Source organism: Taudactylus pleione, unplaced genomic scaffold (genome assembly GCF_031769625.1).
Source record: "Taudactylus pleione unplaced genomic scaffold, aTauple2 ptg000095l, whole genome shotgun sequence".
NCBI lineage: Eukaryota > Metazoa > Chordata > Amphibia > Anura > Myobatrachidae > Taudactylus > Taudactylus pleione.
The window spans coordinates 37,120,045-37,408,402 of NW_028284497.1; the positions used below are offsets into that span (position 1 = coordinate 37,120,045).

The window sequence follows — 288,358 nt, forward strand, 5'->3', positions numbered from 1 at the left end:
AGCAAGTGTTGGTGTGCTAGGTTCCATCCACTGAGCAGCAACTTTCATCAACAATAGCTTTTCTGATTTGGTCAAGGTGTGGGTAGGAGAAGAAGTATATTTACTCCAAAGGAACCACTCAGGGGTTATCAAAAATTCTATAGCGAGGGTATTTTTAATATAAGAGTATACATGATCCCAAAATCGTTTAACATATAAACATGATCAAAGTCAATGAAAAATATCAGCATCAGGGAATTGCATTTAAAACCAGGGCCGTAAATAGGGGTGTGCGAGCAGTATGTCCGCACAGAGTGCAGTGCACTGTGGGCAGCACCACCTCTCATCCACAGCCCCTGCATCTGGCTTTCCAAGCACCCTGCAGCCAGAATCTCTGCAACAGTACCATCTGAAGAGTCCTTAGGATGCCTACGGCCCCCTGAGGATGCTGCGGGCATTGCTGTAATTCCCAGAATTCGTGGCCCCGCTCCCTACATACACAAGGAGGAGGCATTGCCTGCACCAGGCATCAGGACCACTGGTTATGGCTCTGTTTAAAACATTTAGAAGTTATAGATTGCCCAGTAAGAAAGGTCAACCTATGGGTATAGTAGGCTCTATGTAGAATGTTATAGTTCATCTCTGCGCAAGAGATGAAAAGCAAATTTTTATTCAATCATTTGGTAATTTGTACTAGATAAGTTAAATCTAAATTAGGGAAGTTGATTAGGGAAGTAGTCTATCCATTTGGCCAGCCCCCTGAAATCAATAGTGGGATGTACAAAAGAATAAATATATAAGAAGTAGAAAGAGTCAGTGGCGAAGCACACCATCCAACCTACACTGCTTATCTGTGACCGCAGAGTCCTTTGCCAGCAGCTGAAGACCGGTAAATAGGGGAATAAAGTCCTCCTTTATTTTGATAACTGTTTACTTACTTCAACAGAGAGGGGAGGATGTTTCTTCCCAACCACAATAAAAATACAACTGTTACACAAAACTTTTTTATTTGACTGGAAATGGTCACTCGGACATGTTAAGAGAAATCTACCCCGTTTAGGAATATTTTCCTCAACACATCAATTTAGTGCATAAACATCAACAGAAATACATATTCACTATTTAACATTTGTTACTTTCACTTATAACCACACTCAACCAATCTTCTTAATACAATGTATCTTTATGGTTTTAACTACATAACTACACATAAGTAAATATTCACCTGAGATTGTTTCTAATGGGTGGCAGTTTTATTGGGCTGAAACAGTTCTCCCTATTTCTTACTAGTGAAAATAAGACAGGCCATCATTGGTGCACTTTTCGGATCCCCAAACCCAGACTTTTAGCTCTTTAAATGCATAAAAATGTGTTTTATATTAGAAAATGTTTGGCTTTGCAGAGAAACTGGATCAATTGTAGAAAAAGGTCCTCTTCCAAACTAATTCTTTAATCAAACCTGAAGTAGGTGATGTACACTGTAAGGTTTTGTCCTGTGACTAAATTCAGGATTTAATAATTGTCTGATGTTAACAATACAAGACAGTTGGCAGAATGAAATCTCTTTCTTTCCCTGGCATATGAATCATATGCTACTCCTGAGGCATTCAAGTTCAGTTTGGCTGTTAGCTATGTAATAAATGTCCCTAATAGTATATCCTTGAGGTATAGGTCTTTTCAAGGTATCAGTTGGGAAATTAATAAGGGGATTATTAGGGCATTTAATGCAAGTTCAGTCCCTCCTTAATGCTATCACAATTAAAGGAAAACCCTTTCTTTGTCCTGTGCTATATGTGGTGGGTCTGATAAATACTCAGCTTCCCGGATTCCACATGCCGAAAAGGGAGTAAGGAGCAAGCAAGTATCAACCTTAGTCTGGAACAAACTGTCAGACTGAAACTTCAGGTCCACGACTACCAGTCAGTAACCAGCCTTCCAGCTGTCACTCTGTAGGTGGCACCTCTCTGCAGGCTCTCTCCTGCAGATTCCTCCTCAGGGAGAGGAGGAATCTTAGCCCAAATCTTCATCCACTAATCACACATCCTGATGGTGCAACACATATAACTCTGCCTTCTCTGCTGCCAGCACTCTTCTACTCCTCCGCCTCTCCTCTACTGTTCACTGGGGAACACTCCTGATAGCCATTCCTATGACAAAGCTTAGGACACCATTGGGCTTCCCTGGTTTAAGCCAGTAGCACTTGCTTCACACTATTGGCCACATCCCTATGGTGATGCAGGTCAGCTGTCCTGCCTCGCCTACTCTCCAATGCTTCTCTGGTCTTTGGGGCTCTGCTCTGCAGTGTAATAGCTTCCTCAGAGATTCCTCAGAAGCCACCATTTAGCTTATCCCCTTGCTTGGGCAGGAAGAGCTGCACTTCAATCTCTCTCTCTCTTTCCCCCTCTCTCTCTCTCTCCCTCTCCCTCTGACCTCTCTCTCAGGCTCTCTAACTGTCAGAGGGATCCATTTTTTTTTTCAATTCTCCGGGCCACATTTGTCACCTCAATTCCATCACTGACACAGGGGCTTCTCGAGGCCTCTTTGACCCATATAGGTGTGAGCATTTAGCTTTAGGTTATGGAACCACAAAGCAGTAAACAAACAGTTATATAGTGACATTACACACATACATTTATTTATATATTTACATATATTTCTAATACATTTTTCATAAGATCCAACATGGGTAGTCACTATTAGATTCTGGGGTACCACAATTGTACTGTATATTCTGATCATTTAACTTAATTTGTACAGAAGTGGGGACACCTGTCACCTTTCTCAGCTATGCTCTCATTTAGCACATTAAGCAAATATACATAGTAGTTATAGTAATGTGAATACTACCTACCATGTCATGCTCTGTCTGCCACCATTATTGTTGTTTCAGGTTACCAAATATTTTTTAAAATCCCTTTCAAATAACACTTTGTGGTTATGCCTGGGAATATCCATCTCCTTTCTTGACATAGCAAAGCAGTGACATTTTTTAATGTTTTATTCTCATAACAGTACTTTATCATTAGAATTACATATAGTTTAAGATAAGTGAATGGGACACTTTCATGCCCATTGAAACACACAATGAGAAAAGTAGAATTGAGGGGATAAAAGAGGAAAAGGGAGGTGAAAGTGTCAGAGAGTGAAGGAACAAATCAAACATTGAAGGGGAGGTGAAAGAAGCCTAGAATAAAGGAGAGGGGAGGAGATCTGAATGGTGAGATGGAGAAGGGTCCGTTATGTAGAATATAGTGCAAAGTGAGATAAAACCGATAGGTGACCGCCAGGCACATGATGCCCTGTCCTAGTTTCGGCCCTGGACACTACTATACTATTGTATAGTATTTCCTTCCAGATGTCCTTTGTCCTTTTGGGCCTGTCTTACCTGCTGTGTATTGTGCCATCTATTGACTAGATGATCTGTACAGTAAATACAACCCTGGCTTGTGCTACTGGCTGACCTTGACTATTTTTGTTTTAAATTAACAATACAAAAGGAACGTAAATTAACATGGAAGTAGTCTCTTGGACAGTATAACAACCTTCTGTCATATTTGTAGAGTACTTATTTGATTCTCAAGGCCTTGTCAGATTTACAAAATGTAACCTTTTCCTACTAAAAATACTTTCTGACAAATTAACTAACATTGTGTTTTGTGTCTGCAAAGTTATTTGTCTGCAATTTGTCAGCCCTTAGTCAAAACCAGCAGCTAAACTAAATTATTTAAATCTGCTAATCTCCCTAAAAGGCTGACTATGTGCTACAATAAACTGTCAAGCAATGCAGAAATATGTGTACTGAAGAAAAGCAGCACATGGGGGATTTGCTTCATTTGCTTGTGTGGTTTATTGTATAGTAAATGGAAGTCAGCAGAAGAATAAAATGCTGCTTTTTAGCTGTAATAGTTGGAAATTTCTCATGCATGGATATTAAACATATAAGATTGTAAAGCATAACAAATTCCAGCACTTCTGTTTCCACCTTAGCGTACATTTGCATTTAAAATCTAGTTGGATAACATTAGGCATTATCCAATAAATGCAAGAGGATCAGGCAGTCATTTTGAAATAAGTAGTAAACATTTTGGTACAATTTAGCTTTTCATGTTATCCTTTAACAAGCCTTAGTGGCTGCCAGGTTGATAACACAGAATACTGTGAAACAGTGATGGACAACAGGTGACCTTAGGGCCACATGTGGTCCTCCAAGTCTCCACCCCTGGCCAGGAGCTGAGAGAGGGTACAGGTACTAAATATCTGGGCCCGGGCTCATTTAAAGGGCCTGGCAGGGCCTGATTCAGCTGTGCAGGGGAAGAATGCCCCCTTCCTCAACATGCACCGCAGCTGTGGGCATAGTAGTTTTCATTCATTTTTTGGGAGGTATGGCATGAACTAGTCACATGATTTGCCCACTCCTCCCCCATTATCTGGGCCCATAATTATTTTCTTCCTGACTCTGGCCTCCAGCTCCTTCCAGCTTTATTATCAGATTTCATATAAAAAAAATATCAAAGGGTTCAAGAAGTCCCAGGGGACAAGTGGTATACAATTTCCATAACCTTTACAGACAATAACAATAAGGTAAATGCTCTATTGTACATCAAATACCAATACCATGTATTTTAATTTCAAGAAGTACATAAATAATAGAAATATATAAGCTCAGCCCTGTGTATGGAAATATAAATACTTTGTGCAAATGACTTGTTGAAGATGTTGGTGCCTTCAGGGGGGTGTAAACATTTTGGTCTCTTTATAGAAGAAGCTAGTTGAGATTGGCATAATCAAGGCATTTTTTGCTGCATTTTATTGACTGGCCTCTGTTACCTCCCCCAAACGCAGACAACCTGTCATTCACTTTGTAAGTGGATTCTCTGTGCATGTGGAATGTGGAACCACAAGACAATGGCTTATACGCATGCGCAATGGCAAACAATCGCTTGATCTGCATAAAAATCGGATTAGCGTCCATCTCTGAATTAGGCCCATAGAGTGAAGATTTACAAGCATGGTCCTGGATTAGAAGGCAGCCATGTGCTTTTATACCATGGCAAATGTATTCATTATGGGTTCTTAGAAGTAACAGAGATGGCACCTCGGTCTATAATTTAAATAGGGCGCCTTTAGCATGATCACAGTGCACTTTAAGTGCCAAATGCAATTATTTGCTCTCAGCCTATGGAGGTAAAAACACAAATCAGTCTACAATCATTGTTCTCATGAGCACAGTGAGATCTGCCAGTAACAGCTAGCGTTTTAATTGAATTTGACCCTATATGGAAAAGCAAATGTGCTTAGGTATGATTCTCCCAGTATAATAAAACATTAAATGTTACAATACTACAACACTAAGACTTTTTTGGGAGGTAAACCCATCTTCACTACAGTATCAGCAGTATTTTAGGATTAGAAGAAATACTGAAATTAATGTGAAAGCAGACAGGGAGTGATAATTTTAGTCCTTCCACTACTGTATGTGCATTCCTTTATGGTGGTAGTTTCCAAAACAGAAAGGGGTCCATCCTTGGTGGATAAATAGGTGACTTTACACATAATTTTGTTCCATTTTGTAAATGACCCACAGTGTTGTGCCACGTTTAGAAGGGCACTCGGTTATGTTTTCACATACATAGCAGAAATTCTAAAATTAGTTGCATTTGCATAACTAATTTAATTTATTAATGGAGCTAGATTAAGGTGGTATAGGTGCTGGGAGATGAAAAAGATATAACTGGAAAGATTGAAACATGCAATAGATATAAGTAATTTATTTTAGATAAGAAATGTCATCAAGCATGCTTGCACATAGATAAATCAATTTCTCACACTGTTCAAATATTTAGCTAGTTGCAATATGTAACAAGTGACAAGATACTATGTAACAAATAGGGAAAGACAAATAACAGTGTTACAGTGAAATAGCATAATAGAGTACAGTATCTACAGAGTACAGTAGCTGTGACTTTCAATCTCATGTTTGAATATGTTGCTTGTTTGTGCATATATCATGTTACACATATGCTCTGTAACCACATACAAAACAAAGTCTTAAAATAAGTATCAGTAACTCCTGTCTTCTTTCCTGTAAGAGAAAGACTTATGCAGTAATCATGCAAAAAGAACCCTACATATATCTGTTTAGGCTATAACTGGAACCCATAGAGTGAAGATTTACAAGGATGTTCCTGGACTAGAATGTAGTGGTAGTACTTAATTCTAAAAAAAATAGGTAATATCATAATCTGGCAATTACAAATAATTATTATAATTTATCTATTGTATTGAATTACTAAATCTCTATATTTCCATTTTTTGGTGCACTAATAATTATAGAACTATGCTAGAAAATTGCCACCAGCAGTGATTTCAGACTAATTAAAATCACACTAATAATCCAACTGGTCAACAGTAAAGAGTATGAACTTTAAACTTGAAATAAACTGAGAACCCAAAATTTCACAGCTAATTAGCATTCAAAGAAAACCCAGAAACCAGCTTCTTCCACATCCTGTTTGAAGCCCACACCTATACGGGTGAAACACCTAAGCTGGCAAAAGAAGTTAGTAATCAGGTATATCAAAAGAAATAGACCACCACTATACATTGTACTTGCAGTGTACTATACACACTGTTTCACAACATTGCTTTGGAGATGCATTACAGTACATAGAATAATTCCTGGTCTTGCCTAAGGCCAAGGCTGCAGGGAGCCCACATTTGGTCTGCACAACTAGGGTTTTTCAGAATTTTTATTGTTAACCTGATTTTTTTTATTGTTTTTATTGTATTTAAACATACAATAAATATATAAAGTCTAAAAAATAATAAGGAAAATATACTGTTTAAACAATAATAATAAGCCAAGCATCTAATACAAATAAAGGCATAATGAAATACTGTTACTTGTCACGTGTTCATATTGCTTTAAATGAAAGACCAGGTGATGAAATTAGTACCAATTATGGCAGAATTTAGTTTTTCTCTTTGAACACATAAAACGTGTCTGTGACACTCTTGGTCCAGATCTATCTAGATTTAATGCATTGCTTAGTAATATTGCAATTTAATTAATTATAATGAAAAAACAGTTAAGCCTGATTTTGACAAGGGCTATTATGATATGCCATTATATGATAACATTTGCAATAACAGACATCATTAAAAAATACTTTAGCATTTATATTGGTTTCTATAAAATTGCAAATATGAAAATTCTACATTAGAAAATTACATAAATTGTATAACACAGAAACAAATGGTGAAAAAATGTACATTTTGAAATATAAATGAAAACAGGCCTGTCTAATGATTTATTTTTAAGACACTTTAATGAATGTTCAAAACACACAATCATATGTATACATGCAATCGTAACAAAGGAAAACATGATTCTGCATTTATACATGATAACAGTAGTTATTTTTAAGAACAAAGTACCACAGGTATTTAATATTATTGAAACAAAGGATTATGGGCCTATTTCAGTGGGGGTAATTCAAATGTTTTTTGGGCAGCTATTTGTCTTGGGCACCTGACGGAGCAATTTAATTGTTGCTCCATTCGGGAGCAATAACCATCGGCAGCAACATTTCTACCTACAGTTTCTCACTACATGGGCAGCAGGCTGACAGACCTATTGAGAGACACTACTTTGGCTTTATGTAAGTGCTGTAGTTAAATGCTGTTGTGAGTGAGTTGGACATTAGGTCCCTACCCCCTCAGCAGGAGAGACTTATGCATAATTAGTGCCAGGCAGGCCAGAATTTATTTTTGTTTTGTTATTTTGTGCTACAAAACAAAACTAGCTGTAGATACTTGTACCAAGGCCCTGGACTGGTGTGTTACTAAAAGGTTACTGCAATAGAAGTATATATTTGTGTGTGTCTATATAAATATGAGTGTGTATGTATGTATGTGTGCATGCATGTATGTATGTAGAGCGTGTCTGTCTGTCTTCCGGTTTGTCCTTTATGCATTGCCAGAGTTTTGGACCTAGCTCCACCAAATTTGGCATGGTGTTGTAGTTTGACTAGGATTAAGTTTTTGCCTAGGTTTGAACCTTGTCAGAGCCACACACTGTCACACAATCTCTAAAAATGGGGACACTCTTACATTACACAGTTTCCAGGGATGGCTCCAGTAGAATTGAGCAGTCTGCCAAAATCCTGTTTAAAGGGGCAAACACAGGGGATGATGAGATTTCCCTTGAACTTTCTGTAGTGCAGGACAAACAATATTGGATATTTGTCCAGGAATGATGATGTTTGTTCATGCAAAATGACGTTTTGCCTCTTTCTGAGTTCCGTTTTTTTGGAGGGAAAAATCCGAACTCGGCGTGCAAACTCGAACCTATCCGAGCCTGCACATCCCTAATATGAACAATATATCGCTGAACGATATCTTTATAATTCATATTGTTCAAAGATATAATCTCATGTGTATGCCCCTTCAGAGCTACAAATCTATCCTTTTAATCTCACAGGCTGAGCAAGTGTCAAACTTTATGACTCATGCAAGTTCATATTAAATCCAGAGTTAGTCCATTTTAAAGTGACCATATATATTTGTTAACCCTCTGTGTTTGCATGCCAGGGTGTAACTAGAACTTTGGGGGTCACATAGCAAGCTCTTAAAAGGGCCCTCCAAGAAGTAAAAAGCACATATATTTGCCCCCACACAGAGCCCATTTATTTTATGCCACACAGAGCCCATAAAGCTAATGCCACACAGTAGTGCCCCTTATAAACATAATGCCACACAGTAGTAGTGCACCTTATACATTATGCCACACAGTAATGCCCCTTACACTGCACAGTAGTGCCCCTTACACATCATACCACACAGTAATGCTCTATAGAGATTATGCCATATAGTAGTAGTGCCTGATATAACACATTATTCCACACAATATTAGTACCCCTCACACATTATGCCACACAGTATAGCCCCTTATGACATTATGTCACACATTAATGCCCCTTATAACATTATGCCACACAATAATGCCTCTTACATATTATGCCATCCCCCATCAACTCTCCTCCTAGTGTGCCTCCAGCAGCCTTTCACCTCCTCCTGTGTGCTATCAGCTGCCAGCAGGTGTCAATTTGTGGCCAGGTCAGCAGCTAATTACAGGAGTTGCCACCGCTTATTGGCTGCCAGTCCACAAGCTCTGATTGCCTCTTGTCCGGTGGCACTGTTGTCTCTCCATGTCCACCTGCCAGAGCACCAGCTATAATTAGCTGGTGGGCCGGTACCAAATCAACACCACTGCTACCCAGGCTCCCCTCAGTGGCCCTGATTAGACTGGCCCACCTTGAGTGCGTGACTGGGTGCATGCATGTTAGCAAACAGTGGGGTCCTTTTCAGGATCAATGGAATAGGGTTATAGGTGAGGACAATGTAACAAATAAAGGCTGCTGGTGTACTTCAGGGTCCAGTCTTCAACTCGGGCAATGCCAGGTTTCCCATCTTGTATATATACAATTGATATATCAATCAAGAGATTAAAGATTATTATATAACTAATAAGCCATTGTGATATTTGCAGTCAATAGAAAAAACATTATGCAAATATATGCTATGCTAACATACCACTGACCTGTAAATATAGAGAGAACATTTATATAATATATTTTAATATGTGCTTAACCTCCATCCTTTTTGTCTGTTCTTTTTTGTGTACTCCATGTCTTATTTCTTCATATTCCATCCAGACAATTTATGTGTTGCCTCATCTCCCCCACTCCCCCTCATTATTTTGGACATTTAAAATTTTGTAACATGACATGTTATTTCTATAGCTTCATGACATGCCTATGCTTTCATTAACGGCTCTTCCGTCCAACTACTCCAATTATCTATTAATTTATTATTTATATTGTTACAAACTGTTGCAGATGGCATCCAATGAAGCTGCTAACTTAACAGCAATTGCAATGTACAAACTACACTTCCCTTTTATTTTATTCATAAGGCTTATTCATCTTTCATATGAGTTTAAAATCCAGAAAAAATATACTATTTATGTAGCATGTCAAACAGTAATTGTGCCCCCCCCTCCCCCAAATGGTCTTCATTAGGTTTTTATGTCAAAATATGTATGTTTTTCTGTGCATACCTTTGTGTTTTCTTGGCAGTGTTTACTGATATATTATTAGTATTTTCAAATGGTTTTAGTTTTGTCTGAAAAGTATAATTACTTTTACAACTTAATTTATGGTAGTGTTTTTATCATTCTAATTTTGTAAACTCATTTCTTTGTTTGTGGAAATATTGTTCTTCTTGCCATATTTATCTCAGAGCACAGTGTGTTACCTGGAAGCACACTACCCCACTGTATATAGCTTAGTCGCATACACGCTGTTGGTGGCTCATTGCAGTTTATTAGTGAATGATCATTCAGTTCATTAAATGTACTGTTTAAATCTATAACATTTATATACTGTTGGGCTTTTTTCATAAATTAATTGAATATTTATTAGATAATTTTGTCATGTACTAAGTGCATGTAAATCCCAGATATTTTAGAATAATATTTTCCGGAATTAGAAGGGCTAATTAGCAGTTAATTAGAACCCTTTAGTGACGTGAGTACAGTTTCTGAAATTATGTGGGAATTACAGGATTTGTTCAACTAAATTTATGTCAAAGCTCTTATATTAACTGTATGTAACCTATAGTATTCTATGTCAAGACAAGCCTACTTCTCTAATAAGACATTCTAGGTACAGATAGGATACTTGTGATTTCTTACTGACTGGTGTAAATAAAAAAGTGATTCACATGAAATACTTGTAATTCTGATTAATTTGAAAAACATTTGTAAATATAGGTATTATTCATCCAAAATAGAGGATATTGTCTGCTATTGTATGCTGTTGTTGATTGCTGACCAACTCTGCATATGGCAGACAGCACAGCAAGTATTAATATGTACTGATAAATTGTGAGTTTACCCATGTTGGCATCAGGAGGATCAGTAGCAGCAAGATCCAGATGCTGCTGTGGAACCCTGTAAATGGGGGTCTTTGACAAACCTGCCATGTATGCTGTCTAATACAAATTAAAACTGATAGCTTTGGGTAACTAATGGATTTGAAGATATGTAGTAAAAGCTGTGTCCCTTTGGCCATAAAGAGCCTCTACTGTTTCTTAGTAAAATGAGGCTGCATTCTAATGAATGTTGGCTCAGTTGTTGCTATCATGTGTAACTGTATTCATTCTAATTTCATTCATGTATTTCACATATATATGATCTGTGGCACCCTATAAGTAAGCAATGGCGATGATGAACATGGCTGGCTACACTGTGTTTAGGTGAAATTATAGAAAATAAAGAAAAAAAACTATATATCATAATAATAATTCAAGTGTATGATTTGACATTATTGGTGTAGGTCAGCAGTAAGTGTAAGTACAACTATACACAATTAACAATAGCAATAAAACTGACCTAGATAGCATCCACCCACATGTGCTACAGGCATTATAGATAAACCACTGTTTCCTTTACTTGTTGACTGCTTCATAACCAAGTCAGTGCATGACCGGCAGAATATGTGCTCTATTTCCAGTTTATTAAAGGAGCATGCAAGATAACAGGCTGAGGGATAAGAAGTACAGGGTTGCTTTAAATAAAATACATTATACCTAGGCTGTGGTAATACTCATGCTGTTTACTACGAAGAAAGTATTCCAAGATAGTATATGTATGCTGTTTAGTATGAAGAATGTATACCTGGGTAGTATACATATGCTGCTTGGTATGAAGAATGTACACCTAGGTAGTATACTTATGCGCTTAGTATGAAGAATATATACCTAGGTAGCATACGTATGCTGTTTAGTATGAAGAATGTGAACCTAGGTAGTATACATATGCTGTTTAGTATGAAGAATGTATACCACGGTGGTATACGTATGCTGTTTAGTATGAAGAATGTATACCTAGGTAGTATATGTATGCTGTTTAGTATGAAGAATATGTACCTAGGTAGTATACATATGCTATTTAGTATGAAGAATGTATACCTAGGTGGTATACGTATGCTGTTTAGTATGAAGAATGTATACCTAGGTAGTATATGTATGCTGTTTAGTATGAAGAATGTATACCTAGGTAGTATACGTATGCTGCTTAGTATGAAGAATGTATACCTAGGTAGTATACGTATGCTGCTTAGTATGAAGAATGTATACCTAGGTAGCATACATATCCTGTTTAGTATGAAGAATGTGAACCTAGGTAGTATACATATGCTGTTTAGTATGAAGAATGTATACCTAGGTAGTATATGTATGCTGTTTAGTATGAAGAATATGTACCTAGGTAGTATACATATGCTGTTTAGTATGAAGAATGTATACCTAGGTGGTATACGTATGCTGTTTAGTATGAAGAATGTATACCTAGGTAGTATATGTATGCTGTTTAGTATGTAATAACTAAGTAGCATACGTTTGCTGTTTAGTATGAAGAATGTAATAACTAGGTAGAATACGAATGCTGCTTAGTATGAAGAAGGCAATAACTAGGTAGCATACGTATGCTATTTAGTATGAAGAATGTAATAACTAGGTGGTATACGTATGCTGTTTAGTATAAAGAATGTATACCTCGGTAGTATATGTATGCTGTTTAGTATAAAGAATGTATACCTCAGTAGTATACGTATGCTGTTTAGTATGAAGAATGTATACCTAGGTAGCATGCGTATACTGTTAGTATGAAGAATGTAATAACTAGGTAGCATACGTATGCTGTTTAGTATGAAGAATGTTATAACTAGGTAGCATACGTATGCTGTAAAGTATGAAGAATGTATACCTAGGTAGCCTACGTATGCTGTTTAGTATGAAGAATGTAATAACTATGTAGCATATGTATGCTGCTTAGTTTGAAGAATGTAATAACTAGGTAGCATACGTATGCTGTTTAGCATGAAGAATGTATACCTAGGTAGCATATGTATGCTATTTAGTATGAAGAATATATACCTAGGTAGCATACATATGCTGTTTAGTATGAAGAATGTATACCTAGGTAGTATACGTATGTGGTGTTCATTCTAGCACCCTGCACCTTTCACAACCCATGCAGTTCCTCTTTCCTGTCTGGGGTGTCACTCTCTGCCCTGGTGGTTCTAGCACACTCAGCTGATGCAACAATCTGCTGAGATACAGACCAGAGTGTGCTAGAAGCACCAGAGCAGAAAGCGACACCCCAGGCATGAAAGAAGAGCTGCACGGGTTGTGACAGGTGCAGGGTGCAAGAATGAACACTACAAATGACAGGTGCAGGGTGCAAGAATGAACATGTTTAGTATGAAGAGGGTATACCTAGTAGTATACATATGCTGTTTAGTATGAAGAAGGCATACCTATGTAGTATACGGGTTGGGTATGAAATCCCGGCAGCTGAATTGGTAGACGCCAGAAGCCAAAACATTCATAATCCCCCCAGAGGAGGTAACTCCCCAAACCCTACCCTTCTCCCCCACTAACCCTAACCCTCCCTTAGGGGTGCCTAACCCTAAAACTCCCAGGGTGGTGCCTAACCCCAAGTCCTCCCCAAGGGTGCCTAAACCTAACCCTCCCCCCCGCACCCTAAACCTAAACTTCCTGGGGGGGTGCCTAACCCTAACTTCGACCAAGTGGCGCCTAACCCTAACCACCCCTTCCCCTAGCCTAACCCTAACCCTCCCCGAGGGGTGCCTAACCCTAAGTCCCCCAGGGGGTGCCTAAACCTAACCCTCCACCCCACGGCTACCATCTAAGTGTCCCCATTTACCTTCATTTGGAAAGTCACCCTGTCGGGATTCTGTCGTCGGGCTAACGATAGGCATCTATATTTAGACGCCTGTCTTTAGTCCCGTGTCGGGATTTAGATGACAGGATTCCGATGGACGGCTTCCCATCCGTCGGTATATTGACTGTATCCCATAGTATACATATGCTGTTTAGTACATAGAAAGTATACCTAGTTAGCATACATATGTTGTTAAGTATGAAGAAAGTATACCTACAGTAGGTAGTATACGTACACTGTTTGGTATGGAGAAAGTATACCTAGGTAGTATACATATGCTGTTTGGTATTGAGAAATTATACCTAGGTAGCATACATATGCTGTTTAGTATATGTGTCAATAATCAGGATACATAGGGAGATCAATTGAAAAGGATTTAAGAAAAATTGGAGACAATAGAAATGTTAATTTTGATTGAACTGGCCCAGTTAAAATTTTCAGTTGATTTAGTCTTGAAAACATCAAAATTTTCTTTTGGTTTGATCGCAGTGACATACAGTCAGGTCCATAAATATTGAGACATTGACAGAATTTTCATATTTTGTCCTCTATTCACCACCACAATGGCTTTGAAATGAAACAAACAAGATGTGCTTTAACTGCAGACTTTCAGATTTAATTTGAGGGAAATTACATCCAAATCAGGTGAAAGGTGTAGGAATTACAACGGTTTCTATATGTGCCTCCCACTTTTTAAGGGGCCAAAAGTAATGGGACAAACTAAACAATCCTAAATCTAACTTTCACTTTTTAATACTTTGTTGCAAATCCTTTGCAGGCAATTACAGCCTGAAGTCTGGAACGCATAGACATCACCAGACGCTGGGTTTCATCCCTGGTAATGCTCTGCCAGGCCTCTACTGCAAATGTCTTCAGTTCCTGCTTGTTCTTGGGGCATTTTCCCTTCAGTTTTGTCTTCATCAAGTGAAATGCATGCTCATTCGGATTCAGGTCACTGAATTGACTTGGCCATTGCATAACATTCCACTTTTTAGCCTTAAAAAACTCTTTTGTTGCTTCTGCAGTATGCTTCGGGTCATTGTCCATCTGCACTGTGAAGCGCTGTCCAATGAGTTCTGAAGCATTTGACTGAATATGAGCATATAATATTGCCCAAAACACTTCAGAATTCATTCTGCTGCTTTTGTCAGCAGTCACATCATCAATAAATACAAGGGAACCAGTTCTATTGGCAGCCATACATGCCCACGCCATGACACTACCACCATGCTTCACGGATGAGGTGGTATGTTTTGGATCATGAGCAGTTCCTTTCCTTCTCTTCTCATCACTCTGGTACAAGTTGATCTTTGTCTCATCTGTCAATAGGATGTTGTTCCAGAACTGTAATGGCTTTTTTAGATGTTGTTTGGCAAACTCTAATCTGGTCTTCCTGTTTTTGTGGCTCACCAATGGTTTGCATCTTGTGGTGAACCCTCTATATTCACTCTTGTGAAGTCTTCTCTTGATTGTTGACTTTGACACATATACATCTACCTCCTGGAGAGTGTTTTTGATTTGGCCAACTGTTGTGAAGGGGTTTTTCTTCACCAGGGAAATAATTATTTTGTCATCCACCACAGTTGTTTTCCGTGGTCTTCCTGGTCTTTTGGTGTTGCTGAGCTCTCCGGTGCGTTCTTTCTTTTTAAGAATGTTCCAAACAGTTGATTTGGCCACACCTAATGTTTTTGCTATCTCTCTGATGGTTTGTTTTGATTTTTCAGCCTAATGACAGCGTGCTTCACTGATAGTGACAGCTCTTTGGATCTCATATTGAGAGTTGACAGCAACTGATTCCAAATGCAAATGTCACACCTAGAATCAACTCCAGACCTTTTACCTGCTTAAATGATAATGAAATAACGAGGGAATAGCCCACACCTGTCCATGAAATAGCTTTTGAGTTGATAGTCCCATTACTTTTGGCCCCTTAAAAAGTGGGAGGCACATATTGAAACTGTTAGAATTCCTACACCGTTCACCCAATTTGGATGTAATTACCATCAAATTAAACGTGAAAGTCTGCAGTTAAAGCACATCTTGTTTGTTTCATTTCAAAACCATTGTGGTGGTGAATAGAGGCCAAAATCTGAAAATTCTGTCAATGTCCCAATATTTATGGACCTGACTATATATATTATAAATGTTATGCCGTTTACTTGGATTTGAAATTACAGTTTTAATTTCAAAGACATTAAAATAAATAATGAAATGTTGCGTGTTGCATATTCTACTTAAATGTTAACATGGTCAAGGATTTTGGCCTTGTTTGAATTTTTTAGTCTGTTTAAATATAAGAACTACTTTGAGCATTTCCAGTAGACAACAAGATGAACAGCACTCAGTGTCAGGCAGCTGCTGAAAGATCTTAAAATACACTGGCATGCATGAAAAGCAAGGTAGGTACACAAGAGGTATATAAGTAACTGGTGCAGACTGGGCTATAGTTTGGGTGTATTTGACTAATCAAAGCCATATCATTTGAGATTTAATTGCAGAAATATAAAATTTTATTAATAATGGGAAAGAAGGGATTCAAGTTAATTAAAAAAAATTAAAAATAATAAAAATTGGTATTGCTTTGGAAAGCAAAGTACTTTAATGTTTGTCTACAGATGAAGCATACTACGCTATAAAAACTAATACTCCTGTGCTTAAAGTAAGTACTATGCAGCTCAAATTATATAGTAAATGGTACATTATGGGCAAGGAATACTTCCATGTATTTGCTGGTGGTTGTTGTAAATTCCATATCTAACTCCTTTTGGTTAATTGTCAGGTGGTAAATTTTCATAGAGACACTGATTCTGAGTCTTATACGCTTTTCCCTATGACCGCGGCATTGTACTTACTTTCATATTTATATACTAATGCCACAATCCGCAAATCTGTGCATCTGTAAGCGTAAGCCAATCCAGCCCACTGTTCTAGCTTCTGTGGACGCAACCACCATAATTAGTGTAGGCACTTGCGCCAGCTGAATGCTAGGTGCAGGAGATCCATCTAAAACAGGCATCCATTAGCTATACGTATGAGTCAGAATGGAACTGAGGTTACTTTAGACACATGCATATGATACTCCCATGACAGTGCAATCAGAAGCAGCCACTTGATAAAGTCGTTGCCCAGAAACGTTTACTTCATGTTGGTCTCCATTCACATGTGCCATGCAAGCACCTACTTACGCATAACATGTGTTGCGATTCAGACGCATGTGTAGTCTACTCAAAATCGAGAGATGCATTTGTTCTCACAGATGCGTCCAACTTAGAATCACCCCCAAAGTATTTTCTGGGCCATCCCATACAAAGAAAATGTCAGCTTCCCAAACCTGAGGCTCATTTTTGTACAAAAACTTCTGCATATCTATGCATCCATTGTAATGATAGAACACTATAGGATTTTGGGGTCTATGTACTAATGATTGTGGACCAGCAGCCATTATTATCTATCTATATTGCTGGGGATATTTTAATTTTAAATGAAAATATCCCCGTTATGTACAAAGGGGAACTTGCAGGGACAGCAGTTACTGCTGTCCCCGCAAGTTATATTCCTGGCAAATTGTACAAGTGTTTCACAGAAGTGAAAGACTTTTCTGGGGAAAGCTGGCACTGCACATGTGCACAACATCAGTTTCCAGAGCCATCCGGGTGCTACGACAGAGATCAAAAGATCTCTCTCCTGCCCCTGAAGCCTCCATAGGCTTACAATAGTTTACACCATCTGAAGATCTGAAGATGGTGTAAACTACCGGGGTTAAACTCCAGAAAGCTTTGCTGCATGTCAGGAGAGTCGTAATGATTGAGGCAGGTCAGACTTACAAGCTACGTGGCCCGATATGCGTTGATGTTACCGAAGTTCACGCTTTTGTACGTTATAAAAAGGTAGCAATGGGCATCCCTATGTTTGGGTAAGTTGTGGAAACACTACCATATTTCTCCACCTGTGTTCCGTGTGAAATCGTAGCTGTGATTGTATTAGCATACATCTCTGAATCAGGCTCTTTATCTCTTTCCACTTTATTTATCTTCAAGGCTTAGAACATCTCCCCCTACAGAAGAAAAGCTAAATGAAAGACCTTGTTGAAATGTTTGCCAGAAAGTGCATGGAATACAGACATGCCAAGTGAGATTTAGATTCTATGGAGTGATGTAACTGTAGTTTAATGGATTGGTCCCAATGATAGGCACTATGATTGGTGAAGAATGTATACAGCAAAAGGCAATAGGAGTTGATTAAACACAAAACAAATCAATGACCTAGAGCAGTGGTGTCAAACTCTGGCCATCCAGATGCAATGGAACTACACATCCCAGCATGCAGTGCCACAGTTTTTCTATTAGGGCATGCTAAACCTGTGGCAGGGCAGGTTGGGATATGTAGTCCCATAAAAGCTGATGGGCCCGAAAGTTTGACACCACTGACCTAGAGGTTCTCAAACAAAGCCCAAACCTCAATCCCATTGAGAATCTGTGGAATGATTTAAACAATTGCTGTATAACTCACCTGGTTGAGATCTAACCAAAATGTCTCACAGCTGTAATTGAAATTAAAGGTGTTTCTACCAAGTACTAAAAAAAAAAAGAGGTAAATATTTATCTGATCAATTTTGCATTTCAATTTAACAAAAAGTTTTAGATTTGTTATACTATTATTATTGGACATTATACAGTATTTTATGTTATCAGTGGTAGTAAATATTGAAATAAATACATTTGTATTCCAATGATGTAAGAAACTAAACTAGGCAAAAATCCAAATGGGTGACTAATTTAATATCCATTGTAAGCTTATAAGTAACCTAGTGGTTGCAGTACTTGCAAATCTTTGCCTCTTTTAATTTTCTTTGACTTGAAATGAAAAGCGAAATGCAGAATTACTAAAATGCATTGTCCTAGCATCTACAATTTTGCTGTCCATCGAAGCCATCGAATATACCCCAATTGTTGTCATCATGGAATCAGAACATCGACCATGGATTAGGATGACACTGATGACTGTGTACTGAAGGAAAAAAAAACAAGAGTGCACACCTAGAGAAGGAAGGCAAATTGGATGTAGTCAGCTAGAAATAGGATATACTGCTTTGAAGAAGTGACATTCTCATTATGACTGAAAGAGCATAATCGTGCCAAGCTTTCTTTACTGAGCTGGAACATGGTGAAAAACTTAAGTCACAATGCATATTGCATACACAAGAACATTGCTTTTATGTATTAATGGGCCTTGAGCTAAATATATCTGAAAGGTAGAAAACAATTAATAACAAAACAAAGCCACTAGAATTGATCCAACAATGACCACTAGGATTAATCAATAGATTGATAGTCATACTAACAAGAACAGAGTGATTTTATTTGATACTACTTCATAAGAACCTGCATAGAACACATAGTTGACTGTAAATTATTTCTTTATAATAGAGTCATTTTTCAAATAACTGCCATTTTAGATCAATTCAGCTGTTGATGATATATTAAAGTGTGGATCTATTCTACACATGGTAATTGCTAATATTAATCATTAAAACTAAAATATACATATTAGGGCTGATCCAGAATGAGACCAATGCCAATTTGTGTAGCCTACAATTAGTAAAATCACTGAGTAAACAGGCTGCATGCATATGATGCCATGCAGATATGCTTGAACCTGACACTAGTGCCTTGTTGTATCTGGAGAGAAGGGAGGGGGGATGGAAGGAGTGGATTAAAGTAGCAATAAGAGCATAATGATGAACAGGACTGGTGCTGCTCCCCAAATACGCTCCTCCCAACCCATCACAAACACACCACTGCTGTCCCTGTCCTAGTCCTCCAGTTAAACACTGTCACAAATCAGGCTTGAGGCAGTGAAAAGACGTACATGCACACTAAAGAATGCAACTTGCAGCTGAAAGAATATGCAAATTCCATAGAGCTAATTTTTTTTAGACTCAAAGGGGTCTATTTTATTAGGTGCAAGGCGGGCAAATTGTCATTGCAACATCATAAAAATGCGATTGTACTCACCCCCTTGGAGTCCAATCTCGCCCCGGATGTGCGGCATATAGCCGCACTTACTCTTGGCCACAACTAAGTCACTCTTAATTGAACTGACCACTTACAGTATTTAAAATCTTATATGCAAATGACCATTTTCTTTTGCTAGAATTTTTTTATTAATTATAGATATTTTTAATTTAATTGCATTATACTCAAGGGTAGATTTTTATATAAAAGCTACAGTATGAAGACAGTGATATTGTACCAAAGGTAGAATTACTTTACAGTGCTTTTCAAAGTCACCAAGTCTTCAGCGGTTTCACCCACTAGATTTAAATGGGCAATAATAATGCTAGAGTTTGTGTTTAATATGATTGCCCCTTTGAATTCAGCAACCAAAACAGCTTAAAATATGGCAAAAGCTATGTACAGTATCGGCTGAGGTCCATCTATTTCCAACCACAAAAGCAGTTCCTGTCAGAATTCCAAGCTGGCCCTGGCCATGTAGCCTATGGGCTACTCCACCGCTTCTTTTTCAGAGAGGGATCCCATAGATCCAGGGCCATAACTAGGGGTATGTGGTCGGTGTGACAGCTCAATGCACAGGGCTGTGTGGGCGGTACCATCACCACCCCATGGCTCTTGCTTCTGGTTGGAGGGTGCCTGGAATGGACTAACCTATTTCTAGCCCCTAACCCTAACCCTCCCTTAGGAGTGCCTAACCCTAACCTTCCCGCCCAGTGCTTAACCCTAATCCCCCCTCGAAGTGCCTAAACCTAACACCCCTTTCCCCGAATCCTAAACCTAAGTCCCCAGGGGGGTGCCTAATGCTAACCCCCCTTCCTCTAGCCTAAACCTAACCTCCCGGGGGAGTGCCTAACCCTAAGTCCCCCCCGGGAACCCTAAACCTAACCCACCCCCTCACATGGCTATCCACGCCCGGCATCCCTTCGATCAGGATGCCGGGCGTCGGGCTCCCAGTGTGTGTCTAATAACAGGCGTTGGCATATCGACACCTGTTTTTAGACCCTTGCCGGGATATGACAGTCGGGAAGCCGGCTGTCGGGTTTAGGTCCACCGGCTTCCCGACTGCATACCACTGGGTGTGTTCCTGGAAGGAAAGTGATCTAATTTTGCTTCTAGCCATTCACCAGGACAGGGATTTTTTAGAAATGCGGATGATGACATATAAGCCTCTATGTCTGGCTCTACTTCTAACAGTCTCCATTATAGAAAAACATACAGCAAGACATTGGCACTCAATGAGGAGGGGTTATGGCTTCAAACATATTGGCAATGACAATATTTAATTAAGCTAAACCCATTTTCATGTAGATACAACATCAGAACAACAATGTACAACACAATGCTGTTTACACACACACACACACACACACACTTCTGTTCCACTGGCAGTCTGTATTATATTTACAAACAGTGGCGCAGATTTTACCTAGGGTTTGTATGGCTGCACCCTGATGAAAATGCACTACCCAATACAGCATTGAAACGTTGGTTACTCACCCTGCGAGTCTGTCTTTTTTCCTGATTGCCACCATCATGGATATATGACAACTTCCTTGCACTTTGTGCACAGCTGTTTGGAAGGCACCAGATTTTAGTTATTTATTGCAGTTTATATATATAAATATATACAGGATGACCCCTGTGAACCAGGGATCAGGCGGCACTCAGCGGACTTCAAAACATAATGTGTAGTTTATTCCATTAATTGACGTTTCAAGACCAAAGAAGCCTTTTCATTAGGATATACATTAAAATCTTTTATTGTGAGAGCCCCTCTACCTGTGTGGATATATATATATATATACTCATATATTATATTATATATATATATATATATATATAAAATGAGGAACGCACACTGTCACTTCAATAATAAATAGGTGCCAGGTCTGATAAAGCAGATATCAAACAGGTCCCAAACAGCCAGCTCATAGGGGACCCCAGACCAGCACACAATAAAGATAATGATATTCAATCACCATAGAAAAAGTTTTAATGATACAACACCGTGCATGGAGAGGACAATGTTCAAAAAAGGGATCATAAACAAGCTATGCAGCATAAAGAGGCAATACTTATCAGCTCTGATGCACATAAATGAGAATCAAACCAGGGAGCTAAGCTCAGAACCTGGGTAGCCCCGACAGCCATTTCGTGTCTAGCTTCATCAAGGGACTTAACTTCTATTGTGTGATAGCCAGTTTATATGCCAACCCACATTTGGCACAATAAACAATTAAGTGAACTCACCTGGATCCGTTCAGTGGTCGGCGGCGTCCATCCAGAATGGAGCCACACGTGCATGGTCGCACACGCGTCACCACGTGACACGCGTCGCACCAACAATAATGCAGCACAGGTCACTATGGGAATGCCAGGCGCTGAAACTATGACAATGGGCATCAACAATCGGGGGGACAGCACAGTACACGCACCAGACCACAAGAGGAAACACACAACATAAACAAACAAATAAATCGGTGTACATTTAAAATAAACACCCATTAAAATAAGTAGATATACAATCTGGACATCAGTAATTAGATCTGCTATCCACCTATATTGCATATCACTATTTTGTAAAGTCATAATAACTTACATGGATAAGGGAATTTTCCAAAAGATATTAGCCAATAGTGCAACAATTATATATTATGCAGGATAATATGAATGAACATAGAAAACATGAGGGCACTTAAAGAGAGTGGAGAGCCAAACCAGAGATACCAAAACACATATTGAAAAAAAAAAATTTGTTACTGTGTCATGTCGCCAAGAAATGCTGAAAATGTGAATTCCTTGTTTAGTCCATGGGGCACCATGGTCCCAAGCTTGTAAATCCATCGACTTTCTTGTCTTAACAGTAATTTGTGTCTATCTCCGCCTCTCTTCAGAGGAGGTATATGGTCAAAGGGCATATAGCTAAAGTCTTTAATAGAATGCCCTGCTTGAACAAAATGTGTCGCTACTGGAGGAGTATTGCCTTCTAATTGTTTGAAGGCTTTTTTAATCGATGACCTGTGCATTGAAATATGTTCTTTTAACATGCAAATAGTTTTACCAACGTATATTTTAATGCATGGACATATTATTAGATATGTCACAAACTTGGTTTCGCAGCACATCCTATGCTGTAAATAGTATGTAGTTCCATCAGAAGGGTGTGTGAAAGTATTGCCAATTCTCATAAACCTGCAATTCACACAACCTGTGCATCTGAATGCACCTTTTGAAGGAGTTAACCAAGTTGCTGAACTGGCTGGTCGGGAGCTAATATCGGCACTTGATAGCTTTTCTTTCAAATTTCTGCTTCTCTTATAGCAGAATAATAGTCTTTAAGAATAGGATCCATCTGTAGTATATGCCAATGCCTCAAAATTGCTTGTATTATGATCCCTGAGGTGATTGAATATGTACTCCTGAACAGCATCCTGTTATCTTGCATTCTGGCTGGTTTTGCTTTTAAAAGGTCACGTCTATTTAATGACAAACATTTTTGTATGGAACTTTTGACCTCCTTTCTGCAATAACCACGCTGAATGAATTTGTCGCCCAAGCTCTTCAATGCTTCCTGCAGCTCCACCTTATCTGAGGTAATACGAGTTACTCTTAGAAGTTGTGAAAATGGTAATCCCCTTTTCAGGGTTATAGGATGAAAACTTGATGCTTCAAGCAGAGTGTTCTTATCAGTGGATTTAGTATAGACAGATGTCGAAAAAGAACCTTTCTTAATATGAACACAAACGTCCAGATAGTCAATCTTTTCTGGACTGTATTTGCATGTAAATCTGATTGAACCTGGTATAAGATTTAGGCTCTCCACAAAATCTTTTAAGGCTGTCTCTCCTCCAGTCCACAAGATGAATAAATCATCGATATAATGAACATAAAATGCAATAAACTGTGAAAATAAGATATTTTGCATAATGTATTTCCTCTCAAATGTGTACATATATAAATTTGCATATGAAGGGGCCATATTTGACCCCATTGCAGTTCTTTTTAACTGTAAATAAAAAGCATTATTAAAAAGAAAATATTTTTTATGCAAAATCAAATCCATCAACAGTAAAATAAACTCTATTGGAGGACCAGAGTAATGAGGACTGGAGGAGAGAATTTCCATAAATGCGCTCAAACCCTCCTGATGCTCAATGTTAGTGTAAAGATTGGTGATGTCCAAGGTCACCAGGATACATTCAGTGGGTGGCTGACCAAGACTCTCTAGTTTATTCAAAAAATCAGTAGTGTCTTTCAAAAAATAAGGAGTATGTTGTACAACTGTTTGTAAAAAGTAATCAACATATTGTGATAGGCTTTGACTTAAAGACCCCCTTGAGCTGATGAAGGGCCTGGCAGGGGGATGCAATAGTGACTTGTGTACTTTTGGCAAGATATAAAATAATGGTATTTGAGAGAAATCTTGGGTCAGAAAATGGACCGTATGGTCATCAATCCATCCATTAGAATGACCAAACTGGATTACAGAATCAATCTCATTTTTAAATTTATCTGTAGGATCAAAAGTTAATTGTTTGTAGCAATCAGTATCTAACAATTGTTGAATGACCTCAGCAACATAGTCCTCATGATTCACGAGGACGACACCACCATCCTTATCCGCGGGTCATATAACTATGTCAGTGTTGTCACACAACTTTTTGACTGCTACACTCTCTTTCTTTGAGAGATTGGGGTGAAAGATCTTAGCCTTACATACAGCAGGGATAGTGTCCCTTTTGACCAATCTCATAAAAGTATCAATTGAGGCATTAGTCGAAGATGGATCAAATGTACTAGCCACCCTAAAAGGGCTAGTTTGGTCAGGTACACTCTCCCATCTGGCAAAGAAATCTTTAAATTTAAGTGATCTATGAAATTTATATAGATCTTGCTCATAGTCAAAATTGTTTTGTCTAAAGGTATCTACAAATGACAACCCCTTAGACAGAACAGCTGACTCATCTTCAGTAAGGTCGTTCTTAGAGAGATTGAATACTGTTATCTCCTTTGATTTCTGTAACCCCTGCCTTGTTTTTTTTATGTCGCTTACGCCGTCTCCTGCAGGGCCTCTTCCTGTTACACCACTTCTGGTCTTGCTCTGAGGTAGATCTCTGTCGCCTAAAAAAACTTTAGTACTTTGATTAGAGCTATCAGAGTCGCTCAATGACGTATGTGACTCAATATCTGTATATTGTGATTCTATCCTTTTACGTGAACCTGGACCTGCTTGCCAAGGACGTCTGTTGCCCTGATTCAAAAGCCAGGGATATTCCCTCATATCTTTATAGTCATCACAGACTTTCTTGTATTTAGCTTTTTCTAAAGAGAGCAAATCAGACCTAAAGCTAGTGAGTGTGTTCTCTAACTTGGTCAGCCAATCACCTCCTGCATCTTTCTTTAAAACTTCTAGACCACTAATTTCACATTCTGCTATATCTTTTTTAATATTCTCAGTATCCAAATTGACCTGTTGGACCACTAGAACCATAAGGTATAGACTGCACTGGTTCAGAATCATACACCATTGGTGACAAAAGTCTTTATTACTTCTGCATAAGGTAGGTTGGTTCCGGATCCTAAAACCCCTAGGAATAAGTCCTTCTTTATGGTATTGAGATAACGTCAAGCCATGCAGCTCTAATTCCACTGCCCTTTTATGTAGTTTGACAAGATCTGAGTATATCTCTGTTGGTGTATCTACATCAAACATAAGTTGCGCTGTATCAGCAAATAGGATCCTTGATACATCCTTGTCAAGAAATCTCTTTGTACTAGTAAAGTCTATGGGACCTGAATCCATGGTCACAACAGTTATAATTTCCCCGTTGTAGTCACTTAAAATCCAGTTTGATCAAAAAACAAGTCCTCTTAAATGCATGCAATCAGACGTAGGTGATCTAGAATTTTCTGATATTCATAGAACAATTTTTCTGGTGCAATCCGAGATACAAATAGAAATTGTATCAAAAATAGAAAACAATGAGGAACGCACACAGTCACTTCAATAATAAATAGGTGCCAGGTCTGATAAAGCAGATATCAAACAGGTCCCAAACAGCCAGCTCTCAGGGGACCAGACCAGCACACAATAAAGATAACGATATTCAATCACCATACAAAAAGTTTTAATGATACAACATCGTGCATGGAGAGGACAATGTTCAAAAAAGGGATCATAAACAAGCTATGCAGCATAAAGAGGCAATACTTATCAGCTCTGATGCACATAAATGAGAATCAAACCAGGGAGCTAAGCTCAGAACCTGGGTAGTCCCGACAGCCATTTCATGTCCACCTTCATCAAGGGACTTAACTTCTATTGTGTGATAGCCAGTTTATATGCTAACCCACATTTGGCACAATAAACAATCAAGTGAACTCACCTGGATCCGTTCAGCGGTCGGCGGTGTCCATCCACAATGGAGCCCTACATGCATGGCTGTGCACGGCGTCACCACGTGACACGCGTCGCACCAACAATGATGCAGCACAGGTCACTATGGGAACACCAGGTGCCGAAACCATGACAACGGACATCAACATCCCCAGCTTCCTTCCTCTCCAGCCACATAGGGCTGTATTTAGACACTGACTGTGAGGACACACGTCCTAGTGAGTTCTTTTAAATCACCTAGGAGATTGGTTTACCAAAATGCAGTTTATTCTATAGATGGCAATACAGACATGTGGATATATAATCTCCAGACAAATGCACTTCTTTGCAGGCACAGTATACACAAGTGATGGAAGTGCAGATCCTAATCACCAATCCGTGAACACATCAATGCAGTTGGAAACATAGATTTATCCCCTTAATTATGCCCATGGTGTTGGAGCTAGTGGTGGACAGATTAAGGGAAATAGCCAGATTGGTGATAGGTGGGAAAAATGATGTGTGTCCTTCCCTCATGGCAGTTGGTGCTGAGTGTCCACCCCCCATGGCAGTTGGTGAGTGTTGGTTCCCTGTGAAGCAGGTGCCTAGGAGTCCAATCCACGGCACCTGGCACCATTTAAGAATAAGTTTTCTATCTTATAGAACAATTATCATAAATATGCATAGCAGAAAATAACATGATCACATAGAAACAACAAATAACTATAAACTGTAAGGCACTGAGACAATGACAGTTCATGGTACACAGAAAGGGGTGTTGTATCACAAGTGTCTTCATGCTTTAATTGCACCGTGTGGTTTCACACTGACCCTGATAGTTACTTTAATTTATGGATTAATCTTAATGATATTTTTTTTCTGGTTTTATAAAATCTTAAAGGTTCTTAGAACAGGTATATTCATGAGACTTTCATTTCCCAATATTCAACACCATGAGATTTCGAAAAGGAATAAAATATATATCCATTGATAATAAGAATGATTTATAATTGTGACACCCCTTTGATGCATGCCATTTGAGGGGGGGTCATGTACAAGCGATGCCCACATAGCAACTAACTTCTCACAACCTCTTGTTTGAGATATCAGCAGTGCCCCCACATGAAGCTGTACAGGCCACACGCCTAACAGCCGAGTTTCCCATCCACCAGAGATTGTTTCAGGAAACCTCTGCTCCAACACATCTAACCTTTTATACTTAACCAGCATAAACAACACAATGTGCGAGACAATTCTCTGCAATACTGAATAGCCCCAGGAGGGAGCTCCTGGAGTTATTCAATTCAGCACACTGTTAAGTCAGAGAATGCCAGCTCTCGTGACTTCACCTGGGTGTTTAGTCGCGAGAACCGCCATTCTCAGACTAAAGTGCCATCCACGAGGCTGTTGGCGCTGAGCTAAGCCAGCAAACAGCTGCGTGACCGGCACTTTTTTCAGATTTCTTCTTTAGTTGTACTAAATGGCGCGCTCCCGGGCTATTCAGCATCACGTTGAATTGAATCGCTGCCAATGTTTGTTGCCAAAAAAGACAATGGTATATTTATTTATATGAAATAAAGAAAAGTTAATGGCGAACTTTAAACTATAAAAAAATAATATTGAACAGTGACAAAACTCGTAAGAATATAAACTTGAGATAACACAGTTGTTTAGAATAGCAATAAAATAGTTATAGAAATTGAAATAGAACAATCTCACTAGTAAATAGGACATAGTAGAAGAGATAATAGACAATGCTTGGAAATATCTATAGACATGGGTGATGATAACAGATGTTTGGCAATGTTGGAAATCATGATCAGACAAACAAAATCGGTCAATGCATATGAAACAAATCTCTGGCATAAGTATTTACAAGGAAATATTGATGTCTAACATGAATCTTCCAATGAGAACAGTAATATGCAATTTAGAAAATGGAAGAGAAGACAAAATTGTAGAAGTAACACCATTGATTTGAATAATTGTAGCAACAATCAACACACAATTTGCACCAATTACTCCCTAAACTCCAAAACCACAAAACAATGCCTTGGGGGTCTATTTATCATGCAGTGAAAAGAGTGGAGAAGTGAACCAGTGGAGAAGTTGCCCATAGCAACCAATCAGCTTTGATGTAGCATTTATCATGTACAGTCTATAAAATAAAAAGTAGGAGCTGATTGGTTGCTATTTGCAACTTCTCCAGACTTTTCACTGCTTGATAAATAGACCCCTTAATCTCTAATAACTCCTACACAGGATAATAGCCATCATCATTCACTACTCTCAAACACAATATTGCAGCACTGAGATACACATTGCAATATATTATCGTTGTCAGTCTTGCGGTGGGTATCATAAGCGTTGGTGTGCATAAACTATAAGTCACAACAGTAGACTTAAAATAGCAATCTCCTTTTAAATAGAATTGTCCCACAAATACTACTGGATCTGACTTAGACAAATACAACACTCAGTTATTCTCAAGCAAGTAGCTTGTACCAGTCAAATGCACTGATGTACAGAAACAAGCTGAATGCAGCTTGAATAGATTTGAAATGCACTAATATACTCTGAAGGCACTTGAAGATTAACAGTCAAAGTGGGGGAGATGTACTAAGCTCTGGAAAGTGATAAATTGGAAAGTGATAAACTACCAGCCACTCAGCTCTTAACTGTCATGTTACAGACTATGTTTGAAAAATGACAGTTAGGAGCTGATTGGTTGGTACTTTATCACTCTACAAGTTATCACTTTCCAGAGCTTAGCCTTAGTACATCTGCCCCCTTCAGAGTATAATCTGCCAGTCACACTGTACATTAGTGCTCTATAGCAATAGATGACTGTTGACAGTGCTGCTCAACACACCAGAAAATAGCCACCGCTGCCATTTTTCTGGCGTTTTGCGCATGCATAGCGAGGAAATTGCATAGAGTTCAAGAGTAATACAGTAACACCGTTTTTACTTATAACTTATTTTTACTTTAAGTCTTGAGAACTGTAAAATGTGGTGTTAAATAAGTAACTTAGAAAATAATTGCTCTTAATTTTTATATTAAATGAAACAACACCAACTTCCCAACAAGAATAACTGTAAGATTCCTTTGTCCGCAACATCCTCAGTTCCTTCTGTTGGGTTGAGTTTTGTTTAAAGCCACATCCAACAATATGGCTCAATGTATGACTTTTAGTTGCCAACGATTATTGAGCATATAAATTGAACCTGTCAATGGCCAGGTTGGATCTTTAGGGTTTATCTACATCGGTGTATTTTTACATTTGTCTTTACTTTTCCCTCAGGCAACATAAATCGCCTGTTTCACAAACAGTAGTGCCAAATAGAGCATGCTAAAAATGTGTAAATAATTATATGGAATTATTATTATTATTATTATTATTATTATTATTATTATTATTATGAATATTATTATTATTATGAATATTATTATGAATATTATTATTAATATTATTATTAATATTATTGTAAAAATTTTTTTAGATATGCCAGTTTGTACTGAAGATCTGATAGATCCTGAAATAAGGGTATGACAAATCTGTGAAATGAGACATAACAGCTGGCATTGTAAAGTGTAAGTAAGACCAGTCTTAAAGGCTATCAGACTGGATGAGCTCCTCGTGCATATTGGTATAATGTTGTTTTTTTAAGACTTTTAGTAATATGAAAAATATATTTGTATTTCTCAGCAGAAACAGTTACACCTGCAGGTTGCTGAAATGTAATTAGCACAGAACAAAAATGTAATATAACAAAACATTATGTATAATAAAAATATGTATTTTTCTATTTGATTAGCACATTTCAATTGCTTTACACTGCTTAGTTCTGAAAAAAAATTCAGAAACAAGTGTTTGACTCACCAGTGCAAGTAAGGACAACAAAGGTCATAACCAGGCTGGAATGTTTTTCTCTTTAAGAATCCAGTAACATGCTCCATCATAGTCAAAGATGTTGGTCAAATTTGTTTGACACATGGGGTTAATAAAGAGTTGGAAGTATTTGTACCAATAGCTTGAGCAAGAAAATGCACACATGAAAATCTGCAATTACGTAAGTCCAGCTGAACAACAATAGAACGTGCATCAAGTTTACCTCAGGAGCAACAAGTGTCTATACTTATTCACTGAGATACCATAAAGAAAACATAGAGATAGTGTAGAGTTGTGGCTCAACAGTGTTAGTAATAAATGCAAAGGTGACATTACCCTATTTGAACACAATACAAACATATAATGAGTGTCATATACACAAGAGAGAATATTGTCTTGTGAGTGTTATTAATAAATGCTAAAGTTGCATTTGGCATATACATCATGTCTTTGATGGTTTTGACCACTGGATGTAAAGGTGTAATAATAATAATAATAATAATAATAATAATAATACATACATAACCAGGCATTATTATTATTGTCCCTTTAAATCCATGGCCACTTTGTAAATTTACCCCCTTGTACCTAACTATTCCCAAAACATATTCATATTGTTATTAACATGCCCTTCAAATGAAGTACTTTTCCAATATTCTAGAATTGCAGTCAAATGTGTAACTAATAGAGATGCCAAATTCAGTATAACACAATATAATCTTAGGATTGCTAGTATCTGATGCATCATATTTTTATACTGAAAATGTTTTGTCAGTTATATTTTAAATGAACAGCTTCTCTGTGGGCAGTATTCACCAAAGGCTTCAATTGCTTCATATTGGAAGTCAATCTGCAAACCAGTTGATTATTTCAGAGCCCCTGTGTATGCTTTTCCTCTGCTGATATAACATGAGTGTTTAAGCATAATAAACAGCTAATATACTTACTCACATGTACGGTTTATATCTGTTGAAGGATCTGAAAAACTGCACTGTAAACAGTTGTGAATTTTCCTATGGTAACGAAAAGATTGTTTAATAGTCTCTAGAAGTGGGAGAGGAGCACAGAGAGGTTTTTGTGTCTGGCTAATATCACTGTTTAATTCCCAATAACAAACCTGTTTTATTATAAGTAGTGTTTTTTCCATCACTGAGCCTTGACTTTGGCATAATATTTATAAATTGGCACCATCTCCAAATCTAGTCCTTTTGCAAGTAGAGTTTGCAATAAATCTTAAAGCATTGAAAGAAACTCACTTCAGTTATCTGATAATCTTATTAAGATATCTGGATTACATAGATGTGTTATTGAGGATCATTTAAAGGGCCACTGAAAATAAAGTACAAAATTACACTCTACCCCATGAATAAACAATATTAATATCGAAGGTACTTTTCTCAGGGATGGTTTCTTTATTAAAAATGGATGATGGTGAATTTCAAAGATATTTGAATATAAAATACCTAATTTAAGGCCAAAAATTATGGAAACAATTATCTTTAGTACCGGGGAATCGGAGTAAAAAATATATCATATATTCATAATAAAACCTTGCCGAATAGAACATATACAAAAAATACAACATAGAGAAACAAAGTCTATCTTTAGTGCAGAGGAACATCTGGAGAGAACACAAATGATCACATATAAAGAGAAAGAAAATGAAAAGAAAGATCTATCATTCATTACGCAATTTAATAGCAATACAAAAACTTTTGAAAATATAATAAATAAACATTGGAACATCCTCAGATGGATAATGATATAAAACCTCTTATTCCAGAAAACCCTCGAATCATTTACAGAAAAGCAAATAATCTGAAACAAGATTTAGTGAAAAGTTTCATACCTCTAGAAAACAAACTTCATATTACAAGAAAAGGTCATCACTATTGTCTGAAATGTGTAGGATGTGAAAATGGAAGAAAATCAACTACTAGACCCCTACAGGAATTTAAATCAAAGGTAACTGGAAAAGTATACAAATCAAAGGAATTGACATCATGTGAAAGTAAAGAAGTCATCTATCTCCTAGAATGTCCTTGTGCATTACAATATGTCGGCCAAACAAAAAGACAATTCAAGATAAGGCTGGCCGAACATATCCACAATATAAAAAAGGCCTTACAACACATAGTTTATCCAATCATTTTTTGGAGAAGCATGAAAGAAACCCAGAAGGTCTATAATTTATTATAATACCAAAAATTCAACAAAATTGGAGAGGTGGTGACATAGTCAATGCCCTGAGAAGAATAGAAAACCCTATAGCCCTGTGGGCTTAATATAGACAGCGAATTAACAGCCTTTTTATAATTATACATGATCTTTTAACATACATTAGTATAACTAACAAAAGAACACTTTTGTGAGTGGTACCAATTTTTACACGTGGTTAATTTAAAATAGAAGGAAAAACAAATATTCATTTTTTATTTATTTATTCTTGAGAATTTTTTTATTTATCATTAAACACTATATGAGTTTTAAAATGGAAGCCAGGCACATGGATACCGCCTTTTTCTGATTCATTTCCGGCAGGAAGTTTTGGTTATTAATTGAAATTAATAAATGTTTTTAGGTATTTAAAGACAGCCTGATGCTACCTATGCCATCCTTGACAAAGTGCACATGACGCACAAAATGCGTTGGAGGCAAGTGGTGGATCCCCCTGTAGCATTGGACAGTCCAGCAATCCACCCGTTCATTCTGCCCGCACGGACTCTGGTGACATCATCAGCCGTGGCCGCGTTTGGCCCTGACGCCAGCAACATACAGTGGAGCAGGAGCTGAGGCCAAGCTCCAATATCACGTTCCCCGACTGAACCTATACTCACTCACTGGAGAGATTGGAGGATCTAATTCAGGGTAAGATAGGGACAGTTGGCATCTGATGATTGCGGTAGATTGATTTTGCAAACGGGACCCACCATTACATTGTCCAAAAGGAGCTATAAACACTCTATTAACCATTATTTTACAGGTACCATGCATTCATTATATATAGCGCTCGATTCTTTTGTTATTTATCCACTATCCCTAATTGAGCTGCTTTTATTATTTACATATAGTGCAGTAGCCACAATACTAATTTAATATTGCAGAAAATGTCTCGCCACAGGTTTATCACTCATGTCTTCTTCTATAGCTTGTCTAATAAAGCATATATGGTTTGCTATATATTCTCTAAAATTCCATGACATCTTCACAACATAGTAAAGGCCACATTAAAATGTAAATCACATGAGATGACGTACATGTGAGCCAGTGTCTTGTAGGTATTTTCATTTCAGTGTGGGGATGCACAAATTCTTTCCTGGCTAGCACGCCATTACATGTCGTGCACTCCATGCAGCGAAAGCACCCCATCTTCCTCCCTGGCAGCCATGTACCTCTAGTTTTTTTCTTTAAGTTTTTCATTGGTTGCATAAGTAGCTACTTTAAATTTGGTCCTCATTTGAAGGACAACAGTGGAGGTTGTGCTGCATTTTGTAAAGCCGGATCTGTGCCAATGATAAGCCAGTGATTTTTAACTGACTTGGCAAATTGTGTGGCTTTAGTATTAAACTGGGTGGTAATAACCATGCTTGTATCAGTCACTATGGTAACAAGACCTCTCATTGTTGCATACATTTTTTCAACTCATACATATATGTATAATCAAAACTATGGCCTTGGTACAAATTATTTTTTCACATAGTCCCCATACTTGTCTAAGCATTTGTTCCAATGGTACACCAAGGCATCTATTCTGGCATAGAAGAAATCAGTGTCAAGCACTTGAAGCCAGGACATGATGGCTTGCTGAACTTCACCGTCAGTTGGGAATAGCCTGGTGCTTCTTCAGTGGTCCAATAAGATGAAAATCACTCAGTGCCAGGTCAGAGCTGTAGGGAGGATGGTCCAGTACCTCCCAATGGTAGCACCGTAATAACTCATGTGTGCAGTTGGCTGAGTGTGCCTGGTGTTATTGTGCAGCAAAAGATGCCTGTTCACAGCAACCCAGGTAATTTTCCACAAATTGCACTCTCCAACTGGCTCACAATCAAAGTGTCACAATAGTGGACAGCATTCATAGTATCTCCCTTGGAGAGAAAATCATCAAGAAGCACACCCTTGTGGTTCCTAAAGACGGTCACAAGAGATTTTTAGCTCTTCAGCAATATCACTAACTCTAATGTGTCTGTTCTGAATCAGACTTTCAATGTGGCACAAATTGTCATCTGTGGTAGATGTGCTTGGCTGGCCATATCGCTGTTCATCTTGAACGTCTGTCCTGCCATTATTAAAGGCAGTGCACCAAACCCAAACCTGTTGCCGTGACCTGACACTAACACTGTACACTTAGACAAGTTGGCGATGAATTTCAGCTGCTGATGTGCCCTTTAGATGCATAAATCTGATCGCAATAAGCACCACAATGTTTGACCATGTTTCTTCCAGCCCCGCAATCTTACCACTGATGCTGTGATGTTAAGTAGTGGTCTACCTGCTCTGGCCTGGTGGGAAAATAGAATGCAATAGAGAACATTACACATGTAAGAGGTCTTGTTACCTTACTTATTGAACCACACTGGTATATGCATTACAAAGAGCATCCTAGTTACTTCTACACAATACAGAGAGCATTATAGTGACCTATAAACAATAGGGAAAGCATATTAATCAACATATATGTACAATAGAAAGAACATTTTACTCTCCTAGATTAAATGCAGAATGCATCTATACAATATACAATTGTGAACATCTTACTGACCAAACTACAAAACAGACAGCATCTGATTAAACAATATAGAATACATTTTTATGACCCTTACTCAAAACACAATACATCTCAGTGATTGCTGTTCAACAGCAACCCTGTTTTAGAGGTCACTAAGATGCAGACCTCAAATCTTTAGTGGCTTTATAATGTAGGTGCCTCAAAGTAGTTGACATTGGCGAGGGTTGGTGCAATAAAGCTACACTATGGAGGAGGCCTGTGTAAAGTAGCTAACAATGCAGTCTGCAATGCTGGTGGGTTCATAGTCTTTGGTATTACCAATATGTACAATGAGGTTCTTCGCAAAATGGTTGTGAATTAAAGAACTTTGTGTGTATAGTTTTTGTATAAATATGTATGGTGGGAATGAGGAAATCGGAAGTAAGAAAACTAAGAGTGCTACCACAGCAATGGCCTTATATAGTATTAACCTGGCTTTACTTCTCTATCCTTATGATATTAACTCATCCATATCTGAATGCATTGCTGCACACACACTTCTAATTTCATTTGCAGCATCTCCAAAACAAAACTTTGGAGTTCAGTTGTGTACAGTTGGTTTAAATGAACTTTGACAATCACATAGACCAGAATAAAATCCAACAGACATTTACAGGTGCTGCTAATTAGCCTTGCTTGTGACTTACAAGTGATTCCAGGAAACCCTGGACTGGAGCTCACTACCATGCTGTTTATTGCTCCATCTCTGCACCAACCTACTGCTCCACATTAACTTCACGTGTAAGCATGCTGTCCCTGTCACACTCCTTCCACCTTAGCTTCAACCATCCTGGTGAAGCTAAAACTTTTTCAGGTGAGCTCTTTGCCTTGCCCACCTCTATTTGTAATAAGCAAAAGAAAGAAAGTAAGGCTATTCATTGGGGCACACTTATAAGCATTCGTAAATATTATATGAAAATATAACTTTTAATAAGTATGTATAAAAATTATTAGTAAGAGGTACCAGGGTTAAACAATTTATATTGGCGAACTTATTTATTAGACAATTTCTGCATATCACCAAAACATTCCAAATTAAAGTAAAAATAAAAACGTTTCATATATTATTACATAATGGATACCATTGATACTGATATACAAGCTACACTGTGTGCAGTCCTATGATCCTCACTGATCAGTGCAAAATTACCTACAACACCTGGTATTCCTAGGGCAGTGTTTCCCAACCTCAGTCCTCAAGGCACACTAACAGTCCTCGTTGTAGAGATATCCATGCTTTATCACAGATTGTTAAATCAAATAACTGAGGTACTAATTAAGACACCTGTGCTCAACTATGGCTATCCTTAAAACCTGGACTGTTAGTGTGCCTTGAGGACTGTGGTTGGGAACCTCTGTCCTAGGGGGTCTCCCACACTAGTACTGACCAGGCCTTTCACTGTATCACTTCCAAGATCAGACGAATTCGGGCCTAGTCAGTGAAGTATGGCTGTAGGTATTTATATGTCACTGAAACCATAAGGGGATTTACCTTATGCACACAGTCTGAGCTTGCTTAAAATGTAGGACTAATCTCACCAGGAGAGTCCATTTATTAAGATTTAGCTTTCACGGAAAGTGATGCATAAGCATACCTTACTTGTGATGCAAACAATAAATATATAATATAAGCATATATGAATGTTGATAATAACATAAATGAGCATCACATTAATCGTTGTATCCTATTGTACATTCCAAAGTATCCAAAAGTAATGCACTTATATAGGTATTCTGTATGATGACAAGTAAGATGATAAATCACAGAGTAAATGATTTTTACACATACATTAGTCACATATAGAAATGTGCCCCAAACTTTAGGCCATCTATTCATAAAGGACCTATAATTTTGAAGTGCCAAAGATTAACCTCACAAATGCTGTGGCCACACTAAACAGATTAATCCCTTATTCACACTGTGGTAAACCAAAGGTTTAAACAAGTTGAAGTAAATTCAGTAATAAAAAGGAAGGCTCAATATCCTAATTTAATCCTCAATATTTTCATGGGTAAGCATTCATGTATCAAAAATAGCACATGAAGAGCCAGAAAAAGAGTTGCAGCACATAGAAAATGGTGTGTAATATCAGCAATGTGTTAAGTACACTAAGGCACATTAAATCATTACCAGACTGGTCAGATATATAGCCTGGCAGTCATAATACAATACCAAATCGGGGTGATATAGAGTCCAGTCCATGCACTGACTAGGTTTCCTGATATAGAAGCAGATTGTCATCCAGAGAGGACGTGCGTTTTGCCCACATAGAGGCTTGTTCACCTCATGTAAATCTCCTAACAAACGGTGACCTTATTTAAACGTGTGGCATATACACATCACTTACCCGCAGATAAGGTTCCGACTTACTGCTGTAAGATTAGCGCTGTGGTTTTCTGTGGATATAACACTCACTACATTTTTACAAGGCAATCTATTGTGATCCAGGTAGGCAGAGCAACTATCCCGATCAGCGCTAATCTTACAGCAGTGAGTCGGAACCTTACCTGTGGGTAAGTGATGTGTATGTGCCACACGTTTAAAAAAGGTCACCGTTTATTAGGAGATTTACATGAGGTGAACAAGCCTCTATGTGGGTGAAACGCGCGTCCTCTCTGGATGACAATCTGCTTCTATATCAGGAAACCTAGTCAGTGCATGGATTGGACTCTATATCACCCCAATTTGGTATCATATTATGACTGCCAGGCTATATATCTGACCAGTCTGGTAATGATGTAATGTGCCTTAGCGTACTTGTTAACACATTGCTGATATTACACACCATTTTCTATGTGCTGCAACTCTTTTTCTGGCTCTTCATGTGCTATTTTTGATACATGAATGCTTATCCATGAAAATATTGAGGATTAAATTAGGATATTGAGCCTTCCTTTTTACTTCAACTTGTTTAAACTGTTGGTTTACCACAGTGTGAATAAGGGATTAATCTGTTTAGTGTGGCCACAGCATTTGTGAGGTTAATCTTTGGCACTTCAAAATTATAGGTCCTTTATGAATAGATGGCCTAAAGTTTGGGGCACATTTCTATATGTGACTAATTTATGTGTATAAATCATTTACTCTGTGATTTATCATCTTACTTGTCATAATACAGAATACCTATATAAGTGCATTACTTTTGGATACTTTGGAATGTACAATAGGATACAACGATTAATGTGATGCTCATTTATGTTATTATCAACATTCATATATGCTTATATTATATATTTATTGTTTGCATCACAAGTAAGGTATGCTTATGCATCACTTTCCATGAAAGCTAAATCTTAATAAATGGACTGGTGTGATTAGTCCTACATTTTAAGCAAGCTCAGACTGTGTGCATAAGGCAAATCTCCTTATGGTTTCAGTGACATATAAATACCTACAGCCATACTTCACTGACTATGCCTGAATTTGTCTGATCTTGGAAGCGATACAGTGAAAGGCCTGGTCAGTACTGGTGTGGGAGACCCCCTAGGAATACCAGGTGCTGTAGGTAATTTTGCACTGATCAGTGAGGATCATAGGACTGCACACAGTGTAGCTTGTATACCAGTATCCATGATATCCATTATGTAATAATATATGAAACGTTTCTATTTTTACTTTAATTTGGAATGTTTTGGTGATATGCAGAAATTGTCTAATAAATAAGTTTACCCATATAAATTGTTTAACCCTGGTACCTCTTACTAATAATTTTTATACATACTTATTAAAAGTTATATTTTAATATAATATTTACAAATTCTTATAAGTGTGCCCCACCGAATAGCCTTACTTTCTTTCTTTTGCTTATTAGAGTATTCCGTTTTAGGCTATGGGATCACCACCAACATCTATTGATGAAATATTTTGAGTAATGCATCATGGTTGGTTACAGTAAATTCTTGTTACTGCTCTGTGCAGAATCTCTCCCTTTCTTTCTTTTTGTATAAATTTATGCTGATAACCATTCAGCTTCTTATTCCAGCACGAACTGTATAGAATTTGAATTCAATAATAGAGGTTCCTAATTGATAAAAAAATAAAAAAGAATTAATATTAAGTCAAACTCTTTGCCGAGATACAAACAATATATTTTCTTACTAGGAGCCACTTTAGTGATATAATGTCTACATTTTCCCTTAAAAATGAGCTTATTACCAAAAAGAGAAGCCTAGATAACCTTGATGATATTTTTTCGGACGTATCAATATCAAATCCTACTAGAAACAATTGGGAAGAAGACTTATTTCAACTCAAATCTAACTTACAACGTTGAACCCGGGTATCCTGGGACATTACTACTCTGGAAAATTATCTGAAAAACGTAATCACCCCAAGAGGTTTGCAACCTAAAGTATTTTCAGCTTTCCAATTGGCTATGGAGAATTTACGTAAGGATTGGGAGGTTGTTTTGTTGAATTGATAACAGGACCTGATGTCAATTTTGATCAAACACAACCATATCATTCTGGATACATGTGAAAAAGAAATCGAGATACTGGGCAAAAAGTTGGCAAACTGGGAACAGGATACGACATTCCAAAAAATAGTGGAAAAGCACAAAAAAGAACTTGAGATGTACGAATTGGAAACTATAGAGCGGAAGGAGCATAAATATAATAGGGATAAATGGGACTTTCAAATGGGTAACATCTTTAAATGGAACAAACAGACCAGCAATAGACCAAGTTATAAACCTCAAGAATCCTATACATCATCAAAGATTGAATCATCTGGTGGTGAGGACATCTCAGGGACCAGTACTAGTGAACCCCAAAACCCCTGGTCAGAGATATGGTATATATGTTGATGAACATTCTCCATCAACTTTTTAGGGCCAAGCAGAGGGGGACGATCAAAATACCGTATGGGAAGAAAACGAGGTGGGGAAGAAGAAATGTAGGGGAGTCATCAGACTGGGATCACCACCCACAGCCCAGATATCCGATCAGGACCCCAAAGAGGTAATGACTTCCGATTCCAAACTTAATATAATTAATCTTTCTAACAAGGTTCTAACTGACGCTGAGATCTCTATACTTGGAAAAGGACTATCATTTTCACCAACACAGTCATTTACTCGATTCGGATGGGAGAGAGATTTGAAATTATTCGGACGTAAACTCCTCCTTAAAAAACATTTTCCTAATCAGAAGAATTAAAAATTAACCAATGACCCTACATTGGAAAGTAAGACAATCCTGGATGATGAGGAAGTAGAGACTGTATATGCATTGGAAGAATTACAAGAGGAAAATACTCATATTGATAATCCAATGAGCAAAATAAGACCGATTTGCAAGAAAAAATCAAAATTTTTCCCTTCTGAATCTCTCTGCCCAGAAGTTTTAATTTTCCAAGAACTAGTATCAAGAGATCTCGATCAACTTCATTCAACCAACAGAGGTAAGAGATATACGCATGGAAATCTCAGCAAATCAGATATGAAAGTACTTAAAGGAAATCAGCAATGGAAGGATGTAATTATTAAACCTTCAGATAAAGGAGGTAATATTGTTATCTGGCCTGTCAAGATGTATTATCAAGAGGCGATGCGACAACTTCAAGATACCAATTGTTACCAGATGATGCTCTTTTTACCACACTTTACAATAGAATTGTTGATAAGTTATTTCAAGGAGGCATCATTCTTAAGCAGGACTTAAAAGTACAGAATCCTAAGATACCGACACTGTATTTGCTCCCCAAGGTCCATAAAAACATCAAGGACCCACCAGGGAGACCAATAGTCTCTGGGATTGGTGGTTTATCAGAAAAGGCGAGTAGGTTCATAGATCTTCACTTGAGACATCATGTCCTTGGACTAACATCTTGTATATAAGATACATCTTATATTCTTAGAAAATTACATGATGTAAGAATGGAGGGACATCATTTTCTTGTGACGCTTGATGTTGAGTCATTATACACCTGCATAGGACATGATCTTGGGATTCAAACTGTCGCCTATTTTCTCAAAATGGAAGAACCATCTGACTTTCACCAATTCCTAATGGACATTCTTGAATTTATTCTAAGTGAGAATTATTTCACCTTTGGAGACCGCTTCTACCTACAGACGAGGGGGATGGCAATGGGAGCTGCATGTGCCCCCACTTATGCCAACCTCTTCCTGAGTAGGTGGGAGAGGAAAACAGTCATCGGCGATGATATGGACCAATTATTTTCACTAATTTTCACCCAATTTGTGGGGGGGTGGCGCTATATTGATGGCATTCCCTTAATATGGGAGGGTGAAGAGAGTCTACTCCTGGAATTTACAGAGAATTGAACAATAATGACATCAATATCAAATTGACCCACCATTATAGTCTAGACTGGGTATCCTTCTTGGATCTTAACATTTATAAAACTGATGGAGGTATAATTCACACTGAACTCTTTGCAAAACAACAGCAACAAATAGCCTTTTGCACCAAACTAGTGCACACTTCCCACCGACAGTGGAAAATCTGCCAAAAGGTGAATTTGTGTGCCTCAAGCGGAACTGCTCAGAAGAATCAATATACAAGATCAAAAGCATTGAACTTTCCGAATGATTGGCAGAAAGAGGATATAGTAAAAGATGCATCAAGAAAGCAAAGGCAAGCATCTCTACTATCCAAAGGGAAACAATGATCTTTCAAGGTAAAGAACATAACTCTGGAACAACAAATAGAACTAATAAAACTGATACTATATGTTTTATTGGCCAATTTTGTAAAGAATGGAAGCTCATTCAAGATATAGTTCAGAGACATTGGCCAATTCTACTTTTGGACAAGGATCTATCACAAATATTGGGTAACAAAGTAGCCATGGGCTGGCGCAGGTCTAGGAACCTATGGGACAACTTTGTCCAGAGTCATTTCGTTAAATTCCCTAAGAAAGACAAAACGACACAGGGCTCTTTTCCTTGCGGGTAATGCAAAGCATGCCAGTATATGGCCAAATGTGATAAGGACAAATATGGTCAGATCATCCCAATAAAAGATTTTATTAACTGCAGTACTATGGGGGTTGTATACTGCCTGATGTGCAGCTGTGACATGAAGTACGTAGGGATTACCTCAAGAAACTTTAGACAACATAGGTGGAGCAACTATCCCGATCAGCGCTAATCTTACAGCAGTGAGTCGGAACCTTACCTGCGGGTAAGTGATGTGTATGTGCCACACATTTAAATAAGGTCACCGTTTATTAGGAGATTTACATGAGGTGAACAAGCCTCTATGTGGGTGAAACGCGCGTCCTCTCTGGATGACAATCTGCTTCTATATCAGGAAACCTAGTCAGTGCATGGATTGGACTCTATATCACCCCAATTTGGTATCATATTATGACTGCCAAGCTATATATCTGACCAGTCTGGTAATGATTTAATGTGCCTTAGCGTACTTGTTAACACATTGCTGATATTACACACCATTTTCTATGTGCTGCAACTCTTTTTCTGGCTCTTCATGTGCTATTTTTGATACATGAATGCTTATCCATGAAAATATTGAGGATTAAATTAGGATATTGAGCCTTCCTTTTTACTTCAACTTGTTTAAACTGTTGGTTTACCACAGTGTGAATAAGGGATTAATCTGTTTAGTGTGGCCACAGCATTTGTGAGGTTAATCTTTGGCACTTCAAAATTATAGGTCCTTTATGTATAGATGGCCTAAAGTTTGGGGCACATTTCTATATGTGACTAATTTATGTGTATAAATCATTTACTCTGTGATTTATTATCTTACTTGTCATAATACAGAATACCTATATAAGTGCATTACTTTTGGATACTTTGGAATGTACAATAGGATACAACGATTAATGTGATGCTCATTTATGTTATTATCAACATTCATATATGCTTATATTATATATTTATTGTTTGCATCACAAGTAAGGTATGCTTATGCATCACTTTCCTTGAAAGCTAAATCTTAATAAATGGACTCTCCTGGTATGATTGGTGCTACATTTTAAGCAAGCTCAGACTGTGTTCATAAGGTAAATCCCCTTATGGTTTCAGTGACATATAAATACCTACAGCCATACTTCACTGACTATGCCTGAATTTGTCTGATCTTGGAAGCGATACAGTGAAAGGCCTGGTCAGTACTGGTGTGGGAGACCCCCTAGGAATACCAGGTGCTGTAGGTAATTTTGCACAGATCAGTGAGGATCATAGGACTGCACACAGTGTAGCTTGTATACCAGTATCCATGGTATCCATTATGTAATAATATATGAAACGTTTGTATTTTTACTTTAATTTGGAATGTTTTGGTGATATGCAGAAATTGTCTAATAAATAAGTTCGCCAATATAAATTGTTTAACCCTGGTACCTCTTACTAATAATTTTTATACATACTTATTAAAAGTTATATTTTAATATATTTTCTTTTGCTTATTACAGTATTCTGTTTTAGGCTATGGGAGCACCACCATAATCTATTGATGAAATATTTTGAGTAATGCATCATGGTTGGTTACATTAAATTCTTGTTACAGCTCTGTGCAGAATCTCTCCCATTCTTTCCACCTCTATTTGTGTCATCTGACCGGGAACACAATCGTCTACCACTTTCCAGAGCTCCCCTAGCTTCACCACACACTTGCTTGGAGATTCAAGAACCACAAATCTTCTGGAAAAGGCATCAGCATTCAGGTGCTGTTTCCCTGGTCGATGCTGTACCTCAAATTTTAATGGCTGTAAAGCCAAAAACCAGTGGGTCACCTTGGCATTCACCTCTTTGTTTGTGTGCATCAACTGTAAGAGAGCATGATCTGTGATTAACCGGAATTCTTGCCCCAAAAGATAATATTTTAGCGACTCTACTGCCCACTTAATCACCAAGCACTCCTGTTCCACAGTTGAGGACTTGCGTTCTCTGGGCAGCTATTTCCAGCTAAGATAGAGTATAGGTTTCTCCCATCTACCTCCTGGGAAAGGACTGCTCCTAAGCCTGTACCAGAGGCATCAGTCTGCAACACAAAATGCTTCATAAAGTCAGGCACTTGCAAAATAGGCTGTACACACAAGGCTCATCTAATATCCTGCCAAACAGTCTCTGCTGGCCTAGACAAGATTATCTAGTCTGGGGATTGTTTTTTAAGGCAATCAGTCAGTGGAGCTGCCCTAGTGGCAAAATCACATATGAATCTGCGGTAGTAACTGACCAGACCAAGGAATGTTCTGAGTTGTGATTTACATTTGGATTTAGGCCAGGTAAGTACTGCTTCCACATTTCTAAGTTGGGATTTAACCTGCCCTCTGCCTACGATATATCCCAAGTATTTCACTTCCACCATTCCAATGGCACATTTCTCAGGGTTAGTGGTAAACCCATGTCCCCTTAAAGACTGTAACACTGCTTCTACCCTTGGAAAGTGTGACTCCCAGTCAGAGCTAAATATGATGTTGTCATCTAAATGTGCAGTTGCATACTCCCTGTGGGGCCAAAGTAACTTATTCATAGCCCTCTGGAAAGTTGCTGGGTCTCCATGCAAACCAAAAGGCAGAATTTTGTACTGGAACAAGCCCTCTGGGGTAGAGAAGGCTGTTTTTGCTTTAGCAGCTTCAGTCAAAGGAAGCTGCCCTTTTGTCAAATCAAGAGTGGTGAGATACTGGCTTTTTGCTAGATTCTCCACCAGCTCGTCAACCTGGGGCATAGGGAATGAAACAAACTGAGAAACTCTCTTTAACTTGTGAAAGTCATTGCAGAAACTTAAAGCCCCTAAAGGATTAGGCACTAAGACAATGGGGTTATTCCATTCACTGTTTGACTCCTCTATGACCCCTAAGTGCAGCATCTCCTCCACATCTCATTTTACTGCTGCCTGTTTTGTCTGCGGTATGTAATAGGGTCTCTGATTTATTATCACCCCTGGAGGAGTAACAAAATCATGCTGTATGATTTGGGATTTTCACAGTATTAGCCGAGAATACATCTAGTTTTTTTGCTACTAAACTCATCAATTCTATTTTTAGGCTAAGATGGAGGGTGACCCTATGGAGGATTGGGGCACCTCTCAAACTGCAAACATCAAATAGGGCAGGAGTAAATCCCAATCTCGCTTTTCTTGTGACACCGTCCCCTTTATAATCTGTTTAAAGGTCTGGTTAAGCATTCTACTAAGCCATCGGTTTGCGAGTGATAAACTGAGGTGGTAATCCTATCTACCCTTATAAGTCGGCACAAATCATACACATATAACCTTTACCAGGGGTAGCACCTGAACAGCTCTGAGTGGAACCAGGAAGGCAGAGATGATAGTTAATTCACTGCCAGTATCCACTAAGGCCCAGATCTCCAAGCCTTCCACTTGCACCAACAAACAACAAACAGTCTCCACCGGGGAAATGCTTCCAACAGCCGTGCTGAGCACCGGTCGAGTTGTTTTTCCCGCGCTGCAGTCCAGACTGCTTTGGGCAGTCCCGGCATACATGACTGGACTCGCCGCTACCAAAACACACAGCCGGAGGTGGGTTTTTTGCTTTAACAACTGACACCTGGGTTCTAGGCTTAGGTACTGGCTGGAACCCCTGCTTGGCTTTATTAAATTTCCCAAGAGTCAGGTACCTCTCAATTGCCACCGCTAAGTCCTCAAATGTTTGGAGGTCAGCTTGTAGAGCCCATTGTTGTACAACTCGGTCTAATGCCTGTATAGCATGGCTAGAGCAGTGGTTCTCAAATTTGGTCCATAGGACCCCACACAGTTCATGTTTTGCAGGTCACCCAGAAGGAGCACAGGTGTACTCATAACTCACTGACACATTTTTTAAGAGATCCACAGGTGGAGATAATTATTTCACTTGTGATTCTGTGAGGAGACCTGAAAAACATGCACTGTTTGGGGTCCTGAGGACCGAGTTTGAGAACCTGTGGTCTAGAGCAACCATTTCCACCACACGCTGTGCAGAATTTTTATCCAGCTGCTACCAGGCTTTACTCAGGCTTTCTAGTTTTGCCAATTGTACTCTAGAAGGCTCAGACAGGCCAGTCACCCCAACCCTCTTTCAGATGAGGATAGGAGCTGACCTCAGACACTGTTAAATCAACATATACTCTTTGTGTGTCCCCTGTGAGACAGGGAGCTAATATGGCAGCCCACTCCTACTCTGGCCATTTTAAGTGAACAGCAGTGCATTCAAAGGTGCACAAAAATGCCTCAATATCATCTGTTGGTGTAAGCTTTTGTAACACCTCCAGCTCCTGACCAGCTTTTGTTATTTCCTGTAATTCAGCATGTAGTAACTGTATTTGAGTTTGTTGCCCAGCAGCCAGAGTTTGCTGCCCTGCAACCAATTCAGCAAACACTTTCACCACTTCCTCCATATTAAACTGCTTTTCCACTTTGTGGATAAATATAGCAGGCTTAATTAACTCTCTCTTGCAAGTCAGATTCCTAGCAATCTGTATCAACTGGCTTCCCTTAAAACTGCACTACATTCCTGGGCTCCCAGCCCCATACACAGGAATTAAGCAGTTTTATATTGTGCACAATTTGCATATACACATGGACAGATTATCACTGTGAACAAATGCCATTTTATGGCTGGCCTGCCACACTCACCTACCCAGCTGCTAGTAATGTGACTCAGACTCACCAGGACACTGCACAACAGGTAGCATCCTGAAATGTGTCTCACTGCCACTGTGGGTGGTTCTGGTCACTGTATCCAGGCTCTTGCTGCATAGTAGTGTCCAGCAAGGTCCCTGTTTGGGCAAAAATGTGACAAGAATCACATAGACCAGAGTAAAATCCAACAGCTTTATTTTCTCACCACAGGAATATATACAGGTCAGTGCAGTGTTCACAGGCAATATGTTACAGCAGGTACACAGAATCTTCCATACAGCAACACAGTTCTTTTATTGGAACCTCAGGTCCAGGATCCCTAACACTAGTCACCCCCAGGCCTATAACCTGGGTGACTAATTCACCATCAGGATCATTGTGGATTTGCACTGACACAACTTTAAAGACAGATAACAGGTGCTGCTAATTACCCTTGCTTGTGACTTACAAGTGATTCCAGGAAACCCTGGACTGGAACTCATTACCATGCTGTTTATTGCTCCATCTCTCCACCAAACTGCTGCACCACATTAACTTCATGTGAAAGCATGCTGTCCCTGTCACAGAACTTTTGTGCAATCCACTGATACTGACAAGGTAAAATAGAAGTGTCTAGTGTATGGAACAGGATTGTTTTGGAAAAACTGTGATACAGTATGCGGAGGTTCCAAAATGTGTGATGCTAGACAATATTAAATTGGGGAATTTATAATGTTAAGAATATTTTGAAGAAAGATAGACTACTAACATATAAATTGTACCATGATGAGCAAATGCACCCATAATACAAAGCATTCAAATCCCAATAATATTTCTGGAAATATGTAACTAAATAAGTTTTTCTCCAAGATCAAAACATATGGTGGATTTGAATAAATGCTTGGATTGCTGGACCACCAGATATGCAAAAAACCTACAAGCAATACCTGCACTTCTTCAACAATTTGTTTATCCATGAAACAAAGGTATGTGAGATAACTTAGTATAATCATCTATAGTTGTTCATTCAACTTCCAGCTTTTGAGGAGCTGTTGTGGTGTTTGTAGCACTAGCAATATTTGTATTAGACTGTCCGGCAGTTGTATACGCCAGAACTTCGGAATTGTTACTGTTACTTCCTGCTCCATTTTATGAATCTGTTCTTTTCATAAAATTATGTTGTTCACCAGTAAAGTGGCTGACTTGTTTTCTCCAATCCAAGTATATTGTCATATATACAAACATTCCCTCACAGATGTAACGAAGAATAAAATAAATCTTAATATCGCTTCCAGAAACTTTGGAGGAAATATTTCAAAGCTAGAAGAGATATAGGACCTTATTCAGAGGCGGCCGTATGGTCTACGACCGCACGGCCGCCTCGATGTTTTGCCAGTGCGCATGCGTGCGATGGAGCCGGCTCCCTCGTGCGCATGCGTGAGACCCGCTACGACCGACAGCGCCGGTCATAGTGGGTCTCTTTCCAAAGGGGGCGATCTGTCGATGTTGATTGACAGCTCGCCCCGTTTGGAAGGCGGGCCGGGGGGGTGGCAGCCCAAACGGAGGCATTCTCATGGGAATGCCTGCCGTTTGGGGGAGGCCCCACTGGCATCACTAGTGTTGTCAGTGGAGGGCTTCCGGCTCTGACAGAGCCAGAAGCTCTCCGGGGCTTATGACAAGTGAGACCCTACCCTAGGGTCTCATCGTAAGCCCCGATGGTCGCGATGGTCCCTGACCATCGCGACCATCACCCGAGCGGCCGTTAGAGCTGTGGGTGTTAACCCACAACCTAACGACCGCAACAGAGGCAGGCGGTCAGGATGCAAGTGGCCGCCCAGATTCTGAGCGACCGCTTGCATCCTCCGACGGCCTCTGAATGAGGCCCATAATGTGAAGAGAGATAAAGTATAACCAATCAGCTTCTAACGATCATTTAACAAGCTGTGCTTGAAAAATCACAGTTAGGAGGTGATTGGCTGATACTTTGGGAGAGACACTGCCAGACCTGGCATGGGAAACTGGACCACAATGTATTACAGAGTGTGGTGTTTGTAGCAGTGGCGTAACTAGGGTCTTTGGTGCCCAGGGCAAGATGAAAAATGGCACCCCCCCAACTATGTACACACGCCGAAGGTGCGCGTGCCAAAAAATGGACAAGAGGCATGGCCACTGAAAAATGGGGGGTGTCACCATGACATACCACCATTTCTCGTCACTCTGGGAACATTCCCCCAATAGTAGTGTCCCTTATGCAGTGCCCAAATACCAAGCTGGGAGTTACTCTATTTAAAAACTACCCCATATTGGGAGATTTCGCCATTAGTAACCCTCACTGTGATCTGCAGTGTTTTCAGGCCAGATATATTTAAGGCCAAACTCTTAGAAAAAAATATAAACAATTGTCAGTTTTACCAGTGTCTTTTAATTTAACCAAAAGGAAATGGTGCTAGAATAATGCACTCATCTGGAACTTTAATGGATTTTAAATGTCTCAGAACTTGCATACTTATGTAACTAACAAAACCTATTAATGTAAAGTGATGAGCAAAGAGGCTTGTTTGCTAAAAAGACATGATATTTAATGTAGCTTGTTTCCATTATCATGCTAAGTGTGATGTAGCCGCATAGCACAAGGCAATGGAGCGTCAAAAGCACATTAATGTAATTCTGCATTTTAATGTCCTAACAAGGCAGAAAAACTTTTCTCTACATTCCAATGTTATTTTTCATATGGCATTAACATCTAAAACTTTGTAACAACTACGTTGTTCATGCTGTTGAATATAAATAAAGTTGCGGCTGTATGTCCATTTCACGTGTGCCCGAAAAGGGGTGTGACCTTGTGACAGGGGACATGGCCTCACAGGAAATACCATCCCCATGAGCCACATCACAGTTTTCGTCATGCTACCATCCCCTCTATCCATAGAGTAGGTGTTGAATTCTGCTAGGCAGAGCAGCGGGAAAGAGGAGAGGCAGAACTGGGGTGGGAAGAGATGTTCTCTCTTCGGCTGAGTACAGTGATAGTGAGTTCACGCAGATTACAGTCACAGGCTGATAAATGGTTGTGACACTCTTGCGTCCAGTTGCCACTCCCCACCTCAGTTGCTGCTCACAAATGGTCCCTGTCTGGCAATCACTTTGCAAATAAATCCTCACTGCGGGCAACAATGGTAATGAAAGTTGATCCATGCTCTGTGCGACCCCGATATATCCATCTCTAGATCAGGGCCATATTTCATAAATATATTTGACTATATAAGTCAAGGCTTTATATTGTTAAAATTATTTTCAATTTCAATGTAACAAGATATATCATATTCTATACTATGTATATTAAAAGTACCCTCAGATTTCCATTAACTATACATAGGTACTAAGGGCCTGATTCAGACCCGCTCGTTAGGATACATTCGCTCATAGCTGCCGATGTTTTGCAATGTGCGCATGCGTATGCATCACAGTTCGGGTGTGCCAACTAGTCCATGCGATCGTGAAACGATCTCCCCATGTCTAAAGACACCCCGCCAGAATAAGTGACAGTATAAGCCGTTTGTGGGTGGTGACAGGGGTTGGTCGATTAAAAAGGGGGTGTGGAGGTGCGAACGCAGGCATGTCTGAGCGTCTTAACCCTGTTTTTGAGGCATGCATAATTAAGTCGGAGCATCATAGTACACGTCACTTGATTGAATTTCACACTGAAGCACTCGCAGTGCTTGCGGTAGGGTATGGTCAACCACAAGAGCTGCGTTCACTTCTGATGGTACTCGATGGTACCGATGGTTGCATACACTTCCTGGAGATGACGTGCATTAGTGGGCATCTTAAAACAGGCTGGTGGGCGTCTAAATACACAGCGCAAATACACGCCAAGACATAGTGGGCGTGCTAATGCCTTGTCGTGCAATCGCCTGCCTTGCTGTGGGCGCGTCGGATTTGCATTCGCTGGGTGCGAGCGTATGCATCTAGCGAGCGGGTCTGAATCGGGCCCTAAGCTTGTGTGCTATAGTATTTACATGGTCACAGATCTCAGTGGTGAATTCTAATATCATTATTATTTACAGTAGAAGAGTCATTATCACCCATTAAATCTGTGGCTAGTGGCATCGTCACTCAATATTTATTCATAATAATGCTACACAACAATATCTTTTACCTGTATATGTCAACATCAGATTTGCTTGTTTCTCTATGTTGCAGTAATGTCACTGATATCTAAATGTATTTGTACAGTGCTATAAAACTTCACAATAAGTGTAATACAGTTTTATTATACAGTAAATATGAGCAAATTGATTCTGTTTATTCCAACAATATTAGCCAAGGTTCAGTATAAACTGGGCTGAATTGATTGACAAATCAGCTGATTCACTATTTGGATCACTGGTAAAGGCATAGCAAATACATTCATGGTACATAAGTAGAAGTTCTTCAACATGGCCAGGAAACAGGAACTTAAAGCAAAATGTTTATTTAAATCAACTGCTTTCTATCATCCAATAGATCTCATCTTATGATTGTCTCCTTAAGAATGGAATGTGCACTGCAGCCAAATTCACAGAGAATCACTTTATGTTTGATGTCTGTTCTGTTTAAAAAAAACAGTAACAAAAGAGGAAGGTGATCAATTAAACAGGAAGAAGTGGTCACCACACTTCCTTATTTTCACTAGTGTTGCATACATTGTAAGACTGCATTTATTTTGTAATGTACAGAAATGTATGCTGAGATATCTATTTTTAAATGACTGAGACAGAAAATCTCTCTTTAACAATAAGAACACTTAATAACTCTGACATATTATTCTGAGATAATACTTGCTGTGAGGTGGAAATGTTGTATGCCAAATACCGGAAGAAACAGGAAATCTCAGGGGTTGTGTTCACTAACTCTTAGGTCAGGAAACAGACAGTGCAGGTGCATTATTTAAGAGCTTGTCAAAGATGATCTCCTGCAGCACACTGTTCCAGAACTGTATGTGTGCTTGCAGTAAGTGTGATCATTTATTAAACTGTTTCCCACTGAACAGTTTAACACATTGCATATACATTTTTATTGATGTAAATTATTTAAAGGAATAGAATTTACATCTACTAATTCATACAGTTACAAATAATGGAATTTATGTGTTCATTGTATATAAATAATTCCATTAGCTTATAGAACATGAACCCATAATAAAATACATCTTAGAAGGAAGGGCACTATGGGTGGTATATACAGAGCTTCTCTCATACGTTTGTCTGCACAAACCGAGAGCAAAACAGAACCAATTAATCATGGACTTATTAAATACTTGGCTGTGTACATAGCTGTTTCTAAGTCATTGGAGATAGAGACTCCAGCAAAATATTTTCACAGGGCTGCTATGGGTACTGTCAAATATGGTAATTGTTGCTACATCCTAATTTACTGTGCTCCACCACATTTGTCCACACTTGTATTGGCAGTAAGCTGAGCGTCCTCTACTGACCCACAACATTCTCTCATTATCTCTATTTCCCAGTGCAGTTCAGATATGTTACTATTATTTTATAAATGACTGTTCTTCATTCTCTGTCACTGAGCTTGTTGTAAAGTCTAAATAAAGAATTAACATTAAAAATACTCATCCTTGTACAGCCGTTTCTACTCAGTAAACTTTTCTTTATACTACTATTAATTATGACAATCTCCTAACTGGCATGTGACAATCTCCTAACTGACATCTGTTTAAAGACTCCATACTCTATGCCTTTGTAAATTCAACATGGATTATTTCCTATAGCGAATTACGTAGATATGTTTTTAAAAGGTCTGCCATCTACTCATTCATGTTTAAAATTTGGCTCCTCTTGGATGAATTTGCTACTTTATGGATTGCTCACCTTTCAAGAGATTCTGGTTCGGCATCTGGAAATTCACAAACTGATTTTTGTGGCCATAAGTTCCTCTTAGCAGTGTAAGTAGCAGCTAAGAAAAGTGTGCTCCAGAAGTGAATCCAGACTACTTCACCCTCAATGGCTCTGTTCTGGGAAAAACTCTATCACATCTTCTGTATTGATTGTTGGAGGCCTCCTTCCAGAAGTAGAGTCACACCTAATGCATGTTTGATACCTGGGAATGTTTCACTGCTATCCTCTCACAACCAGTCATTTGGCAATGCTTCTGTACCACCACCAGCTATTAGATACATATGTGTGTGGATTATCTCCCAATTGTCCTCCAAAGTTAAATCAATTAACCCTGCCTTCTCCTGATGGCCCCGCCAGTCCTCAATTAACTCCAAATGTTATTGCTGATTGGTTTGTACCTGTTCTCTTCTTGAAATGGTTAATTGATATAATTCAGCATTGTGCAACTTGCCCCCTCCTTGCATCCCTAGTTTGTCATGCTTGTATTCTCAGATCAAGCTCATTGTATTGAATTACCTTACATAGATGTACTCTGTAATTGGTACTGCTTTTATATACATATGTGTTTATTATTGCATACATAAAAAAAAAAAAAAATGTACTGTAATAATTATTCCTTATGAGCAGATAGGTCTATCAACTAGTTATAACACCACCACCATACAAAAACCCCTAGGCGCTAATAATAAAAATATATTGTGTGAAAAATTATATTAAAAAAAATATATACATATTAGAATACAGTATAATATTTATATCAATTCAGCTGCTAGTTCCAGTGAAGGACTGTGATAAGTCCAACCAAAAACAATTTAAGTAACTGGCTAGTAATATGGCAGAAAAATGCTGTCAAGACACATTGAAAAACAATTCAATATTTGATTCATAATAAATCAATGAAATACAAAACAGTAAGATACACATTTTTGCCCCCACACATAAGGCTTTATTAAATAGTTATTTTTTTATAAAGACTGTGGGGGCGAAATGCGTCATGGGACAACAGGCACACAGAAACTGTTCACTATATGAGCTAATCTCTGCAAAATTCATCTATAAATATTGGTCATAGTTGGCAGTGGAGCTCTCTGATTTGCATTTTTACATAAGAAGGACCTGCCTAGTCTGCAAAAAGCAGTGGGGTATCCCGAGCCAGGTGGCCAAGTGTGCATGCACTGGGAAAAAATCAAATAGCCTGAGTTTCATCTGGTAATATACTTCATATCCCATGTTTTTAGTACCGCATCGGTTCAAATCCCAACAGCGGAAGCCCGGCAGAGGTGAAGATCCCGACTGCACTAAAGGTAAGTATAAACTAACCTAACCCCCCTAACCCTCCCTTAGCGGTGCCTAACCCTAACCCCACTCTAAGTGCCTAAACCTAATCCCCCCTTCTACACTGCCTAAACCTAAGTTTCCCGGGGGGGTGCCTAACCCTAACCTCCCACCGGGGCTGGCTAACCCTAATCCTAGCCCTCCCAGGGGGCTGCCTAACCCTAAGTCCCCCCTAACCTAACCCTCCCCCTCTGCGGCTATCCACGCCCGGTGCCTGGCTTACCTTCGATCGGGATGCCGGGCGCCGGGCTCCCAGCGAAGTTAAAATGACAGGCGTCAGGATTTCGACGTCTGCCATTAGACCCTTGCTGGGATTAGACAGTCGGGATGCCGACGGTCGGGATTTAGACCGTCTGCATTCCGACTGCATCCCGTTAGTACAGACCTGTATATTATTATAGATACCAAAGTACACTACCTTTGGACTTCCCAAATAGTTCCTGAAATATTTTTTTTTCAAGTGACTTTCTCATTCAGCTTCTATATGCCTGTGTATGGAACGTGTGAATATTAATGCCGCTTACATATATATAAGTATCAACTAACTGCAGCAAGTTACATTTATTAAGAGATAGCTGTGCTATTTATATAACTTATATTGTAGATGTGGATAAGAACCTGTTTTTGTGATAACTATGTACCTTAGATCTTTTTTTATTATATGGATTTAGTTTTTTATTAAATATATAATTTTTATTTAACATTTATTGACAACATTTTTCTGCCATATCAGTATATATACAATTTACACTAGTGCAGTTCCTTATATTGTTTTTGTAGTTATGAATCAATTATACTCCCACACAATGTTTAGTTCTCTTTCAGCTAATATGAGTTAATAAAATTAATAGAATGGAATTGAATCTCAAATTAACATCTGCTTGTCACCATACCCACAAGAGTCATCAAGTCTAATTGTCCTCCTGCCATAACTAGCCATTTCAAAGGGAACAAGTGGTCAGGTAATTAGCTTAGCATATCTGTGTCAATAGGGCATACAGCCACGGGCCTGTGAATTTAAATCAATTTTCCACTAGTCTGTAATGATAGGATTAATAGGCAGTGCTCTTCCTGACAATTAACAAAGAGATGGATATACATTAAATACAAATATGAAATAAATTATGACTTTTCCAAACACATTTATTCATATTTCAGGAGTTTGGAAATCTGTTTGAAAATTTATGTTCAAATACAATAGTTGCTAAAAGTGTGTGACTTATGACTAACTGACATATAGGGAACCTATAGTATTTACATACTTTCTGGAAAAAAGATTGTTTATACAATAAAAATGTAACTTGTTGTATGAAATATATGGATTATTACTGATGTAGTTATGTCCGTGTGCAGAATCATAACAAAGTTAAACAATGAAAAAAGTTTTGGACTATGGGCCTGATTCAGAGCCGGACGCTCTGACCAGAGCGCTCATTCTGAATCAGAGCCCTCCTACCTAAAAATGGAGCGGCCTCCTGGCCGCTCGCATAGCTGTGGGTGACCACCCACAGCTTATGCGAGCGTCCATGATGATGGTCGCGACGGTCAAGACCATCGCGACCATCGGGCTTGCGCCGAGACCCTGCGGTAGGGTCTCGCTGCCGCAAGCCCAGGAGTGCCTTTGGCTCTATCAGAGCCAAAAGCACTCCCACTGACATCACTAGTGATGTCAGTGGGCCGGCTCCAGACGGAAGGCGTTCCCATGGGAACGCCTCCATCTGGGCAGCAACACCCTGGCACGCCCACCAAAGGGGGCGTGCTGTCAGTCACCATCGACAGCACGCCCCCTTTGGTGCGAGACCCATAGCAACAGCTCCCTCTGTCGTGCGCATGCGCATTAGGGCACCATCGACCTGCTCGCGAGCGGGTCTGAATTAGGCCCTATGTTTTGACCAACAAATATTATTATTATTATAATTATTATTATTATCCTTTATTTATATGGCGCCACAAGTGTTCTGCAGTGCCTTACAGGGTACATAAAATAAAGTGAAAGAAATGAGTAACTTACAGTACATTACACTGCAGGACAAGGACATGATTTATATACATTGCTGCAATAGTGATTAAAACCCTCACTATAAGCAGCAGGGAGTTAGCAGTCAAGTGTTTGGTGTCCTTGTTGGGAGTAAGGAGTAGAAGAAAATGTAAAGAAAAGCACATGAGGGAAGAGGTCCCTGCTCGTGAGAGCTTACATTCTAAAAGGGAGGGGCAGACAGACAGGCATAACACAAAAGGGGTAGATAGGGAGAATAGAGCTGGAAGTGGGTTAGGATGAGAGCTGGAAGGCCTTGATGAAGTAGTGGGTCTTGAAAGCCCATTTGAAGATTTGTAGAGAGGTGGAGAGTCTGATAGGGAGAGGGAGAGAATTCCAAAGGTAGGCAGCAGGGTGGGCAAAATCTGGGAGGCGGGAGTGGGAGTAAGTAATCTGTTGGCAAGAGAGGTGGCATGCAGTGAAGTGGACGGCAGAAGTGTGAAGGGAGAGAAGGTCAGAAATGTCAGTGGGAGAGGATTTGGTGAGGGCTTTGTAGGCAAGTGTAAGAAACTTGAATTGGTATCTAAAAGGGGAAGGGTAGCCAGTGTAGGGCTTGAAGGAGAGGAGAAGCAGATGTAGAATGTCTGGAGAGGAAGATGAGCTGTGAAGCAGCATTGAGGACTGCTTGTAGTGGAGAGAGGTGGGAGACTGGAAGGCCAGTTAGGAGAAGGTCACAGTAGTCTAATCTGGAGATGACCAGCGAGTGGATGAGGGTTTTAGTAGCATCCTGGGTGAGGAAGGGTCTAATCCTTGAAATATATTTTAGGTGAAAATGGCAGAACTGCGTGAGGTGCTGAATGTGTTGTTTAAAGGAGAGGGAGGAGTCTAGGATAACTCCAACACACCGCACTTTGGGACTAGAGGAGATAGTTGCACCATCAATAGACAATGAAATTGTTGGAAGTGAGGTAATGGAAGAGGATGGGAAGATGATCAGCTCAGTCTTAGACATGTTAAGTTTACGAAAGTTCTGGGACATCCATGAAGAGATAGCAGAGAGACAGTTTGAGATATGGGTAAGGATGCGAGGGGGAGAGATCAGGGGTGGAAAGGTAGATCTGAGTATTATCAGCATAGAGATGATATTGGTTGTCAAAAGAGTTGATGAGTTCACCTAAAGAGGATGTATATAGGGAGAATAGGAGAGGTCCAAGAACAGAACCTTGGGGAACTTCTACTGTTAGTGGAAGTGGGGGGGAAGAGGAGTCATGAGAGGGGACAGAGAAGGATTGATCAGAGAGGTAGGAGGAAAGCCAGGAGAGGGCAGTGCCACGTAGACCATGAGAGTGAAGGATTTGCATGAAGGGAAGGGTGATCTACAGTGTCAAATGCAGTAGAGAGGTCAAGGAGAATGAGCATAGAGTAGTGGCCCTTGGATTTGGCAATAAGGAGGTCATTGCATACTTTAGTGAGGGCAGTTTCAGTGGAGTGGTGAGAATGGAAGCCAGAATGAAATGAGTCAAGGAGGAAGTGGGAGGAAAGAAAGGTGGTAATGTGGTTGTAATGCCTAGGGGCTGATCCAGTGGTGGGTGGATATTCACACCTAGGGGCTGATCCCGTGATGGGTGGAGACGCAGCCATGGCTGCATCTATTGGTGGTTGCCTGTCTGTGACTTTATGCAAATGCCATTACAGAACTCTTCCCTGGTGTACATCTATTCATCCAAATGTGTAAGGACTGAGACGCCCACTGTCAGCATCCATACACTCTCTATTACAGATTGGTGTGTCTTTAGATGCACCACCGGTTGTACCATCAAAACTTGCACCAGCCATATGGGAGATGCAGTTTCTCTGTCCGTGTATGGCCTCCTATGTGTGTGGTTCAGCGTCTGTGTATGCAACCACTTTCGCCGACACACCCAAAAGAAGGACTATCTCTGTGCGTGTACTAAGACACTTCCCTATCACTGCCCAGGAATGCCCTTCACTTTTCCCAGATGTATCTGATACAGTGTATCTCAATGGTAACAGCGTCTTTGTGCGTTCTCTCTGTGTAACACATGCTCCATAGGAGTTTTAGGGATTTTCACGCACAATTGCAAAACATTGTTCAACTATGTGAACACCGGCATTGTGTGTGATTCAGAATCAGGCCCTTAGTGGGCACGTACCTATCTGCATAAGAACCTGTGCTGCCTTTTTATTGCCCACCCAGTGGAAAATGCTCACTTGTGTATAAAAGGACAATTTGTCACATCTGGGGAATCTATAGTATTGAATAATTGTTCATTTTGTTCTGCCATATTCCAGGCATACAGGTAATACAGAAAAAGTGTTATATTTCTGTTTTTTTTATCACTTTATCTGTACATTTCTATGCAATTTGCTATATGTTTTTATTATATCCAATGCCATGTACCTTGTAATGTTAAATCCAAATTTACATAGGTTTTGTACATGTTACTCTAATAAATCTATAGGCCTGCTATGAAGAGAATAATTGCTTGACTTTGTTAGCCTTGCTGTGGATTTTTGGGGTCTTATGTATGGGTGGGCATGAGAACTGTTTTGGGGATGATTTAGCCACTCTGTAACCTGTATGAAAGATAAAGCTAGATTCAGGGTCGGATTGGGTTACCAGGAAAGCGGGAGAGTTCCAGCTGGGCCAGTCCCATGAACCTGGCTGCAGGGTTGGACGACACTGCCGGCCAGGCTGGGTTGGCACTACTTTGCCTGCTGCCGCACTTCCGGGATTTGCGTTCCACTATGGAATGCAAACTGGAAGCTCACAGCTCCACCATCACTGTGTGGTGTCCTCTCCCTCAGTCTCCACCACCAGCCATCAGCCCCCTGTCTCTATGGCATGGGCGGAGCCGGAGCATCCCCTGGGGCTGCGGGAGGCAGGTTTGAGTCAGACATTGCTGGAATGACAGGAGCGTGTGCAGAGCGCAGCTATAGCTGGAACAGAGGAGGAGCGTAACGTATACCCATCCTGTCCCTGCTATTTTTACTATAACTCCCATCCTGCACGGAACTACTACTACTACCAGGGGTAATTGGGATGGAAAACTATCCCGGGAAATTTACAGAAGCAGCCCTAATGGGGGGCGGGTCTGTTGAGGGGGTGGGGTTTGTTAAAGGGGATGGGATCCCTCCACACATGCCCTGATTATGATTTGGACACTGTTGAGGCCATCCTTGAATCCTTTGCTGCAGCCCTTCCCTGGTGCACATCTGTGCTTACGAAATGCAAAGACTGAGACGCACGCTGTCAGTGTCTACAGATGCTGCAATCATGCTTTGTGAATGTTACATCTGCGTCTGATTATCCAAGCCCCGGTAACTGCCTAGGAACAGCCAGCACACTTCTAATATACTTTTTGGTGTAATGGGTATGAAATACCGGTGGCTTAATAGCCGCCGGTTCAAATCTCAACACCGGAACCCCGCATAGTCAAGGTCCCAACAGAGGTGGTAAGTATGCTATCCTTAACCCTCCCCCTCCCCTTACCTTAACCCTTCCTTAGTGGTGTCTAACCCTAACCTCCCCTCCCTGCAGCCTAACCCTAATTTCCCCTGGGGGTGCCTAAACCTAACCCCCCCATCCCCGGGGACAGTGCGCTACTTACCTCCTTCTGAATGATGGAATGCTGATGCTGGTATCCAGATGTAATTCGGGATAGCGGCATCTGCATTTTGCCTGTGGTCGGGATTCCGGCATTGGTATATTGACGGCCAGTATCCCGTCCACCGGCATTTTAACTACATCCCCTTTTTAGTGCATGCGTCTGAATCCATACTGCAACCTGTGTATGTACACCATAGGGACGCACAAGCGGTGTAAAGCACACACTTCTGCAGATGAAAAACAATGCACAAGAAAAAAAAACACACACTGACCCCCCACAGGAAAAAAACCTACATTAGCCCCCACAGGAAAAAAAATAACACATTGGCCCCACAGAAAAAAAATAATGACGGTGGTGTACTGTATGTACCTGGGACGGGGGGGTATTGTGTGTAGTGTATGTCCCTGGCCTGGGGGGGTAATGTATATCTAGGGGGCCAGGGAGTAGGGTATGATCCGGAGGCCGAGGAGTAGGGCGGATTATGGGTATGTTCCATGGATGGTAATTAGGGTGGGTACTGTATGTTTTGTGAGGCCATGGGGTAGTCTAATTAGTTAATCACCCCCATCAGAGCCTGGAGCATGAGCCACCGCTGAGGGCAGGATGGGAGTAGTAGTAGTGGGAAGCAGGAGGTTGGATGGGAGTAGTAGTAGTGCAGATCAGGGGGCAATATAGGAGTAGTAGTAGTGCAGATTAGAGGCAGGATGGTAGTAGCATTGGGGCTCCGGATCATACACTACTCCCTGGCCCCCTAGATATACATTGCACCCCAGGCCAGGGACATACACTACCCACAGTACATATTGGCCCCATTCTGTGGGGCCAATGTGTTATGTTTTATCCTGTGGGGGCTAATGTGTTTTTTTTTCCTGTGGGGGTCAGTATGTGTTTTTTTTTTTTCCTGTGGGGGCAATTGTGTTTTATTTTTTCTTGTAGAGGTCAATATGTTTTATTTTTTTCATGTGGAGGTTAATGTGTTTGTTATTTCCTGTGAGGGCCAATGTGATTTATTGCTTTCTGTAGGGGACGGGATACTGGCCGTCGATATACCGACACCGGAATCCCGACCACAGGCAAAATGCCGATGCTGCAATCCCGAATGACATCAGGATACCAGCGTCGGCATATCTAACGACAGAATGCCGAACATCCGGAAGCAGGTAAGTAGCGCACTGTCCCCGGGGATGGGGGGTTAGGTTTAGGCACTCCCAGGGGAAATTAGGGTTAGGCAGCCCCCAGGTAGGTTAGGGTTATGCTGTCGGGGAGGTTAGGGTTAGGCACCACTAAGGGAGGGTTAAGGTTAGGGGGGGAGAGAGTTAGGGATAGCATACTTACCACCTCTGTCGGGATCTTGACTGTGTGGGGTTCCGGTGTCAGGATTTGAACCGTCGGCTATTAAGCCACCGGTATTTCATACCCATTGCACCAAAAAGTATATTAGAAATGTGCTGGGTGTTCCTAGGCAGTTACCGGGGCTTGGCTAATCAGACGCAGATGTTACATTCACAAAGCATGATTGCAGCATCTGTAGACACTGACAGCGGGTGTCTCAGTCTTTGCACTTTCGTAAGCACAGATGTGCACCAGGGAAGGGCTGCAGCAAAGGATGGCCTCAGCTGCGTTCAAATCAGAATCAGGCCCTATGTGGAGGGATCTCGCCCCCTTCAACAAACCCCACCCCCTTAACAGACCCACCCCCATTAGGGCTACTTCCATAAATTTCCCAGGCTAGTTTTCCATCCCAATCCGCCCCTGGCAAGATTTAATGCTGAATCCTGTGTAACCCCTCACAGTATACATCCACGTCACAGACACAATTAGGATGCCCTTCATGACTTTTAGGTAGGAAAATTATACAAAGTTCTATTTTAGAGGACATCAGCACTTGTGGCTAAAGATGCTCAAATGTGTTACAAAGTGGTTCTTCAACTGTTAATTCAAATCGGCTCCAGCTACAAATTTGCAATAATTATCAACTTTAGATGTACTAAATATTAGCTCTAAATTAGATGGTAAAAGTTTGATATGTTCAAAGTTCTTTCAGCTGGAATTACTACTATATTTCACATCATTTGCTTCAAGTAATTTAAAATAATTTTAGCATCTCTATTTGAGACCCAAACAAAACACCTGGCTAACTGGTATCTAACGAACAATATGGGGCAATGTAATTCAGACTGTAAAGCAGTGGTCTCATGGTCCCAAAGAAATGATCCAGCAGTACCAATGAGGCACTAGCAATTGGACAGTACAGGGCCTGATTCGGAGTCATACGTAGTTCAGTGCGGCCGCATCTAACAAATATTAGCAAGCAGTGCATGTCAAGTAGCAAATATACTTATCTTTGTGTATCTCCAGGTGATTCTGAGTTGGTTGTATCTCAGCAAAGATGTGGGAGTGCCATGGGGGTGTAGTCAAATTTCCTTGCTGTTCTGATGCGTGCTTATGATGAAGGGTTGTTTGTTTCTGACAGATCAGCATGGGTAGGTGTAAGTGCTGATACTAATAATGGCGATTGTGGCTGCAGATGGCAGAAAGAGTTGGATGGTGCAACTATACAAATAAAGACATATAGGTCCGTATTCAATTTGAGGCGAAAAGTCCAGACTTTTCGTCTGCTGGACTTTTTGCCTCCTTCGCCTGTTTCCCAGGCAGAAAAGTATTGCGCGCGTGCCCGCTATTCCCCGTATTCAATTCCAAAGTAGGCCATATCGGGAACAGGCGAAACTTGGATCGGCGAAAAAATATGGGAATTTTCGGGAAATAATTGTAGGACCCCCTAAAGATGTCCAGACCTCGGGGATCACTATGGGTACCCCCGTTTTTGCCTGCAGAAGTCAGGCTTTTTAAATAGATGCGGAAGGTGGTTATTTTTCCCGACATTGAAGAAGTGATGCTGAAGAGCACTTAGTTTTTTTTTTTCGTTTTTAAAAGTGGTCCCATCAAATTTGGGGTACATGAAAATGGGAGTAAGCATATTTTTAGATCATTTTAAAAAATTCTTCAAAAATACAGCTGCCGCTACTCTGCGCAATTAAAAAAAACACCTGTCACATACTTGGGGACCTCACCAGAATTAATTTTGTTAGTTTGGCATTTTGTTTCCCTATTTTTTTTTTCATCCCAAAATTGTAAAAAAATTTTGGGGGGTGTCCCGATTTTTTTTTTTTTTGCACATTTCGTTTTAAGGGGGCATTTCCAAGGGTGCAGGCTATTTTTTTTAAGCCTGCTCCCCTAAACCCAAAATCTGCACTTTTTTTCACCTGCTACAGGTAATTGAAAAATTATCCCTGTTTTTTTAAAATGACCACACCATTTCCGAAAAAAAAACGGGAATTTTTGGGAAATATGCCTGGGACCCCCCTAAAGATGTCCAGACATGGGGGATCACTATGGGGATACCCATTTTTGCCTGCTGAAGGAAGTCAGGGTTTGTAATAGCCGCACAAGGTGCAATTTTGCGGCAATGAAGAAGTGGTAAAGAATACCACTTAGAAATAGTTTTTTTCCCCAAAAAATAATTCTATCAAATTTTGGGTACATGAAAATGGGGGTAAGCATTGATTTAAGTCTCTAAAGTTATTTTAAAAAATCTGCAAAATTGCACCTGCCACTTGTCCCCGCAATGAAGAAAACACCTGCCGCATACATGGGGACCCGACCTGAATTCATTTAGATAGTTTGGCACTTTGTTCCCCTATTTATTTATTTTTTTACCCCCAAAATTAAACCAAATTTTTTTGGGGTGTCCCAAATATTTTTTACCTTTTTTGACGCAATTTACCTTTAAGGGACTGTCCTAAGGCTGCACGAAGCTTCCCGCAATGTTGTACCCCAAGACCGCAATTCTGCACTTTTTCTGCCTGCTATTCATAGGCGAAACTTTTTCGCCTATTACATTGCATTGACTTTCCGCCTAGGCGAAAAGTCTTCCAAATTAAATACGGAAGAAACTCAAAACAGGCGAAAATGACGTCATCGGCGAAAAAGTATCACGGAAACAGACTTTTCGCCTCAAATTGAATACGGCCCATAGTCATATTAACACACCACTGAAAAACTGCTTGCTGCTGCCATCCAGACTTGTGGCAGCTTTCCATGCGACTCAGGCCCAAAATGCGCATCCCTGAGATGGAAATACCACATGTGCACCCTTGTAAAATCATATATTATGGAGGGCAGCCCCCTAATACCCTATGCGCTCCACTGCTACAAGCAGGGGCTGGCTGGCAAATTTTAGTCTGGGGGGCACATGCAATCAAGTGGCTCGGGAGGGGGGCACAGACCGAGGTCTAGCACCGTAGATGCAGATGGAGGGCTGCACCCCGGGTCGGTCCGCCACCCATAGCATTCGGGTCGGACCGGGCCCCATAGCATCCGCAGTTACTGCACCTACAGTAGATACGCGACTGCACACATATACAGTAACACACATACATACTATAGTCACATACATACAGTTACACACATACTGACAAACTTATTCACAGTCACACACTAATACACACCTAGTCACAAATTAATACACACACATAATCACATACATACACATTTATTTACTGTCACACACTAATATACACATACATACAGTAACACACTAATACACACCTACTGTCATAAATTAATACACACACACACAGTCCACAAATAATCACATACACACACATTCATAAATATAGTCAGACACACATACACACAGTCACAGACATACATACACACACTTATACAGACATACACACAGTCACACACAAACATGCATAAACACACTTAAATATAAACACATACAGTCAAACACACATACGTACAGTTAGAGACAAATATATACACACAGATACATACATACATACAGTTACAGAGACACATATATACACACAGATAGATACATACATACAGTTACAGAAACATATATATACACACAGATACATATATATATATACATATACACACAGATAGATACATATATACAGTACATACATAGTTATAGAGACGCATACTTACACACTTATACACACAGATACATACACAGTCACAGAAACCCCCCTCCTTCCTCTCTATCACCTTACAGCCAGGCAGGGCACAGTATACTCACTGTTTATGTACTCTGGGCCTGATTCAGAGCCGCTCGTAAGCGGCCACTCGTTCGCTCCGACCGATGTTCGCACATCTGCGCATGCGTATGGGTCGTAATGCGCCAACCAGTCATTGCGGTCGGAAATCGTGTGTTCTCAAAATTGCGAGTGCCTGCTAATTTGAGTGACAGGATGAGGCGTTTGTGGGTGGTAACAGGGGAAGGTGCTTGAAAACGGGGAGTGGAGATCCGAACGCAGGCGTGCCAAACGGTCAAAACAGGCGTTTTAAGGGTGTGCATAATTAACAAAGCAGCGTCATCGGCCACGTCACTTGGTTGTCTCTTAGCCTGAACTGTTCGCATGATTGCGGTAGGAAAATCCAACCACAAGCACTGCGAGCAGTTCAGACGCCTTTCGATGTACTCGATTAATCTAATAAATAGCGGAGATGATGTATGATGCGAACGGCCAGGGGGCGTTTTTACAAAATAGCTAGCACATATTTCGTTCGCTCGCTCAGACATAGAGGCGTCAACAGACCGCAAAGAGCGAGCGCTCTATTTAAATATCCGGCCCCTTTTTCTGAACGAGCGAGCGCAAATAGCGTCCGGCTCTGAATCAGGCCCTCTGTCTCCTCCATCCCCTCTCTCCCATGCTGCTGCTGCTGGCCTGGCACTGACTGCCATGTAGCCCCGCCCCCTGTCCCGAGTCCGCCTCCCCGTTAGCCTCCATCGAACTGCACTGCGCTGTGACACTGTCAGTGACTGCAGCTGCAATTAATGGCCTGGGGACCGCTGCAAGAGAACGGAGAACAGGAGGCGGGGCAAGAGGTAGGACGTCCAAAGGAGCAGAGAGGACCAGCCCCAGCCGACGACCTTCCACTATGTATATGCAGAGCACGGCTGCGGGCGGCCCTGGGTCACTAAAATGTTACCGGCCCGGGGGGGACATGGCACCCTGCCCCCCCGGCCCAGCCCGCCCCTGGCTACAAGGTAGCTCCCCTGCACTCATTTCTATTAGAAGCAGCAATTTGAGTAGCAGCTTGCTGGTTCACCAATGCTTTCCATTGCAGATTTGTTTTTTATTAAAGCCCTGTAAAGGCTAATTAAGAACCTGACAGAGGAAGGTAAATACCCTAATCTCCCCTGTCCCCCCACTAACCCTCCTGTACTGGTGACTACATCCCGTTCATGCTCTCTGGTATTGCTATAGCTAGATATGGCTAGATATCATGCCACTTGGGTTATGGATGAATTGTCATGGGGGTGTAGTTTTAGTTCGGAGGGTAAACAGATATAACAATTTATGGTTAAAGGCAGTGGGTTTTTACACATGGTGCATCTGGTTAGGGCAATGGTTCTCAAACTCAGGGCCTGATTCAGAGCCGGACACTATTTGCGCTCGCTCCTTCAGAAAAAGGGGCCGGCTATTTAAATTGAGCGCTCGCTCTTTGTGGTCTGTTGATGCCTCTATGTCTGAGCGAGCGAACGAAACATGCGCTCGCTATTTTGTAAAGACGCCCCCTGGCCGCTCGCATCCTACGTCATCTCCGCTATTTATTAGATTAATCGAAAGACGTCTGAACTGCTCGCAGTGCTTGTGGTTGGACTTTCCTACCGCAATCATGCGAACAGTTCAGGCTAAGAGACAACCAAGTGACGTGGTCGATGACGCCGCTTTGTTAATTATGCACACCCTTAAAATGCCCTTTTTGACCATTTGGCACGCCTGCGTTTGGATCTCCACTCCCCGTTTTCAAGCACCTTCCCCTGTTACCACCCACAAACGCCTCATCCTGTCACTCAAATTAGCAGGCACTCGCTATTTTGCGAACACACGATTTCCGACCGCACTGACTGGTTGGCGCATGCGCAGTTGAGCGAACATCGCTCGGAGCGAACGAGCGGCTGCTTACGAGCGGCTCTGAATCAGGCCCTCAGTCTTCAGGACCCCACACAGTGCACCAACTATGCAACCTGGAAAATGTGTACAGGTGTATTCATTACTTACTGACACATTTTAATTATTTTACATGTGATTCTGTGAGGAGACCTGGAAAACATACACTGTTTGGGGTCCTGAGGACAGGAGTTTGAGAACCTGTGGGTTAGGGGATAGTCTGGCTTTTTGTGGTTGTATGGCTTTTTTTACTTTTGGTAGATCAGGGTAGGCTGTCACTCAGGTGGCGGGCCGTGTTTGTTTGAACTAGGCTTTGATGGAAAGCAATACTCCTTGGTGGTCTCATAGTGCAAGAGTGGTTAGGTGGCACTCCCCCTTTTGAGAATGGCTGCATTGTCTCTACCTCAGGGAAAGACATTCTCTCCATCTCAGGGGGGAGGGGGGGGTGTGTGTGTGTGTGTGTGTGTGTGGGGACAGTGCTATGCCAATTAAGGGAGAGTTGTACTGTCCAATCCTGGTTGTGCTGGGGTGGGTACCACAGTGTTAATAGTAGACTATTAGGTGTTAGTGGGATGGGTTTTGGGGCAGTATATCAGTAGGCAGGAGAAGCTTCCATTTTTCACTTTTCCAGTCGTGATCCCCATTCGATTAAGTTGTTTTATGCTTTTCTTTTAATTTGATTGGAATGCAATTTTTTTGTGTCCATACTTTCCAACAACAGAGGTGCAGCCTGGCAGAGAGCAGTGGTCATTTGCCCAATCATGGTTGTGCTGGGGTGGGTGCATTAACTTAAATATGTTTTTATGGATGTGGCCGAGTTTGTAGTGCTTTTTTTTCTTTCTACCCTTCATAACTACAATCCTAATTCAATACATTTGTCTGCAACGTCGTTAATCAGCTATACAGTAGTCTGTGTTTATTTCTAGTTAGCTTGATAAGTTAAAGTATGGAATAATAAAACCACTGGGTAACTTAGAGTAGCCAAATACTCAGCAATACAATTGTTTGTGTGTTTATTTCTAGTTAATTTGATTAGCTGTATTAATTAGGGATGAGTGGGTTTGGATTTCTGAAATCCGAACCCCCCCAATCCGAGCCGGGAACTGAGTGCGGCTCGGGTTTTCCTGCCTGACTTGGAACTGAAATCGAGGCAAAACGTCATCATCCCGCCTTCCGGATCTCGTGGGTTTTTGATTCTATAAAAGGTCACTGCGTCAGCGCCATTTCTCACTCCGGCTGTGGTCAGTGAAGAGAGAGGGTGGGAGCTAGGGCTGGCTAGGCTGTGTTGTGCTGCTGTTGTCCATAGGGGCTTTGTCTATTCAGTCCATAGGGGCTGACTGGGCTGTGTTGTGCAGCTGTTATCCATAGGGGATGGCTGGGCTGTGTTGTGCTGCTGTCATAGGGGCTGGCTTGGCTGTATTGTGCAGTGTCCCATAAAGGCTGTAGTCCTAGAGGGGTGCTGTAGTGTTGTCCAGGGGGTGATCTATCCATCAGGGGTGCTCCCCCAAAGTGCACTCCAAAAAAATAAATAAAAAAAAGGGTTTTTTTGTTTGTGAATTGTGTGCACAGTAGCCGCATGTGCATCAACAAAGTAACACCAAGCATGTGCCTGTGTCATAAGTAAAGGGCTGGCTGGCTCATCTGTTAAAGGGCGGTGTAACCCCCAAAGTGCACTCCAAACAAAATAAATTATTTTCTGTTTTTGTGAATTGTGTGCACTGTGGCTGCACTTGCATCAACAAAGGAGCAGCACGAAGCGTGCGCCTGTGTCATAAATAAAGGGGCGGCTGGCTTAACCATTAAAGGGTGCTGTAACCCCCAAAGTGCACTCCAAAATTTTTTTTTTAATTCTTCTTTTCTGTGTTTGTGTGAGCTTTAGCCGCACGTATATATCAATCAATATAACATAACTGGAGGACCAAACTATGTCCCCTAAAAATAAAATAGGGAAAGATCAAGAACCACTTCCTCCTAGTGCTGAAGCTGCTGCCACTAGTCATGACATAGACGATAAAATGCCATCAACGTCGTCTGCCAAGGTCGATGCCCAATGTCAAAGCAGAGGGCATATAAAATCCCAAATGACAAAGTTCAGGAAAATGACCTTAAAAAAAACATTTAAATCATCTGAGGAGAAACGTAAACATTTACGACACGAAGTGGCAAGGAACGGCTAAGGTCTTTCCCTATGTTCATGACTAGTGGTTCAGCTTCACATGACGATGGAAGCCCTCCTCCCGCTACAAAAATCAAACGAGTTAAGCTGGCAAAAGCACAGCGACGAACTGTGCGTTCTAAGAAGATATCAAAATCCCCAAGGAGAGTCCAAGTGTGGTGACGGTTGCGATGCCTGACCTTCTCAGCACTGGACGGGAAGAGGTGGCTCTTTCCACCATTTGCACGCCCTCTGCAAGTGCTGAAAGGAGCACCCACAGTCCACTTGCTGCTATGCAAATTGAAGATGTCACTGTTGAAGTACAACAGGATGAGGATACTGGTGCAGCTGATGCTGAGGAGGAAGTTGGCGAGGAGGAATCTGATGGTGATGTGGTTTGTTTAAATCAGACTCCAGGGGAGACAGCTGTTGTCCATGGGATGAAAAAGCCCATCATGGACATTCCTGGGCAGAAGACCAAACATTCCACCTCTTTGGTCTGGCAATATGTCTATCCAAATCCAGACAACAACTGTCTTGCCATATGTACCATATGTAAAGGTGAAATAAGTAGGGTAGGGACGTTAACCACCTAGGAACATCCTCCCTCATACTTCACCTGCAGCGCATTCATAAAAAGTTACTGTCAAGTTCAGAAAATTTGGCTAAGAACGTAAGTAGTCCAGGGACACCTAAATCCCTTTGTCCTGTTGTATCCAAGTGCCTGTAAACCACACCGTCAACTCCCTCCTTAGTCAGGATCGGAAGTAGTCCTGCAGGCCATGTCACTGGCATGACTGACTCTCCTATCCGGGATTCCTCTGGAGGATCCTGCATTGCTACGCCTACTGCTGCTGCTGGGAGTCGTTCATCATCCCAGAGAGGAAGTAGGAACACCACTACTTCTACTAAACAATTTACCCTCCAACAGTACTTAGCGAGGAGGATGAAGTATGACAGCAGTCATCCTGCAGCAAAACGTATAACTGAGGCCTTGACTGCTATGTTTGGTGCAGTGGGATTTAGACAATTGATGGAGGTAGTGTGTCCCCGGTTCCAAATCCCGTCTAGATTCAACTTCACTAGGCAGGCGATACTGAGACTGTACAGAAACGTCAGAAAAAGTGTCCTCAGTGTCCTGAAAAATGCGGTTGTACCCAATGTCCACTTAACCATGGACATGTGGAACAGGGCAGACTAAGGACTATATGACTGTGACAGCCCACTGGGTTGATGTATCACCTTACGCAGCAACAACAGCAGCATAACCAGTAGCAGCATCTCAGAAACGCCAGCTCGTTCCAAGGCAGGCTACGATGTGTATCACCGGTTTCAGTAAGAGGCACACCGCCGACAACCTCTTAGAGAAACTGAGGGAAATCATCGCCCAGTGGCTTACCCCACTTAGACACTCCTGGGGATTTGTGATATCTGACAACGCCACCAATATTGTGTTGGCATTACATCTGGGCAAATTCCAGCATGTCCCATGTTTTGCTCACACAATAAATTTGGTGGTGCAGAATTTTCTGAAAAGCGACAGGGGCATGCAGGAGACGCTTTGGGTGGCCACTTTCGCCATTCAGCGACTGCGTGCCGAAGACTGGAGCGCCAGCAAACACTCTTGAACCTGCCCTGCCATCACCTGAAGCAATAGGTTGTGACGCGGTGAAGTCAACCCTCTATATGCTTCAGTGGATGGAGGAGCATAAAAAGGCCATTCAAGCCTATATATCCACCTATGACATAGGCAAAGGAGGGGGTATGCACCTGACTCAAGCGCAGTGGAGAATGATTTCCGTGTTGTGCAAGGTTCTCCAGCCCTTCGAACTTGCCACACGTGGTCAGTTCAGACACTGCCAGCTTGAGTCAGGTCATTCCCCTCATCAGGCTTTTGCAGAAGCAGCTGGAGAAAGTGAAGGAGTAGCTAAGATTGAGCGATTCCGCTCGGCATGTGGGACTTGTTGATGAAGCCCTTCATTCGCTTCGCTAGGATTCCAGGGTCGTCAATCTGTTGAAATCAGACCACTACATTTTGGCCACCGTGCTCGATCCTAGGTTTAAAGCTTATGTGATGTCTCTCTTTCCGGCTGACACAAGCCTGCAGAAGTGCAAAGACCTGCTGGTGAAAACACTGTCAGCTGAAGTGAAACGTGACACGTCAACAGCTCCTTCTTCATTTTCTCCAGCAACTGGGGCTGCCAGGAAAAAACTTAGGTATCCTAAGCAACCCGCTGGCGGTGATGCAGGGCAGGCAGGACCAAGTTTGGACATATGGTCCGGACTGAAGGACCTGGCAGCAATTTCTGACATGTCTACTATCACTGCATATATTGTCACCATTGACAGAATGGTGGAGGATTACATCGGTGACAGCATCCAAGTAGGCATGTCAGACAGTCCATACCTGTACTGGCAGGAAAAAGAGGCAATTTGGAGGCCCCTGTACAAACTGGCTCTATTTTACCTGAGTTGCCCCCCCCTCCAGTGTGTACTCCGAAAGAGTGTTTAGTGCAGCCGGGAACCTTGTCAACGAAAGGCGTAGGAGGTTGCTTCCACAAAATGTGGAGAAGATGTTCATAAAAATTAATTATCAACTCTTCCAGGGAGACCAGCCTCCAGAACGTACAGAGGGACCTGTGGTGATGGATTCCAGCAGGGACGAATTAATACTCTGTGAGGATCAGGATGTACATAATACTGGAGGGTGAGGAATCGGTGATGAGGATGAGGACGACATCTTGCCTCCATAGAGCCAGTTTGTGCAGGGACAGATTAATTGCCAGCTTGTTTTGTGGGGGCCCAAATGAACCAATCATTTCAGCCACAATCGTGTGGCAGACCCTGGCGCTGAAATGATTGGTTTGTTAAAGTGTGCATACAACATAAGGGTGGGTGGTAGGGCACAAGGACAATTCCATCTTGCACCTCTTTTTTTTCTTTGCATTATGTACTGTTTGGGGCCTAGTTTTTCAAACTGCCATCCTGTCTGCCACTGCAGTGTCACTCCTAGATGGGTCACGTGTTTGTGCCGCCCACTCGTGTCGCTTAGCATAGTCAACCAGCTACCTCGCTGCAACCTTTTGGACATAAAAACACTATTGTGAGGTGTTCAGAATAGACTGGAAATGAGTGGAAATTTAAGGTTATTGATGTTAATAATAGCATAGGAGCAGAAAAAACCCCACAAATTCTGTGATTTTAGCGGTTTTTAAAAAAAATCCAACAGATCCAAAACACAAAACCCAGAACTCAAAACACAGAAGGGTGGTTTTGGCAAAACCAATCCAGATCCAAAACACGAAGAAAGATCCAGATCCAAAACACGAAAAGTGGCCGATGCACACCCCTAGTATTAATCCATACCCCAACTTAAGTGTGACTTATTGCTTATTTATACAGAGCCACCATATTTTACAGCAAATATGTACTCCTTCACATTAGTCTATTGCCCCATTGGGACTTCACATCATTGTATCTTGTAATCACTTCTCTATTTATTCATAAACCTCAAATCAATTAGATTAGAGGTGGGCTATGTAGTATTCATTAAGCTTTAATTTGGAGTTCTGAGAGTATTCTTTCAAACAACTTACATAAGAATAGTGTTACTATTTTGTGAATAATTCATTGAATAGCAATCTTCCAGTTACAGCCTAGTTAAGCAAACCAGAAATACAGAGATCCCAGTTCGCATATATTTGCAAAAATATGCCTAAATGAACTGAGATCTCTGTATTTCTATTATCATGTAGGTATTCAAGTCTCATTGCTGGACCTTTGCAGAGTGCTAGGGGAACATTTTTCCTTCTACTGGTCTAGAGTAGCCCCTCCCTTTTCATGCACCTGTGAAGGGCAATTGAGTTGATTTGAGTCTCTCAGTCTCTCTCTCTCTCTCTCTGTCTCTCTCATATGTCCTGGTGACTTAGGAAGTCCGCCGCCCAGTTGAAAACACCTGGGATAAATATTGCAGAGATTGCACTTCCCTCATGGCTGCCGGACTTCGTGTGCCTCCTTGAGGATTTATGTAGGCCACTGCTGTCGTATTATCAAACTGAACCTGGACAGGCCTGCCCTGAAGAAGGTCCTGTGCCATATTGAGTACTTTGTGCACTGCTCGAAGCTCCAATATAATTATTGGTAGATGACTTTCCTGGTCCGTCCACCTTCCCTGAAAGGTGTGATGACCTATCACTGCTCCCCATCTTCACAGACTTGCGTCCTTGGTGAGGAGTACCTATTCCGGGATCCATAACGGATGACCCTTGTCTAAATGAGTAGTCTCCAGCCACCAAGCAAGGGAGAGCCAAACCTCTAGTGAGATGCAAATCATCTGATGCTTTATCCGATGATACTGACCATCCCACTGGGCCAGGATCCACAGCTGTAGAGACCTGGAGTGGAACTGGGCATAAGCCACCATGTCAAATGTGGCTACCATGGAGCCCAGTATCTGCATAGCAAGTGAATTGACACTGATTGCTTGCAAAGTAGATTGTGCACACAAGACTGTAGTGCTACAATCTTGTCCCCTGGAAGAAGAATCCTCTGTCCCAGAGAGTCTAGCAGCACCCCCAAGTTCACCATTTGCTGAGTTGGAGAAACAAAATACTTTTTCCAATCGATTACCCAGCCGTGCTCCTGTAGGCAGACAATGGTCATTCGTAGAAGAAATTGTAACATCTCCTGAGATTGTGCCAATATCAGGAGGTCGTCTAGATATGGCAGTATCCTGACTCCTTGTTTTCTGAGACAAGCCATCATGACTGCCATTATCTTGGTAAATACCCGAGGGGCTGTGGCCAGACGGAAGGGTAAAGCCTGGAATTGGTAATGTTGCTGATCCACCGCTAACCTGAGAAAGGCCTGGTGGGATCTAGCAATCGGGACATGCAGATATGCATCTTGTATATCCAGTGAGACCATGAAGTCTCCAGGCACCAGCATAATTGAGCGTAGAGTTTCCATACGGAATTTTTGCCCATGGATGAATCTGTTGAGAGACTTCAGATTCAGGATAGGGCGGTGAGACACATTGGGTTTTTGAATCAAAAATACATTTGAGCAATAACCCATTCCCTGTTGCATCACAAGAATGGGGACTATGACTCCTGACCTCAGGAGTGCCCCAATTGACTCCCGGTAAGCCGAAGCTCTGACCGGGTCTGCAGGAAGGTTTGTAGCAACAAACCTCTAAGGGGGGTGTCTTAGGAATATGATAGCATAACCCTGAGAGACCAGCTCTCGCACCCAGGCATCTGCAGTTGTCTGCTGGCAGGCCTGGGAGAACTGTAAAGTCGGCCTTCAACCCCAACATCCTTCAGGGGGAGGCCCAATCAGACAGTAGGCTTACAGTCTGGCTTGGAAGCCGGGCGTTTAGTAGACCAAGGTTTCTTGGGCTGCGGTTTCCTGTGGGACTGACTGTCTTGCTGAGGACTGTTTCTTTGTCCTACCCTGTGGACAAAAGGACCGAGATAACGACTGCATCCTAGAGGTAGACTTATATGGCAACTCAGCAGACTTCGGTGTTGCCAAAGAAGTCATTATATCATCCAATCCTGGCCCAAACATTACCTTCCCTGCAAAAAGCAAAGATTCCAGCGCCTTCTTAGACCCTGCCTTCCAGATCTTTAGCCAAAGGGTTCTTTGGGCTGCAATTGAGCTAGCTGAGACCCTCGAACCCAGGATGCCTGTGTCAATTCCCGCTTCCCCCATATATATAGCTTCTTCCCGCATCTGGCCGAGAAGTTACTGCTGCTCTCTGGTTGGATCAACTATAGTATCCTCCAGAGATTTTGTCCACTACTCCATAGACTTGACCACCCAAGCTACAGCCGTAGCCGGCCTAGTAATAGCTCCAGATAGTGAAAACATTGATTTCAAGTGGTTATCCAGTTTTCTAACTATAACCTCTTTTAAAGAGTATGCTGCAGGAATGGGCAACATAGCGCTCCTGATTAATCTTGTCACATGAGCATCTATATTTGGGGGGAATTTCCAAATTTATTACACTCCAGGTGAAAATGGGTCCCGAGAGAAAAAAGGCTGAAGAACAGATCCCAAATGAGGCATGAAAATGCTTACTAAGAGTATCCCATGCTTCAAACATGAGATTCGACAGCTGTCCAGACTGAGGGAAATAATCCTTAGTCACCGCCTGATGCCTAAAGATTGGCTCCTTAGATGCCAACAACACCTCTTCTTCCTCCATGCTGAGGACAGATCTGACCGCTCTTACTAGAGGGAACATCCACCAGAGACTGATGGTCTTCTTTCACTGAGACAGACCCTTGAAATCTGAGTATCAGAGTCTGATGAGGTCGAGTCAGACTCGTGAGGCAACACATGACGAGAACCTCTTTTATGCCAATGCTTTTTTAACTACCACCAGTCTATCCACCTGTGGAGAGGCTGAAGATGGCAGTATACTCGGACTAGAGTGAGCAGCCAAATTACCCCAACAGGGATTCATGGGGGGCATACACATAGGATGATGCACATGCTGTGCATACCCCATACCAGGAGGCGCTACTGCAGCCAAAGCCTGTACCTCCGTGGCTTTGCCTATTAAACAGGACAAAACCTCAGGCGTAATGGCCATCCACGATGACTTTGGTGCTGTTGCAGGTGTACCAGACATATTGGATAGCTGTTTGCAAAAGTTATTACACAACCCATACTGGTTAACATCCTGGTCCGATAAGCCTGCAGAACATCACTTACAGGAAATAAGCACTGAAGGCCTCCCATCCTCACCTTTACCTACAGACATGACAATGTATAAATGGTATAAGGTATACAATATAAATGCAATGTGACTTTGTATCAATGAACCACCTCACACACCTTCAGAGGGATGAGAAACACCGCAATAGCTGTACCTGACAATTTTGAAAGAATAGGCAATGTACACACACAGCAGCTAGCATACAGTCACATACAATGCATAAATATGCATATTTGCTAAAGTAATATGGACTCTAGATCAACTGACCAGCCCCGAAGGGGTAATGGTAGGATATAGAGTGCGCTATATTCCAAACCCAAGGGAGGTAGATAGAAAGACAGACCAAACCTCTGAGACCAACCGCTTCAGTGCACGAACCAACGCTAAACTGCGCACGTCTCACACACGAGGTGGTCAATTATAGCAAGACAGATGCGGGAATCTGTACCCAGAAGTTTGCGTCTGGTAGGAGGAGCGCCTGAGATGACACGTTGCACGAGGCCTTCGCCCGAAGCTGCCTCTGATGTGTCTCAACACCGGAGGCCTGCATCGCGCACGATTCCCCAAGAGGAATCGCTTACCTGCCATCTCCCTGACCCGACCGCAGTCCTGGGCCTCAGCGAAAGCTGCTACCAAAGCCAAGCTGAGGCCTGCAGAGAACCTCAGGGTGTATAGCGGTGCTGGTGTTTCGGCGTCAGCGGAGTTAGGAGTCGCGGTGCAAGCGTCCTTCATGGCGCCTGGTACCGCTAAACTCTGAAGTTCGAAAAAACTTATGGTAAAACAAAAGAAAAAAAGCCTAGGACTGCCTAGCAGTCCCGCTGTTATAACAGGTGCATCTTGCCACACACCAAACAAAAAAACTGAATGCCTGTGGTTGGGGGCTGGGTATATAGGGAGGACCAGTGCATGCTGGGAGTGCCAAAGCTTTCCTGTTTGGTGCATTGGATGCGATTCAACTACATACCCCTAGGTATATCCTGTGGACCCTATGGAACCCGAAGAATAAAAGGAGGGGTTCATCCCACTATAGTAGTTAATTGATAGTGTATTCTCAGCTCCAGACTACTCTATTACACACATTACTGGATATTTAAATTGGTCAAATTATGTACATCTATGCATGACACACTTGGGCTAGCCCTGACATAGTTCCTCTTGTCACTCAAACCAAGTACATGGAACAGCCTGTATATGGTCACTGCTACCCATTTCTCTAATCACTTCATGTGATATTTAAAACAGTATGTGCTAATAACCTCCAACCTCTCTAATCACTTCTTCACTGTCTCCTACTCAGATTACACCTCCCCATATCTCACTACCTGTCAAAATCCCTATTTTCTTCTTCATTTACATCCCAATCATGAAGATTTAATCAGCTCCTTCACCCTCCATTACCACCTATATGTTCACGATGCCACATCTCCTCCTGGATGTCTCACTGCTTCCCTGGGCATCGCATTATATACACATTTTTCCTTTCTTTCACTTTTAGCACTTTCATTGTTTGTTTGATATATATGTATTATTTTCACATCTTTATTTCTCACCTCCCTACATGCAGCAGCTGCTGCTCTTATCGATCCTACTTTTTTACACTTCACCTTTCCTTATTGGAGTGATGCCCTGGGGTGGCTCAGCTGGGCTGGTTTGGGGGTGTCCTGCGCTCTGGATTTCAACCCCAGTAGGTTAGGGACCCACCCTCAGAGGTTACCTGGGCGCGGTGGGTGGGCCCATAACCATGATTATGCCAAAACCTCTTATTATTTGCAAAATGCTATTGCAAAATGTATTATACATAATGAGTAATGTTGGAGTTGTGCATCTGTAAATCTTTTTTTGTATGTTTGCAACAATAGTCTCCACAGGTAGCACCTCCCATTACGTATATTTTCAGGGTGTGCAGTCTAGGGCCCCCCTTTCCACATGCTTCCCTGAACTGTCTAAAACATGTATAACCCTTCTTTGTCCCATCAAGACTGCTTACATAAGGTGTTTTGCCATCTTTGATTCCTTCCTCACCACAAGTGTAAGTCATAATCTTGTATCTTCCATCTCCAATGGAATTGTGCATCAGATACTTGTTTTTCTTCATGTTGATAACCTTATAATGTCAAGAATCAGAGGCTCTCACCATGGATGGCACCAAAACTCTCATTAATGCACTTGTTTCACTCCTGAACTACTGCAACCTCCATCTCTCTGGCCTTCCTTGCACACACCTATCCCCACTTCAATCTGTTCTTAACGCTGACACTCCCCTTATTTATCTCTCACAGCTATGTGTCAGCCAGCAGAATACAGTTTAAACTCCTCATTCTTACATGTAAAGTCCTCAATAACTCCACTCCCTCCTACATCTTCAGCCTCATTTGGGTCCACACTGTTATACCCGCTCTGCTCCTCCACCAACCACCACTCTGGTCACTTCCTCTTATTCCCGTATCAAAGACTTCTCTTGTGCCGCCATATGCTGGAAATCATTCCCTCGCTTTATCAGACTTTATGCCAGTCTACACAACATCACCTCTTCATAAAAGCATTCAGCACTCTTAACAGCACATAAGAAAATACAAAATATATATATATATATATATATATATATTATATATATACACATATACACACATACATACACAATCGCTCTGACCCATTGAGGAGTGGTCTCCACAAGATCTCTGAAAGTGCCAGATAACAGAGGTCACCAAGTCCTGTATGTTGCAAGGTGGGGCCTCCATGGCTCGAACTTGTTTTCCCAGCACATACCACAGATGATCGATCAGATTAAGATCTGGAAAGTTTGGAGGCCAAGTCAATACATTGAACTCTTTGTCATGTTCCTCTAACCATTCCTGAACACATTTTTGAGGTATGGCAGTGTGCATTATTCTGCTGCAAGAGGCCATCAGGAAATAACATTGCCATAAAGGGGTGTACTTGGTCTGCAACAATGTTTAGGTAGGTGGTACTTGTCAAAGTAACATTTATTCCAGCAATACCAATATAAAAGTTTTGTTTAAAATATTATCCATAAAGAATATGCAGCACCAGAATATTGTGATCTGCCCTGCACACAATTTGAAAGATTGCTTCCCTTTAAGCAAACAAATAAACCCACTTCATATATTACAATGGTTTCTTTAGCCAAAATGCTGTGAAGTGAGTGGATTAAGTTTCTTGTTGACATATACCTTCTGCCACAGAACATTTTAAGCCACTTACAAAATTTAGAATGATTGGGTTTTGCAGTGTCCAGATGGAGTCTAATGATGTAGGCTAATTAAAAAATTAAGACCAAAATTTCCCTGGGAGATGTTCCAGAGAATGTCAAAGGAAAAAAGTGCAATTACTGGAGAATTTATGGGTGAATCTTCTAATGCAGTTATGTGTCCAAAAGACAGTGTAATGACTAATTATTTGGAGGAGGGTAATGGTAGAATTATTCTGGATAACAAGCACACGTTCACAGAAAAAAAAAAACTAGAAGTTACTTAAGTTTAATGCTTAAAAGTCTGAATGCACAAACAATCTAGTATTATATATGTACTTATGGTCAACAATGTTATATCAGTATGTACAATGACACAATTTAGTATCAAAATCTTTCTACACTGTAGATTATTACGAAACTGTTAATGACATCAAACACTGTGTACTTAAAACACCATTTTTTGCTACCACATTTTGCAACTTCAGTAAGACAGTCCAACTTTCAGTACTGATTAATTTCTAGTAGGAAATTAAGTATCCTCTACATATACGGTACAATTTATCTACAACGTCCGTTTGATTTTGATCCATAGCAGCAAAGGCACTGTACATCAGCAGATCCACAGACTTTAAGAATCTTTAAAGCATTTAAAATAACCAAGTAAAAATACAAAATAATCACATTATAATTAAACAGCAACAATGACATAAAAAGTTAAAGTACTGTCTGAGGTGTGGCGGCTCAGTTTGCCTCAGATTTGGGACGTTCGGGAAAGAGAAAAGTTAAGTGTGAGGATCCTATCTGCAGAGGCGTTACATTCGCTTGAATCTCCTCATGTGTCATCCGTTCTTGGTTGCCGTGAAGCAATGGTGAAAATGATCCCTTAGGGTTTGTTGTGGCACATCTCATTCAGTGAACCAGCAATGACAGCGTACAACATAAATCCTGTGTAAACTGTACATTCTGTAAGTGTCCAGGAGGGAAAAGGCTGAATTGCTCGGGCGAAGTTAGGCTTTGTCTGCAAAATAATGAGAAATAACTTTCAATTTGGTCTCTATACAGCCTTATTAAGATCACAACCGTTATAGTAGATCTGAAAATCACAAGCTTAAATTACCATGGTCTATAACCTTTAATGAGGATTGGTTTAGAATTAATTCTCAAGCCTGGTACTCAATGGTTGCACAAAGGCTAGAGGGTATATTTACTAAAGTGCGGGTTTATAGAAGTGGAAGTGTTGCCCATAGCAACCGATCAGATTCTACTTAGTATATTCTAGAAGGTGCTAGATAAATAAGTAGAATCTGATTATTTGTTATGGGAAAAACCTCCAATTCTATAAACCTGCACATTGGTAAATATACTCCCAGGTGGGCAAGTTGTAATCATTTGTGATTAACACATAACTGTCCCAAATTCCATGGTTGTGGGCATCCACCCAGAAACGACCTTAAAAACTTACAATCTAAATAGCTATGCTGAAAAGAGAAATTAACCTCTACACTTTTTTTTATTTCATCACTTTAGAAAACATCTAGAATTCTGCTGAATGTGTCTTTGGTCACTCAGTTGCATATACTGTAATGTCAAGGGTAGTTGAAGGAAAGAATAGCGTTAGAAAAACATTTAAAATAAACAAAAAATGTCTATAGGACAAATAACTAAACTAATAATAAATACTAATTAACGACACCATGTGAATTCATCATGACACGTATGTTTTTAAATTATAAACAAGAAAAAAAAAAAGAACAGAGAAGCAATTAAATACAAGGGCTTTATATTGTTATATAATAATACCTAGAAGTAAGCTACACCCTGCTTGTTAGGGTAATGCTGCCAGCAACAGAATATATTTTGACGCAGGCTAAAAATGATTACACATTATGAAGGCTGTATATTTACATAATTGTAGACTGGCATGCCTCTCTTGTTTTGGAAATACAATATAACACAGTAACAATCTGACATGACACGTCTGAAATGTGGCCTTTGTGCTATAGCTGCCCCTACTGGCCTCTAATCCTCAGTAATAACCAGTATGAGAATCTTTCATCACAGCAGTGGTTTTTCCAACTGCAGATTGAATGGGCCAGAGGGGAATTTGTGGTAGTTAGTTGGGAGGGAGGTCAGGAGTTGGAACTACTGCCTGATACGAACGTAACCCTTTTATTTTCTTTGCATGTTGGTTACTCATTTTAGATACTGGGAACAGTTTAGTCAATGTTTTGTTGTACGGTTATAAAATTTTACTACGAATTAATAATTAAACACATTTTTGCATAGTTAGATTATTACATGCATTTTAATAGGTAGCCCATATGTGGAAAGTAATAGGAGACTTGAAGACTCTTCATATAAAACTAAGCTACACAATAGTAAGAATTAAATAGACACCATTAAATCTCTAATAACTGTGTACCTCTTTACAACGGTAGAAATTTAGCAGCTCTCTTTAATGGTAATGAAACATCTTCATCATCATAAAGATGTTTTCCTACTGCTCCGGTTTCCAACCTCCTACCACTCTAGAACCAGCTCTTTGATTAAAATGTATGTTACAGATTTCTCCGAAATAACTGCTTAGTGTATCCTCATTATTGGCTTAAATTAATAATTAACTCTAAGGACATCAGAATCTTATTACAATGGAACTTTGGGATTTTTTGAAGCATATTAATTATACATTGGAATAGTTGCCTAGACACACACACTTCTCCACAAGAAGTGCAAAATATAGGCCACTAAAAGTAAATCGGTAGGGCACGCTAGCAATCTGCTCTATATTTATTAATGCAAGCCCTTGCTCCATAGTTGCTGCCATGTTGCTCTGCAAACCAATGTACTATAAAAGAAATCTGAGTGCACCAGTGAACATCCATCAGAGCAGAGAAGGCTATTAAAGTGGACATATCGGTAAGGTGCAAGTCTTTGATACTAGAATGGAAGCAAACACTGATTAAAATGGTATGTTATATTTTTACAACAAATCAGAAGCATTTATTTCCGAACAAGAAACAACTTTATTAATATAGGCGTTATTAAGAATGGCTTTCGAGAAGCTGGATACAAAGTATATTTAAACTGGATCATATAGTAGCATTATCAAACATATACTTATACAGCTTTGATGTTTTTTTTTCTCTATCATTTGCCTATGCAACACTGTTGGCACCTTTAAAAAAAATAAAAATTTGGAGCATCTGTTTCAACACAAAGCTCAAACTTATCTGTAGAAAGCCTTTCAGAGCCATGAAACCAGAGAGCTAGTGCCAGAGACTTGGTAACCACCACTCCCAGATAAGACAAGGAGCTGGTCTAAATATGTTCAATCAGGATGTATATCCAATACGTTATACATGAGTGTCATTTAACTACCAACTCTCCTGAATAACAGCTTTAATAGAGGAAAAGTGTTGAGATGGAAACATCACATATTTCTATGGTGAAAATACGTATGCAATAACCTCAGAGCAGTTTAGTAAGGTAGTTGGGAAAAGAATAGTATGTTTTCAGTCAGGGCAGCTGTGAGCACTGTACAGGTTTTTGAATGACTTCCATGAGGTTCTGTCTCTCTTCCATTCACTTATCAAAAAAAAAAAAATAAATAATTGGAGGGAAGATGGATCTATATAACATCCATCTGCACATGCCATTACATAGTTCACAAAACAATCTATAAAAGGATGAATTTACTAAAAATGCTATCTATTGACAAAATTAATTGAATTTATCAATAAAAAACTATTTTTGTTTAAAAAAAAAAAAAAAAAAAAAACAGGTTTACAGGAAAATACCAAACCCCAAACCATAGTGGCCACTAAACGACACTATTTGTTTATCAGTTTAAATATCACATTTTTATTTAAAAACAAAAAAAGCTTTCCGTATTCATATAACTGTCTATGGTTACGGTATGTACACTATCACTCCCTGCCGTAGCCTCCAATGGCAGTTATATACCACCCATATACTTAAATTTACATATATGAATTCAAACAGCTTTTATTTCGTTTTAATAGAAAGTTTTTCCTGTCAAGTTCGAAGGGGATATTTAGAATAAAAGACAAAAATTTGTCCATCATCGTTATTCTTTTAAAATAAAAACATTCATATAGGATGTTACAAAGTCAAACCCCTCACCAATAAATCAAAGCTAAAATCCAGACTCACCTTCATTTGCATGGCCAGGACAAGCCACTTTTCATAAGTCAGTTCATTTAAAAATTATTATTTTTTTTTTTTTTTTTTTTTTTTTAGAAAGTCTTCTTTACACAAAATAAATATGTTACAACTATAATACACAATCCAATGATTTGAGTCCGATGTATAGTATAAGTTCAGGCTTTCGGTGCATCATCCACAAAGGGTATCATAAAGATTTGGTTTCAAGTTCTTGGTAAGCATATACAACGAATAGGGAAACCCAGGAGCGCATTTGGCAAAGAAGAAGAAAAAAAAATTCTTGTAGTGGATACTTCAGGCCCTTAGATCCAAAATAAGAAGTTATTTTACAGAAAAGTGCTACTAGTAAGCGTCCCATTGGCAGCCTGAAATTGTGTCTAATAAATCACTTCATAGACTGTAGCCTTCTTGTCCCCTGATCCAGTAACAATGTATTTATCATCCACAGAGATGTCACAGCTCAGCACTGATGAGGATTCTTTGGACTGTGGGAAAGGATAAACAATGAACAGTGAAGTTAGATTCTGTCCAAGAAATGTTAGTGGCAGGTGAGTGTGTGTGTTGTGCACCCAACAGTGGGTTTGTAGGAACAAGCTGTCTTTTAAAAACATGTACACTATATGTGTTAAAAACCAAATGTATCAGGAGGTTTATATTAAAATCCTACAATTCAAATAAGCATCAACAGATGTGTCCACATACATCTATCCTCTGTGCGCTACAAGTTGCGTTACACAACACGTGAGTGCTGTGCAGCTCGGTAGTACAGAGGGTCTTGCTACGCAACTTTTACCTTCAAATGCGTCTTATTTACACAGCGGTGCAAATAAAACACACATGCACAGCGGTGCAAATAGAATACAAAAGCAACTTCTGCTGATTAAAATTATATGTTCTGTGTGCGACTGCAGATGTATCAGCATTCGAAATGCTATGTTACACTGTCAGCGGCTTTGTGAATAAGATGCATTTGAAGGTAAAAAGTTGCAAGACACTCTGCGCTACAGAGTCACGCCACGGCATGACTAGAAGGGCTGTTTAACCCACAATGAGGCTAGATGTATGCGGACACATCTGTATTTCATTACACTAAGCATTAGAATGTCTTCTGCAAAAAACACTTGTCTGATAGCAATTTACAAAGAAACATTAGTTCTGAATGAAAATAGGTCCATCTTTTTTTCTAGACATGGTCATCTGTAAATGTTCACCTAGAAATCCCTATTTCTAAATAATAAAAATACAAAAAAAAAAAAATGTCGGGAACGAAGTTGCAGAAATACACAAAATATTCCTGGTTCTCTCAGTCATCCGATATTCTCTCCCGCACAGAGTGCAATATTCTGAGAGGCGTCTTAGTGAGGCTTTGAAGTATTACATCCCTAGATCTTCTTGTTAATCGCAACACAATGCAGTTTTATAAATAGCAAAATTTTATAACAATAGCTTGGCAGTGCATTGCATAGCTTGTATTTGTAAGTGCTTTATACACAAGAGGAGGAAAAGTACTGTGTTTTTCACTTAGTTTTTGGCTACACAAATCTCATTTACAGTAATAAGAATAAGTAATGAAACTTCAAAATATATTTTTTTTAAATTTGTGTTTGAGAGTTCACATTAGTTATAAACTTAAGGAAAGATGGCTTGCATCATGGGCAACAGATATTTGACAGAATGCATTATAATATGGCATTAGGACCTATCTCTGAATAATTCCATTAATTTCAGTCTTAAACCAGATATTTAAGTTGTACGGTATTGATGGTACTTCATCATAAATTCTGTTCTGACAACATGCTATAGAAAATTACTACAACTAGAACACAGAAAAATTTGCCTTACCTGGAATATACTGGCTCCATAGGGTGTTCTCCAGGCATTAAGGAGGTTGTCCTTTCCAGTGCTCACAAACCATTTACCTAGAAACAAAGCAAGTACTTCTGTTATCTTTACATTAGACCAATTCTCATGGGTTCTCTGCACTGTTGTGACCTTTGTTCTGTGTGTATAGTGCATAACTGAAGTAAATAAGACAAGGTGAAAGGTATTATTGCACCCAATGAAATGAAGTTACATGTTTATACAAACTGTGTACTGTGTGTAGCTGTGTATCCCATAGGAACCAATGATCCTTAGGTTTATTGAGTTCCACAAACAAGCAGCACAAAGAAAAAGGGTGTTAAAGCCATCAACTAGATAACTAAATATTAGGTTCACAAGGAAATGTAACACACATTGAATGCTTATTTTTTCTATTCAGGTATTCTGAAAGTGGCTGACCTGACAAGTATCAATATTTTTTGACAATATGGCTTGTTACAACATTCCTTGTATAATAAGTTTTTATAAATGTTTTGTATTTTACCGAGGTGTGCTGGTCGTTCTGGCTGCATAGCTGGATGTACCCAATCAACGGAATTGGTATGAAATACCGTCGGCCGCATGGACGGCGGTTCGATTCCCGTCAGCGGCAGCCCGACAGAAGCAGAGTGCGACGCAGCGGAAGCCTGACAGCGCTGGAAATCCCGATTGTGAATAGGTAAGTATCCACTAACCTAACCCCCCCTAACCCTCCTTAGGGGTGCCTAACCCTAACCACCCCCTTCCCCGCTGCCTAAACCTAAGTCCCCCGGGGGGGTGCCTAACCCTAAGTCCCCCCGGGAGCCCTAAACCTAACCCTCCCCCCCCCCCCCCGCGGCTGTCCGCTCGCGGCGCCTGGCATCACTACGATCGTGATGCCGGGCGCCGGTCTCCTGGCGTCGGGGAAATGCGGGCGTCTACATCTAGACGCCCGGCATTTCCCCCTTGCCGGGATAAGACAGTCGGGAAGCCGGCTGCCGGTATTTAGGCAGTCGGCTTCCCGATTGCCTCCCCAATTAACCATACCATTAAAACCAGCTGTCTAATATGGTGTCTGTTCACCGGTTGTCCTTCCTTGGCCCACTTCTGGTAGGTACTAATCAGTATATACCAGGAACACCCCCACAAGGCTTGCTAATTTGGAGATGCTCTGACCCAGTCATGTAGCCATCACAATTTGACCCTTGTCAAAGCCTGCCCATTTTTCCTACTTCCAACACATCAACTTCAAGAACTGACTGTTCACTTGCTGCCCAATATGTCCCACCCCCTGGCAGGTGCCATTTTTATGAGATAATCAATGTTATTCATGTCACTTGTCAGTGATTTCAATTTTATGGCTGACAGGTGTATTTAGATAAATAGTTTTAGTGGTATGGCTGCTCGTTGTATATAGATAGAGCTTTTTAATGTTATGGCTAATCTGGATAGATTTTATTTTTTATGAACATTTATTGAAGCAATAGGAATTATTGCACTTTTCATGTTACATAAAGAAACACTATGTAATATCTAACAATTGTTGGCATCATGATCATTCCGTTACATGGTTGTAGAAACCTTTTTATGCTGTACCTGTGTATGATATTTCTATAGATATCTATTTAAATTTAGTTGCAGTATATGCTTAAATCCATAGTTAGGTAAGATGTATTTAACGCCGTTGCACACAGAGGCTTGTCTGTGCAGCGACCAAATAATGGCCAACAAGCACATGTCTCTGTAGGTGTGCAATGGGGTTTAATGTACTATATCATTAAGTTTATCAAACTAACATATACAGTGGATTCTCATTTGGCACCAACAACAATGGCACCCACAGACTACAATAAGTGATCACAATGCAAAGTAATGTGTTTACAGATTCTAGCATAACTTTGACATCATTCATCTCAAAATCAACAAGTATTCCTTAAAACCATAGAAGCAACCAAGCAATTTATATTTGCTAAAAGGAAATGTATACCTTATAAGCAAGGTTTCCAATTTTAAATGGATATTTGAATGAATAACAGCTAATGCAATGAAAACTTAAAAGGCCCTGTAAGGTAACTGTTTAATTGCGTTACAGTGACTCTACAGTAAGCCACCTTATCCTCTGTAATCCTCTGAAAAATTCATAAGCAGGAAATCAACACTTTGGCATCCGCACTGTACACTAGGGAAGAGTAGCACGTTCATTTGGATCAAATCTATCATGCATAACAAGCAAATAAATGCTTACCACAATGGGCAAACTTGAGGGAGAGTACACAGCTTTCATGAAGATGTAGCTGGTATTTGTCTGGCTTGGTGACATGTAACACCTCCACATTGCTGTTCTCCATGCCCACTGCTAACCATTCACCAGTTGGGCAATATCCCAAGGAGAATATCTGTAAACAGTACAAGAAAAAAAAAGTCATAAGCTTCATTTAAATTCATTTAGAGGAAAAAAAATAAACACACAGAGTGTAATTCCCAGCCACATATGTATCCGGTCAATAAATTTAGGTTTACACGTCAAGATCCATCCTGATGTATGTAAAGCAATGATGAGGCATTATCAGTAAATAGGGGTTAAATCTGCTATGTGACACGCTAAACAAATGTGGTTGTCATCAACCTGCATAATTTAAAGTGCAATTACACTTTACCATGTGTAAAGCACTGTATGCATGTACGCATTTTTATCGCACTACAGCCTCTTTGAAAATAAATAATAACGGTATGCCATAAGCAACAACCAAGAAAAAAAAAAATAATCTCGAAAAAAAACAAATAACTATTTAAATGACTGCTGAAGTGTAGACATCCTACAAATAAATGCAGTCTATTGGCATGGCAGAACCAGCTGTCTTTCATAAGAGATACAACTGTTCTAATGAATGTAGAGAGACTGGAGGAGGCTAAAAGCAAGGTTCCTTTAAAACTTTCAACCATGGGAGCAGTGGATGACATGAACAGCTCCACAGTAAGGGCAAACCTCCCAGGACATTTTGATTTGATTATACCTGTGATGTGAAGTCATGCTGTTGGAGCTGCCGCCCTTCACGCAGGTCCCAAGATCGCACTGTGTTGTCCAAACCTCCTGTCCAGAGCTTGGTACCATCATTAGAAATGTCAATACAGCTGGCTCCATCTGTGTGGCCCTGAAATTGCCTGAAAAGAACAGACATCTTTATTAACATCATGAAACGCTCAAATGTAAATATACAGACATGTGCCACAACAGTAAATGATTAGTATTATCAAGATTACTTTCATAAACAAACAATTCGGTCTCTGCAGGCTTGTCATAACAAATGATGAGATGTCAGAGACGTATTATTGCATACTCGTACAAAAAAAAAAAAAAAAAAAAGTCTCTCTTCCTTGGGTAGGTTTTCAGTTATTTACACTTATTTGATAATTAATAGTTTTCTTAGCTTCGTAGAACAAAATGTACTGCAATAGTCAGCTATTAAAATCAACACAAGTGTAACCTAATATTATACCTTCATAATATCAGATAAAAGTCTGTAAGCAGCACGCACAATATATATATATAAGTGTTGGTGATGGCTCTGGCACAAGATGAAATATGATTGGTTGGCAACAGACCATGGAGACATCACACCCACCCCTCCTCCCACACATGTGCTCTCAAGCCACCAGCTGTAGCTCTGCTGTAAACTGTTCCCAGGTGCCAAACACCCTGAAGCTTTCAGCTATTTAAATGATAGGATCTGGTTATGCCACATGCTCAACACGACATACAATCCTGTACGTGCATGTTTCTATTACAGCAAACAAAACATGATTAGCACATTTGCTACTTTCCAACAATTTTGTCAAAAGCTGTAAAATGTCAGAAACATATGTCTGACGTGTCACACCTCACAGATATGTCAGAGAACAGCAGAGAATAACTGTACGTTAGACCATGTTTGTGTGAGTTCTGACAAAGTCAAAAAGCTTGCTGTGCTCACCGGACCTGTCTATCTATATCCATCTATAAGGGGTGTGGTACAGAAGAGAGCGATGAAGGAGAGGACGGAGATAGAGTGAGGTCAGTAAGTGAAGGATGGAGGTGGGAATGGGGACGGACCCAAAGATAGATATTGTTATATGCTTCTATACATACAATCACACACAGTGTAAGAATGGAAAGGCAAATGTATGCAGAGACTAATGAAATATATCACTCATTAAATAATGGATAAACGACACGATCTGACAGAAAAATGGAATGATAGTTGGCGCTCGCAGCAGCGGTGCTAGCATTCGCAGAACAGCTGAACTGGTGATTTGAGGGCATCAGCTGCTTAAAGTGTACACACTGTGGACCAGCAGATAAAAACTGAGTCGGAGCACAAGGCCAGTGGTCGTAAAAACGGCTACTGCATGCTCGAGCAGAATGGAGAGTGGGCAGACTTGTTTAGTCCCACAGACAGGCAACCGTGCAACAAATTAGGGATAATCTGAATCAGGGACCAATTCAGATGGCCTCTCAACGAACAGTATGCTGCACATTACATCATATGGGCTAAACAAGCAGAAGGCAGCACGCTAATACAATCTGCTGCAAACAGGGTGAAACGCCGCGAGTTTGCTCAGGAACAAATGGACAGCAAATGTTCAGAAACGAGTCATGTGGTCTGACGAACCACGTCTTCAATCACACCATGCAGATGGTAGATGATATGGAGACAACCGCATGAAAACATGGCTGCTTCTTGCATTGTCATGACTCTTCAGGCTGGTGGAGGCAAAGTTATGATATGGGCATGTTTTCATGGGAGAGTCTTTGGGCCCTTGATTCGTTTCGGCAGTTAGTAGAATCCATGGCAAAAAAAATGCAAGCCGTTTAAAGGAAAAAGGTGTCCCAATTACAGTAAGTACTAACCCAATGACCATAATAATTTGGCCACTCAGTGTATAACATACTGTATATAGACACACACAGATAGATGCATGTAAGCACAAACGCGTCATACGTTTCTACAGCCCAAGAATGCTGGGAGACACCCAAATTTTATCTGGAAAAGTGACTGTGGTTTACATGAAGCCATTTCCATTTCAACCATTTTTATTAATTCTTCTTGAAATGTGTTCAGTGATTAAGCTGATAAAATAAATGTAATTAAGATACACCAAGACATGTGTATCATGTTGTGTAACCAACTTAAGTAGTGCCAAATAATTTTTTAATGTTAAAAATTCTTTGTAAAGTTAAGTATAAAGTGTTAATGTAGTTTCCCATCTGGAAGCTGTTACCTTGCCACGATAGATGGACAACCATAGTTCAGTCAAAATGTGCACCAAGAACCTCATGTTTATTATAAAAGACAGTTTATAAAATCTATAAATCAACTCACTTGAAATTTTTATCATTACCTTTCTGAGTATATAATTACCAAGACAATGCCTAACCTTTATACCAATGTATCTGAAATCAGTGCCAATTAAACTGTGCAAAAGCGTGTGGCTTGCTAAGTCGACATTCATCTTGAGGACATGATAGAATGTCAACAAACCATCCCTGGTGGTCTAGGGGTGTCTTATCTGGTCCCAACGGCAGTGACATCTTCGCCGGCGGTCACACGAAGCGCAGCTGCAGCGGAGTCATCTGATGCACTAATGTGTCGTAAAGTACAGTACTGCTAACCCCTGCACCTAAATCACCATTAGTGCTTAATTCTAACCCCCTCCACCCCCCTCCCTATTAGCCTAGCACTAACCTCCCCCTTGTGCCTAACCCTGCCATCCTGCAGACTAACCCTGATGTTGATATTCTGAGGATGTCGGCATTTTACATGTTGACATTTTTATGGCAACATCATGAGGATGTCAACAAGTTGCGTGTTGACATAACCGTCTACATAATAACTGTCGACATTATGATTGTTGAGACGGTGAATATCGACTTTATGTCTGCATCCTGTGTAAAATGTGGGATCAACAGATCAGAAACTTCTAGGTAATTCTTAAAATACTTGACTGTTTGGGTCTATAATTTCTTTGGTTAGAGAACTTGGTCTCACTTCAGAACAAACTTATAACGTAGATTTAGAGGATTTTTAACACTGCATTAACTTATTTTACCCTATTAAAGTTGGATCAGAGAAAGAAAGAAAGCAAAACAGAAAGAAACTAGACAATCATGGACTCCCATCTAAATGACTGTCCATTGTTTGAGGTTTCAAGCCATAGGTTAGGAATCCCTCCACAAATGAAAAACTTCAAGAAGACCAACACCATACTTTACATAACACAAACTTAACTCCATTGGTCTTTATTAATGAATACATTTGCTTTATAAACAAAATCAAAGTATTAGCGCTGGCAATGGTACATTTATGTGTACACGCTCTTGCTGTAATCATCTTACAACTATCCACCCCAGTTCTCCCTCTCCTGGCATAAAAGTGTCAGAGTCTAAAATATGGAGACATTTAGGTGCACGCACGGTACAGAGATGTGCATATTTACGCCACAAAACTCACTTGTATCTAAAGCTGGGTACACTCTGAACCAGATGTTCCCAAAGGCGGTCCCCTCAAGGCTCCCCAACTGTTCAGGTTTTAGAGATGTCCATGGTTGAGCACAGGTGATTTAATTAGTACCTCAAAACACCTGTGCTCAACCTAGATATCTCTAGTGCCCCTTTCACATCTCAAACCCGTGTCCGACCCGGGTCAAACCCTTTCACACTGCACTTTTGACTCGGGTTATTCCCGGGTTGGCCCTTTTACAAAACTCCATGGATGTAACTTTAAATGGACTTTTATTGTGGGTACACACTATACTGATATATCTGCAGATCGAGTGATCTGCAAATATATCTGCAGATGGTTGTTCTTACACACTGAACCACCATCATCTGTGCCTGCCCGCAGGTCCCAGCGTCCAGGGGGCGTGTCCCGCCCCCCTCCTCGCGGTTGCCGCACTGTGTGTCGCTGCAGACATATCTGTCCATCGGCTGTGCAGCACAGCCAATGTAATATGTCAATGTTCACCAACATTTCGCGGCTACACACTGCCCTACGGGCAGCAGATACATTGGCCAATCAATTGATTGGCCAATGTATCGGTCAGTGTGTACCCAGCTTTAGGCTCAGAAAGATGAAAGGAAAGGGGCAGGGACAGGTTGGGTGGCAGAGCTGGCATGTTGGGTGACACATGCCTGGCTGCAAAGCTGAAAGGTATGCTTAACGGCGTGGTTAAAGCAGTGTGCCCAAACACACCAGCACAAAAAGGTAAAAAAATTTCCACTCAAGCCTGGCTCAGGCTGCTGACATCATCAAGGCATACAAAAAGCAGCCAATCAGCACTTTTCCCTGAGTCCCAGGTTGAATAACCAGGGTCAGAAACTTAAGTGCACATAAACACGGGTCGGACTCGGGTCTAACACTGATTATAACCCAGTTTGAAATGCCGGGCTGCTCGACTCGGGTTATTCCAAAGTGGTGTTTTTAGACTGCACCTCGACCTGAGTCGAGCCGCCTCAACACTGCAATAACCCGGGTTATTTTGGAGATGTAAAAGGGACATAGAACTTTTCGGGATCCTTGAGAACCGCATTTGTGAACCTCTGCGCAAGACGATTTTTTGAGCAATTTGCCTGATTCTGACGGCTCGGAAAGACAAATACTCAAAATAGTCTAGTGTACCCCCACTACGTCGGGCAGTGCGCGCTCTCATGGGGTTGTCAGCCACATTGTCAGGTCGGCCCTACATGCAGCCCAACCTGATGATGCAGCTGTTGACCCCATGCAGCGGGATGTGCCAGGGGCCGACATATCGGGCGGTTGGGCACCGGATCGTCTAATGTATACCGCCACTCCATATGGCTTTTGCAGTATTGTCTGCTTCATTTACTTGTGTTCAACGCGAGCAAACACACCTGATGCAATGAAGTGTACTCAACTTGCCCTGCAACAAGTAGCGCTTAATAGCCACTGCATGCCATCGGAGATTGCTGCATGCATGTGGTGAGACTGGCATTTAACACAAAGTGAATGGTAAACTGTAATACATTAGCAGAAGGTTAGGTCTTTGGCCCTTTTCGTCCCGGCGTTCAGGATGCAGACGCTTAAATTACCTTGCGCAGGAATAGGGATGCCGGTCAGAATCTCGGCGCCGGTATCCCGAAAGTAACGGGGTTGGGGGGAGGGTTAGGTTTAGGCACTAAGGGGGGAGGGTTAGGGTGTGGGAAGTGGGAGGTTAGGGTTAGGCACCAAAGTGGGAGGGTTAGGGTAGGGATAGGGATAGGGGGAGGGTTAGTATACTGACCAACAAGTGTCGGTATGTTAACCCTGTCGGTATTTCATATCGATTCCCTTTTCCCAATGGTGTGTTTTGATAGTGTTAAATACCAGTGACATAGCATATTTATTACAATTCACTTATACAGCACCTGGATTTTCAGTTAAGCTTTACAATTGGGCATATGAACAGCAGTTGCACCTGACATGCAGTAGTTAACGAGCACTTGTGGTCAAGTGTGGAAGCAGTTGTATGGAAGACTTTCCACTGACCACAATATGTTCCCACGCAGTAACTGAAGCAGACCGTGTCGCAATACACAAATATTAGCAGACATGGGGTTACTGGAGTCAATAGGTTTCAAAGGTGTCTTAACGGTCAAACCAAAATTAAAGCAAACAAAATAGTATAATGTTCTGTGGCAGGCTAATGGCATAAAGGGAGAGTAATGGTGCATACACACGGTCAGATTTTTCCTTCAGATCTGAACGATAACGATTTAAAAATCGTTCAGTCGTTCATATCTGAAGGAAAATCTGACATATCTGACATGCCTGAATGATGGACGATGAACGATGCGCGTTCCAGTTTGTCAGATAACGATATCTGACATCTGATGTGTTTGCAGTCAGACTTGGACGATTCCATACATTTTAATGCAGTCAAAAATCGTTCAAAACTTTGGTAAAATCGTTCAAATCGTTCATCTGACAAATCTGACCGTGTGTATGCTCCATAATTTCCGACAAAATGCATCTATAAAGAGTATAAATCCATTTTTTAGAGAATTTTTCTACTTAAAAAGTTATCTGTGCCCTATATTAGCCGACTAAGAGGACGAAGGCAGTTCTGTTTATACAGACTACTAAGCTATATGAAAGCAAATTTTATTACTGATAACGAGACCGAAAGTGATTTTCATAGGCAGCTGTTCATCAACAGAAAATCACCTGACCTTAGAGTCCTGACCATGGACAATCTTATTAATTTATGGAAAGTAAAGGAATAACAACAACTCAGTCATGTCAATGAGCCATGCTATTTGGAGAAAAAGCAGCAAGGATTTCTCTATAAAATGAGAAAAAAAACCCATGATTTAATATGCATGGCAGATTTTTCAATAGTGTAAAACCAGTTTTACTTCCCTCTTATCAACTAGGACATCAAATGATGAGGAAGAAAACAGAAACAGGTTTGTGCTGACCTAGAACATCCAGGAGCTAGTAGGATTAGCCTTTTCAAAGCATGCTAGCCTCCCAGCAACATAAATCTCTCAGCATATCTCTATATTCTCAACTTAACCATTTCTTGCATGCCAGTTCCATGATAAAGAAACACTAACTTGACACCAGAATCCACATAGAACTATCTCTAAGACTGAACCAGAGAATGTGGGACAAATTCTATCACTCCACACTATTTAAAAGGGACTTTGTCACCTACAACCAAATGCTCTGCTCCAAGTTTTGTTTGTGTGATGTGGGTCGTTGTGGTTTAGTAAATTGCTGCAAAGCTCAAATCATATTTTCCCTGTGGTTTTGCTGGCTCTTTTGGGATCACATATACAGAATATTTACAATCTGTAGCTCATTTGTAGCACAACATATAGTGGAAAGTGATTCTACTTGGGCTGCATAACAAATGCCGGGTACACACTGAGACGACTGCCAATCGCGGCGATGTTCAAGGCGATTTGCCTTCACCCTGGACATCACATGATTGCCGGTACACACTGCAGTGATTAACAATAGAACGATCACTGTTCCATCCTTCATTAATATGCACAGCGTCGCATGCGATATCCCCAGGTTTGATGTGCAGCATGCGACCACGGGATCGCGCATATCGTGCAAACACTGCGCGATGTACACGATTTCTCATTCCGATTTGGCCAATCAGGCCAAATTGGAACAACATTGCTCCAGTGTGTACCCAGCTAAAGACACTGTACAGTCTGTGTTTCGCACTTTCTGCACCAGAGCCAAACCGATCTACAGCTTTCATGATTATTAAGCCATTGAGTGGCAATGCATTGCAGTATATGGATTTGGTTTATTTTGCACAGCACATTAACATGTAAATGTATAATGCTATCTGCACAGAATAAGTTTGCTTCATGTACTTTACTGAACAGTCTTCAGAAGTAACATGATGGTTACTATTAAATAAGGCACATATTCCACTTAATGGAAAAGGACCTTTCTGATTAGATCGAATATTTTAATATCCACATCTTTTACATAATAAAGCACTTTAAAAAAAAGTAGTGTCATTTTCCATACATTGCATACAATTTCCAAACACAAATTTAATGTATTCATGCTCAAAGTAGACTTTAGTTTGCGCATAAAATCAGGAATAAGTTTATAGTCCAAAATATATTGGTTCCCATCAGTACATGTGGTGGGTATACCTGCTTACGCTGATGTGAGATCTGATCACTAATTTACCCTAGATAATGTGCAATGCCAAGTACCATTCCTCCTTGGCCTACAATTCTGACTAGCTTATTAACTGAAGTGCTTGAGTTATCAGCATTAACCTGAGCAAAGAGAAAATCTTTACTAATCAAACACTATGTAATTTCCTCTTCTCTCAGTATTACTGCTCACTAAGGGCAATCATACTATGAAAAGGAAAGAAATCAGCTACTTCATCAGGTGACACCGTTTTGGGTTCTGAAAGGCCTAAATGCTGAAAAATTCATTGATTTGCACCAGTTAAAATTACAGAGCAGAGAGTCACAAAATGTAACAAACGTGGGAACAGAAAAATACATACCAATTTATTGCCAAACGAGTTCAAGAGAAGATAGTTGTATATTGCAAAGCACTGATACATGTAATTAAATGATTGAATTACAGACTGTAATCTAAGGTTAATGTGCGTCTGGGCCAGTGTATTCAATAAAATAATCTACTAAAGACTTGGCTGGGCTCATGAACATTTTGTACATATTTATTCTTATTAAATAATACTGAGAACATTGTGCATAATCAGTAACTACATATGTCACATATCAGCATTGATTTAAAATTCTACATACATTATACATAGGCTTGCCATATCATTACTTTAATTGGGGACACATATGAATTACACGGGATGTAGTAATGAGACTGGCGGCCGCGATGCCGCCAGTCTCAATACCTACACTGCAATCCCGACAAGGGACACCTAAGATAGGTGTCGATAGGTGGGGAGGGTTAGGCTACAAGAAGGGAGGGTTAGAGGGGAAAGGAGGGGAGGGTAAGTATACTTACCCGACCACTGTCGGGATACCAACCATCGGGATGCCGCTGTCGGTATTCTGACAGGAGGATTCCGGCAGCCGGCATTACATATCCATTCAGAATTACACAGATCCTGTGACTGACTAACTTCAAGTCTCCATTTTACTCAGCCACAGAACCTGTGCAATTCATGTGTCCCAAATCAAAGAGATGATATAGCCTAGCGGAACCTTAGTGTGCTACATTTTCAAATATATATATATACATACTGGATCATGTACGACTGTGATTTAAAAAGGACAGACGAGTGCCGCTAACTTGGGAAACACACACACACACACATATATATATATATATATATACATACATACACAAATAAATATATTATATATATATATATATATATATATTAATTAATTATGCGCATATACACAGTGCCTTGCAAAAGTATTCACCCCCTTTGCATTTTTCATGTTTTGTTGCCTCAAGACCTGGAATTAAAATGGATTGTTTGAAGGTGTGATTCATTTCATTCACAGAACATGCTTACAACTGTGAAGTTGTGTTTTTTTTTTTATATTGTGAATCAAACAACATTTAGAACATCATAACAGAAAACTTCAGCGTGAATAACTATTCACCCCCCTAAAGTCAGTACTTTGTTGAGCCACCTTTTGCGGCAATTACAGCTGCAAGTCACTTTGGAGAAGTCTCTATGAGCTTGCCACATCTTGCCCCTGAGATTTTTGCCCATTCCTCAAGGCAAAACTGCTCCAGCTCCTTCATGTTGGATGGTTTCCGCCTGTGAACAGCAATTGGACCATAGATTCTCAATTGGATTGAGATCTGGACTTTGACTAGACCATTCCAACACATTTAAATGTTTCCCCTTAAACCACTCGAGTGATGCTTTAGCAGTATGCTTCAGGTCATTGTTCTGCTGGAAGGTGAACCTCCGTCCCAGTCTCAAATCACAGGCAGACTGAAACAGGTTTTGCTCAAGAATATGCCTGTATGTAGCACCATCCATCTTTCCCTCGACTCAAATCAGTTTCCCAGTCCCTGCTGCTGAAAAACATCCCCACAGCATGATGCTGCCACCACCATGTTTCACTGTGGGTATGGTGTTCTTGGGGCGATGGGATGTGGTGGGTTTGCGCCAGACATAGCGTTTTCCTTGGTGGCAGAAAAGTTCAACTTTAGTCTCATATGACCAGAGCACCTAACTCCATACATTTGGGGGGTCACCCACATGCCTTTTGGCAAACTCAAATCGTGTCTTATTTTTATCACTAAGTAATGGCTTTTTTCTGGCCGCTCTTCCATAAAGCCCAGCTCTATGGAGTGTACGGCTTATTGTGGTCACATGCACAGATGCACTAGTCTCTGCTGTGGATCTCTGCAGCTCCTTCAGGGTAACCTTTGGTCTCTGTGGTGCCTCTCTGATTAATGCCACCCTTACCTGGTCTGTGAGTTTTGGTGGGCGGCCCTCTCTTGGCAGGTTTGTTGTGGTACCATGTTCTATACATTTGATGATGATGGATTTGATGGTGCTCCGGGGAATCAACAAAGATTTGGATATTTTTTTTTATAGTTAAACCCAGAATTGTACTTCAACAACTTTGTCCCTGACTTGTTTGGAGAGCTCCTTGGTCTTCATGGTGTGATGCCTCTTGCTTAGTGGTCTTGCAGCCTCTGGGGCCTTTCAGAAAAAGTGTGTTTATACTGACAGATCATGTGACACTTAGATTTCACACAGGTGGACTTCATTTCACTAATTATGTGACTTCTGAAGTTAATTGGTTGCACCAGAACTTTTGAGTGGCTTCATAGCAAAGGGGGTGATTACATATGCACATGTCAATTTTCAGAATTTTACTTAGAAAAAGATAATTTTTTTTATATATATATTTTTCTCATTTCACTTCACCAAATTAAACTATTTTGTGCAGATCCATCGCAGAAAATTCAGATAAAAAATAAATTACAGGTTGTAATGTAACAAAAAACGGTAAAAAGCCAAAGGGGATTAATATATACATACATATATACACACACAGAAAACTCAGCACACACCATTGTTAAATCACTCACAATAATACCTAAATAATGGGGTTTTGGTTCATGGATTGATCAATGCATTTAAGCCTGCAGGCCACATCACGGGACCCCATTTCTCTGCAGGTCCTACACTATCTGTCATACTTATGGAAACCTGGTAGCTGCTAACAGAGTTTAAACTGAAAAAATGTTAACTGGTTTAAAGCTCACCTGCCATTAGTATGACAGATAGTGTAGGACCTGCAGAGTAGTGGGGTCCCGTGATGTGGGCTGCAGGCTTAAATGCATTGATCAATCCATGAACCAAAACCCTATTATTTATGTACTATTGTGAGTGATTTAACAATGGTGAATGCTGAGTTTTCTGTTTTTATTTATTTAAGCAATGTGGTCACAAGCCACTTGCACCCCAGGCCTGGGAATGGTGAATGCAGGATTGCACCTGAGCGACCTTTGATGGGGGCCGAATTGTGATGGCTAGAGGACTGGGTCAGAGCATCTCCGAAACGGCAGGTCGCAGAAAAATAAATGAATCACAAATTGCTGAAAAAGTTAAAGATGGCTATGATAGAAAGGTGTCAGAACACACAGTGCATCGCAGTTTACCGCGTATGGGGCTGAGTAGCCACAGACCAGTCAGAGTGCCCATGCTTACCCCTGTCCACCGCCAAAAGCACCTATGATGGGAACTTGAGCGTCAGCACTGGACCATGGAGCAATGGAAGAAGGTGGCCTGGTCTGATGAATCACTTGTTCTTTTACATAATGTGGACTGTCAGAAGCTGTGCGCAGTTTACCTGACGAAGAGATGGTACCAAGATGCACTATGGGAAGAAGGCAAGCCGGCAGAAATTGTTGTTGTGCTGGGAAACCTTGGGTCCCAGCATTCATGTGGAAATTACTTTGACACGTACCACCTACCTAACCATTGTTTCAGACTAAGTGCACCCCTTCATGACAATGGTATTCCCAGATGGAAGTAGTCTCTTTCAGCAGGATAATGTGCCCTGCCACACTGCAAATATTATTCATGGATGGTTTGAGGAACACGACAGAGTTCATGGTGTTTACTTGGCCTCCAAATTCCCCAGATCTCAATCTGATCGAGCACCAGTGGAGGTCCCACCTCACAACTTTCAGGACTTAAAGAACCTGCTGCTAACATTTTGGTGTGCGATTGCACAGGACACCTTTAGAGGTCTTGTGAAGTCCATGCCTCAAAAGGTTCGCCAGGATGAAATTTTTCAATAAATGAAAAGTTGACCTGAGTAAGGCTCCTGCTGTGAGTTAGGTGTATTTACACCACCCTTTATCCATTGAACAAACCCTGTGAGTGCCACAGTCTTGGAATAAATAAATATATATATATATATATATATATATATATACACACACACACACACATATATATATACATATATATACACACACACATATACACACACACGGGACACTGCCTTAGAAAGGTTACCCTCCCTTGTACGAAGAACAGCTTTATCCTGGTGAAAAATCAAAAATGGGGAGCAACAAGAGAGCTGCCAAATCAGAGACTGAGGGCCTGATTCTGACCCGCTCGCGAGCGCTGTCAGAGCGAGCGCTCTGTCAGAGCGTCCGGCTCTAAATCGGGGCCTGTGCGAGCAGAAGAGATAGCAAGAAGAAAAAGTGTCTTTGCTGTCAACCACTTCAAATCTACAGAGTCTAGAGGTTCAAATGGGGAAGCTTGTAACCCCTTAACACCCAAAGACACCCACGGTGCTACTGGTGGAACAAAAGGAGGCTGAACTCGCAGGACTTCATGGAAAAGAAAAAAAAAATTCTAACATCTGGTAATGAAGCAATCTTCTTCTGGAACCAGACTGACAGTGCAGAAACCTGCACTCTGAAAGTGGCCAGGCGGAGACCATTGTCTAACTATGTCTGCAGAAAAGCCAGTATCCTGGAAATCGTGAACACCTTAGGATCATATTCCTAATGAGAACACCATTGACCAAAAGAATGCCAAATTCTGTAATAGTTGCGGGCAGAAGCAGGCTTCCGTGCTCTAAACATCGTTTGAATTACAGAACTGGAAAATGCCTTCGCTTTTAAGATGGAAGATTCAAGAGCCACGCCATCAGAGGAAGGCGGGGCAAGTCTGGATGTCGGCAGGAATCCTGAGTTAGCAGATCCTGCCACAGAGAAAAGGATATGGACTGTCTACCGACAGATACTGTATGTCGGTGAACCAATGACGTCTGGGCCAAGCCAGAGCCACAAGTATTACTGCTCCACCTTCCTACTACCAACTTGAATTCCCATCTTACTGCCGGTGTCCACGTAGGCTGCTGATGGGTACCTGGGAACCTTGTGGTTGTGGCATGACGCCATGAGATCTATCTCTGGTAGACCCCATTAGTTTACCAGGAGCTGAAACACTCCCGGTTGTAGAGACCACTCTGCGGTGTGCATGTCCTGGCGACTTAGGAAGTCTGCTTCTTGTGCCTCCCTGATGATTGAGGTAGACCACTGTAGTCGCATTGTTGGAATGGATCTGGACTGGCCTGGCCTGGCCTGGCACAGGTCCTGTGTCCTGATCAGTGCTCTGTATGCTGCTCGCATTTCCAAAATGTTTATTGGTAGATGACTTTCTTGATTTGTCCATCTTCCCCAGAACTGGAGCCCTTTGTTTGGATGATCCTTTCTCAGCCACCACAGGAGGGGGTGACGAACCTCTGGAGTGAGAAGGATTCTCTGAGAGCTTATAAGATGATGCTGTCCGTTCCTCCTGGAGAGAATCAATCTTTGTAGTGGTTTGGAATGTAACTGGGCATATTCCACAATGTTAAAAAGGTGGATACCATGGACCCCAGGACCTGTATTGCTGAGTGAAAGGATACCCTCTGATTTCAGAGGAATTTGCGAATCCCCAATTGTAGAGCTGAAAACCTGTCCACTGGTAGAAAGACACTTTGTGCCAAGGAATCCAGTAGCGCCCCCAGATGTACCATCTTGTTGGAAAAACTGAAGACCTTTTCCAATTGATTATCCAGCCTTGCTCCTGTAGACAGGTAGTGGTCAGCTGGAGATGATGTTGTAAATCCTTAGTAGACTGTCAATATCAGGAAATCGCCAAGTATGGAAGTATCCCAACTCCTTCTGAATGAGGTTATGACCGCCATTATCTTGGCAAACACCCGAGGAGCTGTGGACAGACCAAAAGGCGATAGTAAAGTTGCTGATGAACAGCAAAACTCAGAAACCCTTGGTGGATAGTGTAATAGGTACATGCAGATATGCCTCCTGTATGTCCAGCAAACCATGAAATCCCCAGGTTCCATTGCCATCATAATTGACAGTAGGGTCTCCATACGGAATTTGGGCACATGGATGAACCTGTTGAGAGATTTCAGATTCAGGATAGAGAGATACCCATTTAGCTTCTGAATCAAGAACAAAACTGAGTAATAACTCCTTCCTTGTTAGCTAAAGGAACCGGGAGTCGTGCAAACAACCTTCTGGGGTGTAACCCTTTGGATAGGTGTCACGTAAGAATCCACAGTAGGGAGGGGGATTTCCCACCTAATGCACTCTCCCTGTGCAATCTGGAACAGTCTACCTGGAGTGTTCCATGCTTCCCCCATAAGCTCAGTGAGCTTTAAAGATTGAGGGAATTCAGCCTAAAATCACCTACTGGTGCTGAACATCCTTTTTATCAGGGTTTAGGAGCCGGTACTTCATCTTCTATAATGAGAATTGAAAAACCACCCCTGCTAGAGAGGAACATCCACTGATGAATGGTGCTCCTCCTCTCAGAGATAGGCCTAGAGGGAGAAAACTGTATCCGCTGCCTCCTCAAATCATAGATCAGAATCTGAAAGCAGGGTGGACTGAAAGAATGGTGCAGTCCACCTATATGCTTAGACGGCTGATGCCTTATTTGCTTGTAACATCTGCAGATAGGTAGATGCTAAAGACCAGATTCTGAACTGAGTGAACATAACCCTCCATCCAGAAAGGATGTACGGAAAGAGGAAACATAGCAAGCTATAATCACTGTGGGTAATCCAAAGTGGGAGGCATTGTGGAAGCTGATACGCGGTCCACTAACTGCGTCATAACCTGAGACTAGGAGGACATTCAAGACCACCCCTAAACGGGTGCTGGTGAGGAGGACTGTTGTGGTGTATAACAATCAAACTACAGTCCATCCTGTATGAAATCCTGAGAGGCCAACTGCACAGGATTTACAAGAAGCCAGCACAGGGACAACAGTCTTCATGCTTACCCTTGTCCTGAGACATGGGAAATACGTGCAAGTAACCTACAACCAGTGTAAGGTTAACAATGCAATGTGACCCTTTTCACCGATAAAAATAAATGTGAAGTACTCTCTAACCCCTATACACCAGGTAGTTGGGGGTTAGGAAAAACAAAAAACTTATTTTTTCAGCAGAGCTAGCATAAGTCACATAAAATGCATATACATAATCACATTAATAGGATATAAGTGCAATGCATACAAATATACTTACAAGTCAGCACCGAATCAACAAACACAAAAGTTGGTAGGATTCCAGTGCTATATACCTTGGTCCTAGGAGAAAGGTATACTCACAGAGATCCCAAATCTCCCCATAGCAGACATTTCCATTATCAATTGCAGCTGAGCGTCTCCAACTAATTAGAAGAGAGGGGGATGCAGCTCAGTCTTCACAAGTAAATGTGAAGTACAATTTAACCCCTACCATCCTGGTAGTTGAGGGTCAAGGGGAGCAATAGCAGAGATAATAAAACCTGCCTGAACTCCTGTTTCCCTTTACGCTTAGCATATATACGTATAAAAGGTAACAATACAATGTGACTACAAGAAGCTCTTAACCAACAACAGGTAAACCAGACTGGTATGGTGGCAATTTATAACAGTCAACACACAAAACATCCTTTATGTCCTGTGATGTCACACAAGCCTTACATGATTTACATGAAACCAGCACAGGTGGCTCCCCCTCCTGTCTCCCTTTATCATTTGCCATACTCAAGGTAAAGGTAATATCGCAAAGCTATGTGACAGCGTTCACAAAATCTCAATGAATATCAAGTACTTCAGAAAGAAATAACAGTGATAGTTATAAATGACAGATAGAAATTAAAAAACAGTATCAGTCAGCAGCTAGCAAACAGTCACATACAATGCACATGTAATATAATTACAGCTGGCTCTAAATCTACAACAGCAATGCAAAGGAATGGTAGGACATAGTGCACCATAGACCTTAACCAAGGGAGAGGTATACAGGGAGACTGACCCAGACCCTCCTGAGACCAACAGCTACCGGGTGCACTGCGTGGACCGTGAGCGTCTCATACACATGGACAGTAGGCGGAGCAACCCCGATGCGCAAAACCCTCGTAGGCACTACGTAGGAGTCGGAGCTGCCGGGGGAGCGCCTACCTACCCCTAAGCTGCATTATCCAGCCGGGCACGCTGGCCTCGTGGCAGCGGATTGCATCTGCTGCCGATCCCCGGCTGGTGTAGTAAGGATCCGGACAATCAAAGGTCCTTACAGCAGCGGCCTCTGGTGCGTCTCGGACACCAGAAGTAAGGACTGCTGCGTGCGATTCCCTGTAAGCGAGGAATCGCCTTACCTGACATCTCCGAGCATCCGGTGCAGTCCAGGTCGCAGCCTCGCTGCTAAGCTTAGCCACGACCCGCCGAAATCACTAGTACAATCACTGATGTTGCGGCCCAGCAGAGGTAGATGGAATCGCAGTACATGCGTAGTAATACAAACGCTTGGTACTGCCAGCTAAAAAAAACTTAAAATAAAACATTAAAAGTCTTAGGAGTGCCTGAGCAGTCCCCTGTTGCAACAGTGCGTCTGAATCCTGCCGCACCAAACTGAAGTCTTATGGCTAGGGGCGGGGTATATATATATATATATATATATATATATATATATATATATATAATGACCAGGGGCATTCTGAGAGCCAAAGCTTAACTAACTGGTGCCTGGTCTTCCAACCATAAGATCCCCATGGTATCCCTGTGGATCCCTATGGATACGGAAGAAGAAAAAAAAGTACCACCAGGTTACATAATTTGTACCAAGCATATTGAAAACAAGGGATTCCATACTAAAAATTAAGCAAACAAAACCTTCATAGAATCATAAGTATGATGTGCTGAACAGGTCGCCTATAATTATAGCTAGCAAGGCTCTGACCAAGGTGACTTTGAAAGAGGAGTGATAGATTATGCATGTTTGGCAAGACCTTCAGTGAGGAAGACAACTTATCTGTCAACTGTTTCATATGCAATAGTGTCTTAAGTAATATTACCATGAAACTTTGTGGTAAATACATCAGCATCACAAAAAAGCAACAGCAAGTGAACGTGCATACTTGAGAAACATCATATCCATACAGTAAACAAAAGGGCAGGGCAAGGGAGATTAGCAGGTTATTTGTCTGCAAATTTCAACCTGTGGCACAACAGTCATGAGACCTGGTCATGAGATAGCACAATAAGGTACTCTGAAGATAATGCTTGTCCTTAAAAAAAAAAAAAAAAAAAAAAAAGCAGAACATCGCATGGCAACATAAAAAGAATTTACTTTATATAAGGCCCACAGTGTCCGTAATGTACAAATTGTAAACAATGTAGCTCAATATTAATAGGTTTCATTCTAGGTTATGTGTTACAGCAGTGTTTCTTATATTCCGTTTTCAAAACACCCAAACAATCCAGGTTTTTAAGGCAAGCCAAGCTTGAGCACAAATGGCTTAATTAGTAACTCAGTAATTTTGAATTAATCATCTCTACTCAAGAATGGGTATCTTTAAAACCTGGACTGTCAAGGGGCCTATCCATTACACGATTTTTTGAACGATCCGACCAAAACCAGGTGGTTTTGTTTAGATCGTTCAAAAAGTCGTGTAATTGATAGGCTGTAAACTTCCTGCACCGCGCACTCCTGCGAACGACAAAAGAAGTCTTTTGCCATTCGAACACACTGGTCAATTTCTGCATATTGCTGAACGACTTTAGAAAAGTGGTTCAGTGGATATGCAGTGAGCGACCAACGGCGAACAACAAACGACTTTTTTTTAATGAATATTCACTCCATTCATTACAAATTTCCACTCCCTTGTCTCTTCAGCGACAATCCATGGTCCTTGGCCTTTAAATATATCGTTCACAAAGTCTTTTATGTTTGTGAAAGATTTTTTGCATTAAGTACTTTTTGTTGGCAGGAAGAGTCTTTGGTCTTTCACAAAAAAAAGTTTTCTAATGGATAGGCCCCTTTAAGGCACACATCCACTAGACTACTAAATTGAGCGATTGAACGATAACAATATCATTATAGTTCAATAATCGTTTGAAAATAGTTTACAGATCGTTTAAAAAAAAAAAAGTCGGAAAAGACCAGCGATGCGTGGTCCCGCTGGTCGTTTATACATCATCGTACAAATATGTTGTACACCCAATGATAACGTCAGGTTCAACATGTTAGCAGATGATTGATGTGCCTTCACCGAACGACTGTAGGCACATCGCAGACTTCACAAACGACTGCACGATTACAATGTCGTAATCGTGCAGTCTTTTTGAGGTCTTTTAGTGGATGTGTGCCTTAAAGGCGTGTTAAAGACAGAGTTTAGGAAACACCAGATGGATTGCTAACTATATATTTGTTTGCAACTTCACGCAAAAGGATCCACCAAAAACTGTGGATTATGTTCTCAAAAATAAAAGGAATATACATAAAAAAATTAGGTGGGTGCCATATGGTGCTGACATTGCGTGCACAAATCTAATGTACATACCTTACAAGAGTCTGATTGTGTAAGTCCCACACTGCAATGTTGCCATCACTACAGCAGGAGAAGCAGACCTTGGAATCAGGGCTTATAGCCAGAGCATAGCAGGCAGGAGCAGATGATGTCAGCTCGGCTTTTATACGTGGGGTAGGAGCTGCCAGGTCCCATATGGATAACGTACTGGCTTCCCCTCCGACAATCAGAGTGCGCCCATCAGGGAGTAATCTGCAGGAACGGATGTAGTTATCTCTGTTCTGTAAAGACAAAAGCCACCGACATGTGAAATCAGTACTTTAAAGCTAGAACAACAACACTAACAGAGCAGTCATCAGTTTCACATAGAATTGTTTTTACGGGTTATTATGATTCAACAGGAGTTATGAAAGTGTTGGAGGTTTCAGAAATATCATTTATACTTTGTTACAAACAATCCCTAGCTACAAATCTCATGGATGACAGTTTACACACTAGACTGGAAACCGCATAAATATTCCCTCCTGGTTTTAATGAGCCATTTGCCGTTATGACAATGATAAAGTGGATTAATGGCAGACGATTGCATGACATTAGTGAAGTACTTAAACTTGATCTACAAAATTTAGTGTTGTGAGATAATTTGTCTTAATTAGCATCAAAATATGTAAAGCCATAAAGTCAACCCAAACTTTCCAAAGCTGCACTGCCAACTTGCTGTACATGATACATAGTTCAGTGCAGAAGCCAATATGCTAATAAATGAAATACAGACCTGCAATATGCTCCGCTGTTTGCCCCTGAATACATATTCATTTAATGCCATGATTTTATTAAATGTATCAAAACCATTATCCAGCATAGAGTGTAGCTATTTACGTTTTAATGCAAAAATAAATGTGCTTTTCTTTTGATGATATTTTTGTAAATTAAGAATCATTGTTAAATTCTAATATACTCATTCCAGTTAAAGTAAATGTCTCATGTATAGTATGTTAGGGTTGTTGCCAGTGGCATAACTACCACCGTTACAGGAGGTGCAGTGACTATGGGGTCTTAGGGTGAGGCGGGGCATGTAGCAGTCACATATCAGTGTCTAAAGTGGTAATTCCACCATTACCTGCACCCACAGTCATCTAAGAGCACAAATGCCTAAGCGAAGCTCACAGCACAGGTGCAGGCCAGACACACGCTCAGTGTGGAGGCGGCAGGTAGATGGACAACATTTTGCTATAAGTCTTGGCGATGTAGTGTTCCGCCATTAGTTGTTGCCTAGGAGCTTCCACATACTTATTTGAGAATATACCAAAGTGAGTCTACATACTGAATCAACTGGTCGCTTTATAAAGTGACAGTAAACCCAAAATACAAGTTCATGCAATGTTATTTTCTGAAAACCAAATAAAAAAATGATGCAGTCTCCCAGCCACTTAACTATATGACCGTTAATGGACTAAATGAGTTGCTCTGTTGCAGGAAAAGAAACAAAAACATTCCAATCTCATTGCTACTCACAATAAAATGTAAACACGCCAAGATAAGAAAAAGGTATCAAAATAAACACAAATTATTCTTGCCACCCACCAGGCAGTCCAGTTGGGAGACAGGGCTTTTATTCCCTGGGTGACTAATGTCCCACACTTTGACACAACCCTTCCCACCGGTGTACACATGTCTTGTGGGGTTGCTGATGGTAACTGCACACACTACTTCTCCATGATTTAGTGTGTTTATCTGCCGTGCGTGCCGAGGGATTCCTGGGCCAATTAGAGCGTCAGGAGGGAAAGGGACAGGCTGCATCTGGCCATCGGCACTTACATGGAATGAATACGCACTAATTAGAAGAAAGAAAAAACATAATAAAACAATGATACATTTTTTTTTATTGCTAAACAAAAAAACGTAACCACCCCGACAAACAATTTAAATACGGAACATTTTAAAATTTAACTACTCAAGGAAACAAAGCAGCTGAAATAATAATAATAAAAAAATTCTATCCATAGCCTCCTCTGATCTAAAATGGCTATTACTTACAATTATTATGCATTAAGTTTAGTTAAACTTGAAGGGCCAATTCTAAATGGCCATAATAAAACATAAGTGCAGCAAAACCAAATAATTTTTATTTTCCTCCATCAGTTTTAAAATTAAGCATATATTAATTACTTATAATAGGGTTTCAGCGGCGTACGCAATTGTGATCACAGCTGCTATTTCGAACGGAATGCAACTGCAAAAATATGCTAATGCCTGCCACAGCTCAGCCAGAATAAAAGACGCCCACTGCTGCTTTCTCATATCCGTCCAATGTCGCTCTTCTGCGTAAACATCGGTGCCATCGACGCACATTGCACAGGTTTGCAGGAATTACCCCAAGTCTGGCCAGCCGCAGACACTGCATGTCTCATTGCACGCAGAGAGATCTTATGCAGCGTGTGCACTCGCAGTGGCTAAATTATGCACGTCCAAGCAACGTCGTTCAAATGGACAGACACGTCTGCGTTTTTCCGACCAACCCCTCGTCACCACCCCCAAACGCTGACAACCTGTCACTCACTTTGCAATGGATTCCTCTGTGCATCAGTAAATCGTAATGCGATCGCTGCGCACTCGCGTGCGGCTTGCACGCATACACAATGGCAAAGAATCGACCGATTGCGTCTGTAATCGCTATTGCGTATGTTGCTGAATCAGGCCCATAGTGTCATGCTGCACTTCCTGATCATGACTCACGTTTTTATTTAGTGGAGGTCAACATTGCAATTATTTTTAAAGCAATGTATTCCACAATGTATTCCTAAAGATACATAAAAAATGCTTGTGCCATGAACCATGAAACCATTACAAAAGCGGTTTGTTTTTTATTTTCTAAAGAGATTGCAAAAAAAATTAAACTGATGAAACAGATGACAACTAAAAAAGCCCCAGAAGGTATAATCTTCCTGAAAACTGTGATTTACACTTCAATATATAAAGGGAGTAAAATAAGCAAGTAAAATATATGACAGGAAGATAACCAATATAAACTACTCACGGTTTTCCACCTGGGATTCCTGTCAGATTTGGAGGGATTCCTGGAACTCGCATGTGATGATGTGGATCAAAGCCAACCTAAACGTTTATTGGAAAAAGAAGAAAATTACTTGAATATAAATGCTATTTAACACATTTAGGGGTCTATTTACTAAGCTTTATTAGGAGAAAGTGAACGGTGATAAGATACCAGCCAATCAGCTCCTAACTGCCATGTCACAGGCTGTGTTTGAAAAATGGCAGTGAGGAGCTGATTGGCTGGTACCTTATCCCCGTTCACTTTATCTCCTAACAAAGCTTAGTAAATAGACCCCTTAAGAGTTTAGTGTACGCCTTTGAATATTGATTGTAATTATCCAGATGATCAGTAACATCCCTTACCTTTTACCTTCACTAAATAGCAGTGTATTGTCTTTCTTATCAGCAATTATAAAGAGAAGGTGGATTACTTCAGTCTATTGATGTTTATAAAACCAATAAAAAAAGAGTAGAAAGCTACATACGTACGTGTGTGTATGTGGCTATCTAGTCCTTACTAAGAAGGAATAGTCATTAATACTAATTACACAGCATTGTACAAAAAATATTTGTTATTCACATCACTCTACCACATACATACACACTAGGGCAGTAGTTCCCAAACTGTGCGCCTCTGCACCCTGGGGTGCCTCGGGACACTTGCAGGGATACCTCAGGTTGGTGGCCCAGCACCAAATCAAATTCTTTATGGTCAATGTAATGTTAATATGTAGACAGAAGCACAAACCTGTCCCCCACCACATAACTAAACCTGAGGTTTACAGGTAAGCACATTTTACTTCACTTTACTAATTCACTACATTTTTTTTCTAAATTTCTGAACAAACCTTTGGCTTAGGGGTGCCGTGAAAACAATTGTGATACTCTAGGGCGCCGTGGTTCAAAAAAGTTTGGGAACCTCTGCACTAGGGTACATTTCATGGAGCATTAAATTAAATTGCCAGTATGTTTTTAGAGTGTGGCAGGTAATTGGAGTACCAGGAGTGAAACCATACAAGCACAGGGGGGACATACAAACTCCACACAGTTAGTACCCTGGTTGGGAATCAAACTCATGACCCCATTGCTACCAGGGTGCAATGCTTACCACTGGGCAATTATGTTGCCTTTGCAATCTCTTTTTCCAATGGATTCAGTATATTAGGTCGACAGTCACAATGTCGAAACTGATGAAATGTTGATATGGTCAGAATGACAACACTGTCTGTCCGCTAACCCCTAATGCTAATGACTATATTGAAATGCTCCATGTGTCAACATTTTAACCATGTCGATATTATGAATGTCTACTTAATGACTACATACCTTTCCAGCAACTACTATTAGCCTATCATACAAATACTCTGCATTTTAGGTTACTATCATACAAATACTCTGCATTTTAGATTCCTATCATACAAATACCCTGCATTTTAGATTCCTATCATACAAATACCCTGCATTTTAGGTTCCTATCATACAAATAACCTTGCATGTTAGGTTCTAATATATTCCAGAGTGCCATAGTAGTAAAAAAATGTCCCATTATAAAAACACATGATATGCGCATAAGAAAGCAGCGCACAGTAAAAAATAAAAAAAATGTTCAGCAGATAAAGTTCTTACCACGGGGGATCTTCCGTAGGCTGCAGCAGCAGCAGCTGCCGCCGCGGCAGCACTCATCTGGGGGGAGATGTTGTGAAGACTGGCATAAGCTGCTCCTGGACTGGTCAGCTCCCCATTCATTCCAGCATGTGGAACTATACCAAATGGGGTTGGATAAGGACAAGGAACTGCCATCGGAGTTCTAAGACCTGCTACATGCAAAAGTATACGATTAGGCTGTAAATCGTAATGTAAAACCATGTAAAATAAGCATTATTTAACAAGCCTGTACCATAGGGCCTGACTCAGCAAGGAACACAGTTGCTTATACGCACTCAATCGGCCGATTGTTGCGTACTGTGCATGCATCGCAGCGCGCGAACCAGTCACTGCAATCGCAGTGACTACGCAGACCCATCGCAGAGTGATTGACAGGAAGTGCTGTTTGTGGGTGGTGACCGGGGGGGGGGGGGGGGGGGGTTCGGGGAACGCAGACGTGCCAGTGCGTTTCAACGGCGTTGCAGGGGCGCGCATAAATTAGTAACTGCGATACCATACGCAGCCTGAAGCCTCATAGCATGCGCTATGTAAGCAATTGCTGAGTAAGGTCTGACCTGCCTTAACTGTGCGTGAGGCTTCGATGGTACTAGATTGTACAGATGGTTTCGCAGTCTTGCTAAACATTATGGATGTGCGTGTAGGTGAAGTGGGTGTGCTTATGTAGAACAGCAGCGGCAATACGATCGCTATGGATTAGCATACATTCGTAGTGAAACTGCGTGCGTATGCTATATTGCGTTCCTTGCTGAATCAGGCCCATAGTCATTAACTTTTAGCCATCCAGTTCATCAATATAGCTTTTTATCTAAATTATGCTCAACATATACACAACTTTTCAAAAGAGCTTACACAATGATGTGATAATTTAAAGGAAAAATGCTAAAAATAGGAAGGTCCCTTCTAGATCTATGGGCAATGGCTGTGATGTTTCGTTCCAGAATAGCTCATTCTGGCCATTAACATCGCAAGTTTTCCTTTGAACCCGAGAGAGGTGCACAGGAAAACATATGAAGTCAAGGTACTGTGACAGGCTGATATGGGCGCAGCAGAGCATCATGGCGATGCGCAGTAGCACAGCGCTTCTGTTGAATGGACACCTGGGATTCCAAAGTTTAGCAAGTAGACAATTTTATTTATAAGACATTTGTGCTATCAATGTAAAAGTGTAATTAAATAAAATAAATATTACTTAATGGGTCGACTCCTGGAGGCTTGCCAGGCACAGGCCGCAGTCCAGTTGAATTGCTGCCAGGTGTGGGCGCATCAGTTCTTGGGGTAGGTGTGTTAGATTTTGAAACAGGAGTTGTAGACTTCTCATTCTTCCAGGAAGTGAATGAAAAGGTAAAGTCAAAAATAAGGAAAAAACAAAAACAAATACAACACCCTCCCCCCAGCTCGCCAGATATATATATTTATTAGGAAAAAAAAAAAATCAATCAAAATTCCTGACTATATATATGCTTGTCTTTAAATAATAAAAACAGGTAAGTGTTACATCAGCACTACACAGCCACTAACAAAAAGAATCGCTGGCTGAACCAAAGGATACAACATGCTAAATGACTTGAATCCTCCCAAAAGTAAACAACTTATTGACTTTATGGTTTACTTTGCAGCAAACCTCAAATACTCACCCTGCTAAAGTCAACATCCCTAATGGAAGAGTCATAACATATGTGCTTTCACAATCATATCTTTCAAGTATCTATTCATAACATAGGAGTGTACAGCAGTCCTGTGTAACCAGAGCAGCTTGAATGGAACACACCTGTAAGGAATAGCGTGTGCAGGAGATCTCCAGCTGCACGGTTTAAAGGGAACATATGCTCCTGAGTATATTTTCCCTATTGCTCAGTACAACATGTTGACAAAAGATAATCAGAACACAGAACCTTATTTATCGACCCATTAACGATTATTTTTTGAGGGGGGAGCTAACAGATTATTAACCCCTTCCTGATGACATTTTAAGAATTTAATGCAAGCTAATAAATGTAATCATTATTTGTTTCAAAGGGTGGTATTCTTAATTTGGTAACAAGAGGCATTTTTTTTTTTTTTTTTAAATAACCCAATGTAGGTTGCCAGCAGGAAATAAATGTCGGCATCCCACTACTATGAGATTTGGTATACACTGTATCCATTAGTGAAGGAGTACAGGGAAGATTTGCTCTCAACCTCCTTCTTACACTGATATATTTGGTGTTGTCACTGGTTTTCATCTCTGGATAGACACACAAATGATATCATAAGATTGGGCGACGAACAATATATCGATGGTGCATCAGCAAGTGTATACACCCAATACGTATGTCTGTAAACGACGTAGCTCACAGACATATCTGATCAGCCCTCCAGCACAGCCGATGACTAAATATCTAGCAGATAGATCGTTTCACCTGGAGATCTATATGGCCAACCTTCAGATATGTCTCCCGTAGAATCCATTGAATATGTGACATCACAAGTGGGCGGGCATATTCAAGAAGGCTCTGCTGGCAGACATATCAGGCGAACAACTGGTAAGTGTATATGCACTTCCCAAAGTAAATAAGACACAGAATGCTGCTGATTTACTTACCCGGGGAACTCTACAAAAGCTTTGTACAACAGTCCATTCTTTTAGATCAATTGGCTTGACTAATGCTTTCCATGCCAGAGAACATATCATGAGCAACTTATGATACTTTATTTGGCAGCCCAAAATGCCTATAACAACTGCAGCTCTAGGCTATTTAACCTGTGATTTTATGAAGATCATCCCTTACAAAAACTGCTACTTATGTAATACAAGCATTGTTTCTTTTTTGACTCCCTATATTATTTGCATTTCTTTACACTGTGATACTGGATAGTAGTGGACACTATTTGGCAGTAAAACAAAACACACACACACGATTACCGATGGAAATGGCTAGATGTAGCAGCTCTAAACCTGTGAGTATAAAGCAATATTTGCATGCAGACAGACCAATATATTAAGCATATAATAATTTGTCTTACAAGGCTCAGTTCTTTGGACTTTGAAGAAGGAGTACTGCTCGATGACGCAATGGAGGCAGGACTGATTGGCGGATCCTTCTTTAAAAGTCGTGCTTTATCCAAACCGTTCTCCCTTGGAGAATGTGCCGGGCTTCCTCTGGGTGAAGAAGGGTCCTTTCAACAACAAAATGAAGATGTTGCAATATCACTGCTATTAACATGTTTAATGCATTACACAAACCCAGCTTTTTATGTAGAACAATCAAAATAAAAAAAAAATCAGCAAACAAAATAAAAAACAAAAAACACACCTCATTGGAAACATCCACCACCAGGTTATCATCACTTTTTTCACCATCACTGTCCTGCATGGAAAATAAAATACTTCTTATCATATGGTGCTGTGCATGACATTTCTATTTACATAAGTGGAGGTTGGGATGTGGTTTACTTTTACCCAATGTCATACTTTAACCATTTTGTAATACTACCTGCTTTCATCTACATCACACGAAACAGGCACAGTCATAACCGTCAGTTATTAAAGTCTCTAAGTATATGTTCTCGTACATACAATTATCACAAAGAAATCAGGGTATAAAACAAATAAGAACCACAGTCACTCACTTAACCATCTGTCTATCGTACTGGTTTGAATAAGTGCTTTAGGCATTTGGAAAGCAGGATGGTACCAGCTACATTATAAACACGATTTGCTTTGGTTCAACTGCCACATACTGTAATATACTTCTTGCTATAAACTCCCTTTAAAAGGTAAATAAATGTACACAAAATTATTCTTGTGCTTCATTTTAACTTGAAATATGTGTGGTTAAAATATCCGAAGGTACTAGATGCAAATAAAACTAAGCAGATAATTAATCTAGCTCTAGTTTAAACATTAAAAGGCAAAACCAGCGGCTACACCTTTGTATGGTATGTGAACCTCACATTTTAAGCTATCTAACCTCATTACAAGTGGAATAATCTATTGGTCAACATGGAACTTTCGAAATAAGAGTCTCCTGTTAGTCAATGTACTAACAGGAGGACTCGGTGCCACAGCAGTGTGGGCTCATGAGATGCAGATAGATGAATGCTGTAAGATTTAAGCTTGTAGGATACTAAACAGCCAACAGCCGAGAAACTATGCATTACGATAAAATAATAAAATAAAACTAAATTAATTCAAGACTTTAAAATGGTTTGGTAGCAATTATTTTCGTTCTGCAGGATGCTATAAGTGGCACTATTTCCTTATAGAACCAAGCAAACCCCCCAGATCTTGTGTACAGTAGGGTACAGTACAAACAAACAAACAAAACAGGCTATTTACTTATGGCAATCTAGGTTCCATGTGTTAACACAGACATGTCTGCAAAATAATCAAGCTTAGTGGGGAGATTCAGCCAAGTCCCAATGTTAATACTACTATCTTCTCAACATGCGAGTTTCAGAATTTCATATTGAATCAGTGTAGGATAATACTTGGTAGCTAGTGGGCAGATTACCTACACACCAAATGACAATGTTATTACAGTGTGTAAGGAGGTGGGGATTAGCACGCTGTAATAACATTATGCCTTGGCAAGCAGGCAACCTGCCCACAAGCTACCAAGTATTATCTAGCATTGACACTGGTGTTTTGCTGAAGCTGTCCATTATGGTTGAGACTATTGCTGATATATATATTTTACTGTTCATATCAGGAACCTAGATTACTATGAGGCTATACATCATTTTATTGCTGTACTCACGGAGCCAATATCTAAAGTGAACAATTACAGTTTAAAATGGTGTTCAAGGTAACAATTGTTCTAAAGCAACATATTGATGACTACGTAAACACACAAACCATATGAACTTTACTAACTTCTCACTAAACAAATGCTTGGCTACGTTCAGGCTAATCAAATACACCCTTAGGAAATATTTATGCTTCTTTATGATCCATTAAGCATATTTGCTTGTCAAATACAAATTGCGTCAGTCACGTTCAACTAGGAACAATAAATATATATGAATATCATATAACATAATTATTGTTGTAGGTGTGAGATTACTTTTACCTGTCCAGTCTGTGATTCTGAATATTGAATCAGAAAATATAGTTAAAGAAGTCCACTAGTACTTACATAACGAGTTGCTATATCTTTTTCTTCAGTCTTTTGTTTTTTGCTGTCTGAAGAATAATCTGCTGAATTTCTATGTTTTTCTGCTGCTCTGAAACTTGCGGATGGAGACACAGAAGAGCTCTGCAAGAGGTAAAGGCAAATACTGTGAACCAGTGTATGTAACATAAAAAAAAAAATACATATATATCTTGATACAAACAGAAAAAGAAAATCACTTTTTAAAGGCATGTTATCCATTGGTGTTTGATTTGCACATTAAAACTCAACTGAATCACTGGTGAAAGAAACCCCACTTCTAACGGAAACGCGTTTGACATATGATTGTTTTACTTGTGGATGGGAAGTTATCCCATAGTCAAAATGCAGGTACCATCGCAAGTGTGTACGGTTCCATTTCAGACACATTTGGTGCATTGTACTAGAGGTTGCAATGATAGTCCAATGTCCAAGAGAGGGCAAACCAATGTTCTATAACCAGCAAAGCTGACTACAGTATACTTTAAATGACAAAGAAAACAAAAAACACTGGTGTTCATAGGTGAAGGAGGGGTAGGGTATATATTACTTTTTAAGTTTTGATATCCTCCAACAACTTCCACATACATTTTGTGCAGCAACTTGTTCTCTAAATGTAGTGGTCTTTAAATAAGGCAATAAGCAAAACTGCAAAGAAATATGGATAGGCTACTAATGATAAAAACAAATGTGGTTTTAACAATTTTACTACTTAAAATACCAGTTACAGAGTAAAGCAGCCTAGACATGTTACAACTATAATTGACAAATATAATCAGTTTACTCCAACCTGGCCACATATTGAGGCCATACATCACCAAAATAGTTGTCTGGAACCTTCAGATGTAATCAGCATTGTAAAATATTCTGTCAGCTGATCATAGCATCACAGCCTGTGACTGTGGTCCGTAACCACCAAGAATTATCATGCCTTTCTTAAACGCCTACAGATGTGGCCTGAGAATAGGTAAGAGTCTTTAAAAATGAGAGATGTCGCATATTATAAGCATCTGTAAGGGGTTCTCATAACAAGTACAAAAAGGATTTTTTTTTCTTCTTAAACATACTTTTATTGAAAATTTTAGTATGACAACCACAATAAAAAGACAACGGTGAGTAATGTAGAAAATGTTATACAGTCGAACCTGGAAAAGTGGGATCCCAAGGGACAGCACATTTAGTCTCATTAAAAGAGGTATCTCACCTTATCCAGGTTCAAGAAGTGTTTGTCTCACTTATAGAGGTTCTCACCCCTGTAAATCCAGATACAGACAGACTTGTCAAAACCTGTACTAATCCCAGTTACAGAGGTTCTAAAGGCGGTCGTCTCATTTACAAAAGGTTAATAAACTGCACTAATCTCCCTTAAAGAGGTCCTAACAGCAATAGTCTCAGTTGCTGGTGAGAGTTGATTATTCCTAAAAGAGGTTTGACAGTCTCACTAACAGAGGTTTTTGGTGCAAAAATGCCGGGACCACACAATTAGTCCCAGTAATAGAGGTTTCCCTCTTATCCAGGTCCCACTTATCCAGGTTCGACTGTACATCAAACAATACCATGTAACTGTCATAATAAAAGGGTTTTTTTTATTCATTTTAAATAAAATGTAGTGGCTTCTGAGGTGAATACCTAATGTAGGATCATCATAGTAGTAGTAAGATGACCCAAGGCTAACATTACACATCTGTCTGAAATACTAGTACACATGTAAGGATGCCTGAGTAATATAAAAACAGTTGAACCCCCACAATGATTCAGGATTTGGGAAAAAGTATACCCCCAAAACAGTGTTTTGCAGCCTACAAGGGGGTAATCCCAATTTATTAATCTCAAAAAGTTGCTGCTTTTATTCTGATTAGTTAATACAGCCAATGATATCCTCACTTTCAGTAGCGTTACATCCTTTTAACAGGTTTTGTCACTTTCCTGTACAAATTGCGGAACTGATAAAAGAATTTTGAAGTCTAATGAAGTGCAGTATTGGTGACATAATTCAGCAGGGAACATTATTCATAATGGACTGAAAAAGATGTCACATTTCTTCACCGAACACGTTGTGAAGCTGACATGTTAGAAAGAAGTCTCTATGCTCCATTTAACATCATAAAATAACACGCTGAAATGACCACTTCCAATTTGTTAAACAACATATGCTGTACTCCATTAAGTACAGCAGGGCACACACATTCATAAGAGAGCTAGGGCTTGGAGCAGCTCACAAATGTGTACTACAAGAGTTTGGTCAGGCTTTTTATTCAGTCTGTACAGGTTGAGTCTCCCATATACAAATATTCCGAAATACAGAATTATTTTGTCATGACAGATAATTAAACCTTTGATTTTTGATGGTTCAACGTACACAAACTTTGTCTAAGGCACAAAATATTTAAAATATTGTATAAAATTACCTTCAGGCTGTGTGTATAGGGTGTATATGAAACATAAATGAATTTCATTTCTGTACACAAAGTTTGCTTGAGTCACAAAATTTTTGAATATATTGTATACAATTACCTGCAGGCTGTGTGTATAAGGTGTATATAACACATAAATGCATTCTGAGTGTATATTGGGGACCCATTCCCAAGATATTTCATTATGATAAGCAAATATTCCAAAATACGGAATATTCCGTTATCCAAAATACCCCTGGTCCCAAGCATTTTGGATATGGGAGACTCAACCTGTACCTGACTATCCCGATATGGTTCCTGTAATTATTCTCTTACAGTGTTTTTCTAATAAGGATCCATTAGAGGTCTATAGTCCAGGAAAACAAGTACTGTAAGACTGCTAAACATTTCCAGGATGAAACAATACGACTGTTCTGGGAAAGCATGTACACATGGAAGCCATAATATCATTATGAAAATTTTAAAAAATTAGACATTGAATATCTCCGGTGCATCACAGAATGCCTCTACATTAGACACAATCACTATGCTGGGATATACCCAATAGCAACAAAAGTACCACAGAGGTGCAAAAGTGGCTTCAACTTCTTTATTGCAATGATGGAAGTCACGACAAATATCTTGGTTTTTGCCTACTGTCATCCACCATTTACAGTACGATTTTTGAGTAATAAAAAAAAAATATATAATGAATCAGAAGTAAAACCTTGTTCCTGCAAAACACTTAACTTCTGCAACTTTAACACCTTTTACCAAGTTGATTTTCATACTTTACTGTACTCAATTATGGGTTCCCTACTCTGAGCACCAGTGGGAAATGCTAAGTCTGTAGGCTTGTTACCTCATTATCACTTTGTTTTACAGCAAGACACCACTAAACACTCTGCTATGTGTTCAGCAACATGTCACTACAAATACTATTCAAGGTGAGAGAAGAGGAATTGCTCCACTAATCCATCAGGTCTATAGTTTACCTACAGATTTATAGTACCTGGTACTAAATCCAACGTCAATGCAAACTCAAGCTTTATAGTGTTATGGAAGAAGTCTGCTAAATGTACCCTATTGGGAATGTAGTGAAGGAGGATCACAGAGAAGTGAAAGATTATAGAAAAGTTGGAGGGTGTGTGTGACTGTGTGGTCCAAAAGACTGGAAGTTTTTCAAAATGAGTATCAGGTAATAAACTAATTCTAGTAGGTTACTTTGACAGGGGCTCATTCACACACATTTGTTTTAAACATATATCACTTTACCAATGGAATCTATTTTACTTTGTAGCTTATGTATAAACGCATTCATGAGATAGGGTTTCTAGTGGGGACTGAGGGCCTATATTACACTAACCCAGTGGCGTAACTATAGAGGGTGCAGGGGGTGCGTTTGCTATGGGGCCCGGCGGCTTAGGGGGCCCGCCGGCCCAGCAAGCAACCCCCTGCACCCAGGCAAAACTACGGGGTGGTCAAGGTGTGCACCGGCACCCGGCATGAGCACTCGGCACTACACACTAACAAGGGGCCGCTTCTCCTGCACCCGGCACTGAAGGGACAAGCGGCCGCTTCCATAGCACCCTGCAGCAGGACGGACCCGGCACGCGGCTCAGACAACCAGCGGCAGGCTGGCCCCCGCACCCAGAGGCAGGATGGCCCGGCAGGAGGTAAGCCTCGACACCTGGCAGCAGGACAGCCCCGGCAACCAGTTGCAGTCCCCGGCGGCAGGACGGCCCCGGCGCACTGCAGAGACAAGCGGCCACTTCCCCAGCACCTGGCAGCAGGACGGACCCAGCACGCGGCTAAGACAGCTGGCGGCAGGCTGGCCCCCACACCCGGAGGCAGGATGGCCTGGCAGGCAGGAGGTATACCTCGACACCCGGCGGCAGGACGGCCCTGGCAACCAGTGGTAGGCCCCGGCGGCAGGACTGCCCCGGTGCAAGGCGGGAGGTAGGCCCCTGCACAAAAGTAAATTTGGCTCTTTGGTACTGTGGGAGTTTGGGAGGGCAGCTGCTACTACTACTTTGCTACCCTTACCTCCTTCCTAGCCCCAGCACTGCCTGCCCCTAAAATCCTCCTTGCCCCCTCAGTACTGCCCCAGCTGCTATTTATCAATACCCCCTCCCTACCCACAGTACTACCCCAGCTGCCATCTACCCTTGCCTGCTTCCTACCCCAAGCACTGCCTGCCGCTAAACTCTTCTTGCCCCTAGTATTGCCCCGGCTGCTATTCACCATTACCCCCTCTTTACTCCTAGCACTGCCTGCACCTAACACGCTCTATACTAACTGCTACCTGCCCCCAGCACTGTCCCAACTGCTGTCTGCCCTCACCCCCCATAATATGTAATGGGACCCAGAAATAGTGGAGTAGGACCCCAATTTTTTAAAGCGAGTGGTCCTTGGGACTTTTTTAGTTCTGCGCGATCACTGTATACTGTATATACTGTACATATAGATACACGTATGTACATTTATATATGTATACACTCTGAGTTGGTGGGGCCCCTTAAAAATTTTGCTATGGGGCCCACAAAGTTATAGTTACACCCCTGCACTAACCCATTCTTAGACGTGGTTTTGTTTTGAGTAGAGGAGAATAAGATGTGTCCAAATCAGTATCTTGTCCCATGGGGTGTTAATCAGGCTTTGAATGGATTTTACAACACCGTTAATAAGGGTAAATCATACCTAGATCTAAAATATGCTCTCACTAAAACAACCAGACTTCACACAGAGGTCTATTTATCATCAAGTTCAAGAAACAAAGCTATTTATTAAATCTTCTAGCGGCTTAAAATAAAACTAAGAATCAGCTGGAGCACAATGCAGTCTCTTTAAAAGTTTTCACAGCTTGACTATGGCAGCTAACACCATCTTCAGATGAAACTAGCTTGCTCTTTCCTATCAAAAGTGCTCATGGAGTGCAAAGAGGGTTCCATGTAGATCTCAGTGGTTTCCATTAGTTCGTAGACAGAATAAATAGCCCAGACACTTGTTCTGGAATCAGTGCAAATAGCAGTGATAAGCACATATTACTTATTGATTAAAAAAAAAAAAAAAAAACTTTTTTTTTTTTACACAGATAAAAAGTGAAAGTGTTGAAGCTCACAAGCTACAAAAAGACAAGACAAGATAAATAAAAAAAAATCAGAAAGACCCTGGGGAAACCTAGGAAGTAAAGTGAGCAAAGGAAAGAGACTTTCAGTTCACAATCTACAAAAAAAATGGCAGTGTGTGAGGTTAAGAGAAAAGATGCATGGTGCCATTCAGACAACATAATCATAGTGCAAGGCTAATTGGTATGCACACTACATTGAATTAACAAATGTCTTTTCTACAGAAAACAGCAGAAAACAATAGATTCAGGTAACAGAGAATAAAACTAATTTCCAGGAGGATAGAAAATATACACAAAACAGCACCAGTCTGTCGTTCTTCTAAACTAAAGACTTCATAATGCACAGGTTTATATTAATGTAGAAGAAAATAGACATTAAAAAAAAAATCAAACCAAAAAGCAAACATTTAAGAGAGATATATTTCAGTTATACAATATGTGAAATAGCTATACAGTGTCGATAAATAAAAAAAAGCATGACAAAGTGGTAAATGGCCTATGCATCATATTCACTTGAACTAGTAAATATAGGTAACATGGAGAATGCAGTTATTAGCTATATGCTCAAGAATAAGGGAAAACATACTATGCAGAAAGTAAACAAAGCCATGTGTAGTTGTAAGACCAAGAGACTGTAAGGCAGTGGTATACAAGATGAAACTGTCTTGAATAATGGTGTAATTTTTGAAGTGAGTGGTTGCTATATTCTGCTATTAAAGTCAAGCAAAGATAAGGAGGCAGCCATTTTGTTGACGGCATCAAAAGAAGCATCTTAATCATTTAAAAAATATATATTCAATCTAAATTACTGGGTAGCAGAAATGTGTGGAAACTAGTAAATAAAAACAGAACAAAACACGTAATTGCTCATTTGACAGACTACAGAAATATAGATTACACGTAAGCAAGGGTTGGTGTGGAGAGGGGAAGCAAATGTGCCACCTTATGATTAAATGTGATGCCTAAGAAGTGATGGAACTCTGAAGTAAAATCTATTTTCTGTTGAGAAAAAAAATAAAATAAAAAATCTGCTGCTGAGTGAACCATTGCCAATAACCTGTTATTGCAGGAACCGTCTCACAACTAAGACATGCTATTGCAGTCTATGATGAACAATTATCCAAAAGCAGACATTGTACCATAAAATTCACAAACATCCGACATAAAAGGAAAAAACTTCACAGCAGGGGCATTACTAGGGGTAAATTTACTAAAGTGACAGTTTTTAGAAGTTAGTTTTAGAAGAGATGTTGTCCATAGCAACCAATCAGATTCTACTTAACATTTAACTAGCACCTTCTAAAAGATAATAGCTAGAATCTGATTGGTTGCTATGGGCAACATCTCTTCTAAAACTCACTTCTAAACACTCTCACTTTAGTAAATTTACCCCCTAAGGTCTCAGAAGACCCTAAAACCAAGCTCACACAATATGCAATTGATCTTGCTGTTGCAATCTAGATATACCATGCACATGGTATAAAGTAAATAGTGAAACTAGTAATATTACGGTCACACTGTAAACAAAAAAAAAAGGCTTTAAAAAATAACCCTGGGCACTATGATCAAGCTATTGATGCCCAGGCTAAGAATGCCAAGGTTGAAATAATGTAGATTTTTTAAAATGTAGTGGTTATGATAGAAACGTGGACCAAATTTATGTCCACGCTCCAGCGGTAACCAGAGACATATAGGCAGCTAACAAATACTCATTAAAAGGTATCACCACATGATCATCACTGATAGTCATAATAGATCAACTGATAAATCATGGACACATGAAATATACATCTAGCAAAGCCTGTAATGATTACATTAAAATTGCATTGATTCTCATGCGGTTGAATGTGTAGTTAATGGCTGTGCCTGATTAATTCATCTCCTCAACCTTACAGGTCAGACAGCCCAGTGTTCTCAGTCCTCTAATTAGCGCTTACTGTTCTAACTATAGGCAAAGAAGCATGGCAGCTACATTCTAATATCTATCAAATCTATATTTATGACAGTCCTATACTTGTGGGGATATTGCTGGCAACTGAACACTCACAAAACGGTCTACAAAAAGTCCTTAACAATTGCCACTTACAATGACTGCATTAATACCAAAACAGAAGGGAGGCTGGCTCATCTCTCAGGGTCCTGCCTCATCTGTAAAGAACAAGGTGGTGCACTGGGCAATAACCCTGCTGTCTTTCTTGCCAGCTTGTCCTTTTAGATCACAAGTGCAATATATGGCACCACAGTTCCAAGTCAATTAAAGGGGAGTTGGCATAACGCAAAAACAAATCATCTTTATTATGCCCACCTACAATCATTCACAATTATAAACTTAGATGACTGGTGTGTTACAGGTATATGTGGAAATATTAGACTGGCAATGATTATTTTCTAGAGATGTGCGGGTTCGGTTTTATTCGATTAGAGTAAAACCGCACATCTATTTTCCCATATTTCCTAATGTAAACAGGACAAGTGGACTTTGCCAAATAAAGTGACATTTTTATTGGCTCAACCAAAAGCAAGTAAGGGGGTTTAGATTTTATGGATTATAGAGAAATGAAGAGATCTGAAAAGTAGGGCTGTCACTTTGTCTGTAAAAATGGTAAATGTGCCAATGTTATATTTTTCCCTGAGAAGAAGACTCAGTCTAATCTGGTCTTCCTGTTTTTGAGGCTCGCCAATGGTTTACATCTTGTGGTGAACCCTCTATATTCACTCTTGTGAAGTCTTCTCTTGATTGTTGACTTTTTTACACATATACATCTACCTCCTGGAGAGTGTTCTTGATTTGGCCAACTTTGTGAAGGGGTTTTTCTGCACCAGGGAAATAATTCTTCTGTCATCCACCACAGTTGTTTTCCGTGGTCTTCCGGGTCTTTTGGTGTTGCTGAGCTCTCCGATGCGTTCTTTCTTTTTAAGAATGTTCCAAACAGTTGATTTGGCCACACCTAATGTTTTTGCTATCTCTGTGATGGGTTTGTTTTGATTTTTCAGCCTAATGATGGCTTGCTTCACTGATAGTGACAGCTCTTTGGATATCATATTGAGTCAATAGCAACTGATTCCAAATGCAAATGTCACACCTAGAATCAACTCCAGACCTTTTACCTGCTTAATTGATAATGAAATAACGAGGGAATAGCCCACACCTGTCCATGAAATAGCTTTTGAGTTGATAGTCCCATTACTTTTGGCCCCTTAAAAAGTGGGAGGCACATATAGAAACTGTTGTAATTCCTACACCGTTCACCTGATCTGGATGTAATTACCCTCAAATTAAATCTGAAAGTCTGCAGTTAAAGCACATCTTGTTTGTTTCATTTCAAAGCCATTGTGGTGGTGAATAGAGGCCAAAATATGAAAATTCTGTCAATGTACCAATATTTATGCACCTGACTGTATATGGGCTGCACAGACTGTAATGGTTAGCATTACAACCTCACAGCACTGAGGTCATGGGTTCAATTCCCACCATGGTCCTAAATGTGTGGAGTTTGTATATTCTCCCTGTGCTTGCGTGGGTTTCCTCCGGGTGCTCCGGTTTCCTTGCACACTCCAAAAATATACTGGTAGGTTAATTGGCTCCCATCAAAAATTAACCCTAGTGTGTATGTGTGTGAGCATGTGATAGGGAATATAGATTGTTACCTCCACTGGGGCAGGGACTGATGTGAATGGCCAACACTTCTCTGTAAAGCGCTGCAGAATATGTGTGCGCTATATAAATAACTGGTAGTAATAATAATAATAATAATAATAGAGAAAACCTGTAAGGCCCGGAAGAGACTGGGCCCAATGTTAGTGCATTGCCTATAACCTACTACAATGATATTGGGAAATCCCCAGTGATATGGTATATGAAATCAGGTCACGCATGTAAGGGAGTTGAGAAGGCTTTGGATTAGTCTGAGAATTGGCTGTCAAACTTAAAAACAAAACAAAAAAATTAATGAAAGCAAATATAAACTCCCAAATGTAAGCCACATAGGACATCTTGGGGTTTGCATTTACTTTACAATACACGTGTGTAAAGTGTTATACCATTTAATACAATGGATTGCGCATTTCAGTAGTAACTCATACAACCCATTTTGGTCTTGGATAACTCATTATGGGTTGTATTCAATTAGATGTGATACTTACTGTGGGCTTGTAGCAGTGCCCGTGGTAAGCCCGCAGTCTGCACTTACAGCTGAGGCTTGAACAGACATTTGTGGTAAATAGTGCTTTCTGCATATCCGAGAATTTATGGGTTAATGCCAGTTAGCTGCAGGCTTACTGCACAAGGGAATGGGCTGGTGATTAAATAGCATCAAGCGTTAAAGTCCAAGGCTACAAGTCTGCGGTAAGTATTGCGGCTTATTGACTCTGGCTGTATATTTTGGAAGTTAAGCATCACAATGTCTGCTTTGTAAAAATGGGATTTTGCCGTTTTCCATTTTACCAATTTTAATTAAGACTTCATAAGCAAGATATATACTATTTATGGTAAAATGTAGCCAAGTTCAAAGTTCATCCATTTTTTTTATTTAGCATTGAAAAAGTGCAATTCAACATGTTTTTATTAAATCAGAATCCCATGTTTTCTTTATAATTTAATTAAATGACAAAATCTAACAGCATTAAAAGCACTGTGCCATTACATGGTTAATGCAGCCATCAAGATGTAAATGCCTGGGAGAACAGATTATTACATTTTGCCTGAGACAGCGGGACAGCAATATCAATACTTGAAATTTCAATGCAAGCTGCACTTCCACATTAAGAGGGTTATTAAGTTTAATGCATACAGATCAAGCTGAATAAGTACATTTTTACCACTGTACTTAAAAAAATAAGTCTTTAGAAATTATAACACAAGACTAAAAAATAAAAAAGCCTGTATAGAATTCTTGCCACACAAAAGAGATGGGTCAGGTCCATCCTGAGAGATTATGGGTTTAAAAATTCATAAAGGAGCTACAGACTTGCCAGACAAGCTCTGCAATGTCACAAATATTTATATGGAAAGAGACAGGAGTTAGTTGTTACAAAGAGACCATCAACAGCCACTTTCTTTTGTGAATCTCATTCAAGGACTATCAAGTACAGGCACACAAGGTACAGAGCTGAAGGAGCTGCCCAAGATTATTGTTGCTGAAATGATTCATATTGAGGTATACAGTGCTGCCGTATCACCAGTGGCGGTTATCCATCAATCCAACACCAGCATTCAACTAAAATCCGTAATAACGGTTTACTAACTCAATGGGGTCAATCTAATTAGGTGCGAGTTGGGTCCCGCGAACCGTTCTCAGAAGAAATGTGCGTTATTTTATGCGCACCCCCTGAGCAGGTGAAAAGTTATGGAAAATCTTTATTGTAAGGTATAAATGCTAGGACACAGTGCAGAACCTCTAGTTACACCCCTGCCAATAAATAAGCATGCAATTGGAGGGGTTTCAATAGCAAAGGTGGCCAATGAAGACATCAATTTTCAGGTGAATTTTTCTAAAAAGCTCAATAATGGGTTACATGATGTAGGGTTGTTGCATTGATGGGAGAGGGTTTTTTGGAATTTCAGATAATAGGTAAAAGTGTTGGTTTCAACTTTTGCAAACTTGTATAAAAACACTGAAAAACTGCTATACATTTTCCTATACCCCAATATGCTGGAAAGACTTTAAATTCACTGAAAAACACTCGCTATCATTTTTCAACCAATAACAAAAAGTGCAAAATCAGCCATTTTACACCTCATAAGAACCTCCAGTACTTTTTCTGTGGCCACTAACAGCCTTGGTCCTGCTATATTAGTTGTCACTTTTGGGGTCCAGGATGGATTTCCTACTTTTTAATGCAATTCTCCCAGGACGCATTTTGTAGAAAGGTCGCACACCCTCATTGCGGGTATCATGAATTGGCATTTATAATTGGATCTCGCATTTCTCAAGTGCGCACATCCGTGGGAGTTTCATGAAAAACACTTGCTTTAGCAAACTTGGACCTAATTGGATTGAGCCCCGTGTAGGACAATGGAACAGCATAGTTGCCTACAGTTTCAATAGTATAATCTCTACTGATTGCTATATTGCAGTGTTGGAAGTGCACTTAAAAATAGCGTATTGCCTCTACACACGCAGAGCTGTGCGGTCTCCAGCGTCGGCATCATTTGTGCCTGGTTTACACAAGTCATTATCAGTGTGGACTTTCACCTGCCCTAGAGTAGGTGCAAAAATATGCCTCTGCATGGGTCAGATTTGCATGAACACATCCTTACTGAACTTTGCCTAAGTGAGAACACTATCAGTTTCATCTCTCTGAATGTAAAGTTTGATACGTGCCGGTCTGCATACTTGTATATATCTGTGTAATCTTTCAGAGCATGCACAGAGAGACTTAATCCAAGATAGGCTACACAAACTGGTGCAAATTCAACCCTACATCAGCCACAAAGTGGGCCGCTAACAACGAGAGACTATTGTATTAATTGTTTTAAATGTAAACATTTGTGGCATAAAGGGGTTTTAGGGGTTTAGAGATTGTCAAAAGAACTTCCATTGGATAATTTATGAGACATTGTGGTTTAAAAAATATATATATTTATGTTGCCTAATGCTGGGTACACACTATATGATATATCATTCCAAAGCGGATCGGCATATAGTGTGTACGTCCTGTCATTAGCGGTCGTTCATCGCATTGTCCCATCTGCTGTTCTGCACAGCAGATGGGAAAATGCAATGAATGATGCAGTGCAGTTACTTGCAAGATGCAATGATATATTGTGCAATCGTACGCTGGATCATGCAGTGTACGGCACATGCGATGTATCGTTACATCGCATCATCACTGGGTGCACACATCGTATAGTGTGTACCCAGCTTTACTCTTATTGTATGGAAAAAAAAAAAAAAAAAAGGTAAAAACATTCCCACTACAGACTGTTATACAATACGTTAATTGCTTGGTTATTCTTAGGCAGCTGTTTCCACTGTATACAATGTAAATGAGATATTGCATCACTCCATAACTGGCAGCTTGAAACACTCCCTAACTCCTTCAACCTTTCAATAAGAGATGTGGGTGGCAACATAAGATTGAAGGCCTGTAATTCAGGAACATCCACTTAGTCAACAGAAGTGTTAGCTGGGAGGATGGGTACATTGTAAAAGTGTGCGTCTGCAATCTATGCTTCAACCCAGAGCAGCCTACAAAATGAATACAAATTTTCATACCAGCAATTAAATGTAGGGAGAAAAATTATCCAAGCATCTCAAATAACTTCTGCAATTTACTCTGGAAGTAGACCAAGCTTGTCAATATGGTATCGTTTTATATTCTCACTCATTAGCGGTGTCAAAAGGACACTCAAAAACATGAACAAAGCTAAGCCTATCACATTACAATGAGCTGCTGTGCCATGTTATCCAGACATGTCAGGACACACTCTGTTCCCCTGTGGCAACACACTAAACTGACACTGCTCTTACGAGCCTTTCTGTCAAGAGCTTTGCGGTGGCTATAATGAGATATGCTCAAGTATTTTAGTGAAATTAAAGCAGCAGCTTTGCTGCTATTACCTTGGGCTCTTTACAACAACAAATGAGCTGTGTGGTGTCAGACCAAGGACTGCAACACACAAGGTAAGAAAGATCACATACTTCAGATCTACATACAAATGGAGCTGTGACATGTGCAAACTGCAGTCTAATGTACACAGATTGTAATCAAGGCAATATTTACATTCCTTGGCAACTACTTTCCATTTACAAACAGTTAACAATGGCTGCTCATAACATGTTATGCAAGATATTTGTTACCTATTACATGCGGATATATATATATATATATATATATATATATATATATATTTATTTCACAATCCAGACGACTGGGATTCTGGCGTTCAGAATACCGGCGCAAGGATCCCGAAGGTAAGTACTGGAGTTAGAGGGAGGGTTACACATACATAGAAGATTATATAACTTTTGAATGTAAACTCCTATGAGCAGGGCCCTCTACCCTCTTGTGCTTATCCTTACTCTACTTCTTATCCTCTACCAGGGCACCTAAGGTTGCTTTGCATTGTTGCTTATCTGGGTGTTATGGTCACGAATGTAGCAATGTATATTATCCATGTCCTGTATTGTATAGTATTGTACTGTAAGTCACTGTAAATCAACCTATTTGTTTACGTACTTTGTAAGGCGCTGCGGAACACTTGTGGCGCCATATAAACGAATATATATATATATATATATATATTTTGTGTGTGTGTAAAAATGCATACATTTAAAAACAATTTAAAAACAATAAGTTACCGTACAGCAAAGTGTTATTTTCCTAGACTTGATAATAAAAAGTCATTTTCTAATTGCCACGGACAATTACCAAATGTTAGGTACTTTTTCACCCACAAACAAAAGTGCTCTTACCCTCCCCGCCCTTGTTTCCTAACGACTGATGCATTCTGAATTTATTGTACGAAAACAGTTTCCCTTAATGCAAATTAAATTATGTTCCAGTAAATGACTTGTAATTTAAATGGCTATTCTATTTCAGGGTATACAATTTCATTTAATCCTTAGTCACTTATTACGTTGACAACTGCCTATACTATTTTTCTGCTTGGGAAAGGCAGCCTTTATTCTAGTTAAGTTAATTAGAGAACATTTGCCTTAATGAAATGTACAACCTGATGATATTTAAAATGATGCATTAGTCTCTCTCAGTTTAGAGAACATTCTGTTTTATTTTATCCTGAGTTCTAGCAGAGACCTCCTAAGTTAAATAAGTTTCTTAGTGTAACGATTTACTGGTCAATCACATCACAGCTAAATACAGTAAAAAATCACATGACTAACATGACTTAGCAGGGGGAAGGGAGGGCAAAACAAGATTACAAGTAATTGGGAAATATTGATTAGCATATACATACACTCTTTATGTTCACCAAGTGAGATATTTTTATATCTCAATTGTGCTGGCAGCTGGGAGCCAGTAAAAGGATTAATTATACTTCCTACATTAAGCATAGCCTGACTGGGCATCATGAATTTATCATCTCCAGTGAAGAGGAAGATAAGGAAGGCTAGTGAAGGCAAGATTACTCTCCTTGTGTTTTCTTTTCAACAGTTGGAAAATGAAAGTAGGACACTATCATCGGGCCTTTCTGGCACAGCATCACTTCAGCTTGTTGCCATTTGTACCTAAAGCCTGTGTCAACAGCTCAACAAGAATAAAGAGCAAATAACCCACTACAAACAGACTGGTATGAGTGTGAATCGCTCACTCACATTCCAGCTCTTCTATGTCTGTTCAAACTCCTCAGTGACAAGGTTAAGAGGGTGAGGAGGATAAGTACAGGGCTAAAAACATGCTTGCTGAGTTTAGATGGATACTTCTTCTAAACCATTAGCCTGAGAAGATATAGCACTCCTGATAACAAATGTCAGCTGCCCATTTTTTGGTTTAACAAAAAATAAATCAGCAGATGTACTTATTTAAGTTAACAAGATGTCACTAGCTTAACGGTTACATATATTAGGCCGAATATGCCGGCACTCACCGTTTAGATCTATCTGCCTCGTGATGCCTGTTAAAGTAGCAACAATCCCAACATGAATATTTCAAGGCCATCCCAGCCTTCTTGTCAGGGTTACAAAACCCTTAGTCAGTTCATTTTGGGATTGTTATATATATGTAGATCGGTATATATACGCATTTACAGACAATACTTATTGTCTACCTTGTTTTCTTTAAGACTTTCTGTAGATATTATATAGAGTTTCAACTGCAAATCGTCTCTTTCAACAGCTATAACTAACAATTGGAAAGAAGTACTGCAAAAACCGTCGTATAAGAGCAAAAAAGCTTCTGCACCACCCAATTGTAAGCACCAAAATGATTGCTATTCATTAAAAAAATAATTTGACATCATTATTAGATGAACAAACATACAAAACATTGCAATCCAGTTATTAAAATATGGAGCCAAACAGGTCATGCATCTGATTGTTTGGTGCACTGCTGCAATTCGCTTAACACCATATACCTGCCTAGCAAATACAATGATCAATGACTACCAAATTGTATGGAATCGTATCATGTGACCTCTCAGTAACCTTTTAAAGGACATAGCATGTAGTAGAAAGAATATGATATGCCTTATAATTTGACAGAGATGTGATAAAAATAAGAGTTATGGAATAACATACCTTTGTTAACTCTTTTTCTTCGAGGTCCATAGCCATTACGTTGGGGTATGAATCCCGGTCACCAAACAGTTAATACAAACGAGCTCTCTGCTCCCAGGATGCACCGGGTTTCCTCCTCATATACCCCACCTCCTGCCTCAGGTAGCCAGTTTGTTACCAAGCTCAAGCAGGCAGAGACAAACAAAGGGTAAGAAAGAAAAGACCCATACTTAAGAGTCCAGACTCTCAAGAGAAGAAACTACGGAAAACCTCCCCCAGAACTACAGGTGCGTCTGGGCGGGTGTCCTGTGGACCCCATGGGCCTCGAAGAAAAAGAGTTAACAAAAAGGTATGTTATACCATAACTCTTATTTTCTTCTTCGGGCTCCATAGGGTCTACAGCCATTACGTTGGGGATATCCCAAAGCACTAACCCTACGGGCGGGGACGCTCCTGACTCTCGGAAGAGAGGAGAATACTACACCCGAAGGAGGCATCCTGAGAGGCAAAAGTGTCAAAGGCATAACATTTGACAAAGGTATGGATGGAAGACCATCTGGCTGCTTTACATAATTGCTCAGCAGAAACACCCCGGCGGGCCGCCCACGATGGACCTACCGCCCTAGTAGAATATGCAGTCACTAAATCCGGCACACGCATACCAGCCTGTGTATAAGCCAATGAAATTGCCTTGCGAATCCACCTGGCCAGTGTCTGTTTATTGGCTGGCCAGCCACGCTTATGACAACCATAAAGCACAAAAAGTGAATCGGACTTCCTCCATTTGCTCGTGCGTTTAACATAAATTCTCAACGCACGGACCTCATCCAGGGAAGCCTCACCTTGTGAGAGACTTGTGCCCTGAAATGCTGGAACTACTATTTCTTCATTAATATGAAATTTAGACACCACTTTCGGAAGGTAACCCTCCCTAGTACGTAGTACTGCTCTATCTTGATGAAATATCAAGAACGGCTCCCGGAAGGAAAGCGCAGTTAAATCCGACACTCTACGCGCAGATACCATAGCAAGGAGGAATACAGTCTTTGCTGTTAGCCACTTGATGTCTATTGAATTTAAAGGCTCGAACGGAGGAGCCTGTAAAACCTTCAGAACTAGAGTCAAGTTCCACGGAACAACCAGGGAAACGAAGGGAGGCTGAATCCTCAACACCCCCTGAAAAAAGGTCTTTATATCCGGTCTCAGAGCAATTTTATGTTGGAACCAGACTGAAAGAGCTGACACCTGTACCCTTAAAGAGGCCAGGCGTAGCCCTTTTTCCAGACCGCTTTGAAGAAAATCCAGCACTCGGGATATCAGGAATTTATGTGGATCATACCCTTTCAGTTCACACCACTGAAAGAAAGTATGCCAAACCCTATAATATATACGGGCTGAGGATGGTTTCCGTGCCTTCAGCATCGTCCGTATAACAGACTCAGAAAACCCCTTTTCCCTCAAGACGGAGGCCTCAAGAGCCATGCCGTCAAAGATAGCCGATGAGGATCCGGGTACCAGCAGGGACCCTGCAGCAACAGATCTGGTCTCAATGGCAGAGGCCACGGAGTGTCTATGGAGAGGGACCGTAGATCTGTGAACCAGTGCCGTCTCGGCCACGCTGGAGCTATTAAAATGACAGTGCTGCCCTCTTGTTTGATCTTTCTGACCACTCTGGGCAGAAGAGCAAACGGGGGAAACAGATATACCAGCTTGTAACGCCACTTTACTGTCAGTGCGTCTACAAACTCGGCTCTCGGATCTCTTGTCCAGGATCCGTACCTGGGAACCTTGTTGTTCCTTCTTGATGCCATCAGATCTATTTCTGATAGACCCCACCTGTCCACAAGGTTCCGAAAAACCTGTGGATGTAGGGCCCAATTCCCCTGCATTTATCTCTTGCCGACTGAGAAAATCGGCCTCCCAATTCAGGATTCCTGGAATGAACACGGCAGATATCGTGGGCAGATGAGTCTCTGCCCATACCAGGATTCTTGATACCTCTGCCAAGGCGGCCCAACTCCTCATTCCCCCTTGATGATTTAGGTAGGCGACCGCGGTGCGATTGTCTGACTGTATCTGCACCGACCTGCCCTTTAAGATTTCCTGAGCCTGCACTAAAGCTTTGAATATAGCTCTTGGTTCCAGGATATTTATCGGAAGCCGGCTTTCCGTCACTTACCACTTTCCTTGGAAAGTGTGTGACCCCGTCATCGCCCCCCAACCTTGAAGACTGGCGGCGGTTTTGACTAATGTCCAATCCGACACCCAAAAGGGGCGACCCTGCCTGAGATGCTTTGTCTGCAACCACTAGGTCAGGGACAACCGTAACTCTGGAGAGAGATGCAGCAGCTGGGACCTGATCGTGCGGTGATCACTGTTCCAGCGAGACAGAATGAATTGCTGCAGTGGTCTGGAGTGGAATTGAGCGTATTCCACCATCCTGAAGGTGGCCATCATCGAACCCAGGACCTGCACGGCTACTAGAACGGATATTTGCCTGTTGCGAAGCAACCTGCGTATTCATGATTGTAGAGCAAGGATCTTCTCCTCCGGCAGATATATTATCTGCACCACAGAGAAGATCCTTGCTCTACAATCATGAATACGCAGGTATGACCCATTCGGTTTCAGAACCAAGAACAGATTGGAGAGAAAAACCCTCTCTGAACTGGTTCTCTGGCACCGGAATCACTACTTCTGATGCTGGTAAGGCAAGAATATCCTTCTGAAGGGCCAAAGCTCTTTCTGAACCCACCTGCGGGTTTACACAAAAGAACCTTTGAGGAGGAGTCCTCCAAAATGTCAGGGCGTACCCCCGGGAAACAACTCCCCGAACCCAGGCATCCTCCGTCGCGAGGTGCCAGGGCTCTGAGAACCGAAGCAGTCGGCCCCCCACCCTGGGATCCCCCAGGGGGAGGCCTGTCCCATCAGGCCACTGGTTTATCCTGGACGTTTGTTCTGCCAGGGCTTCCTGGGTCCTGTCTTTCTTGGTGGAAATCTAGCTGAGGGTTGACCTTTGGCCTTGCCCTGCGGCCGAAACGACGCCCTCAATTTAGACGAGGTTGCTGATGGTAAACCTGCAGTCTTTGAGGCTGCCATGAAGGATAAAGTTTTGTCCAGTTCTGGACCAAAGAGCACACCTCCTGTGAATGGAAGGAATTCTAGGGCCTTTTTGGACCCGACATCTGCCCTCCAATCCTTCAACCAGAGGATCCTACGTGCCACCATGGACTCAGCTGAAACTTTAGAGGAAAGGATTCCTGCATCCAAGGCAGCATCACACAAATAAGAGGCCCCTTCTCTAATAAAGGAGATCATATCCAGTTGCTCCTTAGAGGCATCTGGTAAAGACTCCGTTAGAGTTTTGGCCCACTCCTCAATAGCTCTTGCTACCCAGGCAGTGGCCATAGCTGGGCGGGTGGCCATTACTGCCAGCGAAAAAATTGATTTGAGACAAGACTCCAGTCTCCTATCTGTGGATTCCTTCAGCGAAACTGCTGGGATTAGCAAAGTGGTACGTTTAATCAGCTGTGCCACATGCGCATCAACTGATGGTGGATTCTCCCACTTGGCACAGTCCTCTGCTGGAAAAGGATATAGAAGCGCCATTCTTTTAGAAGAATGGCTTATCTTATCCGGACGGACCCAGGCTTCCTCCATACGTTCTGATAAATGTTCAGACTTTGGGAATTCTGCCTTAACCACTTTTTGGCACTTGAACAGGGGGGCTTTCCTAAGCGGAAGATCCCCTTCCTCGATATTTAACACCGATTTTACAGCCCTTACCAGAAAAGGGACATCGGCTACTGGGAAATGATCATCACCCTCCTCGGAGCTAGACTCCTGCGAAAAGTCCTGTGCCTGTTCCTCCGAGGAGGAGGCACTCGAGTACTCACCCACGTAAGGCGGTACATGGCGCCTAGATTTAGGCTGCTTTGGCTTGACAGCCTAAGGCTGAAAAACCCCCGAGGATGATGCCATAACCTTACCAGCACCAGGGTCTATCCAAGGTGGCCACATCATGGGCATAAGATGCATCTGCTGAGGCAAACCCCAAACCGGTGGTACCGGGGCAGCCAGCCGTTCCGCCACCTGAGCCATAACCTGAGAAAATGATGCCCAAGGAGGCTCAGGGCCTGAAACAGGCAAACTTAATTGGTGTGGTGGCTGTCTGAAACAGTTCCCACAAAGCCCATTTTGTAGAAAGTCCTGTGGGGACAAACCTGCCTTGCAGGCTACACAGGATATCAGCAACGGGGCTCCCGCCACCTGACCCTCAGACTCCTTAGACATAACACTATGGCACTGGTTCTGAGTGTCTATGTGCTGCTTTCTACTCTCAACCCACACACCTGTAGCAAGGGAAGGGGAGAGACAGTGACAGTATACAGGAATTACAGTTTTTTTGCAGAAGAAACAGTATCCATAGACAACAATCACATGTCATGCATAAATACTCTGCGAGCCATATGCATATAAGCTCTCACTACCATAATCAGCCTCAGCTTAGATAGGATAGAGCCCTGTAAAAACCTAGACCAGAAGTAGGCAAGGTATACAGGGAGACTGCCCAGCGTCCCTCTTGTAGGAGCAGCGTTCAGAGAGCAACTGACATACACTCTGGCTGCACTATATGGGGGCTGGGAGGAACAATCCACAATCAACTGTGCCAGAGGACTGAACTAGCGTGTGGATTGGGGGAGGGGCCGCCGCAGAAGCGTACCTCCCCTATGCTGCTTGAACCTGCCCGGTAAACTGACCTGGCTGCCGCCACAAGCCCCGCTTGGTCAGGAACATCAAATCCCGGCGGTCTAGGCTAGGAGAACAAGCCGTATGCTTCCTGACTGTAGCGCGCCTCCGGAAAGTCTCACCGCCGGAGGCCGGACCACCACGTGGTCCCGGCGTCAGCGGCCGCCGCGACCACCTGCTTACCTGCCATCCCCTTGATCCGTTTGCAGTCCAGGGTCAGAAAGCCCCTGCCGAATCCCCTGCCAAGGACCTGCCGAGGCTAGCGGTGCAGCGTCGGAGGAGGTAACTGCAGCGCGTGGCCGGTGCGCCTCCATTCAGGCGCGAGGCTGCTTCCAGGACAGCTCAGACCACCCGCTGAGATAGAGAGTAAAACTCTTTCTTTCTTTTTTTTGTACTTGTCTGCAGGACTGCTCCAGCAGTCCCACTGTCTATGTGGTGAACACACCAAACAGGAAGAACTGGCTACCTGAGGCAGGAGATGGGGTATATGAGGAGGAAACCCGGTGCATCCTGGGAGCAGAGAGCTCGTTTGTATTAACTGTTTGGTGACCGGGATTCATACCCCAACGTAATGGCTGTGGACCCCGACGAAGAAATCACCAATATCCATATACTCATTTAAGACCAGACAGAGCAGTTAACACTTACAGCTTAGGCAAAGCTAAATGGGGTAAAGAAACCCTTACATATTCGAGCAAGATACACTTCTCCAGTGTCATATAGCACCTTCCAATCAATACAACAGCTCTTCTTTAGAAGCATTATCACAAATTAGGGAGACAATCAAAAAGATTATACTCAAAATTTCCGAAACAAAAAAAAAAAAAAATCTATATTTAAACAGAAACTAAATGAAATAGCACAACCTCACTAAAAAATAATAATAAATCAGATAACATTTCTCTACCTGTATTGTTCTGTTCTATTGTGTTTTGTAAAAACAGTGCTGTCTCTTATTTTTAAAACAGAACACCTAGCAGTCAAACACTAGCAAATTATGTAACAAACACTGTTGCTACTATAAACCACAGCTACTGCAAACAAAAGCTGGAAATTGTCTATTTTGGTTGAATTATGCATGATATTAAATGTATTTAGAAGATTTTGGGGCTTGTAAATTGCACTTCCAAAAACATGTGCAATCAGCAGCATTGCTTCTGTACATAATTTAGATTATAATATTGCAAACCCATAACATGGTGTTTAGAAACAAAATATAAAATAAATGCTAATACAGCATATTTTATTTATTTTTTGAAGGAAAGGAAGAGGATATATAGAGGGAAGGGAGATAGAGATTGTTTACATTTGAATACATTAAACACATACAGGGCCCTCTTCATGTGCTTTTCCTTCCTTCAATTATACGATCATCTCCTACTCGCTGTCATCAATGACACTGAACCTCTGAGTTCAACCGACATTGCTTTTGTGGGTATTCGGACTGAATGTGCAGCAGTGGTTATATAGCTTGCATGCCATGTCCTGAAATATATTGTACTGTAAAGCTAGGTACACTATGCGATCCATCTTATGATATATCGTGCCAATCGTATAGTGTGTACACCTGATCGCACATGCGCGGTGGTCGTTCATGCAATGAACGATGCCATGCTGCTACATGCAACATGGAACCATATAATGTGTGGTCGCACACATGATCAAATAGTGTGTACGTCCAGTGCGATATATCGTTCCATCACATCGTGCAGTCGCTGGGTACGCACATCTTACTTATAGTGTGTACCCAGCTTTAGGTTTTTACACTCTTTTCTTATTTTGTTTGCACCGCTTCTATTTATGTACTATGTAAGACACTGTCTATCACTTGTGGCCCCAAGTGAAAATCAGTGACAGGAGAATAATAATAATAATAATAATAAGCAATGAGGTATAGAATTTACAATAAACCTTACCAACCAATTATTATTAGTCAGGAATGTCAATCAATGGAATGACAATCAGGTGCGAGTTTGGGTGGTCCTGTCCTATTAAAAAACAAAGCGGGATCTTCACTACCAAAGTCTGATCTTCGCCACACAGGATTGTGAATGCATGCTATAACTTGATCTAAGGAGATTTCTACTCACTTCAGAAAAAAACAAGAGTTGTTGATGCTCATCAAGTGGTTACAAAACAATTTCTGAAACACACTAGCATAGCCAGAACTTTGTGGGCCCATAGCTACATTTTGAAAGGGTCCCCACTCAATTGTTTCTAGAGAAAATCTTTTCTCTGCAGCTGTTGTTCATTTTATGCCCCATAGTAATGCCCTAGTCAATTTTATGCCCCATAGTAGTATTCTAGTTAATGTTGTGCCCCATAGTAGTGCCCTAGTACACAATATGCCACATTGTAGTGCTGTCAGTACACATTATGCCACACAGTGCCCCAATTCACATTATGCCATATATTGTCCCTAGTACAAACTGTCACATTGAAGTGTCCTCAGTTCATAATGCCACAGTAGTGCCTCCAGTTCATATGATGCCACATTGTAGTGCCCCTATTTCATATTATTCCACACTGTACTGACAACAGTTTATACAGTGCAAAATTTCCTTGCCCCCAGTTCAGGCACCCTAGAGTATCAGCATTGTTTTCACGGCACCCCTAAGCCAAATATTTGTTATTGAGAAATTCAGAGAAAAATGTATTAAAGTAAATTGTGCTTACCTGTCATCTTTACGCTCAGTTATGTGGTGTTGGACAGGTTTGCGCTTCTGTTTGTCCACATATTTACATTACATTGACCATAAATAATTTTATTTTGTGCTAGACCACCAACCTGAGGCACCCCTGCAAGTGTCCTGAGGCACCCCAAGGTGCCTAGGCAAACAGTTTGGGAACCACTCACTAGAATATTAAGATGAGCGATTGAACGAAAACGATATTGTTCAATCGTTTAAAAAAAATATCTAAAACGACCAGTGATGCGCTCTCCTGCTGGTCGTTTAGACATCTATCATCGGGCAAACATGCTGGACAACTGGACGATAACGTCAGGTTCAGCATGTTAGGAGATGATTGATGTGCCTACACTGAACGACTGCTCGTTCAGTGTAGGCACATCACAGACTGACAAACGACTGCACGATTACAATGTCGTAATCATGCAGTAGTTTTCATGTCTTTAAGTGGATGGGCCCCTTAACTGTACAAAAACAAAAAAGGTTAAAGCAGAATAAAGTTTGCACTTTGGAATATCCTAGTCAAAGTTCCAACATTAATTCAACAGAAATGCTTAGAACCCAACAGGGTTGTTCACAGAAGAAAACAAACCAACATTCTCAAGTAGAAGCAAAGTGGAATGGGCCAAAATTGTCAAAAAAAAGTCAATATGTGGGGATTAATCAACATTTACTGTAACATTTCATTCTAGTCATTGCAGCTCAAGGAAGGATACCACTTACGGAACCCTAGGGGTTTGCATAGGGATGGGTACAGGATGCTGGTGCTCAGGTTCCCTGCGGTCAAAATCCTGACGCCGCACCCTATACTCACCCCCTCCCCTAGTGCCTACTTCTAACCCCACTACTTACCTTTGTGATGCCGGGGCTGGGATTCTGACAAGTGTCAGGATTCTTGTGCTGGCATTCTAAGCGCTGACATCCCGTGTCAGAATACTAAAAGTTTCCATCTAGATACTATTAGATATGTTTAGATACTATTTCGGTCTTGTTGGATCATTTTGATCAAAACCGATGAAAATTCATATCCTTTTGCATGCTACTTGATTTATTGGGTTCTCTATTTTTAGGACATTGTTGAAGTTCTGAACACATTTCAAAAGATCACATTTATGCAGAACATTTTAAAGGGTTCACAAACTTTCTAGCACCACTGTATGCTATTTCAATCTATTCGATTTGATAAGTAGCAATATTTTTTTTTCTGCCGTACACTATTTTAATGCTATAGCAACTTGAAACATGTATATTTTGAAAGAAATATGTTTGAAAAAGTTCAATCAGCTTTAAATTTACTTAAAATGGTCACATTTTTATGAAGAATTACTCTTTAAGAGAGGTCTGTCAGACACACCTATCTGTTTCTGTGTTTGGGGGACACTCTCCAGGTAGCTGATCTCATCTAGCGACATCCAAATAGTAACCAAGAGTAAACTAAAGACCATAAAATTACACAGCACTCCTATGCAATTGCTTCCAGTTTCCCACTAGATTATTCATTCTGCGGCACACCAATAAACCCAATAATTCCTTGATTTACCAGATCATTTTTTATTCATATCCCTGAATAGCAGAAGCAAGCTAGTAACATCCCACTGAGAGCAGTGTCAGGCCAAATCCCTCAACCACTGAAAGCACTGCCTGGATAAATCTCACTTCACTTTCCATACTGCCAACCACTTAGGGCAGGGCCCAGGGGAGCTCTTTAGCTTATCCCTGCTCACGCAATGTCACAGGCACAAGCCAGAGTGGCCCAATCAGTGCCAAGAAATAAAAAAATGTTTTAGAAAAAAGAAAAATCACAGATGTTCATGCATTTCACATACCTTGTGCCCTATGGTCTGTTGCTAGGGCAACAAGAGACCACCAGTGAGCACATTATTAGCTTTATAAAGTGAGTCTCAGGGGCCATCAGCACAGAAGCTCTGAATTACAAATGTCGATGCTTTCACTAACCGCGTCCCGTGTATACATACTTAACTCTTAGAATATCACTATGTACAAAATGTCTTGCCAGACAAGATGTGACAAGATTGAAATAGACTGCTCCATTTTATATATGCAATAAAAAAAGACATAACTATTTAACAATTATAATATTTACAAAATGTAAAGTTATATGATCCTATATATCCAAAGGCAAATCTTTCTTAAGATATTAAAATGTCAATCTAAGCAGCACTGCCACCTAGTGAAAAGATTTTACTAATCTATCCCCCAGACCAAAATCAAGGGGAGCAGTAAGGTAAAGAGGAGCATGAGGGCCAATCAAAAGCTACAATCAAGAGATTGAGACTTGTGATTGGTCCTTGCACTCACCCCACCTCTCAACGCTTTGTCAGCCCTTCAAAAATAAAGGCACAAGAAACCAGTTGTCACATAACAAGAGATGATGTGGTCTATGGACATGGTATGAAACATAAAATACCAAGGTGATTGTCCATTAGTCCAACAGCAGTGAATGAATGATTATTATAGTAATTAGGAATACAAAAAAAAAAAAGAACAAAAAAAACCCCTGAAAATAAATGAAAAGCATCAAAATTAGACTTTTTATATGCTTTAATCTTTAAAACACACTTTTTATTAATAAAGAAGAGGGGAGGTGGGGAATGACAGCAGAATGAACAACATCTTACATTCAGACACCAGGAGAATGAACACACAGAGAGGCAGCCATTTCCTGGGAAAAGATAAAGCACTAATGAGAAATGACTTGCTGTTCATTCAGACAACAGTTCCCTTTGTGGTTGCGGCTTCCTGGCTGACAGGAACCCAGCGCCTCTTAATAGGATTTCCATATTATTTCCAACACCTGCCTACAAGTTATTTGTTTACATTGAAGGAGGCGAAATACTCAGATCAGACATCTGCTTCCAGTTCAGCTATATCTTAGCAAAGCATCGAGAAAGTAGCTTTGTTACCATGGTGACTTCATTCTCTCCCAGTTGCCTGCCACACATTAACAATTCCAATTTTATTTTGCTATTCAGTAGGTCGAATCGCTTGAGGTAGAAGGGGGAAAATAAGAATTAAGAAAAAAGTTTTTCAGATTGTACTACAAACACAGTTGCAAGTGTATCTAAATCAATTAAGTGATGTGTAAAGTGAGTGTTCCTTTTGAATGATTTCTGGTTAGACTAGGATGAATGAGCCTCAGCTCTGGAATCAATGTGGTTAGCTCTGTTCAAACAGAAAGGGCACCACTCCCCCTTGTACTTAGCTTGTGTGTTCTTTCCATACAGAACACACACTACTTCAAACAATGGAATATTTTGCATAACCAAGGTCGTATTTACCTAGTCATTCAAATCAGCACATCAGTGAAAAAGCAGCAAGTTATGTATGGTTCCAAGTGGTTATTTCACATCATTGCTATTTTAGGCCCAATCTGTTTAGATTTTACAGCCAAAGCAACATCTGAAGTATAAAGAATCACCCAAGATATTCAGGAAAAAGAAATGTTCCTGCAACTGTTCTTTAATAAAGAAAATACATAAAGTAAAAGTAAACACCTTTAAAATCAAACATAACTGGCAGTTAAAGCTTCAGAAAAAAGAAACCCAAGTATGCTACAATTTATATGAAGTATGCTTTTTAAATGTAAACAAAGCAAAATATTAGAATTCTAAAGTATAAAATCCAACGCAGAGCTGAAAACAGGAAAACTGCAGAGTTTTTCATACAAGACAAAGTCCGTGGTTACAGTATATGAAACCCAAAGAGCGGCATGAAGTGACCATTTTACATCAATGTGATTACTAACACCAGCCATAGAGGGCATGAGAACAGACCTGGACCATTGTGAAAAGATTAAGGAAAAAATTAGGAATTCCAGCTACTGAGCTAAATGCTCAGAACATAGGTGCATAAACAGATCTCCCCTTTCCATCATAAGTACAAAGCAATGCTATAATGATTTTGCAGGAAAGTTGGTCTGTCCCACGAAGGGGGAGGCGGATGAGAAAAACAAAAAAACACACACACAACAAATTCTAAACTAGCCACCCCCCGGGACCAGTGGTTGCTTCATGAACCATGGTGGTTGGGAAACGTTTGGGAGCATATGGGCTGCAATGAGCAGTTGTCAACAGCTGAACGGATAGGGAGCGACAGCTGTCTAATAAGCTTGACATCAATTCTATTACTTGGTAAGCTAGGAGGTTGTCAAATGTACTTGTTTCGCCTCTTAGTGTTTGGTTTTAAAACTCTAGTCTAATACAGCAGACCTGTAATGCAGACGTGTGTCCCCTAATTACATCATTGATATATTTACACTTCCCAACAGAGAAATCGGCTTATCCTAAAGATATTTATTCATTCCTTCAACAAACAAATAATTACAAAACATTCATTGGAATTAGGGCACCTGTCACACTTTCCACATAGTTTACATGCCCAGAGGCGGATATCAATTATTACCCAACAAATTACTTTATCACAAGCCAGCGGAATGAAAGCTCCTAATTATTCTTCGGTAAAGCTACCCAAAATATCAGAATGTAGAAGGCAAAGCAAACAAGTCTTTCGAAACAACAGTCTAAACTGGGAATTTGTATAAACCAAATTATCTTCCAACTCCTTCCAAAAGTAAACAATAGGTTAAAATGTAAATAAAACCAAGCTCCATCTCATAACAGCAGCACACAAGAGGTTTCCCAGAGGAATCTTAAATGTAGTTCTACTTCGCTAAATAATACCTTTCCTTCTACCGTGCAAGTCTACAGGGAGTGAGGGAAAATATTCAACACAAGCCTCAATTATGGATTATGTATTCTCCACAAGAATTATTTAAAAAGGTACACTGTACAATGTGTAGGTGAGATTGGCAAGTACAGAGCACATTATGAAATAGAAAATATGATAAGGATATTGTGATTGACTGCATTTAACCCTCTCTTTTTTATTTTGTATATCTATCTGATCACACCTAGGCCAGTGCCACCTACCCGGCTACAGAAGTAATATCTTATTTGGCCATAGAGGTAATGTTGAGCAACAAGCTGTTCACACACAGAAGCAGTTAATAGAAATCTCTTCGCTTCAGACTCAGTTTAAGAGCAATGCTTTAACTGAATTATCACAGTCATTTCCAGGTCATACATATACATTTCCAGGTCATACATATGATATTAGCACAATGTTAATAACTGTGTGTGGGCAGCTATAGATATAGATTTAGGACATCTGAGCCTGCATCCTTGGTTTGCTTCATCTGACTTTTAGACTATGCATTTACCACTTTCCCAATCATTATGCCAAACACAACCATGATATTAGTCCACTCACCAGACTGCTGAATTGTCTGAGGCTTATAACAGCTGAATAAAGTAAAAGGAGGTAGGTTTATTGACCAAAATCTATTTTTGGTTTTGAAGCAATTAATAATAGCTGATTGCACTTTAACTTCTTATAAAAGTTTTACACTGGGATGGAAATCCTGGAGTGATGCCTAATATTTACCAATAGATGAATAGAAAAAGTTTAAAAAACTAACATAAAACATACAGAAACCACACACATACTGACATTACTAAGAAATGTTGGAACTTTAAATAAGAAATAATATATTTTACGTACAATATATAGTCCATAACTCCATTTAAAGTTCATAATTCTCTTTATTTTCCTGTATTAGTAGGAATCAAATGTGCTATAATTATTACTATGCCAAGAGCATACTATATACCAAACACATTTAAAACAAAAAAAATAAAAAACAGCAGCAGCCCATGTGGGCAAAGCCTTGATTATAAAACTTGTAATGTTTGAATTAAGCAGCCTGATCTACAAATGAGGCCTCATACATCTAGCCGCGCCTCTTGCCTGGCGTGAGTGAGCCACCAAGTCCCATGCACTCTGCTAGTGTTGGGAGTCGCACGCAGATATACATTGTTGCATATCAAATTAATTTGCACAGTCTGCTGATGCATCCTAGTCACATCACAAAGCGAAAGACATATTTTCAGCAAAAAAAGAAAAAAGTCGCTCAACGCTAGCAGAGTATCACAGGACCTAGCGCACCAAGAATAGACTTCATTCTAGCACCTTACACCTGTCACAAGCCATGCAGTTCCTCTTTCCTGCCTAGGTTGTCGCTCTCTGCTCTGGTGCTTCTAGCACACAAATGGATGACTCTAAGCAGATTGTTGCATCAGCTAACTGTGCTAGAAGCACCAGAACATAGAGCGACACCCCAGGCAGTAAAGAGAAACTGTACAGCTTGTGACAGGTGCAGGGTGCTAAAATAAAGACTAGAGGGTCTTTTTGCCCCTACTACAGCAAAGATGTGTAAGGACACATTTGTATACAGTAGGTCTGAATCTTGCAGATCAATAATGAAAAACTCCAATGATTCAGCTACAATAAAACTACATTCACTAAGGGATTTTTGTTCAGATAAAGACTTAAACATGTTTAAAAAACTTTATATGTATTAAATCCAAGTATATTTAATTTTTCTATACAACAGCAGCCATCTGTGCACGGGGATTTTCAAACAAGATGGCTACATTATGGTATAGGCCATGGACTTCATATATATTATTTTCCATCTATGGTCTATAAACCATTTCCCAACACCAGTAATCCCTATTTTTAGTTAAGTTAATGTTCTGTTTGCCATAGGGAACAGAGGGGGTAATTCAGACCCGCTCGCGAGCGCAGGACGCTCGCAAGCGGGTCGATGTTACCCCAATGCGCATGCGCACGACGGAGGGAGCTCCGTTGTGCGCATGCGCGAGACCCGGATAGCGACAGCCAAGCTGTCGCTCCGGGTCTCGCACCAAAGGGGGCGTGCTGTCGATGGCGACTGACAGCACGCCCCCCTTGGTGGGCGTGCCGGGGGCATGGCTGCCAGACGGAGGCGTTCCCATGGGAACGCCTACCGTCTGGGTCCAGCCCCACTGACATCACAAGTGATGTCAGTGGGAGTGATTTTGGCTCTGATAGAGCCAAAATCACTCCAGGGCTTGTGGTCACCAAGACCCTACCGCAGGGTCTCGTCGCAAGCCCGATGGACCATCTTTTTGGCAGCTCGCATATGCTGTGGGTGGTCACACACAGCTATGCGAGCGGCCAGGAGGCCGCTCCATTTTTAGGTAGGAGGTCACTTATTCAGAGCGAGCGCTCTGGTCAGAGCGTCCGGCTCTGAATCAGGCCCAGAGCCCAGATTTGTCACATATAATAAAACCCACAGATCTGGCATGGTACGGTTAAGCTGCTTCTAGATTCGTGAAGCATAAAGTTAAAAAGACAGGAGAATATTTTAAAAGCTGCCAGTATGACCAGCATTAGTACACCATTTTTTGGTTGGCATAATACATGTTTAAATGATTCAATATCTCAAATACAGCTTACAAAGTTATATATATATATATTTTACAAATTAAACCATTTTATCTACACTTGTTTAGCCTGACTGCAAACTACATTGTCTCTATTTTGTCATATCAGGCTAACAGGGCTATGCAGTGCCTGTCAAATGGTATGCAGACAGGATGTCTGATGTGCATAGATAAAATGGTTCCTCATAAAATGGTTCCTAAGCAAATCTGAAGTGCAAGTATGTCTGATTTTGACTACTTCCAGAAAGCTTTCACAAATATTTGAGAGAAAGTTAATAACTACACTTTCATTTAACATAGACACTAAATAACCTTCATTTTGCATTCTATTTATTCTTAGAGCTTTTATCACACTTCATTAGAGCAGGTGTTCAATAGAATCATTTCACTAATTGCCATGTTGCAAAATAAACAGCGGCAGTATGAGGACTCTGGGCCTAGTTAAATTAAAATACTGTACGGTAAAATGTAACAAGTTTAAAATCACTACTAACAGACGCTGTTTTAAGCGGAAATCAGTACAAGAGCACAGGGGGATGTAGAGATAGAGGGAAGACAGTGTCTAGAACTGTACACGGTCCACATGACATAAATACCACTTCCTCTTCTAGCCACAAATAAGTATTTGTGAACTTAGTACTAATCACTCACCGGAAATCACAAGCAAAACCAAAAGATAGGCAGATGTCGATAGCTAAAATTAAAACCGCATAGCTGAAGAAAAATAAAACTGCATCTTTAACATCATTACTAAAAAGCAATCAATTTCTGAGCAAAGGAATGAAAGCTATAACAGACGAGTAGTTTTGTTTCTCTCCGAAGTGATGCACACTTTTCACCAATGAGTAAAGCAGCCTAATTACCCAAGTCAGTCATCCAGGGCGTTTCAATTTACATTTTACAAGTACTCCTAAAAACCACCCTACATCAAGCACCTTCAAGTGCTTCTGACAATTAAACCCACCTTATGTCTTGTATAAATCAAGATTTTGCTATCATAACAAGATTTTTACACAGAGGCCGCAAAACACTGCCCATATTCTCATTACATGCAACACTAATTACAACCAGCAAATCTGAAATATTCTACACATTAGAGGCTTTTAGGGAAGCTATGAAAAAATTCAGGCACCATTAATTTAAACTTGTATAGAAATTTCCTTTTGACAGATGGCCAAAAATTGCTTATTATTTAGATGACTGAAATTGTCAGTTTGCATATTAGAAGCACATGAGTGGGAAGTACTAAAAGTAGAACATCTTGGTCACGTTCATTACCTGCTAAACATTAAGGAGCAGGCTCCTATCTGAATAAATTCTCGCTCCTAAAGCGGTGGAAAGCGAGAAGCCGCAAAGCTCTGGCAAACAGCAAGTTCATTGAGAGTCAGACAGTTCTATAACTAGGGAACCTTCTCAACAAGGAGACACTTAAGGGAGGGCAGATCAATAGAACATGCAGCTAACTGCTAATCTGGGCATTGCTGCAAACATTTAAAGGAAATTAGCAAACTAGTTCACCTTGAAAAGCTGGCAGCCCGTCTCGGATGTTGACACAACCTAACTCACAGTTTAAATAGAATACAGCAGAAAAATCTGTCAAACCACAATTTCCCAATCATCACATGTATCTACAGAAGCTCAGTCGACTAAATGAAAAAGGAAATCTTATTGCCATTTATAGCAGAAACTATGCAAACTAAAACTGAAAACAGATTTGCACATCTATAATGACAGACAGAAAATATTTTATGGCTTTACACCTCCACCTTTCACCCAGGATAGACCTGAAAGTGTGCCTATCATGCTAATCAAACCACTAGGTGCTGCTCTTGGACATCAACAACTGCCTCCTCCTAAATGACATCAGCACTTTCAGGACCCCTCCTTGCTCTAGAAAGAAAGAGATTGCTGACACATAGAACAAGACTGTGTTGCGCTAATAATCTAAATATTGGCGTTGTTAAAGAACTAAATAAGGCAGAAAATCAGCAAACTGATTCAAAACACCAAAAATAATATCAGAATCATCATTCTTTATATAAATTGTACTAGAAAATAGACCTAGTTACAATACAACATATACTAAAAAGTTACACCTGCTATCTAAAATACGGAGCGGAGAAGCTGCAGTTTTAAAAGACCTGGAGGTCATCAGCGCAGCGGCCTACCTGGATAGACGGGGATTTTAAGCCGTGTTACACTGAGCTAAGTAAGTGCTTGTATAAGACTTGGATTTCACTACATCAGCAGCACTTACCTTTTTATATGGAGACCTAATCAAGGCTTCAGTCTTCCAAGTGTTAATTGTGAACACAAGAGTATCCATTTATACTTATATCTTTGTGGATTACAATCCGGTGAGATCTTTAGGTCATTCAACAAGACAGCTTTATGTAGTCTTTATTACAGCTATTGATGTGTACACATCATTTAATGTATGTTAAGAGGTTTTATATATGTATATTAGATTAGTCTGTGTAGACTGCAGAAGAATTGTAACTTTTTAGTATATGTTGTATTGTAACTAGGTCTATTTTCTAGTACAATTTATATAAAGAATGATTCTATATTATTTTTGATGTCTTGAATCAGTTTGTTGATTTTCTGCCATATTTAGTCCTTTAACAACTGCAATAATTAGATTATTAGCGCAACACCATCTTGTTCCGTTTTTGTCTGAGCACCCCTTGGTGGTCTAAATTGGGTGTATACAGACCCATAAGTGTGTGCAGCTGTTTGTTTTTTGGTTAATCATAGCTAAAACATAGCTTACCAGCGCCGGTCTGATCATTTTTGTTGTTTGCGATAGAATAAGATAGGCGACAAAAATGATAAACATTCCAATTGATGATGGGTCCTCTTTGAAACTCCTCTCAATCTTCGTTTTAGTCGAAACAACCATTCTTTACCAGCAGAGACCCTGACAAAGTCCGACTTACACATCCCAGGAAGCAGCATCCTTAGTACAGGTAAATAATCCCAAAAACAGAGAAACCATTCTAGGCCTTATTTCCAAGTTTAAAATAAAATGTTTTCACCATAAACTGTAAGGGGAATCTATGCAGGTGGTCAATGTGGAGTGAATTGCTCACAGTTTAATTGTCGTGGCTTGTCCGTTACCACAAAGTGCCTTATATGACGTACCATATACTACTATTAAAGATTTCACTTACAAAATGGAATAAGATGCCTCCTAACTGATATAAAACAAAACAGAACAAGCCCCATATCCCAGTCCAACAAAGCTTTCCCACTACCCACTATACCAGAGAGGTTTTAAGATCAGGGGTGTCCATGTGCATGGCATCACTCTACACCAGATCCCAGAAGCGCCATCTTTCAGAATATCTCATCGGAAAGATGGCACTGGCAGACATAGGGAGCGGGGACATCAAACAGGCAGCCAGAGTGGCTAATTGGTCTGTCCTGTGGGCAAGGTGTGCGGGTGTGGATTTCCCCAATAGATAAACTGCACTATACCCAATTTCCACACAATCATGCTCGTTTCCCACCAAAGATACGCTCACCATCATGTAAAGCGCACCAATTTTTGTTTTGTGAAAAATCATTATAAACGGGAGCATGAGCCAATTGGTCTTTAAGTGCCACCCGTGATTCATGCGGTATCATTACTGTTGCAATTTGTAGTAGCCAATGAAATACACAAATATTAACACAGACAGAAAACACAAATCAAAACAAATCTTACCTTAATGGAATCTCTATCTGCAATGAGATCATCCAACAAAAAGAAAGGGGAAAAAAAAAGAAACGGAAAAAAGGTTAGTTACAAAGGTAAACGTACTGAAGCTGTATCTGGAAAGGTATAACATATATGCTGCTTGTATACTTTCTGACCTCTTTGATGGTCACTGTCATGGTGCTTTTTTTCATCCTTGATTGAAAGGTGAGACTGTCCGGAGAGGGCGCTGGAAAGAGCCAGCAGTCCTGCACTGCTGCTGATTGGTGGGATGGTAGGAGGCTGCAGGCCGGAAGGATGTGGAGTCAGAGGCACTGGGAGACCGTGCCCATGAGATAAATGCTGAGCCTGGAGTTGTTGCTGCTGTGAGAAATGAAACATAGATCTTGAACTTGCTCAATATAATTAAAAAAAAAAAATCTTAACAAAATAAATCACAAATATTGCCAGTGGAAAACAACACATAAATCAATAGCAATGTATCACAAGGAAGATTCATAGTACTGATTTTCATTAACAAAATACTGCACTGACAAGCACCACTGTCAGCTATTTTGCCTATTTTGCCTAGGTCGGTCAAGCAGTGATCCAGTTCCCCTTTTCTAAATCTAGGAAAAGCGTGACCCTGTACGGAGTTTATATCTTAGATTGAATGGTAGTCTCCTCATACTAACCAACTTTGATATTCTAATTTCTCTTAATGTGTTTGTTAAAACTTTTTATTTCACTATAATGTGATAAAAAAAAATAAAAAAAAATCTCATAATTTTGGTTAATACTTGTAAAGGGGTTGGGGAAAAAAAAATAAAAAATCTAATGACCATTACAAAATGGATAAGACAGGATAGCTCTACACTAAAGGTGCGTATCCACTAGCAGACTGTGAAACGACTGCAGGATTACAACATTGCAATTGTGCAGTCGTTTGTCTGTGCTGTGCCTACACTGAACGATTAGTCGTTCAGTGTAGGCACATCAATCATCCCCGAACATGGGCAATCGGTCATTATCGACAGATTGACCAGCATGTTCAGGCGATGATTAACGTCGGAAACAACCAGCGGGAGCGCACATCGCTGGTTGTTTCCAACATTAATTTGCACGATTTGTGCCCGATTACTGAGCGATTGCACGATTACGATGTCGTAATTGTGCAATCGCTCAGTAATGTTGCGTAGTGGATACGCGGCATTAGGGGTAAAATTACTAAAGTGGGAGTTTTAGAAGTGAGTTTTACAACCAATGAGATTCCAGCTATCATCTTCTAGAACAGTGTTGGCTAACCTTGACACTCCAGCTGTTATGGAACTACATAACCCAGCATGCACTTCTACAGTTTTGCTATTAGGGCATGCTAAAACTGTGGCAGGGCATGCTGGGATATATAGTTCCACAACAGCTGGAGTGTCAAGGTTAGCCAACACTGTTCTAGAAGGTGCTACTTAAATGTTAAGTAGAATCTGATTGGTTGCCATGTGCAATATCTCTTCTAAAACTCACTTCTAAAAAAAACCCCACTTTAGTAAATTTACCTCTAAGGGCGGTATTCAATTATCCCTGAACATTATTCGGGCGCTGATGGATCACCCCGGGGCTATCCAATTAGCCCCGAAAGCTGGCCCAACGCCGGCACTTATCGTGGTTTCCAAAAAATAATCCCCAAAAAACAACGTGTTTTCACAGCCGCTATGGCGAAAACACATATGATAAATTTATAGACCTATGTGTATTCAGCCAAAAAATCCTATTTGTTCAGCCGAACAAATAGGATACAGTGATTAAAAAACTAATATTGCAGAAAAAAAAATGGGAATAACAGGAAAAAAATTTTTGCCCCGGGAAATATATCAAGGCTAATTGGATACCACCCTTAGAGTATAATTAATTTTAAAAGTTTTATGTAAAGTGGTTCTAAAGTCATCAATACCTCCCTCTCTGTAAGAACTTTATACAATACCATCTAGCCTTTTGTATAATTTAACAATTGAAAGCGTTTTTGTGGGGGGGGGGGGGGGGGGGGGGTTTGCACCCCAGGGTGATCTTTGGTATGCCCTCTAGTTAATTGTCTAATGTGCACAGAGCCTTGTGGACTAACGCACACTTTTTAGGTAAGTAATGGTGAGAAGCAGGCTATGCAGCAGAAAGCCTGTTTTGGCAAAAAAAAAAAAATATATACATATTATATATATATATATATAATTTTGCAGGTCACTAAGAACTGTTACCACAATGAAACATCCAGTTGCCATTTCTAAACGGAAGATCAAAATCGGTAAAAAGTTACCAAATAATATATATTCCAGATGTTGCTATGAATAACAGAAATACCTAAATTGAGAAAATTAGTGCTGAACGGTTTTAGCCCTGTTGCACAGCATGCAGAGAGAGTTAATTCGAAAGCAAAAACCTGAATTAACAACTCAGAAAGAGAACTGGTTGCAGCCACCGTTTTAAGCTCTTTAAGTGTCCTCAGCGGTACTTGAGCAAATTACTAAAGAAAATCTAATGTAGCAAGGCATGGGTTCTCCTGTAGGCTTGCTCAATAATGCTGAAATAATTGGGCACTCTGTGCACGTTTAGTGATGCTCGAATGAAAAGCTAGAGGCCTGCCCTTGTACTCTTCTCTTGCTGCTGACTCTGTGTTGTGACAGGTTTATTTGAGTGGGACTGTGATGCATGCACCAGTAACTGTGCTGACAAGAGTTTAAAGTCATTTTTACCAGCACACTGGTAACACATACAGAAAGCCCTTGAGAGGTTAGAAGTGGGAGTGCTTGACCTCATCCAATACTGCATCTCCAGGTTTTAGACATTTACACTACCATATATAACACATTTTACACATTTAAATACTATAAGGTGTGTGTGCTTATAATTCTTAAACAAAAAACTTTATTTTAAAATCCTTACCTAAATGTCACCTAGATTATACCATGTTTTGTATTAATTTAGCCACTGAGTAGGTCTGTTCTACTTTCATTGTACACCAGCAATAAAAGAGGCTGGCAGCTCCCATTCATATTAAAAAACTTGAAGATTTAGCAGTCTGGGTACACACTGCACAGATATATCTGCAGATGATGGTTGTTCATACACACTGAATAACCATCATCTATGTTCTGTGTGATATAGGGAGGCGGGTTGTTGCAAGTACACACAGCACGACGCCCCGCTATATCTGCAGATATATTAGGCATCTGCTGTGCAGCACAGCTGACGCAATATGTCTGAACGACGTCGTTCACACTGGCCGACAGGCACCCAATATATTGGCCGATCAATTGATTGGTCAAAATATATCTGCCAGTGTGTACCCAGCTTAAAGGGTATATTTACTAAAGTGCAGGTTTTTAGAAGTGGAGTTGTTGCCCTTAGCAACTATATTCTAGCTATTATCTATCTAGAAAGTTCTAGATAAACAAGTAGAATCTGATTAGTTGCTATGGGCACTTCTAAAAACACACTTTAGTAAATACACCTCTAATGATCAATAGGAAAAATACAGTGAAAAAAATAAAAAAAAAACATGTATTGATAGGGTGTAAATTTGAATTATTAATAGGACTTGTGCTAACATTTATTCAAGGACAGGAGTAACTGATCTTGAGAAAGGTCCTTGTGATTATTGAAACATTGATTACCCTTTACACAAACTGTAGGTTTTGCACCTACTGATCGATATGTTTCTTTATAGAAGAACTCTGATGTACAAATTCGCTGGCACACAGCATGTGGATGCATATTAAATATGTGCATGCACTGGTTACATTGGTGTAAGATCTGGTAGTATAGCATAGAATAGAAAATTATTTCAGTTCTGGAATACAGATTTCATATACGTGCTTATTTTCACTTAACAGCAAATATACCCAAAAATTATATAAAAGAGTTTCATTATGTGCTGCTGCAGGCTGGACTGGAGCTACTATTAGGCAGCTGCCTAGGGGCACCGGACCCTGGGGGGCACCACTGAAGCCATCAAGCAAAACTGAAGGGTGTCCCTGTACGATACATCCTCCTTTTACGTTGCACTGGCGGTGTTTGCAAGTTTAATCAGCTACAGACGCTGCTATCAGACTTTGCTGCATAGTGCCGCAACCTCAGTGCTTCATCCGGGCTGGGACATGTTACATGTCATGTGACAGCATATAGAAGGCTGTTGTAATTAGTGCACCGAAGGGGCACCACTATGGCCACCATTTAGAGCTCCGATGCACCTTCTCCAGGTATCTGGATCCCAGCTCTCCAGCAGCACGTGACTACTTATCTGAGGGGCGTATTAAGAGAGGAGGGGGCCCCAGACGGGGAATGCACATGGGCCCCCTCCTCTTCCCCCGGCGGCTGATTTGAGACTGAAGGCTGACTGTCGGCAGCTGCAGCATCAGTAGATTCTGGGCATAAGTCTGTGCCCAGAGTCTGCTGCGCATGCGCAGGTAGCTGGAAAAATCGCACTGACGCCATTTTCTGGCGTTTTGTACAAGGGTGAGACACACGACGTGGGACCTCGGAGAGATAAGTATTAGAAAATATGGGTGCAGTGTGAGCATCACACACCCTGCACCCATCATAGATAGGCACCTGACTTATCTGCACCAGGCAGCAGTAACGCACGAGAGGGTTTCAAAGTGTCCAGAACCCCCCCCCCTCCCCGACAGCAGACACCATGTTATTAAGCCCCGCCCCCTCATGGCAAAATGCAACGATATGCAAGTTAACGAGGTGGCGGAGCCAATATGACACGATTCTATTGAACAGCGAATTGCAGCCTTTTCCCACTAGGGGGAGGAGCCTAATGACATGGTGCCTACCTGCCAGGTCCCATCCCCGCAGCTGCTGCAAGGTAAGGTATGTTTGACACATGTAGTGTGTGTGTGTGTGTGTGCGCGTGTGTAAGGTATGTTTGACACATGTAGTGTGTGTGTGTGTCATATGTAGTGTGTCATGTGTGTGTCTAAACCTCCCTGGAAAAATCCTGCGTTTACCCCTGGGCAGTGTTGCTGTAATGCTGCTGCTGCCTGTCATAGGAACCTTGCCAATGAGGAGAGAAAACAAGAAAACATCTTAAGAGGGTTTTTTTCAGGACCACACAACATTACAGATCTTACAGCCCGATAGGTGGGAGGTGCACTAAGAACAATAGGAAAAACACAGACACTGGGGCACAATACAGTACATATGGAGGAGGGAGGTCAGGAATGAAGTTACAGATAGGGAGGATGGAGCACAATAAATACTATAATATATAATACCACTTATTATCCCGGCACTCAGCAAAAAAAAAAACAAGTTAAATTGGCCTTAGTTTCCTACTCTAACATGCCAGCTGCATGTATACATTAGCAGAAAAAAACGTCAACACCTAAGGACTTTTAAATTGAAAGTATATTCACTTGAAAACTCCTTGAGTGAGGTTTCTTTTCTCTCTCTATATCTACACATCTATAATCAATACACACACACACACACACACACATTATACATATACATACAACGACAAAACCATCCAGTGGCCACCTGCAACCCCTTATTGGAGCAGGGAGGGAAGGAGGAGTAGAGGGTGGCTAGGCTATAGCTTTGCCTAGGGTGCAGTGAGACCTTGCACCGGCCCTGGCTGCAGGTCATTTTATAACAAAGACTATCCTTTGTTTCAATATTCTGGCACTGATATATGGCACCTAGCACAATGACAAGCTTTGAACGCAAACTCATCTTGTCCTTGTATGAAACAGAAAAATGACTGACAAATTCATGTGTAGAAAATTATCTATACACTTTCCATAAAAAAAAGCTCCAGGATGTTAAAAAACCTGCTGACATCAGGCCTCAGAGCACTTAAGAGTTGAATGTATAATTTTATGTTTATTATAGGACTGTAGCCAACATCTAAGGGGTTTCAAAATCTGCACACAGAGCTCACAATTTATTAGACATTTTATTCTCTGCGCATGATCCTCTTTTTCCTACAGTGCTCTCCTGTCAATCTTATTCATACTAAAGATGAGACAAGCAAAGTATATGATAAATACACTTCCCTATCATTGCACATAATCTGCATAGGGGAATGACATAGAATAATGTATGACATATGCTGCCCACTGTACCAGAAACAATTATGCAAAAAGTTTGCATTTAGAATGCATCATAACAAAACATAGTAGACCGGTTATTTTTACTCTTTAACAGAAACTTTGGAACCGTATGGACACAAAATACTGAATAAAAAAAAAAAAAAAAAAAAAGAGACATCTTCTATAGCGGAGGTGAATCATTGGGAGATAAGAAAAAAGGAAAAAATGAATGGAGCTGTATAGCATTAACTTGACACCTTCCACATCTAATATGCTCAGTCATCGTTCTTGTGAGATTTTTGTTTATGCACAATAGTCATGCACATATATGTATTTGAGTGACAAGGGTCACACTGAATGGTATGCAGTCGGGATGCAGAAGGTCTAAATGCTGACCGTCGGCATCCCGACTGTCTAATCCTGGCAAGGGTCTAATGACAGGCTACGAGATCCCGACGCCTGTCATTTTACCTACGCCAGGAGCCCGGCATCCCGATCGATGGTAAGCCGGGTTCTGGGCGCGGACAGCCGGGGGGGGGGGTATTTCTGTATACACGCCCTCACTAAACTTAGCCAATGTGAAAACGTCCTGTTGATGGCCAGTTATAACCACTGAGCCACAATTGGATTTGATTGATATGAATAACCACAGCTATGGAGCATGAACAGAGGGCCCGATTCATCAAGGATTGCAATTGCAAAGCTGCACGCTGGCAGCATTGCAATTAAAGTCCTTGTAATAATACATGTGCAGAATGTGCTGTATGACACCCCCACTGCATTTGAAATCCCAGCAATGCGACGGAGGTCTCAGGCTGGGATCACCATCGCAACTATCAGTGATCGATGGTCACAAAAGTGGACAGTGACAGACGTCCAGTCAGCTGAGTAAGCCTCAACTTACTCAGGCTCGCCAGCTTGCGAACCCAGGACTCTGCATCGATCAACGCACATCCTGGGCTTGCCACTCCCTGAAAAGTGAGCGGACAAGCCCCCATTTTCGGGAATGGCGGCTGACTCAGCACCCGCACCACTCCTTAAATGCCTCTGCCTGTCAATCAGGAAGAGGCATTGAAGGATCTGCGTGCAACTATGCAGGACCCATTCTGCACACTCACAGAATGGGTCCTGTGCACGTGCAGATTTCGTGAATCTGCGATCAGCAGTGCACGCTGAAGCAGGCCAGCCCAGAGTTTAACAATATAAAAAAAAAAAACCGGGGGATTCAGCTTCAGTCCTTAAATACTTACTTGCTGGACAGCCTAAGCAAAAAATAATAATAAAAGACTAATTTACCCTATCCAGTGTACCCCCTCACCAGAGCCCCAATGGCTGCTCTATTCAGGTAATAACTGGTGCTGTATTAATCACTTATATTACTTGCTTAAAGCTGGGGCTGTGTGATACGTGATGGGACAGTGTGTCCACATGTACTACAACAAAGATAATGGGTTATAAAGTGCTGGTTAACAGTTTCTTAAAAGTGGAGATGTTGCCCATAGCAACCAGATTCTAGCTATTATCTTCCAGAAGGTACAAGACAAACGTTAAGTAGAAATTGGTTGCTTTGGGCAACATCTCCATTTCTAAAAAGCCACACTTTAGTAAATATACCCCCTATGTGCGAGTATGATTACTAGCGCACAATAAATATGTTTGTAAGTTGCCTAATCTAGAAAGGAGTCTGGCCTCTCTCTATATAGTAATAGCAGATGTAGTCAAGGTAAGACTGAGCAGTGCATTTTAATTTAAGGTTGCATATAGAAACTTTTTGATCTTCTATTTGAACTGCTCCTTATCCTGCTATATGTACTATAAAAAAGACACACAGGGGGTTTGTTTATTATATGTGAAATATTTAAAAACGAAAACTTTAAGAGGTCAATTCAGTTAGGTGCAAATTGGGTCCTGGAAGCCATTCTTTCACCCTGAATTACATTTGCAATTCAATTCCAAAAATTCACAATGATTTTTTAGTGGAAATTCTCATTTTTGTGCGCACCCCTCCTAAGCTGGTAAAAATGTCAGGGCGCAGTGCAGAACCTTTGGTACACCCCTCCCAAAGAACAATCATGCACATGGATGGTTTAATTAGCATCATTTGGCCAATAAAAGGCATGTGAGTTTTTAGATGAATCTAAAAAGTTCAATATAAAGGGTTAAATGATGCGCCTAACTGAATTGACCTCTTAAATGATGCGGGACAGGTATGTGGGGAGGTGTTGTATTGACAGGGAGAAGAGTTTTTGAACTTGATGAGAAGTAAAATAGGAAGACGGAGGGACCAGCAGCACCAACAACAACCAGCATAAGTAATCTGTACCATCACCTATGATCGTTCCCTGAAACAGGTGAGTGTGTGGGGATTCCAATACAGCAGCAACTGGTAAGCTTACCACTACAGACATTTTACAGAGTATTTAAGATTACTTAATTTGCATTTTTTATTTTACTTTCATTATTCTTATGGTGACAAGACCACTTGCATTCACTAATCACCGGATTGGTATAGCAAGAGACTTGTACTATTTGCATCCGACACATTGGGCATGTGCATATTAGATTTAATTTTTATACATACAATTAATAATCATATACTGCTTAAGTAGAAGTACCTTACTGAATATTACAGTTTGTGTCCTTTATCCTTCATGCATGCATGACACAATTTTGGGCTGAGCGCAGTGACTATTCCCTAGTATACGAATGTATCACGAGATAGGATCATCTCGATTGTTACCACAGCTAGCCATTATATAGGATCTATAATTCACGTTATTGTGCGCACATCCCCAGCCTCGCAACATTGCAATTATGCATGAAGTTGCCAACACCTCTTCCTAATCATCCAACTTTAATAAATTTAATTCCAACTGTGTAATGTATAAACCAGTGTTCACAAAAATCTGCAATAAACTGATTTATAAAGAATAGCTTGTGGATGGGATAACAAGAAATAAAGCCAAGCCAAATAGAACAGTAAGGTCACCCATTAAACTGAAACATTCTGTAGGGTATTTTTAGTGTATAGTTGAAGAATATTTCAATAAATTAAAAAATATGGGAAAGATTCAATTGTTTTTTGGGCGGTGATAACCGATGGGCACCCAACGGAGCAATGCAATTGTTTTGCAATTACAGAGCTTGTCGCACCCCAAAGCACCGGGTTTAGCCGCATAACTAAACCTATCTAATAGTACTGACTTTTTACACATTTCTGCTCGATACCTCAGGAGGTGGCAAGCAGAAGTACCGGCGCCTGATCGGAGCAACAATTGAATTGCTCTGTCGTGCACCAATTACTGAGCGGTGTGCAAAAACCTATTGAATCGTCCCTTTCTATCCTTTAATGTGTCACAATTAGAAACTTCCTTTTGTATTACCAATTGGTCTTTCATGAGTTTAAGGGCAGCACCAACCTACAGAGTTGTTAATCAACTGCACTAAATTCCCAGTTTGTACTATGAAAAGAGGGAGTGGACCTCAGACATAGGAAATATAATATGGTGCAGCTGTAGGTTGGTCAGCTATAGATCCATTATTGTACAGAGTTGCGCAATTGCTTGACAACTGAAACACTGACAGATCATTTAACATTTGGTCGCCCATCATGTGCTAAAATTCATCACAAATATAATTGTGCAGATAACAAATTATACCAGAATGCACCAAATCTGGTTAGCACTAGGTATTATATTTCAAGCATATGCTCTGGTTTGGAATTTCAAACAGCAGATGGTGCTACAAAGCAAATCAGCAGATCTCATAAAATTAAAGCCTTTCCCATTTTTTTTTTTTGTGGAACAGAAATGTAGGACATTACCTTCATATAATAAACATGCAAATTATATACCCAGACAAGTTATTAGAAAAAAAAATTATAAATCCTATTAAAATATATGTCTAAAACTTGAATTTGAATTAAATTTTTTAGAGGAAAACTAAAACTTTTTTTTTTTTTTTAAATAGATGCAATAGCAGCAAAAATCTGTCCCATAGGATCTGAGCACTGAAGTTTTTGTTATGGCTTTGGTTTCAGCAAGTTACACACTGGAACAGCTGGCAGCTTTTCAGCATCAATTGCGATTTGCTCAACTACTGTCAGCAGGAGACTGGACAAACCTTTTTAATTTTCATGATAATCATAAAATTAGTAAATATATTTGCTGGGGTTTACAGGACCTTCTCAGGGCAATATAGGAGGTTAATGTACTTATTTGTGTACACCAATGTTATATGTAGGTTTGTAACCAAGAAAAAAATTATTAACTGTTGATTTAAAATTGAATATGGCCTGTTGTAGCATATTAATAAATTAAGACACCCAATCTCTTTATATAAAAGTAAGAGGTTTTTCTTTTCATCGAGAAGGTGATAGAAAACCCATTGCATAAATTAATTTGTAGCACATATGCGTTTTTCTCAGTTATTCCTAGGGTGGACAGACAAAACAATATTACTAATTTATCAATCAACATGAGTTGGTAGAAACACGAAAGCAAAACAAAATTATAATTTTTAAATGTAAAACGCACTCAAAAATACAAAAAGTACCCATCTAAGAAATATTTAAATAGATTTAATATATGCTGCTCCAAACCAATGAATTATGAGTTTAAAACCCTATTAAAATGTAATGTTTTTCTTGAGCTGAGGGGAGAGAGATTTAAATCCACTGAATTTTAATATTTCAGGTTGAGCTGCAGGAGGTATGGAAAGTCCAAATGAACTATTCCATCAGCCCCATTCAAGCATGAACATTTTAATCAGTTTTACTTCCTTGGAGTTCTCTAACACAGTTTACGCTGTCATTCTGAAAGCACTTAACACAGAGTGTGAGAAAAACCACCAAGGCTTGTTATTGCCTTCACAATTGATGGCAAATAATTTTGCAGACTTTCTATCATTAAAATGTCACTGCTAAAAAAAGGAGGTTCAGCATATATAGTGCAAAAATTCCTCCCTCTACCCACTTGGACAGCATTTTTTTTTTTTTATGTAGAATGCATAAAAAGCAATATATTAAACTACAATAAATCTGCTATAATTTAATTGGATGGCCCAATTGTGATACCTCAGCTTTTAGGTGTAGTAGGTATGACAAAATCTCAATGTCTATCTGTAAAGCTAGCCTTTTCTTAAATAAGCAGTCAATTGTACACTACATGAAAACCAGTAGTTTATGAAGTATAGGGGCAGTAGTTTACATTGAAAAATGACAATACAAGTAAGCACATAATTAAATGAGCAACTTTCAATGTGCATTACAAAGATGCAAATTAATTAGATATTGGCATTCTATATTTGTCAGTACTAGTTTTTCAAAATCAATCTAAAACTATAGGATTAAAAAAAAACTTAAATTATTATTTTTATATATATATATATATATATATATATATATATTATATAATACAGTCTTCATGACAACACCTATATTGGTTACAGTAATTTTTTTATTTCTGCTATTCAAAAATGTTTCCAGATCATAGAGTAACTTATTTAGGATCACAGTCATGCTGCATGACCCACATTATGTCTGCCTGACAAGTAACTGGACATTTGCATATAGGTATGCCATTTAGTAAAGCCAAATACTATTTTAGACTTGACCAAAACATTGCATCCCCCATAAACCATACAATAGTTACACGTGTAGTTACTTGTTTTATGTAAGTAAATAGTTAACAAAATACAATGTTTTATTTCAAATCAATATTTCAAGACAAAAAAAAAATAAATTCTGGATCAAATTATTTGTTCTCTCAGGGATGGGGAGCTGTTCGGATCCTTAGGTTTGTTTTTTTCCTCCAAATATAAAAATTTTGATGAATGTCAAGAAGATCCACTTTCATCTCATCTGTTCACATTCCAACAGCCTTCTGGATCATCCAGGCAGCCGTTGATAAACCTGAAACGAGCGACAATGTGTTTTTGGAGAATACTCTCCCATTCACTTCACTCTTGTTTAGGGTTTTTCATAGGATGGACTCAACATCATAAATACTAATTGAAAAAAAAAAAAAAAAAAAAAAAGTTAGAAGTCTGCTCAAATACTTAGCCACTATCATTATCCATTAATGTGAAGATCTGCGTTACTTTATGAAGAGTCATTTGCATTGCTTTTAGATTAATTTATGCTGGACCACTACTACTGGGAAAAGCAAAAGGTCCTGTTGACCTTTTTCCCTCATCACACAAACTGCAGGTTGAACTCCGTGAGTCTATAACTCTTTATAGTTTGCAATGCAAATACTAGTAGAGTCCGCAGAAATCTTTTGGTAAAGTTAGGATTCTCTTTGACAGATTAGTATAATGAAGTGCAGTCGCAAAAGGTAACAACCCAAGATGTTGAGGTATATACCTATCTATAGTGGCTTTAAAAAGGTATTTACCCGCCCATGGGCTTACATTAGGCAGGTTACCACATAGAACCATGAAGGATTTTATGGAAATTTATTTCCACTAAATTGACAAAGTATTTGATAATGTCCCCTACCGAAAAAAAAATAAAAAAAAATGATGAATACACACCTATTTGTCTAAATTACTTAGGGACAAAAGCATTAGTTGGTGTATCTATACTATATTTTCTCTGAAATTACTTTCTTCATTAGATTATTGGAGTCCACTTATGTATAGATAATGTGTGTCATATGATTGCAGCATAAATACACCTGTCTCTGCAAGCTCTCCCAGATAGACAGTGCATTTCCAAGCAAATACTTCAAAATAAATGCAAAAGACCCAGGTAGTTGAGAAGTATCAATTAGGAAAAAGGTAAAAATAGTTCCAAGGCAATGAATACATCAAGAAGCACAGGTCCACCATAAAAATGAAATATGGAGAAAATATGGAAAAACTGAATTTGCGTAGAGGAGACTGCCCTCCACCATGGAGTGTCCGGACCAGAAGAGCTGTAGTAAGGGAGACCAATGGCATCGCTAAAGAAGTTAGTCTTATATGAAAGAGATAAGGTGCATACACACACAACGATCTAAGTAATGAACGATGTTCGTTGAACGATTTTCATTCAGTTTTTCCCTTGAAAAACTGAACGAAAATCGTTTTACAAAGTAGTTGGTTTTACTTTACATACTAAACGATTTTCTGTGTTGAATGAAAAATGTTGCAACTTCTATTGAAAATCGTTCAGTTGGCCAGTCTGACTGAACTACAATCGACAAATGTGAACGCGGATGAACGATAATCGTTCATTGTTTATCGTTTTACAGTGACAAATTTTTTGAACGATAACTACGTCGTTATAGTTAAATCGTTCAAAAATAGTTGTGGGTGTACGCACCTATAGGAATAACCGTACATGGGACAACAATAGCACACATGCTTCACAATTCTGGGCTACATGGAGGGTGACGACAAGAAAAAAAACCCTTGTTCAAACAAACTCCCATCAAAGCCCAGCTACAGTTTTTCCAAAGACATGTGGGAGACATGACCAAATTCCATGCAACTATGCAGAGGAACACTATGGTCTCATGAGAACGCAATTTAACTCTTCAGAAAAAGGGGCAATTCCAGCGTCACTCCACTGATTAGAAGAATTATTCTCAAGGTTTTGCAGTCAATTTGAGAAAAAGGAATTCCAGGAGACCTTCAGAAGGTGCATGTAGTAGAAGATTACCTGTGGTGCATTAGGTATGAGAGCGAAAAAATAAATCTAGTGTGCAATGTAAATAAGAATTCGGAATAGACGGCTGGGCGTTTACTATAGAATGGTGAGGTAGGATCCACTTTTTGAACGAACACTTCCAGAATGATAAATGAAATAATCTCACAGCTGTAGTCATTATGGCCCTGGTTAAGAGGTGCAGTTACAGCCATGACTGTCTTTTGCCGCAGCCCCTACTGTGCCCTTATGCGAATGCCACGGCTGATGTTCTTCTTACTAAAACGCCCACCAGCTATGGCGCTAACCCATCTCTGTGCGTATTACGATGCATTATTGGAGATTGTACCAATGCTATGGAGGCGCCGAGTCTGTGTCTGAACATGGTCACCTGTTAGTAACTGCATCTTTAAACGCAGTTACTGACCATGACGCCTGCGTATGGCTCGCCACCCCTGTTACCCCCTCATGAACGCCAACTGAATTTCCCTGTTCTTGCATCCAAATTTGTTTTGCAGCTTAGAGCAGTAACCAACGCATGCATGAGCAGTGCAACACAGGCCCATGTGGAGACTGAAAACAGCCACTTGCATGTGGCAGCGACACTATTTACACATCTGAATCAGGCCCTATAACTCCATTTATTTCAAAAGAATATCCAATTGTGAACCATATAGAATAGTCCAGCAGTAGACTCACAATATTCCAGAAGATACAATTTGATGATATGTTTAGATATGATCCCATGCCAGAGCCAATGATCAAAGGTAATCCTTATACTGTAGATAGAGTAGTGCTCCCTCTAGGCTGCTTAAGCTCTGCATCCTGCCCGTTTCGTATATAGAAGAATGCACAAGGTCTTTTAGGGAGCGCCACCCCGATTGGATAATCAGCACTGATGTGAATACTTCTCCAATGCTAAGTGCGGCCATCACCTGTCTCCTCCATGCATTCCAAAGCAGCAACTTCACACAGCACAGCGGATAAAATTGTTGATTTTTCTAAGCGGGTAAACCCCTTGTGCCACTGCTGCAGTATTTCCACACAGTTAACTGCCAAAGTAAACCTAACACTGCACATCACTGTGAACACAGTGAAGCATGGTGGTGGCGGCATCATGTTATGGTTCTCTGCGGAAGAGACTGGAAAACTTGGACATGAGCACTTGGACTTGACCAAAGATGTATCTTCTTACATGTAAATGACCCAAGCATTCAGCAAAAGCCACACAGAAGTGGCTTAACAATAAAAAGGTTAATGTTCTGAAGTGGCCTACTCAAAGCCCAACTCTGAATCCAATTGAGCATCTGTGGCAACATTTAAAAATGTATGGCCACAAATTATCACCACCCAACTTCATGTCGCTTGAGCAATTTTGCCAAAAAGAATGGACTCAAATTCTAGTGTCTAGATGTGTGAAATTCAGATACCTAGGGGTATATATTTACTGAAGTGCGGGTATAGAAGGGGAACTGTTGCTCCCAACAACCAATCAGATTCTACTTATTTATCTATCACCTTCTAGAAGTTAATAGCTAGAATCTGAATGGTTGCTATGGGTAACACCTCAACTTCTATAAACCTGTACTCTAGTAAATACACCCCACGGAGTCAGAGCTATAATATTGTTCTTCCAAGTATTAACTTGGGGTTAAGTTGTGGATAATAATGGCATGATATTGTTCCTGACTTGTTTTTTTGCTACTCTATCAAGTAATCTGTGTTGCTTATTGGGGGAAAAAAAAAAAAAAAAAAAACTCCTCAGAATCATGGTTCCATTTTTTAAAGAACACATCTGCAAAAGCCTAAGGATGGAGAATATCTATTTTATAGACACTGCATATCTACATGTTTGTCAGTCAATGAGATGACAAACAGATAATATATATTGATTTACGGGATAAAAAACAAACAAAAAAACAGAGATATGGTATAACATACCTTCGATAACTCTTTCTTCGAGGTCCATAGGGTCCACAGAATCTACCTTGGGGGTATGTAGTTGGAGAGATACATTGCACCAAACAGCTACAGCTTTAAAGCTCCCAGCATGCACTGGTCCTCCTCTATATATAGCCCGCCCCCAGCCACAGGCATTCAGTTTGTAAACAAGCCTAACGGCAAGAGATGGAAAGTGGCGAAGGAAGTACAATGTACCCAAGAAACACTCAAAATACAAAGAGGGAATCAGTGATACAAAAAAGCAAAGAACAGATCCCAGCTGAGGCCAGGTGAGCCAGGGTGGGTGCTCTGTGGACCCTATGGACCTCGATTAAAAAAAGTGTTATCCATGTTATACCATAACTCTGATTTTCTTCTTCAGGGTCCATAGGGTCCACAGAATCTACCTTGGGGAGGGAACTGCTGTAGGACCTTACGGGTGGGAACTCTCCTGAGCAGAGAGGAGAAAATGCTGCCCAAAGGAAGCATCCTGGGAGCCAAAATTATCAAATGCATAGAATTTGATAAAAGTATGAACAGAAGACAAAGTAGCTGCCTTGCACAGCTGTTCAGCCGAGGCAACCATGTCTAAACGCCCACGACGGTCCAACAGATCAAGTAGAATGAGCGGTCACCTTGTTAGGAACAGGGAGATCAACCTGTATATAGACTTGAGCAATAGTCGTACGCAGCCAGCGAGCAAAAGTCTGTATGTTAGCTGGCCATCCTCGTTTGTGAAACCCATATAACACAAAGAGCGTATCTGATTTCCTGATGGAGCTGGTACGATCCACATAGATACGAAAGGCTCGAACCACATCCAGGGAAGCTTCACTTGTAGACAGGTTTGAAAACTGAAAGCCGGGACAAAAATTTCCTCATTTATATGGAAACTGGATACTACCTTCGGAAGGTAACCCGCCTTAGTACGAAGGACAGCTCTATTTTGATGAAAAATCAAATATGGAGAGCGACATGACAGTGCTGCCAAGTCAGAAACTCTACGAACTGAGCAGATAGCGAGGAGAAAAAGCATCTTCGCTGTCAACCATCTTAAGTCCACCTTATCCAAGGGTTCAAAGGGGCGAGCTTGCAGCTCCCTGAGAATCAAGGATAAATCCCATGGTGCTACCGGAGAGACAAACTGAGGTTGCAGTCAGAGAAAACCCTGCAAAAATCTTCTTACATCTGCCAGGGGTGCAATTCTGAGCTGGAACAAAACTGAAAGCAGAAACCTGAACCCTCAAGGTAGCCAGGCGCAGACCCAAGTCTAACCCAGCCTGCAGAAAAGCAAGTACTCTTGAAACCTTGAAAACCTTAGGGCAGAGGTTCCCAAAGTCCACCATTACAGTCCACGTTTTAGGGATATCCAAGCTTGAGTCCAGATGGTTAAATCAAATGAACTGAGGTACTAAGTCACCTGTGCTCAAGCATGGATATCCCTAAAACGTGGACTGTAACGGCGGACTTTGGGAACCTCTGCCTTAGGGTCATATTTTGTTTTGGAACACAAACGAAAATATGAATGCCAAATCCTGTGATAGATGCGGGCTGAAGCAGGCTTCCTTGCCCTCATCATCGTCTGGATCACAGAAGCAGAGAAACCTTTGGCCTTTAAGATGGAAGCCTCAGTAGCCACGCCGTCAAAGCCAGCCGAGGTAAATCCAGATATAGGCAGGGACCCTGCACTAGCAAATATGGTCATAGAGGCAGTGGAAGAGGCCTGTCTATGGATAGACATGTCAGATCGGTGAACCAATGTCTCCTGGGCCAGGCAGGAGCTATTAGTATTAACCTGCCGCTTTCCTGTTTGAACTTTCTGACGACTCTTGGTAGTCCCCACCTGTCCACCAGGAGCTGAAAGATGTCCGGATGAAGAGCCCATTCTCCGGTGTGTATGTCCTGACAGCTTAGGAATTCCGCTTCCCAGTTGAGGACTCCTGGGAAATATTGCAGAGATTGCTGTAAGATGGCATTCTGCCCACAGCAGAATGTTCACCAATTCCCTCATGGCTGCTGGACTTCGTTTTCCTCCCCGATGGTTCATGTAGGCTAATGCGTTCGCGTTGTCGGACTGAATCTGGACAGGCCTGCCGTGAAGGTCCTGCGCCAAACTGAGCGCTCTGTCCACTGCATGAAGCTCAAAGATATTTATCGGTAGGTGACTTTCCTGAGTTGTTCACCTTACCTGAAAGGTGTGATGCTCTGTCACCGCCCCCCATCCTCCCAGACTTACATCCATGGTAAGGAGTACCCAATCTGGGACCCATAACAGACGACCCTTGTCTAAATGAGTCGTCACCAGCCACCAAGCGAGGCATAGCCAAACCTCTGGTGAGATGCGGATCATCTGAGCCTTTATCCAATGATACTGATTACCCCAATGAGACAGAATCCATTGCAGCAGGGACCTGGAGTAGAACTGGGCATACGCCACCATATCGAATGTGGCTACCATGGAGCCCAGCACCTGCATTGCCAGGTGAACTGACACACTTTGTTTGCAGAGTAGGCATCCGCACATGAGACTGTAGTGTCGCAATCTTGTCCTCTGGTAAGAGAATCATCTTGCCCAGAGAGTCCAGAAGCCCCCAAGTGCACTACCCGCTGAGTTGGAGAAATAGAGGACTTTTTCCAATTTATTATCCAGCCGTGCTCTTGTAAGCAGCCAATGGTCATCTGCAGATGACATTGTAACAACTCCTGCGATTGTGCGAATATCAGGAGGTCGTCCAAATATGGCAGTATCCTGACCCCTTGTCATCTGAGATGAGCAGTCATCACTGCTCTTCTCTTGGTAAATACCAGAGTGGCTGTGGCCAGTCCGACGGGTAGAGCCTGAATTTGGTATTGCTAATCTACCGACAAACTTAGAAATCTTTGTTGGGAACGTGCAATCGGAAAATGCAGATATGCATCCTGTATGTCCAGGGAGACCATACAATCTCCAGGCTCCATTGCCAACATAATTGATCGTAAGTTTTCCCTACGGAATTTAGGCACATGGATGAATCTGTTGAGAGACTTCAGATTCAGGATAGGGCTAAGTGACCCATTTGGTTTCAAAACCAAAAACAAAATTTGAATAATAACCCCTTGCCTGTTGCATCACAGGAACGGGGATTATGACTCCCGACCTCTGGAGGGCCCCAATAGACTCACGGAAGGCCGTAGACCTGACCGGGTCTAAAGGTAGGGTTGTACCAACAAACCTTTGAGGGGGATGCCTCAGGAACGTGATGGCAAAACCCAGAGTGACGACCTCTCATACCCAGGCATCTGTCGTGGTCCGATGCCAGGCCTTAGGAAACAGTAGGAGTCGGCCTCCAACCCAGAGACCCCCCAGGGGGAGGCCTGCCCCATCAGGCAGTGGGCTTACCGTCCGGCTTGGAAGCAGGATGTTTGGCTGACCAGGATTTCTTGGTCTGCTGTCTCCTGTGGGAATTATCCTATCTAGCGGAAGACTCTGTGGGCGAAAGGACAGAGCTGATGACTGCCTATACTTAGGGGTAGTCGTAGATGGCACCCCGCAAATTTAGATGTCGCCAGAGAAGATACTGTCGTCCAGGTCTGATACAAACAGTAACTTCCCCACAAAAGGCAAGGATTCCAGGGTTTCTTGGAACCTGTATCTGCCTTCCAGGTTTTTAGCCAAAGGGTTCTTGGAGCTTCAATTGCAGCTGCCGATACCCTAGAAGCTAAGATACCTGTGTCAATGACCGCTTCATATATTTTATATAATATACATAGATAGAGATAGATAGAGATAGATATAGAGATATATATCTATCTATATATCTCTATATCTATCTATCTCTCTCTATCTATATACATATACATACATACATATACACACACACACACACACACACACACACACACACACACACACACACACACTGTAGCTGCTTCTCGCATCTGACAGAGGGGAGTAAGCTGTTCTCTGGTAGCATTAGGAATGCTATCCTCCAGAGACTTCGTCCATTTTTCTTTAGCCTTGGCTACCCAGACTACAGCCATGGCTGGCCTGGTAATAGCTCCAGATAATGAAAACACTGATTTTAAATAGAAAACTTGATAAGTATCTGTAACCTCCTTCAAAGAGGATGCTGCAGGAATGGGTAACGTAGAGTTCTTTATCAATCTAGTCACATGAGCATCTACTGATGGAGGGGCATCTACTGATGGAGGAACTTCCCATTTGCTACATTCACCCAATTCCTTGTAGTGTGGAAATGCTTATTTGGAGTAGACCATGCACATGAGATGTCAGTTGCTCAGACTGAGGAATATAATCTCTAGCCACCTTTTGACGCCTAAAGACCGGAGTCTTAGCTTTCAGTGGCACCTCCTCTTCCTCTATTCTGAGGACAGATCTAACCGCTCTCATCAGACAGGGAACATCCACAGAGGATTGATGGTCTTCTACCACTAATAGCCAGAACTCTTGAGTATCAGAGTTTGATGAGGAGGGTGGGTCAGAATCCTGAGGCAATGTCTGAAGAAAACCTCTCTTGTGCCCATGCTTATTTACTGCCACTGGTCTACCCGCCTGCAACTCCTGCTGAGAGGCTATAGACAGCAGCATACAGTCAGAGTGAGCAGAAGAATCAAACCAACAGGGATTCATAGGGGACATGTACAAAGAAGGATGCAACTGCTGTGGGTATCCCACAGTAGGAGGCAATATCGTGGTAAAAGCACGTGACTTGGAGACCTTATCCACCATATGCGGCAAAACCTGCGGCCAAGACGCCAGCCACGATGGCTCTTCTGTAGGTGCACTGGATAGGAAAGGTGGCTGTTTACAACAGGCACTACACAATCCATCTTGTACAAAATCCTGTTCAGATAGGCCTGCAAAACAGGACTTACATGACTTGAGCATCGGAGGCTCACCCTTCTCACCTTTACCCTCAAACATGACAAATGTGTGATCGGTATAAGGTGTACAGTATAAATGCAATGTGACCCACTTCACATATGAAAAACCCCACACACCTTTCCAGAGGGATGAAGAGAAACACAGTGATAGATATAACCAACAGTTTGAAAACAAAAGAGTATATATACAGCAGCTAGCATGAAAGTCACATACAATGAATAAATACAAACATTGCTATTGCAATTGGACTCTGAATCAACTGACCAGCCCCACCGGGGTACTGGCAGGATATAGCGAGCGCTATATACCAGACCCAGAGGAGAGGTATACAGCGAGACAGACCAGACCTCTGAGACAACCAGCCTGCAGCAGTACGCACAACTGCGAGTATCTCACACACAAGGTGGTCAGAAGTAGCAACCCAGAGGCGGTAGTTCGTAACCGGAAGTTGCGTCTGGGGAGGAGCGCATATCTCCCTAAGCTGCGATTTAAGTGGCACGGGTAGGTTGGCTGGCCTCACAATAGTAAACGTTAACTAGTGCGTCTACTACCCATCCCCGGCGACAGACGATATGGCCCCGGCCGCCTTAGTGAGTACACGTTACACGAGGCCTTCACCCGCAGCCGCCTCTGATGCGTCTCCACACGATTCCCCTCATGAGGAATCGCTTACCTGCCATCTCCGTGAATCCGATCACTGTCCGGACACCAGCGACGCTGCTAGCTAAGCCTCGCCGAAATCCCCAGAGCATATAGCGGTACTGGCGTTTCAGCGTCAGCGGAGGTATATGGAGTTGCAGTACCTGCATCCTATTCGGCGCCTAGTACTGCTCAACTCAGAAGTTAAAAAACTAAAAAGGTAAAATCATAGTAGAAAAAGCCTGGGACTGCCTAGGAAACAGGTGCATCTGGATACTTGCCGTGCACCAAACAAAAAAAACTGAATGCCTGTGGCTGGAGGCAGGGTATATAGGGAGGAGGACTAGTGCATACTGGGAGCTTTAAAGCTGTAGCTGTTTGGTGCAATGGGTCTCTCCAAGGTAGATTCTGTGGACCCTGAAGAAGAAAGTAGGTTTTGCGTACTTATATTTATCAATTAGGACTCAAAGTGGTTAGGTAACAAATACGAACAATGGATATAGGCATAAGGGCTTTGCGCTTTCACATTCTAAATAGTGGAAAAATGGACAAGTGGATAAGTGCACATAGCGACCAAACAGCTTCTACCAATCGTTTTATAGAATGTACTTGATAAATACTAGCTAGAAGAGGATATGGTCTGATACATTTCTCTCAATGTGCTGCTGCGATAATAGTACATACACCACCTTTACTACTGGAGTGCCATAGCTTTTTCACATGCCTCTACCTCTGGCACCAGGTCTTATTTACCTTGGTCAGAGAACGAATCTCTACAAAATGATTAAAAAAAATAAAAAGACTCCTTTAATACTTCAGATCAGAACTATCATAAAGCAGATTCTTTCATTTTGATCTGTCACAAGTTTTGAGTTTCACCATCTATCAAGGAAAGTATAGAAACCCTGTGCTGAACATAATGAAATCAACTGCCTGCTTAAGGCAAATGAAAGGAGGCAGTGGATCACCAACAGCTGAGTAAATTGTTACTATGTGCAGTTTGCCATGTCCACAGCCAGAAAACCTGCCTGTCATGACAAAAACACTGTAATATCCTCTTTTACACCAAAGCTAAAACCCGGGTTTGCTTTTAAGTGTAAAAGGGGGCCAGGGTTGGATTCCCGGGTTGAGTGACCCGGCAATCCAACCCAGGTAACTTGCATTGTTTAACACGGGAACGACACGTGAAACCCTACAGTGTAAATGGGTAATCCGGGTCATTCGACACAGGTCAGTTCCGGGTTTCTCAGCGCTTGGAAATAAATGTCATCTCCAAGCACTGGCAGAAGTGTTCCACTGCAGCCATAGTGGGAAAGGGGTATAACCAGGGTCTGACCAGTCGTGGAACGGTGTTCCAAATCTCGGGTTAGACCCTGGACTTCGGTGGAATAGCAGTTTTACCTTTACATACTTGTCAGTTTGTAAGACAGGCATTCTGGAAATCTCACATTACATTTCATTAAGGAAAACATATTTGCAGAATACTCACTCTACTTCACTTCTTAAGGCAAAAGGAAATACTACATAACCATACATTCTGAATAAAAGGCTAAATCCTGTTTCACACCTCCAAGAAGGAATTCAAGTGTGTTGAGCGCCGTCCAAAGCAATGAAATTGTTACGCCACTGAGGCACACACAGCCATCGGCGCTGACATTTCTACTGGCAGCTACCCCGATAAGCAAAAATTACCAAAAAGTGACCTGTTTTAGTGCTCAAACGAGACCTTTCACAGGTGCTACAATGTACTTTATTATTACCACAGTTTGTATTTTGAGAACCATTTTAAAACAAACAACAGCTCTAAAATATTGTAGCTGCATAAAGTTTTGACACATTACCAAAATGAAAAACAATTTGAGCAGAACTACAGTATTTCAGATATTTTTTAGTTTTTGCATGATTTATTTTTTATTTGAATTGGTTTATTTATCCCCCCTCCCTACAGCATTAAAACTAAGGGGTAGATGTACTAAGCTCTGGAAAGTGTTAAATTGGAGAGTAATAATTTACCAACCAATCAGCTCCTGTTATTTTTCAAACACAGCATGTAACATGACAGTTAGGAGTAGATTGTTTGGTAGTTTATCACTTTTCAATTTATCACTTTCCAGAGCTTAGTACCCCCATGTGGGTGATGAGTCTCTGAAGAACCCAGTCATAAGCAAGCACTGCTTTTTTTCCCAGATGGTACACAATACCGGCATTTTTTTCAGTAAGTATTATTTCAGAAATGAACAAGTGCCTGAAGATTTGTACAAAGTCTGGAAGCTATTAATAATTTTGTATCAAATCTGTAACTTTAGATGATTACACTGCACGCAACAATTTCCTCTCCTATACATGGCTCTAAAAACTACAAAAAACATAATTGGACTGCTTATAAATGTATATTAAATATGTAGATTAACATTTAAGGCTGTTACCTACAGGTGTTTGATCTGCATTTAAAAGCACAAGTTCAAACATTGAAGCAGTATATCAAAAATGATACACCCACAACTCATTGAAAAAAATCAAATAAAACAAATGGTGCCAGTGTAAAGAGTGACACCAAGTAATATTCTTTTAATGTACAATAGTACATTACAAAAAAAAAAAAAAAACATAAAAAACATTACTCCGTATGTCACTCTTTACACTGGCACCATTTGTTATAATGGCAATTTTCGCCCGTGTTTTAATCACAGTAGCTTCAGACTTGCGGGAAAGACATTTTGCCAAAACATATGCTAACTGCCTGTGCAGAGGAGGGGACAGTTATGCAAATTGTGACTTAGCCCCACCCACAACTGACTACTACTCAGGAAGCAAAGACGTCAATTGATGACAATTGGCACCTTAATACACTTAGGCGCGTATCCAGTAATAGACATAGAAACAAGTTTACGATTATGACATTGTAATCGTGCAGTCGTTTCACACTCTGATGTGCCTACACTGAACGTTCATTCGGTCGTTCAGTGTAGGCACATCAATCATCCCCGAACATGGGCAACCCGACGGCAGCGTCCGGTTGGCCAGCATGTTCGGGCGATGATAGATGTCAAAAACGACCAGCAGGCGTGGGCATCGCTGGTCGTTTTCAACATTTACATGGCCGATTTGCAAACTATTAAAAAGCGATTGAACGATAACAATGTTATCGCTCAATCGGCCAGTTTAATCGCCAAGTGGATACGCACCTCACCCTACCCTTTCCCCCCCCCCCCCATCTCCAAGATGTGAGCTATAAATACTATGCCACAAAGTGTAAATACAGAAAAGCCTAGTAAGATGAATTGCCTATGAAAAATTTGACTGCATAACAGTGATGCTCATTACTTAATGACAACATTTAAAAATGTTTTTGTATTTAGCCATGTTAAAATTAAATAAAAATGCCTGTCAGGTGAAAGCAAAAAATAAATTACACTAACCCAGAGGTTCCCAAATGTGGTACTCAAGGCACCCTAACAGTTCAGGTTTTAAAGATATCCATGCTTCAGCACAAGTGGTTAAATCAAATTCACTGAGGTACTAATTAAGCCACGTGTGGTCAAGCAAGGATATCCTTAAAACATGGACTGTACAGAGTTTGGGAACCTTTGAACTACCCAATGAAAGAATCATACAAAAGTCAGTGGAGACTGACAGAAAAGAATTTTTCAGGTGCCAATAAGGAAGCAATGTAGGCATATAGTATAATTTTCCTCTAGTCGCCAATTATAATTATCCAAAATGGGGGCTACATAATGCTTAAGCAATCTGGCAAAACTAGCTCTGTTTTTGTGCCTGAATAAAAAAAAAAAAAAAAAGAAATCAGGAATATAGCAGGTTATTTCTTGTATAACTCACAGCCTCTCTGAATATTGTAATACAGCAGAAAAGTAAACATTTAAACAGTATGGTCTATTACAGCTAAAAACAAAAGACAAAAACAAAAACAGCAACAACAAAGCCCTTAACAGGTTTCAGGAAAACATTCTGTTTTTTAGACTGTTCACCGCCTGCAAACAAATTGTTGTTTAAGATCTGCAGTATGAGAATCAACAGTGCAGAACATGCAATCTGTTCCAATTGCAGGCTCAAGAAGAAAAAAATAAAAAATGCAAAGAAAAGAGTATAAACATATTCACAATGCGAGGAATGATAGCTGGCTGGGAGCTAAAAGGAAGCAGGGACTTAAAAATGATGGGCATATTAATGAGCCCCACAACATTGGGGAGGATGAAATTTCTTACTAAAGGTCATTTAGCAGAATGTGAAAAAATAAATACATTTTATCTACATATATTGCAAAATAAAATGAAAAACAAGCCAGAGAGAGCAAAACAGACAGCTTGGCCCTTACACAAAATTCATAACCAGTTCTACAGAGTCAGGACACTTTCAGAGCCACCCTCCACCCCCATTCATCACAGAGGCACCAGCCCCTTACTGACCAGCATGAAGCGGTTTTAAATGATTGTACGGGAGGCCCATGCTTGTGGGCTACTTCTAATGCGGAAGCCAGCCAAGGTAAGTGCTCATGCTTTTTGATGATTAAACCTATGGCATGCAATGGAGAGATTATTCTATTCATTCTACGGCGCTTTAACATGTAGGGCATATGTATGTACTAATATATATTTTATTTTTATTTTTTTTCTCTTCAACATACATAGGAGGTTTTTAGAGGTCTCTACTGCACCTAATGTGAGGTTTACTTTCAAATTCCTACTAAATGGTTTTAGGCCAACATTACTACCACTGTTCATATAAGGTCATGTGATGAGATTATTCCCTCTGGGTTCCAAGAAAACAAAAATGTTTTTTCCCTATGATTGTAAAGGCTCGGAAGGACAGGGGGAATGGCCTTCTGCCCTCCTACTTGTGCTTGAAGAGCTTGCAGCAAATGTTATTCATGGCTGAACACAGCTTCTTCAGATTTGTCTTTTTTATTGGGGAACTTCACAGGAAATAAAAGGTTACTCTTTCTCCATTTAGAACCCTTAATTGACTACCAGTATTCTCCTGCGGTCAAAGGGGCACAAAACAGAATAAGAAATAGCCCATTAAATGCAGACCACAATCAGAACCTTGCACTCTACCTCCGTCAGGAAGGATCAGAGAGTGCGGATTTCCTTGTTAAAAGACAGAGGCATAATTGAGGCAATATCTTCACTTCAGATTGATTATTCTGCGACCCTTATCCACATCTTCACTCAGCAATTTGAATTTTAATGAAAGTAAATGGAATAATTAGCATTTCAAAGTGTGTTTGATACACTGAATAAAAGAGGAAAAGACTTTTATGTATAATCTATACACAAAAGAAAAAGCATTTGGGAGGGGGCGAATAAGAAAAGTACAGTTGTAGTGTCTTCATTAGAATAACTGAGCGGCTTGCACCAGCTGTATAATTATACCTATGAATAATGTGTTATTAAACCAGGACTTCTCACCTATACATTGTAAAGTGAAAGACAATATTTAATTTTTTCTCCGTGTGTCGTTAGTATGTTCCGATCCAGTCTAACAGAATCGGTTACTATAGCTGCCATTACGGTGCTAACATATGGAGGAATTACTTCTCATTTTCAGTTTTTTTGTTTTTATGTTAAGGGGAATGGGGGAAGGGTGGGAGAGGAGTCATTTCGTCTATTAATGTCAGTCTGGTTTTATTTAAACTTGTCTGAGAAGACATTTGCTTTTGTCAGGAAATGCTTTCTACGTGGACAGTCTCGTGGAAAGAGACAGTTACTGGCTGAATGTGTTTTACAATGTTTGTGTTCTCTCCAAGAAATGCAGATATACATGTCATTTTTATAAGTTTCCATGCGCCTCTCATTAAATTGAAATCCTGTTGAATAAAAGAAAAATGCACATGAAGAGACTGGTCATTTCTCTGCACTGCAAGTATGGATGTATTCCAAGTGTTGCAGAAAGGGTGCAAATAATAATTAGCAGTGGCACACATCTACCACAGAAACCCACTGTTCAGCAACCTGTCATGTCTGCCACTGTAGGCAGTGTAAACACAAGATTGCAGTCATACTTAGATATGCTCTAGGAATTTTGTATACCGGCAGTAGTGTGAATGCCTGGGAGCCTAGTATTAGCTGGATTTCTATAGAAATCGGTTCTAGCGCAGAACGCGCCAGTATGCCACTACCCTTAGGTCAAAGAGAGAGCCCCTTTACATTGTTTAAAAATGTTTCCATGTCAGCATTGTATGTCAACAAAAGTCACAATTGTACAGTAAGAAAAAAAAAAAAAGTGATGGTAACCATAGTACCTTGTGCCAAAAAGACAACATACCCCAATGATTGCATTCAGCTCTGCCATGGTCACTTGTTTGGCACGCTCCACAGCCTGTACCACTTGTTGCTGGTGCTAGAAAGAGAAGAAAATAAAAAAAAAAGTCAGAATAGATTCATCATTTTTTTATTATTTTATTCTCTGCGTTTCAACACACTTCTATACACTTCTGTTAGGCGTTTGGTAAATGAACGTGCAGCTTTGGAGCTGACAAGATTACAGTACAGCTACTGTGTGTTCCTCTGCAGCACTCTAACTTCTCAGTGTTTACTTGTGGAAATTCCTCCCCGCAATGTGTAAACACTCTGGTGACTGCTTGTTGGTTTATGCTGTCATTGCAAGACACTGCAGAAGTTAACAAGGTGTGGGTAAGGATTCTGCCATGAGGAAATAATTATACAACTTTAATCAGCATTAACCTCAACCTTTCCTCTAACTGGTAACCAAAAGTAAACATCCTCCTGCTGAAACGACTGCGTATATACAGAACACTATGCTGGATATATATCCCTGCATGGACAATTTCCTTCATGACCTCATCAAATAGCAGAGCTGTAAGTGGTTTACCACAGATCAGCAGGGAAGAGAGTAAATGGTTTAATTGCTCCTATAATGTATGACCATTGCATATTCTACTTCTGCCTTGTGATTCCTGTGGAATCTTTACTATGCCTTTTAATACAGATATGAACTAAAAAGATCCACAACATATTAAACAGGAGAACAGGGACCCGCCACGCAGTTAAAGCAAAATATAGACACAAGTTTAGAGAATAATATAAATATATATATATATATATATATATATATATATACACAAACACACACATATACATACACTGAATGTAGTATATATGTACTGTATATACTTTGTGTTCATTAGAACACAAAGGGTGATGACAACAACCTAACAGAGATGCAAGACAGCAACATGTCAGTGTAGCAGGAGTACAAGATTTTAGTTAGCCAACTTCCTAATCTCTCGCTGTATAACATGAAAGAAATGTCATAAACTTAATTAAATAAAAAAAAAAATAAAAACACTTCAGCCATTCCAATTAGATGATTTTTCTCCTTGCAAGGCTATCTGCTTTGCAAGCATATCTGAGCTGGAAACAACGGGATTGAAGTATTGGTTAATTAGGCGGAATTAAAGTCAGCATGGGCCAATTAGGAGAATTATGGTACAATCTGTTCAATGAAAAATACGGTGAAAAAAAAAAGCGACAAAATAGAAGAAAAGGAACAAACACCACTCAATAAATAATACTTATAAAACACGCATTCGCGGGACAGGTGCATTTTCCACTGCACAGTTCCTGTACCGCTGACGTGCTCATAGAATTCACAAAAATTTTTATGGAATCTCCCTAATCGGTCCCCAAGTTGCGTGCTTTGTAGTAAAACAAGCTGTTATTCACACCCAGCATTGGCAAGTCAGTCATCAGGCACACTCAGAAAAGACTTGGACAAAGTGTCAGACACTCTTTGAAAGAAACTATAAAAGCATGTTGATAGTCACTAGTTACAGAATGTGCAGCAGCTGTAGCCCACTTTCAGACAGAATGCCTTCAGCACATCTTCAAAGCACTCAATATGACTCTACAGATGATGATGATGATGATGATGATGATGATGATTGAAAGCCCAGCATGCTACCTGCCCCACTCCTATAAAATACAGCTTTGCAGGTGACTGACCTTGGGGCCTCACATATTCTCCATACTATGCCAATGACCTGCATATTATTGTGTTTTTTTGTTTTTTGTTGTAATTTTCCTTTAAAAAAAAAAAAAGAAGATTCGGTAGATCCAACTTCACCAAAATACATATGAATCCTCTTGCTCCCAAGGTATGTGTTTTGTAATAAGTCTTCAATGGGTTTATGGTCATTGTGCATGCTGACATACACTTAGCGATTAGAGGAAACTGGGATCAGAGCACCTCTTGGTTATCACGCTTCATCTATTGTTTGCATGTAAGTCTACAGTATGATGTGGGTAGGCTCAAGACAACTTGTAACCAAACAGATCTGAATGTTTCAGAAGTGTGTTTGTAGGAAGCAGGGTTTTTTCCACTTGTATTATTGTCTAAGTGAAAGATAGGACTGCATGTGACAGGGACAGTGTCATGTGGCGAGGGGAACTGAGGCAAACAAGGAGCAGGATTTTTAAAAACAGCACATTAGTGATTTCAGGCTAAAATTAAATCCATTTGAGGCTAGAGTTAAATCAATGACAGAAGATTATGGTGCAAAAGTCTTGCCCTGGAGAAATGGGGTCTTGTAAGAAATATGAAGACCGTATGACAGACACAGCAATTTAATAAACCATTCTGAATATCAGTTGCCTCTGATTTAATGCATGCAGCAAATGACAGTAATTAGGACTCCCTTTACCCATTTATTGAATTAACCTGTGCCAGGTCACAGTTGATTAGATATCTACAATCAGTGGCCTATTTAGTGTTTGCACAACACTGCAATCTGTAGCTCCTTCAATGTAACTACTAGCTATATATAAGAAACCTGGTCACATACACACCGTGCTATAGTGCGATTTTTATGCGTTATAAGCAGTGGGGCACTCTAACAAAATAAGTGGGTCGATTCAATTGTTTTCTGGTCGGCTATTTTTGTTAAGACGCCATACGGAGCAATGCAAATTGTTACTCCATCTGAGCATGGTAGCCGCCGGCATTTCTACTCGCACCCTCAGGAGGGTGTGAGCAAAAATGTGCAAGAAACCCGTGGTTAGAGCTCCCTAACCGCAGTTGGGACGCCCTAACGAGGACTTTAGACTTGTTTAGCCATTTCACACCGCTAAATCCGGTCTAATAGGACGTGAAGAGGATGATAATTAATGGGCGCCCAGAACAACCGAATTGCAAAACTTGGCGCTCATTCATTATCGCTGCTCACGGAAAAATTGAATCACCACCTCCCTCTGGGCTCTGCACACCATCCCCACCAGGCAATCTCAGAATCTCCTAGCTGCCGATAGTGCCAGTCACCTTCAGCAGCCTGGGGTAGAGAACACATGTCATTATGTGCTTCATCACTGACTCCTTCAGCAAGCAGGAACTCCGCTCAGGGGCAAACTGGGAACGCAGCTCATTGAAATAGAGACATATCCCAGATGCCACCTTTGTGGAGGACATAGCAGTGGTGCTGGATGAGACAGCGGTAACTACAGTACCCCGTACTGTCTGCCCCAAACCCCTCCTTGCCGCCAGTACTGATCCAACTGCTATCTATCCGTACCCCCTTCCCTACCCCCAGCACTGCCTGCTTTTGACCCCCTCCTGGCCCTTATACTACCCCATGCTTTAACACCTCTCAATCCACCTGCTATCTGCCCTAAAGATTTCCCAAACTGCTGTCTGCCACTAGTACTGCTTGTCCCAACCACTGCCAAAACTGCTGCCTGCCCTCGCCCTCTGCACCCCACGCTCTACCCCTGCTGCTGCCTGTCTTAACCCCTGGCTCTACCCCAACTGCTACCTGCCTCCAGAACTGCCCAAGCTACCATCTGATCCAGCCCCAGCACTGTCCCAACTGCTGCCTACACCTCACTGAGCCCAGTACTGCACCTGTTGGCTATGTAAAACCAAGGCAATGTCTTTACAAGGCATTATCAATACTGAAAATATGTGTTACTTTCCATGGTGTATGTGTAGGGCATGTGGGGAGGCATATGGGGAGCTCAAAAAAATAAATTGTGATTGACCCAGAAACAGTGAAGTAGGAACGCAATTTTTTTTTTTTTATTTATTTTTTTTAAGGTGAAGGATCCCTGGGACCCACAATTTTTCGCTAAGCACTAGTTTATGTCGTGCACGCATTGCAAAGTTACTATAGCCAATCATTTCGCTCTGGCTCCAAACTTTCGGAAAAAATATATCTTGCTCTAAGGAAGATACTTTTAAATATGGATTTAACCAAAACAAGTGGGCAAGCATGCACAAAGTGGTCATTTATGAAGCATCTAATGTTCAATGAAAAATCAGATATGGCCCCACAGTGTGCCATGATTTACAAGTGTGCTTAAATTTCCACCAAAGCAAACAGCTTTCCAGAGAAAGATGGCAGTCTTTGCAGTGTAGCAGAGGTTGATGCAGACCTAGGGGAGGAGGGGATGGGTACGGGATGCCGACGCTCGGGATCCCAGCGGTCAGAATCCCGACAGGGTTAGAATACCAACACTTGCCGGTCAGTATTCTAACCCATTCCCTCTCCCTACCCTAACCCTCCATCCCCGTACCTGACCCTAATCCTCCCCACTTAATGCCAAACCCTAACCCTCCCCCTAGTGCCTAACCCTGCTACTTACCTTTGGGATTCCGGTGGTCGGGATGCCAGCGCCGAGATTCTGACAAATTTCAAAAATACTGCATGCTGTACTTCGGGGATCTGGGGCCAAAATAGTATGTGTGTGTTTGTGTATATCAGAGAGGGTGTGGTCCACCTTCCTCACGATTTCTGCAGATGGTACCCAATGAGGCATGGCCATGCACCGGGCTGATCTCTTGGGGTCTTTGTGGCCTTGAGGGGATGACTCATTTCCTTCCTAAACTACCATACTTTTGCATAGACTTAAAGCTGAAAGTTTTCAAGTCTTGTTCTGTACTTTTAATTGGACCCATTTTGTGCTTTCATGATGTAGCTTAGCATGAAAGTGCATGTTAAGCTTTGTAATGAAAAAAAATAAATTTACACCAAAGTATTAAATGAATCCATAAGCAAGGGTAAAACAAAATAAATAAAGTAGATTTGAGAGGAAAGCACCGAAAATTTTTATTTGAAATGCAAGGGGCCACGGTGTGGCTCTAGGTATTCTTCTACTTCCCTGCAAAGCTAGGTGCATTTATAATTTGTAAAGTAGCAGGCAAGCAAATTTGATATACTTTGGTGAGGCCATCGCAGTGCACCAATAGGGTGGGGGTGGGTGGGGGGGGGGGGGGGTAGAACAAAAACCAGTTTGTCACCACAAGTAATGCCAATTCTATTATTTTGCCTTACGACAAAAATAAGTAACGTCACCATTGCTACCTACATACATATTTTCTTCTAACAATTGAAAGGTCAAAAGACAGCGCATCATTTCGACGATGCATTTACTTACAGTGAAAGAGAAAGGTTACATGTGCATGTATACTAACATTTCCTTGCAGCAGTATTTTGCAGAAAATTTGTTATCAGAGTAGTGAGAAAGCACGGTTAAGCCACAGTTAAGATTGCTGCACGCAGGAAAGTACTGTAAGCATGGACAACTAAGCATTAGACAGCACTAACCGTAACTTACCCAATACATACATATTGGCATGTAAGTGGCTCTAGCGCCTACTTCAAGTTGGCTATAGAAATCTTATAAGCCATGTGGCCAATGAGGGTAAGGAAATTACTAAATTAGTACTACTAGTGCCTAACATGCAGGATTTATTTCTGTTGATGTCAGCTACATATCTTCCCAGCCTCCAAAAAACAAACAAACCCCAAGCTGGCTCTTAGATTTTACTGAAAGTATATATTTGTACATTATTCCATTGCACCCTGGGCTGAAGAATTTTCATGGAGCAACAGGCAACAATCTGGTGGATAAATACCAGCTAGATGCCAAGCCCATAATGTACAATTAGTTAATCTAGAGCAGGCCTGGCCAACCTGTGGTTCTCCAGTTGTTGTGAAACTACAAGTCCAAGCATACCCTCCCACAGATTAGCTGGTAAAGCATGGTGGGCACAGTTGGAGAGCCACAGGTTGGCCAGACCTTATCTAGAGTTTGTCCAGAATGTTCGGTTACCATAAAAATAATTATTGATAAAAAAACAATCATAACCATGACTGTATACAACAGAATTTAACCAGGAAGAACTTACAAAATCATAAAAAAAAATTTTTTAAAACATGATCCAATTAATCTGTTTTTTCGCAGTAAATGACAAAAAAACAAACTAAATAAGAAACATCAGTATTAAGGTTGTCCTCTTTGAGGCTGCCCACCTGTACCGTGGCTACTGAGAAAATCACTGCTCTGTAAAAGCAACTTTAATTTGGTGAGAACTTTATTTCATGGAAAACGCTTAGTTAGCCAAATCTACATTCATTTTGTTTACTTTCAGCAGCGCTTCAATATGTCATGCCAAACCACATTTCCGTCGGCATTTAATGCCTATCATCAAGAGAAGAGTATGATTCTCTGCCTATTCTGGCAATTTTTCAATCTACTCTATTAGATGCCATTCTAACAAACAGTCATAATTCCAAGCAACACTGAGCGTGCATGACAAGAAAACAGCTGCATTACGCTTAGCGCATTATAACATTTTCCACTATGCAAGTGCATCTAAATTATAGTGCTCTGAATGTTAATAAGCTGTGAGGAATAGATAAGTGAAGCAAAAAAATAAAAAAAAACACTGAAAGACAAGAGATATTCACAGATTGAAGAAAGAAAAAGAAATATACACACACACACATATCTATATATATATATCTATATATATATATATATATATATCTATATCTATATCTAGCATGTGCCATTTAAACCATGGTATTACTAAGCTGGGTGACTATAAATAAAGCTCACTTACCTCTTGGGACAAAAAAGGAATGACTTGTGCACAGATAGCATTCAGTCTTTTGACAATTTCAGCCTGCAGAAGAAAAAAAGAAAAGATTTATTATAAGAGCATTTCATTAAGCGGTGCATTTCCTAGAAACAGAGGGGTTTATGTACTAAAAGCTTGATGAGAGATAAAATTGTGAGCGAAAAAAATATTAACCAATCGGCTCCTGTCATTTTTTCAAACACAGCTTGTAAAATGCAAGTTAGATGCCGATTGGTTAGTGCTTTCTCCCTCACAATTTTCTCTCCCTCCAGTCTTTGACAAAATACCCCCCAGAATGTATTAACAATTGATATAATTCAATACATCAACTGCACAGTCTCTAAATAAACACCTAGGAAGGGAATGCATAAAGGACAGTAAGCTGCTGAAGGGACCACAAATCTACCGTAGTTTGGTGGCTTTAGTTCAAAATGTTCAGCTCAGCAGTATGTTAATATGGCAGAGTCTCAAAAGTTTTTGTTGCGATGAAGAGCGCAGCTAAAATTTTTCATTCATAATTTGCATATTTTTTTTTTCTTTAAAGCTTTACAGCTAGATCAGTAGACCATGGAAACTTGCAGAGGTTGCCAAGTCAGCCTTGAAACCTGACAGTGACTCATTAATGAGCACATCCACATGGCATTTGACACCATCTAACGAGTTAACTGCTCAAGTATCTATAGCTTATCTAGCATGTGGCTAGTAGATTGCACAGAAGGAAAGAGGTCTTAAAACACAAAGACAAAATAAACCCAATACCCGTGTCAAGTGAAAATCTGACACTCAGAGCTTATTGGATACATGGACAAAATTGTCTTGTGTAGAATATTTTTGCGCGCACACACATTAATATATATATTTTAGAGATGAGCGGGTTCGGATTTACTCGGATATCAAAACGGCATTTTATTGTCTATCAGCTAGCACGTGTTTTGGATAGCCAATAAAAAAAATCCGAACTTGCAGTAAAATGGCGATAAGAACTGAGTAAATACATACATACATACATACATACATACACACACTTGTGAATTTTGTGGCAACTTAATTCGTGGCCCGTGGTGTGTGATGTAGTTTGAGTTTAGGTGGAACCAGCCTGTAACCAACAAGCAATAATGTTACATCATCAGCTATCTGCATTGGAAAACATAGGACCATCCTGGGAACAATGGGACACAGAACAATACGCAACACTTAATTTTCACAGACATTTTTGTCAGTTACATCGAATGTTATGTGATGCTCGGTGAATGTGCAATTTTGATGTGACCTTATACTTCTATAGAGCTGGCCATTTACACAACAAATATGGCCATTGGCACACCATATATTCCATTAATATATGTTGTTCTACCAGAGGCCTACTCACAATTTAGGTCACACCTGCAGCTAACCACAGCAAGCTAGTCATCTGGCCACGGTGAACTACAAATACTTCAATAACACACAAAGGATATGCAAAAAAGATAATCTTCCACTGTAGAAAACTATGTTACAGAACTAAAGGAAAAGCAAAGAATATAGGCAAATGCCTTCATTTGTGTTTTCACTATCTCCTAACATTAGAGTAGTACATTCAGGAATTTTATCATGTTCTTGAACGGTGATTGTATTCCTGTAGACTAAACTACATTGACCCTGACACTTAGCATATATTTATAAGCATTCTGATAGCCAAGTTGTGGAGAGTGAATTGCAATGAACTCCAGTCTTTCTGACTGTAAAGATGGCCATTCACCAGCTGTTCTTCCAATGTGCCCTAATAGTAAACATTCATGTGTCCAGCCAGCCCAAGATGCCATAAAGGCATGCATGCATCATCCGGCAGCATTTTCTACCAGTTTCAAGACTGTGAGATGTCCTGGTTATATGAGGATTATGGTCAGTGGTCTTTTTGGGACCACACAAGGTTATTTGTAACCAACTGAATGATACAGAGCATGAAGTGAATGACAGGGATACTAGAGCCGGTATTCAACTGCTGTTGGGGTTCCGGCACCGGTATTCTGAATGCCGGCATACCGACCGCCAGGATTGTAACTACATCCCATATGACAAGCTTTCAAATTGCATTTACTTCATGGTAATCACATAGCAGGATAATGCACCATTGACAATGTGCCCTTAATCCATGCTTTTGAAAAGGTGCATATAGGTTTGCATTCGTCGCTTTTATATAGCATAACTCTGTATTGTAGGTTTAGTGGCCTTTAAAGGCTGCAATGTCATGATTTTTTTATTATTCTTTTTTTTTTTTGGGGGGGGGGGGGGTTAAGTTTTTAATATAAAACCATTTTAGTTTACTGTATATAGATTTATAGTGGTGAAGTTATTTCTGCTGTCAGTGATTCACAGACTGCCAAAAGGGTGACCAGTCGCATGGTGTATGAAGTAGTGAGCAAAGAAGCTTTAGAACGCCCCTCCAGTGTGCGTACTCATTCAGGAGAAATCCTCTTCCCTATCAGAGGAAAGACAGTCTGAACACAGGCAATATCCTCAGGAATGAGCCTGAGTGCAGACATAGAAAAGCGTACCAGCTGAGCGACTTTGCAGCCACATCAGGCTGCCCTCAAAGATATGTTGCAATGGGGAAAAATGTTCCAGATGGACATCACAGCAAAAAAAAAAAAAAAATGAAGAAATCCACTTAAATATTGCAGAAGACAGCAGAAATGCATGGGACTGCAGCTTTATATTCCCAACCACTGAAGAGAGCACTATACATTTCCTTAGCAACAAAGCTCTAATGTGGATCAACGCATTTGACTTTGCTGCCCCAAGACCAAGCACTGAAGAAATGCGTTAACAGTTTTTTCTACTGGGCTTTAATTACTGAACAAATAACACAATGGAAACATGTTCCTAATGGTCTATGTTTTTGAAAGCAATGCTAAACTAATGGCGCAGAGCCCAAACTCCTTTTCCAGCACAGTCATTAAAGGATGTAGGTTATTGCTGTTGTCACCATTGATATTTGTCATTGTAATGTAATTAAGGTCCTAAAATGATGCATTACAGCCCTTGGCACAACTTCTATTAAAATCTTTTCTTCTGCTCACTGAGCTGCGACCTGCTTTCTGATGAATAACAGACAGACAGCTTTAGGGAGGAGAATATTCATCAGATATACATATATATATTCTCCACCCCTACTCAGGCAAAACCTAACCACTGAATTTTATACTGGGGGTGAAAAAAAAAAAAAAAAAGTGTATGCTTTGGAATTTTTATCTGACCTCTTGAAATTCTGATTGCATCTGATAAATCTAGCTTGACAACAAATTTGTAGCCTGCAAACCACGGGATTCTAATCTGCTATCCATCAGCCGATGCCAACCCAATCAAATTTGTAGGTTATGTGGGTCATGCATCCCTGAACACATACATTCATGAAGATTCTGTTTATCCTGCTACGGATTTCAAAAAGCTATTAGGCCTCGCTACATGTTATAATACTATTCAAGGCATTAAGAACCTTACATATCAACAGCTGCTAAATTATTGTTTCTAGATGCAGTGTGATTTTAGAAAACCTGACAATAACACATTAAAAAGCAGATGTCCTCTATTTCTTTCAAGAAAGAAACAAATATAAAAAACAGAATTTAACCTCAAACAGCAAGGACTAAAATTTGTAGCCATTTTATATTGTAAATGATAATGCATTTACATTAAAAAATAAATCGACAACTCACAGTAAACCACCACAAAGCTCACAGCATTTGAAGAAGAAATGTGGGGGGGGGGGGGGCGCGAATCAAAAAAGCATTGTCAACTGTTCAATCAATACACAATGTCTGCATGGAAAATGCACATCACTGCTCAATGGCAAGTCTGTTAAGGAGAACAAAATATAATACAAGTTGTAGGAAGGGAGGGGGCAAGGAGGAGAAAGAAAATCAATACGAGGCAATGGCAACACTGTTACATATGCTACTGAATCCATCCAGACCCTGATCCTTACACCTCTAAATGTGACAAAGGATGAGAGCAGCATGGGTCAAATCGATAAGGACCATCTTCTTAACAAGGAATCTTTATGCTGGCTGGTCTCTAAAAGGCTGAAGAGAGCAGGAAAAAAAAAAAAAAAATACTGTGCTAAACCCAAATACACAAAATAATAGTCTTTTGATATGTAGCATTTCCATGTTGAGGTTGCCAGAAATTGTTACCCTTGTGTTTTTGTATATCACAACTATGCATCATACAGCCTTTAAAGAACCTCTGCAATCCAGCTGGACAGACATTGCAATATGTAGCACTTCTATAGCAAGCTTGCGAGCAGGGCCCTCTTACATCTAAGGGGCATATGTATCAAAGCTTGATGCGAGATAAAATTGTGAGATATATATCACCAATCAGCTTCTAACTAACATTTTGCAGGCTGTGTTTAAGAAATGATAGTATGGAGCTGATTGGCTGGTGATATATATTTCACAAGGTTATCTCACATCAAGCTTTGATACATATACCCTTAAGTCTGTCAGTTATTATCCAGTCTTGTTTTATTACGGTTTTGTTCCAAATTGTAAAGTGCAAAGGACTATGGAGGTGCTCTATAAGTAACTGTTAATAATAATGATCAAACACTTAAGCCTACTATATATTATGTATTATTTCATACTACAGATGGCAGAAACTAAACCCTTTCTGCCATTTGCAGCATTTAAATCTACAGTCACAGAACTTCCGACTTCTGCACCTGCATTTAGGTCTTACTTGCCATATACAAGTGCGCTCAAAATTGATAGACTTCACATTTCTTGCTTGCTGTGAAACTATGCATTGGATTCCATGATGCCAATAGCTTCCCTAGCCTGGTGCCTTTTTATCTCAATGTCAGTCTAGCAGTTGCCCAGTAGAGCAGAGGGCAGGCCCCCATCATAGGTACCAATGAAGGGGGTGGGGATTTCTTTTTTTGGGGGGGGGAGCGCCGTTAACTAATGTGCTTCCAACTAAGCAATTTAATTGATGGGCCATTTGGGCTCAAGAGCTGCCGGCATCAACATTTCTGCTCGCTACTTCCTGGGGTGGCGTGCAGAAATGCGCAAAAAGTCTGTTTGGAAGCCCTAAGATGACTTTACAGATTACGTGGTTAAAACTTTTGGGCACGGCAAGCACAATAATTAGTGGGCACCCAAAATTATTTAATTGCTCCATCATGTGCTCATTAATTATCGCCGCTCAAATAAATATTTTCTCGCCCCCAGTGACTGCTAGGGAAGGAGTGTAGGCGCAGACAAATAGGGAGAAGAGGATGAGAGAAAGTAGGGGGCGATGTAGTTATGAATTATTATTCTGATGTTGTGGCTGCAACCTATTGGTTGAACTATGAGCACACGTATGCAAACTTACTGGTTCACTTATACACCTTCATAAAAATGTGTTGTCATGAAACATCTAGTTGCAGTGGAAACTGAAGGGCAAACCATTGAACTTTCTAATCTGACAGCTTGTTGGAGTGCTTGAGCAAACTGTTTAAACTAAGAATGTTGAAGTGCTTTTGTCTTTGTTTACTTATGAGTCAATCAATTCACAAGAAGGGGAGGGGGAGGAAAAACACTACTAAAAAACATATACCTTTAATCGTGCAAGATTAAACATATAAAAGCTGATAAGTAACCTGCACACGTAAACCATGTTACTTTTGTCAATGCTTATATGAAGAGTTATTTACAAGTCATAAAGTTAAGTTAAAAATTACATAAAAACCAACAAGCATTACAATGTCATAAGAAATGCAATAAAGAAAAAATACAGTATGTTTCACAAGGTCAGCAGCAATTTGAATAAAAATTCAAACAACTAGGAGGTAAAACCACTGACAGGAGAAGTGAATAACATTGATTATCTCATTAAAATGGCTCATGTAAAGAGCTGGGATACATTAGGCAGAAAGTGATCAGTCAGTTCTAGAAATTGATGCGATAGAGGCAGAAAAAAAATGGGCAAGTGTAAGGATCTGAGAGAATTTGACAAGGCCCAAAATTGTGATGGCTAGATGACTGGGTCAGAGCATCTACAAAAAGGCTGGCCTTGTGGGGTGTTCCCAGTATGCAGTGGTACATTCCAAAGTAGTCCAAGGAAGGACAGCTGGCGAATCGGCAACAAGATAATGTGGGCCCAATGCACATTGATGCATTTGGGGAGCGAAGGCTAGCCTGTCTAGTCAGATCCCACAAAAGTGCTACTGTAGCACAAATTGCTAAAAAAGGTAATGCTGGCTATGAAAGAAAGGTCATGAGATAGGTGAAGGAGGGGGGATACCCTAAGCACTGGTACCAAAAAAATGGAAAAAGGATATCCGGTCTCATGGTAGAAATGCTCCACAATATACACTTTATTGTGTAAACTCACATTATACTAAATTTAATGTGGAGGTGCACCTGTGAGTAAAATTGAGCACAGAGAAAAGGAGAAGGAAAGTAGTGTTTGTTTTGAGGCACAATTTCTACCCAAATGGTAGTTAAAAAATAACCTTTATTAAAATAAAATTAAAAATATTACTGTAATATAGACTGATTCAGAACACAACGGACAACATTGGATATGTATTGAGAAACAAAATTGTATCAATAGTCCTAATTAGGCCATCAGAGTAGATAGTGCCCATGGCCAGCTTAATCTTTAGCTGTCACCACTGGGTCATCCTTAATAGTACCAATGTGAAATATAGAGATATAATATTCGTAAAATAACTGATGATTTCTATTCAAAATAAACTGCAGAAGCTCAAGTAAAAATTCATGAAAAAAATCTAGACCTTCCATATTAAGAATGTATCTGATAGCTGCTATACCTTGTTGGTATATAGAGATTGGACATCTAAATGTGACCAAATAATATTCACCATCCAGCTGTACATCACTGAATTTCCTGAGGATGCCTGAGGTGTCTTGAAGAAAGGAGGGAAGACTCATGACATGATGCCTGAGGTGTCTGTCCAAGACAATGCTAGCTTGTTCTAAAATTATTGTAATAGCGGAGACAATAGGTCTCCCCGGAGGCTTAGTTTTGTCTTTATGCACCTTCGGCAATAAGTAGAATGTTGGTGTTTTGGGTTGTTCAATTTTAGAAACAGGTATTCATTTTTGGAAATGGTTCCTTTGGTATAGGCCTCTTTGATCATTCTATTGTACAAATAGTGGTTGGTGGGGTTGAAAAGAAGTGGTTTGTAACATTTTGGGTCGTCAAGTTGTCTATAGGCTTCTTGTAAATACATTTCTACAGACCAAATCACGATGTAACCCCCTTGTCGGATGGTTTTATTGCAACTTCATTCCACTCTTTTAGTTGTCGGAGAACTCTTTCCTCGATGTTGAGGTTGTTATAGTGATGGGAGTGATATTCCTCTTTTGACAGTTGTAGTTGATCCATGTCCTTGGAAACTACAGTGCGTCCATGAAAATCTTAACTTCTGGACATAAATTTTCTTGAGGAGTAAATGTAGATTTCCTCTTGCACTGATGCCTCCTGGTCATAAGAGTCGTGCATGCGGTATCTTCGTTCTCTTCTACAAGATCTTCCAGTGCGGCAAGGGCCTCCGATTCTTCCTCTGTATAAGAGACGAATCCCTCATTGTGCGTTGATGTGGGTCAATCCATCTCAGTCTCTTCCTCTTTGCTATTGATATTAGCAAAGTATTTTTTGAGGAGTAATTTCCTTCCAAAGAGTCTCAAATTTCGTTCCCAGTTAAACTGGCTAAATTATGCAGTGGTAGAGAAGGATAGTCCTTTGCCAAGCAGATTTGTTTCCATCTCCGAAAGATTATGTTCCAATAAATTGATCACTTGAGGTTGTCATACATGTTTAGTATTTCTTGTGGGCCCTTGAGGACTGACATTGCGGTAGGGGGGATTCCCAGGATCTTTGATCTCTGTCTTTTCTTCTTGCTCCTCTCCGCCCTCCTTTTATATTCCGATTTGGGCCCTTGGGAATGATACTTTCCTCTAAAAAAGTAAATGTCGCCCTCGAGGTATTTTCAGCACCTGAAGATTCTGCTTCAGAGGAGCTGTATTGTGTTCTTCGATGTTTATCTGGGTCCCTTCTGTTAACAGTCCATTTGAACACTATCTGTTGCAAAGTCCCATTTGTCTCTAAGGAATTTGCCCTTCTTTCTTTCGATGATTGTTTGTTAGTATGTTACTAGATCCTTTTTGTTTATTTCAAAACATTTCTGAAAATTTGCGTCTTTTTCCCAGTCCTCCAGTTTTTTACCTAATTGGTCAATTTCCCTTTATTCTGTATCAGCTGTTATGTTGGGGGTATTCTATATTTAATGAGCACTGACAGATTGATATATACATGTCTTGTGACCTACGACATTTGCCATTTATCACTCAATTATTCCTGTGCCAAACCAATTGAGGCATTTGCTCTACATAATGGCTACTTTTATTTAAGAGTAGATTTTTGTTGCAGTGGTGGGAATAGGTCTGTGCATATATCAGGGGACCATATCCCCGTTATTTTACGATTATTTCTATATATATTTCACCTTGGTACTGATTACTACTATTAAGGATGACCCAGTGGTGACAGCGCAAGACTAAGCTGACCACGGGCAATATCTACTCTGATGGCCTAATTAGGACTATTATTTCTCAATACATATTAAATGTTGTCCATTGTGTTCTGAATCAGTCTATATTACACTAATATTTTTAATCATTTAATAAAGGTTATTTTTTTTAACTACCATTTGGGTAGAAATTGTGCCCCAAAACAAAGTACTTTCCTTCTCCTTTTCTCTATGAAAGAAAGATGTCAGAACACACAGTGCATTGCAGCATATGGGGCGCACAATGGTCAGAGTGCCCATGCTGACCCCTATCCACCTTTGAAAGTGCTTACAATGGACATGTGAGCGCCAGAACTGGACTGTGGAGCAATGGAAAAAGGTGGCCTGGTCTGATGAATCACTCTTTCTTTTACATCATGTGGACGGCGGGGTGCGTGTATTTTTTACATGGGCATGGGGAAGAGATGGCACTAGGATGCACTATAGGAAGAAGGCAAGCCAGCAGAGGCAGCGTGATCCTCTGGGCAATGTTCTGCTGGTAAACTTTGGTTCCTGGCATCCATGTTCATGCTACTTTGGTCCGTACTAGTTACCTAAACAATTGCTGCAGACAAAGTACACCCCTTCATGGAAACGGTATTCCCTTATGGCAGTGGCCTCTCTGAGCAAAATAATGCACTCTGCCATACTGCAAAAATTGTTCAGTATGGTTGAGGAACATAAAGTGTTAAAAGGTGTTGACCTCCAAATTCCCCAGATCTCAACTTTATCGAGCATCTGAGGGATGTGCTTGACAAACAAGTCCAAGTCATGGAGGCGCAACTCACAAATTACAGGACTTAAAAAGATCTGCTGCTAACATTTTGAAGCCCGATACCACAGGCACCTTCTGGAGTCTTGTGGAGTCCATGTCTCAACGGGTCAGAGCTGTTACACACATGGAAGAAAAAAAAAAAAAAAAAAAGGAGGGTGCATAAAGTATACAGATGTGTCCTTATAAATCTTTGCTGCAGTCGCACTAAAAAGCCTCTCTGCGTGCCAGGTCATGTGAGACTGTGCTAGCGCAGTGTGTCTTTTTTGCTTTTTTTTTTTTGGCCGAAAATGTGTCTGAGCCACAATGTGATGTGACGAATAATTTGATATGCGACACTTGTATACCTATGTGTGACTGAGTCTCTGGGCGGAATTCAATTGTTTTCACGGCCCGGATCTCCCGTCTAAAGTGACGGGAGATCGCTGGCCGCTATTCAATTGTTCCAGCTTTTCGCGCTGCTCGCACTCATAGTGGTAGGGCTTAGCCGCGTAAATTGGCTAACCCCGACCAAAGTGCTGGAAGCGATCGCGAAAAGTGCCATTTGGGTGCCTAAACAGGTCACTTTTCGCCCGATTTCAGCTCGCACCCCTCTGGGGCTGCGAGCTGAAATGGAGCGCTGGCAGCTGATCGCGCCTGACAGGAACAACAATTGAATAGCTCCGTCGGGCGCGATGGGGGCTGGAAACAATTGAATTCCGACCTCTGAATCTGTATGCAATGTGCTATAATGTAGTGGTTCTGTCTTTTTTCATTCAATATTCCATTGTGCTTCATATACAGACTCAGGTGCACACAGATCAAGTGTTGCATATCATATTAATTAGCACTGTCTGCTGGTGCGTCATAGTCGTATCGTACTGTGACCTAAACGCATTTTAGGCAAAAAAAATATATATATGCCCGACACTAGCAGAGTAGCACAAGGCCTGGCAATTCGGTCACGCCAGGCAAGTCGCGCTGCGTGGTGTATTGAGGCGAGATGTACAAGGACACATCTGTACATTTTCATGTCAATTGATTCCCTCTCACAAGGATGGCATGTACATTATCATTTGATTTTTCATCAAATACTCATCTATGTCAAGACTTCATCAAAATGGCTTATCTGAATATAAAAGGAAAAAAAGGTCTCCAATTAAGCTGACTGGCATCACAGACAACGTCACACGAACTTCATCAGGGGTGTCATGTTTAAATACCGAAGACTTGTCTCAGTTGTCCAATGACAAGATTGAAATTGACAAATCAAACACGATCTCCCCGATTCACAACAATAAAATATCTATATTGGTGGATCGCTCCACCTTTTGCAGGTCTATTTATAAACAATTTATAATACATCAATAAATAACCTTATTTTAAAGAAAGTGTTATTGAAGGTAACCATCTTTAGCGAACTATGTGACCAATCAGAACTCTAGTTTGACTATATACATCTCCTGGATACCAAAAATGACATACAGTATGGGGAAACCCTTAAATAGAACAAATGCATATAATATATTTGTTAAGCACACAATTATGGTTTTAGAAACACTGTTGTGCTTATCAAAATTGTTTGGGTTCTGTTTATAGGCTGGGATGTATCAATCCTTCGAGAGAGAGAGAAAGTAGAGAAGTTGCCCATGGTAAGGGAGACTTTGCTACATACAACATTGAACAGATGAACATTCTCCACAAAGACTTCATCCGCTAAAGGAGAACCTGTACAAGATTGATTTAGATCTACAATAAGGTTCCCCCTTATTTGACTTTTGAACTTTAGGTTTACTGGAGGACCATGTGATTTTTTTGTCTATATAGGTGGTAACATAGTAGCGCCCTGAGGATTTCCTCCCTTCTTCTTTCTCTAGGAGGTGCAACAGTGTCCAACACCACACAACTCAACCTAATGATGGCAGGTAGGCCCCATTTTCACTTTAATTTTGTTGAGTAGTGTTTGTCAAGCTGCTACAGCACCATAATTGAGAAAGTGTGGGAACCACTGTGCTCTCAAATCACTATGCATTGGTTCAGTGCCTCCCAAACTTTGAGTCACGACGCCCTAGAGTACCAGCATCTTTTCACAGCAACCCTAGGCCAAAAAAGTTGAATAAAAGAAAAATATTTTTAAATTACGTAAATTGTGCTTATAGGTTCAGTTCAGTTATGTGGTGGGAGACAGGGTAGCAATTCTGTTTGTTCAAATATTTTATTATTGGCAGAGACTAGTACTGTTCTCTGCCACTGGTATAGACTATAATATTGACCATAAATAATTTGAGTTGGTAGTGGATCACCAACCCGTGGCACCCCCTGCAAGTGCCCCACTGCACCCAGTGCTGGAACCACTGCATTGATAGATAAGTTTTGTATGTATATTTTACCAGTTGGAATGAAAACTATTTTCAAAAGGCACATTTGAAAAATACCCACATCCAATATCCACTGTATTAAAAAGATAATCATTACTTTAAGCACATCCTTGATGCTATAGTACAATACTTCAAATGTTGCTGTAAAAGGTTAAGAATAATTGAGTGTAACTCTGTGCATTATCAAGGTTAAGAACTATGAAGTTTTATGGCAGCCTTACTAATGCAAGGTCAAATTAGCTGAACACCGAAATATGAAGAAAGTGAAGCCAGTGTCTTGACAGCTACTTATAGCTAAAAAAACGAGTACGAGAAGTGGAATCAAAGAATGCTGTTGGTATACCTTAAACTTGAACACTTAGGAAGATCATAGGTTACCAAAACTTTTTAGAATCCACCAACGTAAACTAAAGTACTAAAAATACAGTTTTAAAATTAACAAAAAAAAAAAAAAAATGTGTTTTTAAAAAATGCATCCATGTATTCATTTTAAAATTATATATTTTAGTATTTACCAACTGGCAGTCAAATACCTATTTCAAGTTATTAAAACAATGCATGTAACAAATAAGTTTATTTTTATTAGTTTATATAATTATAACCCTTAAAAATTTGTCATACCGGGATGCAAAATAAGTTATCACAAAAACACCAACAACAAATATAAGAAGCATTTATGCAAATCTTGTTGTAAGTAACAATTTAAAAGAAAAATATTAATAAAGGATACGTGATAGAGTATAAAACAGTGTAATGCATATGATACGTGTTAACACACTTAAGAGCAGGAAATCTATAGTACAATATAACATGAAGGTCGTATGACTTGCCAACTATGACAGTGTAACTTTACCAAACCATGCGTTTGTAATAGCAAAAAAGACCTTGTCTGCAATACAGTGGAAAACAAAACAGCCAGGATGATATACATCACCAATAAAAGAAAATATTATACTTAGCATGGAAGCGTCCATACTTTACTAATGAATACTGACTGTAGTAATGTCACAAGAAAATAAAGCCTTAACAGAAACAAAAAAGGGGTTCAGTTTTCAGCTTTGTAAGAAAAATTACTACAGCAAATGGCTTGCACTGTCACCTTCAAAATAAATATAATGTATTATGCTTCATTAATTTCTTCACTATCAGATTTGCCCGCAGTGCAGTGAAGTATCTAATGTAAGAACAGAAACTAGCGGAACCTGTCACATTTAGATTCATGCTTCATACACCTATGCAAAACATCTAGAGGTCCTACTCTCAATGTAGCACTACACTACAAAAGAAATGGCTTTATGGACTTACCCATCTCACAATTAAATAAAATAGGAAGAGGCCACTGCCTAATGCACACAAGTACAGAATTAGAAATCTTACACGAGAGAGGGAGAGATCTATGTTTATTTCCATTTTCAAATAATGAAAAAAATCATACCTGCACTCACCTATGTTATACTGTACACACACAACCCCACTGGAGAATGTACGTTTTTGGGAAGGACCCTCCTCCCATTAGTTCTTTACCTATTATCACCGGAGCTTCTTTTTCTTTGTTTGCTGCTCCCCATCAGCAACTCTGCCCATGTATGCTTCTGATTTGGTCAGTCAGAGATATTTAAGGTGTTTATGGGAAATTGTATCCAGTGAGAGCACCAATAAGGGCTGTGTCATATCCTAGTGCAATTGAAATAAATTACTTTGCCTGATGATATGAAACAAAATTAGTATAAACTGTATGACGACATCTACTGTAGTCAACACAAGTTCTGTGTAGCTGGAACCCCCTCATGTTCATTTTACTGTAAATGATTTTCAAAAACGTAACTTGGGAGAGACATTTTGCAATCTGGAAAGGGGCTATGAGACATAGAAAGGGGAATGAGGGTCTCAAGGGGGTTATGGGGGCTCTGCGCTAGCATAAAGGAGCAAGAGTAGGCTCCGGGCTGGCATATAAAGGGGAATGAGGGAACATTGAGACATATGAAGGGGCTCCAAGGCTGACACGTTGGAAGTATTGTTCTGAGATATTTTCTTTTTGGTAGGGGGACCAAAAGGAAATTTTCACTCTGGGCTCCACTTTATCTAGAACCAGCTCTGGATCACATACAGGATCATCAAGAGCTGTTAACCCTTCCCCAGCAACTCACCACTGCCTGTTGACTAGATACAGCAATTTGCCCCTATGCCAGCCCCGCCCCCTTTGCACATGACATCATGCATAATGGGGCAGGACCGTTGGCACCTGACACCCAGGAAGCTATAATTATGGCAGGGTGTCTGTAAATAGCATCCAACTAATGCTACAGGCAACACTGCACCATAGATATTAGCCCTGCAGCTAGAAAGCAGGGGCCTAGTAACACCCCTGGATAAATGCTTAGGCAAGCGGCATTTTTCAGTTTATTATATTAAAAAAAAATAAAAAAATTCTGCAGACAAATATTGAACTATGAGTTTGAAAATGTACTTTTAGAACTGAATACTGGCTGAACACTTTTGCAAGCATGTGTGAATTTTTTTCCAATGGATTTTAGCCACATTAGTTGTGAGGCGGAATCCTGCTATAATTTCACATCACACATAAATGAGGTTTATTTGACTCTTTATGAGACAGTGTGAACTCATATCCCTGGTATCAATTTTGTGTATTGTACTACCATTATTAGCAATGAGTTCTTATCCACTAATAATGTGGTATGTGTGTTATTCAAACTTTATGGTTTTAAAGAACCCTGCATGCTCCTCTGCTTACACGTGACCTCCCGATTAAGCGTAAACCAGCAATTTAAGACATGGATCTCAAACCAGTTTGAAATTCCAACAGCTACCCACCATTAAGAAGCTGTGTTTGTTTGGTTATTTTTATAAAAAGAAAGGACCACAAAGCTTGATATACAAGCTGGATGATATAAAATAATTACTAGTAACATTTACAAATGCGTATGTAAACATTTTATGTTCTTATCGGAATGGCAAATAAAAATATGAGATATGGTAAGAACTTACCCTTGTTATCTCTATTTCTACGAGGTCCATAGGGTTCCACAGGATACCTTGGGGTATAGGTGTGACGTCAGTCGCTGGGTACCATAGAGTTAAGCTTTTCAGCCTCCCAGGATGCACTAGGGTCCCCCTCCTATACCCCGCCCCCGAGCCAAGGCACCTCAGTTAGTTATCAAGCCATAGGCCGGAGGAGGAGAAGGAAGAGAGAGAAAAAAGATCTGGACACATACAAGAATCACATTCTCACCAGAGGGAGACGGAAAACCGGTGACCAGAGCAAAGCCCATCTGCAGCACAGGTGCGACAGGGCGGGAGTCCTGTGGAACCCTATGGACTTCGTAGAAATAGAGATAACAAGGGTAAGTTCTTACCATATCTCATATTTTCTACTTCAGGGTCCATAGGGTATCCACAGGATACCTTGGGGATGTCCCAAAGCAGTATCCTTTAAGGGTGGGGACGCTCCTGTGCAGAAAGGAGAATCCGCCGCCCGAAGGAAGCATTCTAAGAGGCGAAGGTGTCAAACCTGTAATACCTCACGAAGGTATGGACAGAGGACCACGTAGCAGCCTTGCAGATCTGAACTGCCGAGGCACCACGTCGAGCTGCCCACGAAGGACCCACAGACCTAGTGGAATGAGCCTTCAGCGAAGGAGGAACCGGTAGGCCTTCATGAAGATAAGCTTCAGAAATAGCCATACGGATCCAGGCTGCCAAAGTTTGCTTTGAAGCAGGCCAACCCTTTTTACGGAAGCCATAGGAGGACAAACAAAGCGTCCGACTTCCTAAACGATGAAGTGCGGTCAACATAAGTCCTTAAGGCCCGCACCACATCCAAAGAGGCCTCACCCTCGGAAAGACCCGGTGAGTTAAAGGTCGGAACAATGATTTCCTCGTTAACATGAAACTGGGAAACAACTTTGGGAAGAAACTCGGGCCGAGTGCGGAGCACTGCCCTGTTCCCATGAAAAACCAAGAAAGGTGGTCTACAAGAAAGAGCCTCTAACTCAGAAACACGTCTGGCCGAAGCAATAGCCAGAAGGAAAACAGTCTGTTAGCCATTTAAGATCCACTGAGCCCAGTGGTTCAAACGGCAGTCCTTGGAGAGCCCTCAGGACCACAGCCAAATCCCAAGGCGCCACAGGTGGAACAAAGGGCGGCTGAATGCGGAGAACACCTTGCATAAAGGTGCGCACATCCGGGATTGTAGCAATCCTACGGTGAAACCAGACAGATAGGGCCGAAACCTGTACCTTCAAAGAAGCAAGGCGAAGCCCATGATCTAGTCCCGCTTGCAGGAAGGCGAGAATCCGAGACAGACGAAACTCCCACGGTGCATAACCTCTCGGTCGACACCACTGGAAGAACGTATGCCACACGCGATGGTATATCCTCGCGGAAGACGGTTTCCCAGCTCGCAACATGGTACGCACCACAGAGCCGGAAAACCCCCGGGACCTCAGCATGGCCGTCTCGACAGCCACACCGTCAAAGACAGCAGAGTCAGGTCCGGGTGAAGACAAGGACCCTGAGACAGAAGGTCCGGTCATAGCGGCAACCGCAGAGGACTGTCCACGGACAGACCCTGAAGGTCTGAGAACCAGTGCCGTCTGGGCCAAGCGGGAGCTATCAACAGGAGCGTCCCTCCTTCATGTTTGAATTTCCGGATTACCCGTGGAAGAAGGGAGACCGGAGGGAACAGGTATGCGAACCGGAACATCCACCGGACGGACAGATCCTCCACCAGAGACGCCCCTTCGTCTCTTGTGCGAGACCCGTACACCGGCAACTTGTTGTTGTGCCGGGACGCCATGAAGTCCATCTCTGGAAGACCCCACCTGTCCACCAGCAGTTGAAAAACGTCCGGGTGCAGGGACCATTCCCCCGGATGAACGTCCTGGCGACTTAGAAAGTCCGCCTCCCAATTTAGCACTCCCGGGATGAAGACCGCGGATATGGCCGGAAGATTGCGCTCCGCCCAAACCAGGATCCGAGAGACCTCTACGAGAGCCGCCCGACTGAGAGTTCCTCCTTGCCTGTTTATGTAGGCCACGGTGGTAGCGTTGTCCGACTGGACCTGCACCGGGTGACCCTGGAGAAACCGATGTGCCTGCTGGAGAGCATTGAAGACCGCACGGAGTTCCAAGATATTTATTGGAAGCTCCGCTTCTGTCGGCGTCCACCTGCCCTGGAACAAGTGTGGACCCGAAACTGCTCCCCAGCCCCAAAGACTGGCGTCCGTTGTCAACAGGACCCAATTTGGAACCCAGAACGGACGTCCCTTGTTGAGGTGGGTCGTCTGTAACCACCACGCAAGGGACAGGCGAACCTCCGGGGTGATCACAATCGTCTGGGACTTCAGAGACTGGCAGCCCATTCTATTTGGACAGGATCAGGTGCTGCAGAGGTCTGGAGTGAAACTGGGCGTATTCCACCATGTCGAACACCGACACCATGGAGCCCAGTAACCTCATCGCCGAGTGTAGGGACACCCGGCGGCTGTGCAGACAACTGCGCACCCTTGACTGTAAAGCAGAGATCTTGTCCTCCGTCACGAAGATCCTTTGCTGTCCCGAGTCCAATAAGGCTCCAAGATGCAGAATCCTCCGAGACGGGATTAGAGTGGACTTCTGCCAGTTGATTAGCCAGCCGTGCCGTTGCAGCAGTGCAATGGTCAGGTCCAAGTGGCGTAACAGGAGCTCTGGAGATCCTGCCACCAATAACAGGTCGTCCAAGTACGGCAACATGCGGACTCCCTGCAGCTGCAGAGAAGCCGCCATGACCGCCATCACCTTGGTGAAAACACGTGGTGCTGTCGCCAGGCCACAAAGTAACGCCTGAAACTGGAAGTGGTCGCTGCGGATTGCAAACCTGAGGAACTGTTGATGGCGCACAAGAATAGGGACATGCAGGTAAGCGTCCTGTATGTCCAATGACACCATGACACCACAACTTCGGAACCCGCAAAGACTTGTTGAGTGCTATGAGGTTGAGAATCGGACGATACGACCCATTGGGTTTCTGTACCAAAAATAGATTTGAATAGAAACCCTGGCCCCTCCGGGAGAATGGAACAGGCACTATAACTCCAGCCTGGAGCATAGTGTGCAATACCTTCCGCAGCTCCGTAGCCTTGTTCCGGTCTGATGGTAGACCCGTGGTGAAGAATCGAGCCGGGGGTCTGGGCCGGAAGGAGAGGGCGTATCCGTGGGAAACCACCTCCTAAACCCAAGTGTCTGTCGTAGTGTCCGACCACCACTGGGCGAACTGCAGCAGGCGGCCTCCCACCCTGGGATCCCCCAAAGGGAGGCCCGGACCGTCAGGCCGCAGGCTTGTCATCTGGCTTGGGAGCCGGACATCTGGTACTCCATGCCTGCTTCCGGGGCTTGGCCGATTTCTTAGGGCCAGCCTGTCGAGGAAACGACTGTGGTTTGGGCCTGCCCTGGGCCCTAGATGACCGAAAGGACGATGGTCCAGAACCCAAAGGAGCAGCGGCCGACGGGAGACAAGCAGATTTGGCTGCCGCCAGAGTGGCCACAATCTTATCCAGATCCGGACCGAAGAGATCTTCTCCGGTAAACGGCAACGCCTCCAGACCCTTTTTGGAATCTGCGTCCGCCTTCCAGGATCGCAGCCACAAGGTGCGACGAGCAGCCAGCGCTGCTGAAGAAATTCTAGACACCAGAGTACTAATGTCTAGGGCCGCCTCGTTGATATAAGTGGCCGAATCACGGAGATTACCAATCAACTCCGCCTGTTCGGCCGGACAGTCGGAATCAAAAGAAGCCTCTAATGAATCCGCCCAGCGCTCCATCGCTCTGGCAACCCAGCAAATGGCCATAGCCGACCGTGCTGCCCCCCCGCAAGGGAATAAGCGGACTTCAGGCAGATCTCCACCTTGCGGTCCGTAGCATCCTTAAGGGAGGACATAGATGGCATCGGCAATGTGGCACTACGGACGGGTCACGTGAGAATCCACCTGTGGAGGGGATTCCCACTTTGCAAAATAATTATCCGCGAACAGATAAGCCACCGCCAGGCGTCTCTGCGGCTGGTATCTTTTGCCAGGCTGTTTCCACGCCTCCTCTAAATGGTCCACCAACTGACCCGAAAGAGGAAAGACTGTGGCATCGCCCTTCACATCTTTGAAAAAGGCATACTTAGATTTAGCCGCTGGGGGAACTTCGTCCTCAATCACCAAGGCTGTGCGGACCGCCCGAATAAGTCCAGGAATATATACTTTGGATTTAGCATCAGCGTCCTTAGCATGGAGAGGTTCCTGATCGTAAGGATCCAGAATCTCCCCATCATCAGACGTCCCCTCGTCATCCTCATAAGGAGCCGACAGAGACGCCACCGGCCGTTTATGCGGCCGCATCACAGACTCCCCTTGCAACACATCCGACAAGTGCTGTACAGAACTCGTCAGGGAGTTAACCCACGCTGGCTCCTGAGAAACCAGGAGCGGGGAAATAGGGAGACTGTGGGGTACCACCAATTGTCGTGGGAAACCCTGCATGGGTGACGACACCACTGACTGCCGGGATAAACCCATCGGCCCACTAAGGCTGTAAGCACCTGAGCGAAACAAGCCCAGGGCGGCTCCTGTACCGGTGTTGTAACCGTAAGAGGCCGCGCCATGGACAAACACTGCCGGCAAAGGCCCTCCTCGCTACCCTCCCCCTCCGCTAATGGTACTTTACACGTAGTACACTGTAGCTGGAGGGGAAAATCACTTTCGGACATGATGGCACCACGTATGTGACCTCTCTCACCAATTATATCTTAAATAGGCGAGAGACCACCCTGCAGCACCGCACCGCAAGGGCTTAGCAGAAAGAACAGGGACAGTAATAAAGCTGACAGTTTAGAGAAAAGTTACAGGCAGCAGCGCTAGCACAGTCACATACAATGCAAAGAAATATCAATTCCTGCACTAACAGCGCTGATCACTCAACTACGCAGACACAGGGCCTGGTAGGACACAGCGCTGCATACACAGACCTGACCATAGCGGAGGAGAGGTATGCGGGGGGACCCAGACCACGATGCTTCCTTCCAGGCTTCCAGCAGCGTTCACCATGCGTTCTGGAGAAGATGGCCGCCGAGGAGCAGAGAGGAGGCTGGCCTGGGGGAGGAGCGCTGCCACAGGACCAGTCGGCAGCGTGCAGAGAGGGCTGTGTGCAGCGGGGGAGGCGCCGGCTGTGAGACAGGGAAGGCGCGCTCCCCTGGCATGCATTTAACCCCTGGGACACCGCAGCGCTACCGCTCTGCTGCGGTCCGCTGTCCCAGGGGGTAGTGGAAAGCGCAGGTTGGTCGCCTGGCTCCACGCTGCAGCCAGTCCCCAGGGAGCCCCCTGCCTGGGGACTTAGGACCATGTGACCAGCGGGGACCCACCGCGGGACCCCGCTGCTTACCTTTGTCCCCCTTGGATCCGGCCATGGTCCGGAACATCTTGGGTCACCGCTAGCTGTGACCCCAGATGCTCACCAGCATCCCCGGATCGGTACCGGCGTTCTGGTACCGGCGGGGGTGTAGGGAAGACAGCATGGACGTCAGGACTGACTGTCCATGCTGTACATCCAGATGTGCAGCCACAGCTGCACTGAAGAAAGCTTCAGGGGCTCTTCTAGCCCCCACTCCGACAGGTGCACCCGACTCCGGCCGGGCACCAAACTAAACTGAGGTGCCTTGGCTCGGGGGCGGGGTATAGGAGGGGGACCCTAGTGCATCCTGGGAGGCTGAAAAGCTTAACTCTATGGTGCCCAGAGACTGACGTCACACCTATACCCAAAGGTATCCTGTGGATACCCTATGGACCCTGAAGTAGAAAGAACGTGATTGTGACAGATCTTTAAGCCACACAGCAGACTTCCTAGTCTAAAAAGGTGCCTATCCACTAGACCAGGGGTGGGGAACCTTTTTTCTGCCAAGGGCCATTTTGATATATATATAACATTTGTGGGCCCGATGCAGGCTATGCCCCCTCTGCTTGACGTCATATGGGGACAGAGCAACAATTGCCAGTGATTACAGCAATGCCCAGAGCATCCTGAGGATGCTCAGGGGAACTGTAAGGGCAGCTGTGTGACCATCTGAAGCGTCCCAAGGACGCTCCAGGCGGCACTGCTGCATAGATTCTGGCTGCAGTGTGCCATTCTAGGCACCCTGCTAGTAAGATGAGGCTAGCAGAAAAAAAGCTCAGAGGGCCAGGCTAAATGACTCCGGGGGCCTTATACGGCCCCCGAGCAGGAGGTTCCCCATCCCTGCACTAGACTATTAAAATGAACAATTGAACGATATCGATCTTTGGATAATAGTTTGCAGATTGCTTAAAAAATTGGTCGTTTAGACATCATCATCGGGCAAACATGCTGGTCAACCTGACGATAACGTCAGGTTCAGCATGTTTGCAGATGATTGATTGTGCCTACACTGAATGACTGCTCGTTCAGTGTAGGCACATCACAGACTGACAAACGACTGCACGATTACAATGTTGTAATCGTGCAGTCTTTTGCCTGTCTTCTAGTGGATAGGCACCTTAATATATTTTGCAGAAAGTGGCTGATAACAGAATAGGTTGTTCTTAACTGCATGGCAAATGTAAATACAAAGTTTGTCCTCTTATGTTCGATGATGATATGGGAACTTTTACAAAGGTCTATATAGAATTAAATCTGTATTTTAGGTTCAGTAATCTATTATGAGCAAGTCTTATGCCAAGGACACACTACGTCGACAGGTCGGTTGCTTGGCCACCCCACCGACCTGTCAGCGGATTGGCAAGTGCATATACACTTACCAATCATCGGCCTGATGCGTTGAGCCTGACGTCACAACTGGTCGGGCATTTCAATTTGACCACCCAGTTGAGCTGTCACTCAACACAGAGTCCCTGCAGCATATGTACGGGTGATCGGCAGCTGTAGATAATCACATTGGGGGAGATTCCATTGTTTGACAGAACTAACTGCTGTCAAAAGTAGCCGGGAGCCAATTCAATAGTTTTCATAACCACCCCCGCGCTGGTCGTGACATCTGCAGTCGCGCACACGAATTCATGGGATTAGCCGCGTAATGCAGCGTCTCCTGTGCCAAGTGAGCTGCAGTTATGGCATGCCTAGCACTTGCACCCAGCCCCGAAGTCCTTCATGCACTTCAGAATTGAATTAGCTCTCGGCCACAAACAACTGAATCTCCCCCACTTGGGGCCTGATTCAGAGTTGGGAACAGAGAGATCTCTCTCTCTCAACTGGTCATCTTGGTAAAACCATGCTGCACTGCAGGTGGGGCAGATTTAAAATGTGCAAAGAGATTTAGAAGGAGTGTTTCCAAACGGACATCTACCATGTAGAGTAATAATAAAGCTGTGCAGTATTTGTGGACTACATGCAAAAGCAGCCAGTATTTACCCCACATGCAAAAAAAACAAAAAATGTATGTATTTACACCCCTTGCATTGCAACATGGTTTGTCCAGGTACACAGTTAAGTGCTATCTCTCTCTCTATTCCCAACTCAATCAGGCCCCAAGTCCATTCACTCCTGTGAACACAAAATAGTGTTTAACAATATGATGATCTATATACAGTATTATAGCAAAGATTTGCTGAAAACAATTAAATTTAAAAAAAAAGCAAACGCCAATTTTCAAAATGCTGTATTAAAATAAATAAAAATAGTTCATTAAAAAGGTACTACATAGCAAACAGGTTCATATACTGCAGGCTTCTAATCTAAAACAGGAACAGAAAGCAAGATCTGAAGACATAACATGTTTTGCTTGGTTGCTGAAGACTGCAAAACCACAGTTCTGCACATTTTAATGGATGTGGCTCAAAGCCACCGAGTAATACTTTGGTTTACCAAACTGCAGTAAACAGTCTTGTCTGGGTCTCTTAAATTTTCCAGACGTCTTAAAGTGTGAGAAATAAAAATCTCTAGATATTGTCGAGAATCCAAGTGATAGATGATCAGCGCCCTCTCATTTCTGTGAAACATCAATGTATAATCTACAATATTATACCTTATGACAATTGGAGACAGATTACTGCTATTATGTTTACCTAAGAAAGTTGCCAGCGTATCAATGACTGAGCTGTATGCTTGGTGACCTACTCATTTACAAAGTGGTTTCAAGATAATCAACACTTGCTATTTGCACTTGCTTGATGAACAAAATACCAGAAGCGACAAGAGAACAAAAAAGAAAAAAACCTCAAACTTCAGTGTCTCAGTTCCACTGAAGAAAAAAAAAAAACAACACATAAGTGATGACATACATGTTATATCTATGCGGTTGTCTTGCCTCATATTTGCTGTAGTTTGGGGAATGAATAGCACTGTGTAGTTAACGTTCCACTGTGGTTACAGAAGCCCGTGCTGGAATCCCAACACAGACTGCACAACCAAACCTGCCTCAAATCTCTCTGCAAACACAGAGCCTTAACTATCGGTCATTTTGGTTACCAACTGTGTTCCCTCATCCTCGAATTCTTGCAAATTAACATAGCAAGGTCTATGTTGGGTCTATTTAAAAAAGCCAGAGACTCTGCTGCCATTTCTACAGCTAACTGGAAAACTTTTAATATACTTCAATAGCAGAGAAAATACAATCGGAAGATCTTATTTTCAACTAGAGCAAGGTCTTCTTTAGCCTACAATAAGGCCAGGTATGTCGTCGTTTATATGAGAACTTCTTCTCCAGAAAGTTACAAAAACCATACAGAACTAGAAGTAAAACATTGCGGCACTATGAAAGATTGAACCACACAGTTCTGATCAACAAGTGCACACATCTCTATAGTCATTCTGAAGACCACTGCTAAACAATTTAAGGGAATAGCAGGGCCAATATGGAGAAAAGATATAGGGCCCCATTTAACAACGAGAAATAATCCTTCAGCAATTGCTAAAGGAGTTATGTACTATTTTCAATATTTAACAGCGATAAGATTAAAATTACCACTTTTGTATCGCTTACGCCAGGGATGGGGAACCTCAGGCCCGGGCGCCGTATAAGGCCCCCGGAATAATTTGGTCTGGCCCTCTGAGCTTTTTTCTGCTAGCCTCATCTGGATAGCAGGGTGCCTATAATGGCGCCCTGCAGCCAGAATCTATGCAGCAGTGCCGCCTGGGGAGTCTTTGGGACGCTTCAGATGGTGACACAGCTGCTTTCCAGGCATTGCTGTAATCACTGGCGATTGAGGCCCCATCCCCGTGTGACATCACACGGAGGGGGCGTGGCCTGCCCTGGGCCCATGAATAATGTTATATATATGAAAATGGCCCTCAGCAGAAAAAAAAAAAGGTTCGCCACCCCTGGCTTACGCCATCTATGGATGGCAAGAGCGATACGGGGTTGGCAATGGGGACCCAGAAACAGCCTTTCCGGCTTCAGCAAAGTCGTCCAGGCACTGCTAAGTCCCTGCCGGATGAAAGTGTCATGCATATGTGTAGACTGGCTGTCACACATGCGCATGACACAGTAGCCCGTTCCTGGCAGCAACAGGCTGCCAACAACTGAGCGGAGGATGTCAACGAGGAGGGGGACTTTACTGGACCTCACTGAGGGGTAAGTAAAGTTAAATACCAGTAGCATATTCGTTAGTATAGTTGTTAAATGGGATCCTTAGTTGTGAATGTAATTTTATAGGATTGTAGTCATGGATTTCCAAATTACACAAAATATATTACTCTGGAAACTCAAATATTCGAAGAAGAAGTTATTGACTTGCACAGATTAAGTAAAGATGGCCTTTCAGTCGGTTGAATGTGTGCCTAGCCTTAATAAAACTATGGGGGGGGTGTCAACAGTTACAGTAGTAGAACATGATTCTTTTACATGAGTAGTAGAACATGATTCTTTTACATGAACTGAAGAACAGAACAGCTTATTGATACATTTCTTTAAACATAAACCACAGCTAACATAAGCAATTTTCATTTCTCCAATTTTCCAGGAAATACCGATATAACATTTCAGAGTCACTAACAGAAGTGAAACTTCTACGGAATTATCACATGTAAATTCTAGTAGAAAAAACTAATGGTATAGAACTGTACAAGAAAATTAAACTTTTTTTTTCTTGCAAACACAGTACAGCTATTCTTACATGACCTACCCATCATCCCTTGCAGAACGACAATGTTATTTTTTCTAGTGTATACTGGTAATCTGCTGAATGCCTTTATTACATTTCTTATCAACAGTAGTGCCAACTGTGGAATAGTCTGACAGTTTTCTAACAAAACTTCTTACTCAAGGTAGCACAGACTGTATAATGGTTAGCATTACTGCCTCACAGCACTGAGGTTGTGGGTTCGATTCCTGCAACAGCCACAACTGTGTAGAGTTTGTATATTCTCCTTGTGCTTGCGCAGGTTTCCTCCCTCACTCCAAAAATATACGTAGGTTAATTGGTTCCCAACAAAAATGAAACTTATACCCCTTTTACACCGACCTAAAAATCCTGGATTTGATGCGCATCAACCCGGGAATTTTGTCTGTGTAAATGGATCCACCCGGGTCCAGGGACCCGGGGATCCAACTCAGGTACATTGCAGGGTTGGCCACAGGTCATTCACGTAGCACCCTGCAGTGTAAACGGCGCAATCCGGTTCACGATGACCCCGATCGTGCCGCATGCCGTCCGATTGGCCGTCTTCAGTGGCGCTTGGAGTGCATGTGGTGGAAAATATAGATTGTAAGCTCCGCTGGGGCAGGGACTAATGTGAATGGTCAAATACGCTCTGCAAAGCACTGCAGATTATGTGCGCGCACTATATAAGTAGCTGGTAATAATAATAACAATAATAATAATAAAATAGTATACAGTTAGAAGCACAACAGCTTTGTGTTAACCAGCATTAGGAAGACAATCCGCCAGTAGAACTCAATAGCAGGACAACTAGAAAACAACCACAAGTGCAAATGGAAGTACACCTATAGGCAGTACGTGCCCTCCACCATTGTTAAATATAGAAGTTATTTTTTTAATGAGTTAAACAAGATATTAAATTACCCCACAACATTTAAAAAATAAAATGTTTAAGAATATGTTACTATATTTAATGCAAATTGTTATAAGAACGCAGAAAAGGGGATTTATTGGAAATCTGTTATGCGGTCTGAGCGTCTGCTAATCTAACAAAACAAAATAAAAAAAAAATCCTCACTAAAATGCCCAACCTAATTAAAAACAGCTTCTTCTCTAGCCACAGCTTATTTACACATTAACTTCAGCCTCCTTTCGGAAAATCCAGTCTATTCACTGAAACACGCAGGCCCTTTTATCTGCCCTGGACAGCATTTTCTCCGGCAGATGAAGTAGATGCCGATTGATTTGCTGTCGAGCATGGTAAATTAATAGCAACAAATTGCTGAGGGCCCAGCTCGCTGCTTCACCATGCTTCGGCAGTTCTGCTTTATTTGCTCCATGATGGGCAGCAGTCAGCCCTCTTCAAGTCAATTTCTTCTTAACAACCTGCAATACTTTTCAATGGTGAAAATAGAGCTATTCCTTGTAAGCCAAAAATCAATACCCTATAGCCCTTAGAAAATGCTAAACAAGCAGTATTGGCAATCCACTTGGTACTAGAGGGTATCAGATATAAAGCAAATCCATAGTCCCTCCCTCCTTCAAGTTATTACAGTTTGCTAAAAGGATTCTAATGCCATTTATCATAATTTGCCATCGACTGCTGCATCTACAATTATGACATCCTATCAGGCTGCTGAGCCCTTTCATGTCTGCTCAATTAATATTTCAGCAGCACTTCAAAATGGCTGTTGCCCAGGTCTAGCAATAAAAATTTACATGGCGAGAGCAACAGATTCGTTTTCAATAGGCACGGCTGCATTTAACCCTAGAGGTGCAGAAACAGGGCTCCACGCAAGCCAGGAGAAAGGCTCTGACATTTCCAGCAAAACACACAGTTAGAGGACACACATTAAAAATGTATTAAGTCCAACTGAAAACAAGCAGGATTCTCTCTCCATAGAGTATAACATGGTTTCCCTTTTATGCATACATTGTAGCCTTAAAGCACAATTAAAAATATGTAATCCTTAATTATTATTCCAGCCTATGTCACAGAAGCTACGGTCCTCTGTTTTCTCACCAACACCAATATGAGGAAGAGAGAAAAAAAATTGTACATTTTATATGCATTTAACATCTAGGCTATAGCTATTTACTCAGTTACTAAAATTTAAATTAATTATGTTCTCAAACATAATTGTTAAAAATTGGCAACATTACACAGGCTTAATTAAGATTAAATCCAATTTAGTAAATGTACTTTAATTGGTACTAATTGCATTAGCTTTCCTTTCAGAATGACAAATTCCCCATAGGTTTCGCTTTAATAGTCTTCTATCAAAATCAACACTGGATGACTGATGATAAGCATCAAAACAAGGGGGGAGGACTGGGCTAGAAACATCGACCCCACATAGTTACAGCAGTGTGTGTTTATTCTTTCATCAATTTGCCAAGTCACAGGGTACAGCCTCAATCACAGTCCTCATTTTCTCTTCCGATGAAAGAATATACCACAGAACGAGAAAAAAATAAATAAAAATGTCCCCGGATGGGGCCCAAGAAAAACAAGACTGAAATGACATTGAAATTTTTTTTTTTTTTTTTCCTTTCTAACACACAAGAGGTTTAAAATAGCAGGGTCACCAATTACTAAGGGGTACTACCAAAGTCTCTGGAGATCCATGCTCTTACACCATGAGAGGCTTAAAGCTAATAAGCCTAACTCGATCTGTAGCACTCTGTCCAATTATGCCGCAGGGTAACTTCACAGAATTATAACCTGCTTTCTGTTGCAAGGGTATCAAGTAAGTACATCTGGATGAGAGCCTGAGAGGAACCAAGGCCGTCTGTCTAGCGGATGAAAACAAAGACACACATACCCCCTTGGTCCCCTCCCCTTCCCTCTTCTGCTTTGGTGAAAAGAGGAGGAAGCAGAGATTAAAAGGGACTATAGTAAGTAGGTGGTTTTGCAGGGCTGTCTGTAGTTCTTAATGCGATAAACAGCCTGCAGGATTTTGGGTAAGATTGCATTTAAGAAAGACTGTATAAAGATCAATTTTAAAGTAGAAGGGAGATTATGTAGCTTCTCTTTTAAGCTGTAAAAATCAAGGCGAACCTAGAAGACTGGGTGGAAATATGACAGTATCATCTCTCTCATAAAATTCTGTAAATTCCCTCATAAAAAAAAAAAAAAGATACATATAAATATTGCAAGATGAAATTGCACAAAACATTACAGAAAAAAAAAAAAAAAAAAAACCAAGATTCAATATGACATTAACCACCAAATCTTAGATCATTAAACTCTTTAAAACAACCAATTAATTTCCCAGCTGCAAACACTGACATGCAAAATTTAGAGCTGGTATCACATATAAAACACTGATAATCACTAAGCAAGTCTGACGCAGCAATTCACTACTGCCATCAGGAATTGATGAAGTCCGTAAGTATTACCGGGTTGTTTACATTACTAATTTGAACAAAAATGACAGTAATGGAAAATTATATTCCAATTAAACTTAATCCTCAGTAATCCTCAATTCCAGTTATAATTACACATACAACATCCCCATTAAAGTGTAAGTACAACCCTTAACAATTGTCTATACTATGTTTGGAATTAAAATGTCATTTATCTCTTTAATCTGTAATCAACAATAGAGTTTGATTGCTTAGATTTTAGCACAATTAGTACTTGATAAGCAATGTGTTTTATTCATATTCCTTAAAAACACAAGCTATTTTCATAGTAAACATTTTAACCACTTTACTGAAGCAAGCAATCTGAATAGCCATATAAGCAGGGACCACCACAAGGCAAAATATTTATTACTCTAGAAGTTCACGTAAGCAGAATTACAATTACTACAACAGACCCTAAAATTGTATACATATAAGTGTCTTACAGTAATTCTGTAGATCACGGTTTACATAAGGTTTGGAGTCCATAATATTTCAGAAAACATTTGATATACTGAAATATAGATTACAGCAAGATTAACGCATACATATCATTTAGCTCCCATGGAGCCAAATGGCAATAATCCAATAAACCAGACGGCAATAATCCAATGTTCTAACACAATTTTGACATTCTTATTATATCCAAAAAGAGAAATAAATACATTCACAGGAAATGAGGATGGTATGGAATCTATAGATAGACGGACAAGAGACGCACATAATTCAACGTACCTGTTTATGCATCTCAATATTCAACCCATACGACATTTCATAGTACTGGAGAAAAATAAAAATAGAACAGAAAGCCCATTAGAGCCTTGGAGCTACAGGTCTAAGAACGTTGTAATATGACAGAGGAGCATACAGACTATCCAAATGGTTTAACCTATAATACAGCTTTTGCCTCCAGAAACAAGTCTGGTATGCAAGACAACTGTAAACAGAAATGCAAAAGGACACTTTAGTTGGCTCTACGGCTTTCTTACCATAACATAATGTCGCTGCATCTCTGTCTTCTCGCTGGCCAGTTTTTCACATTCCAGTTTCAAGCTGCACAAAGCAATGACAAAAATGGTCATATTTACACTGCACTGACTTTTACCACAGCAATCTGAATGGAGCCATAAAGAAGATAGAATTAGGGCTGGTTTATGTTCCTGTGAAGCGCTGATGAGGTAGATTGTACTAATGGCTCCAAACAGCTAAAACTCTAGCCTCTGTTAACACGGTACAGTTAACTCTTTTATCGCAGGAGGAAATCATTAGTACATTTTAATCATCTGCAGACAGTCACATCAGCTCAGAGATTGAGCTATGATTGTATTCTGCATTGCCCTTAGGTCTTCTAAAGCTGGGCAGGCTTTGGAGCCCAGTTATTGCATCACTAAAATTCCCATCATTACTATCCAGCCAACTGCGAAGGACACTTGGAGTTGTGCTCAAGACCAGCTGTAGACATGGTAAAGGCTTATGATGGAACCTTAAAAACACACACACACACACACACATATATAGGACACACACACGTGTAGCAAAGGGACACCATTCACAGCTCCAATAGTAACGCATACAGTTCCAACTGATTTTCCAGTTGGAACTGTATGCATTATTATTAGAGCCGTGAGTGCCGTTCCTTTGCTACTTTTATATCTTTTTTCAGGCTTTTAATGGAAGGGCACCCTGCTAAGCAATATATTAATAGTAAAGGAATGCACGCCATGGGGAAATTTTTTTTTTAGAATAATATATATTTTATACACACACACACACACACACACACTATTTATCAGCAGCGTGTTAATAGCACATACCAATTCATTTAATCCTTTCACTGCTGCGGTGACATGTATTGCATGTTACTCAAATAGAGGGGGATTAAACAGTATAATCCAGCATTATAAACAGGGCAAGAATGAACGATTCACTGATTGTAGTAACATTTCAAATGCTGAAAATTCAGGTCTACCAACCTATTCTGGTTTTGTAAGCGTAATTTTGCCTTTTGCTTTTCACTGACTTCCATTTTAAAGAAGCAGATAGAGATGCATTATAATTTTTTATAAAATGGATAAAAAAAAAGTAGTTTTTCCCCACTAAAAGCTTTTTACTATTACATGAAACCTATACAACATCTGCACAGTGGAATTCATTTTGTCACATGCTATCAGCAGAAGTATTTTAGTTTAAATATTTTTCTCCTGCCTATCAATATATTAGATGCACCCTACACTTGAATTACCAAAGGCTGCTTAAATCATGTTTACCACAAAGCCAGTAGGCATTTTAAACCACAAACCTCTGATCTCAAACACTGGAGGAGGTAATCCACACAGGTGAGATCACCTCAAGGTAAACTTATGCAGTGCATTTGTACCATTGTTGTAACAGTTCAGCAGTTTATAAAAACATATGCTTGTAATCATAGATAATGGGTACACGTTGCCACATATTTGGCTCCGAGGAGCGAAGGTGTTTTAACATGCATTTCCTATAGGAAAAGGCCAAACCCTTTGAACAGTTAACGCCTTATGTACACACACTACCACAAAAAAAAAAAAAAAAAAAGACTGACAACAAGGACTAAGCAAATACAAGGATCAGTTAAAGTAAACAGCATTACCTGTGGTACTGAGCCTGTAAAAACTGAAACTCCTCCTTAATCCGATCACACGATTCGGATATGGTGAATTTGAAGGGCTGAGCTGGCTGATGCGGAGCCTAAAACAATAAATATTAATTATGAAATCAGACTACGCTGCTTCTTAATTGCCAGAAAGGCGTGGGCTTGTCCTATAAAACGGAGATGATTATAGTCCTTGTACAAAACTAAAGTCCAGGGATCGTAAATAGATTACAAGCAAAAAAGCTCTGTTTCCCAAATGTAACTATAAAATAAAAAACATCCATCTGTAAACAAAGGTGTTTTGGAGAGGATTGATTATAGAAAGTCATGTTTCATCTTTGCACTCCTGCCTTACATTAGAGGTGTGGACCAGACCTGCAGCCAAAAGGTGACCTTCTTATAATAACGGTTATATATCAGCTAGGACATGAGCTTAACATTTTAGGACAGGATTCATAAAACTTAAAAGTATACTGTCTATAAACGGAACTACATATAAAAAAGGTAAAGATTAATATTTATAACATTATAAAGTTTAACATTTTTTTTTCTTTACTCACACCTACAAACAAGAGGAAAGCTTGTATCTATTATTCCTCACATTATGAATTTATGAGGCTTCTGGAGACAGTAAGCATGGTTTGTTGACATAGCAAAAATATAACCTGCATTTATGTAAATATATATATTATATACACACACACACACACTATTATACATGCGTGTAACCTTACATTTTAATAACTTGTGAAAGAATACAGCCACAAAGGGTAGATTCATATGGCACAAGAGTCTAGGGCCACAAGATATCCTGTCTGTCTATCTTAAAGGATCCCCAGTCAGATGTTAAATAAACCAATAAAGGGTTATATTTAAAAAAAAAAAAAAAAGAAGAAGGACATAAAAGGCAATGTGGAGAAAAATATACTGTGTTCTCTTATTTCAGACAATGTGTATTCATTTAGCTTGAGCCTGGAAGAAAATGGCCACATCATGAGCATATTTTTCTTTACTAAGGTCATTTGCTGGAGAGAAAAGATCAGAGCATTTGGGCGGAGGGAAGTCAATCTCCTATCAGCCTCTTCTGGCTGCACAATAATGTATTAAAGGATCACTGTGTGTTCCAATTACATTTTGGTTAATAACCGGAAATAGAAGGAGATCTAACTTGTTAAAACCATTTTGAAGACTTTGCTCTAACAACTTGTAATTATTTGACTCCACTAATTCCCAAGGTGGATGGTGAATCATACTGCGCACTAGACCTGTTTTTTGTGTTCAAGAGAAATATACATATATACACATACACACACAATTCCTGTTTTATCCCAGATACAGGTGTATGTCAACAGCCACCATGTGAATTAAACATTACTTTTAAAAGGATGATGTAACATAAAAGTATAAAAAAAAAAAAAAAAAGAAGGATTCTTGACTAAAAACATACAGAAGCAAGCCAAACGAGGAAAGTAAAAAAGACAGAAAGATGAACACAGGTCATAGATGAGAAAGACCTCACAGTGTATTATGTGAGGAGGAAAAGCACACAATCCAAGATAAGCAAAGCTGGGGTGGGAGGGAGAGGGGAGCGCTGTCCAATGTAAGCATACTGGGGAAACACAGTCCGAGCAGAGGAAGGGAGGGGGGAGTCTCACACACCAAATGTTACAGCTCACTCGATGTGGGAGAGTCTGATCCATTGACATAATGGCTTATTCAGCTCCAGCATCAACTGTCCCATTTGCAGCATATTTAGCAGTGACTGTTGTGATGTCCTTCTCCCTCTATATAAGGACTGTCACCAGCATACAGACATTTTTCTTATTTGTGTCCTGGGAGAGATCATAAAAGCTACAGTACAATAGGAGGCTCCAGATGAGGGACATGGGAAGCTCAGCATTAGGGGAGGGGTCAGGACTGCACAGAGGACCACACGGCTGTGGGAGAGAGGAGGACTGAGTATAACACACGCACACACATTACAGGAGGAACAAAGAGAGCGCAGCACCATCCACTACTATGTACTTTATTGTATAGGATATATCCGCATTATTACACAGGGAGTGCTTGGGGTAAAGGGCCCTCCCTGACCTTAACCCTTCCATGGCCACACCTGGGGAGTAAGAGAGATTAAGCGCATGAGAATGAAATAAGGTATAAAAACAGAAAGGCCACCGTTCCCTGTACTCACCGGGTGCCTGGACTGGGGATACATCTTGCTCAGGTCTCGAATCATCCAAACCGCTTGTTAGGTGCCTCTCCCAGGAGCACGAAGGTTCATTGACTAATTGCCGGAGAGGAGAGGGGGGTTCCCCCTGCGAGCAGGAAGGGAGGAGGGAGTGCAGAGAGGGGAGGGAGGGGGGTGCGTGTGATCCAGCTAATGACACTGCTGCCCCCGGGGTCCCTTTGCTAATAGCAATGCTAATGCTGCTGCCCAGCCTGAGGGTAGCTCTGATCCCCGGAGCGAAACCTTCCACATTCCACGGGGGGAGGAGGAGAGGGGCAAATGGATCGGTTATTGTGACGACCCCGCTCTCATTGTCTGCACCCAGGACAGGGGTGTGATGCTCCGAGACACCCTCACCCCACACAGGGTGGAAGGAAACAATAAATCACACCGATTGAGAGAGAGGTTATATGGATAGAGCTAGATCCCCAGCACGGCAAGAGAAGCACACACCAGCAGCGGCGGCGGCACACGGACACGGGCAGCCTCCCGGGTAACAAAGCAGCTGCTGTCTTCTATACAACTTTCTGATGAGTCGGAGATAAAGAAGGGAGCGCTGGGGTGGGAGATCTCCCCGCTCTCTTCCTGTTAGCCCTGGGCGAGTGGCTGCTCTCGGAGCGCCCGCTGTGTGTTGTTGATGTTGCCTCGTCTGCTCTTTCCAGCCCTTATATCCAACCGTGTGATATCGCCCCGCTCCCGCGTACACGGCCACACACACAGACACTTCTGTAAAGAAGGGGGAACAGAAAGCGTCGACTCGGAGCCAGAGGATCCCGCACCGGCCAGGCTAGCACCACTCGCGGCAGCTCCCCACAACACGCTCTGTGTAGGTGACTTCTATGACCAAATTTAGCAGCAGCAAATCATTAACATTCTGATACATATTCACAACATTGAGGCGAGAGCTCCCGTCCCTGCTGGGAGATGTAGTCCATAACCGAAAGCTTCTCTCTGGGTTGACGCATGTCCTTAGCCAAGAAAAACATACAATTCCCAGAAAGCACTGCGAAAGCGGCCCCGCCCGAGATGCCAAACACTGGGTCTCACCATCCAATAGCAAGCAAAGGAACGCTAATCGCCTCTCTACAATGACTGCCTATCATTTCCCATTTGGCCAATAAGAGAAGCAAAAAAAGCTGCTGTCATTGGCTAATCCCCACGTGGGGGATAGACGTATCCGATAAAGTCTTTTCCTCTTTGTCCTGCCTCTCCCGTCCAATCAGCGCCACAGTATGTTCAGAGCCCCTCCTTGGGCGGTGTCACATGGGGGAGGGAGAGGGCTGGTGGTTCTCATAACGAGCGTTCGAACAGGGGAAACATTTGTCCGGCTGTCAATCAAAGTAACGTGGGCCACTTGCTCGCTGCTAGTCTGTGGATGAGGAGCTGCTGCTGCTCTGTGTGGCAATCTGTGGTGAAAACAAGCATGGAGGCATGAGGAGTCAGAGGGGAGGGGGCGCCTGCACGCCTACATCACCACATGTCCTCCTCCCTCCTCTTGCTCCCTTGTCCTATGTTAGCTATCACCCACATCAAGGAATGTTGGCTAATTAGAGTCCAGTGTCTCCTTAAAGAGACAAGACTGGCCTTGTGCAACGTGCTGAGAAATCCATGCTAAGTGAAGGCAGAGAGGAGGGACAGGCATAACCTACTTCCCTTGGCTCATACCAATTTTACGCACCACTGGAGCTGGCATAATTTTCATGTGAAAAAAAGGGGGGTGGAGGGAGAAGCTGTTCTGTGCTATTTACAGACCCAGCAAGCTGCTTGGATGGCTGAGCCCCTAACCCGCCTCAACTGCCTTTCTCTGCACGCATTATTGGTTTCTAGGATAGCGATCAGCCGCACAATCTTATACAAAAATAATAATAATTTCTATGTCTATGAAAGACTATGAACACACAGGCATGTCCATTCTGCAATCAAAATGCAGTTTTGTTGCCAATTCATCACATTGTAATGGATGTGAAAATAAAAGTAACATTTTATCAAATTAGTAAGATTTTGTTTTTAACAGGTTAAACTTGTGTTCATCTGCAGAGCACTGGGGTTTATTTTGAACTTATTTAGAGTGTCTAATGGTGTGTAGTGACGCAGTCGGTAACTCATATTCATCTGAATGTGAGCGCTTTTGGAATGCGATGAGATGTACACTTTGGAAGCGTTTACATGTGTTTCCTCATATGTGGCCTGAACAATATTAATATTCGTAGAACTTCTGTGATTCTGTATAGGTATCTGTATCGCGACAAATAGTTTAATATTGAATTAAAATAACTGCTATGTACTAACTGTAAGTCGCAGGGACAGCGGTAGCGCGAATCGATTTCCCTGCGAGTTACCTTCTTTGGTATATCGGAGGATTCTTTTACATTTGTGAAAGACTCCTCTGGAGAAATCTGATGTGCACAGTTTCAGATTTGAGAGTTAGCCAGAGGCTTTGGAAGAGGGATTGTAAGATCCCTTTCGTGCGTATATGCCTCCATAGGCATAAAGCAGGGATGGATTGGGCCGCTGGGAAAGTTGGACTGGTCCCCTCTTTCCTCTGCTGGGCAGCTTTGCACTGACCTGACGGCCACTACCGCGATCGGAGCTCAGCTCCAATTGGGCAGCGGTCAGTAGCTTCTGTGCATGTGGAGAGGCTTATTCAGCAGTAAAATGTGAAATGGCTGCGGGAGGGCTGCTACGCATTCTCGACTACAGCAGCTTCTCCCCTGGGCCACTGCAGAGCACATGAGTGACACCTCACAGCTCCACCCACACCCACAGCAGCTACCAGCGCAGGAGCCGGAAAGGGGAGAAGGGGCATGGCAGCCATAGGTCTCAGGAATAAGCGCATACCCCCCAACTGTCCCACATTAAGCGGGACAGTCTCATTTTTCTGGGATTGTCCTACTGTCCCACTCGCGGGCCACAGTGTCCTGCGGTGGGGGGGGGGAGTTGGGGAGAGCACATATCGCTGCATAGTAAAAGCAGCGGGTGTGCAGAAGGTAAAAAGATGCCGGGCACATGCGCACGGCATCTGCTCACCAGTGTAGGGAGAGCCTGGGGGCTGCCCAGCATCTTGGAGAGTGCTGGGCACGCCCCTTATAGTGACATTAACAGGGGGATGCTGCAAGACTCTGCCTGATTTCATTAAACCCCACCCATTTTAGATAAGCCCAACCCCCTTTTTGGCCGCACGCTCGTGACATGTCCCTCTTCAGCAAGCTCAAAAGTTGGGAGGTATGTAAACGGCCGGGGCTGGCAGTGGCACTTAGGGCCTGATTCAGACCCGGGCGCGAGCGCTGTGCGCTCGCAACTGGGTCGATGGTGGGCTAGTGCGCATGACAGAGTCGGCTCCGTCGTGCGCATGCGCGAGACCCGGATAGCGATGGGCACTCTGTCACTCCGAGTCTCGCAACAAAGGGGGCGAGCTGTCGATGTTGAGTGACAGCTCACCAACCTTTGGTGGGCACCGGGGGAGTGGCTGCCCAAATGGAGGCGTTCCCATGTGAACGCCTCTGTTTGGGGGCGGCCCACTGACATCACGAGTGATGTCAGTGGGCAAGATTTCGGCTCTGTCAGAGCCGAAATATCTCTGGGGCTTGCGGCCACGAGACCCTATCACAAGGGTCTCGTCGTAAGCCCGATGGTCGCGATGGTCAAGACCATCGCGACCATCTTCCTGGCCGCTTGCTATAGCTGTGGGTGGTCACCCACAGCTATGCGAGCGGCCAGGAGGCCGTTCTAAAAAAAAAAATAAAAAGACCGGCCCTAATTCAGAGCGTGCGCTCTGTCAGAGCGTCCGGCTCTGAATCAGGGCCTTAGTTACAGTAAGTTATTTAAAAGTTGTTTATGTACTTCAACCTTTGTTCTTCTTAGTCTTCCTGTATTATATATTGCAGGGGTCCCATGTTGTTAACTTGTTGTGAATCAACTACAAAAATGTAAGTGTGCATGACTTATATAAAAAAAAAACATCCACATGATGTGACTTAGGACTCATTAAATATATATAATATGATCACATCCCAGACATCACCTAAATAAATAACCATCACAACCTGTGGGAGAGGATGTGATCATATACTATATATACTGTATAGATAGATATACTGTGTGTATATATATATATTTATTTATTGTGAAGCACTCTAGCTGGAAAGAGCACAGGGCGTGATTCACTACGGAACACAACTGCGAATGCAATAGCGATTACGCACGCAGTTCAACTGCAATAGTATGCTAATCTTTTATGATTGCAATGCCGCCACTGCACTACTTAAGGAAACCCACTTTACACACAACTGTAATGTTTAGTAAGACTGCGAAACCATCCGTACAATCGAGTACAATTGGAGCCTCATGCACACTTGCACAAGCCCTGACCTTACTCAGAAATTGCTAACTTCCACGCATGCTATTAGGCCTCAGGCAGAGTAGGGCTCCGCAGTGGCTAATTAATGCACGCCCCTGTGATGGCATTCAAATGCACTGGTACGCCTACGTTCGGCTGACCATCCCCCCGTCACCATCCACAAATGGCACTTCCTGTCAATCACTTTGCGATGGGTCTGCATAGCCACTGAGAACGCAGGCCCAATCACAATGGCTAGTTTGCCACTGCGATGCATGCACAGAACGCAACTATCAGCCAATTCCGTGCATATTAGCAACTGCGTTCCTTGCTGAATCAGGTCCACAGACACCAACAGATTTGCAAGGTAGAGTGGTCTTTATTTTTCTCACAGCCGCATACAGTAGACAATTTGTTGGTATCTTCACGAACACCGCTGCCATAGGTCCTGTTGATCACCTGGAATACATATGAATTACCACCGGACACAAGTCCGGCGGTTCAAATTCCAACAGCGGCAGGCCGACTAGGCTGAAAATACCGATTGTCCCCAGGTAAGTATGAACTAACCTAACCCTCTTAGGGGTGCCTAACCCTAACTTTCCTCCCCAGTGCCTAACCTTAATCCCCCCCTCTAAGTGCCTGAACCTAACCCCCCCTTCCCCGCCGCCTAAACCTAAGTCCCCCGGGGAAGTGCTTAACCTTAAGTCCCCCCCGGGGGTGCCTAACCCTCCCTCCCCTTAGCCTAACCCTAACCTCCCGAGGGGGTGCCTAACCCTAAGTCCCCCCCGGGAGCCCTAGACCTAACCCTCCGCCCGCCCCCCACAGCTGTCCGCAGTGGCGCCCGGCATCACTTCGATCGGGATGCCGGGCGCCGGTCTCCCAGCATCGGTAAAATGACCTGCGTCTACATCAGTCGGGAAGCCGGCTGTCGGTATAATGTCAGCCGGCTTCCCAATTGCATTCCGTTTGCCTTGCTTGGCACGTGCTCCCTAACGCTAGTTTTCACGAGCCTATTGCCTGGCCACTTGATGGCATCAGGAGCAATGGTAACAATACCTACTGCAGATGAATATGGAAATCACTTCCTGGCGGGCCACCTTTTAACTCCTTTAGCTGTGGCACCTGAATCTCTCTGCCACTATATATATATATATATATATATATATATATACAGTCAGGTGCATAAATGCATAAATATTGTGACATTGACAGAATTTTCATATTTTGGGCTCTATTCACCACCACAATGGCTTTGAAATTAAACAAGATGTTCTTTAACTGCAGACTTTCAGATTGAATTTGAGGGTAATTACATCCAAATCAGGTGAACGGTGTAGGAATTACAACGGTTTCTATATGTGCCTCCCACTTTTTAAGGGGCCAAAAGTAATGGGACTATCAACTCAAAAGCTATTTCATGGACAGGTGTGGGCTATTCCCTCGTTATTTCATTATCAATTAAGCAGGTAAAAGGTCTGGAGTTGATTCTAGGTGTGACATTTGCATTTGGAATCAGTTGCTGTCGACTCTCAATATGAGATCCAAAGAGCTGTCACTATCAGTGAAGCAAGCCATCATTAGGCTGAAAAATCAAAACAATCCCATCATAGAGATAGCAAAAACATTAGGTGTGGCCAAATCAACTGTTTGGAACATTCTTAAAAAGAAAGAACGCACCGGAGAGCTCAGCAACACCAAAAGACCAGGAAGACCACGGAAAACAACTGTGGTGGATGACAAAAGAATTATTTCCCTGGTGAAGAAAAACCCCTTCACAACAGTTGGCCAAATCAAAAACACTCTCCAGGAGGTAGATGTATATGTGTCAAAGTCAACAATCAAGAGAAGACTTCACAAGAGTGAATATAGAGGGTTCACCACAAGATGCAAACCATTGGTGAGCCACAAAAACAGGAAGACCAGATTAGAGTTTGCCAAACAACATCTAAAAAAGCCATTACAGTTCTGGAACAACATCCTATGGACAGATGAGACAAAGATCAACTTGTACCAGAGTGATGGGAAGAGAAGAGTATGGAGAAGGAAAGGAACTGCTCATGATCCAAAACATACCACCTCATCAATGAAGCATGGTGGTGGTAGTGTCATGGCGTGGGCATGTATGGCTGCCAATGGAACTGGTTCCCTTGTATTTATTGATGATGTGACTGCTGAAAAAAGCAGCAGAATGAATTCTGAAGTGTTTCGGGCAATATTATATGCTCATATTCAGTCAAATGCTTCAGAACTCATTGGACGGCGCTTCACAATGCAGATGGACAGTGACCCGAAGCATACTGCAAAAGCAACCAAAGAGTTTTTTAAGGCTAAAAAGTGGAATGTTATGCAATGGCCAAGTCAATCCCCTGACCTGAATCCGATTGAGCATGCATTTAACTTGATGAAGACAAAACTGAAGGGAAAATGCCCCAAGAACAAGCAGGAACTGAAGACATTTGCAGTAGAGGCCTGGCAGAGCATCACCAGGGATGAAACCCAGCATCTGGTGATGTCTATGCGTTCCAGACTTCAGGCTGTAATTGCCTGCAAAGGATTTGCAACAAAGTATTAAAAAGTTAAAGTTAGATTTAGGATTGTTTAGTTTGTCCCATTACTTTTGGCCCCTTAAAAAGTGGGAGGCACATATAGAAACCGTTGTAATTCCTACACCGTTCACCTGATTTGGATGTACTTACCCTCAAATTAAATCTGAAAGTCTGCAGTTAAAGCACATCTTGTTTGTTTCATTTCAAAGCCATTGTGGTGGTGAATAGAGGCCAAAATATGAAAATACTGTCAATGTCCCAATATTTATGCACCTGACTGTATATATATATATATATATATATATATATATATATACTGTGTATATATATATATATATATATATATATATACACACACACACACATCCAGGAACCAGAAGCTGATTTACTGCTAGGCAACACAAGCAGCTGCCTAAGGCCCGGCTGGTTCCAGGGGGCCCATCAACAGGGCTGTACAGTATAATGTATGCTTATGACAGTACCTGTAACCGGCCCTGGTGGACTGTCAGCACATTGAACATGAACAGCTGCTGGGTGCTGCTCTGGCTCACTCTCCTCTCCCGTGCACTGTGGCCCTGATTCAGAGCTGGACGCTCTGACAGAGCGCTCGCTCTGAATCAGGGCGTCTTTTTTTTTATTTTATGGAGCGGCCTCCTGGCCGCTCGCATTGCTGTGGGTTGCCACCCACGGCTAATGCGAGCAGCCAGGATAATGGTCGCGATAGTCAAGACCATTGTGACCATCGGGCTTGCGATGAGACCCTTGTGGTAGAGTCTCGTGGCCGCAAGCCCCAGAGAGCTTTCGGCTCAAATAGAGCCGAAAGCTCTCCCACTGACATCACTTGTGATGTCAGTGGGAACGCCTCCGTCTGGGCAGCCACCCCCCGGCCTGACACCAAAGGGGGCGTGCTGTCACTCAACATCGACAGCACGCCCCCTTTGGTGCGAGACCTGGAGCGACGGATTGCCCGACGCTATCCGTGTTTCGCGCATGTGCACGACGGAGCCGGTTCCATCCTGTGCATGTGCTCTGAGCCACCATCGACCCAGTTGCGAGTGCTCAGCGCTTGCGACCGAGTCTGAATCAGGCCCTGTGTGCTATGTGTGATGTCACATGCACAGGGAGAGCACAGAAAAGCCAAGAAAAAGGGCAAAGCAGCAGAAGTCCGGCTAGAGAGGGTATGAAAATATAAGGTAAGTCCGGTGGCAGTGAGGGGGGTGCCAGCCGCGGGGATAGGGGGGGAAACCATCACCCATGGTGGGGGTTTTGGTTTCCAGCACTACATTCCAGTTAGTATAATCCACTGGGGGGGCACCCGTGGGGGGGAGAGGTGTCACCTGCGCGCGCATGGGGAGGGGCTGCCTAACTCTCCCTCCTCCTAGCCTAACCCTAACCTCTCGGGAGGGTGCCTAACCCTAAGTTCCCCCCGGGAGCCCTAGACCTAACCCTCCCCCCCGCAGCTGTCCACAGCGGCGCCCGGCATCAATTCGATCGGGATGCTGGGCGCCGGTCTCCCGGCGTCGGAAAAATGACCGGCGTCTACAGACCATGATTACACCTCCGTGTGAGCCCAGGACGCATGCCACACTTCCGGTGACCCAGAGAAAAGTGCCCGAACCAAGCGGCTCAGACCTCATGACATCACCCAATAGCGCCTCTGTCACCCATACTAATGCGTAACACTGTGAGGAATATCACCATGGCAACCACACACAAAGCGGAAACCAGTGTGTATACCTCACAGCAGTGGTCGAAGTGGGGCGGTATACGGCAGTATGACATACCGCCATTTCCCGACCCCACTTCATTTTAGCTGCAGAAAAGAATGCACCAGCGCTGGGATGCAGTATGGCATCCCAGCGCTGGAACAGCGGCAGAAATGTGTAGAGATGTGTCCCGCTGGGGACACATCTCGATCGGTGGCAGCGGACACGCTGGCATGTAGCCGGGACAAAGCATCCAGTCCCGGCTACAGTCAGCACACACTGGCCGCCAGCCAATCGCAAGGCTCGCGGCCGCAAGCCAATCACGGGGCTCGCAGCCGCCAGCCAATCAAAGGGCTCGCGGCAGCCAGCCAACCACAGGACTCGCGGCCGCCAGCCAATGAGAAGCTTCCAAGTGGCAGCTTCTCATTAGCTCGCACAACTGCACCAGCAACGTGGGACCCGGTGTTCCTGAGTCCTTGCAGCTCCGTTCCAGCAGTGCACTGAGCGCAGGACAGAGGTAACTAGTGAGAGGGAATAGAGAGAGGGGAGTATGTGAGAGGGAATAGAGAGAGGGGCAGACAGAGGGAGGCCGGCAGTTAGTATTGTAGGGGGTGACAGAGAGGGAATTAGTGAGAAGGGCAGGGTGTGAGAGAGGGGAGCAGGCAGGGAGAGTGGGGGGGTGAGACGTACAATGGGGTGATATGGAAGCAGGGGCCCAAGGGGAGGGGGGGGAGAGATTCATTTGCCATACCCCCACCTCTAAATTCCCACTTCGAGCACTGCCTCACAGCAAATTATTTAAAAGTGCAACACATACAATAAAGTACAAACAACTGGGCTTGTGTCCTGGGCTCACGTGTATGTTTAATCATGGTGTGTATCAGGTATTTAAGTTTGTTCTTTTGCCACCGAAACGTCAATCATTAAAATATATATTATTTCACCTTGATTGCAGGTCTCCAAGTGCCGCCCTCCTGGATATGTATGTGGGAGATTCAGCTGAACTCTAAAGGAGGGCTCTTGAGCAAGTATAGGAACCTGCTATTCCTGCAGTGATTTCAACCACCAATATTGGTATGCATGCCATTTTTCAGTGATGTATTATTGCAATAAATTGATTTACTATTTAATGCATTATGTGGCACCCCCTTCTTGTGATTTGATTTATAGTGGACATAAGTTCAATATTCGTCACTGCGTAACGTGTACCACCAAATTTATTATTTATGTAATTACTTGTCCCTGTGGACTCATATACGTGAGGAAAATGCATTGAACCTTAAGGGAGCGGATGGCGCTACGTCGGTCGGCCATTCGTGCTGCCATAACCACGTTGGCAGTGACCAACCGGTGGTGCGTCATTTCTCCACCTGTGGACACAATCTTGCAATATTAAGCTATATGATCATAGATCACATACCTAAACCCAGTGGCGGACTGGGCCGGGGGGCAGGGTGCCATCTGCCCCCCGGGCTGGTACAATGTTTGCATTCCACAGCCACCTGTCAGGCAGGCAGTCGCAGATGATACTTCAGCTCCAAGTCCGACAGTCTGCTGCCCAGCCACGCTGCTAGAGAGGTCTGAGACTAGCTACAGAGGCTAATAAAAAATGGCTGCCCCCATGCAAAGCTACAAATAAATGGCCGCTGTCGACCAATGGGGAGCCAGGTTTCCTTTCCCAGGAACCCTAGAGGCTGGAAAGTGGAAAAAAGGGGGCGGGGCTTGTCGGGGAATCTGTCAGGGAAGAGGAGCTGAAAAAGAAGTTTGATCGATGTCACCCAGGAAAGAGAGAGACAGAGAGGGCAGAGGTGAGTAGTGATCCAGAGTGCAGGAGATCCTGTGCTACCTGTCTTCTCTACACTTTTAAAAACCAGGTAAGTGAAGGGTGGAGCTAATATATAGTGTGTGTGTGTCTATCTATCTATCTATTTATCTATCTATCTGTCTATTTATCTCTCTCATATCTATCTATCTCATATCTATTTATCTCTCTCTCATATCTATCTATCTAGGCTCCGGGAGCTATTCAAATCAGTTTGCTGTTAAGTCGGAGAATGCCGGTTCTCATGACTTAACCTGGGTGTTTAGTCACGAGAACCGGTATTCTCCGACTAAAGTGCTGGCCGCGCGGCTATTAGCGTTGTGCTAAGCTGGCAAACAGCCGCACAGCCGGCAATTTTGTCGGATTTCTCCTCGCATCCCCAGGGGGGTGCGAGGAGAAATCCCTTAGCACGACCAAACAGGACAGTGAATTAAATAGCTTTGGGAGCTCCCTCCCGAGGCTATTCAACATCGCTTTGAATTGAATTCCCCTGCATGTGTGTGGACTTAGGGCCTGATTCAGACCCGCTCACTAGATGCGATCGCTCGCTCCCAGCGTATAGAAATTTGGCTAAGTGACAACGCTCGCAGGGCAAGTCATAAGCACACCCACTATGTATTGGCGAGCGATTATTTTTTGTTTGTAGACGCCCGCCAGCCTGTCTTAATACGCCCACTTGCGTACGTCATATCCAAGAAGTGCAAGAAACCATTGGTACATTGAGCACCATCGGATGCGATCGCAGCGCTTGAGGTTGACTATACCCTGCCGCAAGCACTTCGATCACTTCAGTGTAGATTTCAAGCAAGTGAAGTGTCCTATGACGCTGGCTGTTAATTATGCACGCCTCTAAAGCGGCGTTGAATTTCTCAGGCACGCCTGCGATCGCACCTCCACTCCCCCGTTTCCAGTGGCCTGCCCCAGTTACCATCCACAAACAGCTTGACCTGTCACTCATTCAGCTGGGTTGTCTGTGGTTGGCGAGCGAGAGTTTCCCCATCGCTCATACCAGTTTGCGCACGCGCAGTACGAAGCGTACGCATGCGCAGATTGAAAAACATTGCTCATCTGAGGGAGGATCCGCTTGCGAGAGGGTCTGAATCAAGCCCTTACACCCGTATTCAATTAGAGGCGAAAAGTCGGAAAGTTCTTGACTGTCTGACTTTCCGCCTCATTCGCCTGTTTCAGAGGCGAATTCATTCTGTGCACGCTCCCGTTTTTCGCCTAATTCAATTGCAAAACAGGCGATAACGGAAATAGGTGAATGCGGAACAGGCAAAAAGTACTGTCAGAACATAGGGAATCAATATAGATGTGTACTAATAAGACTATTTTGGGTACTTAAGTCGTGTAAATTGCTTGCTATTAGCGTCTTTGTAAAAGCAGTGAAGAATGGCATAAAGCAGTTTTTTTTTGGTGAAAATAAGTAGTCCTGTCAAATTTGGGGTACTTGAAAATGGGTACTAGCATATTTTTATGTCTCTAAAGTGAACCTTTTAAAAACTTGAAAAATCCACCTGCGGCATGCACCTGCAATCCCCAAAACACCTGACCCATACTTGGGGACCCCCAAGAAGCCTATTTCACTAGTTTTTATGCTTGTCCCCCCTCTTTTTACATTTTCACTCCAAAAATGACATGCCTTTTTGGAGGTGTTCTTAGGTGTTTTTTTTTTCAGATTTGTCCTTTGGGGGGCTGTCCCAAGGGATCTGAGTCATTTCCCCACATTTGCACCCCAAAATAAAGATTTTGCACTTCTTTTCACCTGCTGTTCATTGGAGATACTTTTTTGCTTAATTCAATGCATCAAGTTCCTGCTTAGGCGAAATCGTCATGGAATTGAATTAGGCAAAAAGTTTTTAGGCTATATTTTCCCCAAAAAACAGGTGAAAAAGGCTTTTTGCCTCTAATTGAATATGGCCCTTAATGTGTCTGTATGTATATAAATATTAGTGTTCCCACTAGGTACTTTTAGCAGGGCACTATGTCCTACCCATTTTGTTAACTGTGAAATGCATTCTGCCCGTTTTGTGATTGATGAATTGTGCCCTGCCTTTTCCAAGTCAGACACACACACTGTGGGACGGAGCTTTAAGGGAAGGCGGAACAAAGGGCCGGGCGCAGCTACTCAACCCAGCCCCCAGGAGACGCACACAATAGATGGTATTTATTTATAGCTCTTTGTCATAACAATTTTACCCTCATATATTTAATTTGCTATTTAAACCACGCGCACATTATGGAAACCATGCCACCAGCATTGTTGTCACGCCCATTTTTACATTGCATTCGCTAGTAGAAAAACTGGGCCACTTGCTTGTGTCTGCCCCCCAGGCTGAAAGTTGTCAACCAGCCCCTGCCTAAACCCCTCCATGGAGGTGATAGATCACATATGCTACTTCAGTGTGAATCACGCTGGATTTTCAGATTGGATGCTTTGGCAGCAAGAGGTCTCAATGAGAACCTTGGTCTATTTTGTTTCCTATAGAAACCACTCGGGGATACTTAAACACCTACATGATCTTGTTATGTACATTAGAGAGTTACCCATTGGACTGTCATTAATACTTTGTATCTTACATCCATATTGTGCTATATGTAGTTACGATCAAATTATGGTAATTTCTACTGAGTCACTATTTACCAGGTGTTTTCCCTGCTATTAACATGTTTATGCCTTGACCAAGGTATTCTTGGCTTTAAATTTGTCTTTTTTGGTGCTTAAACTTATGCTTTTCCTTTTTTGGTGTTTATTTTATATGTGATTTTCTTCTGCCTATCAATTGTCCTATCTTGTGCTATTAGACTGCAATGTTTTGCATTTACTGTGCCTTTTAATTTTCAACCTTTGTATTTAAATTTCATAAGTGTTTTCTCTCTGTTTTTACATTTGTACAGATTCGCGGCTGTGCGTTGCCTGGGCAACGGGGAAGCTTGCTGCGGGTGGCTCCCCTCCTCCCAGCGCTGACGCGGCTGTTACAGATGCCGATGTGATGGTCAGGTGGTCAGACATCATCATGCGGCGACCTGTTTCCGGGCACCGGACGGCTCGAGTCTCACGCGGTGTTATGTGAGTATAAATTTGCTCATAATATGTGTATATCTTTTGACCTTGAAGATGGGGAAATAAATGGCTCCGAAACTTTGGTGATTAGTTCACATACCTGTGCAGTGTCTTGTTTCTCGGAGTGCCGCCTGACTGGATATATATATATATATACATGTATCTATCCGCGTGTCAGAATACATGTATCTATCCGCGTGTCAGAACGCACACACTTATAGAAGCAATTTGTGGGTGCTAGGTCAATTTATCCAGTATAAGCACCAAAAGTTCTCCAAAGAAGGTAAACTTGAGGAAACCAGCACACCACCGTTTCATTAATGTCCAAAAAACATGTATTTTAATGAAGTAGCAAAAAAGACGTCATCATATAAAAGCCATCATATAGACAAAATAATTATACTCATCTATGTGCTGTGGAGGAGTATTAGCACCATATAGAGGCAGTATATGGCCCTCCCGGTGGCCCGTTTCGGCAAGCACATAGCCTTTTTCAAGGGTCAGCCACAGAGACTAGTAGTATAATGGGGCTTAATATACCATGGTCAATGATCATAAATTACACCCACCTGTCTAAATGTACACAGTTGCCACCGGTCATAGCAACCACACTCACCTGGGGGGAACCTGTATACTCGCCCATGTTTCCGGAGGACATGCCTCTCGTTCCACCATACCGGATGTGACATCGCAGGACCGCGGCTAACAACATCCGGTTCGGCAGAACGCAGCACTGCCTACTACGGAAACTAGGGGAATAATCAGTCACACAACACAGAGAGTGAGCCGCACAACCATGGCAACCTAGTACACCACAACATATCCACCATATCTGTGCAGTACAGAACTATGGAATCCCAAGCATTTGTATACAACACATACATAAATATACTAGATAAATTACAAAATGAATATATAGAAAACTTCATATAAAAATATGGGCTAAGTATCAATTATTAAACTAGTCTCGATATTTCAAACATAACTAAAATTGAGTATTTTATTTACAGTATATATGAAAACTTAGTTGAAATATCGATTCTTAATGAGTCTGAATACCACTAACATGTTAGGAAACCTGATCCACATCCTTGTTGGACTGAATAGCATACATTGCTTTACCATTTAACTATTTAATCCTCACCCATATTTTAAATCATTGATATATAACCCTATTTAATATATTGTACTAATTCTCAAAAAAAAAAAAAAAATAGAATCATAATAAATCATGAAATATCATAACCAGCTGAAATATTGGCACACAGATTTTATAGCAAATAAATTACATAAAAATTGAATTGAACACTTAATGTGGCACTGTATCATCATAATCAGCTCATCATTACTACTATGACCTCAAAAATGGGGCAAATATGTCATCCTTCGACTTCTAAATGAAAGGAGTTAGTAGCAGTTCCTCATTGAGAACATTGGGGGACATGGAATTTAATTTGTAAATCCATTTGCATTCGCGTTGTAAAAAGGAACGGTGCTTGTCCCCTCCTCTGTGTAAGGGTGGAATATGGTCCACTGGCATAAAACGAAAGTCCTTGATCAAATGTCCACAAGAAATAAAATGTTATGCTACAGGTGGTGTACTGGCTTCAATTTTTTTCTGTTGCTTTTTTTATTGAGCTCCTATGCATACCAATTCTCTCCTTAAATATACGCATTGTTTTGCCCATGTATATTTTGTTGCAAGGGCATATAATTATGAATACAATGTATCTAGACTCAGAAGTCATTCGATGTTTTAGACTGTAAGATTTGCCTGTAACTGGATTGCAAAACTTGTCTCCAGTTTGCATAAAATGGCAATTTAAGCACTTAGCACATTTGAAAGCACCAATTTGCAAAGAAAGCCAGTTGGAACTGGTACTGACCCCTGGGCTAACATCAGAAAAAGTTAGATGCTCTTTTAAATTATGACTTCTCTTGTAACAGAATAATGGTGTATTCATACAATTACTGTTGATTACCGAGTCCGTCTGTAATATGTGTCAGTGCTTTAATATTGCTTTACGAATGTGACCGGAGGATAATGAGTATGTAGTTAGAAATATCATTCTATCCCCTAGCTCCTTCTTTGGTTTAGAAACCAGGAGTTCCTTCTCTATTGAGAGATAGACATTTGTCAATCGAATCCCGGACTTCTTGTTTGTCATATCCTCTTCGTAGGAAGTTTTGTCCCATTTTTTAAGTGCTGCTGGGAGTTCTTCAATATTAGAAGTAATTCTGACAACCCTCAATACTTAGGAGTAAGGTAGTCCCCTTTTAAGAGCAGGTAGATGGAAACTGTTCGCACACAACAGAGTATTCTTATCAGTTGGCTTTCTGAACATTTTGGTCTTAAGTTTCCCCTCCAATATGGAAACCAGGACATCTAAGAACTCAATATTATGTGGACTGCTCCTGTGTGTAAATCTAATAGAAGATTCTTTTTGATTAAGGCTGTGAATACATGCCTCTAAATCAGCAACACTTCTGTGAGGTTCTGGTTTTGTTGGTTTTGTTGTGGACTCGGGGTGTTAATAGGAGCAGACACTGAAGCAGATTTAAAAATAAACGTGAAGTTTTTAATGAGTGGCTTTTCAGACATGAATGTGGCAATACAGAAAGTCCGGGTTTAGCACTAAAGTACACTTGGGAACTGTAGTGATGCAATGGAAAAAAGTCCAGGTAGTGATAACAGAAGGCAGTCCAGTATTCCAGGTCTTGTGGGGCTGAAATGAATTGTAGGCTGAAGTGACTTGCATGCTGAAGTGATAATGTCCAGAGGAAATGTAAGTAGAGGCAGGGTACAGGGTAACAGCTGACACAGGTACTCAGGCAAGGGAGAGGCAATAGGAGGAGGTAGGGAATTCCAGCAGGGTATGGAGCAGGCCAGGTAAAGCAGACTTAGGCAGAGATCCAACAGGCAGGCGGACAAGCTCAGGAACTCTCTCTCAGCTTGCACTGAGAAACACATTGCACTAGCAATTCAAGGGAGCTCTGAACTCCCCTAAATACCCAGTGCTAAGCCGTGACTGGTCAGAGAGTGAGCATGTGACATGCCAGGATTGGCCGACTAGGTCACATGGCCAAAAGCAAGATGGCGGCGCCCATGCCAGAGCGGATCAGAAGCACCACCAGGCCTACCCAGCACAGAGTGACAATATGCCCAAACAGGATCACGCACAGCCAATGCTCCCCGCCAGGCACCAGCACCACCACCAGACACCCCCTGCCACAGCATCCTCACAGGTATCACCTGCCGACCACCATGCCAAGAAACCCTGGTCATGACAGTACCCCCCCCCCCTTATGGGTGGCCTCAGGACACTCACCAGGCTTTTCAGGATGGACAGTATGAAACTTCCTGATGAGTGCGGGAGTGTGGATGTCTCGGTCATCAGTCCAGCAGCATTCTTCCGGGCCGTAACCCCTCCAATCCAGGAGATACTGTGACACGGGACCCCTGTGGACACGGGAATCCAGGACCTGGGAGACTTCAAATTCCACGCCTCTTTCTGTCTGAACACGAGGAGGAACAGGGAGAACCTTGCAGAATCTGTTCAGGATCAGAGGTTTGAGTAGGAAAATGTGGAAGGAGTTTGGGACTTTAAAATATGAAGGAAGCTGAAGGCGATAATCCACGGGATTAATTATTTCAATGATGGAGAAGGGTCCAATAAAACATGGAGCAACTTCATTTAGGGTACTCTGAGCTGCAGGTTCCGGGTAGACAACCAAACCTGATATCCAACTTGCATGCAGGGCACCTCTCTCCATTTCTTATCTGCCTGAACTTTGTAGTGAGAGGATGCCTTCTACAAATCAGCACGTTCCTTAGCCCAATTTGATGCAAACCTCCGTACAATATCGTTCACAGCTAGAACATCAAAGGCAGGAAGGCTTTGGAACTCGGGAACTCGGGGATGGAGACCATATCCAATCTGGAACGGGGTTTGATTTGTGGAGGAATGATATGAAGCATTATGTGCAAATTCAGCCCAGGGCAATAATTATGACCAATTGCCCTGATAGGATGACATGAAGATCCTTAGAAAGGTTTCAAGGTCTTGGTTAACCCTCTCCATGTATCCATTACTTTGCGGATGGTAAGCTGTAGAGAAGTTTAATTTTACTTGCAGAACGGAACACACAGCTCTCCAAAACCTTGCCAAGAATTGAGCTCCACGATCAGAGACTATTTCTGTAGGAAGTCCGTGGAGACAAAATACATGTTGGACGAACAGATTAGCCAAATTCGAAGCAGTAGGAAGTTTCTTTAGGGGGACATAATGGACCATCTTCAAAAATCGGTCTACCACGACCCAGATGGTAGTATATCCCTGGGAACTTGGCAAATCAGTCACAAAGTCCATGGAGAGATGCGTCCATGGATGCAATGGGATAGGCAGGGGCAACAACTCACCAGCCAAGGTTTGATGCAAGGATTTGTGCTGCGCACATGAGATACACAACGAGATGAATTCCAAGACATCAGCTTTCATCAATGGCCACCAATAGGCTCTCTTCAAGAGCTCCAGAGTCTTCTGAGTACCAGAATGGCCTGCAAAGCGTGAGGACTGAGCCCAGGTGAGAAGCTGCTTCCTTAAATCCGGGGCCACAAAAGTTTTCCCAGTAGGTGGTTGCATTTGTATGGTTGCAAACACCCTTGACTCCAGCACGGGAGTACTGCGCAAAATTTCAGAACTGTTGTTGCAGGAGAGAGAGAGACCTTGATAAAGCATCTGCTTTTTGATTGAGAGCTCCAGAATGGAAGGTCAGAGTAAACTGGAAGTGAGCAAAGAATATTGCCCATCGGGCCAAGCGAGGACTTACACACTGGATATGTTTGAGGAAGAGGAGGTTCCTATGGTCGGTGAAGACAGTAAAGGGAAACTTGGCCCCTTCTAACAGGTATCTCCATTCCTTTAGTGCCAACTTTACTGCCAAGAGCTCTTGTTCTCCTATGGCATAGTTTTTCTCTGCAGGAGAATTTTTTTTAAGAAGAATCCACAAGCGTGAACTCGGTTATCTTCGTAGCGCTGGGATAGGATGGCTCCCACTGCCTCTGATGATGCATCGACCTCCAACAAGAAGGTTCTATCCAGGTCTGGATGTCTTAGAACTGGGGCTGTAATAAAAGCTTGCTTCAACAGCTGGAAGGCTGTCTCTGCCTCAGGTGACCATAGAGCAGGACTAGCGTCTTTGCGAGTCAGGGCCGTGATGGGAGCCAACAAAGAAGAAAATCCCTTGATAAAACGTCTGTAATAATTGGCAAATCCAAGCAGTCTCTGAATGGCTTTCAGAGTTTGAGGTCAGGACAAATCCAGGATTGCCTGAACCTTCTTATGGTCCATTTCTAGACTAGAACCAGAGATGATATAGCCAAGGAATGGCACATTGGGTACGCTAAAGACACATTTCTGCAGTTTGCAGTAAAGATGATTCTTCCTTAATCGAGAACACTTCCTTCACATGTTTATGATTTTCTTCTGGAGAAGACGAGAAAATCAATATATCGTCCAAATAGACAACTACTGAGATATATAGTAAATCCCAAAAAATTTCATTTACAAATCCTTGAAAGACAGCAGGGGCATTACATAATCCGAAGGGCATCACAAGGTATTAAAAATGACCATCCCTGGTATTAAAAGCGGTTTTCCATTCATCGCCTGCATGGATACGAATGAGATTATAGGCCCCTCACAAATCTAGTTTTGAGAATATGACGGATCCTTTGACTCTGTCGAATAACTCGGTGATTAAAGGAAGTGGGTACCGATTCTTGACTGTTATATCATTAAGGCCCCGATAGTCTATACATGGTCTTAGGCCTTCATCCTTCTTAGCAACAAAAGAGAACCCAGCTCTGGCAGGAGAGGTGGAAGGACGGATGAACCCCTTCTCCAAATTCTCCGGGATGTATTTGGACATAGCTTTGGTCTCTGGCAAGGATAGGGGATAGGTGCGACCATGAGGAGGCATCTTGTCTGGCAATAAATCGATTGGACAATCCCATTCTCTGTGAGGAGGTAAGATATTTGCCTTCTGTTCAGAAAAAACATCAGTAAATATTTGATATTCTTTGGGAATTGCTGGTGGTGTTAATGAGACTGTTTTCCTTACAGGTCGTATCTTGGGAAGACAGGATTTCTGACAGTCAGCCCTACATGATAGAATTTGCATAGAGCACCCATCTATCCTGGGATTGTGCTGGCGTAACCAGGGTAGTCCTAAAATGATGTCTTTAGAGGCCTCAGGAAGTACTAAGAATCTCAGAGACTCAGAATGCAATGCTCCAATATGGACCAGTGCTGGCAGAGTTTCTTTGGTGACAACTCCATTAGTCAGGGGCCACCCATCTACAGCGGTCAAGGAAATCAAATGCTTGAGAGAAGAACAAGGAATCCGTAGTTTGTCAACTGGACAGGAAGTCATGAAATGCCAGGATTGGCCGACTAGGTCACATGGCCGAAAGCAAGATGGCGGCACCCATGCCAGAGCGGAACGGAAGCACCACCAGGCCTACCCAGCACAGAGTGACAATATGCCCAAACAGGACCATGCACAGCCAATGCTCCCCACCAGGCACCAGCACCACTGCCAGACACCCCCTGCCACAGCATCCTCACAGGAATCACCCACCGACCACCATGCCGAGAAACCCTGGTTATGACAACTTACCCTCCAAATCAAAAAAAGGTCATCTATAAACCTAAAATAACAATCAATAAACTTGGAAAATATGGTGTCTGCGGTAATGTAGGTGGTCTCATAAATGTAAATGTACAGATTTGCATAAGTTGGGGCCATATTTGACCCCATAGCAGTACCCTTTAATTGTAAATAAAAGGCGTTATTAAATAAGAAGTACTGTTTAATGTAAAATAACAACCATTAGTAATAACAAAAAATCCACCGGAGGGCCGTTAAACCATGTACTATCAGAGATCATCTTCCTTACCTCCTCTAGACCCTTTTCATGGTCTATGTTCACATAGCAATTAGATACATACAAGGATACCAGTAAACAATTTTTTAACTGCCTTAGTTTGAGTAAAAAATCAGTAGTGTCTCTTAAGTAATATGGTGTCTTCTGTACAACATATTTTAAGTGATAATCACAATATTGAGAGAGTGTTTGACTAAGAAAACCCTGGGATGAAATTATAGGCCTTCCAGGGGGCGAAGTCATTGACTTTTTGGTAATATATAGAGAAGAGGAATTTTTGGATGATCCTGAGTTAGAAAATGTATATCTAACCAATTGTTGTTAAATCTAAGCTGGATAATGGAATCAATTTTGTATTTGTAGATACCCGTCGGGTCAAAGGACAATTTTTTGTAGCAAGAGGTATCGGACAATAGGCTTAGCACTTCATTGACATAGTCCATCTTATTTAGTACTACAACGCCTCCACCTTTGTCAGCGGGGCGAATTATTATTTCAGAATTTTTTTTATATTTTTAATAGCTTCGATCTCTACTTTCTTCAAATTCTGATTAAATTTGCCCTGTCGTCTAATAAAAGGTAGAGTATCTCTCTTTACCAATCTGACAAAAGTCTCTATAGAGGCATTGTTAGAGGGAGGATCGAATTGACTTTTAGGTTTAAATGGTAGATCTGTTCTATATTGGTTAGTGTTAATAGTCTGTTTATTGAAATAATCTTTAAGCCTCAACTGTCATTGAAATTTATAAAGTTCAGTTTCCCATTGGAAATCTGTTTGTTTATATGTTTGAACAAAGGATAATCCTTTTGATAGAACAGCTTGTTCTGCATCGAAAGTTTGTATCTGGACAAATAAAATACTACTACTTCCTCGCTCCCCTCTTTGATTTTTCGTGTGTTCTTTTTATGCTTGATGCCCCCTCTTCTAGTTGGTCCTTCTCTAATTTGTTTTTGCAGCGGCTGTAGGCATTTCCCCTTAAAAAAGAACCCCTAGATGAAGAAGAGTGATCAGAGTCGCTCAAGGACGTATGGGAGTCTATGTCAGTAAATGCTGTATTTTTATTGCTCTTTTTATTGTATTGCCCACCTCATAGGTATGCATAGGAGCTCAATTAAAAAAGCAACAGAAAAAATTGAAGCCAGTACACCACCAGTAGCGTAACAGTTTATTTCTTGTGGACATTTGATCAAGGACTTTCGTTTTATGCCAGTGGACCATTTTCCACCCATACGCAGAGGAGGGACAGACACTGTTCCCTTTTACAACGTGAATGCGAATGGATTTACAAATTAAAATCCATGTCCCCCAATTTTCTCAATGAGGAACTACTACTAACTCCTTTCATTTAGAGGTCTAAGGATGACATATTTGCCACATTTTTTAGGTCATAGTAGTAACGATGAGCCGATTATGATGATACAGTGCCACATTAAGTGTTCAATTAAATTTTTTTATGTAATTTATTTGCTAAAATCTGTGTGCCAATATTTCAGCTGGTTATGGTATATCATGATTTATTAATGATTCTGTTTTTTTTAGTATTTATTTATTTTTTTTTTTAGAATTTGTACAATATACTAAATAGGGCTATATATCAATGATTTAAAATATGGGTGAGGATTAAATAGCTAAATGGTAAAGCAATGTATGCTATTCAGTCCAACAAGGATGTGGATCAGGATTCCTGACATGTTATGTATTCAGACTCATTAAGAATCAATATTTCAACTTATCAGATATACTGTAAATAAAATACTCAAGTTGTAGTTATGTTTGAAATAGAGACTAATTTAATAATTCATACTTAGCCCATATTTGTATATGAATTTTTCTATATATTCATTTTGTAATTTGTCTAGTATATTTATGTATGTGTTGTATACAAATGCTTGGGATTTCATGGTTCTGTACTGCACAGATATGGTGGATATGTTGTGGTGTACTAGGTTGCCATGGTTGCGTGGCTCACTCTCTGTGTTGTGTGACTGATTATTCCCCTAGTTTCCATAGTAGGTGGTGCTGCATTCTGCCGACCGGATGTTGTTAGTCACAGTCCCGCGATGTCACATCTGGTATGGCGAAACAAGATGCATGTCCTCCGGAAACATGAGTGAGTATACAGGTTCCCCCCAGGTGAGTGTAGTCGCTGATGACCGGTGGCAGCTGTGTAGGTGGATGTAATTTATGATCATTGACCATGGTATATTAAGCCCCATTATGCTACTGGTCTCTGTGGCTGACCCTCGAAAAAGGCTATGTGATTGCTGAAACGGGCCATCAGGAGGGACATATGCTGCCTCTATATGCTGCTAAAACTCCTCCACAGCACATAGATGAGTTTTTTTATTTTATCTATATGATGGCTTTTATATGATGACGTCATTTTTGCTACTTCATCAAAATACATGTTTTTTGGACATTAATGAAATGGTTGTGTGCTGGTTTCCTCAAGTTTACCTTCTTTGGAGAACTTTTGGTGCTTATACTATATATACAGTATATATATATATATATATTAGGGATGTGCAGGCTTGGATTAGTTCGGATTCTCCCGCCAATTACAGATAATTTCTGCCTAAAATCTGGTCTCAGAAAGAGGCAAAATGTCATCTTTAATGGAGAAACATGATGATTACAGGACAAAAGTCTGTGAAAGATGATTTTTGTCCATGAAAGATGACGTTTTGCCTCTTTCTGAGACCCGATTTTTGGCGGGGAAAATCCAAACTAATCTGAGCCTGCACATCCCATATATATATATATATATGTATAGAAAGACTGCACAGACACCCCAATTGCAATCAGCAGGGGGCGCTCCACTAGACTCCAAGTTCCAAATGTAGAGAATCCAGAGACTCACCACAGACATATAAGAAAGGCAAGCACAAATGTATTCACTCACATACATAGCAGAAGTCGACCTTTATCAAGACCAGACAAATAGAGACACCACCTAGAGACATATTCCCCACTCTCCCACAGCCAGCTTATTTAGCAGTCCCAATCAATTCAAGGGACTGCTCATTCAGGACCAGGAACTCAGACATCCCCGGGACCGGAAGTAGCCAATAACATACTTTATAGATATCACATCAGTGTGAATTATCAACCAGCCACTGTGGCATATTATATACTGTACCTAGTGTCGAGAACCTGCTATAAAGAGAAAAGCGCTCACCCAAAATCATTCAATAATCAGTGTTCACGATGCCTCTGGAAGTGTCATGTGTTCCAACAAGTGGAACGCACCACAACTGGAAGAGACACGAGTGGCGCTGATGTTGATTTTTTTTGAGATGGTGAAAGTCTCTCTCTCTCTCTCTCTCTCTCTCTCTCTCTCTCTCTCTCCTCTCTCTCTCTCTCCTCTCTCTCTCTCTCTCTCTCTCCTCTCTCCTCTCTCTCTCTCTCTCTCCTCTCTCTCTCTCTTTCTCTCTCTCTCTCCACACAGTACTGTGCAAAAGTTTTAGGCAGGTGTGGAGAAAATGCTGCAAAGTAAGAATTTAAAAAAAAAAAAGTAGTTGATAATTTATTTTTATCAATTAATAAAATCCAAAGTGAATGAACAGAAGAGAAATCTAAATCAAATAAATTTTTGGTGTGACCACACTGTGCCTTCAAAACAACATACATTTTTTTAGGTACACTTTCACACAGTTTTGGAAGGAGCTCAGCAGGTAGGTTGTTCCAAACATCTTGGAGAATTAACCACAGATGATCTGTGGATGTAGGCTTGCTCAAATCCTCCTGTCTCTTCATGTAATCCCAGACAGACTGGATGATGTTGAGATCGGGGCTCTGTGGGGTCCATATCATCACTTCCAGGGCTCCTTGTTCTTCTTATGCTGAAGATAGTTCTTAATGACATTAGCTGTATTTTTGGGATTGTTGAAGCTGCAGAATAAATTTGTAGCCAATAAGACGCCTTCCTGCAATGCATACAATTATGCAGAAACTGCAATTTGTACATAATCTTATGAAACATAATGCTTGTTAAATAGGATCCATATTCTTAAAATAAACTGGTAGAATGCCAAGAGCATACTAATAACTATGCAAAATATATGTATTTTACTTGTATTTTAAAATGTAATAAAAAAGGAATTGCAAAGCCCACTGCGGAGGGTTCTTTATAGCTTTCACAGCATTGATTATGGGGTTTTTTGCTATCTCAATGTTGTCATCTGAGCTATAAATATCTAATTAGGAATGGAGCTTTTACTATATCCTTTCAATCATTTCCCCTAGATGCAGTGGGGGGTAGAGGCTATTTTACATTGATAAATTGGTCTATCAAGTCGTAGGTTCTGACCTTTTCCAGCAGTAGAAATTTAGTTCATGTGCTCATATATATAGAGGTATAAAATATTCTCAATATTGTGAGGATTAAGTATTTTATATACATGAATCACTTGACTTCACATGTAATATTTTAAGTATGCTGATGATAGAGAACTGATTTTTGTTTGCTTGTTTTTTTTTTTTTCTGTAAATAAAGAGCAAACTACAGTACTTTCAAAACAATCTAAACCATTGTTTGTATTCTCTGGAGCCTACATTAAACCTGGAAATGACTGTCACAATCTGTGCACTTATTTTGTACTGGAAAAAAAATTTAATCTTGCATATACCTTAGAAAATGTATTGCAATTATTAGACACATTCCATTTTATCACCAGAAACAAGTGCAAAAGTCCAGGGAAGATGGGAAAACAAAATTCATATATAAATGTGGTGGCTTTTCCACCAGTAGGCACTTGCAAATTATCACTTTTCTACATGATTACAAGGGCTCTTGTATATTCGCTACCACAATTAATGGATGTTTCAAGAATCTATCTTCTCATTTTAGGATTTAATACTTTAATGAGGAACATTGATGTCCTGCATACCTTTGGGCTAAATCATTGTGAATGGTACATTTAGGATAATAAAAAAAAACCTCCCTAGTTAAAATGTTGTAGCCCATAGGGTGGTACAACATTTTAAATTTAAAATAAATAAGTGCTGGCTTTAGAAGTGGAGTTGTTGCCCATAGCAACCAGATTGTAGCTATTATCTATTAGAAGGTGCTAGATAAACAATAAGTAGAATCTGATTGGTTGCTATGGGCACTTTAGTTAATATACACCCTAGGCTCTCAAGGATAAAAGGCACCTAAAGCATTGAATGAGTGTCATAATGTCACGAAGTTAGTGTTTTAAATGTTTCCACTGCACAAGGTAAGTCATGGAACAATAGCATCTGGCAGCTTGTTACCTATGAAGCTGATGGCTGTTATACGTTTGGTTTGTGATGCTAGACTATGATGTCACAGCCCAGCACCACACTTCCAGTCTGAGAAACATAAGCTGCTCTGTCACCCTCCATCTACTAAGGCAAGACACAAGGAGACAGTGTCGGACTGGAGCACGAAGGGCCCACCGGGGGAATGCAATGGTAGGGGCCCATGCTTTGGGGTGTGGCCAGTTACCACAGGGGATGGGGTCAGCCCCCACAGAGGCTTGGACAGACAATGGAGACCATGTAACTGACCCTATAATAGAGTAACAATATATAAATCAAGTGTACAGTCTGAAACCTGACATTAGAGCAAGTGGTTGGGCCCCAAGGCAGTCGGGCCCACCGGGGATTTCCCCTGTACCCCTGTGGGCCAGTCCAACCCTGCAAGTAGATGGAAGGCATGGGGGCTGGGGGTGTCCTGGGCATTTAGCTTTTGCCAGTCCTGCTATTTATGGATTACATTTATAAATAAGCATGTGAATGTGTCATTTTTTCACACTGTGTCTGTGATGTGTGGTTTCTCCATTAAAATCCATTCAAAACTTTGAGTGTGTTCCTTTGTAATTGTAATAGTGGGCTACAACTCATATGGCAAATTCCCCTTTGTCAGAAATATATATTTTTTGCTGCATTTCCCTTATAATAATGTATTTAGATTTATATAGGGTTTATAGCTCAACATGAGTATTTTGCAGCTCTACAAGGAGCAGAAAAGGTAGAGAGTAAGCCTAGCTGCAAAATGCTATCGTTTTCTAGGCCTGTGTTGCTAACTTTAGTGTTATCATCTGTTTCACCAGGTAATAAAATAGCAACATTTTTATTTCATGTGCTGCATCTCACTGTAGCAAGCATCCACTCATTTCTGGCTTTGTTAGCTGCGATGACCGTGTATTACACCACTGGGTAATAAATGTTCACCATTTTTATTCTGCAAGCCCTAAGGGTGGTGTTACACAGGTACTTTGAATAATAGCGCTCTTCCAGTTAGAAAACTGCTTGTATTCATAGCGATCAGTTGCTGCTATGGTAATAAGTTGAAGTAAATGGGGAATGCTCCTCTCCTGTCACATGAGAGCAATTAAATTCTAAAGTCACTGCATACAATATTTTCTGAGCTTAATCGCTTCCTAGATGAGAAAAGCATTTTCCCCTTAAATTCAGCTTGTCATGACAGGAGTAGTTGATCGCTATGATCACTAGCTGGCAAAGAAACTGGGTGACACTACCATTATGACCAGCATTTTGTAACTAAGCATAATGTATACATTTCTGCTGCAGTTTCCTCATAATAATGTATTTAGATTTCTATAGGGTTTTATAGCTCAACATGAGTATTTTGAAGCTCTACAAAAGCAGAAAAGACAGAGTTAACCTAGCTGTAAAATGCTAGTGTTTTATAGGCCTGTCTGAGTCGCTAACTTTAGTGTTAACATCTGTTTCACTGGATAAACAAATAGTAGCATTTTTTTACATCTGCTGCATCTCACTGTAGCATGCATCTACTCATCTCTGGTTTTGTTAGCTGTGATGACACTATAATACACCACTGGATAATGAATGGTCACCATAGTCAGTGTCTCGCCTCTTTCCGTCTGTATATAGATATTGTCTTATTGGGAGGTAGTTGAAATAGCAGCGTGCGGGATGCCGGCGCTCAGAATGGTGGTGCAGGAATCCAGACACCAGTCAGAATCCCGGAGCTGGCATCCTGACAGTAAGTAGTGGGGTTAGGGGGGGGGTTAGGGTTAGAAGTTATGGCTAGGCACTAGGGGGAATGGTTAGGTTTAGGCACTAGGTTGGAGGGATGATTAGGGGTAGGGTTAAGGGTAGTGTTAGGATACTTACCTATAGGTTGGGATGCCAGCATCAGGATTTGGACTGCCGGGATCCTGAGCCTCCGGCATCCCATTCCCAACCTGTGTATATATATATATATATATATTGTGACACAGTTAGGTGAGGGGGTCCCTCTCCTGGGTAGAGGACTCCTTCCTTTCACACACAGCAGCTGGGAAACAGTACGCCAGACTGGATGCAAGTACAAGCTGGTCGGCACCAGTCTTTATTGTGCAATGTCAGAAATAACACAAAGAAAACATAAATGTAAATCCTAGCCCTGTCGGGGCACTAACTTCACAGGTAGTTCCCTCACTACCAGAACCTGGCAGGGCCTAATGCCCTCACCAGCAACAAAAGCACAGCACAACACTTACAGTTAGGTTTTCAAGTGTCTCTGAGCAAACTCCCTGTCTGCTCTCCCAGGTGAGACAATCAGCCCTCAACACACTAGGCTTATATTGGCCACTCTCAGGTGGAAACCCTAACAAGCCTGTTACCAGGCTAAGAGAACCAAAACCTGGAGTGGCCTTGGGTGGAGCCCTCCCTCTCCTCTCACCCACAACCCCCAGGTCCCAAACCGGCTTTTCAAAAAGCCGAGACTCAAGCCTGCTACACTGCAGACTTTCTCCTGGGGATTTTAAACACATAGGACAGGAATCTGGGATAAATGTCCCTGCCACAGACCACTTTACCAGTGATCCTATCACATATGCCCCCCCTTTGTTTCGACCTATGGGGCGGAACAACTGAAGCCCCCAAACAATGAATGCGTGACAACGCGTCTGCTTTAAACAACAGGCCCCCTGGCCTGTGTTCCACCGAAAATTTTAAAGTTTGTAACGCCCACTTTATGGCCAACGCGTCCTTCTCCACTGTGGCACCAGGTAGGCATTGAATTTTGAAACACTGTTCAACTTTCGGAAGTCATTGCAGAAACGCACACTCCCATCGGGCTTTGGAATCAACACAATGGGACTTGACCATTCACTATGTGATACTTCAATAACCCCTAACTCTAGCATATTTTTAATTTCTTTCGACACCGATGCTCTTGGTGCTTCTGGTAACCTATAGGGCTTTAGATTAACTTTAACCCCTGGGTCAGTGATGATGTCATGTTTAACGACCGAGGTTTTCCCAGGTACGTCAGAGAACAGCACCCTATTTCTAACCAGAAACTCCTTGACCTCTCGTTGTTGAATTGCCGACAGGGTTTTTGCCACTGTCACTTCGGGAACTAAGGGCCCTGGACTTACTGGAGGGGCTCGGACAGCCGACAGTACCGTTCTATCTTTCCAGGGCTTTAACAGATTTATATGGTATATCTGTTCCGGCTTTTTTTCCCCGGCTGGTAAACTTTGTAATTGACCTGTCCCACTCTTTCTAAGATTTCAAATGGCCCTTGCCATTTAGCCAAAAGTTTATTTTCCACAGTTTGAACCAACACTAACACTCTGTCCCCAGGAGCAAAGCTGCGTAACCGAGCATTGCGGTTGTATACTGTGCCTGTTGAGCCTGTTTCAGGTGCTCTCTCACTATCGGCACCTCTATAATAGGCAATGGAACTAGTGGTCCCTTAAAACGTGGTCTGGGAGCATGATATTGACACTCAGGGCAGGATGCGCAAAAGTCAGATACCTCTTTATGAAGCCCGGGCCAGAAAAACCTCTGCATTATTCGCTCAGTGGTTTTCTCTACCCCTAGATGACCTGCCGTTATACGACCATGGGCCAGATCCAACACTGTTCTTCTGTAGGCTTTGGGAACTATTAGTTGTTCCACAACATCTTCCCCCTTCTTAGTCACCTGATATAACCAATCCTGACACATTGCCATGTGGGGATAGGACAAAGGACTATCAGGGTCTATGGGTTTGCCATCAACTACTTTTACATTCTCCCTGGCTTTTACCAAAGTAGGGTCATTCAACTGCTCCACGGCAAAGACCTCTCTTCTGACCTCTAAATCAGGCAGATGATCCACTGGCCCAACAACACTTCCCACCTCAATCAGCACATCAGTTGGCGGGCCACTGTCACGATCCGCATTCTCTAGTTCGCCAACCATAGTAGGAAAAGGGATTAACTCTGACTCAGAAGAAACTCCCTCCTCCACTATATCGACAACCTTCTCAAGTGGACCGGGGTTGTTCACTTCTGGAACAAAACGGCTTTCCCACAATTTCCAGAAGTGAGCAAAGTCTCTCCCCAATATTGCATCGTACATCAGACCAGGCACCAAACCCACAGAAACTATAGCAGAGCCACATGGTGTCTCAATGTTCACCTCGGCAGTAACATAATATCGATTATCCCCATGTATGCAGGTCACATCAAAAGTTTTCCCCTTATGCCTTGAGGGGTTCACCAGCTCAGCTTTTATAAGTGTCACCACGCTACCAGAGTCTAACAGTGCCTCTACTCGGTTGCCATCTACAGTGAGTACACACATGTGCTTATCAGTCTCAGCCTACCGGTCAGCCATACAGGCTGTCTGTGCAAAGAAAGACCCCCTGCGGTAGACATGAGCAGTATCACATTGCATAGGTTCAGTTGTAAGTGAACGATTAGCGGAAATATGGCCGAAGTCACCACACCGGAAACACTGAATCATATTAATGTCTAGTCGTTTACGGGGCAAGAACCTTCCTGGCCTGGCAGGCCTGTCTCCAGGTTGTACACCCTCAGTCTTAGGTACATCCCACCACCCAGCACCCTTCTCCCCTGGAACAGTCTTACCAGTGTCTGTGGGAGTTCGCCGGTGCACCATTGGGGCTTGGTGGGGCATACTCCTCAGCTCCTCAGCTGCCACGTACCTCTCCACTAGCTCGACCAACGGGTCCGTGGTCTTAGGGTCTGCATGGCTCACCCACTTGCACAGAGTCGCGGGTAATGATCGCAGGTACCGGTCCATCACGACCCTTTCCACGATCTGTGGTCCCGGCAGCGTCTCGGGCTGTAGCTATTTTGAGGACAGATGGACGAGGTCATGCATCTGTGAACGTGGAGGCTTGTCCATATGGAACTCCCAGCGGTGGACCCGTTGGGCACGAACAAAGGTGGTGACTCCCAAGCGAGTTAGGATCTCCTGTTTTAGTTTTTTATAGTCCTTGGCATCAGCCAGGCATAAGTCGAAATATGCTTTTTGTGGCTCCCCAGACAAAAAAGGTGCCACCAGACTTGCCTACTGCTCCTGGGGCCAACTCTCCCTTTCGGCCGTTCTTTCAAATGCGGCGAGATAGGCCTCCACATCATCGCCCGAAGTCATCTTTTGGAGGAAGTGACTGGCTCGTATGGAGTGAGTGGTGGTGTGAGGACCAGTATTAACATCTCTGGGCCGGGCGACCAGGTGCTGTACCACCTCTCTTATGGCCTGGCTGTTTACCGCTAAGGCCTGGCGGGTTTCCTCAATGGTGACCTGTTGAAGTCTGTTAGTCTCCTGCTGAGCTCTGGTAGCTTCCTGCTGAGCTCTGGTAGATTCCTGCTGAAGTTGGTTCATCTCCTGCTGAAGTTTGTTCGTCTCCTGCTGAGCTCCTGTAGCTTGGAGCAAGGCCTTAATAATTTCCTCCATTTTGTTCTGGGGTGTAGGTTGGAAGCTGAACCTTGCCTCTCTGAGCATTGGCTGAGGCCTCCTCTATGGGACTTCAAGGACACAGTGTTATTTCCACACTCACAAATTGGGTGTCTGTCCCTTTAATTTTTAAACGGAAAGTTTTCCTCTTGCTGCAACTTCAGTGTGTGTGGTTGCCCGCATTCTCTACCATATTGTGACACAGTTAGGTTAGGGGGTCCCTCTCCTGGGTAGAGGACTCCTTCCTTTCACACACAGCAGCTGGGAAACAGTACGCCAGACTGGATGCAAGTACAAGCTGGTCGGCGTCAGTCTTTATTGTGCAATGTCAGAAATAACACAAAGAAAACAAAAACGTAAATCCTAGCCCTGTCGGGGCACTAACTTCACAGGTAGTTCCCTCACTACCAGAACCTGGCAGGGCCTAATGCCCTCACCAGCAACAAAAGCACAGCACAACACTTACAGTTAGGTTTTCAAGTGTCTCTGAGCAAACTCCCTGTCTGCTCTCCCAGGTGAGACACTCAGCCCTCAACACACTAGGCTTATATTGGCCACTCTCAGGTGGAAACCCTAACAAGCCTGTTACTAGGCTAAGAGAACCAAAACCTGGAGTGGCCGTGGGTGGAGCCCTCCCTCTCCTCTCACCCACAACCCCCAGGTCCCAAACCGGCTTTTCAAAAAGCCGAGACTCAAGCCTGCTACACTGCAGACTTTCTCCTAGGGATTTTAAACACATAGGACAGGAATCTGGGATAAATGTCCCTGCCACAGACCACTTTACCAGTGATCCTATCACAATATATATATATATATATAATATATATATATATATATGTTTCATGAACAATAGTCATAGTTTTATTGTCATATAATCATGCACCATAGCATAACCCAAATACCTATGCATAACTAACCATACCCTGCTTTCATTACGTATCCCTGCATTAACACTGACATAATGCAGCATCCCACACAGCCAATCAGCTGCGAGACAGCAGGTGGGACCATATACAATGCACCTATCAGATACAATTTAAGAGTACAAGCACAAAACACAGTGATGTCATCATTGAAAGAGGCAAGATTGTTGAAACACTTTGGACTGATGGGCGGACACTCCGCCATACAGAACAGACAGCTGTACTCACTCTCTGGCCGGAGAGAGACACAGTCACTTTAAACATTGTGAGTAAGTAAAATAGCAGTTGACAGGATGCCAACACAGATACTGTTCATACACACCGGTAATCATCCAAAAAGAACAAATAACCTGCCACTACAACCCTCCTGTGTCCACCAAGCACCCCAGTAGTGAACAAGAGACACAACAGAGACCACCAGTCACCGCAATAGTGATCACTAGTCATCAGTAATCACACCAGAGGAATATAGCCCAAGCTATACGAAGGGGGTCCCTAAAGAATTACCCTACTACACAAATACTGGGTCCTCATTATTAGTGGGACTATACCTGTCAATGACAGATATATAAGTTAAGAGTGATCCCTATCGAAATCTACCTGAATAAGAGCATGTGACTCATAAACTCAATAAAGACTATTTGACCACTAACATTTTTGCATTTGACTCATGCATTTGAGTGCAGTGACCCAATTTCCATTTTATATCAGACATAAGCAAACGCAGGGGGGGAGGAACCCCCCCACCCAGCCCACACCATGATAACAATAGAAATAGTATTATAATAGAATTTTACAAGTGCTGCATGTTCTTCTCAGTATCACAAGGGGGTGCACTGCTATAGACCATATAGACCATCAATAGGGCTAATTATTAATACTATATAAAAATACACTATCCAGTGCATAACAAGACCAATATGTACATATATGTCCAGGGCAGTGCTTGGTTATTTTTTCTGCTCCCCCAGACTCCTAGACTTGCTCCAATGCTCTGGAATGGTGCCCCATTTGGAAACCCCCTCTAGAAATCCTGCATTTAAGGGCCATTTGGGGGAGGTAACAGGGTGTGAGTGCTATTTGTAATTTGTAGTCATGGTCACATGACCACTGACAATAGTAGTGTAAAATCAATGCTTATGTCAGTGTTTCCCAACTCCAGTCCTCAAGGACCCCTTAACAGTGCATATTTTACAGATCTCCCCAGTGTATTTAGTAATGAAAATGTGATAACCTGTCAAAAGTGAAATAATTAGCACCACCTGTGGATTTTTTAAAATGTGTCAGCCAGTAATGAATATACCTGTGCACCAACTAGGAGATATGTAAAACATGAACTGTTAGGGGTCCCTAAGGACTAGAGTTTGGAAATACTGGCTTATGTAAACCCTGTTTGATCAACATATTACCTCCCTTCTTACCATCATGCTAACCAACTAGTTACATTAATAGAACAGTTAGAGGACCATGACTTTGGAAGCCCACAGCACTTGGGGCAGTTCTTGGAGAAGATGAAGGTCTGTTAGACACTACGCCTTGACACTGCCAGAGCTAATCCCTATCTGATTAAAGACTCTATACAACCAGTCTGTACACTTGACAGGTGTGCAATAAAATATGACAACTTGTCATAATGGAGAAAATCTCTACATACAGTACCTGGACTTTAGAACCCATGAAATCACCTCAAACCAACATAGTCATAAGAATAGTGAACTGTAAAACCACCTTTGGCAGTTTGCACAGTTTCTATTTCATTTACCCAACAAAACTCAATGTGCATTTATCCTTCCTGAGCATACTGGAGTTCCTGGGGTTGACCTCATTATCCTTCTCCTTCCCATACTCTGACCAGTATCTCCTTTCTTTTTACCTCACCTTGCCTCATGCAATCCCACGTATGTTTGAAACAAATAAAACACGACCCTGGCACTCAAAACAGACCTTCCACCTGCAAAACCTCTTGTACCACTGAAATTCCAATGGAGAAAATCTTGCTCCAATGCAGATGCTTCTCCAATACAAATTTATCCTGCCTTCTTACTACACTACTCTCTCTTTCTTTCACCAAACAAACCTACCTGAGGTCTCTAATATACAACCCCATTTGCCTGTTTTTCATGGTCAAGTCACCTCTGCACAACCACACTATATTTTCTTTCCCCCCTCACTGCTCATGAATTTGCCACCTACTTCAATGGCTAAAGCAATACTGTCCATCAAGAGATCACCTTATATTTATCACACTTCACTCACCTTCTTATTCTCAGTTCTTTCACTACTATTAGTGAATTGAAGGTTTACACAATCTTCTATCCACACTCAAACTGACACCTTCAATTCCATTCCATCCCAACTCACAATCCACACAGGACCCCGTTGCTTGTCAGCACCTTGCTCACCTCTTCAACCTGTCTATTATCACTTTAATATTCCCTTCCCTCAAATACAGTATATGCTAATTATTACAAGAAACCATCTCTCAACCCTTTTTCTCCATCCAATTTTATTCTAAACTACATGAATATCTAAATAAAACTACCTGACCCACTTTTTCCATTCCTTCTCTTGCACATCTGTATTAAGTTTTCTACCATCTGTACTCCACCAAGTCTACTCTCAGTGACCATTGTTCAACTCTTGGCTAAATTGTGGGGTCAATTCACTATCTTAGCCTTTGTAGCCCTTATAATACCTGATTCACTTTCTTCCTATTGGAACTCCTTCAGTGTCTCTACATTTAACAAATCCTCTACCTCTTTTGGGGTACCTGAAGGCTCTATTATTTGTAATATGAGTTTCTACTAACAACTCCCTGCTGATAACACATAAATCTACATCTCCTCCTCTAGCCACTCCGTCTCTCTTAACCACTTAACTGATGATTTTTTTCCAGCAATACCGGTCAGAAATTGCCGGGTCCACAGGAGATGACATGTGTAGAATGCATTTCCTATTCAAAAACACAGGGGGGCGGTCACAAAATGTCATATAAAGCACAGTTGACTGTGTTTGCATCAGTTAAGTGGTTAAACTATGTGTCAAACTGCCTCTTTGCCATCTCCCCCTGAATGTCAATATGCTACCTAATTCTTAGTATGTCCAAAAGAAAGCTCATCATATTACTCTTTTGTAGTGTTATATATAAAAACCGCACCATGTGTAAACCCTCACCAAGTATGCTGATCTCTGTTTTTCTCTAAGTTTGAATTCCAGAACCCCATTCGCCTAGGTACCAGTAATGAAAAGTAAAGGGTGCGAACCACTCAATGGTGAAAACCACTCATTGGCTGAGAGAGGCGGAGGCCTGCCTCTCTCAGCCAATAAATGTTCAGCCCTTGCATTTCTATGGGAAATGCAGCAGCTGAGCCCTCATTAACAAGGTGCCATCCTTAGAGGATGGTACCTGTCCATGGGCTGGGGTATTTCCGGTTTGTTTTTACTGAAGACCTGTATGTCTAGTGAAGAAGACCAGAACCAGGGTAGGTAGGTATGGATTTTTTTTAAAGGTGTTGTGGATGCTGCTGGACAAGTGGACGTGAATGGCTACAAGGATTAGATTATGCATGAGTGTGACTGTATGTTTTAATAAAATTATATTTTCATGGCGTTTTAGTCATCTTTATTTTAATATCTATTTTGCAGGTGAACTAGAGGTACCATTGGGCCCTTATTGCCCCACATGCTGGTACATGTGGTTCTCCAAGTACCAGCATGCGGGGGAGGCTTGCTGGGACCTCTAATTCTCCAGTAAAAGACAATATTATTAATATATTTTGTTTTATATACAAACAATGTAGGGATCCCCCCGTATTTAGCACAACCAGCACTGGGCTCAGAGCTAGTCCTGGTTCTGGAAATATTATTATATATATATATATATATATATATATATATATATATATATATGACAGTTGTTATTCAATTAGGTCCCACAACATTTAAACCTGTCGCTCTAATGATTGGAAATGTCAGCAGAGAACACACTACTGAAAATTCATAAACATAGTGACCACTATTCCCAATTCAAAGTGGACAGAATAGTGTATCATACAGTCAGAAATTCCTTATGATATACAGTATATATATTATAAGGGCACTTATATTAAGGCTGAATCGAACAAAAACATAGTTCTCCCATAGAGAATTCCTGAAAGGGGGGCATGGCGTTTAAAGGGCTACACCTCAAAAGCTATTGGACGTACCGAGCTAAAATTTGGCATGGACGGATAGAACTGTTGCTCGGTGCTGCTTGCCAGATTTCAGGGCAAAAAAAAATTTAAAAATGAGGATTTGGTCTGCTGTAGCCTATGGGAGATTTTTGAGAAGGCATAAGTCAGGGTATAGGCTGAATTTAGACTTGGGGTTTGTTTTATTACGTAGCTCTTGTTCCAGTGTAGGACCTTTTGGGGTTTAAGTAATTGAGAAAGTTACAGTTTTTAAATTATTACATCACAAATGCCCCATTATATAGATAGAGAACTTCAACTTGTGGTGCAGCCTCAGTAGGTGCCTCCTGCAGGGGTTGTACTGTGGCTTCACTTGGGTGCACAAAGATGGCTGTCCTTTGTGGGCATTAGCGGTACTGGGACCCGAGGGAGGTAGTAGGCATTAGCGGTGGCTGCGGCAGGGACCTGGCTTAGGTGCTGGCGTTAGCAGCAGTGGGACCTGACGGTGATGCGGGCATTGGCGGTGAGAATTGGCAGCAGTGATGTGTTGGCAGCAGGCCTGCACCCGAGAGGATTCTGGACCTCATTCAGAGCTGGTCGCACAGAGCGTGCAGTCAGTCTGAATGAGGGGAGGACCTCTTGAATTTTCAAGACGTCCTCCTTTGCAGTGGTAAGGCTGTGGGTTAACACCCACAGCCTTATGACCACCTAAGGTGATGGTCGCGATGGTCAAGAACATCGTGACCATCGGGGCTTACGACGAGACCCTAGGGTAGGGTCTCCCTTGTCGTAAGCCCCGGAGAGCTTTCGGCTCTGTCTGAGCCGGAAGCTCTCCACTGACATCACTAGTGATGTCAGTGGGGCCGCCCCCAAATGGTAGGCGTTCCCATGGGAATGCCCCCATTTGGGCTGCCACCCCCCTGGCCCACCTTCCAAACGGGGCGAGCTGTCTATCAACATCGACAGCTCACCCCCTTTGGATTGAGACCCGCTACGACCGGCGCTGTTGGCTGGCGCCATCGTGCGCATGCTCTGTGGGGGGCCATCGACCCGGTCCGAGTGCATCGGTGCTAACGACCGGGTCTGAATGACCCCCTCAGTCCCTGCCAGCCATTTTTCAGAGTTTGGCAGCAGAAATTCAAAGATGGCTACCACAAGCCAATCACGGCTTGCAACATCATCACAAAGTTTGGCAGCGGTGCCCATTTCAAAAATGGCACCTCAGCACCATTTTTGAAATTCAAAGATAGCCATGATGAGCCAATCATGGCTTGTGATGCCATCGCCCCACCCCCATGGCTAGCTTATTTATGCCAGCGTGAGGTAGCGGCATAGCAGTCCAACGGCAGGGAGGGAGCGCAAAGAGCAACCGAAGAAAGTAGACGAACAAAGTCCTAATGGGCGGCGGTCATGCAAAAGAGCTCAAAAGGCTGCCACCCACTAGGTGAAAAGGATACCAGAAGCCCTGGGGAGGTGGCAGCCGCACAAAAGAGCTAAATGGCTGCCACCCCCAGGCAAAGATGATGGAAGCTCTGCGGATTGGAATCCACCAGGCAAAGAAACCGGAAGCCCAGGCGGTTTGGCACCCGCCAGGTAAAGATGATGGAAGCCCTGAGGCAGCGGCAGTCCCATAAAAGAACTAATTGGCTGCCGCCCCCTAGGTGATGATGCAGTAAAACAAACTTTTAAAATATTAAAGTGTATTGTGTTTATTTTAATATTTTCCTTACAGGTGGATTACAGGTGCCAGTGGGTCCGTAATGCCCTGCATGCTAGTTCTTGTGGTTCTTCAACTACCAGCATGTGGGGGAGGCTTGCTGGGACCTGTGGTTCACCTTCAAATATTTTTTGCATTAAACTTTACACAATCAACCCAGCACCCACCGCCCAAGGGTGCTGGGGATAGCCCTGGGCTATCAGCCTAGGTCTTGGATGCCCTGGAGAGGGGGACCCCTTTATTGGGGGGGGTCTCCAGCTCCAGTGGGCTTCCTGGCCTGGGCTGACTAGCTATCAGGGCTAATGCTTGGGGGACCCTGTGAAAGGGTTCCCCTGACTGTGGCATTATCCCCCCACTAGAAAGAGCTCTGTGCTGGTTATGGATAATACAGGGGACCCCTACTCTTTCAGTCCCTTGTATTTTCAAAACCAGGACTGGCTCAGCTGAGCCCAGTGCTGTTTGTGCTAAATACAGAGGACCCCTATATATTTTGGGCCTGATTCAGACTTGGGAATAGATAGAGATATGTCTCTCAACTGATCATCTTGGTGAAACCATGCTGCACTGCATGTGGGGCAGATTTAAAATGTACAGAGAGATTTAGATTTGGGAGGAGTGTTTCCAAACTGACATCTATATTGTAGAGTAATAATAAAGCAGTGCAGTATTTATGGGCTACATGCAAAAGCAGCCAGTATTTACCCCACATGTAAAAAAATTATGTATTTACACCCCTTGCATTGCAATATGGTTTGTTCAGGTTCACAGTTGAGAGAGATATCTCACTCTGGGCTTGATTCAGAGCCGGACGCTCTGACAAGAGCGCTCGCTCTGAATCAGGGCCCTCCTACCTATTATTGGAGCGGCCTCCTGGCCGCTCGCATAGCTGTGGGTGACCACCCACAGCTTATGCGAATGGCCAAAAAAATGGTTGCGATGGTCAAGACCATCGCGACCACCGGGCTTGCGATGAGACCCTGTGGTAGGGTCTCACTGCCACAAGCCCAGGAGTGCTTTTGGCTCTATCAGAGCCATATCACTAGTGATGTCAGTGGGGCTGACATCAGATCACTATTGATGTCAGTGGGGCTGGTACCAGATGGTAGGCGTTCCCATGGGAAGGTCTCCGTCTGGGCTGCCATGCCTCAGGCACACCCACCAAAGGGGGCGTGCTGACACTCATCATCGACAGCACGCCCCCTTTGGTGCGAGACCCATAGCAATGGCTTGGCCGATGCTATTCGGGTCTTGTGCATGCGCACGACGGAGCTCCCTCCATCGTGCGCATGCACACTAGGGCACCATCTACCCACTTGTGAGCGCTCAGTGCTCGCGAGCGGGTCTGAATTAGGCCCTCTATTCCCAAGTCTAAATCAGGCCCTTTGTCCCCTGTTTTTTGACATCCAGGACTTGCTCTGAAAAGCCCGGTGCTGGTTGTACTAAAGACAGGGGACCCCTATGCCTTTTGTCCACCGCATTTTCACAACCAGGACATCCTTATTTATTTATTTTATTTTATACATATTAAATTTTTAACACAGGTGCATGGACGGATCTCACCCATGCATCTGTATCTAATTAATTTTCTCAGATGCATGGCCAGCGCCAATGAGCCCCTCTGTCGCCCACTGATGCCCCTGTGCACTACCCCGCTGCTGCCACTACTCCGCACCCCCACTGCTGCCACTGCTATGCACACCTGCAGCTCGGTCCCTGTCTCTAACTCCGCACCCCCAAAACACCTGTGTGTTGTCCTTTCCTCCACCTGTGCTAGTGTACCATTTTGTTGCTCTTCTCCCCTCCAGGTTGCCCCATTTGCTCCTCCAATCCCTGATGATTAATAAATTTAATAAAAGCAATGAAATTCCATAGACAAAAAACTTACAATTTCACATGTCCCATTAAGGCTTCTTAGACATGATCTGAAATTTCACAAAACCTACTGAATTTCTGCCACTCAAACTAAAAAAAACAATGAAATTCTGGTCATTAAGGCTGATGCTTTAATGGACATGTTCATTGCGCAATACAGATATGGTATGTCGTCACACCCTGTGGTTAACTGCAGATTTAACACTCTCACAGAATGAGAGTGCTGTCACTCTCAAAATGGTGGAGCTGCTAATTCACAGAATTGTGTGCTTATTGGAATACACATGCAGTCTATGCAACTGAGGTCATTGCATCCAGCAATTCTGCAACTGGCTGAAATAATGATCCCCTGGTAGATATGATAGGCCCTGATGACAGGGGCATATTAAGGGCCTGATTCAGATCCGGTCGCAAGCGCTGAGCGCTCGCAACCGGGTTGATGTTTGCCCACTGGGCATGCGCACGACGGAGCCGGCTCCGTCGTGCACATGCGTGAGACCCGGCTAGCGACGGGTGCTCCATCGCTTCGGGTCTCACACCAAAGGGGGCAAGCTGTCGATGGTGAACACCTGTCATTTGTGCGCAGCCACACTGACATCACCAGTGATGTCAGTGGGAGAGCTTCTGGCTCTATCAGAGCCAAAAGCTCTTTGGGGCTTGCGGCCATGAGAGCCTACCACAAGGGTCTCATCGCAAGCCCGATGGTCATGATGGTCTTGACCATCGCAACCATCAACCTGGGTGCTCACTGTAGCTGTGGGTGGCCAACCACAGCTATGCGAGCGGCCAGGAGACCGCTCCAAAAAGAAAAAATGCCCTGATTCAGAGCGAGCGCTCTTTCAGAGCATCCGTCTGTGAATCAGGCCCTAAGAGAGGAGGGGGGTAACCTTTCCTCAATCGCTGTAAACCGGCCCAATGACAAATTAAAGATGAATTTTTATAGATCCTTTCCCCTTGTCAACCCTTTCTTGTGGGTCTCTGCGCATGCTCTTGTACACGCTCCTAAAGGGGGTCTTTGTGATGTATGGGGTCATCTGAATCTAATACTATAAAATTGGTATCTTATATAATTATATATAGTTTCCATGTCATCAGCTGAAAAAAGTATAAACATCAGGATTTTGTAAATGCCGACATTGTTGGCAGGGGCAAAGGAACCGGGGGGGCAGAGGGGGCATTTGCCACCCCCATGAATTCTGTTGCATGGGCAAAGACTGTGTCTTGCCCCCCCCTCCCATGAACTTCTACACAAAAGTGAATGGGGATGAATGAAATGAATATGGGGATGAAGCGATAATAGCTTTATTTGAACTTGCCAACTGTTGTTGTTTTTGTTCACCAAAAATGAAGTTATCTTCATGTTTGTGTACATTTTCTTCTTGCAAACAACTTTTTTTTCTTTCTTAGAAGCCCCACTAATTTTTATAACGTAATTTGCAGTAAGCATAAGCAGACACACAAGAGGGAGAAGCTGCACTTCCCATTGACTATTCTTGTAAGTTTGTATGACAGTGGTACAGAGAGAGTGAGTGATTGTGGCCTGTGGACGGTTTACATCTGTCTAATTGTCGCCAGATCGTAGTAAATACCAGATATTATAGCACATACCATGACCAGTGATGCAGTGACTATAGATTTAAATATACTCCCAATCAAATGAGATTAGGCTGTCAATTAAATCTGTATAAAAACTAGGTTAAAGACTATGAAAAATTTTAATTTTTAAGATGAACAATTGCATTTATCTTTCTAACAGCTATTGTACTAATTAGTAGTTAATGTTAATAATTATATTTATTTAATAATGTATAAATACATTTTTATAGTAAAATAAACAATGAAACTGTGGTTGGCCAACCCCAGAAACACCTCTGAAAATTAACATAGGATTGGAGTCTTTGTATATCTATAGTCACTAATACAATTTTCGCAAAATGAAATACCAAATAGGAGAAAAAGGGGCTCCAGGCCCTACAGTAGTCCTTGGCCTTTTGCCACCCCTTGAAAATTTTCGTTGCTATGCCCCTGATTGTTGGTATTGGTTTACCAGATGATGCGTATTACCTCTTGTATAGTATAGCAAAAAAAGGTCCAGTGTGCCTGATTCCCTCCACTTCTACTTTTTCACCATCATGCAGATTCAGAGTAAGGCGGATGAGAGTGTAGGCTCAAAAAGGAAAGTGTAGAGAGGCACTTCTACTATCAGTATGTCCGCAACTAGTATGCTCTTATTTCAGATAACATTGTCCATTAAAGAAAGCCTTTCAATCTCACAATGTGATATTCTTATGGTATATAAGTTAATACTGTTTATTTATAATACTTCCTATGTGTGTTCCACAGTTGGAACACTTGTCCTGTCTGCCATCCTCTCAGAATAATTACAGCAGAACCTTCTGGGCCATATGGCATGTGCGTTCCAGCTGGAATGCTCACCTCATGTGGTCACGTCTGCCATTTGAAGTGAACTGAAGCTTCCTGGGACCAGGAATAACACTAGTGGTAGTTGCCACAGCACTAGTGACCATCTTCAGTAGGATGTTCCTCTAACCCTGCATCTGGCTTCGGTGACATATTGCCTGAAGGAGTAGAGGCCTCACCACTTAACTCTGATCCAAAAGCCCTTGCTGCTCATTCCAAATGCGGCAGGGGGACAACTACATTTACTATTGGATCTGGTATCAAACATTGCAAAAAAAGATACATAAGTGGCAGAAGTTTTTCCAAGGTTTGAGTTTATTTAAAAAATATACTGCCATTTTTCAATTGATCCTACATATTTAATAGATTAAAGCAATATATGAAGAGTATATGTTATTTTGTTAAGCATTGAATTTGATTGACGTTAAAAATATATGCTGCATCTGTATTCAGTCCAAAAACAATTGTTAGTATAGTTTTAGAAAATAATGTGTCAACATTTTTTGCAAACACTTCTCATCAAAATATTCACATAGTATGTATTATATGTCCATGTTTGTATGTTATCTATGTTTATAAAAAAAGACAATGATTTAAGTAGACAGTTAAATAGATGTTTAAGTTACAATAAAATAAAAAAATAAGCAGTATTTGTTTTTCACAACATATATATATTTTTTGCACTAACAACTGTGACATTGTTGAATAAGATAATTAAAGAAACTCTGGTTCTAGATCATGATCTAGACAACACAATATATACCATTCAATACTGTAGGTAAACCATTCTTAATGGTGATGTTATGAATAATGGTATCTGAAACCGCACATAAAATCTTGCACATACAAAAGAGCTCCTTCAGACAGAGCAAGGCAAAAGCAAAAACAAAAAACTAACTTTGAGACAGACAAATGTTAGTTCATTGACCCATTTTTGGGAGACATGCCTTATTATATGTAGCTAGTTACTTTGTGAATGAATGTTAAATAGTAATGTGAAGCCACAGTTGAAAAGGGTAGGCTCTGTGTCCTGCAAATTGAACAAACACATTTTAAAAAAAAAATAAACTATGCTACAGATACTTTGTAGTTTCTGAAACGTATAGCTTAAGAGGGAAATAGAATGATCTACATTATTTTCCAAAAGAAAATAAGCTGCATAGTGAAAATGAGAATAAAATACATGCAGCACTGTGGCAGCTATAGTCCTCTATGTACATTAACACTTGAAGGACCTCTCAAATTGTGGCAACTTGTAAACTTCTGACTCCCTCTTTCTTACAGCTTTAATAAACAGAGTGTGGTACAGTGTAGTTATAAAATGGGGCGCATTACTTGCATTGTGAATTAATTCAAAAAGTTTGGTAAAATCTGCCTCTAGGATAATTCAATAACAGTGTAGCACCTCCTGGCCTCTATATATCAGAAGCTAATCACATAATATATAGACGTGCAGATATCCTTGTATTCTTTCTATATGACCTGGCTCTACAACATGTTTTATAATGCTTTATGGGTGACAGACATACTTATGTCATGATTGGTATTCCAAGATCAACCAGTAGTGACCTGGGAATGTTCACTAATCTAACAAGTGTTCTTCACCTGCAGCTCTGAGAGGGATACACTGACTTACAACCCTCTACTTTCCCCTTACACCTGTAATTTAAAAATGACAGTACATAGGAGTTTAGACATTACAGTTTTTAGAATCCTTGCTTTCTACAGTATCTAAATTAGTTATTGCTGCTACATTGTTAACTGATATCTTATATTGCTGATATTTGTAAAAAAATGTTTTTTTATACAGTACTAAGGTCATTTGCACAATTTTTTTAAAATATTATCCATGCAAATCATATGTACTTGCTTGCATTTCCTTTCTGAATGCATTTTGCATCTGTTTTGGACAGAAATGCTTTCAGTATTATTGTTTAGAGTGTAGCAAACAGTCTTTCAAGCCAGCAAGTACAGTAAAGTTAAAAACTAATGATAGTGGGGACTGCCTGGACAGAACGTTTGCAGAGAATATGGAAGGAATGAGGAAATGAGAGCCCAGAATATTACATTTTCACTTTGTAATTATGTTGCAATTTTAGGTATACAATTATATAAGTCAGTAACAAACAATAGTAACAGTTATTTGAAATGTATTAATTGGGAAATTAAATCTATTTTAAGAGGCTATCATTTATTCATCACACAATAATGAATGGCACATATTTCAGCATGCAATGCTGAGACTGGTGTTTTGCGATCTCAGTAAATATAAATATGTGAATTCAGCTTGGCTGTTTAAGGTTGTGCACTTATTCTGGTATTCATTTTTGTTACTGTTTTAACATGATATTTTGTGCAATATGTCAGAGTATTCACTTTAACTTGTAAAGCTTAATTTCTTACTTATGTTTCACAGCAAAATGTAATATGTTCCTGTGTTTATGACAATGTCATTTCAGCATACCATCCACTGTGGCATTTTAGGAAAGACCAGGCTTATCACCTGATACATAGCTACTGTCATAAATGACCTCTGTATCAGCTGAACCTTTTGCGATATACAGCTGCATGACACTGGGATGTGTCACCCTGAAAATCATCAAAATACAAAGTTTCATATCTGATGTGCAGTGAAATAAAGCTAGATTTAGATTTTCATTCTGTCATCTAAATGACACTATATTAATTATATTTTTTGAGTTGTTATAATATTGTTCCAACTTGTTAGTATGTTAATATATATAAAAAGAGCTGTTGAAAAATTAAAACAACAGTGTCTTCAGTAGGTTATACAAATGTACTACTCACTTACTTGAGGAGAAGCACTGTACTAAATAATAATTAATTAATTATTATTATTATGCTTTATTTTTATGGTGCCATAAGGGTTCCACAGTGCCTTACAAAAGAGCAAAACAAGAAAACAGTGACTTACAGTACAAAACAATTCTGGAAAAGGTGCTATTGTAGGGAGTATCAAACAGTGTAAGTTAGGAAAAGGATATGCACATGAGGGGAGAGGGACCTGCTCATGTGAGTGTACAATGGGAAGGGCAGAAAGACAGGGGTGACAAGATGGGGTAGACAGTGAGGAAGGGGGAAGGAGCAGTGGGTTAGTATGAGAGCTAAATGGCTTTGATGACTAAGTGAGTTTTGAAAGCCCTTTTGAAGTTTAGTAGAGAGTCTGATAGGGAGAGGTAGGGAATTCCAAAAGTAGGGAGCAGCATGGGCAAAATCTTATGCTGGGTACACACTGGCCAATATATTGGCCATTCTATTGAAAGATCGATATATTGTGTGCATATTCATGGGTGTGTACCAGCGATATGTTTGTGAATTATGTCATTCACAGACATATTGTGTAGGCTGTGCAACACAAATGATGGCCGATATATCTGCAGATATAGCGGCACATCTTGTTGTTTGTATGGCATAGCTCTCATTATGACCCTCTCCAGGAGGGACACAATGCTCTGGTCCTGGACTTCCCTCGTAAATTTATGATTGGTGGCGGCTCCAGAGGTAGGGCTGCAGTACAATCCAAAATTCAAATAGGAGAGTCGCACCAACTGCCAGTGTGTCCCAGCCAGTGATGTTTGGCAGCGTGTGAAATGACAGTTGGCGTGGCTCCCCTATTTGAATTTTGAACTGCGCTGCAGCCCCACCTCTTAAAAGGGAAGTCCAGGACCAGTGCATTGTGTCCCTCCTGGAGAGGGTCATGTTGGGAGGTATGGTTACCACCCGAACACTTGCAGCAGAGGCCGCCAGAGACTGATATCGCAACTGGGTGGACACATGTAAATGCCTGTCCAGATTTGGTAAGAAAGATGGGGAGGGGTGGTCTGGGAGAGGAGGGGGTGAGGTGCTGTGATCTGGTGGGATGAGATGTCTTGACATATGGAGTAAATTTTAGCTATGAAGTGGGTGGCAAAGTCAAGCGTAGAGATGGCAGAGGGGAGTCAAGGAGAAGGGGGATAAAGGAGGGGGTTAAACGTGGTGAAGAAACGATGGGGGTTTGAGGACTGGGAGGAGATAAGGTTGTTGAAATATGACTGTTTAAAGAGAGAGGGCTGTACTGTAAAAAGAGAGCTTAAATTTGAAATGGAGGAAGTCTGAATAGGAGCGTGATTTCCTTCACTGTCGCTCGGCCATTCATGAGCACTTTTGCAGGTATCCGATGCATTTGAAGTGCTAGGGTTGATGAACAGATCTGCGAGGGTGAGTAGTTCATATTGACATACTTTATTAGTACTCAACTGGATGTGCTCACACTGTCTCATATGCCTTATGCATTTATTTGAGTCTCAAACACTAGATTGTTTTTTTGTCTGTATTAACATCACTTATGCATATTGTTTTGGTTGGATAAAGTTTGTTATTGTTTCCCTGGTGATGGGTAATGCACTTCTTTCATTGATGCCTTAGAACCCACCTGATGGCCAGGATCTGTGTGATGTCATGACATCCCCCTCCAGAAGTCGGGCTGTGATCAGGCTGGTTTGTTTCACATGTGGTGTTCCTATTTAAGGTAAGAACATTGGCCCTCATTCAGACCCGGACGCAAGTGGCTGTTCGTACGTTCGGCGTACGTAAAAAAATATTTAAATTCAAGCACTCGCTCGTATTTTCGCTCGCAGCCAAACATCCTCCCCAAACTCAAGCGACCCCTCCTCTAACTAACGAGTGTGCCAAATAGCGAGCGTACATCCCCGAAGTGGCTTGAAGGGAACGCATGCACAAGTACTACCCGGAAGTTGGACTGTCAGATTTCGATTAACTGCTCGTTTATTCTGCCTACCTCCCTCAATCGTATCATGCCAATCAATATATCAATTAGCTTAATTGTTTTTTTGTTTTTTTTAACACAATGCAATAAACTTTATTCATGTCCGTGTTTGTGTTTACCCGCAGAATACGTACGGCTTAAACATTCGCTTTTAATTGTCAAAATACATGTTAGCCCCAATTAAACAATTGTTCTATTTGTTTTTCTACCCGCATATTTCCCGGAGTTCATTTCTTTATTTAAATTTGCTTACGCATGTCACTGCATCATGCCTATCATAAGTCTCAAGAGATTTCTGGCCCTGTCGAACACATGACTCATACACTAACCAATAGAATTGGTCCTGTTAATTACCCAAATACATTAGCCAATCAAAAAATTTTTGGGCACTTTATTAAAAATGATTTTTCACAAATACACCATTGCCATCATGAGAGCCTCCGCATTCACCAGGCGCGAGCTGCTGGTGCTAACGGAGGTCATGGATAGGCGGATCACCAGCCAGCCTCCACCCATCACCAACCGCGAAAAGTGTTCCGCATATGCGGAGGTACGGGCCTGCCTGCGCTCCTTCGGCTCACGCCGCCAGATCGGGCAGCTGGAGCGCAGGTGGTCGGACCTGCAACGCCGGACGCCCCGCTTGCTGGCATGCTTTCGCATGCAGATTGCCGAAAGTAAGTTTTAGGGACTGTGGTTTTCATGTTTGTCTTTGTGGCCCTAACTGCATGTGCATGTTTTCCATGTAGTTCATATTTATTCATTGTACTCATATCTGCATAGCCATGTTTTCCATGTAGTTCATATTTATTCATTGTACTCATATCTGCATGTCCCTTTTTTTTTCCGGGTGATTAGAAAATGGTGTTTTTTTTTCGCGGATTTGTGTTGAAACTAACCACAATTTGTTTCACATCTTTTAGGGGCCCAGCGAAGACTACGCCATCATTGTCAGCCTAGACAGCGCTCATGGCCACTCTCCCCAACCCCCAGCCAACCCTCCACAACCACAAATTCCCCTATTCCCCACTCCTCCCCAGCCTTCCAAGACCCTCTGGGTGAAATTTCGGGGCTCCTTCCCCTCCGTCCCAATTCCCCCTCTCCTCCAACCACCCCTCTTCGAATTACCCCCTCCCCGGAATCGGTAATTACCCCGCCCCGATCTTTGGGGAATGGAGGCACCTCCGAGGAGGACGAGGGAGGGCCTTCTGGAGCTGCCGTTTTATCTTCCGGTATGTTTTTCTTTGGGTTTTTTTTTCGCCACAAACTGTTTGTATGTAATCATGTGTCGTTCCTTTTGTTGGCATTTTTTGCTAGACTTTTGGGGATTTTGCATATTGCCTTTACCTGTTACTGCTGATTTCAACATACACATATCTCACCTGTTGGAATTTGCACATTGGCCTTGTATTTTTGGCCTACACCATTTTTGGTGGATGGGTTTTAATGGTGTAATTATGGTTACTTTGTTTTTTTTTTTGGGGGGGGGGTTTGGTTTTGGCTTGTTTTTTAATGTGGTTTCATTATTGTTGTATTAATCCCCACACTTTTCTCACCCACAGAGGAACAGAGGCATCGGGCAGAATTAGCCGCCTGTGTGGCCCGTATGCGGCACAATATCATCGGTCTGCTGGTGGTCCTTGACCATATGTCGGTCCTCCTTAGGGACTTGTTTTTTTTTATTTTTGCCCAATAATAAATAAATTGTTATTTTCTAAGTAACGTTCTGGCTCATTCGTTTTTTCAAAATCAGAGATTGTTTACCCTGACATAAGTAGACTGTTCCTGCAAGGATTAGCAATTTTTGTCACTAAGATTGTGTGTTGTATTTTTATGTAAAACAGCCACAAGAAACACTTAACAGTAACAATCCCATTTCCCTTTTTTGGTGTAGTCACAATTAGATATTACTAAATTTTACAGGTTCCTAGTTGGGGTGCAAGCTGCTTAGGCCAATATTACGAAGCCAAATGATTGTACAGGATTCCTTTGGGTGTTGGTTTGGACCCTGAAAACATATTACATTTTATCTCAACTGGAGTCATTACTGGATTACCCCTTAGTCAAATGTAACGTGTGTGAACCTGGTTACACTTGCTTGTAACATTCAAAAAAAGGTACAAAATTTCACTCTCCAAACATTTATTCACAACATAACTGAAAAATCAAAGTGGTCACTCACAAACAAAACACACAGTGATAATCACAAATACAACACATACCAACAAAACAAAACAAAAAAAAAACAAATCAAGAACTGGTTGACGAAGGACCATGCCAACATGATTCCACAAATATGGTGTTGCAATATGGGTTCCGTAATATATCCCCAAAATGTCCACATACAGGTTTTTTAAGGGTAGCAGGAAGTAGTCATCGTTGGAGTGCCAAAGTTTATGTGAAAAAACAGAAGAGGGAGAAAATAAAAAAAATTAATTTGATGTTCTCAAACAAACCCTACCACATTAGGTATAAACACTGTTGTTTTGACAATAATTACCTAAAAAATCTGGCCACCACATCATCGCGTATGGCCCCCCCCACATACTGACCTCCGACCAACCTCGGGGGGGCCATCCTCAGGTAAGGCATCCTCTGGATGCATTGGGACACCACTCCTTATGGCGATGTTGTGAAATATCCCACACAGGACCACAATTTTCGAAACCATATCCGGCAAATACATGAGCTCGCCACCAGAGCGGTTGAGGCATCTGAATCGGCCTTTTAAAAGGCCGATACAGCGCTCCACCACTTGCCTGGAGGCTGTAAGTGTGGAATTATACTCACTTTGTGGCCCTGGTGTGGGAGCCAAATAAGGAGTGAGCTGCCAGGGCGTGCAAGGGTAGCCACTGTCTCCTGGGAAAAAGAATAGACGACATCAGGATCACTCTGTATGAAGCTTAACATTGTTATGTACTAAAGGTCTCCACTTACCCAGAAGCCACGCATCACCAGCTTGTAGGTTGGTTAATTTGTGCCATATCCCTGATTGCCGGATGACGAAGGAGTCATGTGCACTTCCTGGTAATTTTGCATTCAGGGACAGGATCTGGAGGGAGGCATCACATACCACCATTACATTGAGGGAGTGATAGTGTTTCCGGTTTCTAAATATTGCTTCCAGCCGTGCTGGAGGCTGAAGTGGTATGTGAGTACCATCCACAACCCCTATGATGTGTGGGAAGCCAGCTATTTGGTAAAAATTGGCCTTGGCCACACTAAGGGCACCCATATCCAAAGGCATTTGAATAAAATGATGGAGGTGCTTGAAAAGTGCCTCCATCACTGCCCTCAGGATCCGGGAAAAGGAGGATTGTGATATGCCCGCCACTATTCCCACCATTGTTTGAAATGATCCTGAGGCACAGAAATGTAACACCGCCATAAATTGCGTAAGTGGTGGTATTGCTGTAGGACTGTCAATTTGCCACTCAAGATCACTCTCTATTAATGAGAGAGTGTCTATGATGATTTTTGGAGGAAGACGGTAGCATCTTAAAACCTCATCATTGGGCATTCCAAAAAGGGTGTCATGTGTTCGAAATATCTGGGGCCTTGCACGCCTACGATGCCTACGCCTGCGACGAGATTGAGGTTGGTCGGCTTCAGGGAGCATGGCCAGAACAATCCGACCCAGATCAACCTGAAATGGCAAGATTTGAATGTCAGGCTTTTTAACCCCCCCAAAATTTTAAATTTTCACTTAGCTTGAAGATACCATCCATTGATGCTTACATGCCGGGGTATTGTCATGATATGTGCAAACTGGAAATAATCACAACATAAATATACATCATTTTATGCTGGCCATTTCTGATTCCAAATTTTAAGCAAGACAAAACATAAAAGGGGAGAAACACACGTTTGGGCAAAGAGCAAAACGACATTGCGCACACTACGTCAAATTGAGGCCAAATGTAAGCAACAAATGCTCCATAGAAAACACAAACAATTTTACAGGATGAATAAGCATTTCACAAAGCGCTAATTAGTTCGCAAATACAAGTCACAATAGAAAGTAATAAAAATGCGCTAATTAGTTCGCAAATACAAGTCACAATAGAAAGTATTAAAAATGCGCTAATTAGTTCGCAAATACAAGTCACAATAGAAAGTATTAAAAATGCGCTAATTAGTTTGCAAATACAAGTCACCATAGTAAGTATTAAAAATGCGCTAATTAGTTCGCAAATACAAGTCACAATAGAAAGTAATAAAAATGCGCTAATTAGTTCACAAATACAAGTTAAAAAAACGCCGCTAAAATAAACAAAAAAACCACAGATTGCGGATTTTGAAAAACAAAGGTTACATGTGTAAGGCCAACCAAAGTTGCGTAAAGACAAACAAGAACATTTACAAAACAATTTAACAAATGAACTTACCAAGAGATAATATATAAGAATCCGGATCAAAAGGTCTTTGGGGCAGAGCCAAAATAAAACCTAAGAGAGATGAAATGGCGGCAAAAAAAAATTAGAAAATTCTTAAACAGAAGGAGACACAAATTGACCCAAAGTTAGACTTCCCAAAACTTACCAAAACTGGAAACGACCAAAAAAATTACAACCGAAAAAAAACGAATGGAAATCAAAAAACGAAAATATCCAAAAAAAACTACTTCCACCAATGCAACCTCCTACACCAGCCAACAATCAACTCCAACCAACGTAACCTCCAACATTAAAAAAACGCCACCTCGACTCAAGACGCCCCAAGCCATAAATAGTGTTTCGTTTCCCGCACAAATTAAGGAGGGATCATAGGAACGCACAATCAATGATGCGGCCGCAAAATAAGGACGCATGTATAAATACGTCACGAGCCAAAACAAACAATCTGGTGTATTTCTTGTTTGGAGCTCAGACATGGCTACTGACCAGGGAAACAATGGACAACAGTCTGGCGGTAAGTATTTCAGGCATTTTGACTCAATGATTAATTAGAAACATAATATTGTGCAAGTTGTGAAGTTGAGAATTCTCCAAATTTACACAAATAGGTGAGGAGGATGACATGGAAGAGGCTGCTAGGCCCAGTATTCCGGGCAAAGCTGCCAAAAAGAAAAGGCAGCCACAATTCACAAGAAAGGAGATGGAGGTTTTGATTCAGAAGTGTGTGGACATCCTGCCACAGCCAGACAGGAGTATGAGTTCAAGCCAGAAGTGGAGAATGTGGGAAGAGGTAGCCGTTGAGGTCAATAGGGTGGGTGATTATGTCCGTCTAGCCCGGGATGTCAAACGGCGGTAAGTAAACACTTGACCACCCTAAAACCAAAAACAAAATAAAATAAAAAATAATGGTTCCTTTTTCACCCACAGATGGCAAGACTTCAAATATCGCCTGAAACAAAAAATGGCGGACAGGGCTAGGCATGCAAGGGGGACAGGTGGAGGTCCCACCCCTGTGTCATTGGAGTTGACTGATTTAGAAGAGCTGGCACAGGGGTGTGTGCAGGCTGTGGAGGTGTTTGGCGTGTCCAACATGGATACGGACATGCCAGACTTTGCGGCTCCTCATGTTGTCCCAGGTAAATATTGTGATGTCACCAACTCTGAAATGTTATTGTGCCAATATGTAGATTCTAATGTGACTCTTTTCTAATTTTTTCAACAGAGACACAGGCGGATGAGTCTGCTCCAGAGGGGAGCCTTGGCCGCAGAATTTCTGCTGGCTCTGCAGGGGATGAACCAGTACATCCGGCTGAGGACCCTGCAGAAGCCAGTCCTGGGCAATCCCCCTTGCAGGCAGTGTCCCTCCTCACAGAACTCAATTTTAAATCGGATTTCCATACAGAGATTCTGCAGAGGATGGATGCCAGTCTGGTACGTGTGGCTGAGGCCCTGGAGCAAAATGCTGCGGTCAACGTGACCATTGGTCAGGCCCTGGCGGAAAATACCAGGGCCAACATCTGCATCGCCAATGCCCTGGAGCAACTCGTTCGCCAGCACATGGTGGAGCCGACCTCCCTTCCTGCTGGAACATCAGGATCCTCCACCTCTGGCACAACATCAGCCAATCCTCCAAATGTGCCTAGCCCTGTGCCTAGTCCAGAGGCCACAACATCTGCCTCTGGACAGGCCAGCCCGATGACATCCCGGACCCGGTCTGGCGCCCTCCCTCCCCCAGCCAAACGGCCGAAAAAACGGTGACAGCATTGGCTACTTTTCCCACACTCCTTCTGTGCTTGCCTCATATTCCTTTCTGGCCAAAACTTCCCTCTCCTTTCTTGTGAATTGTTTTTAATTTTTGCATTTACGTTTAACAACAATTTATTGTTTGCACAATTAATAAATATTGTGGAATGAACACTGCCAAAAATGTTTGTGTTAAATATGTGCATTAATTTTTTGGGGGATACCAATAAATTTACATCAAAGGTACGACTTTGTATTCTGACATTATTGTAAAAATGGGTTACATTTAATCCGGGCCCACAAGCCAACAACGTTCAACCTAAAAAATTACACATTGGAAAAAAAGGGCTCGTTAAGGAACGTTTAAAACATTACCTAAGGAGGAAAAATCACCTTGCAAACACAAAATGAGGCACCAAACCTAAACATGATGACATTATTGTTACAATAGTCCAAAAACAACACATTGCGACCAAAATACACCCCCACAAATGTACGCTAATTGATTGTGTGATCCAGACTTTAGCAGCTATGATTTCCACCTGCGTTCGGTTTTGTGCTATCCAAAAAAACTGCTTTCAAAACACATACCAAGCTGGTTTTCAATCCAACACTAATTGATTTTCAGACAAGCCGTGATTAATCGATGCAACATCGTGGAGTGCCGGGACGGAGGAGAAGGCCATCGCCACTGTGGTCGAGTTATCCAGCCCCTAAGTTGTGCGAGCATTTTGAAGGGAAAGAGGATCATCCAGTGACGTATGAGTTTGTACGAACACATTTGACGTTCGCATTTGTTAATGTATGTACGCCCCAAAAACGCCTCGCCACGCCTGCGTTTTTCCATCTCCTCCCCCGTCAACACCCAAAAACGCCCTGTTCTGTCAATCACATTTGACATGTCACTTCCTGTACGCTATTTGACGAACGAGACAAAAAAAGCTCGCAATCTGCCGTACGCACATGCGCAGTGTAACACCGATGCATGCGCGGTTAGTCAACATCAAAACACAACAAGCGTACTGCTGTTAAGGAGCGGCTCTGAATCAGGGCCATTGTTTGTTACTTTATCCTTAAAAAAAGATGAAATAAAAGTAATCTGAATCATTGAAAACAACAGTCTGCTGACATACTATCTTCCATAGAAGTCAATGAAATGCTGCCTGATTGTATTATGCGACTGTGCCTATTGGCACTTACAGGATATGCACCCCAGTATTTGCTTAGCTTATTGGAGTGCCGGTCCAACAAAACTATATATATATATATATATATATAAATATACGTCCAAAACTCCAGCACTCATGGGTTCCACAGTATACTGAGCCGGGTACCCTCCTCAGTCAGCCTCTGAGACCAGGACGGACTGAACATAGCAACTACAGGGCGGCACTCCGTTGGAAAAAATGACAAACAGTAACTGTTTGTCGTTTTTTCCAACGGAGTGCCGCCCTGTGGTTGATATATATATATATATATAAAAATAAATCCAGAATATTCCACCAATGTAGAAAGAAGAGGGCACTCACCAAAGCATAACGCTTATAATTTATTCACCATGGAAAAGATAATATCCAAGCAGCATGTCATGTCATCATGTCAACGTTTCGGTCTCTTGAGACCTTTGTCAAGACAGCATTATCACAGACAGCAATTAGTCAGCATCAGCCTCAACAACTAGCAGCGTGCTCATCAAGATAGCAGTATAACATACTTACATCAAGCAATCCATATATACCCCTCCTACCTTCAATCATCAAATTCAGCTGTATCAACCTGCATGTTAATGCTCAAGCACTGTCTAGTGCGTCACCGGAGCCCACACTATTGATCCCGGACATGAGTATCGTTACCTAGGGAACACAAATCAAGTGCAGCATATCCACAGGTCCAGACGTCAATGCTCCAATACACGTCATCTGACTCAGTATGCTCAGTCCGTTACTAGGTCACGTGACTGCCGTTGCTAAGCAATGGATAAACAATATGGCAACCACTATAGCATTTAACACTACTCGTTCAGCCCATTGCATATTCACATGACCACAATTATTAAATATCACATAGAAAATACACGCTGAGAGGGGGCTACAAAAAGAAGGTCAAGGCGCAGAAGAACTTAGACTTGGTATTTAATCTATCTAGTTCTTCCTTATCTGAGGCAGAATTGAATTTATTATTGAGGGGTCTGTCATTTGTGCCAGTCTATCGGCATAATGCTTACAAATGGGGTATTGATCATTATAGGTTTGGCCGTAAATTGCGCCTGAGAGAATTCTTTTCAACTAAGAATGAGATAAGTTGTGAATGTACTACGCTCTGTTATACTTGATCCCCCATCGAGTAATGCTACTTTAAAAACCTTTTTAAGGGTTATTGAGCATGAGATTTCCAACAATAATGGCACATTTGTGTTTGATAATCTGACAAAGAGTGAAAGGGAGGCTTTATGTTCTCTTAAGAAAAATACCAATTAGGTAGTTTGGCCCACTGATAAAGGCGGAGTGGTAGTGATCCAGGATTGGGTGGACTGCCATAATGAGATCATGCATCAACTTTCAGATACTAATACATATGAAAAATTGAATAGGGATCCGTCTGCTCTTATAAAAAAGAAAGTAGATGATTTGATTGATTTGGGGCTGGCTAACAATTGGTTGGGGAAGGAACAGGTTACATTTTTGAAAGTGGAGTTCCCTGTGAGTCTTATAATTATACGCTGCCCAAAATCCATAAAAGCTTGGAACATCCCCCTGGGAGAACAATAATTTCCACCTGAGACTCAGTGTTTCAACCTTTGGCTAGGTACATTGATTCCATCTTGCAGCCTACAGTTACTAAAGGTAACAGCTATGTCAGGGATACTGGTAACTTTTTGAATCAACTTAAAGAATTAACTACTCTTCCATCAGATGCCCTTTTGGTAACAATGGATGTATGTTCGTTATATATGATTATTCCCCATGAGGGTGGTTTGGCTGCTTTACGGAAAGCAATGATTAACACTGAGTATTTAAATGATCATCCACCGGTTGAATTTTTGTTGGAGCTTACTAGGTTAATCCTGTTCAATAATTATTTCATGTATGGTACAGACTACTATATACAATGCTCCGGGACAGCGATGGGATCGAATCTCGCATCGGCGTACGCCAATTTGTACATGGCGGACTACGAGACTACGTATATCTTTCTCCTGTTCCGGAGGAAGATTATGTTTTATAAACGATTTATAGATGATGTTTTTTTTATATGGAGTGACACGAAGGAAGCTTTTCTTGACATGATGACCTAACTTAATTGTCTTAATAATCCAGTTAGATTTACTTATGTTGTTGATGAAACGAGGATTAATTTTTTGGACCTGACAGTATTTATTGATGGTTCAAAATTGGGGACCACTTTATATAAGAAAGAGGCAAATCAAAATACGTTTCTACATGCCTCAAGTTTTCACCCTGTCCACTTAAAGGAGAGCCTACCAACATCACAATTCCTGCGGGTTCTAAGGAACAATACTGATAAAGATAATGCATCAACACAAATTAATGAGATGACAGCTAAGTTCCTGACACGTGGATATAAGAAAACAATAATACAACGTTGCCTCACCAAAGCTTATAAACGCTTTAACCAAGATGTAATAATGGATGAGAGACAGAGTACCAAAGATCGTATGGTTTATGTAAGCACATATGATGGTAAATCTAATGTTGCTAAAAAATCGATAAAACATCATTGGCTGATTTATATCGTCTGACAGCAGCCTTAAGTCTATTGGACAAAGTCCTCCATTGATGGCCTACCGAAGGGGTCCAAACCTGAAGGATCTCTTGATGAGACCAATGGCACGACCGGTCCCTGATAGGACTGTGACGTGGTTGCACAGTCAGAAACTGGGGTGTTTCAGATGCACTGGGTGCGTTACATGTGGATCGATGTTACCTGGTGCTTTTTTTCAACATCCATGGACGGGCCGTAAAATACGTATCAAGTATAAACTGACCTGTACTATGGATCATGTTATATACACTCTTACATGCCCCTGTGGTTTAATGTACGTTGGAATGACTTCCAGGTGTTTTCGGGAGAGAATGGCTAACCATCGGCTTTCTATTCACCAGGCATTGAATATGGACACTACAGATAAACCTGTGGCTGCACATTTTTTGAAGATGAAGCATCAAGTGGCTACATTAAAATGTAGATTAATCGATTGGGTACCACCCCCGATTAGAGGCGGAGACAGGGTACTAAAATTACGTAAACTTGAGAATTACTGGATAAATAGGCTTGGTACTATGACACCACGTGGTCTCAATGAGTCTAATCCTATGAATATGTTTCTCAAATGATATATGATATTGCTATGGCATTTTGGTAGTTTGGGTATGGTCACATGTCATTTTAGTTTTTATATTTGTTGTGTTATATGTTGTTTGTTATATGTTGTTGTAGCATTACCTTATATACACCTACCTTCAATCTGCTGTGAGTTCTTTATTAATACTTATTTTATGTAAATTTAAACTGGTTGCCATTTCATTTATGTGATATTTAATAATTGCGGTCATGTGAATATGCAATGGGCTGAACGGGTAGTGTTAAGTACTATAGTGGTTGCCATATTGTTTATCCGTTGCTTAGCAATGGCAGTCACGTGACCTAGTAACGGACTGAGCTCAGATGATGTGTATTGGAGCGTTGACGTCTGGACTTGTGAATATGCTGTCCTTGATTGGTGTTCCCTAGGCAACAATACTCATGTCCAGGATCAATAGTGTGGGCTCCGGTGACGCACTAAACAGTGCGCGAGCATTAACATGCAGGTTGACACAGCTGAATTTAATGATTGAAGGTAGGAGGGGTATATATGGATTGCTTGATGTATGTATGTTATACTGCTATCTTGACGAGCACGCTGCTAGTTGTTGAGGCTGTTGCTGACTAATTGCTGTCTGTGATAATGCTGTTTTGACAAAGGTCTCAAGAGACCGAAACGTTGATATGATGACATGACATGCTGCTTGGATATTATCTTTTCTATGGTGAATAAATTATAAGCCTAATGCTTTGGTGAGTGCCCTCTTCTTTCTACATTGGTGGAATATTCTGGATTTACTTTGGATCAGCTTGACTGGTTTTGGAGGCTGCACCCCGCTGCTGAACATTGGGATGTGAGTGCAGATAAACATTTGAGATTTTATATATATATATATATATATATATATATATATTTTTTTTTTTTTTACTAACAGATAGTGGTGGACGACACTAGGGAATGATAGCCAAATGAAAGGCCTGCTTCAGGCTCTTCATTTGGCTTTCATTTCTGAGTGCTGTCCACTACTGTATATTTGTATCTATTATCTGGGAAAGGCACTGGAGTAAGTTTGAAAGTTGAGTGCCAGGCATTCTCTGTTATATATATATATATATATATATATATAGTGCCAGTATCACCAGAGGTGGCACTGGTGAGCAGCAGATTCTGTGTGGGGCAGGACAGATCCGCCCACACAGAGTAGAAAAGCATTGTGGGAATATGTATAATGGCTGCCATATGACTAGAGCCCAGGTGAGGCTGCTGGTGGACACAGCAAGACAGTCCAGGTGGGGCTGCAGTGTGAGTGAAGCAGACCAGTTGGTCAGGATCATACCTGCAAGGAGGCAGGTAGATCCATATACCTCTGATACTGTCTTTGTGAGAGATGGCAACCAACAAGCTGAGAAAGCTATACCAGGCTAGGAGGCCACTGTCCAGTCCTGTATGTCGCAGGAAGGACCACAAATCTCAGAGACTGTAAGAGACTTTCATGCAGATTAGCTGCTTCTGTAGAGAGGGTTCAAGAAGTGAGCTAATACCCTAAAAAAGGGATAGGTTTGTTTATTATTTTTCTGTTTCCTGATTTCACATGCTGGAAGTAAAGCATCACTTATGTTTATTTAACTGGAATGCTATGTGTGGACTCTAATCTACTCACTGCACCACTGACCCCAGTCTACCGAGCTAATTAACCCCAAGTATCACAATATTATATATATAATACATATATATATGTAAAGCACTAATCCACGACACTCACCATTCCTAGATTTGGGGTGCAACATGGTATGTGACCACATTGTTTAAATATAAATCACAGGGGCTATGCACTCACCATAGTAACTAATAATAATAATCACAATAATAAACAGTGGGGTTTTAGTTCATGAATTGATCAATGCATTTAAGCTTGCAGCCCATCGTCACGGGACCCCACTTTACTGCAAGTCCCTACTCTATTGCTCAGAATTATAACATGGACATAGCCATCACATTAGTGTTAAACTCATGGTATGCTATCAAGGTTTAAAGCTCACAGCAACTTTGCTTTTAAACATGAGACAGTTACCAAGCACACCTGTTGCAAAGCACCTAGGAAAACAGCTGACACAAGTTAGATTAAACTAGTTAAAAGGGGTGCATGAGAAAATGTGATCACAAAAATGATTAATTATATATATTAATCATTTTAATTATATATATTAATCATTTTTGTGATCACATTTTCTCATGTACTCCTTTTAACTAGTTCATGCATTGATCAATTCATGAACTAAAACCCCACTGTTTATTATTATTATTATTATTATTATTATTAGTTATTATGGTGAGTGCAGAGCCCCTGTGAGATCTTGGGGTTAATTAGCTTGACAGAGGGCGAATTGGGTGCAGTGTTTAGGTGCTTAATGAAGGTCCACACATGGCTTTCAGGTGAAATTATGCTTTACTTCCAGCATAAGAAATCAGGAAACAGAAAATAACAAACAAACCTAGCCCTTGTTTAGGGCACTAGCTCACTTCTTCAACCCTCCCAGGTTCATTGGGCTCTCTACTGCCACAATCCCACATGGGCTGTTTCCCACAGCAGCCTGACTGGTCTGCCTTCACATCAGCCCACACCTGAGCTCTATCCACAAGGCAGCAATTAGGCATCTTCCCACAATGCTTTTCTAGTTTGTGTGGGTAGACCTCCCTTGCCCCACACAGAATCTGTTGCTCACAATATATATATATATATATATATATATATATATATATATAAGATCCCGGGGTGGCACTCCCAATAATCAAGAATAAAAAGTCCAGGTGCCCTCCAAACAGGTCTGACACCAGTCAACCCAAATATAGATCCGATACGGCGGCACTCTGTTCAATGCAAACGACTGGACACAGGGGTATCACCAATGTTTTGGTGCTCTTTATTTATCTCCATCATCAAGGACAAAATATACACTACAAATAAACACACACACACATATATATATATATATATATACTTACACATAACCACGTGTGGTCCACTACTCCCGGCGATACTGCCACATATCCCCCTCCCCAGCTTGAAACCCCTGGGTTCAGCTACATGGGATGAGGCATTCTCATTGCGAAGTCCCTCTTCACTCTCCTTCTGAGGGAAATCCACTGCAGCCATGGTCCTACAGACTCTTGCGATCTCTGGGGATCGCATCCTACAAGTTCCAAAGGTAATTTTTCTCCTTACTTTTTTCCTAACTTTATGGTACCAATGGTGGTACTTGCTTTCTTTATGCAGTACATGAGACTCATCCTTGGGTACTGCAACAGGCATTAAGAACTTGAAGTAACTTTTTCCAAAGCAACATATTTCATCTTTACTCTTGCCACTTAAAGGCACATCTTCAGCCTTAAAGCCCTGTATTGGCTACTGGCATATTTCACCAATGGCCCCTTGAAAGAAGAGGAGCTAACATTATCCTGAGAGTCACCAGCATCACAACTTCTGGACCATGGCTTTATGTCAACCAACAATGTACTGGCACAGTCACACTCAGATTCCGGACTCCCGTGTCCACGTAGGATACTTGAAACTTCATTGATCCACATAATTTATCTCACAGCTTTGATGGCTATCTGCCACTTCATTAAGGCACAGATCTCTTGGATTTTCTTGTGCTCCCAATTTTTGAGCCTTGAAAATATAATGAACAATTTCAACATGTTCCACCAGCATAGGTTGAAGTTCACTCTCCACAGATGTCTTTATTTTCCTATTCACTTTAGCTGGACTACTTGCTTCAAGCTTTATCATGTGAGACCATTCCACTTCCTCATAGACAAATCCAGCAGCACTGCAAATTACATCCTGCTTGCATGAAGGCATTGTTTCACATACATGAGAATGATTCTTTACGAGAATCCCAGAATTAACTTTCTCTAAGGTTCTGCTTTGCCCTACAAAACTGTGTGATTGAGTCACCTTCTCACCACACTGAACACTCGGCAACAAGAGAGTCTCATCCTTTGAAGCCATCACTATCTCCATAGACTTCTGTACATCCTGTACCTTTGCTTCACAGGTCATGCTATCACCATCTGTATACCTCAGTTCTTTATTATCAACTTTGGACACAGTTTTGCAATCTGGACCTGTGCCCCTTTTGGAGGACTTCATACCCTTAGCTCTCACTGCAAGCTGAAAGTCACTGCAAGGAATCTCATCCACTTTTTCAAGACGGACCTTTAGGAAATTTCCCAACTCCGATACTTCTGTCCCCCCTTGTACACTGGTATCACCAATGAGGACATCTCCATGATCCCATTGCTGCTGAAAGACATCATTCTGGAACATCTTACTTAGTTCCCGCAATTCATTAATTGTCCATTGCTCATCACACAAAACACTCAACACTGGTAGTATATCACTCTGCGTGCCAGCCTTTTCAGGATCAACTTGAACCAATTGCTGCTTGTGGTTATGTACTTCTGCCACACTGGGTTCAGCAAAGACATCAGACGCCATTTTAGGTCCAGAATCCAACTTCAGAATGTTATTTAACTTCTTTTCCTCTTCTGATTTTCCCACTACAGTGTGGAACTTTATTTGAGCTGTAGACAGCTGCTCTTCCAGCTGGGCAATTTTTGCCATGGCGCTTTCCCACTTGTTCTGTGATTGCTGCAGACTGCGCTCCAGAACTTCATGTTCAGCAAGTATCAACTTTTGTACAATTATTTCAGACTCTGCCACGTCCAATTCACTCTGCAACTCCAGTTCTTTGGTACTCCTCTCCACTTGGAATGTTTGCAACTGGTTCTGTGTACTTAGTAGACACTTCTCCAGTTTCTCACTCTGTTCTTGCAACTTCCAAGCCCTGCCATTGGCAAGGTTAAGCGCTTTCTCCAAAGATTCACTTTGCTTTGTGGCTTTATGCAGACTTTCCTCCAGGAATACATTTATTTCCGTCAGACATTCTGAAACTGCTTTAGCTGTAAGTAAATTGGAAAGTAGAGTTTGTACTTGCTCCTTACAACTGACTTTAAGATGGACCATCTCCATCTCTTTTCCTTCATGATCAGTTTCATACTGAGCACGAGTCTGCAGCATCTGGAGATGCTTCTTTTTCACTTCACAAAACTTTTCAACCGAAGAACTTTTTTTCCAATTCACAAGCTTTAAGGTTTACTTGTGTGGACACAATTAAATAGTCTTTTTCCTTTAACAGCAGATCCAGATCTGCCACTCTCACTTATGTGTGCTCTTCATCACTCTGATATCTCTGGACACCTCCTTTCAATTCTTCCACTTCCTGCTGAAGTACCACACACTTTTGCTGTAATTCCACAACATCCTGCTCTAATACGTCATTCTTTGCTAGGAGCACAGCATTCTCATACTTTGTAACACTTTGGAACATTTTAGCTTCCTCAAGGCGTTCAGACATAGCTGCCAATTTAAGGTCTGTCTTTTTAAGAACTTTACGTTTTTTTATTTCTTGCTGCTCAAATGCCATTTTCAAAGTGAACAATTCACTCCGTAATTTCTTTTCAGCTTGTTCATGAAAATTTCTCTCATCAACCAAGTGTTCCATTAAGTCATCAACCTTCCCAGCATAATACGAATTGCCTTAATTCAAAACTTTACGCATACTGTCAAATTCCTAGAGGCTGATATAGCCCTTTGGACAGACCCTGCACCATACACTGACCACACACACTGACATATTTTTTCTGCTTTGTAAATGTCTCTTTCAATAGAACAACATTGTTTACCCCATCAATTTGAAAGGATTCACCACAGAGGATTTCAAACAGCTTTAAATCCCTTCCAGGTAACAGACTTTCTTCACATTCAGACTGTAAACTCCAGCCCGGGTTTTCCATCTCTCTAGACTGAGAATGAACCTTTGTAGGAATATTTCTGCCTTTAAAATGTTTCTTTTTATTTCCCATGATTCTTGGCACAAAATAACAGGAATAACTGGGTTTTATTTTCACTGTATCACACTTTGTCTTCAAAAGTATTTTTAACACAGCAAAACATTTTTCTTTATGTGGCACTACAATTACCAGCATGTATCTAACAGTCTCAATAGCCTTTCAATAGAAATCTCTGCTCCACACCACACTTGATTAGCCACACCTGACTTAACGAGTTTGAGGATTTCAACAGAACTTTAAACCACACAACTACTTTTAACCCCTCCAATGCTGAGGAAAAGTGCACATTTCATTTAACAGACAATATACTTGCAGAAATAGTGCACATTTGCAGACAATTTTTGTTTAAACAAAACTTCACTCACCACCCTGATGAGCTTTGCACAGTTGAGTCCACTATGCAGGTGCAGTGAACCTCCTTTGGTTGGAGAGTCCAATTATGCAGTGCAAAAAGCATCCATACTTCCAATTGTATTCCACATTTTCTGCAGCACAGATATTTTGCATAGAATCTTTGTGCCCGCATTCTCCACCATATTGTGATGTCTTGGGGTTAATTAGCACGGCAGAGGGTGAATTGGGTGAAGTGTTTATGTGCTTAATGAGGGTCCACACGGCTTTCATGTGAATAAATGAGGTGATGCTTTACTTCCAGCATAAGAAATCAGGAAACAGAAAATAACAAACAAACCTAGCCCTTGTTTAGGGCACTAGCTCACTTCTTCAACCCTCTCTATAAGGGAGCAGCTAGTCTGCCAGCATAGTCTCTGAGATTGTGGTCCTTCCTGCCACTTGCAGGACTGGACCTGGCCTCCTGGCCTGCTATAGCTTCCTCCTCTTTACAAACACAGTCTCTTTGCCTACCCTGTATCCTCCAGGTATACAGAGGCACTGGCTTCCTCAGCCTGCAGCTTAGCTGCCTCAATGTCACTCAGACTAAGAGTTTGTGGTCCCCCCATGCCTCCTGCAAGGTCCATACACAGGCCTCCTGGCCCCCAATGGCTTGCTCAGCTTCACTGGGCTCTTTGCTGCCACAATCCCATACGGACTGTTTCCCAGAGCAACCTGACTGGTCTGCCTTCACATCAGCCCACACCTGAGCTCTATACACAAGGCAGCAATTAGGCATCTTCCCACAATGCTTTTCTAGTCTGTGTGGGTGGATCTCCCCTGCCCCATACAGAATCTGCTGCTCACCAGTGCCACCTCTGGTGATACTGCCACAATATATATATATATATATATATATATATATATATAAAGATCCCGGGGTGGCACTCCCAATAATCAAGAATAAAAAGTCCAGCTGCCCTCCAAACTGGTCTGACACCAGTCAGCCCAAATATAGATCCGATACGGCGGCACTCTGTTCAATGCAAACGACTGGACACAGGGGTATCACCAATGTTTTGGTGCTCTTTATTTATCTCCATCATCAAGGACAAAATATACACTACAAATAAACACACACACACATATATATATATATATATATATATATATATACTTACACATAACCACGTGTGGTCCACTACTCCCGGCGTCTGGTATCGGGTCACCCTGGGATGACGTCATATCACCTGACCACTATGATGGTGCCACTGATGATGCGCCACCACTGGGGGTAGAGAAGACGCCCACCAGTAGCATCCCAGTTGCCCGGACAATGCAGCGTGGGACCTGTAACAAAACACAAACATACAATTTGACATAGGCAGACTAAGTAACATAACATATAATATGTACACCAAATGTTAACACATTATTTTGTATAACCACTTAAATGTATGAAGAGGAAGTTCAATATGCATATCAAGAAACACACTGAGAGACACAGAACTCGGACTTTAAAGGCTATTGTCATCATGAGCAAGTGTGTTAACCACAATCACACTAGCAGGAGTTGAAATATAACGCCTTCATACAGCCATCATATATCTGTAGCAAGCTCACATTAATTATCCGTATACCAAAACAGAAGGTACATCAGAGAATAGCAACACATGACAGTTTAGAGAGACCAGCAAAACTCCACACGGCTGTGGAAACACATCTATCCCAAACACATCTGCTGTTCAAGAAATCACATACTGTATAGTATTATGATGGACCAATCTATAAAAAACAATGCAATCCAAGGTTCTCATTGAGTCCTCGGGGCACCAATGAGTCCAATCTAAAGATCCACTGAGACTCACACTGTAATAGCCTCTTTGATCTATCACCTCCACGAGGGGATGTTGGAATGTGATCTATGATCATATAGCGTAATGTGGATAAGTTATGTTTTTTAGCCACAAAGTGGCGGGCCACTGCCTGATCACTATTACCAGCAGTAATGGCCACATGAATAACTGATCTGTGTAAGGCCATACATTCCCTCAGGGTCCTATCAGTCTTACCGACATATACAAGTCCACAAGGACAGGTAATCATATAGATGATGAATTTGGTGATACAAGTTAGCCGATGTCGTATAATAAATTTCTTACCACTATATGGATGACAAAAACTTTGTCCTACAGTGAGTGACCGACAGGTCAAACAATTAAGGCATTTGAAACAACCCAGTTTAAGATGTAAAAAGCCCTTTGGTTTATCAGAGCCCATATTACTAATGTCAGTTTTAACTAACCAATCACGTAAATTACGGCCACGCGTATAACAGGGCATAATATGGGTATTATAAAGGTTCAACTCAGGGTCAGTGCTCACAATAGGCCATAATTTGTTAGTTACCCCCCTAATGCAATTACTGTGTGAAGGAAAATGATTAACCCACGGTAATCTATGTTCAGAATTTTCAATGGTGACCATAGTTTTTAACAGGTCATCACGCGGTATTGACAGAGCTCTAATTTTTGCCAGTGATAAGTTGTCATCTGGATAACCTCTTTGATGGAATTTAATGAACATTAGTTCAATATGCTTTATAGCCATCTCCTCATTGCTGCAGATTCTCCGAGCTCGAAGAAAGTGTGAATAAGGCAATCCATATTTTAGCGGTCTAGGGTGACAACTACCATGGTGTAGAATTGTGTTTCTGTCTGTGGACTTACTAAACAATTCAGTGGTCAGTCTCCTACCATCAAAAATAAGGTGAACATCCAAATGCTCCTAGACTCGTTATGTTTCCCCATGAAATCCCTAAATTCCTGCTCAATTCCTGTCCAAACAACAAAAATGTTGTCTATGTACCTGGCACAGTAAAAAATCCTGCCAGATACATAGACATCCTGGAAAAAAAATTCTTGTACTGCCGAGAACATATACACATTAGTGTAGGATGGGGCCACATTCGAGCCCATCGCTACGCCAATTAACTGAAGAAACAATTTGTTGTTATACATAAAAAAGTTATTGGTCAGAATCATCTCCAGTAAATCGAGTATTAGATCAATGTCGGGACCCTCATAAGCAGAGCTTTCCAAAATCAAGCATTTTACCGCTATAAGACCCTTGGTATTAGGGATCACCGTATAAAGGCTATTAATATCAATAGTTCAAAGAAAGCTACCTTCAGGAATATGGGGTAAACCAGAGAATTGTTCCAGAAAAGTAGTAGTATATATATATATATATATATACACAGTATATATATATACTGTATATATATATATATATATATATATATATATATATATTGTGTGTGTATATATATATATATATATATATATATATATATACACACACTGTATATATGTATATATATATATATATATATATATATACTGTATATATATATATACATATATATAAATATATAGTTTTTATATATTTTGACTTAAACAGAAATTGAATCTGTGTGGTTCCTGTGGAAGCAGATAAGTGCTGATTGTGCTGAATATATGCGCCCTCAGTATTTCACAATTGGTAAATGGTCTGAGAATTTAAAGAGAGTGTGAATCTCACTTCTTCTTTCCTTACATTGTGATTAAGTCTAGGCATGTAGAAACCTCCACCACAGACATAACAAAGCACCAATCCTGGCAAAAAATGTATGTTATAAGCTTTATGCAATAAAAAGCATTTTTTGGCCTTACTCAGAGTTGTATGCATCTCTGCAACTGACCAGCTTCCATACATATTATTGGTTTTATAGCCATCATCATTATGAGTACACACTTGAACCATCCCTATTCCTGATGTAAACATCTATCTGAAAACAGGAGTAATTATGTGTACAAAATTATATTGTCCGCAATAACGTTGACATGGCTTCTTTGAATGCCCATACTTTTATGCCCCTACATAGTTTAAATATTAGCCTTGCCTTCATTGCTCTACCTGTGATAGTTACTGCTTTGCTGTAGCTGAGCCCGTTACTCATTGCTGTTTTTTTATATTTTGCTGATTCTCCTGCCCCTAGCCATTTTTGATACCAGATTACTAGTTTGACTGCCCCAAGATCTGACCCAGCATTACTTATTTAAACCTATACTTTATGTCTGATGCCAGCCATGACTAAAACTTGAATAAATATTGCTGCTGGTCTGCTATCAGCTCTGATTTATCCCTCCTGTCAGTCTGCTGCCATGCTTGGTCCTGTAGTGCATATTTCTATCATCTGTTTAGAGCCAGCTCCAGGATTGTAGGATAATATATCTGTTACAGCATCTCCTCTGTGATCGCCCACTAATACTCAGTATTTGGATATTCTGCATAGTTTCTTGTACATATCTGAACCTTGGAAATACCTTGTGATGGTAAAACTTTATTACCTGGATTAGAGACCAAGGGGCATCCAACTACCAATAGGCATATCTAGCTTTAGGGGAAATGTGGCATGCTAAAGGTTAAAATCTGATGAAGCAATTATAAGGAACTCACAACAACACTACAATTACTGTCCTAATAATTTTGAATGTCTATTGATTGTAACATAACTTCTCAAAATTATATTCTGTTATTAATTATTATGTGTATAGAAATCAGAATAAAGCAAAGCATGTCTCCTCTACTTTTGTTATGATGGAATAAATGTCCAACCTCCAAAAGTTAAGATACTAACACAAGCCAAAACAGCAATGAGGAAAAACTTAAAAGAAACAAAATGAGTATTGCTGGGTACACATTGGCCAACATATCAGCCATTAAATTGATCGGCCGATATATCATGTGCATGTCGGCCAGTGTGTGCAGACGATATTCACATACATATTGTGTTGCAGATATATCTGCTCATTATGCTGTGTGTACGGACGGTCAGCCGATCACCTGTACATTTGCTGCAGAGGCCACCAATGACCGCAATGATGGTTGTTTAGTTTATATGCAGTGTGTATGGAATGCGATGTTCATGGAGTTGAGCAAATAAAAACTCACTCAGCGCATACATTACACAGTTTATACACACAAAGGTGCAGTTGCGATTGAGACGCAATGTATCAGAAATGTCTTGGAAAATGCTGGCCATCCTTGGGCAGTAACTATAAGGTAGGAAAACAGAAAACAGAGATGGTCCATCTTATTGGTGTATTGTTAAGGTGTTTAGATACACAGATGCTCCATTATTCTCATTGGAGGCCATATCCAGATGGACAATCTGCACCTGCCATAGGGCTGTTGCAAGTGTTGATGGTGCGACCGATGATGGTAACTAAAGAAGCACCAGGCGGTATTACAGCTGTTACAGTTGCTTAAAGTGGGAATTTCAGTCCTTGCATATTCACACGCATGGATATACACCAGGGAAGGGCTTTGTACTAGCATTTTCAAAGAATTATAGACTGGCAACCATCAAAAGCAATCCAGGTCTGGGACCACCTCTCAATCAGGCCCTATGTGTTCCTAATAAATGCAATGTGAACTTTTAAAGTTGAATATGGCCTACAGCCTTTTATCATTCTTACAAGGGACTGTATTGAAGGCTTGGGGGTAAATATACTGAAGGTCAAATTAGTTTTTTTGGTAGTTTTTCTGTTAGTTTTGTAATTCACCCATTTACTAAAGGCAAACCGACAGAAAAACAACCAAATGACTGATTTTAGAACACTTTAGAACATCAGAGCAACTATTGATTATTTTATAAACCACGAATTTACTAAGCATCGGCTTTCAAAGCCAACTAAAACCAATCCAATAAACAACAGCAAACCTGCCCAAACAATATACCTGCATATTACAGGTGAGTTTGGGTGAAGCCCTGCATAGATCACTATAATATGTGCATATTTTGTTGGCCTAATATTATAAATAGTTAAGAATAGAAGAAAAAATATGTATGAGTTCTCTGAAATCCAAAACCAGCCCTGGGCCTCTGAGTCTAGACTGGTTTTGGAAAATAGGGGGAAAATGTTGTGGGTCCCAATCAGCAGCAGCTCCTGCCCTCTTATCTGAGGGTGGCTGCCGCTGTTTCTGGTCCCGGCACCTGCACAATGAATGTCAGGCACTGGGACTTGCACATGAGCAGCGGTAGTGCCGCGCATGCACATAACACTAGACCAGCTTTTCAGGGCTGCATTGGTAGCATCCCAGAGAAGCCCTGTAGGGCTGCCCAAAAGAAAGCAGCTTATGGCAGCCTGGACTGGCAGTCCCAGAGGAAGGAGATGGGCTGTCTGTCCTGTGCGTGACTGGCAGGTGGCACTTCCAATAGGAAGCCACCTCCAGTCACAGTGTAGCCAGTGCAGTCATGGACTGCACTGGCTCACTAAAGTGGAGGATTTTACTGGGGGGCTGCAGCATCGCAACACCTAGGTAAAATCCACCACTAGTCACAACTATTTTCCAATAAACAGCACTAGGCTAAACCTACCATAGATTGGGTCTGCAACTAGCTCCAAACTATATTAATAGAGCTGACCTGTTTGGAGCCCCAAAGAGGTCAGCTCAGGAATGGAATGCCTAGGGAAGTGGGGTCCACCCAAAAGTGGTTTCTCCTCCCTAAGGACAACCAGCCCTGGGCTAAAAGCTCTTCTCCGCAGCTCCAGGGCTTTGGGTGCAGAGGTAATAGTGTACAGAAAAAGTTAAATAATTTTGCTTTTTACAGGTGACCTATAGGTCCCTGTAAGACTTCACCAGCATGATAACACTTGTAGAACTACAAGTACCCGCTGACTAGTCCATCTGTAAAAACATATTAAACAAAACACTGTACACACACAGACACCAAATGGGGAAATCTTTTATGAAATAAATATATCCTCACACCACCCACGTTCACTAATTTATTACTTACCATATGAAGGCGTCACACCTTAATTTCATGTAGCATCCCCAGTCTTGACAACTGCTCCTCATCTAGCCTTGTCATGAATGAGAGGTCACTCACAGCATGCAAACTGTTGCAAACTGACCAATCAGTGCATCCCCATTCATTCCTACGGAGAGTGTACCTGAGTGACCTCTCATTTGCGATGGGGGTTCCATAAATAATGATTTTTAAGACTGCAATCCAACGTCCATACATGTTGGTTTCAATCTGATGATTAGCAGATACAATCTTTATTTAATTTACCCCTAGGCATTTTCTGTTTGTTTTTACACTATTAATAATGCTGTGTCAACGTGACAGTATATATATATATATATATACATACACACACAGTATATATATATATATATATATATATATATACATACTGTATATGTAATAACAATGTTGTGTCTGTCTGTTTGTTCTAAGTTGCCATGAAACTACTGAACTGATTTTCATCTCGGTCTGTCAAGTTAAAGCTGACAATAACTAAAACAAATTTATTGAAATCATCAATGCAAGAGATTGGTGTGGCACCATGTGCTTGGTCGGTAAGGAGTGGGAGGAGAGATGCTTTGGCTCCTCGTTGACTTGAAAAGGATAGGCTACTGTACATAGCAGTCTGTGTACACAGCACATATTGACATTGGTGTGAGTGATGGGGGAAGGTGCTGCTGCCACTAGTCTGTATAGCGCTGCTTGTCATGTGGGCAAATTCTGCACAGGGCGCCTATGCAAACTAATACAACTATAGCACCTCAACTAATAAAAATGTTAGCAGAAAAGATTTTGATGTGGGCAGAGCTGCAGGCAACAGCTATAATATATATTATATACCCTTATTCACAATAATTGTTAGAAAATAAAAAATCTCTGAGTGCCTCACTATGTTGTTGATTGGTGGATGCTACTTTAAGGTTGCATCAATATTTCAATGCTCAATCTCTCAGTCAATCACTCAGGTACAGATTAGCTAAAATATCACACTCGTATCCACTTA

The 288,358-nt window shown here is 41.5% G+C and overlaps 1 protein-coding gene and 2 pseudogenes across 7 annotated transcripts; 2 read left to right on the top strand and 1 right to left on the bottom strand.

Annotated features, from left to right (window-relative positions):
- Window positions 1-38,226: 38,226 nt before the first annotated feature.
- On the top strand, window positions 38,227-38,345 carry LOC148526736 (5S ribosomal RNA; annotated as a pseudogene).
- A 4,524-nt stretch (window positions 38,346-42,869) lies between these two features.
- On the top strand, window positions 42,870-42,988 carry LOC148526737 (5S ribosomal RNA; annotated as a pseudogene).
- A 35,576-nt stretch (window positions 42,989-78,564) lies between these two features.
- LOC148526738 (transducin-like enhancer protein 4) lies at window positions 78,565-217,826 on the bottom strand. 7 transcript variants are annotated; one of them, XM_088470119.1, is made up of 21 exons: window positions 216,747-217,825; window positions 214,553-214,650; window positions 212,919-212,982; window positions 212,665-212,709; window positions 183,710-183,772; window positions 177,116-177,190; window positions 149,829-150,030; window positions 149,680-149,696; window positions 115,470-115,589; window positions 113,646-113,699; window positions 113,356-113,508; window positions 111,542-111,671; window positions 110,314-110,504; window positions 108,671-108,747; window positions 107,218-107,467; window positions 105,667-105,914; window positions 87,328-87,475; window positions 86,559-86,709; window positions 84,317-84,393; window positions 82,463-82,959; window positions 78,566-79,307 (listed from the first exon to the last, which is right to left on the bottom strand). In XM_088470119.1, the coding sequence occupies exons 1-20, from the start codon at window positions 216,789-216,791 to the stop codon at window positions 82,852-82,854; spliced, it is 2,316 nt and encodes a 771-aa protein (XP_088326245.1). In that variant the 5' UTR covers window positions 216,792-217,825; the 3' UTR covers window positions 78,566-79,307; window positions 82,463-82,851. The 7 variants fall into 7 exon arrangements, with proteins under 7 accessions (XP_088326247.1, XP_088326249.1, XP_088326248.1 ...); XM_088470117.1 differs by having other exon boundaries at window positions 149,829-150,033; XM_088470120.1 differs by having other exon boundaries at window positions 110,314-110,501; window positions 216,747-217,824.
- Between the last annotated feature and the right edge of the window lie 70,532 nt (window positions 217,827-288,358).

Excerpts from the sequence above, each read along its gene's own strand:
- LOC148526738 (XM_088470117.1), bottom strand. The coding sequence starts at position 216,791 with ATGATTCGAGACCTGAGCAAGATGTATCCCCAGTCCAGGCACCCG. Across the intron at positions 177,191-183,709 it reads TTCCTTTTTTGTCCCAAGAG|CACCAGCAACAAGTGGTACA; the intron begins GTAAGTGAGCTT and ends TTCTCTTTCTAG. Across the intron at positions 87,476-105,666 it reads CACAATCAGACTCTTGTAAG|GCAATTTCAGGGCCACACAG; the intron begins GTATGTACATTA and ends TGTTCTTTTCAG.